This window comes from Scyliorhinus torazame, chromosome 1 (genome assembly GCF_047496885.1).
Source record: "Scyliorhinus torazame isolate Kashiwa2021f chromosome 1, sScyTor2.1, whole genome shotgun sequence".
Classification (NCBI taxonomy): domain Eukaryota; kingdom Metazoa; phylum Chordata; class Chondrichthyes; order Carcharhiniformes; family Scyliorhinidae; genus Scyliorhinus; species Scyliorhinus torazame.
The window spans coordinates 389,333,170-389,621,527 of NC_092707.1; the positions used below are offsets into that span (position 1 = coordinate 389,333,170).

The 288,358-nt window shown below is 46.5% G+C and overlaps 1 protein-coding gene across 1 annotated transcript; it reads right to left on the bottom strand.

Moving 5' to 3' along the window:
- Positions 1-40,640: 40,640 nt before the first annotated feature.
- On the bottom strand, positions 40,641-224,942 carry efcab2 (EF-hand calcium binding domain 2). The gene is made up of 7 exons (XM_072512946.1): positions 224,795-224,942; positions 204,059-204,143; positions 188,876-188,948; positions 182,348-182,427; positions 59,792-59,834; positions 55,179-55,245; positions 40,641-40,931 (listed from the first exon to the last, which is right to left on the bottom strand). The coding sequence occupies exons 1-7, from the start codon at positions 224,817-224,819 to the stop codon at positions 40,816-40,818; spliced, it is 489 nt and encodes a 162-aa protein (XP_072369047.1). The 5' UTR covers positions 224,820-224,942; the 3' UTR covers positions 40,641-40,815.
- Between the last annotated feature and the right edge of the window lie 63,416 nt (positions 224,943-288,358).

Below are 288,358 nucleotides of genomic sequence, written 5' to 3' on the forward strand. Positions count from 1 at the left end.
ATTAGTAAGATTCAAATCAAAGCACATTTATTATCCACAGTAATCGCTACTCATGCATAAATTCTACTTCTAAGCTACTTCTACAACTAACAGGCCTATACTTAGCTTCGGACTGGCCCACCAGGTCAGGGGAACAAATGGCCTTTCGTTCGGGTTCTGAGTCTTTATAGTCCCCAGGGGCTTCCTGCCTTTCGGGGCGGACCCTGTACCTGGTTCCAAGTGATTGGACTTCGTTCCAATCGCTTGGTTCGATTTCTCCAATACTGGAGCAGTTCCCTGATCGATGGGCGGTCTTGAGGTGTCCGTTAACCTCTTTTGTGTTGGCTCCTGCTGGCGCCGGGGAGTCTGGCTTAGCTTTGTTTATCCCAAAGGTTTTGATTGTACCTGGGGATCGCTCATTAGTATGTAGATGGCTGCTTCATTATTATGCAGATGGCTGCTTGTATCGATGCTGTCTGGGCTTTTGCAGAGTTTAATACACAGTAACTTGCACCTGCTAGTTTCTGCCTGTGTTGGCTGAATTTCCCTGCAGCCTTTGCTGTTCTCCATTTTACGTCGGGAGTTGGCCAACTCAGGTGGCTACACTGCACATCTTTGGGTTGTGGGGGGCGAAACCCACGCAAACACGGGGAGAATGTGCAAACTCCACACGGACAGTGACCCAGAGCCGGGATCGAACCCGGGTCCTCGGCGCCGTGAGGCAGCAGGGCTAACCCACTGCGCAACCGTGCTGCCCAACCCTTAACTCATACTTGATCTTCGTACAGGTCACCCAACAGGTACAGGCCGTACAGGTCACCCAACCAAGCCGCTACCCCCGGTGGCGATACCGACCGCCACGCCAGTAAAATTCACCGCCGCGCAATCAGAGAGGTGAAGGCCAACATTAGGGGTTAATAGACAGAAGTACATGCAACACACAAATGATTGTGGAAATCTGCAGCACTTTTGCCTCCCCAAAAGCTCTTGAGGCAGAAGGTCAACTGAAAATGTCAAAATCAGAGATTGATAATCTTGGCATGGACAAGGACCAAGGTGGGAAAATGCAGTGAAGGGATCTGATTGAATAGTGGAATAGGCTTGACAGGTTGACTGACCAATTCCTGTTTCTATGTTCCTATAATAGTATTCAATATCCCATAATATTGCTCGCAGATAGTCAAGACCACTTAAATTATATAACTAGTTTTAATGAATTCCTTCGTGGAATACAGGCATCTGATTTTCCTCAGGATGGGCACCTTTCACACTTCAGTGCGTCAAGCACTGAGTCACTGTATTCTCAATGCCTTTCGTTGAATGTTGGTAGCATTGAGCAACATGTTCTTGAGCACACTGCCACCTAATGGACCAATCGTTCTAGGGTTCATGAATTGTATTGCCTTCATTTTCACAAGGTCAGCTCAGCACCTGAACAACATCTCTGAACACCAACCAAACACCTGGACGGGATTCTGTGATGCTGAGGCTAAGTGTTGACGCCGTCGGAAACGCCGTTGCGTTACTCAACGGTGTCAACCTGGCCTCAGGATCAGCAATTCTGACCCCTACAGGGGTCCAGCACGGCACTGGAGCGACCCTCGCCGCTCCAGCTGCTGATCCCGGTATCAACTGGGCGCCGCGGGGTCCACGCCAGCGCAGTGGCTAAAGAGGCCGGCGCGGAAGGAAGGAGGCCCCCAGTCCGAGACGGCGGCCCGTCGATCGGTGGGCCCCGATCGCGGGCCAGGCCACAACGGAGGCCCCCGCCGGGGTTGACCCCCCCCTCTGCCCCCACAGGCTGCCCCCAGACCCTTCCACGCCGGGGTCCCGTCGGCTGAGAGCAGATTAGAACGGCGCCAGCGGGACTCCGGTTTTTTGCAATGGCCGCTCGGCCCATCCCAGGCCGAGGATCGGGGGGGGGGCGTAGAGCGGCCCCCGACGGGGACCGGTCCGACCACGCCGGCGCCAATGGCGGCGAGTCTCCGCTCTGAGAGAATCGCGTTCCAGCGTCGGGGCAGCGTGGCGCGATTCGCGCCGGTCGCGGGGATTCTCCGGCCCGGCTCCAGGCTGAGAGAATCCCGCTCTTGCTTCTTGTTTACCAGCCTCTCCACCACCCCCTCCCCCCACATCCCCTGCCATTCACACACCCTGGTTTTGGGCAACAAAGGGGGAATACAGGGCAATTGTCAGCTGACCTACAACCTTTTAACCTGTGTCAGCTTGTCAACGTTGTACAAGATAAATGAACGACAATCGCTTATATTTATATTGGACCTTTTAAGGTAACAAAAAGTCCCACGGTGCCTCATCGGTGGGTTATAAAGGAAAATTAGACACCGGGCTCCAGAAGGCAATGTTTGGCCGGCTGGTCAAAGACTTGGTGAAAAAGGTAGGTTTTGAGGAGTGACCGAAATGAAGAAAAGGAGGTAGAGGGGCAGAGAAGTGTCGGGAAAGAATTCCGAGGCTTAGGGCCGCCTGTGGTGGAGCGATTATTATCGGGATGCTCATGGGACCAGGTTTACTTCTCGGAGAGTTGTGGGGCAGGAGGAGCTGACAGAGGTTGGGAGGGGAAAGGCCCTGAAGGGATTTGTAAACAAGGGTAAGATATTTTTAAATCCAGACATTGCTTGACTGGGAGTCAGCATCGAGCAGAGTGCATGAACATTGGAACTTAAGGCTGTTAGAAGCAGTCAATCAATTATTTTCACACTGTGAGCTGCATGGATTTAACAGGTTGTTTTCAGGTGAATGAATAGCTTCTGAGAAGTGCAAACACATGAGATAACAAGTATATATTTGTATATACAAGTATATCCTCTGTTGAGCATTACACCATGGGTGGCCAGTGGTTAGCACGGTTGCTTCACAGCGCCAGGGACCCGGGTTCGATTCCCGGCTTGGGTCACTGTCTGTGCAGAGTCTGCACGTCCTCCGAGTGTCTGCGTGAGTTTCCTCCGGGTGCTCCAGTTTCCTCCCACAAGTCCTGAAAGACGTGCTGTTAGGTGAATTGGACATTCTGAATTCTCCCTCAGTGTCCCCGAACAGGCGGCGGAATGTGGAGACTAGGGGCTTTTCACAGTAACTTCATTGCAGTGTTAATGTAAGCCTACTTGTGACAATAATAAAGATTATTATTATTATGATCTTGAATGGATTAATCTATTTGTTAGATTTGCACCGGACACAACACGTCAAACATTGAACTGGTATTATCACCAACATTTGGTCCGAGGCACGTATTAGATAAGCTCAATGACAGAAAATTGCATTTCCATCGCACCCTCAACCGAGTAAAATGACCCAAGGTACTTGACATAATAAGGTACCAGGGCAAATGAGGAGATCTCAGAATTGGGTCGAAGGAAGTTAGAATGATAGAGAGTGTGACAAAAGTCATGGAGGGATTTAAAAACAAGGATGAGAACTTTTAAATTGAGGCATTGCTGGATCGGGAGCCAATGTAGCTGACGGAACGCAGGGCTGATAGGGGAATGGGACTTGGTGCAAGCTGGGATATAGGCAGCAGAGATATGGGTGAATTCAGATTTCTAGAGGGTGGAAGATGAGAGGCCGGCCAGATGGACTTGGGATGTGAAGCCTACAGGTAACCCAGACGTTAACGACAGTTTCAGAAACAGATGAGCTGAGGCAGGATTGGGATTGGGTGATCTTACGGAGGTTAGGGTAGATACTCTAGGTGATGGGCTGGATATGAGTTTGGAAGCTTGTCATGGGGTTAAATCCAAAACCAAGTTTGTAAATGGGAAGCAGTGCTTCAGGTAAGGCAAGAAGTGTGACTTAGAATATTGGGCTGGGAGTTGGGCAATTAAGGGAGTTAGGGAAGGAAGGGAAAGAGGTGCTTTTATGTTTTCGTACTTTCTCAGCCTTCAGGACTGCTACTCTGCTGCAGGAGAAGAAATTACTTGGTGAGTACCTGGTAAGTGACTATGTTTCAATATAGTCCAGCGACTGGCAGTAAGGTTAATAAAATATATAACAGGGCAGCACGGCGGGCGCAGTGGTTAGCACTGCTGTCTCACGGCCCCGAGGTCCCAGGTTCGATCCCGGCTCCGGGTCACTGTCGGGGTGGAGTTTGCACATTCTCCCCGTGTCTGCGTGGGTTTCGCCGCCACAACCCAAAGATGTGCTGGGTAGGTGGATTGGCCACGCTAAATTGCCCATTAATTGGAAAAATGAATTGGGTACTCTACATTTATATTTTAAAAAATATATAACAACAAAGTAAAATGTACAATTGAATACAATAATTAAATAGTTGATTAGAACACATGAAGAATGGTGGGACAGGTGGTGTAGCACAGCTGCAGAATGTGGGTACCGGTTTGAATCAGGGCAAACATGTTTGATGTTTGGGCTGCTTTGGCTCAGAGCTTAAGAGCTGGAGGCTGAACTACAGACACTGTGACATGTCAGAGAGAGGGGGAAAGTAACCTGGAGTCTTTGTAGCAAGAAACGGTCAGACTTCTTAGGCCTGAGTCTTCTGGCTTGAGCTGTGGTCAGGGAGAGGAGAGTGTGACTGCGAGTGAGGCAGGTAAGGGGACTCAGAGGCTAGGAGTACTGGAGCCTCAGACTTTACAATTGTCTGAAAGGTTTGAAGTTTTTTTAGTTTGTTTGTATAAAAGTGGAGGCTGCAGGGTGATCAGCTAACTGACTATGGCACCGTGGCACAAGAAGCCATTCAAGTCTGGGGAGCACAAAGAAATGTAGTGGTAGTAGGGGATACTGTAGTCAGAGGGACTGACACCATTCTCTGCAGCAAAGAACATGAATCCAGGCGGCTGCGTTTCCTGCCTGCCGCCAGGACTCCGGGCATCTGCTTGGGGTTGGTAAGGGACCCAGCATCGTGGTCCATGTAGGTGCCAATGACATGGGGTAACAAAGAAGGAAGTCCGGCAAGGTCAGTGTGAGGATCCAGGCACCAAATTAAGAGCCTGAAAAATATTGAAGGCTACAGGACATTTACGATAGACAAGAAGGGAGGAAAAGGCAGCACGGTAGCACAGTGGTTAGCACAGTTGCTTCGCAGCTCCAGGGTCCCAGGTTCGATTCCTGACTTGAGTCACTGTCTGTGCGGAGTCTGCACGTTCTTCCCGTGTCTACGTGGGTTTCCTCCGGGTGCTCCGGTTTCCTCCCACAAGTCCAAAGAGGTGGATTGGCCATGATAAATTGCCCATAGTGTCCAACAAAAGGTTGGGTGGGTTTGCTGGGTTACGGGAATCGGGTGGAGGTGTGGGCTTAAGTGGGGTGCTCTTTCCTAAGGGCCGGTGCAGACCCGATGGGCCAAATGGTCTTCTTCTGCCCTGTAAATTCTATGAAAAGGTGGCTCTGGTGGTTAACAATGGTATTAGCACGATAGAGAGGGGTGACCCAAATTCAGGAAACCAGGATGTGGAAACGGTTTGGGTAGAGGTGAGAAATGGCAAAAGCAAAACGTCCCTTGTAGAAGATGTGTGCAGGTCCCCGAACCGTAATCACATGGTAGAGTGGAGCATAAAGGAAGAAATAATTGGAGCTTGTCAGAAAGGCAATCACGGGATCACGGGAGACTTCTTTTTTAAAGTATTTTTATTGAAGTTTTTCCACTTTAACAAATAACACAACAAAACCACCGGCAAGGTGCAGCATGTCAAAAATGTCTCGACATGCACAGACAGAGGAGGACAGAAGGACAGCAATAGGGTGGCCAGTACAGTCTCTAAACTCTGTTTGGCACTTCTGTACACATTACCAGAGGATAAGGGAGGGGAGGATAAGGCCATGAAAACATGGTGAAATGGTACACACCTTCCCATGCGCTTGCTACAACCACGGAAATTCAGGATGAGATCTCCGTGCCATATTTGGGCTCACATCGGAACATATCTCCCTCAACTCAAGCAACACCAGAGGTACCAATAACCTCTAACATCCTCTCCTCGGATATTAGACCTGCCTGTCCCCCTATGGAGCCAATCATGGATTCTTTAACCCCACAATAACAGAAATAAAACATTACAGAAAACAAATTTGCGAGAATACCAGTTCTAAAAGGATATTTTAAATATACCACAAGATGCAGCAATACCCCAAACTCAGGCACAGTACAGAACGATCATCATTCCGATCATGGGCGAAATTCTCCCGAAACGGCGCGATGTCCGCCGACTGGCGCCCAAAACGGCGCCAATCAGACGGGCATTGCGCCGCCCCAAAGGTGCGGAATGCTCTGCATCTTTGGGGGCCGAGCCCCAACATTGAGGGGCTAGGCCGGCGCCGGAGGAATTTCCGCCCCGCCAGCTGGCGGAAACGGCCTTTGGTGCCCCGCCAGCTGGCGCGGAAATGACATCCCCGGGCGGCGCATGCGCGGGAGCGTCAGCGGCCGCTGACAGTTTCCCACGCATGCGCAGTGGAGGGAGTCTCTTTCGCCTCCGCCATGGTGGAGACCGTGGCGGAGGCGGAAGGGAAAGAGTGCCCCCACGGCACAGGCCCGCCCGCGGATCGGTGGGCGCCGATCGCGGGCCAGGCCACCGTGGGGGCACCCCCCCCCCGGGGCCAGATCGCCCCGCGCCCCCCCCAGGACCCCGGAGCCCGCCCACGCCGCCTTGTCCCGCCTTTCAAAAGGTGGTTTAATCCACGCCGGCGGGACAGGCATTTTAGCGGTGGGACTTCGGTCCATCCAGGCTGGAGAATCGAGCGGGGGGGCCCGCCAACCGGCCCGCCAACCGGCGCGGCGCGATTCCCGCCCCCGCCGAATCTCCAGTGCCAGAGACTTCGGCAACCGGCGGGGGCGCGATTCACGCCAGCCCCCGGCAATTCTCCGACCCGGCGGGGGGTCGGAGAATGACGCCCCATATTTATACAACGAGGACCAGCAGATATTCATACAATAGGTTTGGATGATAGTCAGAGAGGTCAGCACCTCCCATCGAACTAACCGAAACAGGATAAAAAAGGAAAACTACCAGAGTGGAGGGTTAAGACCATAAGACATAGGAGCAGAATTAGGCCACTCGGCCCATCGAGTCTGCTCCGCCATTCAATCATGGCTGATATTTTCTCATCCCCATTCTCCTGCCTTCTCCCCGTAACCCCTGATCCCCTGATTAATCAAGAACCTATCTATCTCTGTCTTAAAGACACTCAGTGATTTGGCCTCCACAGCCTTCTGCGGCAAAGAGTTCCACAGATTCACCACCCTCTGGCTGAAGAAATTCCTCCTCATCTCTGTTTTAAAGGATCGTCCCTTTAGTCTGAGATTGTGTCCTCTGGTTCTAGTTTTTCCTACAAGTTGCAGGATAACAATGGACCAGGACACAGTCATGAGTCCGTGATCCTCCGGCGCATGCCCCTCCCCATAAGGCAAAGAAGAGGAAAGGCTGCTCGTTGAAACCTCACTCAGCCACCCATCAAATCTCGGCTGAGAAGGAACATCCCAAACATAAGTGGACAAGAGGATACCAGCCACCGTACTGGACCTGGCCTAGTCCTTCACACTCGTACACACAGGAGTCAATACCCCCAGGATACCCAGCACACACGAAGACTCACCATCCAACCAGCCTCACTCCTCACTAACCCCAGCCAAGTTGGACATGATCCACGTTAACCTCCAGCTGGAGTTAGATGCAGCGTCAATACCCACAGGGGACTATCTGAACACACTAGGATTCCATTTGGAGTATCATCACGGAGGCAGTGATGGAGTGATATTGTCGCTGGACTTGTGACCCAGAGACCCAGAGTCATGCCCTGGGCACCCGAGTTCGAATCCCACCATAACAGGTGGTGAAATTTGAATTCAATTTTTAAAACACTGGAATTAAAAGTCTAAAGATGACCATGAAACCATCGTCGTAAAAACCCATCTGGTTCACTAATGCCCGTTAGGGAAGGAAATCTGCCGACTTTACCTGGTCTGGCCTACATGTTACTCCAGACTCACAGCAATGTGGTTTACTCTTAGATGCCCTCACGGATGGGCAAAAAATGCTGGTCCACATCCCATGATCGTCCGGCTAATGGAGAGCACCCTTCAAGGGCTCTCTAGGGTGGCCGTCTACTTAGACACGCCTTGATTACCAGAGTCACTGAGAAGGAACACCTAGATAATTAAGAGGAAGTCCTCCGCCATTTCTCTGAGGCAGGATTCTGCCGGAAAAGGGGCAAGTGCGGCTTCCAAGCGAAAGAATCACATACCTGGGTAGACAAGGACGGTTTACACCAAGTAGAGGAGAAGGCCTGAGCTATCAAGTAGGCCCCCAAGCCAAAGAGTACAACAGAGCTACGGTCATATCTAGAGTTCATAAACTATTGTGGAAAATTCCGAATCCGACAACCATACTGGCACCTCTACGTACTCTCTTAAAGGAACATCAGAAATAGGCATGGAAGGTGCCACCAGAAGAGGAGTTTGACAAAGTAAAATGACAACTGTCAACCTCTAGGTTGCTAACGCATTACGACACTTCCAGACCGCTCCTACTCACGTACGGTGCCTCCCCATATGGCATCAGGGTGGCGTTGTCCGATCGGATGGACGACAGGACAGAGAGACCAATAGCCCATGCACCAAGTACCTTGGTCGATGCAGAACGTAGATACGCTCAGACTGCAAAGGAAGGACTGGCTGTGATCTTCACGGGAAAAAAGTTCCATCAACAAGTTCACATTTATGGTTGGCATTTTGCAATCGCCATGGACCACAAGCCGTTACTCGGTCTTTTCAAGGAAGGCAAGGTGGTATGACCGATGGCGTCAGCGAGGATCCAACAATGGGCACTATTTTTGGCGGTGTATGAATATGCCTTTGAGCACAGATGGCGCACGCAGAGGCCCTGAGCCGACTCCCATTGCCGACATGCCCTCGGGCTCCGCCAGTAGCCGACTAAGTCATGTTGGCGCCACATTCTATGGACACCTTGCCGATCACAGCCTCGCAAATTCTGGTCTGAATGCAAAAAAATCTGACCTCGGCAAAGTTGCGGAACATCGTCCTACATGGGAGACTACAGGGAAAACTGCCTGAAGAACTGTGGGTTTTCACAGCTAAGCAATATAAGCTTAGCATTGAAGGCGGCATTCTCCTGTGGGGAGCCCGTGTACTGGGCCCAAGGTAAGGAAGGAAAGTCATACTGCAGGACCTGCACCATGGGCCCAGGGGTGTCCAAAATGAAGATGTTTACCAGACGTTACATCTGGTGGTCGGGGCTCGATGGTGACGTTGAGAGATTGGTGAAGCCGTGTGCGGCTTGTCAAGAGTATCAAAAATTCCCGCCATCAGCCTCACTTCACCCCGGGAATGGCCAGGCCGGCCCTGGGCATGGTTACACGCCGACTCCGCCTGGGCTCCTTTAGGGTCAATGTTTTTACTACTCGTCAATGCCCACGCAAAATGAATGGACGTTTACCGGATGCCGTCCACCACTTCATGGACCACAATCAAGAAGCTATATCAGTCATTTAGCGTCCATGATATCCAGAGGTGCTCCTGACTGATAACAGCAGCCCTTTCACCACTGAGGAATTCTCAAGGTTCATGCAGGCGAATGGAGTGAAACACATTTGGACCGCCCAAGCCACACTTCTTCAAACAGCCCGGCTGAACAGGCGGTACAGACTGTTAAGAGAGACATAGAGATAGCCCGGCTGAACAGGCGGTACAGGCAGTTAAGAGGGACATAGAGATAGCCCGGCTGAACAGGCGGTACAGACTGTTAAGAGGGACATGGAGATAGCCTGGCTGAACAGGCGGTACAGACTGTTAAGAGGAACATGGAGATAGCCTGGCTGAACAGGCGGTACAGACTGTTAAGAGGGACATGGAGATAGCCTGGCTGAACAGGCGGTACAGACTGTTAAGAGGGACATGGAGATAGCCTGGCTGAACAGGCGGTACAGACTGTTAAGAGGGACATGGAGATAGCCTGGCTGAACAGGCGGTACAGGCTGTTAAGAGGGACATGGAGATAGCCTGGCTGAACAGGCGGTACAGACTGTTAAGAGGGACATGGAGATAGCCTGGCTGAACAGGCGGTACAGACTGTTAAGAGGGACATGGAGACAGCCCGGCTGAACAGGCGGTACAGACTGTTAAGAGGGACATGGAGATAGCCTGGCTGAACAGGCAGTACAGACTGTTAAGAGGGACATGGAGATAGCCTGGCTGAACAGGCAGTACAGACTGTTAAGAGGGACATGGAGAGAGCCCGGCTGAACAGGCAGTACAGACTGTTAAGAGGGACATGGAGACAGCCCGGCTGAACAGGCGGTACAGACTGTTAAGAGGGACATGGAGATAGCCTGGCTGAACAGGCAGTACAGACTGTTAAGAGGGACATGGAGACAGCCCGGCTGAACAGGCGGTACAGACTGTTAAGAGGGACATAGAGACAGCCCGGCTGAACAGGCGGTACAGACTGTTAAGAGGGACATGGAGATAGCCTGGCTGAACAGGCAGTACAGACTGTTAAGAGGGACATGGAGACAGCCTGGCTGAACAGGCGGTACAGGCTGTTAAGAGGGACATGGAGATAGCCCGGCTGAACAGGCAGTACAGACTGTTAAGAGGGACATGGAGATAGCCTGGCTGAACAGGCAGTACAGACTGTTAAGAGGGACATGGAGATAGCCTGGCTGAACAGGCAGTACAGACTGTTAAGAGGGACATGGAGAGAGCCCGGCTGAACAGGCGGTACAGACTGTTAAGAGGGACATGGAGATAGCCTGGCTGAACAGGCGGTACAGACTGTTAAGAGGGACATGGAGACAGCCCGGCTGAACAGGCGGTACAGACTGTTAAGAGGGACATGGAGATAGCCTGGCTGAACAGGCAGTACAGACTGTTAAGAGGGACATGGAGACAGCCCGGCTGAACAGGCGGTACAGACTGTTAAGAGGGACATAGAGACAGCCCGGCTGAACAGGCGGTACAGACTGTTAAGAGGGACATGGAGATAGCCTGGCTGAACAGGCAGTACAGACTGTTAAGAGGGACATGGAGACAGCCCGGCTGAACAGGCGGTACAGACTGTTAAGAGGGACATGGAGATAGCCCGGCTGAACAGGCGGTACAGGCTGTTAAGAGGGACATGGAGATAGCCTGGCTGAACAGGCAGTACAGGCTGTTAATAGGGACATGGAGATAGCCCGGCTGAACAGGCGGTACAGACTGTTAAGAGGGACATGGAGATAGCCTGGCTGAACAGGCGGTACAGGCTGTTAATAGGGACATGGAGATAGCCCGGCTGAACAGGCGGTACAGACTGTTAAGAGGGACATGGAGATAGCCTGGCTGAACAGGCGGTACAGACTGTTAAGAGGGACATAGAGACAGCCCGGCTGAACAGGCGGTACAGACTGTTAAGAGGGACATAGAGACAGCCCGGCTGAACAGGCGGTACAGACTGTTACGAGGGACATAGAGACAGCCCGGCTGAACAGGCGGTACAGGCTGTTAAGGGGGACATGGAGATAGCCCGGCTGAACAGGCGGTACAGACTGTTAAGAGGGACATAGAGACAGCCCGGCTGAACAGGCGGTACAGACTGTTAAGAGGGACATGGAGATAGCCTGGCTGAACAGGCGGTACAGACTGTTAAGAGGGACATAGAGACAGCCCGGCTGAACAGGCGGTACAGACTGTTAAGAGGGACATGGAGATAGCCCGGCTGAACAGGCGGTACAGACTGTTAAGAGGGACATAGAGACAGCCCGGCTGAACAGGCGGTACAGACTGTTAAGAGGGACATAGAGACAGCCTGGCTGAACAGGCGGTACAGACTGTTAAGAGGGACATGGAGATAGCCTGGCTGAACAGGCGGTACAGACTGTTAAGAGGGACATGGAGATAGCCTGGCTGAACAGGCGGTACAGACTGTTAAGAGGGACATGGAGATAGCCTGGCTGAACAGGCAGTACAGGCTGTTAAGAGGGACATGGAGATAGCCTGGCTGAACAGGCGGTACAGACTGTTAAGAGGGACATAGAGACAGCCTGGTTGAACAGGCGGTACAGGCTGTTAAGAGGGACATGGAGATAGCCTGGCTGAACAGGCGGTACAGGCTGCTAAGAGGGACATGGAGATAGCCTGGCTGAACAGGCGGTACAGACTGTTAAGAGGGACATGGAGATAGCCCGGCTGAACAGGCAGTGCAGACTGTTAAGAGGGACATGGAGATAGCCTGGCTGAACAGGCAGTACAGACTGTTAAGAGGGACATGGAGATAGCCCGGCTGAACAGGCGGTACAGACTGTTAAGAGGGACATGGAGATAGCCCGGCTGAACAGGCGGTACAGACTGTTAAGAGGGACATGGAGATAGCCCGGCTGAACAGGCAGTACAGACTGTTAAGAGGGACATGGAGATAGCCTGGCTGAACAGGCGGTACAGACTGTTAAGAGGGACATGGAGATAGCCTGGCTGAACAGGCGGTACAGGCTGTTAAGAGGGACATGGAGATAGCCCGGCTGAACAGGCGGTACAGGCTGTTAAGAGGGACATAGAGAAACACGCCACAGGGTCCACTGAGACAAAATTGGTGGGGTTCCTGTTCAACTACTGGACCACACTGTGTCTAATGACCGGGGAATTACTGATGGGCAGAAGACTCTGCCATCCAAGCGTAATGTCTCCTAATTCTGCTGGGAAGGTGGAGAAGAAACAAGGGGCTGGATTCTCCATTTGGGAGACTATGGGCTGGATTCTCCATTTGGGAGACTATGGGCTGGATTCTCCGTTTGGGAGACTATGGGCTGGATTCTCCATTTGGGAGACTATGGGCTGGATTCTCCGTTTGGGAGACTATGGGCTGGATTCTCCGTTTGGGAGACTATGGGCTGGATTCTCCGATTTTGAGGCTGTGTCTGGAGGAAGTGTCTAGTTTTACAATGAAAAAGTCGGTGGCTCCGCGTGGTGGAGGGGGGGGGAGAGGCTAGCAGCCACGCCACGGAAAACTCCCAGCCTTCCCAACATAATAGGCCAGAGAATTGCCGCCTCCCTGTCCGCGCATGCGCATGGCGATGACCTGCAGGGCTCGCGCCGCAAAACATGGCGCTGACCGGCCAAATAGTGTCCCCCTGGACACCCCTCACCAGTCCCCCCCAGCCCTCGCCGAAGCCCCCCCTGCCAGCAGCATGGCTCCCGCCCAACTGTTGCTGCCGGGTTTACGAAACCTCAGGCCACAAGCGACCTGCGCGGTCGGTAACTCAGCCCGTCAGGGGCGGAACAGCCGAGAAACGGCCCCGGTTAGGTCACAAACGGGGATTCGCCACCCGTTTGCCAAACATGATTTTGGCGTTGGGCAATGGAGAATCCCGTCCTATCTTCTCCCGCAGGAGCTGAATTGCGCCAGTTTTACGATCCCCTTGCAGTCGCAAACGGGATGAAATTTAGTGTTCCACGCCATGCAAATTGATTCCATGGTGTGGAATACGAGGGATTCCGAGGGAATTCCGCTATCGGGCAGCCATCTTGAGCAGACGGCCTGAGAGCAAGGCCCCAAGGCCGGCCACCACCCCCTGCACCGCAAATTGGCCCCGACACCCACCCCCCACCGTAAATCGGCACCGTCTCCCCCCTCTCTCACTGCACAGCAACCCCCCTCCCCACCCCTAAGTACAGCACTCGCCCCCACCAGAGACCCCTGCACTAGAGAGAACCTCCTGGGGGACCCATAGAATCATAGAAGTCCTACGGTGCAGAAGGAGGCCATTCGGCCCTTCGAATCTGCACTGACCCTTCGAAAGACCACCCTATCTAGGCCCAATCCCCAACCCTATTCCTACAACCCTACCCTAAGGGCCAACATAGCACGGCCAATCCACCTAACCTGCACATCTTTGGACTGTGGGAGGAAACCGGAGCACCCGGAGAAAACCCACGCACACACGGGGAGAACGTGCAGACTCCGCACAGACAGTGACCCAAGCCGGAATCGAACCTGTGCTAACCACTGAGTGCCAACCTTGTAATGGGGACCTCCCCAAGGGCCCTTGTAACAGGGGGTCTCGACAGGGACACCTGTAATAGAGGGGCCCCCTATAGGGACCCCCTGCCTAAAGGAACCCCCTCCGAGACCCCCCGAACGCAGAACACCCCCCACCCCAGAAAAGGGACCCTGTCTAGAAGCGAGAGAGCAGTTCAGACAGGGGCAGTGAGAAGCCCCACAGTTTACCTTGCAGCTCCACGTGCTCCTTCCTCAATAGAGAGCTGCTGTGCCTGCATCTGGTTCCCACAGATCCACTATCTGCAAGCCATAGCTTTCGAGTAGTGGTTTGTGATTGACAGCTCATCAAAACCATCTGCAGCTTTCATAGAATCATAATTTACAGTGCTGACAGAGGCCATTCGGCCCGTCGAGTCTGCATGGCCCTTGGAAAGGGCACCCTACCTAAGCCCACATCTCCATCCTATCCCCATAACCCAATAACCCCACCTAACCTTTTTTTGGACACTAAGGGCAACATAGCATGGCCAATCCATCTAACCTGCACATCTTTGGACTTGTAGGAGGAAACCGGAGCACCCGGAGGAAACCCACGCAGACACGGGGAGAACGTGCAGACTCTGCACAGACAGTGACCCAAGCGGGAATAGACTCTGGGCCCTGGTGTTTGGAAGCAACTGTGCTAACCACTGTGCTACTGTGCCGCCCAGTGATCCATTCATATCTCTTCACACTTCAGTGGCCTAAGTGGTGAAACCCCCAATGCCTGTATACATTGACCACATCAAAGAGAGGTAAGTGCAGTGAAATCACACTCTTGATTTGGAGGGGGCTGCTTCAGAGGGAAAGTTACACAGGGCCTGGCGCTGCCAAATTTGATACCATGTTGGTGATCCTGAATGTGAGGGTGGAACCCTGCCATTAATGGTGATTGTTGGGGTCTCTGATGTGCCGGAACTGTGGAAGGGGGCAGGGGCAGATGTCCTGGCCTCCACTTCATTGGTGGCATGGAGGCTCATCCTGTTGGGCTGGAGGCTGCGGCGTGGATAGGTGACTTGATGGATTTCTTGCACCTCGAAAAGGTCAAATACATGTAAGGGGCTCAATCAAGGGGTTCCATCATAGATGGCGACCTTTTTATTTCTTAAAAATTTAGAGTAGCCAATTATTTTTCTTTTTCCAATTAAGGGGCAATTTAATGTGGCCAATCCACCTAAACAGCACATCTTTGGGTTGTGGTGGTGAAACCTACATAAACACGGGGAGAATGTGCAAACTCCACACGGACAGTGACCCGGGGCCAGGATCGAACCCGGGTCTTTGGTGCCATGAGGCAGCTGTGCTAACCACTGTGCCGCTCTGCCACCTGTTCGGGATATCTTCTTAGGATAGTAAGTGCTGGGGCCAACCAGAGATTAGGCTGCACTGGACCTCATATTGTGCAACAAGATGGGTGTCATTAATTATCTCATAGTCAAGGCGCCCCTAGGTAGCAGTGACCATAATATGATTGAATTTTTCATTCAGTTTGAGGGAGAGAGGAGTGGGTCTGAGACTATTGGCTGGATTTTCCACACCCCGATGCCGAAAATGGGATAGGGTGGAGGTGTGGACCTTGGGTAGGGTGCTCTTTCCAAGAGCCGGTGCAGACTCGATGGGCTGAATGGCATCCTTCTGCACTGTAAATTCTATGTAACTATGTATATGTAGTAGCAAACATTTCAGGGGCTGTTTCAGAATGCACACAATAGAGTGAGAAAAACTCCAAGGGACAGACCCACCATCCGTGGTTAACTAGAAAGGTTAAAGATAGTATTAAACTTAAAGAAAAAGCAAATTATTGTGCAAGCACAGATCAAAGGTCAGAAGATTGGACAGAATATAAAAATAGCAAAGGATGACTAAAAGATTAACAGAGGAAAAAAATAGAGTATGAGAGAAAGCGAGCCAGAAATAGAAAAGCAGATAGTAAGAGATTTTATAAATAATTTTAAAAGAAAAGAGTGAGCATTTGTCCTGTAGAAAATTAGTCTGGAGAATTAAGCATTGAAGATGAGGAGAGGGTAGCACGGTGGCGCAGTGGTTAGCACTGCTGCCTCACAGCGCCAAAGTCCCAGGTTCGATCCCGGCTCTGGGTCACTTTCCGTGGGAGTTGGCACATTTAGGAGCCAACTCATTGGAGTTCTTTAAGGAAGTAAAAGTGCTGTGGATAAAGGGGAACTGGTAGATGCACTGTACTTAGATTTCCAGGAGGTATTTGATAAAGTGCCACATCAAAGGTTATTGTGGAAAATAAAAGCTCATGTTGTCGGGGCTAACATATTGGCATGGATAGAAGATTGGCTGGCGAACAGGAAACAGAGAGTAGGCATAAATTGGTCATTTTCAAGTTGACAAGATGTAACGAGTGGAGTGCCACAGGGACCAGTGGTGGGACCTCAACTGTTTATAATTTACACAAACGGCTTGGATGAAGGGATTGAAGGATTGGTTGTGAAATTTGCTGATGACAACAAATAAAAGGTAGTAAAGTAAGTTGTAAAGAGAACATAGCAATGCTACAAAAAGACATAGCTAAGTTGTGTGTGGGCAAAGATCTGACAATGGGGTATAACATGAGAAAATGGGCGGTGATAAGGGGCTGGTTTAGCACAGGGCTAAATCATTGGCTTTGAAAGCAGACCAAGGCAGGCCAGCAGCATGGTTCAATTCCCATACCAGCCTCCCTGAACAGGTGCCGGAATGTGGCGACTAGGGGCTTTTCACAGTAACTTCATTTGAAGCCTACTTGTGACAATAAGCAATTTTCATTTCATTTTTTTCATTTAAAAGTGTGAAATTGTCCATTTTGGCAGGAATAATAGAATGACCCACTTATTATCTAAATGGGGAGAGGTTTCAGAGCTTTGAGATGCAGAGGGGTCTTAGTGTCCTAATGCATGAATTACAAAGGGCTAGTATGCATTTAAAGCACATAATTAGGAAAGATAGGGGCAGCACGGTGGTTAGCACTGCTGCCTACGGTGCTGAGGTCCCAGGTTCGATCCTGGCCCCGGGTCACTGTCCGTGTGGAGTTTGCACATTCTCCCCGTGTCTGTGTGGGTCTCACCCCCAGAACCCAAAGATGTGCAGGTTAGCTGGATTGGCCACACTAAATTGCCCCTTAAGTGGAAAAAAAATAATTGGGTACTCTAAATTTTTTTAAAAATTAATTAGTAATTGGGAAAGATAATAGATGTTGTCATTTTTTGCGAAGGGAATTGAATACAAAAGGAGAGAGGTTATGCTTCAGTTATACAGGGTAGTAATGAGACCACAGTTGGAGCACTGTGTCTAGTATTGGTGTCCTTATTTAAGGAAAGATGGAAATGCATTGAAGCAGTTCAGAGAAGACTGACCAAACCAATATCTGGAATAAGTGGGTTGTCTTTTGAGGAAAGGTTGGACGGGCTAAGCTTGTATCAGCTAGAGTTTAGAAGAGTAAGAGGCGACTTGATTGAAACATATAAGATCCTGAGGGGTATTGACAGTGTGGATGTGGAAAGGATGTTTCCTCTTGTAGGAGAGTCTAGAACTACAGATCATTGTTTAAAAATAAGGGGTTGCCAATTTCATTCGGAGATTAATCAAAATGTTTTCATTCAGAGGGCCGTGAGCCTTTGGAACTCTCTTCCTGAAAAATTGGTTTTGATTGATTTATTGTCACATGTACCGAAGTACAGTGACAAGTATTTTTCTGCGGCCAAGGGGACGTACACAGTACGTACATAGTAGACAAAAAGATGAATCGACAAAGTACATCGACAAACAGTGGTTGGTTACAGTGCGGAACAAGGGCCAAACAAAGCAAATACATGAGCAAGAGCAGCATAGGGAGTTGTAGAATAGTGTTCTTACAGGGAACAGATCAGTCCGAGGGGGAATCGTTGAGGAGTCTAGTAACTGTGGGGAAGAAGCTGTTCCTATGTCTGGATGTGCGAGTCTTCAAACTCCTGTACCTTCTGCCTGGTGGTAGGGTCAGGAAGAAACCAATGCCTGGATGGGAGGGGTCTCTGACAATGCTGTCTGCCTTCCTGAGGCAGTGGGTGGTGTAGACAGAATCAATGGGAGGTTGGAAAGTTTGTGTGATGCATTGGGATGAGTCCACCACACTCTGCAGTTTCTTGTGATCTTGGGTCGAGCAGTTGCCATACCAGACTGTGATGCAGCCGGATAGGATGCTCTCTATGGCACATCTGTAGAAGTTTGTGAGAATCGACGTAGACATGCTGAATTTCTTTAGCTTCCATGGGAAATAGAGAAGTTGTTAGGCTTTCTTGACTGTTGCATCAATGTGAGTGGACCAGGACAGACTGTTGGTGATGGTGACCCTCAGGAACTTAAAGCTATCGACCATCTCCACTTCGGAGCCATTGATGTAGATTGTGTGTCGTGCTACGCTTCCTGAAGTCGATGATCAGTTCCTTGCTTTTGCTGGCATTTAGAGAGAGGTTGTTTTCGATACACCATGCAACCAAGTGATCTACCTCCCTTCTGTACTCCCTTCGTTGTTTGAGATATGACCCACCACAGTCGTATCATCTGCAAACTTATGGATCGAGTTGGAGTTAAATCTTTCCACACAGTCGTGGTGGAAGCAGAGTCCTTGAATATTTTTAAGGCAGAGGTGGATAGATTATTGGTAAGCAAGGGGGGTGATAGGTTATCGGGGGTAGACGAGATGCAGATTTGTAGTTACAATCAGATCAGCAATGATCTTATTAAAAGGAAGAGCAGGTTCGAGAGACTGAATGATCTTCTCCTTGGTCGTACATTCATATGTAATAAACTTGTTATAACCTCAGAATGAGGCCATTTGGAGAACCATCTGTTTCTGTTGATACAGTTTCAAGGTGGCCTCATTATGAATGCTTGATTAAACGCTACAACTTACGAATGGATCAGCTCAGCACAGGCTGATGTGACATGTTAACTTTGACTGATGACACCTTTATGACACTCTAATTCAGTACTAAGGGTGTGTCGCATTGTTGAGTCTTTCGAAAGAGACTTTAAACCAAAGCCCTATCTGCCCTTCAGTTGGGTGAAAAAGCTCCCATAACACTCTTTCAAAGAAGATCAGGGGTGATAATTGCTTCACAGCTCCAGGGTCCCAGGTTCGATTCCCGGCTACGGTCACTGTCTGTGCGGAGTCTGCACGTTCTCCCCGTGTGTGCGTGGGTTTCCTCCGGGTGCTCCGGTTTCCTCCCACAGTCCAAAGATGTGCAGGTTAGGTGGATTGGCCATTCTAAATTGACCTTAGTGTCCAGATTGCCCTTAGTGTTGGGTGGGGTTACTGGGTTATGGGGATAGGGTAGGGGTGTGGGGTTGGGTAGGGTGCTCTTTCCAAGAGCCTGTGCAGACTCGATGGGCCAAATGGCCTCCTTCTGCAATGTAAATTCTATGATAAACTATGATAACCCTGCTGTCCTGGTCAATACGTAACCTTCAATCAACATCATAATTAACATCTCTGATTGTTATCGCTTTGCTGCTTGTGGGAGCTTGCTGTGCACCAATCTGCTGCTGTGTTTCCTACAATGACAAGCCTTCAGAATGTGCTCCATTGGCTGGAAAGCGCTGTGGGGCTATGCGGTGTGTTTACTCTGCATGTGTTGTGTCCAAATCCAACATTACTATTTCCAACAACCATATTTCCCAATTAATTTTCCAAAACTTTGACAGGCCCGAAAAATGATGGACCTTTGCCTTTGGAGGCTTTCGCTGCGTTAAAGGCGCTATACAAATGCAAGATGTTGTTGTATCTGGTTGTTTTCTCTCTGAATCTATTCAATCGGAAACCATATGAAAAATTAAATCGTTGATATCAAACAGCTAGAGAGGTTTTTACCCCAATTTGACATTGTTAGCACTTGTGTGTCTCTGGAAATGGGGATGCAAGTGTGACTTGTATTTGTCGGAGAATCAATATGTATCATTGTTGTCATGATATCCACATTAACATATCATGGTGCAATCACACACACACACTGATGGACAGGTAGTTGGACCAATCAACACACACACAACATCACAGCCAATCACCAGTGAGAGCACATGCACTATAATACAGGGAACACCACAGTTCCCGCTCATTCCACCAGGAGATAGCTCAGGGCACAGAGCTCACAGCGTGCCACTCAGACATGCACCATGTGCTGAGTGCCTCACTAAGATAGTGCTAGGGCTCGGTCCACAGGTTAGCTGGTGAAGTACGAACCACAGCCAGAAGTTAATAGTTATTATTGTACAGAATAATAAAACAGAGTTGTACCATCTACAACCGTGTTGGTTCGTTTGTATCTCAGAACACCCAACACGACAATTGTCATTACTGAAAACAAGGGTGGCGAGGAATAATAACAACGCCTTACTGATGTTTTGCCAACATTTTGAATTTAGCATCATAAAATTCTCGGGGATGAGCTCCACTGATTGAGTTTCCGATAAGTAGTGGAAAAATCTTGACCCTGTGAGATTATATAATGCATTCCGACTGCAGTGTTGTAGCGTCACAGTTCTTATCTTATTCACAGTCAGTTATTATTTCTCCATTTCGCTTGCACTCAATCTGTCAGCAGTCACAAATCACAAATAAATGATGTATAGTTTATGAAAGAAAAGGACAGCATGAAAGCAGGGGTGGATTATAGGAGCATGAGGAGGCCATTCAGCCCCTCGAGCCTGCACCACCATTTAACCCGATCGTAGCCGATGTTCTATATTCTACCTCGATGCCATTTTCCTGCACTATTTGATTTGATTTATTATTGTCACATGTATTAGTATACAGTGAAAAGTATTGTTTCTTGCATGTACAAACAATGCATACCGTACATAAGGAACGTAGGAGAGACTGCAGCATATAATGTCACAGTTATAGCAAGGTGTAGAGAAAGGATCAACTTAATACGAGGTAGGTCCATTCAAAAGTTTGATGGCAGTAGGGAAGAAGCTGTTCTTGAGTCGGTTGGTACGTGACCTCAAACTTTGGTATCTTTTTCCTGACGGAAGGAGGTGGAAGAGAGTCCGGGGTGCGTGGGGTCCTTAATTATGCTGGCTGCGGGGAAACAGGGTTGCTGCTGCACTGGCCGAAAGGGAATGGGACACAGAAGAGGTGGCCGGGACGGAGGTGAGGGAGACGCGGACACGGGACTGGCCCAGAAAAGGAGATGGCTAGTCGGGGGAGGGGGGGGGGGGGGGGGGGGGGCCTCCAGGGGCGGGGTGGGAGCCCCTCCAATCCGGCTGATAACGTGGAACGTGAGGGGCCTGAACGGAACGGTGAAGAGGGCTCGAGTGTTCGCGCACTTGAAGGGATTGAAGGCAGACGTGGCTATGCTCCAAGAGACACACCTGAAGGTGGCAGATCAGGTTAGGTTAAGAAGGGGATGGGTAGGACAGGTATTTCACTCGGGACTGGACGCGAAAAACAGAGGGGTGGCAATTCTGGTGGGAAAACATGTGTCATTTGAGGCCAAGACTATCGTAGCGGACAATGGAGGGAGATACGTGATGGTGAGTGATGGTAGGTTGCAAGGGACGTGGGTGGTGTTGGTAAATGTATACGCCCCGAACTGGGATGATGCTGGATTTATGAAGCGCATGTTGGGGCGCATCCCGGACCTGGAGGTAGGAAGACTGATAATGGGAGGGGACTTTAATACAGTGCTGGATCCAGCACTAGACCGCTCCAGATCAAGGACAGGAAAGAGGCCGGCGACGGCCAGGGTGCTCAGGGGGTTTATGGACCAGATGGGGCGAGTGGACCCATGGAGGTTTGCAAGGCCGCATGCCAGGGAATTTTCTTTCTTCTCCCACGTGCACAAGGCATACTCCCGGATAGACTTCTTTGTGCTGGGCAGGGCGCTCATCCCGAGGGTGGAGGGGATGGAGTATTCGGCCATAGCCGTTTCGGACCATGCCCCGCACTGGGTGGAAGTGGGGCTGGGAGAGGAGAGGGACCAACGCCCGCTGTGGCGGCTGGATGTGGGACTGCTGGCAGATGAGGTGGTGTGTGGGAAGGTAAGGGGGTGTATTGAAAGGTACTTGGAGGCCAACGACAACGGGGAGGTGCGAGTGGGGGTGGTATGGGAGGCGTTGAAGGCGGTGATCAGGGGAGAGCTAATCTCCATCAGGGCTCATAGGGAGAAGACAGAGGGCATGGAAAGGGAGAGGTTAGTGGGGGAGGTTTTGCGAGTGGACAGGAGATACGCAGAGGCCCCGGAGGAAAGATTACTTGGGGAAAGACGACGGCTCCAGACGGAGTTTGACCTGTTGACCACGGGGAAGGTGGAGGCACAGTGGAGGAAGGCGCAGGGGGCGACCTACGAATACGGGGAAAAGGCCAGTCGGATGCTGGCACACCAGCTCCGTAAGAGGGCGGCAGCGAGGGAAATAGGGGGAGTCAAAGATGGTGGGGGAGCCATGGTCCAGAGTGCAACGGAAATAAATAAGGTATTCAAGGCCTTCTACGAAGAGCTGTACAGATCCCAGCCCCCAGGGGGAGAAGAGCGGATGGGAAGATTCCTGGACCAACTGCGGTTCCCGACGGTGGAGGAGCAAGAGGTGGCTGGTTTGGGGGCACCAATCGGGTTGGAGGAGCTGAGTAAGGGTTTGGGGAGCATGCAGGCGGGGAAGGCCCCGGGGCCAGACGGGTTCCCGGTGGAGTTCTATAGAAAGTATGCGGACCTGTTGGCTCCGCTACTAGTGAGGACCTTTAACGAGGCAAGAGAGGAGGGGTCCCTGCCCCCGACAATGTCGGAGGCATCAATTTCCTTGATTCTGAAGCGAGACAAGGACCCACTGCAATGTGGATCGTACAGGCCGATTTCGCTCCTAAATGTGGACGCTAAGCTATTGGCAAAAGTGCTGGCCACGAGGATTGAGGACTGTGTCCCGGGGGTGATACATGAGGACCAGACGGGATTTGTAAAGGGCAGGCAATTAAATACGAATGTGCGGTGGCTCTTAAACGTGATAATGATGCCATCGGAGGAGGGAGAGGCAGAGATAGTGGCAGCCATGGACGCGGAAAAAGCCTTTGACCGAGTAGAGTGGGAGTACCTCTGGGAGGTGTTGCGTAGGTTTGGGTTCGGGGGAGGGTTTATTAGCTGGGTTAAGCTCCTTTACAGCGCCCCGGTGGCAAGTGTGGTGACGAACCGGCGGAGGTCGGAGTACTTTCAGCTGTACCGAGGGACGAGACAGGGGTGCCCTCTGTCCCCCCTGTTGTTCGCATTGGCGATCGAACCCTTGGCCATATCACTGAGGGAGTCTAATAAATGGAGGGGGGTGGTCCGCGGGGGGGAAGAGCATCGGGTGTCGCTATACGCGGACGACTTGCTGCTGTATGTGGCGGACCCAATGGAGGGGATGGTGGAGGTCCTGCAGACTTTGAGGGAGTTTGGGGAGTTCTAGGGCTATAAGCTCAATGTAGGGAAGAGCAAGCTTTTTGAACTACAGGCAGGGGACCAAGAAAGAGGGATAGGGGACCTACCGCTGAGGAGGGTGGAGGGGAGTTTTCGGTATCTGGGGATCCAGATAGCCAGGAGCTGGGGGGCCCTACATAAACTGAATCTGACGAGGTTGCTGGACCAAATGGAGGAGGACTTCAAAAGATGGGACATGTTGCCGCTCTCGTTGACGGGTAGAGTGCAGTCGGTAAAAATGGTGGTCCTTCCGAGGTTTTTGTTTGTGTTCCAGTGCCTCCCCATCATGATCACCAAAGGCTTTTTCAAGAGAGTAGGTAGGAGTATTATGGGGTTTATGTGGGCGAACAAAACCCCGAGGGTAAGGAGAGGGTTCCTGGAGTGCAGTAGGGACCGAGGAGGGCTGGCGCTGCCAAACCTAGGGAGCTACTACTGGGCAGCAAACGTGGCGATGATCCGTAAGTGGGTTATGGAGGGAGAGGGGGCGGCATGGAAGAGGATGGAGATGGCGTCCTGCAAAGGAACGAGCTTGGGGGCGCTGGTGACGGCGCCGTTGCCGCTCTCGCCATCAAAGTACACCACGAGCCCGGTGGTGGCGGCAACGTTAAGGATCTGGGGCCAGTGGAGACGGCATAGGGGTGCAGTGGGAGCCTCGGTGTGGTCCCCGATCAGGGGTAACCACCGGTTTGTCCCGGAGAAGGTGGACGGGGGTTCCAGGGCTGGCACCAGGCGGGGATTAGAAGAATGGGGGACCTGTTCATCAACAGGACATTTGCGAGCCTAGGGGTACTGGAGGAGAAGTTTGAGCAACCCCCGGGAAATGCATTCAGATATATGCAGGTGAGGGCTTTTGTGAGGCGACAGGTCAGGGAATTCCTGCTGCTCCCGACACAGGAAATTCAAGACAGGGTGATCTCGGGTGTATGGCTCGGGGAGGGCAAGGTTTCGGCAATACACCAAGAGGTGAAAGAAGAGGGGGAAGCGCTAGCAGAAGAGTTGAAGGGTAAATGGGAGGAGGAGTTGGGGGAGGAGATCGAGGAAGGTTTGTGGGCTGATGCCCTAGGTAGGGTCAATTCCTCCTCCTCATGTGCCAGGCTCAGCCTGATACAATTTAAGGTGGTCCACAGAGCGCACTTGACGGGGGCAAGGTTGAGTAGGTTCTTTGGGGTAGAGGACAGATGTGGAAGGTGTTCAGGGAGTCCGGCGAACCATGCCCATATGTTTTGGTCATGCCCGGCACTGGAGGGGTGCTGGAGAGGAGTGGCGGGAGCAATATCTCAGGTGCTGAAAGACCGGGTCAAGCCAAGCTGGGGGCTAGCATTATTTGGAGTAGTGGACGAGCCAGGAGTGCAGGAGGCGAAAGAGGCCGGCATTCTGGCCTTTGCGTCCCTGGTAGTCCGGCGAAGGAGCTTGCTAATGTGGAAGGAGGCGAAGCCCCCTAGCGTGGAGGCCTGGACAAACGACATGGCTGGGTTCATAAAGTTGGAAAGGATTAAGTTTGCCTTAAGGGGGTCTGCGCAGGGGTTCTACAGGCGGTGGCAACCGTTCCTAGACTACCTCGCGGAGCGTTAGAGGAAGGTCGGTCAGCAGCAGCAGTTACCCTGGGGGGGGGGGGGGGGGGGAGGAGATTGTTTGAGGGGACGGACGAGCAGGGGATATCATGGAGGGTGGGGGAAACAGGCACGAACGGGCGAGAGTCAGTGTATAAAGCTCTGTAAATATATCATCTTACCATGTATATATCTTGCTCAGGGCGATTTTGTGTTATTTTGTTATGGGGGGGGGTTATTGTTTGTAAGGGGAAAAAATTGTTTTGTTTTGTTAAAAAACTTGAATAAATATTTTTTTTTAAAAATTATGCTGGCTGCTATTCTGAGGCAGCGGGAATAATAGAGTCAATGGATGGGAGGCTGGTTTGTGTGATGGACTGGGCTACATTCACGACCTTTTGTAGTTTCCTGCGGTCTTGGGTAGAGCAGGCGCCATACCAAGCTGTGATACAACCAGAAAGAATGCTTTCCATGGTGCATCTGTAGCAGTTGGTGAGGGTCGTAGCTGACATGCCTAATTTCTTCAGTCTTCTGAGAAAGTAGAGTCGTTGGTGGGTTTTCGTAACTAGAGTGTCGGCATGGGGGGACCAGGACAGGCTGTTGGTGATCTGTACACCTAAAAACTTGAAGCTCTCGACCCTTTCTATTTTCTACTATGCCCACGTCCCTTGATATCTTTGAAAAATATTTTATTGGAGGTATTTTCAAATATATACAAGACAAAAACGAACAAACAACAACAGCAACAGTAATATACAATTAACATTACTCTACCCCCCCTACACTAACGTATTAATATCCCTTAAAGAAGTCAATGAACAGCCTTCACCTTGTGGAGAACCCCTCCTCCGTCCCTCTAATGGAGAAACCCTCCTCCCCCCTCTAATGGAGAACCCCTCCTCCACCCCACTAATGGAGAACCCCCCTCCCCCCCTCTAATGGAGAAACCCTCCTCCACCCCTATAATGCAGAACCCCTCCTCCACCCCTATAATGCAGAACCCCTCCTCCACCCCTATAATGCAGAACCCCTCCTCCACCCCTATAATGCAGAACCCCTCCTCCACCCCTATAATGCAGAACCCCTCCTCCACCCCTCTAATGGAGAAACCCTCCTCCACCCCTCTAATGGAGAACCCCCCGCTCCGTCCCTCTAATGGAGAATCCCTCCTCTGTCCCTCTAATGGGGAAACCCTCCTCCACCCCTCTAATGGAGAACCCCCCGCTCCGTCCCTCTAATGGAGAATCCCTCCTCCGTCCCTCTAATGGAGAACCCCTCCTCCCCCCCTCTAATGGAGAAACCCTCCTCCACCCCTATAATGCAGAACCCCTCCTCCACCCCTATAATGCAGAACCCCTCCTCCACCCCTCTAATGCAGAACCCCTCCTCCACCCCTCTAATGGAGAAACCCTCCTCCACCCCTCTAATGGAGAACCCCCCGCTCCGTCCCTCTAATGGAGAATCCCTCCTCCGTCCCTCTAATGGGGAAACCCTCCTCCACCCCTCTAATGGAGAACCCCCCGCTCCGTCCCTCTAATGGAGAATCCCTCCTCCGTCCCTCTAATGGAGAACCCCCCTCCGTCCCACTAATGGAGAATCACTCCTCCGTTCCTCTAATGGAGAACCCCTCCTCCCCCCTCTAATGGAAAACCCCTCCCCCCTCTAATGGAGAACCCCCCTCCGACCCTCTAATAGAGAATCCCTCCTCCACCCCTCTAATGGAGAACCCCTCCCCCCTCTAATGGAGAACCCCCCTCCGACCCTCTAATAGAGAATCCCTCCTCCACCCCTCTAATGGGGAAACCCTCCTCCACCCCTCTAATGGAAAACCCCTCCCCCCTCTAATGGAGAACCCCTCCTCCACCCCTCTAATGGAGAACCCCTCCTCCCCCCCTCTAATGGAGAACCCCCCTCCACCTCTCTAATGGAGAACCCCCCCTCCCCCCTCTAATGGAGAACCCCCCCTCCGTCCCTCTAATGGAGAACCCCCCCTCCCACCCTCTAATGGAGAACCCCCCCTACCCCCCTCTAATGGAGTACCCCTCCTCCACCCCTCTAAAGGAGAACCCCCCTCCCCCCTAATGGAGAACCCCTCCTCCACGCCTCTAATGGAGAATCCCCCCTCCACCGCTCTAATCGAGAACCCCCCTCCACCGCTCTAATAGAGCACCCCTCCTCCATCCCTCTAATGTAGAACCCCCGCTCCACCCCTCTAATGGAGAACCCCCCTCCACCCCTCTAATGGAGAACCCCCCTCACCTCTAATGGAGAACCCCCCCTCCCCCCCTCTAATGGAGAACCCCTCCTCCACCCCTCTAATGGAGAACCCCTCCTCCCCCCCTCTAATGGAGAACCCCTCCTCCACCCCTCTAATGGAGAACCCCTCCTCCGCCCCTCTAATGGAGAACCCCTCCATCGCCCCTTTTATGGTGAACTTAATTTTTTCCAGGCGGAGGAACTTTGCCAGGTCGCTCCCCCATCCTCCACTCTCGGCGGCTCCGAGGCTTGCCAGCACAGAAAGATCTGCCTTCGGGCCATCAGGGAGGCAAAGGCTACCACATCAGCCTCTCCCCTACCTGCACCCAGATCCTCCGACACCCCAAAAATCGCCACCCACTGGTTCGGGGCCAGCTCCACTCCCAAAATCTTCAACATTACATTTGCAAACCCTTTCCAGAACTCCTCCAACCTCAGACATGCCCAAAACATATGGACATGGTCCGCCGACTCCCTGCACTCCGCCCACACCTATCTTACACCCTTGGGGGGAAAAAACTCATCCTAGACCCCATCATATGAGCCCTGAGCAGTACCTTAAACTACATGAGACTCTGTCTTGCACACGAGGATGAGTTTATCCTCCACAGAGCCTCACTCCGCACCCCAGCTTGCATTACCTCTCCCAACTCCTCCCCCCAGTTGCACCGGACCTCCTCAGCTCCCCTTATATATCTGACACCTTACCCTTGCCTGTCTCATCCTTGCACAGCAGCTTGTCCTGTAGCGCTGGAGGTGGCAGCTGCGGGAACAAACCCACCTCCTTCCTCAAGACGTCCCTCACCTGCAGGCACCTGAACCCATTCCCCTTCGGCAGCAGGTACACCTCCTCAAGCTCCTCCAATTCCACAAACTTACCCTCTCACAAATATGTCTCAAAAATGCTCTGTCCCCAACTGCCCTGACCCCCGAAACCTGCATCCAGCCCCACCGGAACAAACCTGTAATCATCACAAATCAGCACCCATAGGGACATGCCTTCCATCGTACAGTGCTGCCGACGGTGATTCCACACCCTCAATGCTGACACCACCACCGGGCTGGCGAGAACGGAAGAGGCGCCAACTATAACGCCCTCAAACTTGGTCCTCAAACTAAGCCTCCTCCATCCGTACCCACACCGACCTCCCCTCCACCTGCCAATCCGTGCCCACACCAACCTCCCCATCACCTGCCAATCCGTGCCCACACCAACTTCCCCTCCACCTGCCAATCCATGCCCACACCATCCTCCCCTCCATCGCCCACTTCCGAACCATAGCTGTGTTCGCCACCCAATAATAATTCTGCAGATTCGGCAGTGCCAGCCACCACCTCCCTCCCCCACCTATCCTTTTCCAGAAACACCCACGCGAACCCCAGCTTGTCCTGTGGTGCTCAACGTGTATTCACCCTATTAAATAAAGACTTGGGCACGAAAATTGGGGGATTCTGAAACAAAACAGTCGGCAACACCGTCATCTTTTCTGTCTGGGTCCTTCCAGCCAATGACAAAGGCGACACATCCCACCTCCTGAAGTCCTCCTTCATCCCCTCCACCAGCTTTGCCAGATTTAACTTGTGCAGCTGGGCCCAGCTCTGTGCCGCGTATATCCACAGATAATGAAAGCCCGCCCCTACCAACCAAAACCCAAAATCCTTAAAACCCCTGATACCTGCTATATTTAGAAATCCATCCATCACTGTTTAGAATATACTCAGTGTGGGGCGGGGGGTGGGGGCGGGGGGGGGGGGGGATTTTCAGCCTGCGTTAGCCGTCACCAAGAATGGCGAGCGATATGGGCGCTAAATATGATGAGAATCAGGAAACACGGGTGTGTTCCCATTTCTCGGGGAGCATCCATGACAGTTACATCTTGGGGTGCTCACAGGTCCGGGCTGTTAAATATTGAAGATCCGGACTGGGGCTGGGGATGTGGTGTCGGAGCCAGGGAAGATAAATGAGGCATTTAGAGAGTATTACCAGGGACTTTATGAGGCGGATCCAGGGGGAGATGAGGGGGGCATTGGGCGGTTTCTGGATGAGCTGCAATTTCCCTAGATGGAGGAGGCAAAGAGGCAGGCGTTATAATTTTATAAGGAATTTGCGGCGAACCTGGCACCACATCTGTTGGGGGGTTTAATGAAGCACTGGAGAAGGGGGAGTTGCCGGAACGATGAAACAGGCAGTAATCACACTAATCCCCAAAAAAGGGAAGGATCCGGTGGAATGGGGGCCGTATAGACCCATATCACTATTGAACACGGATGTGAAAGTATTGGCTGAGTTGTTGGCGGTGATGATGGAGGATTGTGTCCCAGGGGTGGTTGCAGAAGATCAAACAGGCTTCGTGAAGGGCAGGCAGCTCGCAAGTAATATAAGACGGCTGTTGAATGTGGTGATGAATCCGTCGAGAGCTCTGGTACCGGAGGTGGTGGTGTCCATGGACGCGGAGAAAGCATTTGATCGGGTGCAGTAGCGGTACTTGTTCGAAGTTTTGGGAAGGTTTGGGTTTGGGCCAAGATTTGTGGCAGGGGTGCGGTTGCTGTATGTGGCGTCAAGAGCGAGGGTGAGGACGAATGATATGAGCTCACAAAGCTTTGACTTCCACAGGGGTACGAGGCAGGGGTGCCCAATGTCGCCGTTGGATGGAAAGGATGTCGGTGCTAACGTCGCTGTGCGAGAATCATGGATTTGAGCCGGACTGGATGGATAGTGTATGTAGGCGGTGAAGGGAAGTGGGGCTGGTCAAGGTGAGAGATTTGTATTTGGAGGAAGGGTTCGCCAGTCTGGAGGAGCTAAGTGAGAGGGTAGAGTTGCCGAGGAGTAGTGAGTTCAGGTATCTGCAGGTTAGGGATTTTGCGCAAAAGGTCTGGAGGGGGTTCCCTAGGTTGCCGGGATACACCCTGCTGGAGCGACTGCTGCTTCCGGATGTGGAAGGGGAGGAAAATATTGGGAAAATTCTGGGCGGGAGTGTTCGCGGTCTTAGCCAGGATAGTGGAGGAGGTAGTGGACCCTTTGGTGGCGATATTTGGGGTTTCAGAGAAGCCGGAGCTCATGGAGAGGAGGAAGGCCGATGTCATGGCCTTCGCCTCTCTGATTGCACGGCGGTGAATTTTGCTGGAGTGGCGGTCGGCATCGCCACCGGGGGTAGCAGCATGGTTGGGTGACCTGTACGACTTCCTGCAGTTAGAGAAGATAACGTATGAGCTCAGGGGCTCAGCAGGGGAGTTTGAGAAAAAGTGGGGGATGTTTGTGACCATGTTTGAGGAGCTGTTCATCGCAGGGGGGTGGGTGATGGGGAGGGGGGGTGAAAAAGGGGGAAAATCTGTACACGGCATGCCAACGAATGGCTTATCTTGGGGCCAGAGAGTCTGAATTACACATCTCGGTTGCTCCTGCCCCCTCTGAGCTCTGGGATCCTGCTGTTTTCCTCCATCCACATACGAGATGGGGAGGGGGAGGACGACATGGCAACTGTTGGGAGCCCGTGATGTGGCTGGGAGAGGGATGACAGTGAAAGTGAAATGGGTGGGTTAAAGGACAAGACATGAGAAGGCAGACTTATCCTGGCTGCACGAAGCAAGCCATCCATCTTGTTTAGGCCCTGCAGCCCTGTCCTCTAATGGAGCTAGCTGGTGCACACGATCGCGACCCATGCTGCCTCCCAGGCGGGGGTGGTGACCTTGCTACTTGGACGTCTGGCCGGTCGTGGGCACAGCATGTCATGCCTCTGCTCGACACCATCATGAGGTTTGGTGAGGGTTCCCTCCGTGAAACGTGGTTCCACCTTCCTGGCAGCCGGCCCTCCCACTGGACTTAAAACAAATGCTGCGGAGGCAGTTAAGAGGAGCATCCACTGATTACAGAGATTGAGTATTCCCGGGGAGCGAATCAGAGACAAGCCACCACGAGCGTGACGCAAAGCACGTGGAAAAAAATGTTAAAGGGGCTGAATATATGGTGAATATTCGTCGGATTCTCCCTGGTTTTCTCACTGGGACTGACACTCTGAAAGAAAATGGGAAGATTCCGCCCAGTGACTGAGCCCCCGCAGCCCTCTGGGGAGAGAATTCCAAAGACTCAACATCCTCTGAGTGAAAAAATTCCTCCACACCTTGGTCCTAAATGGTCTACCCCTTACTCCGAGACTGTCCCCTGGATGTAGACCCCTCAGCCAGGGGAAACATCTTTTCTGCTTCTACCCTGTCGAATCCTGTAAGAATGTTATAGGTTTCAATGAGATCACTTCTCATTCTCCTAAACTTCAGTGAATACAGAAAAGGGAGCTAACGTTTCGAGTTTGGATGACAGCTTTGACAAAGAGCAAACCAGACTCGAAACGTTAGCGCCCTCCTCTCTCCACAGACGACGTCAGACCTGTGGAGATTGTCCAATACTTTCCGTTTTTTGTTTCAGATTCCAGCATCCGCAGTAATTTGCTTTTATCTTCATGTTTAATTCACTGCCACTTCTCTTCCAGGAATGCCTTCCCTGAAGAAGTACTCCTCTTCTCTCCGACAGGATTTCCATTTGTCTGTTTTGCCCGGTCCATCTTCTTTGCTATATATTTCCCTCCTGGTCTTTGACAAGGTGCTTACCAAAACTCGCTTTCACACCCATATTTCCTTCCTCAGTGACTGTCCCCATCTCCGATGTACACCACGTGGATTCCTACTCAAGTTCCACCCCTCATGTTTTGAATTAACCCAGGATTACAGGTGTCTCCAGGACATCCAACATTCCTCAAACTGCTGTTCCAGCCGCATTCTGAGATCCACGCTCATCGTCATGCGTCATGCAGACAGTTGACATCTATCTCCAGCAGTGCCGACTCCCCCTATCTCAAAGCCATCGTGGCCCCAGTTTCTTTCATCCTTTGTCTCATCCGACGCCGAATCAATAAACGTTTTCTCATTCTTTCAGGTGTTAAGGAGCACAAGCTCCAACAACTCATCCATACCAAAGGCCATCCAGGACCCTCCACCCCTTCCCTCCCCCCGAATCCCATCGCTTCTAACCCCAGCACTTGTCTTCACCATACCCTCTGACCTTCCCCTCTCTGAGGCTGAACGTGCTGTACTCAGCGAAGGACTCAGCTTCACACTCTATGAATTTCGGGCTCGACACGATGCTGAACACTTCTTCCGTCGCCTCCGTCTCCCTGCTCACTTCTTTGGGCCAGAGGTGTGTCCCCCCCCCCACCCCCCCCGTTCAACATATCCTTTTACCCGCCTCCAGTATTCTCCCTTCACCCTGACCCCTCCCTCCAGCCCCTTACCGATCCTTGATCTTTTCAATCAGAACTGTCGGCGTGACATCGACCGTCTCAGTTTCTCTGCTCCTCTCACCCACTCTAATCTGCTGCCTTCTGAACCTGCTGCACTCCGCTGTCTCAAGTCCAACCCTGATTTTGTCATCAAACCCACCAAAAAGGGCGGGGCTGTTGCTGTTGTCTGGCATACTGACCTCTACCTCACAGAAGCTGAACACCAACTTTCAGATACTTCCTCCTACCTCCCCCTGGACCATGACCCCACCACCTGCTTTGACAAAGAGTCACCCAGACTCGAAACATGAGCTCCCTTTTCTCTCCACAGATGCTGTCATACCTGCTGAGATTGTCCAGCATTTTTTTGTTTTTGTTCCAGTGAATACTGGCCCAGTCTCGTCAATCTCTCCTCATACAACAAACCTGCCTTCCATCCCTTTTCTCACTCCCACTTCAGCTTCCCTTAAATATGTCTGGAAATACTGGATGCAGGGATGGTGGGGGGAGGGAGGGGCGGGATGGCACAGTGGTTAGCACTGCTGCCTCACAGTGCCAGGGACTTGGGTTCAATTCCTCCATTGGGTGACTGTGTGGAGTCTGTACCTTCTCCCCGTGTCTGCGTGGGTTTCCTCCGGGTGACCCGGTCTCTTCCCACAGTCCAAAGATGTGCAGGTCAGGTGGATTGGCTATGCTAATTTGCCCCATAGTGTCCAGAAACTACAGGGATAGGGTGGGGGCGTGGGCCTCTGTAAGACTCGATGGGCCGAATGGGCTCCTTCTGCACTGTAGGGATTCTATGATTCTAGGGGTAGGGAGGGAGTGGGGGAGCGGTATCTCCTATGTTTCCATGTGAAGATACTGGAGTTGGCCATTCCAACAACATCTTCCCCTCAAGAAAATAAAAAGTAATCTGCTTCAAGACTTTGTTTGAAGATACATTCTGTGCTTCCATTATCCCTATGGCTGCGTACTTAACTATTAACCCTGGGAAGATATGCAGGCTGCACAATACTGTTCATCTATTTTCTAATTCTTCAACATGCTTTGATAGCATTTTCAATCACATTGAAAGTAAGCACTTAAACCCAATCGCAGTGGGCAAAACATTGCTGGAAATCTTTTGAATGGTAGTACCAACCTATTGTCAGAGTCAAAAGCTGTGTGAAAGCTTCTTTGTGGATTGCTAGCTCTTTTCAACGCTGCTGTCTGCGACATGAGAAAGTCACTCCAACACTGAAGAACAGAATTGAAATGGATATAATGCAGTAACATGCTGTGACAGGACCTAAATCACTAAGAATTGGTGAAAATCCTATCTGCTGTTTCTACCCTTTCAGCATAAAATCGCAAGTATTGAGCTAGGCTGAGGGCTGGGCACCTTTCGCGTCACGTCTGGGTCCCGAAGGTGAATGGGGGAGGTCAAATGTCATGAAAGTCCCCTCTGGAGGGCAGCACGGTGGCCCAGTGGTTAGCACTGCTGCCTCATGGCGCTGAGGTCCCAGGTTCGATCCCGGCTCTGAGTCACTATCCGTGTTGAGTTTGCACATTCTCCCCGTGTTTGCGTGGATTTCGCCCCCACAACCAAAAAATGGGCAAGGTAGGTGAATTGGCCACGCTAAATTGTCCCTTAATTGGAAAATATGAATTGGGTACTCTAAATTTAAAAAAAAAATGAAAGTCCCCTCTGTCAGACAACTATATATACCCAAAATGACCAGGAACAGCTCTGCAATAGCAAGTCAAACTCTGCATTGATGGGTAGCCAGAGTTTGTCAGAGGGGCATTTGTGCAGCAAACAGATGATCCCAGGGGGGAAACGCAGGTTTGCTTTGCTGATTTTGGAAGTTGGAACATTTCCCAGCAAGAGGTTCCTCAGTATCAAGCCTCTCCAGTTGCTGCTAGGGTTGGCAACCCTCCAGGAATGAAGGGATTTGGGAAAGGAGCGGGAAAGCGGGGTTGAAGCCCAAGGTCAGTCATAATTGTGCTGAATAGTGAAGCAGGCTCCGAGGGCCATATGGTCTATTCCTGCTTCAAATTCTTTTGTTCTTGTGTATTTCTAATTAGTGTCAAGTGCAACATAGGGAGGCAGCGGCGTAGTGGTATTGTCACTGGACTCGCAATGCAGAGATCCAGGGCAATGTACGGGGAACCCATATTTGAATCCCAACCAAGGCAGATGATAAAATGTGAATTTAATAAAAATATGGAATGAAACTGATGACCTTGAATCAATTGTCGTAAAAACTCACCTGGGTCATTGATGTCCTTTAGGGAAGGAAATCTGTCACCCTTATCTGGTCTGGCCTATATGTGACTCCAGAAAACAATAATGCGGCTGATTCTTAAATCATAGAATTTACAGCGCAGAAGGAGGCCATTTGGCCCATCGGGTCTGCACCGGCTCTTGGAAAGAGCAGCTTACTTAAGGCCACACCTCCACCCTATCCCTGTAACCCAGCAACCCAATCTAACCTTTTGGACACTTAGATGGATTAGCATGGCCAATCCACCTAACCTGCACATCTTTGGACTGTGGGAGGGAACCGGAGCACCCGGTGAACCCCACGCAAACACGGGGAGAAAGTGCAAACTTCACACAGTCACCCAAGGTCGGAATTGCACCCGGGTCCCTGGAGCTGTGAGGCAGCAGTGCTAGCCACTGTGCTACCCTGCGCTCTGAAGTGGCCAAGCAAGCCACTCAGTTCAAGGGCAATTAAGGATGGGCAACAAATACTGGCCTTGCCAGTGGTACCCAGAACCCATGGAAGAACTTTTAAAAATAAATTTAGGGTACCCAATTTATTTTTTCCAATTAAGGGACAATTTAGCATGGCCAATCCACCTTGAGTGGCTGCAGCTGCTCTCTCTGTTTGCTGCTGTATTGCCTGGGTGAAGGAGAAAGGAGAGAGGGAGGATGGCATTTGCTGCTGCCTGGTATATCTGAAGCTCACCGGATGTTACAGGGAGCTGCAAGTGAGGCAAAGCTGTCTTCACAGGTGAAGGTTTGGCCTGGCTTGGAATGTATAGAGTTCCAGCCTGGGACTGAATTCCTCTCACCGGGCATCCTTTACAATGTAGTACTCTACAGGGTATCAGTGACAGATGTGAGCAGAACAAGCAACAACGAGGCTCTTCACCAATCAGAACCCCCAATGAGACACACAGAATCCAAAGCAGAAAATATAAATTAGATTTAGAGGATGTTCAAAATAAAGATTGGAAAATACAGATGGGATTAAGGGAGAGAGGTAAAAATCACAAACAGAAATGATTTTTTTCAAAAAGTTTAAAAAGAAATCTGCAACACTCATTTTCCTCTAAGGAATGAGACTCCACACTTGCAAAAAATAATTTCTTAGGGTTAGAGACATTGTTGTTCATTGATAACTATTAGTCCTAACATTTTCAACCATTTTAAATATGGAATTAGTGGGCAAGTCCAGCAAGTTCACTCTGTTGCAGTTGTTTCAATGCTGAGTGTTTTGGTGATGATCGCAACAGATGTACCCTGTGGAGGATCCAGGGAATCTCTGACCGCAACGTCTGAATTTCTGCAATTAACTCCAGAGGTTGCCGTCAGATTTGCTCTGTTGTAGCAGTGAACATCGACAGCCTCAGTTATTCTCATCGCGAATTCTTGGCCCAAATACTTGATCCAGGAAATTGGAATCTGTCCATTACTGTTTTGGAATGTAACAATTCCTGTGAGAGAGGCAGTGGAAGCTTCTCATTTTTGCTTGTTGAGCAGTCTGCAGTCAAAGTGTTCCTTTAGGGATGAAATGTTTGATGCAGAATACATAAGGTATACGAACTCAGAGCATGATAACTCAATAGAAATTTAGCAGCCAGAACTGCATGCCTATCCCACAAGATTTCATCAAAGTAGAACTGTTACTTTATGAGGTAGTAAAAAAAAACAGAATGTTAAGAGTTCAAGCTTCAGTAGAAAATGGGTAAATGGCTTTCATCACAGGCTTCACCATCGTAATAGTATACTGCTGACACTGGCAGTAATCAGAAATTGTATTTTCATCTGAGAAACTGCTACATCCATTAATATTTTAAGCTTGCTGCCCCCCCGACATCAATGTTTTTGTCTCGTCTAAATCCTGTCAGAAGGGATTTCCTCTGACAACCTGCCATCCATGCCATATCTAGCAAGGGGAGCAGACTTAATTTTACAAAGTAAAGGAGCAGAAAATACTCAGCAGGGCAGGCAGCATCTGCGGAGAGTTGCACATACATGACTCGGAGTCATCCATAGGTCACCAACCAGCGCGAAAGATGTGGAGGACCAAATTTGCGAGGTAATTACAGAGAGGTAGGAAGAATGATAGCGTTGTTATATTGGGAGACTTTAATTATTCAAATATTGGCTGGGATAGTAGCAATGCAAAGGGCAGAGAGGGGCAACAGTTCCTGGGGTGGATTCTCCGGTCTCGTGGGACCCATTGTGAGCAAGGGCAGAAAATGTGGCATTCGAGCCAAAACTCAATTCAGTTTCAGCAGCACTGAAAAATCCCAGCCCTGAGGATGGGGAAGTTTGGCCCCAGAGTGTGTCCGGGAATATTTTCTACAGCAGGATGTGTCCAGTCCAATGAGGAAGGAGGCAATATCGAACCTCGATCATGCGAGTTAAATAGGCCAAGTGGGCCAAGTGTCAAAAGAGGAACATTTAGGGGCCAGTGATTCCTTGTATCATAAAGTTTAGGTCAGTTAAAGAAAAGGGCAAGGAGCAATCCGAGTAAGAATAATTAACTGGGGGAAAGCAAATTTCAATAGGTTAAGAATGGATTTGGACCCACGTCATTTAGAATCAAAGGTGGGCAGGCAAAATGAATGATATCCAACAATGAGCTGCCTTTATTGAAGATTCGGTTCAGGTACAGACGCGTTATGTTCCCAGGAAGTGGAAAGGGAGAGCAAAAAAATGCAGAACTCACTGGACGGCAAAAGAGGTAGAGACTAAGATGATGAAGAAAAATTGTGTGTGTGACAGAAGATCAATATGACCAAAAACCAGGCTGAATATAAAAGGTTCAGAGGGGAAGTGAAAAAGCAGGCAAGAGAAGCAAAGAAAGAGTGCAAAAGGAGACTGGTACGGTGGCACAGTGGTTAGCACTGCTGTCTCACAGCATCAGGGACCAGGGGCAAGATTCTCCCCAAACGGCGCGATGTCTGCCGACTGGCGCCCAAAACGGCGCCAATCAGACGGGCATCGCTCCGCCCCAAAGGTGCGGAAGGCTCCGCATCTTTGGGGGCCGAGCCCCAATATTGAGGGGCTAGGCCGACGCCGGAGGGATTTCCGCCCCGCCAGCTGGCGGAAACGGCCTTTGTTGCCCCGCCAGCTAGCGCGGAAATGACATCCCCGGGCGGCGCATGCGCGGGAGCGTCAGCGGCCGCTGACAGTTTCCCGCACATGCGCAGTGGAGGGAGTCTCTTCCGCCTCGGCCATGGTGGAGACCGTGGCGGAGGCGGAAGGGAAAGAGTGCCCCCACGGCACAGGCCCCCCCGCGGATCGTTGGGCCCCGATCGCGGGCCAGGCCACTGTGGGGGCACCCCCCGGGGCCAGATCGTCCCGCGCCCCCCCCAGGACCCCGGAGCCCGCCCACGCCGCCTTGTCCCGCCGGTAAGGTAGGTGGTATAATCTATGCCGGCGAGACAGGCAATTTATCGGCGGGACTTCGGCCCATCCGGGCCGGAGAATCGAGCGGGGGGGCCCGCCAACCGGCGCGGCGCGATTCCCGCCCCCGCCGAATATCCGGTACCGGAGACTTCGGCAACCGGCGGGGGCGGGATTCACGGCAGCCCCCGGCAATTCTCCAACCCGGCGGGGGGGTTGGAGAATGACGCCCCTGGCTTCAATTCCGGCCTTGGGTGACTGTGTGGAGTTTTGTGTGGAGTTTGCACTTTCTCCCCGTGTTTGCGTGGGTTTCCTCCGAGTGCTCCTGTTTTCTCCCACAGTCCAGAGATGTGTAGATGAGTTGGATTGGCCACGCTAAATTTCCCCTTAGTGTCCAAAGATGTGTAGGTTAGATGGGGTTACGGGGATAGGGTGGGGGGAGTGGGCCTAAGAAGGGTGCTCCTTCAGAGGGTTGGTGCAGATTTGATGGGCCGAATGGCCTCCTCCTGCACAGTAGGAATTCTATGGTTCTAAAATAAAGGGAAATCCAAAAATCTTCCATATAAACAATAAAGAGTGGTAAAAGGAAACCACTTAGGGACAAAGGGCAGGATTTTCCACCCACTGCTGGGATCATCCAGTCAATGAAGGCATTAGAGAGGGTGTAGAAACGATTCACGAGAATAGGCTCCAGGGATGAGAAACTTCAATTACGTGGATAGACTGGAGAAGTGGGGACTGAAAGAAGTTAGAGATGCAATAGGTTTGGAGCAAGCAAAAAGGGGATGGTGGGAAAAAGAATAAAAGAGGTCTGGACGGAGTGGAGGGCAGGAGGGGTTAAATGAAATGTAAAGACGCATGGCCATAGAGTGAGGTAATAAACATGAAACAAAAGGCATGTCTCGAGGAGGTATGAATAGTTGCTATCCAAAAGCAAAAGGCGGGATTCACCGTTCCACGACGCCGAAAGTGCATCGGAGAATCCCTTCTGACGCCGAAATCGGGGGCAGTGCCTGTTTGACACAGGTTTTGTACCCTCTGCCCCCTCCGAAATGGCGTCATCGTGTCTCGCACCTTTGGGACGGCGTTAGCGCATCACCCGAAGGCCCTCCCCCGATGCTCCGCCCCCGATGGGCCGAGTTCCAGACCGCGCAGTTGACGTGTGGTCCCAGCGGTCGGGAACCCTGCGTGGTGGCTGCGAACTGTGTCCAGCTCCGCCACAGTCGGGTGGGAGCTGTGCTGCTGGTCGGGGGGCTTCCGCGAGTGGTGGTGGGGGTGGCCAGGGGGACAATATCTGGGAGATCAGGTCCGCGCACGTCCAGCGCCATGTTCTCTGGCGCGACCACTGCAAATCGTCGCCGTGTGCACGCGTGACCACAGGCGCGGCCATTCTCCAGCCGTTTGTATCGTGGGAGCTGGGAGTTTAAGCAGCGTGGCTGATAGCCCCTCACTGGTCGCAGGATCGGTGAGGGATCGCCGCCGATTTTTTTGATGCCACAGATCCTCCGCACGTAGGCTCAAAAATGGTGAATCCAGCCCAAAGCGTTGGGGAGGATGGGCACCAAAGAAACAGGCAACTGAATGGGTCAGAGGTTACAATCTAAAGCTCAATATTTATTCCAGGTAGCAGAGATTAGGTGCTGTACCTCAAGCTTATGTTGAGGTCTGAAATTGTAAAAGAAATATTAACGTCAGGGGGCTTTTAAGTGCCTAGTGGTAAGATGAGGTGCTATTCCTCAGGCTTGCATTGAATGTAATTGAGCAATTTTCTTGGCTTTAGTGAAGCCAGCACGTGCCTATTGCCGCAATAGAACTTTAAAAATCTTCTTAAGCCACGTTGCTTTGTTCAAACGCTTGAGTGATCCTGTACTGGTTATGTGCTGGGTGAAAAGGGCTGCTCCTGAGGGAAGGCTAAGGTGGTCAAGCCCTCGAGATGCTGAGGGATGTAAAGTTTGGGCAGCATGGTAGCATTGTGGATAGCACAATTGCTTCACAGCTCCAGGGTTCCAGGTTCGATTCCGGTTTGGGTCGCTGTCTATGCGGCGTCTGCACATCCTCCCGGTGTGTGCGTGGGTTTCCTCCGGGTGCTCCGCTTTCCTCCCACAGTCCAAAGATGTGCAGGTTAGGTGGATTGGCCATGATAAATTGCCCTTAGTGTCCAAAATTGCCCTTAGTGTTGGGTGGGGTTACTGGGTTATGGGGATAGGGTGGAGGTGTTGACCTTGGGTAGGGTGCCTGGAATTCGCTACCGGAGGAGGTGGCGGAAGCAGGGATGACAGTGACATTTAAGGGGCATCTTGACAAATACATGAATAGGATGGGAATAGAGGGATACGGACCCAGGAAATGTAGAAGATTGTAGTTTAGTCGGGCAGCATGGTCGGCACGGGCTTGAAGGGCCGAAGGGCCTGTTCCTGTGCTGTACATTTCTTTGTTCTTTGTTCTTTCAACATGAAGGTTGCGGCCCACAATTTTGGCCAAACAGATATATATATATATAAATATCTGTACACACAGAAAATAAACGTAATAATTCAGCTACAATCAATAAGGACAACAGTCATCTAATTTTTTTTCATGTTTCACACATATTTTGTGCTATATTTTTCACTTGGGTTTAACAGTTACAATTTTAAAATAAATTGACTGCTTCCATATATCGCAAATCTTGCTGATTTTGAGTAGGCTTGCTGTTGCATTTTTCTGAAGTTTTCTTTCATAATATGTTCAGGTGTCTTCAACAGTCATCATTGCTGCAAAGTCTTTATACAGGATAACATTTTTATCTGGATCCACAGCAGCCGACAGCATCTCTTCCATCTCCTCTTGTGTAAATGGCTCCCCTATGGAATGAAAGAAATAACACAATCACGTTCTCTTCTCACGCTTCCCAAGGTCAATGGTTAAGCTTGAAGAAGCAACTTCATGGCCATCTTCACCCACCTCACATTTATGAAATCGAACAATAAAGTGGGAAGGTCGAGTCCAAATACAGTTAAATGTCATTACACCACCGTTACTGCAAACCACTGTCACACTAACAAATATTTATGCCGGTTTTGAAAGATGTTATAGTGAAGCTGGGACAGATGCCCTGGAAAACAACTACTTTGACAGCTCTTAATAAACATGTCTGAATGTAATACAAACATACTTTGAAAAATTAAATTATTGCGTAGATTAGGGGGTTAATTAATGGTGGGACCTGTTGGGGAGGGAGGTGGTATTTGCACTCTGTTTATATTTTCATGTACATTGTTTATATTGCTGCTGTTACAATGCCAAAAAATACCTCAATAAAATGTTTCTTAAAAAAAAAATTAATTATTTATGTCACTATGAACTCTTCAATAAGAAATGGACTGGACACAAATATTAGTACAATTTACACTGGTATAAAAGCATTTTAAGAAGTAGGTAAACTGAAACACTGAGAAAAAGAAGCCTGCATTTACATGATGCCTTTCACACTACTCGCATGTCACAGAATGGGCTGGATTTTCCCCTAGCTTTAGGCCCTGACCTCAGGACCAAATGGGGGCCCCGGAGCCTGCTGCTGCCAATACGTCGGCAGCAAGGTTGCACAATGGTTAGCGCTGCGGCTTCATAGCGCCATCGTCCCAGGTTCGATTCCCGGCTTGGGTCACTGTCTGTGGGAGTCTCCACGTACTCCCGGTGTCTGCGTGGGTTTCCTCCGGGTGCTCCGGTTTCCTCCCACATGTCCCGAAAGACGTGCTGTTAGGTAATTTGAATATTCTGAATTCTCCCTCTGTGTACCCGAACGGAGGCCGGATTGTGGCGACTAGGGGCTTTTCACAGTAACTCCATTGCAGTGTTAATGTAAGCCTACTTGTGACAATAAAGATTATTATTATGTTATTAGTGTTTTTAAAAAATTAATTTAAAGTACTGATGCACGATCAATGACCAATAAAGCGAGGTTGTAGTCCAACTGAAGGCTTTAATAAGCTAGATGTTTCCCCCAGCAGCTCAGGTACAGAATGAAGGCTGCTGGGGCGGCACGGGTTCTTATACCCCGCCTAGCGGGGCGGAGCTATCATACATTCTAACCAATAGAAAGCATACAGTTTTCACCAATGGTGCTTTAGCCTATCAGGTACCGTAATACATATAAAAAAGAGTCCGGCGGGGATGGTGGCCTGAAACTACAAAACATGGCAACGTAGTATAATTAGTTATGGAGGTACCATAATAGCTCCGTACAGTGTTTGGTAACTATCTACAATTCTGATAGCTATATACGTTTGATGGTTTATATTTACAGTTTACAATTAAAATGAAACAATCAGTTGATCGGGGGCCCTGGTCATTCTCTGTGATCGTCGGAGCTTCGGTGGTGACTCTGATGGAGGCTCGGGCGTCTGTGACTCCGGGAGCGTAGCTTTGATCTCCATGGCAGCATCGGCACCCCTAGACGGCGCTGGTGGGAAAACGGTTGACCTGGGAAGGGAGCGCCTGCGGGGGGGCGTCGGTGGGTGGGGGGGCCTAGACGGGGCCGGCAGAAGGACCGATCCTCCTGTAAGGTGCTGCGGTGGAGGGGAGGGTGGGACTGGTGGCTGGGTTGTGCATGGGGTTCCGGCGGGCGCCAGGTCCCGTAGGGAGACCGTATCTTGTCGGCCGTTGGGGTACACCACGTAGGCGTACTGGGGGTTAGCATGGAGCAGATGGACCCTCTCGACCAACGGGTCCGACTTGTGCGCCCGCACGTGTTTTCGGAGCAGGGTGGGTCCGGGTACTGCCAGCCAGGTCGGGAGCGAGGTTCCAGAGGAGGACTTCCTAGAGAAGACAAGGAGACGTTCGTGGGGTGTCTGATTGGTGGTCGTACAAAGCAGTGACTGGATGGAGTGGAGGGCATCTGGGAGGACTTCTTGCCAGCGGGAGACTGGGAGGTTCCTGGACCGTAGGGCCAGTAGGACGGTCTTCCAGACCGTTCCATTCTCCCTCTCTACCTGTCCGTTACCCCAGGGGTTGTAACTGGTCGTCCTGCTCGAGGCGATGCCCTTGCTGAGCAGGAATTGACGCAGTTCGTCGCTCATAAAGGAGGACCCCCTATCACTGTGTATGTAAGCGGGGAACCCGAACAGTGCAAAGATGCTATGGAGGGCCTTGATGACGGTGGTTGCGGTCATGTCGGGGCAGGGGATGGCGAATGGGAACAGGGAGTACTCGTCAATCACGTTAAGGAAGTACGTGTTGCGGTCGGTGGAGGGGAGGGGGCCTTTGAAGTCCATGCTGAGGCGTTCAAAGGGACGGGAAGCCTTTATCAGGTGCGCTTTCTGTGGTCGGTAGAAGTGCAGTTTGCACTCCGCGCAGATTTGGCAGTCCCTGGTGGCTGTCCTGACCTCCTCGATGGAGTAGGGCAGGTTGCGGGTCTTGACAAAATGGAAAACGCGAGTGACCCCCGGGTGGCAGAGGTCCTCGTGGAGGGCTCAGAGGCGGTTTACTTGTGCGGTGGCACATGTGCAGTGGGACAGGGCGTCAGGAGGCTCGTTTAGCTTCCCGGGACGATACAAGATCTCGTAGTTGTAGGTGGAGAGTTCGATCCTCCACCGCAAGATCTTGTCGTTTTTTATCTTGCCGCGCTGTGCATTATCAAACATGAAATCAACCGACCGTTGGTCCGAGAGGAGAGTGAATCTCCTGCCGGCCAGGTAATGCCTCCAATGTCGCACAGCTTCTACTATGGCCTGGGCCTCCTTTTCGACTGAGGAGTGGCAGATTTCGGAAGCATGGAGGGTACGAGAGAAGAAGGCCACGGGTCTGCCCGCTTGGTTGAGGGTGGCCGCCAGAGCTACGTCGGACACATCGCTCTCGACCTGGAAGGGGAGGGACTCGTCGATGGCGTGCATTGTGGCCTTTGCAATGTCTGCTTTGATGCGGCTGAAGGCCTGGCGGGCCTCTATCAACAGCGGAAAAGCTATGGATTGGATCAGGGGACGGGCCTTGTCCGCGTAGTTGGGGACCCACTGGGAGTAGTAGCTAAAAAACCCGAGGCAACGTTTCAGGGCCTTGGAGCAGTGAGGGAGGGGGAACTCCATTAGGGGGCACATGCGTTCAGGGTCGGGGCCTATAACTCCATTTCTCACTACATAGCCGAGGATGGCTAGGCGGTCGGTGCTAGACACGCATTTATCCTTGTTATATGTAAGGTTAAGGATTTTAGCGGTCTGGAGAAATTTTCGGAGATTAGTGTCGTGGTCCTGCTGGTCATGGCCGCAGATGGTGACATTATCGAGATACGGGAATGTTGCCCGTAAACCGTACCAGTCAACCATTCGGTCCAACTCGCGCTGGAAGACCGAGACCCCGTTGGTGACACCGAAGGGAACCCTTAAGAAGTTATAGAGCCACCCATCTGCTTCGAAGGCAGTGTATTTGCGGTCATTAGTACGGATGGGGAGCTGGTGGTAGGCGGACTTGAGATCCACCGTGGAGAAGACCTTATAATGCGCGATCCTGTTTACCAGGTCGAAAATGCGGGGGAGAGGGTACGCGTCCAGCTGCGTAAACTTGTTGATGGTCTGACTGTAGTCGATGACCATCCTATGCTTCTCCCCAGTCTTTACCACCACTACTTGAGCTCTCCAGGGGCTGTTACTGGCTTCAATGACCCCGTCCCTCAGTAGCCTTTGGACCTCTGACCTAATAAAGATCCGATCCTGGGCACTGTAGCGTCTGCTCCTGGTGGCGACGGGTTTGCAATCCGGGGTGAGGTTCACAAACAGGGAAGGCGGGTCGACCATAAGGGTCGCGAGGCCGCAGACAGTGAGGGGGGGTATAGGGCTGCCGAATTCGAAGGTCAGACTTTGAAGGTTACACTGGAAGTCTAATCCCAGGAGTGTAGCCACGCAGAGGTGGGGAAAGACGTAGAGACGGAAATTTTTGAACTCCCTTCCCTGGACTGTGAGGTTTGCTACACAAAACCCCTTTATCTCCACTGAGTGGGAACCGGAAGCCAGGGAGATTTTTCGATTAATGGGGTGGATGAGGAAAGAACAGCGCCTTACCGTGTCGGGATGTACGAAGCTCTCCGTGCTTCCAGAGTCGATTAGGCAGGACGTCTCATGCCCGTTGATGAATACGGTCATCGTAGCAGTTGAGAGTGTTCGAGGCCGAGACTGATCCAGAGTCACCGAGGCTAATCGCAGCAATTGAGAGTTCGCTTCGGGCAGTGGTTAGCCGAGCTGTGGTCCTAGGGGTTCATCCCAGATGGCAGCTTCCATTGGTCGCACATGGCTGGGGGTGCACAAAATGGCGGCACCCATCCCTCCAACGTGGCGTCCGCGGAACAAGATGGCGGCGCCCGGGATCCGCACATGGCCCTGGAATATGAAGATGACGGCGACCGCTGGCCGCACGGGGCCCGTGGAGAAGTTTGTGGTTGCGGTCCGCATTCGTCGCCGGAGGCCGCGGCAACCGCACGGGTCTGGCATACCCCCATGAAATGGCCCTTTTCGTCGCATCCCTTGCAGGTGGATGCGCGGGCCGGGCAGCGCTGGCGGGGGTGCTTGGCCTGCCTGCAAAAGTAGCAGCAGGGCCCCTCGGGGTTGCCAGGCCGCCTTGTAGTGCAGGCCTGTGGGGGAATGGGGGAAGTCTCGGGGTCAGCCGCGGAGGGGATCCACGCTGCCTAGGGGGCTGCCGCGCGGTCGGGAACGTAAGCGCGGGCGTTCCTGGAGGCCACATCCAGGGAGCCTGCAAGGGCCCGTGCCTCCCTGAGACCCAGGGTGTCCTTTTCTAACAGACGCTGGTGGATTTGTGAAGATAGCATACCTGCCACGAAAGCGTCCCGGACTAAGAGTTCCGTGTGTTCGCTCGCCAAAACCTGCGGACAGCTGCAGCTTCTTCCCAACACCAGGAGTGCATGGTAGAATTCCTCCAGCGATTCCCCTTGTTGCAAGCAGGTGCCGGGCGTAGACCTGGTTTACCGGGCGAATATAGTGTCCTTTTAGCAGCTCTCTTGCTACATCGAAGTCTTCCGCTTCCTCGATGAGGGTGTAAATCTCCGGGTTCATCCTTGAGTGCAGGACGTGCAGTTTCCGCTCTCCCGTGGGTGCGTTTTCAGCTGTCCCGAGATACCCTTTAAAGCACGCCAGCCAGTGCTTAAAGATTGCTGCTGAGTTCGCCGCGTGGGGGCCAAGCTGCAGACACTCTGGCTTGATTCGGAGCTCCATCCTTTCTTCTTAAAAAACTAGCTTATTAAATTGATGCATGATCAATGACCACTAGAGCGAGGTTGTAGTCCAACTGAAGGCTTTAATAAGCTAGATGTTTCCCCCAGCAGCTCAGGTACAGAATTGAGGCTGCTGGGGCGGCACGGGTTCTTGTACCTGCCTTGCAGGGCGGAGCTGTCATACATTCGAACTAATAGAAAGCATACAGTTCCCACCAATGGTGCTTTAGCCTATCTGGTACCGTAATACCTATAATACCACAAGTACCCAATTCATTTTTTTCCAATTAAGGAGCAATTCTGCATGGCCAATCCACCTATGCTGCCCACCTTTTTGGGTTGTGAATGTGAAACTGACGCAAACACGGGGAGAATGTGTAAACTCCACACAGACAGTGACCTGTGGCCAGGATCGAACCCGGATCCTCGATGCCGTGAGGCAGCAGTGCGAACCACTGCGCCACCGTGCCGCCCTGTTCTACCAATAGTGTGTCCATTACTGCAATCTTCAGTAATGCAGCAGCCAATTGGCACACAGCAACCATCTACAAGAAGTAAACTGTAAAAAGGAGATAAATTTCTTTGTTGGTGTTGGTTAAGCGGTAGCCATTGGACAGGACTCCAGAGCCCCTGCTCTTCAGCGAAAAATGGCGTAGATGGCTTAGATATCCACGGTCGATTTTTCCCCTTTCTACCGTCTTACTATTTTGTCGGTATGAACCTTTTCTGAACACTGTGAAAGATCGCTCGGAACGTTCTCCACTGTTCCTGAACTGCTTCACCATGAAGTCTTTGCTCCCAGTCTACCTTAGCTAGTTCTTCTCTCATCCCATTGTAATCGCCTTTGTTTAAGCACAAAACACTAGTGTTTGATTTTACCTTGTCATCCTCCAACTGTATTTTAAATTCCACCATATTGTGATCGTTCCTTCCAAGAGGATCCCGAACTATGAGATCATTAATCAATCCTGCCTCATTACACAGGACCAGATCTAGGTCCGCTTGTTCCCTTGTAGGTTCCATTGCATACTGTTCCAGGAAATTATCCCGGGCACATTCTATAAACTCCTCCTCAAGGCTGCCTTTAACAAGCTGGTGAAACCAATCGATATGCAGATTAAAATCTCCCATGATAACCGCTGTACCATTTCTACATGCATCCGTTATTTCTTTGCTTATTGCCTGCCCTACCATCCTGTTACTATTTGGTGGCCTATAGACTACTCCTATCAGTGACCCTTTCGCCTTACTATTCCTGATTTCCACCCAAATTGATTCAACCTTGTCCTCCATAGCACCAATATCATCCCTTACTATTGCCCGGATGCCATCCTTAAACAACAAAGCTACACCACCGCCCTTACCGTCCATTCTATCCTTTCGTATAGTCTGATACCCTTGGATATTTAACTCCCAGTCGTGACCATCTTTTAATCATGTTTCAGTAATGGCCACTAAATCATAGTCATTCACGATGATTTGCGCCATCAACTCATTTACCTTATTTCGTATACTACGAGCATTCAGGTAAAGTACACTTATGCTGTTTTTTATGTCTTTGTTATGAATCCTAACACCTTGATCAGTAACTTTTCGCAATTTATTTTTCCTCTTACCCTTTCTCCTAATTTTCCTTGTCTTTGAACCCATATCTCTACATAATAACCTGTCACGTAACCTGCTGCCTTGATCTCCATTAACCATTATACTGTCCATAGCTTTACACTTCCCTTCCCCCCAACTTGCTAGTTTAAAGTCCTTGTGACCAACCTATTTATCCTATTCGCTAAAACACTGGTCCCAGAATGGTTCAGGTGAAGACCGTCCCAACGGTACAGGTCCCTCCTGCCCCAGTACTGATGCCAATGCCCCATGAAATGGAATCCCTCTTTCCCGCACCACTCCTTTAGCCATGTGTTAACTTCCCTAATTTTCTCAACCCTATGCCAATTGGCACGTGGCTCGGGTAGTAATCCAGAGATTATAACCCTGGAGGACCTGTTCTTTAATTTAGTCCCTAGTGTTTGATAATCCCCAAACAGGTCCTCTTTCCTAGTCTTACCTATGTTGTTAGTCTCAACGTGGCCCACAACAACTGGATCCTCCCCCTCTCTCTCCAAAATCCTTTCAAGCCGATCAGAGATGTCCCTCACCCTGGCACCGGGCAGGCAACATACCATGCGGGACTCTCGATCTGGCTTACAAAGGATGCCATCAATCCCCCTAATTATAGAATCCCCTACAACTACCACTTGTCTTTTTGCTCCCCCCTCTTGAATGGCTTCCTGTACCACGGTGCAGTGGTCAGTCAATGCATCCTCCCTACAGCCCTCTTCCTCATCCACACAGGGAGCAAGTACCTCATACCTGTTGGACAAGGTCAAGGGCTGAGGCTCCTCAACTCCTAAACTCAGGATCCCCCTACCTGCCTCCCTTGCAGTCACACCACTCTGTCCCTGACCACTGTCCGAATTAACAGTACTTATTCTACCGGGTGTGACTGCCTCCCGAAACAAAGTGTCCAGGTAATTTTCCCCCTCCCTGATGTGCCGCAGTGTGTGCAGCTCGGTCTCCAGATCATCAATTCTGAGCCGAAGTTCCTCGAGCAGCCAACACTTGCTGCAGATGTGGTCACTGACGGTCTCAATGGGATCCACCAGTTCCATCATCATACAGCAACAGCACATCATCTGTCCAGCCATAGTCAATTAGTTAATTAATTTAAATAATAATTTAAAACATTTTTTTTAATATAGAACCTCAAGGATAATCCCGAACACCAACAAAAACACAGCCCTCTCTCGCCACTCACCCGAACTCAGTCACTCACCTGAACTCAGATGCACTCTGTTCCAATCAGCACTCCGTGTCTAAAGGCACTCCTGCCACACCTTTTGTGCACTCACCTCTCCCAGCACTATCCCGGCTCACTCTCCTCCCGCGCTTTTTAAATCTCCCGGCTCTCTCCTCCTGCGCTGTTTTCGCTGTCCCGGCTCTCTCCTCCCGCGCTTTTTAAGTCTCCCGGCTCTCTCCTCCCGCGCTGTTTTCGCTGTCCCGGCTCTCTCCTCCCGCGCTTTTCAAATCTCCCGGCTCTCTCCTCCCGCGCTGTTTTCGCAGTCCCGGCTCTCTCCTCCCGCGCTGTTTTCGCTGTCCCGGCTCTCTCTCCTCTCGCGCTGTTTTCGCTGTCCCGGCTCTCTCCTCCCGCGCTTTTTAAATCTCCCGGCTCTCTCCTCCCGCGCTGTTTTCGCTGTCCCGGCTCTCTCTCCTCTCGCGCTGTTTTCGCTGTCCCGGCTCTCTCCTCCGCGCTTTTAAAATCTCCCGGCTCTCTCCTCCAGCTCTGTTTTCGCTGTCCCGGCTCTCTCTCTTCTCGCGCTGTTTTCGCTGTCCCGGCTCTCTCCTCCCGTGCTTTTAAAATCTCCCGGCTCTCTCCTCCCGCGCTTTTTAAATCTCCCGGCTCTCTCCTCCCGCGCTGTTTTCGCTGTCCCGGCTCTCTCCTCCCGCTCTTTTTAAATCTCCCGGCTCTCTCCTCCCACGCTGTTTTCGCTGTCCCGGCTCTCTCTCCTCTCGCGCTGTTTTCGCTGTCCCGGCTCTCTCCTCCCGCGCTTTTTAAATCTCCCGGCTCTCTCCTCCCGCGCTGTTTTCGCTGTCCCGTCTCTCTCTCCTCTTGTGCTGTTTTCGCTGTGAATGTGATCAGATCACATTCAAAGATACGGGCGGTATGGTGGCGCAGTGGTTAGCGCTGTTGCCTCACGGTGCTGGCCCCGGGTCACTGTCCGTGTGGAGTTTGCACATTCTCCCCATGTTTGCGTGGGTCTCACCCCCCCCCCCAACCCCAAAAGGAACGCAGGCTAGGTAGATTGGCGACGCTAAATTGCCCCCTAATTGAAAAAGAAAATTGGGTACTCTAAAAAAAAATGTTTTTTAAACATTCAAAGACTCTGCTTCCACTGCCTTTTGAGGAAGAGAGTTCCAGAGACTCAAAACCCTCTGAGAGAAAATAATTCTCCTTGTCTGTGGCACAAAGTAATTCCTGTATACCTTTAAGGGAAAGCAAATCTTAAATGAAACATCAGTCAAAACAAAACCGAAAGAAAGTGCTGTCATGTTTGAAATGTTGAAGTCTGACTTGCTTCCCCGAATGCCAGAAAAGTAAACATGCTCTTTGCCAAATAGCTTCAAGTAATTATGCTGTACAAAATAAATATTCTTGTTGGAAGAAGCTGAGAAAAATGCAAGCCAGATTCGTATCAGATCACATTCAGTTTCAATGGAACATGTCAATTCAAGATAATCAAGCGCTGATTAGAATAAGGGTGCAGAACTGAGATGCAGATAATTTTTCTGATAATTGATGAAATTATACCCACATACTTGATAAATTAGCTCAGTTGTACTTCAAATGACAAGCACCAGAAGGAACGAAGAAATAGGGAAGAGCTCTCTTTACAAAAGAGGTGTAATTCTGAATCATTAAATTCTTCATTTTAAAAAGAGACAATCGAATTAGCGCCATATTTCAAACAGAATACATGCAATCTACACTCATAGGTACACCATTTTCATTTTGACCTAAGACATTCCATTTTAGTTTAAGTGCCATTATATGTCTTCTGATAAAACCTTTATAACCTTTTGCTAGCAAAATATTTGCTTCCATATCTTCTATGGTGAGCAAGTCAGACGTTGGGCTAGTTTTATAAAGACAGGAACAGGAACAAACCTTAAGCACAGTGATGGGGTTAGCTCGGGTCAGGTGCAGAGGCCATGATGGAGGCTAGTTTCGGGTCTCTTGGATCAGGGGTTTTGTGAAAAGGTGAGGCTGAGGGCAACATGGTGGCGCAGTGGTTAGCATCCCTGCCTCACAGCACCAAGGTCCCAGGTTCGATCCCAGCTCTGGGTCACTGGGTCTCCGCACAGACAGTGACCCAAGCCAGGAATCGAATCTGGGACCCTGGCGCTGTGAAGCAACAGTGCTAACCACTGTGCTACTGTGCCGCCCATTTCTTTACACTCTGTCAAGTTTGACATTTGCAATGGACATTTAAAGCAGAATTAATTGTAAGTGTACACGTATGTAAAGTTTTTACAATGAGGTGTCATCAACAGTTCTATCAAGTGAGACTTGCTCAGCAATAACCTGCTCACTGACGCACAGTTTGGGTTCCACCAGGCCACTCAGGTCCTGACTTCATTATTGTCAAACATGGGCTAAAGAGCTGAACTCAAGATATGAAGTGAGAGTGACTGCCTTTGACATCAAAGCAGCATTTGACTGAGTATGGCATTAAGGAGCCCTAGCAAAACTGGAGTCAACTCTACACTGGGTTGGGGTCACAACCAGCACAAAAGGAAAATGGTTGAGGTTGTTGGAGGTCAATCCTCTCAGACCCAGGGCCTCATTCTCAGGAGTTCCTCAAGCCTGACCATGTGCGTCTGCTTCATCATTGACTTCCCTCCCTCATAAGGTCAGAGGTGGAGATGCTTACTGATGATTGAAGAATATTCAGCACCATTTACAACTCCTCAAATACTCAAGCAGTCCACGTCCACATGAAACAAGAATGGGGCAACACTCGGGCTTGGGCTGATAAGTGATAAATTACATTTGTGCCACACAAGTAGCAGGTCATGACCATCGCCAAAAAGGGAGATTCAACCATCTCCACTTGACATTACCATCACTGAATCCCCTACTATCAACATCCAGGTGGGCAAAACCTCAACTGGACCAGCCATGTAAATACTGTGGCTACAAGAGCAGGTCGGCTGGGAATTCTGTGGCGAGTGACTCACCACTCACTCTCTAAACCCTGTCTACCATTAACAAGATACAAGAAGTAGAATAGAATACTCTCCACTCGCCTGGCTGAGTGAAGCTCCAACAACACTGAAGAAGCTTGACACCATCCAGGACAAAGCAGCCCACTTGATTGTAACCCCATCCACCAGCTTCATTCCTTCCACCACAGTCGCACAGAGGCAACAGTATGTATCACCTACAAGATGTACTGCAGCGACTCACCAATGCTCCTTCTAAAAACTCTGCCACCTAGGAGGACCGGGGACGTATTGCATGGGAACACCAGCACACAATTCCCACGTCACACACCATCCTGACTGGCAACTATATCACTGTCACTGGGTCAATGTCCTAGAACTCCCTTCCTAACTGCACTGCGGGTATATTTACACCACATGGAGTGCAGAGTTTCAAGGAAGGGACTCATCACCATCTTGTCAAGGGTAATTAGAAATGGGAAATAAATGCTGGCCTAACAGTGAAAATATGTTAAAAAAAACTACTTGTGGATATTAACAGGCTTCTCCAATCGTGAGTTAAAAGATATAGGGCTGGGGCAGCACGGTGGTGCAGTGGGTTAGTCCTGCTGCCTCATGGCGCCAAGGTCCCAGGTTCGACCACGGCTCTGGGTCACTGTCCGTGTGGAGTTTGCACATTCTCCCCATGTTTGCGTGGGTTTTGCCCCCACAACCCAAGATGTGCAGGCTCGGTGGATTGGCCACGCTAAATTACCCATTAATTGGAAAAAATTAATTGGGCACTCTAAATTTATTTTGAAAAAGGAAAAAGATATAGGGCTGGATTCTTCCGCCCTGCCCGCTGCAAGATTGCCACAGGCGAGACGCGGACAATGGGAAAGTCCATTGACATCGGACAGGATTCCTGGTGGTCGGGCGAGCACGGCCGGAGAATCCCGCCCATACTGTTTTATAGTGAAAGATGTTTTATCCTATGAACAATTACTGCCACAACGTATTAGCAGGTCCACTCGTTTATAATTACAGAGTAAGTCAAATTCCATTTACATTGCACAGTAGTCTGGCCATTTTCAGCAAAAAAACTGTTTAGTTTTTCTTTTTTTAAAAAATATATTTATTAAAGTTTTTAACACAATTTTTCTCCCTTACAAACAATAACGCCCCCCCCCCGGTAACAAAAAAAAGAAATGAGAAATCGCGCGGAGCAAGATATATACATGGCAAAGTAGTATATTTACACAGCTTTGTACACTGGCCCTCACCCGTACGTGCCAGTTTCCCGACTCTCCATGTTATCTCTTTCTCATCCACCCTCCCAGGCAGCTCCCCCCCCCCCCCCCCCCCTCCCCGGACCCCCCCCCCCCCCCCCCCCCCCAGGTTGCTGTTGCTGCTGACCGACCTTCCTCTAACGCTCCGCGAGATAGTCTAGGAATGGTTGCCGCCGCCTGTAGAACCCCTGCGCAGACCCTCTCAAGGCGAACTTAATCCTCTCCAACTTTATGAACCCAGCCATATTGTTTATCCAGGCCTCCAGGCTGGGGGGCTTCGCCTCCTTCCACATTAGCAAGATCCTTCGCCGGGCTACTAGGGACGCAAAGGCCAGAATGCCGGCCTCTTTCGCCTCCTGCACTCCCGGTTCGTCCACTACTCCGAATATTGCTAGCCCCCAGCTTGGCTTGACCCGGACTTTCACCACCTGAGATATTGCTCCCGCCACTCCTCTCCAGAACCCCTCCAGTGCCGGGCATGACCAAAACATATGGACATGGTTCGCCGAGCTCCCTGAGCACCTTCCACATCTGTCCTCTACCCCAAAGAACCTGCTCAACCTCGCCCCCGTCAAGTGAGCTCTGTGAACCACCTTAAATTGTATCAGGCTGAGCCTGGCACACGAGGAGGAGGAATTAACCCTACCCAGGGCATCAGCCCACAGACCTTCCTCGATCTCCTCCCCCAGCTCCTCCTCCCATTTACCCTTCAATTCTTCTACCAGCGCTTCCCCCTCTTCTTTCAACTCCTGGTGTATTGCCGACACCTTGCCCTCCCTGCCCCATGCACCCGAGATCACCCTGTCTTGAATTTCTTGTGCTGGGAGCAACGAGAATTCCCTCACCTGTCTCCTCACAAAAGCCCTCACCTGCATATATCTAAAGGCATTTCCCGGGGGTAACTCGAATTTCTCCTCCAGTGCCCTTAAGCTCGCAAATGTCCCGTCAATGAACAGGTCCCCCATTCTTCTAAACCCCGCCCGATGCCAGCTCTGGAACCCCCCGTCCATCTTCCCCGGAACAAACCGGTGGTTACCTCTGATCAGGGACCATACCGATGCTCCCATTGCGCCCCGGTGCCGTCTCCACTGGCCCCAGATCTTTAACGTTGTCGCCACCACCGGGCTCGTGGTATACTTTGTCGGCGAGAGCGGCAGCGGTGCCGTCACCAACGCCCCCAGGCTCGTTCCTTTACAGGACGCCGTCTCCATCCTCCACTGTTTAGTTTTTCTATAGGAAACTGTGATCTTAAAATATTACCCTGTGTATTTATTTTTACTTTTTCTTTTAAAAGTCAAGGGTACTGGGGGAGATGGTAGGCAATACAGCAGACTGGTCAGAAATATGTGATTTAGGGTTGTGAAGAGAGGAGGGATTTCGGGAATTCAGGGTGGTTACATGGAGTGTTGGGCTTCAGTATTATTGTGGGATATGTTACAGAAAGAGACAATATTGTTCAGAAAGATTTTATAACTGTGAGAGCAGGGTATAGGAGTTTAGTTTAATGGTGGAATTGGTGGGATCTTGCAATAAGGCGGTAGGGATCCTCAGCCATCCCTTTTCACTCGGGCGAATAGGGAGCAAAATGCATTGTATTTTATCACACCATAACATGTCCCCCGATTTTCTGATGGAGACTATAAAGCCATCAAGACTTGGCATAATAAGGGCCCACCCAAAATTATATTAATTCGGAGGCTTTCCTCCCTTGGCCCCAAGCCAAGTATTTTCAGCAGCAGTAAGATGAAGCATGATAGAAAAAGCATGATCAGAAGGTGTCAATGAAAATAAAGTGTTCCATTTACGGAAAGCGCACATTACATATACATAAAACACTGAAACAGATATATTACCTTCCTCAGTCAAATACTTTGTAAGTTCCTCTTGAGTAAGATATCCCTTCTTAGTTTGATCTAACACCTGAAAATGAAAATATTCATTGTTAAAATCAGAAATGTTCAATAAAGACAGCCATGCTTTAACTGCAGAGTGCATATGTTACAAGTTTCAGGTCTTACATTAGATATTTTCTCAAATGCAGCAGGGCCGGATACCTTGAGTCTGAACATCTCACATTTGATGGTGTTCCAGGGCAGATACCCCAATAATGAACTAATGTGGTCGGGTAGCCCAGGAGTGTAACTGAATCTAATCTGACCTGGACTTTGTATGTTGCACACACTCCTACACGTGCATCGCTAACATTTGTGATGGAGGGAAGAAGCCAGACAGTAATTACTCAGCTACTTTATTTCATAGATAACAGATGAACAGGCTGAGTAACAATGAAAGCAAATTCCATGGGCAGGAGTCCCCCATCTCGCGGCAGAGTGTCCACGCCATCGTAAATGCCGTCGCGTTTTATGACGGCATGAACGGGCCGCTGCCAGGAGTAATTCTGGCCCCTACAGGGGGCCAAGCACGGCGCTGGAGCGGTTCAAGCCGCTCCAGCTGCCAATCCCGGCGCGAACTGTGCACCGCGGGATCCGCGCATGCGCAGTGGTGCCGGCGCCAACACGTGCATGCACAGTGGCCTCCTTCATCGCGCCGGCCCCGATGCAACATGGCGCAGGGCTACAGGGGCTGGCACGTAGGAAAGGAGGCCCCCAGCCAGAGAGGCAGGCCCGCCGATCGGTGGGCCCCAATTGCGGGCCAGGCCGCATCGGAGGCCCCCCCCCGGGGTCGGCGCCCCCCTCCCACAGGCCTCCACCCGACCCTTCAACGCCGAGGTCCCGTTGACTCAGAACAGGTTAGAATGGCGGCAGCGGGACTCAAATTTTTCCTACGGCCGCTCGGCCCATCCAGGCCGGAGAATCGATGGGCCGGCCGCGTAGAGTGGTCCGCGACCGGAGCCGCGCCAACTACGCCGGCACCAATGGCACCGATTCTCTGCTCGGGGCGGCATGGCTCGGTCGCGGGGATTCGCCGGCCCGGCCCAGGGCTGGGAGAATCCCGCCCCATATACTTCAGCCTCACTTTTCACTTGAGAATGGAAAAAGCAATCAGTCACTTGTCCTGACCTTTTTTTTTGGTATTTCCTTCCTTTCCAACTATTTCTAATTGCAGAATCCCATCTACTGTATTATTTGCCTCCAGCTTCCAAGGATTGTGTTTGAATTAGAATTTACAGCAGCATTTGCCCAAGCAGCATTGAGTGAAAGGGGACGGCTAAGGATCCTTCCACACTACTGCCCGCTAATTTCACCATTATACCAAACTCCTATATTCTGCTCCCACTGCTACATTGGGCCCAACTAGACTATTTTGGTGTTTATTCTCCACAAGATTCTCCTCCCATCCATTTCCTCTCTCCCTATCAGCTCTTTGATGGACTAGCTCATCTTTTGTTGCCCATTAATTTCAGATATTCATTTACCTGCCTGCTCGGGTGGCTCTTTGTCCCTTCCTGCCCTTCTGCTGCGAGAGGGCTGAGTTGCTTATTTCCTCCCTGTAGCAATTCACCAGTACGCCAGTCAATACAAACTCCTCATAAAAGCAAATTACTGCAGATGCTGGAATCTGAAACCAAAAAGAAAATGCTGGAAAATCTCAGCAGGTCTGGCAGCATCTGGAGGAAGAGAAAAGAGCTAACGTTTCAAGTCTGATGATCCTTTGTCAAAGCTGGGCTGGGGCTTTGACAAAGGGTCACCTGGACTCGAAACGTTAGCTCTTTTCACTCCCTACAGATGCTGCCAGACCTGCTGAGGTTTTCCAGCATTTTCTTTTTCGATACAAAATCCTCACCCCCGTGAAGTACATCTTAAAAGGGCCATCCATCTCCTGCTATTCCCATTCTAGCCAATGGGTCTGGGATGAGTCACGATGAATGCCTATTGTCAATTTGAACCAGACTGTCAGCTGCGACATTTCACAAATTTGATTGTCTTTTCCAACCCGTGCAAACTCGCTTTGACCCAAAACATAAGCGAAACGTAAAATTCAAGTCCTTTCTATGAAGTGTAGAAAATTATGAGGGGCCGAGATAGAGTGGATGGGAAGGACCTATTTCCATTCGCAGATATGTAAAGGATTAAAATTCAGACTGTCTCTTTTTGAACCAACACAAACAGGATGGGCTGAATGATCTTCATCTGTGCTGCAAATCTTTCTATTTTCTTAGAAACAGAAGAAGAAGGAACACAGGGCGGGATTCTCTCAGCCGGGGGCCGGGCCGGAGAATCCCTGCGACCTGCGCGAATCGCGCCACGACACCCCGACACCGGCATGCAATTCTCCGCAGGGCGTGGTTGGCACGGTGCCAGTCGGGGGCCCCTCTACACGGCCGGCCCGCTGATTCTCGGCCCGGGATGGGCCGTGCGGCCGTCGTAAAAAAGCCGGGTCCCGCTGGCACCGTCCACACCTGCTCTCAGCCGGCGGAAACTCGGCGTGGAAGGGTTGTGGCCTGGCCCACGATCGGGACCCACCGATCGGCGGGCTGGCCTCTCTGGCATGGGGGCCTCCTTTCTTCCGTGCCGGCCCCTGTAGCCCTGCACCATGTTGCGTTGCGGCCGGCGCGTTGAAGGAAGCCATTGCACATGCGCGCATTGGCGCCGGTGCCACTGCGCATGCGCGGATCCTGCGGCGCCCAGTTGACGCCGGGATCAGCAGCTGGAGCGGCATGAACCGCTCCAGTGCCATGCTGGCCCACTGTAGGGGCCAGAATTGCTGATCTAGAGGCCGTGTTGACACCGTCGAGTAACGCAACGGCATTTCCGACGGCGTCAACACTTAGCCTCAGGATCACAGAATCCTGCCCACAGTGATCAGAAATCCCAAAACAGGAAAATACACTGGGTGCCATACTCCCAAAAATGTTCTAAGTGAGGTTTCCGGTGGGAAACACGGTGTGATTCCTGCCGGGTGGGGCGGAGCGATCCAGATTTCAACCCACCCACAGTTAAGTCATTTTTTGGAGGTTGGGGTGATTTGTGCTGTGAATAAGGTGTAGGGGACCTAAAGATGCTGGCAGGTCCAGCTCAAATGGCACCCCATCTGAAAGTAAAGTGACTGCCCCCCCCCCCCCCAGTGGACATTCCGACCCCCACAGACAATGGGAACACCCCAGCCCTTTAATACAGAGGGGCAACTCCCCCCCCCCCCCCCCCCACCTCTAAATGTGCCAGTCAGCCCCTCCAGTGGCTGGCATCAGTTCCCACCTCCAAATGAGCAACTCTGCTTTGGGGTCACCAAAAGCCCCGCCTCATTCAGCTTCCACCCACCCTCCCCCTTCAGGCCCCATCACCCTGACAGTTCCAACCTGGCAGTGCCCCTGGGTACCAGGGCATCTGGGGAGTACAAAGGCCTCTCACCACCCCCCCCCCCCACCCCCCACCCCGCATGGACCTCATGTCTATCCAGAGAATGCAACAGTGGCTGCAAGGCCACCCTTGGAACCTTTGGACTTTAATATCTCAGTTTGGTAGCTGCTTCTACAGCAGAAAACTACCTCCTGTGCAAACATGCTCCTCAGGCATAAGAAGTTGAAAAAATTCTCCATGCAAAAACTTAGTCAGACATAGCACCTGCTCAAAAGAGGGAACACTTCAGACTTGAAAAAGACTCTTAATGAAAAAAATGCAGTCAGACAGAGCACCTGCTCAAATGAGGGAGCACTTCAGAGTTAATGACCCGTGTTGTGCTATGAATGCAAACAAAGCTTAACCCTCCTTTGAAAGAGCTTTCAGCTGTCAATCAAGCGGCTTATAAAAGTCAAATGGAATATAAATAAGCAAGTACAAAAAGGCAAAAGCAGGCACACTGCAACAGTGAAACCACAGAGGCTTTCAAAAGTCAGTGGGGTGTGAAATGGAATGCAAACAATATACTTCAAAGCTTTTCAAGGCAACAGAGAGAAGACTGTCACCTACAACCTGACAGCTCTTTAAAATAGACATGCTGGGAGTGAGTTCAAAGCTATTCAAAACAGAGAGAAGACTAGATACGCGGCCCCTATCCTGGGGGAAATCCCTGACCTGGCCCCCTCCAGCCTAGCCTGAGCCCCCCCAAACTCCACGTCCCTTGAAGGACCCCCCTCCCTGCACCCTGGCAGAGGCTGCTTTGCCCCTGGGCACCCTGTAGGTGAGTGTGTGCAAATGATACTCACCTCCTTGCTCCCCCTCGGAGTCCATGGCACCTGGTTCCCACTGTTAAGGATTCGTAGTGATTTGCCCCTGTGTGATTTCCCACGGGGAGGCCAGGAGCATACCAAGAGGCCGCATCATTTCACTTTAATCTCACTAATGAGATTTAAATGAATGCAAATGAGCTCTGATCAGGTCTGGGCAAGATCCTGATCACGCCAGCGAGAGCGGACCGGGGCCTCGGTGCGAATCCCATTTCCGGCCTCTCCCGAAATTCTCCCGACATAGTGGGATTTGTGCGGGGCGCAACACAGCCAGAGCATCACCCCCACTATTTCAAAACAAAGCAATGGCTTTAGGACAAAGAACTTAAAATCCAACTATACCTCAAATGCTCGCAATATAACATCTTCCGGTTGGGGTCTGTACCTGTAAATCAAAATATTTTAAAAGCATGTTAAGAAAGAAAGAGCTTGAATTTTTACAGCACCTTTCACAACCTCAAGACATCCCAAATGCCTTGCAGCCAGTGAAGTACTTTTTGAAGAGTAGTCGCTATTCTAATGATGAACCATTTTAACTCAGGATATTAGTTAAATACATTACAAAAGTAAGAAGCTTTAAGGTGCCCTGGCAATTATGAGGCACACTGTGATGAGGTGTTACTTGTTTTTATGAATGAATTGGGAGAAGGAATTGTACCTAGAGATCCAAACCGATGATACTGAAACAAAGCAATGGCAAATGAAAATATCAATGCGCGCAAATTCAAAAGGACTTTGAGGAGCCTGATTAGTGGGCAGAGAAATGGCTGATCCGATTCAATACGTGAAGTGTAAGGAATTGAGATTTGAGCAGAGACAAGATTGACGTTTGGCTATGTGTTAAGAACATAAGAACTAGGAGCAGGAGTAGGCCATCTGGCCCCTCGAGCCTGCTCCGCCATTCAATGAGATCATGGCTGATCCTTTGTGGACTCAGCTCCACTTTCCGGCCCGAACACCCATAACCCTTAATCCCTTTATTCTTCAAAAAACTATCTATCTTTATCTTAAAAACATTTAATGAAGGAGTCTCTACTGCTTCACTGGGCAAGGAATGCCATAGATTCACAACCCTTTGGGTGAAGAAGTTCCTCCTAAACTCAGTCCTAAATCTACTTCCCCTTATTTTGAGGCTATGCCCCCTAGTTCTGCTTTCACCTGCCAGTGGAAACAACCTGCCCGCATCTATCCTACCTATTCCCTTCATAATTTTATATGTTTCTATAAGATCCCCCTCATCCTTCTAAATTCCAACGAGTACAGTCCCAGTCTACTCAACCTCCCCTCGTAATCCAACCTATCCAAATCCCTCTGCAGACTTCCAGTATCCTCTGCACTTTTTGCTTTACCATTCATCTTAGTGTCGTCTGCAAACTTGGACACATTGCCCTTGGTCCCGAACTCCAAATCATCTATGTAAATTGTGAACAATTGTGGGCCCAACACTGATCCCTGAGGGAGACCACTAGCTACAGATTGCCAACCAGAGAAACACCCATTAATCCCCACTCTTTGCTTTCTATTAATTAACCAATCCTCTACCATGCTACTACTTTCCCCTTAATGCCATGCATCTTTATCTTATGCAGCAACCTTTTGTGTGGCACCTTGTCAAAGGCTTTCTGGAAATCCAGATATACCACATCCATTGGCTCCCCGTTATCTACCGCACTGGTAATGTCCTCAAAAAATTCCACTAAATTAGTTAGGCACGACCTGCCCTTTATGAACCCATGCTGCGTCTGCCCAATGGGACAATTTCCATCCAGATGACTCGATATTTCTTCCTTGATGATAGATTCCAGCATCTTCCCTCCTACCGAAGTTAAGCTAACTGGCCTATAATTACCCGCTTTCTGCCTACCTCAAAAATCATCCACCGATGTCATCCCTTACTATTGCTCGGATGTCATCCTTAAATAACAGAGCTACACCACCTCCCTTACCATCCACTCTGTCCTTCCAAATAGTTTGATACCCTCGGATATTTAACTCCCAGTCGTGACCATCCTTTAACCATGTTTCAGTAATGGCCACTAATCATAGGGGTGGGGGGTGGGTGGGGGGGTGGGGGGGGGGGGGGGGGGGGGAGAGCCGGGGGGGGGGGACTGGGGTGTGGGGGGGGGCTGCAATGAGGTGAAGGCTAAGACATCTGCCCACGCCCCCGTCTGCAACTCCAGCAGGTCCGACACCCCGAGTATGGCCTCCAAGGGAGCTGTCTCCAATTCCATATGCAGAACCTTGGACATGGTGCTAAAGAAATGACCCCCAATATCTCTCCAACTTTGGCCAGGACCAGAACATGTGGACATGGTTGGCTTGGCCCCTCCCACACCGCTCACAACTATCCTCCACCCCCTCAAACAGCCAGCTCATTCTTGCCTTCGGTAAGTGCGCCCTATGCACCACCTTCACCTGAATCAACCCCAGCCTCACACACGAGGTCGACACACTGACCCTTCGCAGCACTTTGCACCATAGTCCTTCCAGCCCCATCCCAAACGCTTCCTCCCATTTAACCTTAATCCCTCCCATAGACTCCTTATCATCCGTCATAATCCTACCATAAATCGCTGAGACAACCCCACTCTCCAATCCCCCCACCGACAGCACCTCCTCCAGCAACGAGGAGGATGGCACCACCGGGAAACTCAGAAAAGTCTTTCTCATAAAATTCCGTCCTCACTATACCTAAAGCCTTCCTCACGCTGCAGCTCATACTTCACCCCCAACTCCTGTAGTTTTACGAATCTCCCCTCCAGAAACAGATCCTCCATCTCTTTCACCCCTTTCTCATTCCATCCCCGGAACGTCGCATCCATCCTCCCCGGCTCAAACCCATGATTCCCTCTTATCAGCATCACCCTCGATCCCGTCCTAAACTTGAAGTGCTGTCGGAATTGCCCCCAGAGCCTTAGGCCCAATCCCAAACTTCTCCAATACCACAAACAGATACCTCCACTCCACTCTGTCAAGCGCTTTCAAGAGGTGTGTAGCGCACAAAGACTCCGTGAGACGAATAGAGTGAAGTCGATGAGGCTTTATTAAGCGTGTCTGTTCCCCCGCAGCTCAATAGTAGACTGGCCTGCGGGGGAGGACTCTGGCTTCTTATACTCCGCCTTCAGGGCGGAGCTAGAGGTCAACGGCCAACCAGGACCCGGGATCTGTCAGCCAATGACATTAGGGCTTCCAGTCCCACATGACCCCCAATACATACTACCACATTCACCCCTTGTCAAAAATGAACCCGGCGGGGTGATGCTTCGTATGGTGGTAAGGGTTTACAGGGCTGGTCCTGGGAGGAAAAAACATTCACATGGCAATACAGTATTGTACAATTTTGTCCTGTTTCAACTATTTACAGAGGGTATAGGGAGAAAAGCAAAATGTTCTTGTGAAAAGTCCATATTTTGATTTAGATCGACGCCACGAGTCGGTCGGGCGGTCTGGTCGTCCGTGTTGATCGCCTCGGCCCCGGTGGTGGTGGTGGTGCTTGTATCGGTGTTGTCGTCTCCGGGAGCCTTACGGTTTCAGCTTGGGCTTTATTCTTGGTCGGGCCTGAGGGGAGGGGAACCGATCCTCCTGGGAAGTGGGCGGTCGCGGGGTGCGGCGGTGGCAGGAAGGGGGGGGGTTGGGTGAATGGTGTCGGGGGGGTGTGTGTGTTGCCGGCGGGCGCCAGATCCCGCAGGGAGACCGTGTCCTGTCGGCCATCGGGGTACTCCACATAAGCGTACTGCGGGTTCGCGTGGAGGAGGTGAACCCTTTCGACCAACGGGTCCGCCTTATGTGCCCGCACATGCTTTCGGAGCAAGATGGGTCCTGGGGCCGCCAGCCAGGTCGGCAGCGACGTTCCAGAGGAGGACCTCCTAGGGAAGACAAGGAGACGCTCACGAGGCGTTTGATTAGTGCTCGTACATAATAACGACCGGATGGAGTGGAGAGCGTCCGGGAGGACCTCCTGCCACCGTGAAACTGGGAGGTCCCTGGACCGTAGGGCTAGTAGGACGGCCTTCCAGACCGTGCCGTTCTCCCTCTCTACTTGCCCGTTCCCCCGGGGGTTGTAGCTGGTCGTCCTGCTTGAGGCTATGCCCTTACTGAGCAGGAACTGGCGCAGCTCGTCACTCATGAAAGAGGACCCCCTGTCGCTATGGACATATGCGGGGTAACCGAACAGTGTGAAGATGTTGTTCAGGGCTTTAATGACTGTGGCCGCGGTCATGTCAGAGCAGGGAATGGCAAAAGGGAAGCGGGAGTATTCGTCCACCACATTAAGAAAATATGCGTTGCGGTCGGTGGAGGGGAGGGGCCCTTTGAAATCGAGACTGAGATGTTCAAAGGGGCGGGAAGCCTTAATCAGGTGCGCTCCATCCGGCCTGAAAAAATGCGGTTTGCATTCCGCGCAGATGTGGCAGTCCCTTGTGACTGTACGGACCTCCTCTAAAGAGTATGGGAGATTGCGGGACTTGATGAAGTGGAAAAACCGAGTGACCCCTGGGTGGCAGAGGTCCTCGTGGAGGGTTTGGAGGTGGTTAATTTGTGCGTTGGCACATGTGCCGCGGGATAGGGCATCGGACGGCTCGTTCAGCTTTCCGGGACGATACAAAATCTCATAGTTGAAGGTGGAGAGCTCGATCCTCCACCTTAAGATCTTGTCGTTTTTGATTTTGCCCCGCTGTGCATTATCGAACATGAAGGCTACCGACCGTTGGTCCGTGAGGAGAGTGAATCTCCTGCCGGCCAGGTAATGCCTCCAATGTCGCACAGCTTCCACTATGGCTTGAGCTTCCTTTTCCACTGAGGAGTGGCGGATTTCTGAGGCGTGGAGGGTCCGGGAGAAAAAGGCCACGGGTCTGCCCGCTTGGTTAAGGGTGGCCGCTAGAGCTACGTCGGAGGCGTCGCTCTCGACCTGGAAGGGGAGGGACTCGTCGATGGCGCGCATCGTGGCCTTTGCGATATCCGCTTTGATGCGGCTGAAGGCCTGGCAAGCCTCTGTCGACAGAGGGAAGGTCGTGGTCTGTATTAGGGGACGGGCCTGGTCTGCGTACTGGGGGACCCACTGGGCGTAGTACGAAAGGAACCCCAGGCAGCGTTTCAGGGCTTTTGGGCAGTGCGGGAGGGGAAATTCGTTCGGGGTCGGGGCCTATTATCCCATTGCGCACTACGTAGCCCAGAATGGCTAGCCGATTGGTGCTAAAAATGCACTTGTCCTCGTTGTACGTGAGGTTCAAGGCTTTGGCGGTCTGGAGGAATTTTTGGAGGTTGGCGCCGTGGTCCTGCTGGTCGTGGCCGCAGGTGGTTACATTGTCGAGATACGGGAACGTGGCCCGCAACCCATGTTGATCAACCATTCGGTCCATCTCCCGTTGGAAGACCGAGACCCCGTTTGTGACGCCAAAAGGGACCCTTAGGAAATGGTATAATCGCCCGTCTGCCTCGAAGGCTGTGTACTTGCGGTCACTTGGGCGGATGGGGAGCTGATGGTAGGCGGACTTGAGGTCCACGGTGGAGAAGACTTTATATTGGGCAATCCGATTGACCATGTCGGATATGCGGGGGAGAGGGTACGCGTCTAGTTGTGTGTACCTGTTGATGGTCTGGCTATAGTCTATGACCATCCTTTGTTTCTCCCCTGTCTTCACTACTACCACCTGCGCTCTCCAGGGACTATTGCTGGCCTGGATTATGCCCTCCTTTAGTAGCCGCTGGACTTCGGACCGAATGAAGGTCCGGTCCTGGGCGCTGTACCGTCTGCTCCTAGTGGCGACGGGTTTGCAATCCGGGGTGAGGTTCGCAAACAAGGACGGGGGTTGCACCTTGAGGGTTGCGAGGCCGCAGATAGTGAGTGGGGGTATTGGGCCGCCGAATTTGAACGTAAGGCTCTGTAGATTGCATTGGAAATCTAATCCCAGCAAAGTGGGGGCACAGAGTTGGGGAAGGACGTTTAGTTTGTAGTTTTTGAACTCCCTCCCCTGCACCGTTAGGGTAACTATGCAGAATCCTTGGATCTGTACGGAGTGGGATCCTGCAGCTAGGGAAATCTTTTGTGCACTGGGATAGGTGGTCAAGGAACAGCGTCTTACCGTGTCGGGGTGGATAAAGCTCTCCGTGCTCCCGGAGTCGACTAGGCATGGCGTCTCGTGGCCGTTTATTAGCACCGTTGTCGTCGTCGTCTGGAGTGTCCGGGGCCGAGCTTGATCGAGCGTAATTGAAGCGAGACGTGGTTATAGTAGTGGGGTGGGGTCCGTTGTTGCCGTCCAAGATGGCGTCGGGGATGGACAAAATGGCCACCCCCATACATCGCACGTGGCTGGTGAGTCACAAGATGGTGACGGGGTGGACAAAATGGCCGCCCCCACGCGTCGTAACGCCTGGGGCGGTCCAAGATGGCGGCGCCCTTCCTCCCCTCGTGGTGGCCGGGACCCAAAATGGCGGCGTCTGCGGGTCGCACATGGGGCGCTGAGGGGGCTGGGGAGCGCTAGGACCGCGCGGAGCTCCCTCACGGGGACAGCGGTGGTCGGGACCCAAGTTGGTGGCGCCGGCGGGTCAGACGTGGGGCGCGGGGTGGGGGTTAGGGGGGCGTTAGGGACGCGCAAAACTCCCTCTTCTCCGTGGAGAGTGGTGGCCGGGACCCAAAGCGGTAGCGCCGCGGGTCATACATGGGGTACGGGGAGGGGGGTTGGGGAGCGTAAGCGGTGTGCAGGGCTCCCTGTTCCCCCGGGACCGCGGTGGTCGGGACCCAGAGCGGCTGCGCCTGCGGGTCGTAATTGGCGTGCTGGGGGGGTTGGGGCGCGTAAACGGCTTGCAGAGCTCCCTGTTCTCCCGGGACAGCGGCGACCTCGCGGGACCGGCACACGACCGCGTAATGGTCCTTTTTCCCGCAGCTCTTGCAGATAGCTGCGCGGGCCGGGCAGCGCTGCCGGGGGTGTTTCGCCTGGCCGCAGAAATAACAGCGGGCGCCCCCGTGCGACTTGGCGTTGGGACCGCGCAAGCCTGTGGGGTGTCCGGGGGGGGGGGGTGGGTTTGTCGCGACGGGTACGTACGGAGCCCAATGGGCTGCCACGCGGTCGGGGCCGTAGGCGCGGGTATTACGCGCGGCCACGTCTAGGGAGGCTGCTAGGGCCCGGGCCTCTGAGAGTCCTAGCGACTCTCTTTCTAGAAGTCTTTGGCGGATTTGGGAGGAATTCATACCTGCCACAAAAGCATCGCGCATTAACATGTCCGTGTGTTCATTTGCGTTCACCGAAGGGCAGCTGCAGGCTCGTCCCAAAATCAGCAGCGCGGCGTAGAATTCGTCCATCGATTCTCCGGGACCTTGCCGTCTCGTCGCGAGCTGGTAGCGAGCGTAGATTTGGTTAACTGGGCGGACATAGAGACTTTTCAGTGCTGCGAACGCCGTCTGGAAATCCTCCGCGCCTTCGATGAGGGAGAAAATCTCCGTGCTCACCCTCGAGTGCAGGACCTGTAGTTTTTGGTCTTCTGTGACCCGGCCGGTGGCCGTTCTGAGGTAGGCCTCGAAACAAGTCTGCCAGTGCTTGAAGGCTGCTGCCGCGTTCACTGCGTGGGGGCTGATCCTCAGGTATTCCGGGATGATCCTGAGCTCCATAGTCCTTTTTAGGCACGCTTAATAAATTGTAGCGCACAAAGACTCCGTGAGACGAATAGAGTGAAGTTGATGAGGCTTTATTAAGCGTGTCTGTTCCCCCGCAGCTCAATAGTAGACTGGCCTGCGGGGGAGGACTCCGGCTTCTTATACTCCGTCTTCAGGGCGGAGCTAGAGGTTAACGGCCAACCAGGACCCGGGATCTGTCAGCCAATGACATTAGGGCTTCCAGTCCCACATGACCCCCAATACATACTACCACAAGGTGCTGGCGGCATCACACATCACCACCACCTCTCATTCTCTCCCCTCTGCCAGAGAAAGCACTATATTCGCAGCCGCCACACATTCGACAACAGCTGCCTGCCCTTGACGAACCCAGTCTGATCCTCCCCCACCACCTTTGGAAGACATCCCTCCAGCCTCACCATCAACACCGCCGCCAATATCTAGGCATCCACATTCAGTAGAGAAATGGGCCTATACAACCCACACTCCACCAGGTCCTTATCCATTTTCAGTAACAATGAAATAGATGCTTGCCTCACAGTCTCAGGCAACCCCTCCCTTCACCATTGCATCCTCAAACATTTCCACCATCAGCGGCACCAACCTGTCCTTAAATGTTTCATAAACCTCCACCGGGAACCCATCCAGCCCCGGCGCCTTACCTGACTGCATCTTTCAGACCACTGCCTTCACCTCCTCCACCCCTAATGGTTTCTATAACCCAGCCCTTTCCACCTCTCCCATCTCTGCCACTCCAGTCCCTCCAAAAACTCCCTCATCCCCGACTCATCCTCTGGCAGCTCGAATTTATATAACGCTCTATAAATGTCCTCAAAAACTCTTTTCAGGTGCTCCGGAGGCACCACCCCCTTCCTGCCCCACCTCCCTCGCTGACTGCCGATGGGGCTGGCCCACCAACAATCGACTGGCCTTCTCGCCATACTCATACACAACCCCAAGACTTACCTCAACTGCCGAACCGCCCTGCCCGTATACAGAAGGTCACATTTCTCCTGCAACTCCTTCCTCCTCATCAACAGCCCTGGTTCCAGATCCTCCCCATATCTTCCATCCACCTCAAAAATCTCCTCTAACTGCTGTTGCTGCTCCTCCCGTTCCTCCCTATCCACCTTCGCCTTAAATGCGATGACCTCCCCCTCACTATTGCCTTCAATGCTTCCCACACCACCGATGAAGAGACCTTTCCATTTCGATTAAACTCCACACATTCCTCCATCACCCTCCCTGTCTTTTGTTTTGTCTTTTTTTATAAATTTAGAGTATCCAATTCTTTTTTTTCCAATTAAGGGGTAATTTCGCATGGCCAATTCACCTACCTTGCACATCTTTTTGGGCAAGACTCACACAGACACGGGGAAAATGTGCAAACTCCACACAGGCGGTGACCCGGAGCCGGGATCAAACCCAGGTCCTCAGCGCTGTGAGGCAGCAGTGCTAACAACTGTGCCACCTTGCCGCCCTCACCCTCCCCACCTTGATGCCAAAGTTTGGGCCCGTTAACAAGCCAACATCCAGCCTCCACGCCGGTGTCCCTTTTGCAAGACCACATCCACCCAGTGTGGCGCATGATTCGATATCACGATCCCCGAGCACTCTGCCACCTCCTTCCATACCACAAAAATGTCGATCCTCGAATACACCTTGTGTATTGAGGAGAAAAACGCAAAATCCTCCACGGATCCACCCCTCCCATCTCCTTCTTAACCCCCCTAACAGCTATGCCCCACGCCCCTCCCGAAGGGGGCCAGCGAGCATGGCCGCGACCTATCCATCCTCGGGTCCACACCATATTCAGGCTGCTAACTTCCTCCTCACAAACCAACCCCTCGTTCCCAGTTCGTGGCATACATGAAGACACACCAACAAACCCCCCTACAGCACACCCATCACTATCATGTACCTGCCCCCTTGAGCTGCCACCATCTTCTCCATTTGGAACCTCACCTGCTTTCCCACCAGTATAGCCACCCCCTGCCCCTATTATCAAAGCCAGAATGGAACACCTGGCTCACGCAGCCCTTGCTCGGCCTCATATGATCCTTTACTCTCAGGTGGGCCTCTCTAACAGCACCACGTCCGCTTTCAGGCTCTTCAGATGCGAGAAAACTCATGCTCACTTCACCCGTCCCCCCAATCCTCATACGTTCCATGCCACCACTCGTAGGCAGGACCCTGCCCCGGCCCTAGTTACTGTTCCCCCCCCCCCACTTTCCAGCATCCCCTCCGCCACTTCCTCTTGAGACAAATCCTCACCCAGTATCGGCCCCATCCACCCCCCCATTCACACCTCCCAGGCCCATCGAAATCGGCCTGTCCAGGTTCCAACAGCCGTGGCCCCTCCCCCCAACTCACTCCCATTCACTAGTCAACATAGCATTTGCTAGCGCGATGGCCCCTGCCAAATGCTCCTCCCCCACATCAAAAACAAAACCACACCAACCCCAATGCCCCCCTTACCTCTCCAATCCGCATTACGTCCAATAAAACCCAAAACAAAGTTATCCATAACACCCATACAAGAAAAAGTACGAAATTCAGAAAAAACAAAGAAAAAACTCAAGCCAAAAACCATCAGAAGTCCAACTTCAGTTCAATCCCAGGCCTTCTGCCTTCACAAACGCCTCCGCCTCAAAATAATAGTCTCTGCCGTTGTACATGACCCACATTGCGCTTGTACAATGCTGCCTTAGCCCGTCCAAAGGCCGCTCGCCTTCTTGCCAACTCTGTCGTCAAGTCCAGGTATACCCTTGTCTTCCCACTCCACCTCACGCCTCTGCTTCGCCCACATCAGCAGTCTCTCCTTCATCGGGAAATTATGAAAACAGACGATCACCGGCCTCAGTGGTTCATTCATCCTTGTTTCCGGCCGGAGCGACCAGTGGGCCCTGTCCAACTCATACTGGGAGGGCGCCTCTCCCTCCCCCATCAGCTTCACTATCATATTGGTGTGGTAGTCACCACTGATGTATGTACTGTATATATAGGATGTTGATATAGGTGCTTTACAGTAAGGCCCCTGTTCGACAGGTACGGGGGTAGATCCCTGCCTGCTGGCTCAGCCAGTAGGCGGAGTATAAATATGTGTGCTTCCTGTACAGCAGCCATTTCGTCAGCTGCTGTAGGAGGCCACACATCTCAGTGTAATAAAGCCTCGATTACATCCTACTCTCGTCTTTGTGTAATTGATCGTGCATCAATTTATTACACTGAGTTTTCAGAAGACGGATCTCCGCATCAAGCCGGATCGCCTGCAGCTGCATCCGCAAGCAGACAACGTCAAAAAGGACTTTGAACATTGGCTAGCCTGTTTTGAAGCGGACATCGGGTCTGCGCCAGACGAAATTCCAGAAGCACAGAAGCTCCAGATCCTTTACACGCGGCTGAGCTCCCAACGTCTTTCCACTTGTACAGGACGCGCCGATCTACGCAGAGGCCATGGCGCTACTGAAGGAAAACTACGCTCAGCGGACTAACACACTCTACGCCAGGCACCTCCTCTCCACGCGGCGTCAACTTCCTGGTGAGTCGGTGGAAGATTTCTGGCGCACCCTGCTCTTCCGAGTTAGAGACTGTGACTGTCAGGCTGTTTCGGCCACGGAACACTCGGATTTGCTAATGAGAGAAGCATTTGTTACAAGCATAGGGTCTGACTACATCCGCCAGCGACTCTTAGAGGGGGCCATGCTCGACCTCGCGGCGACCAAAAAACTAGCGCTTTCACTTACGGTCGCATCACGCAACTTTCAGGCATATGCCCCCGACCATGCATCGTGGACTCCGCAGACGGCCTCCCCATCGTGCACCCCATCAGCGACAGCCCTCAGCCAATCCCACGCCTGTGCCACGCGGCAGCCAACCAACCCTGGGGGGCCCAAATGCTACTTCTGTGGGCAGTCAAAACACCCCCAACAGCGCTGCCCGGCGCGGAGCGCCCTCTGCAAGGCCTGTGTTAAGAAGAGACATTTTGCTGCAGTGTGCCAGGCCCGCTCAATCGCCGCTATTGTCCCGGCACCCCCCATGTGCAGCCAGTGGGCGCCGCAATCTTCCCCTCCGAGGATCACGTGCGGCCAGTGGACGCCGCCATCTTGCTCGACTTGCAACACGTGCGGCCCGTGGGCGCCGCCATCTTGGTCCTCCCAGGACCAAAGGGCGCCGCCGTCTTGCTTTCCCCACGTCACGTGCGGCCTGTGGGCGCCGCCATCTTACCCGACTCAGGACCCATGCCCATCGGGCACCTCATCCGGCCGCTCATCGCCTGCAACCGCCAATGACCAGCCGCGTCTCGCCTCGGTCACGATTGACCAGTCTCGACCACACAACCTCGCGACTGCTTCAACTAAAGTGAAGGTCAACGGGCACGAGATCTCCTGCCTGCTGGACTCCGGGAGCACTGAGAGCTTCATTCACCCTGATATGGTAAGGCGCTGCTCCCTCGCGGTACACCCCGCTAACCAGAGAATCTCCCTGGCCTCCAGGTCCCACTCTGTGGCGATCCGGGGGTACTGCATCGCCACTCTCACTGTCCAGGGCATGGAGTTCAGCAGCTTCCGCCTCTACGTCCTCCCCAACCTCTGCGCTGCCTTGCAACTCGGCCTGGACTTCCAGTGCAACCTCCAGAGCCTAACCCTGAAATTCAGCGGGCCCCTACCATCCCTTACTGTGTGCGGCCTCGCGACCCTTAAGGTCGACCCACCTTCCCTTTTTGCAAACCTAACCCCAGATTGCAAACCCGTCGCCACCAGGAGCAGATGGTACAGCGCCCAGGACAGGGCTTCATCAGGTCTGAAGTCCAGCGGCTGCTTCAGGAAGGCATCATCGAGGCCAGCAACAGCCCCTGGAGAGCCCAAGTGTTATGGTCAAAACTGGGGAGAAAAACAGGATGGTCATTGACTATAGTCAGACCATCAATCGGTACACGCAGCTCGACGCGTACCCCCTCCCACGCATATCTGATATGGTCAATCAGATTGCACAGTACCGGGTATTCTCGATAGTCGACCTGAAATCTGCCTACCACCAGCTCCCCATCCGCAAGGCGGACCGCCCATACACTGCTTTCGAGGCAGACGGCCGCCTTTACCACTTTCTTAGGGTTCCCTTCGGTGTCACCAACGGGGTCTCAGTCTTCCAACGGGAGATGGACCGAATGGTTGTCCGGTACGGTGTAGCCACGTAAAATGGCTGCGTTCCGATTAATCTGGCCAAAACCCAGTTTAAAATGGCTAACCCGAAAGACTGCTGGGAAAAGCAGCAAAGAAGACACAAGCAGGCAGCTGCAGACAGTATTGCATATTCGGCTCTGGGAAGTTAGCCCAGATCGATACTCAGGGCTATCAACAGCCCATCAACCCAGGTATTCGCAGTTGCATTCAGCCCATCTATTCAGACATCCACAGTTAAATCGGTTATCCCCGGGAACAATTGCAACATATTAGCAATTGAATACCGGGCCAGACCTGTCGGCGCCTGCAGTGGCCGAAACAAAGACAGGTGAGCGACCACCCCCCCGATCGAGGAATCGCCTCACCATTGGACACATCGACCCCAGAGATTGGGGACAGATCCAATCACTTGGGACTCAGGGTCAAGGGCCGCCCCGGGAGGCGGGAAGCCCCTGGGCCCTATAAAAGTGGGGGTCCAAGTTCAGATCTCTCTCTCTCTCCTCTTCGCCTGCTCGAGACCTTCGCAAGAACAGCAACCGGCAACAGTAAGTTTGAATCCAGCGATCGCTATCCGGTAGAGACACCTAGCCACCGACCTGTAGCAGGCTTCTGAACCCCGCGGGCCAGATCTGATTGGACAAGCCATTTGTTTCCCTGACCTGGTGGGCTCTTCTTAAGTTAAGTATTGGCCAGTGGTGATAGGTTTACTATATAGAAAGTAGTATTAGATTAATATTGCTTGTTGTATATAATAAATGACCGTTGTTTTAATCCTTACTAAGCGGTGTGCTGTATTGTTAATCATAACAAACAACAAAGAACAAAGAAATGTACAGCACAGGAACAGGCACTTCGGCCCTCCAAGCCCGCGCCGACCATACTGCCCGACTAAACTACAATCTTCTACACTTCCTGGGTCCGTATCCTTCTATTCCCATCCTATTCATATATTTGTCAAGATGCCCCTTAAATGTCCCTATCGTCCCTGCTTCCACTACCTCCTCCGGTAGCGAGTTCCAGGCACCCACTACCCTCTGCGTAAAAAACTTGCCTCGTACATCTACTCTAAACCTTGCCCCTCTCACCTTAAACCTATGCCCCCTAGTAATTGACCCCTCTACCCTGGGGAAAAGCCTCTGACTATCCACTCTGTCTATGCCCCTCATAATTTTGTAGACCTCTATCAGGTCGCCCCTCAACCTCCTTCGTTCCAGAGAGAACAGACCGAGTTTATTCAATCGCTCCTCATAGCTTATGCCCTCCATACCAGGCAACATTCTGGTAAATCTCTTCTGCACCCTCTCTAAAGCCTCCACATCCTTCTGGTAGTGTGGCGACCAGAATTGAACACTATACTCCAAGTGTGGCCTAACTAAGGTTCTATACAGCTGCAACATGACTTGCCAATTCTTATACTCAATGCCCCGTCCAATGAAGGCAAGCATGCCGTATGCCTTCTTGACTACCTTCTCCACCTGTGTTGCCCCTTTCAATGACCTGTGGACCTGTACTCCTAGATCTCTTTGACTTTCAATACTCTTGAGGGTTCGACCATTCACTGTATAATCCCTACCTGCATTAGCCCTTCCAAAATGCATTACCTCACATTTGTCCGGATTAAACTCCATCTGCCATCTCTCCGCCCAAGTCTCCAGACAATCTAAATCCTGCTGTATCCTCAGACAGTCCTCATCGCTATCCGCAATTCCACCAACCTTTGTGTCATCTGCAAACTTACTAATCAGACCAGTTACATTTTCCTCCAAATCATTTATATATACTACAAACAGCAAAGGTCCCAGCACTGATCCCTGTGGAACACCACTGGTCACAGCCCTCCAATTAGAAAAGCATCCCTCCATTGCTACCCTCTGCCTTCTATGGCCTAGCCAGTTCTGAATCCACCTTGCCAGCTCACCCCTGATCCCGTGTGACTTCACCTTTTGTACTAGTCTACCATGAGGGACCTTGTCAAAGGCCTTACTGAAGTCCATGTAGACAACATCCACTGCCCTACCTGCATCAATCATCTTAGTGACCTCCTCGAAAAACTCTATCAAGTTAGTGAGACACGACCTCCCCTTCACAAAACCGTGCTGCCTCTCACTAATACGTCCATTTGCTTCCAAATGGGAGTAGATCCTGTCTCGAAGAATTCTCTCCAGTAATTTCCCTACCACTGAAGTAAGGCTCACCGGCCTGTAGTTCCCGGGATTATCCTTGCTACCCTTCTTAAACAGAGGAACAACATTGGCTATTCTCCAGTCCTCCGGGACATCCCCTGAAGACAGCGAGGATCCAAAGATTTCTGTCAAGGCCTCAGCAATTTCCTCTCCAGCCTCCTTCAGTATTCTGGGGTAGATCCCATCAGGCCCTGGGGACTTATCTACCTTAATATTTTTTAAGACACCCAACACCTCGTCTTTTTGGATCACAATGTGACCCAGGCTATCTACACCCCCTTCTCCAGACTCAACATCTACCAATTCCTTCTCTTTGGTGAATACTGATGCAAAGTATTCATTTAGTACCTCGCCCATTTCCTCTGGCTCCACACATAGATTCCCTTGCCTATCCTTCAGTGGGCCAACCCTTTCCCTGGCTACCCTCTTGCTTTTTATGTACGTGTAAAAAGCCTTGGGATTTTCCTTAACCCTATTTGCCAATGACTTTTCATGACCCCTTCTAGCCCTCCTGACTCCTTGCTTAAGTTCCTTCCTACTTTCCTTATATGCCACACAGGCTTCGTCTGTTCCCAGCCTTTTAGCCCTGACAAATGCCTCCTTTTTCTTTTTGACGAGGCCTACAATATCACTCGTCATCCAAGGTTCCCGAAAATTGCCGTATTTATCTTTCTTCCTCACAGGAACATGCCTGTCCTGTATTCCTTTCAACTGACACTTGAAAGCCTCCCACATGTCAGATGTTGATTTGCCCTCAAACATCCGCCCCCAATCTATGTTCTTCAGTTCCCGCCTAATATTGTCATAATTAGCCTTCCCCCAATTTAGCACATTCATCCTCGGACCACTCTTATCCTTGTCCACCAGTACTTTAAAACTTACTGAATTGTGGTCACTGTTACCGAAATGCTCCCCTACTGAAACATCTACCACCTGGCCGGGCTCATTCCCCAATACCAGGTCCAGTACCGCCCCTTCCCTAGTTGGACTGTTTACATATTGTTTTAAGAAGCCCTCCTGGATGCTCCTTACAAACTCCGCCCCGTCTAAGCCCCTGGCACTAAGTGAGTCCCAGTCAATATTGGGGAAGTTGAAGTCTCCCATCACCACAACCCTGTTGTTTTTACTCTTTTCCAAAATCTGTCTACCTATCTGCTCCTCTATCTCCCGCTGGCTGTTGGGAGGCCTGTAGTATACCCCCAACATTGTGACTGCACCCTTCTTATTCCTGATCTCTACCCATATAGCCTCACTGCCCTCTGAGGTGTCCTCTCGCAGTATAGCTGTGATATTCTCCCGAACAAGTAGCGCAACTCCGCCTCCCCTTTTACATCCCCCTCTATCCCGCCTGAAACATCTAAATCCTGGAACGTTTAGCTGCCAATCCTGCCCTTCCCTCAACCAGGTCTCTGTAATGGCAATAACATCATAGTTCCAAGTAGTAATCCAAGCTCTAAGTTCATCTGCCTTACCCGTAATGCTCCTTGCATTAAAACATATGCACTTCAGGCCACCAGACCCGCTGTGTTCAGCAACTTTTCCCCGTCTGCTCTGCCTCAGAGCCACACTGTCCCTATTCCCTAGTTCTCCCTCAATGCTCTCACCTTCTGACCTATTGCTCCCGTACCCACCCCCCTGCCATACTAGTTTAAACCCTCCCGTGTGACACTAGCAAACCTCGCGGCCAGGATATTTATGCCTCTCCGGTTTAGATGCAACCCGTCCATCTTATACAGGTCACACCTGCCCCGGAAGAGCTCCCAGTGGTCCAGAAAACGGAAACCCTCCCTCCTACACCAGCTGTTTAGCCACGTGTTTGTCTGCTCTATCTTCCTATTTCTAGCCTCACTGGCACGTGGCACAGGGAGTAATCCCGAGATTACAACCCTCGAGGTCCTGTCCTTTAACTTTCTGCCAAGCTCCCTGAACTCCTGCTGCAGGACCTCATGCCCCTTCCTGCCTATGTCGTTAGTACCAATATGTACAACGACCTCTGCCTGTTTGCCCTCCCCCTTCAGGATTCCCTCTACCCGTTCGGAGACATCCTGGACCCTGGCACCAGGGAGGCAACATACCATCCTGGAGTCTCTTTCACGTCCACAGAAGCGCCTATCTGTGCCCCTGACTATAGAGTCCCCTATTACTATTACTCTTCTGCGCTTTGACCCTCCCTTCTGAACATCAGAGCCAGCCGTGGTGCCACTGCTCTGGCTGCTGCTGTTTTCCCCTGATAGGCTATCCCCCCCGACAGTATCCAAAGGGGTATATCTGTTCGAGAGGGGGACAACCACAGGGGATTCCTGCACTGACTGCCTGCCCTTTCTGGTGGTCACCCATTTCTCTGCCTGCACCTTGGGTGTGACCACATTTACATAACTGCGATCTATGACGCTTTCCGCCACCTGCATGCTCCTAAGTGCATCCAATTGCTGCTCCAACCGAACCATGCGGTCTGTGAGGAGCTCCAGTTGGGTGCACTTTCTGCAGATGAAGCCACCCGGGACGCTGGAAGCCTCCCGGACCTGCCACATCTCACAGTCAGAGCACAGCACCCCTCTAACTGACATTGCGTCAATTAATTAAAATTAAAATTTGTCTCTTTTTTTTTTTTAAATCCTTTTTTTTTTAAATTGCAAAGTTACTGTCAACTATCTGTTTCCTAGCACTAGATTTCTAATAGAAATGCGATAGCTAACTATAATACTCTCCGATCTCTGGCTTAGATATCCTCTAAATTATAATTAAGTTATTATGTTTAATTAGTTCCCAAATACTCAAATATTTTTTAAATTTAGGTTAGAATCCCAACCAGCCACTCAGGTCACAGCTTTTCTGTGATGTCGCTTCAATTTCCCCCCCGACACACACAATTTGAAAAAAGGTATAAAAGTAAAAATCACTTACTTGCCTTCTGAGATGTTCTCAGGTTCTCTCGCTGACAGAGACTGCTCCTCCACCACCAATCCTTGACCTGCACAATGCTAATAATATAATATGGCACTTACCTTACACCAATGGGTCTTATTATTAGGTTAGAGGAGGAGGGCGGGTGGGAGACACTACACGTGTAGTGTCTCGGGTTTCCTCTCCACCAGAATTTATTGGTTGGGGGGGGGGGGGGCACTTGCCAGAGGTAGAACTTCCGGTTCCCGCCTTATATAAAAACAAATAAAACTGAAAAGAAGAACAGACACGGGACCAGGCAAGGCTTTTTAAACTAACTACTCACCTCCCAGAAGGCCCCTGCGCACCGCTGCCGCCGCTAACCTGAACTTGAACCACGTGGCGGTATCATAAAGATGCCTGGCGACTCATGAGCAAAGGTGACGTAAACAGAGCAAATAGACTAAGGTTAAAAAGAGCAACATAATTGGCGACATCCTGACGGGACCCGACTTAGAAGTGGAAAACCACTCTGGGAGAACCCCAACATTTTGAATTAGAATCCAATCGAAAAAAAAAACACAAGTGTTCAAGCGGTTCTGGTTAATAATTCACAATTCGGAAGTGTGTGTATGCATGCGTAACTAACAGGGTTATAAGGCAAAACTGATAGATTTTTTGTTGCGTCAAAACTATCGGCAGTTGGTATTTTGGAAATTAGCGCAAGCCGTACCCGCATCTACCACACCACCTTAGCCCCCTGTTCCAAATTCGAACATAACGAGCAGATAAGAGAGAGCCATGCAGGCAATGCAAGCGATGCAGCGCCTCATGAACCCCGAAGATTTTGCTGTCGCACCAGTCAGCAGCGTAGGAGCGGGACAGTGTCCCGTTTGGGAAGTGGAAATCCGCAAATTTCTGCAGGGCAAAGGATGGCCCATGTGGAAGGATTTTTGCAATAACGACGACTCAGGTCCTGGAAGTATAGGGCATACTTGGTGGGAGAACCTGAGTGAGATCCACAAAATGAGTTTAGCAAAAGCGCGCAAGCCGATGGCAATTGTGTCCTGTCTGGCACAATTGCGAGGCACAGAGGAGGTCGTCAGGACGCTCCGCAAGGAAATAGAAGGCATACATCGGATGAGTAAAATCGATGTATGCGAAATTGAGAAAGAGAACCTGGAGTTAAAAGAGAAGTTAGCAGCAAAGAACGAAGAGGGGGCTGACGCCAAACAGGGTCACCAATCTTGTCTGGCGCACTTGAGTAGTTTCCAGTCACAATATGAGAAGGCTTATCAGGACCTGCAGCGTGCAGTCCTGGTAAAGAAAGAAACAGAAAACCAGTTAGAGACGCTCCAGAAACAATGCAGTGATCTCAAGGCAGCCTTGAGAGCGTTCCACGCCACAACCACGGAACAAAGGCAGAGTACTTTGGACCATGCAAAGTGCCGAAAGCAGATTGCAGACTTGAAAGCACTGCTTTCTGTCCAAAAGGGATTTCAAGAAACCTTTGGGGAAAGTTTAGACCAGGAAGACGGCCCTGATTGGGAAGAATTGGAAGAGACAGCGCAGAGATATGTTCAGGGAGCATGTGCGCAGGGAAAACCCCAAAGGAGGAAAGCACCCCCACACCCCACACAACAGATAATACAGGCTCCCATGAACCCTGTAACAACCCACCGCACCGCCACAGCAGACGAGGCGGAGGTCTTATATTCCACCCCCCTCACAGTGACCCAATTACGGGACGCGTGTGCCAAAATCACACCGTTCCTCCCCGCTTCAGACCCACACCATTTCTTTGCCACCGTCAAACACCAGGCGACCATGTACGGCCTGGATGAGAAAGAGCAGGTAAAGCTCACGGTCCTCAGCTTAGACCCATCGGTCGCAGCAGCCCTTCCCGACCCACAGAATGTAGGAGGAGGCACCCTTGCAGAAATGTATGCCGCCATTCTGGATGCGATCGGGTACAACCGGGGCGACCCCGTAGACGGTCTGAATAAATGCAGACAGAAAAAGTCTGAACACCCCACAGCGTTCGCAGGACGCTTGTGGATTCATTTTGAAGCCGTTTTCGGCAACGTAGATCGTGCCCATTTGTCCCCAGACAATATGGCCAAGTGGACCCGCACCCTTATCTCCCATGCCACAGAAGCAGGACAGAATGCCTGTAGCAATTATGACCCCTCGGAGGAGGCTCATAATGAGAAGTGGGTGGTCAAGAGATTGTCCCGCGTTTGGGAATAAGCGGCTCACGGCAAATCAGCAACTAGAACCCCTGAGGAAAACCAAGCCGCCGCAGCCGTGCAGGCAGTAAGAACCACTCTCCACAACCCCGCCTGGGTAAACGAGGGAAAGAACAGCCCCCCAGCCAAACCGCAAAGAGTGCTACAATTGCGGACAGTTGGGACATTTTGCTAAAGAATGCAATGGCCCTAAAAAACCACAGAGTGCCCAACCGACAGGCACTCTCAATAAGAAAAAGGCAGAGCCCATAGCGACCGAGAACTGAGGTGTACACATGATGATTTAAAGGAGACACTTGGTGAAAAGTGTTGTCCTTTCTGATGGAACCTGCAGAATGTTTTACGTTGTCTGTCTGTTTGTTAAATGTTGTTCGTTGTCTGTCTGTTTGTTAAATGTTGTTCGTCCTACAGGAGAATTTTCTCACCGCCCCACACCCATTCACCTGTACTTTGTAGCTCTTTTCCAAACGGACAAGCCAGGCGCTTGTTCAGCGGTACCAACTTGTCCACAGATACCTGGTCACCAGACCAGACGCCCATTCAGAGGAACTAGCTTTTCAGCTGATACGTGGTCACCAGACCAGACACCCGATCGTAGCTACTCTTCTGATTTGATGGTAGAATCAGAACAGTAACCCCACCATGATGACTACATTTTTGTCCGTTCTTTGGTCGCTCAGGCAGTGGAGAAACGGCGTGAGACCCGCCCTGCCTGGGGACCCCCCCGTTGGTCAAAAACGCTTGGGTAGGGAAGATACGGTATTGGTAGCCGTCCTACCCGGGGACTCCACCCAAATCTTACCCGTCGCGGCCCACACACACCTCATTCGAACTTTTCTTTCAAAAACAGTTTTATTTTATTTAGGCAACCTTTGGGTTGCTGCCACATGCTATTTCCATCCTAGAACATTTGGATGATAAACTTAGCACTGGTCCACCATTGGGAAGTGTGCCGTGTCCAAACATTTGTTTTGGAAAAAAAAATGGGGGGAGAGTCACATACTGTGACCAATTATAAGGGTTTAATTGGCCCCAAGAAGGACAGACACACCAACACACCAGATATTAAACCGAAGTATTTACACACACTACGCTTGTCTTACAGAACTCCAGAAGCTCCAAGTCTGGAGAAAACCAGCAAAAACAGGAAAAGGAAAGAAAGAAGACAGCCATGAGGACTCCTTTCTTCGTGCTCAACATGTTTGTTGTGGACTTTTGGTTGTGCGGGAACACGGACCCCATCACTCCAAACCCCATTACTGTTAACACTTCACGGCCCAGTAGTACCGAGGGCCCAGTCACCAACCACGCTGCATTATCCTGGTGTGCCAAGTTCATAACTTGGTACTCCCTGTCGTACATCATTGAGGCACTGTTGGCATTGGCTATACTCAGTTGTGCAGTACAGACCATGCGCCGCTGCAAGTGGAAAAGGAGAGCGTACCGCGCTCGAACCCTGGTCTATCGGATCCGATCCCCGATATTCGGCTATGACCAGACCCCAGACATATGAATAATAAAACATGCACTGGCGGTTTTTCCTGGAAATAAAAAGAGAATGTATGGAAATGTATGATCCTGAGCTTGACTGCCAAGCCAGGAAAGAATATATTAAATGTCGTGATTGTTATTGTATGTTTAGAGAGATAAGATTGTATAATACTCGAAGAATTGTTTAGGTACACTTAGAGGTTCCCAGTTTATTTTTTTTTTCAGACACATGCCCCTGCCTGACATAGCGCCCTCAAGAATTGTTTAGGTAAATTTGGTTTGGGATGCGGGATGGGTGCGTAAGGAGCAGCGCCTTACCGTTTCTGGATGAATAAAGCTCTCCGTGCTCCCGGAGTCGAAGAGGCATGAAGTGTCGCGCCCGTTGACTTGGACCTTCATCATCGAGTTCTGCAGATGTTTTGGCCTAGTTTGGTCGAGGGTGATCGCTCCCACACGCGGGTAGTCCGAATCCTCAGCTGAGTCGGACTCATAAAATGGCTGCCGCCGTCTGTCACACATGTAGGGTCGAGAAGATGGCCACCGACAAGATGGCCGCTCCCATGATTCGCAGAAGGCGGATGACGCGTCAGAAGGGGACGTGTCGGGTTGGTGCGCAGCCGCATTGCAAGGCCTGCGGGCCTGATTTTCGGGCCGGCTGTTCTTTGTTTTTCTGGCCCCTGGGCCTGGCCAGGCAGACCCTCACAAAATGCCCCTTCTTCCCGCAGTCGTTGCAAATGGCGGAGCGGGCTGGGCAGTGTAGGCGTGGATGCTGGCCCTGCTCGCAGAAGTAGCACGGTGTGCCCCCAGGATGAGCGGGTCGCTGCGCGGCACATGCCCGTAACATGGCTGAGTCTGAGGAAGTCCGAGGGGGGCTCGCAGAGTCCGCGGGGTATGTACCCAAATTATGTTGGGCCACCTCCAGCGAGGAGGCGAGCGTTAGCGTGTCCTGGAGGTCTTTTGCCCCGTTTTCGAGTAGCCGCTGCCGGATGTAGGTCGAGCGGATGCCGGACTCAAACGCGTCTCTGATGTGCAGGTTCATATGGGTTTCTCCTGTCACATCCTGATGGTCACAGTCCCTGGCAAGCGCGGTGAGTTTTTCAACGAATTCGTCTAGCGATTCCCCCGAACGCTGCCGGCAGATAGAGAGCAGGTGCCTGGCGTGTACCTCGTTGATAGGTTTGACGAACAACTTGCGGAGTAACTCGACTGCCTCTTCATAAATAGTCGCCTTTTCGAGCGTGGTGGAGATTCTGTGACTCACCCGGGCGTGGAGTAGGCGCAGCTTGCGTGGCCCCAGGATGGGAGTCTCTGAGGAGTCCAGGTAGGCCTCGAAACATCGGAGCCAGTATTTAAAAATTTATTTTGCCTCCGGTGTCCGTGCTTCCAGGTTGAGCTTCTCTGGTTTTAGGCCTGCGTCCATCCTGATGTAGTTTAGCTTATTAAATTGTTGTACCCTCAATAACGTCGCTTAGAGAGTAGACGGTAAAGAAGGCTTTAATAAGCTAAGAACTAGCCTGATGCCGAGGCGGGTGCCAACTGGGTGCCGCCCACAAGGCGGCCCCTTATATACGGCTCCCAGATGGGCGGAGCCGGAGGTGGAGTCCCCCAGGGTTCCAAGCCTGGTCTTAAAGGGGACATCACCTTACATGATGATAAGGGTACAGTATACAGTAACCGTTCATCACAATATGGAATCAGCTGAGGAGGCTTTTTAGGGTGGAAGGGATGTCGGTGCTAAAGCCACTGTGCGAGAATCATGGGTTTGAGCCGGCGGGGGTGGGGGTGGATAGTGTATACAGGAGGTGGAGGGAAATGGGGCTGGTCAAGGTGAGGGATTTGTATTTGGAGGAAGGGTTTGCCAGGTTGGAGGAGCTAAGAAAGAGGGTAGAGCTGCTGAGGAGTAGTGAGTTCAGGTATCTACAGGTTAGGGACTTTGCACGAAAGATCTGGAAGAGGTTCCCTGGATTGCCGGGATACAACCTGCTGGAGCAACTGCTGCTTCCGGATGTGGAAGGGAGGGAAGAATTGGGGATATATATAAGTGGCTGGGGGAACAGGGAGGCGAGCGAGTGGTGAAGATAAAGGAGAAATGGGAAGCGGAGTTGGGAATGGAGATCAATTGGGGAGTATGGAGTGAAGCACTGCGAAGGGTAAATGGGACCTCCTGTTGTGCAAGGGTGAGCCTGATACAGTTCAAGGTGGTGCACAGAGTGCATATGACTCGGGCAAGAATGAGTGGGTTCTTTCAGGGGGTAGCCGATGAGTGTGAGAGGTGTGGGCGGGGGCCAGCGAATCATGCGCACATATTTTGGGGTTGTGAAAAATTGGGAAGATTCTGGGTGGGAGTGTTCTTGGTCTTAGCCAGGATAGTGGAGGAGGGAGTGGACCCGGACCCTTTGATGGCGATATTTGGGGTTTCAGAGAAGCCGGAGCTCATGGAGAGGAGGAAGGCCGATGTCATGGCCTTCGCCTCTCTGATTGCACGGCGATAAATTTTGCTGGAGTGGCGGTCGGCATCGCCACGGGGGTAGCAGCATGGTTGGGTGACCTGTACGACTTCCTGCGGTTAGAGAAGATAAAGTATGAGTTAAGGGGCTCAGCAGGGGAGTTTGAGAAAAGGTGGGGGATGTTTGTGACCGTGTTTGAGGAGCTGTTCGTTGTTGGCGGTGGGGGGGGGGGGGGAGATGATCTCATTGAAAAGCAGAGCAGGCTCGAAGGGCCAGATGGTCTACTCCGGCTTAGTTCTTATGTTCTTATCACTGATCTGGTACATAGATACACAGAAGATAGGAGCAGGAAGAGGCCTTTTGGTCCTTCGAGCCTGCTCTGCCATTTATCACGATCATGGCGGATCATCCAACTCAATAGCCTAATCTTGCTTTCTCCCCATAGCCTAAGCCTCTTGAATATATTCAATGTTTTAGAATCAACTACTTCCTGTGGTAATGAATTCCACAGCCTCGCCACTCTTTTGGTGAAGAAATGTCTCCTCATCTCTGTCCGAAATGGGTTACCCTGAATCCTCAGACTGTGACCCCAGGTTCTGGACGCATCCATCATGGTTAACATCTTCCCTGCATCTGCCCTGTCTAGTCCTGTTAGAATTTTATAAGTCTCTATGAGATCCCCTCTCATTCGTCTGAATTTCAGTGAGAACAATCCCAAGCTAGTCAATTTATCCCTGGAATCAGTCTGGTAAACCTTCGCTGCATTCCCTCGAGAGCAAGAACATCCTTCCTCAGAAAAGGAGACCAAAACTGCACACAATATTCTAGATGTGGCCTCACCAAGGCCCTGTATAATTGCAGCAACACATCCCTGCTTCTCTACTCGAAACCTCTCGCAATGAAGGCCAACATACCATTAGTCTTCTTTACCGCTTGCTGCATCTGTATGCTTACCTTCAGTGACTGGTGCACAAGGACACCCAGGTCCTGCTGCACACTCCCCTCTCCCAATTTACAACCGTTCAGGTAGTAATCTGCTTTCCTGTTATTGCTTCCAAAGTGAATAACTCACACTTATCCAAATTAAACTGCATCTGCCATTGATTTGCCCACTCGCTAAACCTGTCCAGATAATGCTGGAGGATCCCTGGTGGAATTCCATGCTAGTAGATTGAAACCTGCTTCAGAAACTGATGTGACGCTGCCTACGAAGCCTGCTGCTGAGTCTGAGTTGTGACCACTGCACCATGCAAGGGAAGCAAATGAACCTTAAAGTCATGAGCGAAGTGCAGGTCACCAGGTACACGTCGCTTATATACTGTGAAACACATTGGTCTAATTGGACTCCCACATGCCCACTTGATCCAGCATGGGGGATGATCTGGCTAGTAGGCCTTGTAACGAGATGCAAATGTATTAAAATGACGTTGCTGACATGCTGCAATGGGAAATGTGGCCCACCACTGAAAGCTGGAGCGGACGATACCGGACTGCTTTTACAATGCCGCTAAACGTGGGTGGCACGGTAGCACAGTGGTTAGTACTGTTGCTTCACAGCTTCAGGGTACCAGGCTCGATTCCCGGTTTGGGCCACTGTCTGTGCGAAGTCTGCACCTTCTCCCCGTGTCTGCTTGGGTTTTCTCCGGGTGCTCCGGTTTCCTCCAACTAGTCCCGAAAGACGTGCTGTTAGGTGATTGGACAATCTGAATTCTCCATCTGTGTACCCGAACAGGTGCCGGAATGTGGCGACTCGGGGCTTTTCACAGTAACTTCATTGCAGTGTTTATGTAAGCCTCATTGCGACACTAAAGATTATTATTATTATAAACTGATTTTTACGATCTCACAATACGTTCCGTTCCCACCCACCATGATTCTGCCACAGGAGGACTGGAACGTCCTACCCTGGGTGTTGAATCTTCAGGCATTGTGGTGATCGCTGGCCTGATGGGTTATCAGTGTTGATAGCTTACGTGAATGGCTATCTGATTCTGTCCTTTTTAGACTTTTCGATCTTGGGCAGCAGAGGTAAAGCAGGAGGTTTAGAATTTTACAATAATCACGGTTCGCTTAAAACACACTCTGCAGTCAAGAATAGCTTGTCCATAATTCGTGGAGTTATTTGGTTTAGTTGAAAGAAGTTATTTCATAAATGCAACAAAACAGTCTTTTGAGCATTTGGATATCTTTTAAATTAGCGGGAAAAGTGCATCAGAGGAAAAAATATTTTTTCTTTTGTTTAATGTTCCATTTTCTCAAAAAGGAAAGTGCGCCTTGAAATTAGTTCTCTTACATCACACAGAAATATGCTGCAAATGTACTAGAATTGTCTGACAATACCTTTCTTATATACTGGAAAACGTAGCCCAAAGGTAATAAAACCAATTACACTGTCTGCAATTTTTAACACTATCAATGGCCTTCCTTTGGATGTAAAAGCTGTCCATTCTGTGCACTAAAACTCTCCATCTTTTCTGAATTACAATGTCCTATCAGTCATCCTATCTTATGATCCTCAGCGCCATCAATTTTCAAATGGGTTTTCTTTCAGCCCTTGTTCAGAGTGTGTTTGACGACTGGACCAAAATGGTGGTCATGAGTTTGTTGGAGAGCGCAAACCTAATCCTCAAACATATGCTGGAAATGTCATTAGAATTAAGCCATGATAAATACTGCACCAAATACTACACAGAGGTGAAAACGTAAGCTGCACGCCAATATCGCAAAATTAGCCACTTTGAACATTTTAACTTCATCTTGAGCTTCACTGCTGTGGTTTAAAATGTCATCTGAATCCCCAGAGTAAATTACAGTCCCATTAATCTCTGTCAATCCATCTATAATTGGATGTAGAGCCAGAACTTAGGAGGAGTGGCAATCACAATTGCCACTCCGCTCCTTTTCACTTACTTATTTGGGAGCTGCACATTTCTCACCTGACCTTCTGACTGGAGCTGTGAGGAAATGTGCAGTGAACCAGCTCCTGGGATTCTTCCGTGTGGGGCAGCAGTGTTGGGAGAAGCAAAGCCATGCCCATTTTTTTTTAGGCGCCAACTGCTGTAAAGCAGGTAAGTTTAAAGGGCCCAACCACTTTACGAAGCCAGGGAGAAAGTACGTATGTAAAGTAAATGGGTAGGGAGAGGGAGTCAGGGTTTGACGCTTAATTGGGGGTGTCAGGATAGTTGGGGGAGGGGGGTGTAAGAGGGGTCAGAAGGATAGTTGGATTCGCCATTGGGTGGATGGGTGGGGGTCAGTAGTATAGTTACTCAGGAGTTCGAAGTTGTTTTAATCCTTCTAGCTTTTCCTTCCAGCTATTCTGGTAGTCATACAGTCATAGATGATTACAGCGTGGAAACAGGCCACATTATACTACAACAATCACATGGCCACATTATAATACAACAATCACATGGCCACATTATACTACAACAATCACATGGCCACATTATACTGCAACAACAATCACATGGCCACATTATACTGCAACAACAAACACATGGCCACATTATACAACAACAACAATCACATGCCACATGATACTACAACAATCACATGGCCACATTACACTACAACAACAATCACATGGCCACATTATACTACAACAATCACATGGCCACATTATACTGCAACAACAATCACATGGCCACATTATACTGCAACAACAAACAAATGGCCACATTATACTACAACAACAATCACATGCCACATTATACTACAACAATCACATGGCCACATTATACTACAACAACAATCACATCGCCACATTACACTACAACAATCACATGGCCACATTATACTGCAACAACAATCACATGGCCACATTATACTACAACAATCACATGGTCACATTATACTACAACAATCACATGGCCACATTATACTACAACAACAATCACATGGTCACATTATACGACAACAACAATCACACAGCCACGTTATACTACAACAACAATCACATGGCCACATTATACTGCAACAACAATCACATGGTCACATTATACTGCAATAACAATCACATGGCCACATTATACTACAACAACAATCACATGGCCACATTACACTACAACAACAATCACATGGCCACATTATACTGCAACAACAATCACATGGCCACATTATACTGCAACAACAATCACATGGCCACATTATACGACAACAACAATCACATGGTCACATTATACTGCAACAACAATCACACGGCCACATTATACTGCAACAACAATCAAATGGTCACATTATACTGCAACAACAATCACATGGCCACATTACACTACAACAACAATCACATGGCCACATTATACTACAACAATCACATGGCCACATTATACTGCAACAACAATCACATGGCCACATTATACTGCAACAACAAACAAATGGCCACATTATACTACAACAACAATCACATGCCACATTATACTATAACAATCACATGGCCACATTATACTACAACAACAATCACATCGCCACATTACACTACAACAATCACATGGCCACATTATACTGCAACAACAATCACATGGCCACATTATACTACAACAACAATCACATGGCCACATTATACTACAACAATCACATGGTCACATTATACTACAACAACAATCACATGGCCACATTATACTACAACAACAATCACATGGTCACATTATACGACAACAACAATCACACAGCCACGTTATACTACAACAACAATCACATGGCCACATTATACTGCAACAACAATCACATGGTCACATTATACTGCAATAACAATCACATGGCCACATTATACTACAACAACAATCACATGGCCACATTACACTACAACAACAATCACATGGCCACATTATACTGCAACAACAATCACATGGCCACATTATACTGCAACAACAATCACATGGCCACATTATACGACAACAACAATCACATGGTCACATTATACTGCAACAACAATCACACGGCCACATTATACTGCAACAACAATCAAATGGTCACATTATACTGCAACAACAATCACATGGTCACATTATACTGCAACAACAATCACATGGTCACATTATACTGCAACAACAATCACATGGCCACATTATACTGCAACAACAATCACATGGTCACATTATACTGCAACAACAATCACATGGTCACATTATACTGCAACAACAATCACATGGCCACATTATACTGCAACAACAATCACATGGTCAGATTATACTGCAATAACAATCACATGGTCACATTACACTGCAAAAACAATCACATGGTCATATTATACTACAACAACAATCACATGGCCACATTATACTGCAATAACAATCACATGGTCACATTACACTGCAAAAACAATCACATGGTCATATTATACTACAACAACAATCACATGGCCACATGATACTACAACAACAATCACATGGCCACATTATACTACAACAACAAACACATGGACACATTATACAACAACATTCACATGGCCACATTATATTGCAACAACAATCACATGGCCACATTATACTACAACAATCACATGGTCACATTATACTACAACAACAATCACATGGTCACATTATACTACGACAATAATCACATGGCCACATTATACAACAACAATCACATGGCCACATTATACTACAACAACAATCGCATGGCCACATTATACAACAACAATCACATGGCCACATTATACTACAACAATCACATGGTCACATTATACTACAACAACAATCACATGGCCACATTATACTACAACAATCACATGGCCACATTATACTGCAACAACAATCACATGGCCACATTATACTGCAACAACAAACACATGGCCACATTATACAACAACAACAATCACATGCCACATGATACTACAACAATCACATGGCCACATTACACTACAACAACAATCACATGGCCACATTATACTACAACAATCACATGGCCACATTATACTGCAACAACAATCACATGGCCACATTATACTGCAAAAACAAACAAATGGCCACATTATACTACAACAACAATCACATGCCACATTATACTACAACAATCACATGGCCACATTATACTACAACAACAATCACATCGCCACATTACACTACAACAATCACATGGCCACATTATACTGCAACAACAATCACATGGCCACATTATACTACAACAATCACATGGTCACATTATACTACAACAATCACATGGCCACATTATACTACAACAACAATCACATGGTCACATTATACGACAACAACAATCACACAGCCACGTTATACTACAACAACAATCACATGGCCACATTATACTGCAACAACAATCACATGGTCACATTATACTGCAATAACAATCACATGGCCACATTATACTACAACAACAATCACATGGCCACATTACACTACAACAACAATCACATGGCCACATTATACTGCAACAACAATCACATGGCCACATTATACTGCAACAACAATCACATGGCCACATTATACGACAACAACAATCACATGGTCACATTATACTGCAACAACAATCACACGGCCACATTATACTGCAACAACAATCAAATGGTCACATTATACTGCAACAACAATCACATGGCCACATTACACTACAACAACAATCACATGGCCACATTATACTACAACAATCACATGGCCACATTATACTGCAACAACAATCACATGGCCACATTATACTGCAACAACAAACAAATGGCCACATTATACTACAACAACAATCACATGCCACATTATACTACAACAATCACATGGCCACATTATACTACAACAACAATCACATCGCCACATTACACTACAACAATCACATGGCCACATTATACTGCAACAACAATCACATGGCCACATTATACTACAACAACAATCACATGGCCACATTATACTACAACAATCACATGGTCACATTATACTACAACAACAATCACATGGCCACATTATACTACAACAACAATCACATGGTCACATTATACGACAACAACAATCACACAGCCACGTTATACTACAACAACAATCACATGGCCACATTATACTGCAACAACAATCACATGGTCACATTATACTGCAATAACAATCACATGGCCACATTATACTACAACAACAATCACATGGCCACATTACACTACAACAACAATCACATGGCCACATTATACTGCAACAACAATCACATGGCCACATTATACTGCAACAACAATCACATGGCCACATTATACGACAACAACAATCACATGGTCACATTATACTGCAACAACAATCACACGGCCACATTATACTGCAACAACAATCAAATGGTCACATTATACTGCAACAACAATCACATGGTCACATTATACTGCAACAACAATCACATGGTCACATTATACTGCAACAACAATCACATGGCCACATTATACTGCAACAACAATCACATGGTCACATTATACTGCAACAACAATCACATGGTCACATTATACTGCAACAACAATCACATGGCCACATTATACTGCAACAACAATCACATGGTCAGATTATACTGCAATAACAATCACATGGTCACATTACACTGCAAAAACAATCACATGGTCATATTATACTACAACAACAATCACATGGCCACATTATACTGCAATAACAATCACATGGTCACATTACACTGCAAAAACAATCACATGGTCATATTATACTACAACAACAATCACATGGCCACATGATACTACAACAACAATCACATGGCCACATTATACTACAACAACAAACACATGGACACATTATACAACAACATTCACATGGCCACATTATATTGCAACAACAATCACATGGCCACATTATACTACAACAATCACATGGTCACATTATACTACAACAACAATCACATGGTCACATTATACTACGACAATAATCACATGGCCACATTATACAACAACAATCACATGGCCACATTATACTACAACAACAATCGCATGGCCACATTATACAACAACAATCACATGGCCACATTATACTCCAACAATCACATGGTCACATTATACTACAACAACAATCACATGGCCACATTATACTGCAACAACAATCACATGGTCACATTATACTACAACAACAATCACATGGCCACATTATACAACAACAATCACATGGCCACATTATACTGCAACAATCACATGGCCACATTATACTACAACAACAATCACATGGCTACATTATACTACAACAGCAATCACATGGTCACATTATACTACAACAACAATCACATGGTCACATTATACTGCAACTACAATCACATGGCCACATTATACTACAACAATCACATGGCCACATTATACTGCAACAACAATCACATGGCCACATTATACAACAACAATCACATGGCCACATTATACTGCAACAACAATCACATGGCCACATTATACTACAACATCAATCACATGGCCATATTATACTACAACAATCGCATTGCCACATTACACAACAACAATCACTTGGCCACATTATACTACAACAACAATCACATGGCCACATTATACTGCAACAACAATCACATGGCCACATTATACTGCAACAACAATCACATGGTCACATTATACTACAACAACAATCACATGGCCACATTATACTACAACAACAATCACATGGCCACATTATACTGCAACAACAATCACATGGCCACATTATACTGCAACAACAATCACATGGCCACATTATACTACAACAACAATCACATGGCCACATCATACTGCAACAACAATCACATGGCCACATTATACTGCAACAACAATCACATGGCCACATTATACTACAACAACAATCACATGGCAACATTATACTGCAACAGCAATCACATGGCCACATTATACAACAACAATCACATGGTCACATTATACTGCAACTACAATCACATGGCCACATTATACTACAACAATCACATGGCCACATTATACTGCAACAACAATCACATGGCCACATTATACAACAACAATCACATGGCCACATTATACTGCAACAACAATCACATGGCCACATTATACTACAACAGCAATCACATGGCCATATTATACTACAACAATCGCATTGCCACATTACACTACAACAACAATCACATGGCCACATTATACTACAACAACAATCACATGGCCACATTATACTGCAACAACAATCACATGGCCACATTATACTGCAACAACAATCACATGGTCACATTATACTACAACAACAATCACATGGCCACATTATACTGCAACAACAATCACATGGCCACATTACACTACAACAACAATCAGATGGCCAAATTATACTACAACAACAATCACATTGCAACATTATACTGCAACAGCAATGACATGGCCACATTATACTGCAACAGCAGTCACATGGCCACATTATACTGCAACAGCAATCACATGGCCACATTATACTACAACAATCACATGGCCACATTACACTACAACAACAATCACATGGCCACATTATACTACAACAGCAATCACATGGCCACATTATACTACAACAGCAATCACATGGTCACATTATACTACAACAACAATCACATGGCCACATTATACTGCAACAACAATCACATGGCCACATTATACTGCAACAACAATCACATGGTCACATTATACAACAACAATCACATGGTCACATTATACAACAACAATCACATGGCCACATTATACTGCAACAATCACATGGCCACATTATAATACAACAACAATCACATGGCCACATTATACGACAACAGTAATCACATGGTCACATTATACTACAACAACAATCACATGGTCACATTATACTGCAACAACAATCACATGGCCACATTATACTACAACAATAACATGCCCACATTATACTGCAACAGCAATCACATGGCCACATTATACTGCAACAACAGTCACATGGCCACATTATACTACAACAGCAATCACATGGCCATATTATACTACAACAATCGCATTGCCACATTACACTACAACAACAATCACATGGCCACATTATACTACAACAACAATCACATGGCCACATTATACTGCAACAACAATCACATGGCAACATTATACTACAACAACAATCACATGGTCACATTAAACTGCAACAACAATCACATGGCCACATTATACTACAACAACAATCACATGGCCACATTATACTGCAACAACAATCACATGGCCACATTATACTGCATCAACAATCACATGGTCACATTATACTACAACAACAATCACATGGCCACATTATACTCCAACAACAATCACATGGCCACATTATACTACAACAATCACATGGCCACATTATACTGCAACAACAATCACATGGCCACATTATACTACAACAACAATCACATGGCAACATTATACTGCAACAACAATCACATGGCAACATTATACTAGAACAACAATCACATGGCCACATTATACTACAACAACAATCACATGGCCACATTATACTGCAACAACAATCACATGGCAACATTATACTACAACAACAATCACATGGTCACATTAAACTGCAACAACAATCACATGGCCACATTATACTACAACAACAATCACATGGCCACATTATACTGCAACAACAATCACATGGCCACATTATACTGCAACAACAATCACATGGTCACATTCTACTACAACAACAATCACATGACCACATTATACTCCAACAACAATCACATGGCCACATTATACTACAACAATCACATGGCCACATTATACTGCAACAACAATCACATGGCCACATTATACTACAACAACAATCACATGGCAACATTATACTACAACAATCACATAGCCACATTATACTGCAACAACAATCACATGGTCACATTATACTGCAACAACAATCACATGGTCACAGTATACTCCAACAACAATCACATGGCCACATTCTACTACAACAGCAATCACATGGCCATATTATACTACAACAAACGCATTGCCACATTACACTACAACAACAATCACATGGCCACATTATACTACAACAACAATCACATGGCCACATTATACTGCAACAACAATCACATGGCCACATTATACTCCAACAACAATCACATGGCCACGTTATACTACAACAATCACATGGCCACATTATACTGCAACAACAATCACATGGCCACATTATACTACAACAACAATTACATGGCAACATTATACTACAACAATCACATGGCCACATTATACTGCAACAACAATCACATGGCAACATTATACTACAACAATCACATGGCCATATTATACTGCAACAACAATCACATGGTCACATTATACTGCAACAACAATCACATGGCCACATTATACAGCAACAACAATCACATGGTCACATTATACTGCAATAACAATCACATGGCAACATTATACTGCAACAACAATCACATGGTCACATTATACTACAACAACAATCACATGGCCACATTATACTACAACAACAATCACATGGCCACATTATACTACAACAACAATCACATGGCCACTTTATACTACAACAACAATCACATGGTCACATTATACTACAACAACAATCACATGGCCACATTATACTGCAACAACAATCACATGGCCACATTATAATGCAACAACAATCACATGGTCACATTATACTGCAACAACAATCACATAGTCACATTATACTACAACAACAATCACATGGCCACATTATACTACAACAACAATCACATGGCCACATTATACTACAACAATCACATGGCCACATTACACTACAACAGCAATCACATGGCCACATTATACTGCAACAACAATCACATGGCCACATTATACTGCAACAACAATCACATGGTCACATTATACAACAACAATCACATGGTCACATTATACAACAACAATCACATGGCCACATTATACTGCAACAATCACATGGCCACATTATAATACAACAACAATCACATGGCCACATTATACGACAACAGTAATCACATGGTCACATTATACTACAACAACAATCACATGGTCACATTATACTGCAACAACAATCACATGGCCACATTATACTACAACAATAACATGCCCACATTATACTGCAACAGCAATCACATGGCCACATTATACTGCAACAACAGTCACATGGCCACATTATACTGCAACAGCAATGACATGGCCACATTATACTGCAACAGCAGTCACATGGCCACATTATACTGCAACAGCAATCACATGGCCACATTATACTACAACAATCACATGGCCACATTACACTACAACAACAATCACATGGCCACATTATACTACAACAGCAATCACATGGCCACATTATACTACAACAGCAATCACATGGTCACATTATACTACAACAACAATCACATGGCCACATTATACTGCAACAACAATCACATGGCCACATTATACTGCAACAACAATCACATGGTCACATTATACAACAACAATCACATGGTCACATTATACAACAACAATCACATGGCCACATTATACTGCAACAATCACATGGCCACATTATAATACAACAACAATCACATGGCCACATTATACGACAACAGTAATCACATGGTCACATTATACTACAACAACAATCACATGGTCACATTATACTGCAACAACAATCACATGGCCACATTATACTACAACAATAACATGCCCACATTATACTGCAACAGCAATCACATGGCCACATTATACTGCAACAACAGTCACATGGCCACATTATACTACAACAGCAATCACATGGCCATATTATACTACAACAATCGCATTGCCACATTACACTACAACAACAATCACATGGCCACATTATACTACAACAACAATCACATGGCCACATTATACTGCAACAACAATCACATGGCAACATTATACTACAACAACAATCACATGGTCACATTAAACTGCAACAACAATCACATGGCCACATTATACTACAACAACAATCACATGGCCACATTATACTGCAACAACAATCACATGGCCACATTATACTGCATCAACAATCACATGGTCACATTATACTACAACAACAATCACATGGCCACATTATACTCCAACAACAATCACATGGCCACATTATACTACAACAATCACATGGCCACATTATACTGCAACAACAATCACATGGCCACATTATACTACAACAACAATCACATGGCAACATTATACTGCAACAACAATCACATGGCAACATTATACTAGAACAACAATCACATGGCCACATTATACTACAACAACAATCACATGGCCACATTATACTGCAACAACAATCACATGGCAACATTATACTACAACAACAATCACATGGTCACATTAAACTGCAACAACAATCACATGGCCACATTATACTACAACAACAATCACATGGCCACATTATACTGCAACAACAATCACATGGCCACATTATACTGCAACAACAATCACATGGTCACATTCTACTACAACAACAATCACATGACCACATTATACTCCAACAACAATCACATGGCCACATTATACTACAACAATCACATGGCCACATTATACTGCAACAACAATCACATGGCCACATTATACTACAACAACAATCACATGGCAACATTATACTACAACAATCACATAGCCACATTATACTGCAACAACAATCACATGGTCACATTATACTGCAACAACAATCACATGGTCACAGTATACTCCAACAACAATCACATGGCCACATTCTACTACAACAGCAATCACATGGCCATATTATACTACAACAAACGCATTGCCACATTACACTACAACAACAATCACATGGCCACATTATACTACAACAACAATCACATGGCCACATTATACTGCAACAACAATCACATGGCCACATTATACTCCAACAACAATCACATGGCCACGTTATACTACAACAATCACATGGCCACATTATACTGCAACAACAATCACATGGCCACATTATACTACAACAACAATTACATGGCAACATTATACTACAACAATCACATGGCCACATTATACTGCAACAACAATCACATGGCAACATTATACTACAACAATCACATGGCCATATTATACTGCAACAACAATCACATGGTCACATTATACTGCAACAACAATCACATGGCCACATTATACAGCAACAACAATCACATGGTCACATTATACTGCAATAACAATCACATGGCAACATTATACTGCAACAACAATCACATGGTCACATTATACTACAACAACAATCACATGGCCACATTATACTACAACAACAATCACATGGCCACATTATACTACAACAACAATCACATGGCCACATTATACTACAACAACAATCACATGGTCACATTATACTACAACAACAATCACATGGCCACATTATACTGCAACAACAATCACATGGCCACATTATAATGCAACAACAATCACATGGTCACATTATACTGCAACAACAATCACATAGTCACATTATACTACAACAACAATCACATGGCCACATTATACTACAACAACAATCACATGGCCACATTATACTACAACAATCACATGGCCACATTACACTAGAACAGCAATCACATGGCCACATTATACTACAACAACAATCACAGGGCCACATTATACTACAACAACAATCACATGGTCACATTATACTGCAACAACAATCACATGGCCACATTATACTGCAACAACAATCACATGGCCACATTATACTGCAACAACAATCACATGGCCACATTATACTGCAACAACAATCACATGGCCACATGATACTACAACAACAATCACATGGCCACATTATACTGCAACAACAATCACACGGCCACATTATACTGCAACAACAATCACATGGCCTCATTATACTACAACAGCAATCATATGGCCACATTATACAACAACAATCACATGGCCACATTATACTACAACAATCACATGGTCACATTATACTACAACAATCACATGGCCACATTATACTACAACAACAATCACATGGTCATATAATACTACAACAACAATCTCACGGCCGCATTATACTACAACAACAATCACATGGTCACATTATACTACAACAGCAATCACATGGCCACATTATACTACAACAGCAATCACATGGCCACATTATACTACAACAACAATCTCACGGCCGCATTATACTACAACAATCACATGGCCACATTATACTGCAACAGCAATCACATGGCCACATTATACAACAACAATCACATGGCCACATTATACAACAACAATCACATGGTCACATTATACAACAACAATCACATGGCCACATTACCCTACAACAACAATCACATGGCCACATCATACTACAACAACAATCAGATGGTCACATTATACAACAACAATCACATGGCCACATTACACTACAACAACAATCACATGGCCACATTATACAACAACAATCACATGGTCACATTATAGAACAACAATCACATGGCCACATTATACTACAACAACAATCACATGGTCACATTATACAAAAACAATCACATGGCCACATTACACTACAACAACAATCACATGGCCACATTATACTGCAACAACAATCACATGGCCTCATTATACTACAACAACAATCACATGGTCACATTATACAGCAATCACATGACCACATTACACTACAACAACAATCACATGGCCACATTATACAACAACAATCACATGGTCACATTATAGAACAACAATCACATGGTCACATTATACTGCAACAACAATCACATGGCCACATTATACTACAACAACAATCACATGGCCACATTATACTACAACAACAATCACATGGCCACATTATACTACAACAACAATCACATGGCCACATTATACAACAACAATCACATGATCACATTATAGAACAACAATCACATGGTCACATTATACTGCAACAACAATCACATGGCCACATTATGCTACAACAACAATCACATGGCCACATTATACTACAACAACAATCACATGGCCACATTACACTACAACAACAATCACATGGCCACATTATACGACAACAATCACATGGCCACATTACACTACAACAACAATCACATGGCCACATTATACTACAACAACAATCACATGGCCACATTATACTACAACAACAATCACATGGCCACATTACACTACAACAACATTCACATGGCCACATTATACAACAACAATCACATGGTCACATTATAGAACAACAATCACATGGTCACATTGTACTCCAACAACAATCACATGGCCACATTATACTACCAGAACAATCACATTGCCACATTATACTACAACAACAATCACATGGCCACATTATACTACAACAACAAACACATGGACACATAATACAACAACATTCACATCGCCACATTATATTGCAACAACAATCACATGGCCACATTATACTACAACAACATTCACATGGCCACATTATACTACAACAACAATCTCACGGCCGCATTATACTACAACAACAATCACATGGTCACATTATACTACAACAGCAATCACATGGCCACATTATACTACAACAGCAATCACATGGCCACATTATACTACAACAACAATCTCACGGCCGCATTATACTACAACAATCACATGGCCACATTATACTACAACAGCAATCACATGGCCACATTATACAACAACAATCACATGGCCACATTATACTACAACAATCACATGGTCACATTATACAACAACAATCACATTGCCACATTACGCGACAACAACAATCACATGGCCACATCATACTACAACAACAATCACAAGGCCACATTATACTACAATAACAATCAGATGGTCACATTATACAACAACAATCAGATGGCCACATTACACTACAACAAGAATCACATGGCCACATTATACAACAACAATCACATGGTCACATTATAGAACAACAATCACATGGCCACATTATACTACAACAACAATCACATGGTCACATTATACAACAACAATCACATGGCCACATTACACTACAACAACAATCACATGGCCACATTATACTGCAACAACAATCACATGGCCTCATTATACTACAACAACAATCATATGGTCACATTATACAACAATCACATGACCACATTACACTACAACAACAATCACATGGCCACATTATACAACAACAATCACATGGTCACAATATAGAACAACAATCACATGGTCACATTATACTGCAACAACAATCACATGGCCACATTATACTACAACAACAATCACATGGCCACATTATACTACAACAACAATCACATGGCCACATTATACTACAACAACAATCACATGGCCATATTATTCAACAACAATCACATGGTCACATTATAGAACAACAATCACATGGTCACATTATACTGCAACAACAATCACATGGCCATATTATACTACAACAACAATCACATTGCCACATTATACTACAACAACAATCACATGGCCACATTACACTACAACAACAATCACATGGCCACATTATACAACAACAATCACATGGCCACATTACACTACAACAACAATCACATGGCCACATTATACTACAACAACAATCACATGGCCACATTATACTACAACAACAATCACATGGCCACATTACACTACAACAACATTCACATGGCCACATTATACAACAACAATCACATGGTCACATGATAGAACAAAAATCACATGGTCACATTGTACTCCAACAACAATCACATGGCCACATTATACTACAACAACAATCACATGGCCACATTATACTACAACAACAATCACATGGCCACATTATACTACAACAACAAACACATGGACACATTATACAACAACATTCACATGGCCACATTATATTGCAACAACAATCACATGGCCACATTATACTACAACAACAATCACATGGCCACATTATACTACAACAACAATCACATGGTCACATTACACTACAACAACAATCACATGGCCACATTACACTACAACAATAATCACATGGCCACATTATACTACAACAATCACATGGTCACATTATACTACAACAACAATCACATGGTCACATTATACTACGACAACAATCACATGGCCACATTATACAACAACAATCACATGGCCACATTATACTACAACAACAATCGCATGGCCACATTATACTACAACAATCACATGGCCACATTATACTACAACAATCACATGGTCACATTATACTACCACAACAATCACATGGCCACATTATACTGCAACAACAATCACATGGTCACATTATACTACAACAACAATCACATGGCCACATTATACAACAACAATCACATGGCCACATTATACTGCAACAATCACATGGCCACATTATACTACAGCAACAATCATATGGCCACATTATACTACGACAGCAATCACATGGTCACATTATACTACAACAACAATCACATGGTCACATTATACTGCAACTACAATCACATGGCCACATTATACTACAACAATCACATGGCCACATTATACTGCAACAACAATCACATGGCCACATTATACAACAACAATTACATGGCCACATTATACTGCAACAACAATCACATAGCCACATTATACTACAACATCAATCACATGGCCATATTATACTACAACAATCGCATTGCCACATTACATAACAACAATCACATGGCCACATTATACTACAACAACAATCACATGGCCACATTATACTGCAACAACAATCACATGGCCACATTATACTGCAACAACAATCACATGGTCACATTATACTACAACAACAATCACATGGCCACATTATACGACAACAACAATCACATGGCCACATTATACTGCAACAACAATCACATGGCCACATTATACTGCAACAACAATCACATGGCCACATTATACTACAACAACAATCACATGGCCACATTATACTGCAACAACAATCACATGGCCACATTATCCTGCAACAACAATCACATGGCCACATTATACTACAACAACAATCACATGGCAACATTATACTGCAACAGCAATCACATGGCCACATTATACAACAACAATCACATGGTCACATTATACTGCAACTACAATCACATGGCCACATTATACTACAACAATCACATGGCCACATTATACTACAACAACAATCACATGGCAACATTATACTACAACAATCACACAGCCACATTATACTGCAACAACAATCACATGGTCACATTATACTGCAACAACAATCACATGGTCACAGTATACTCCAACAACAATCACATGGCCACATTCTACTACAACAGCAATCACATGGCCATATTATACTACAACAAACGCATTGCCACATTACACTACAACAACAATCACATGGCCACATTATACTACAACAACAATCACATGCCCACATTATACTACAACAACAATCACATGGCCACATTATACTCCAACAACAATCACATGGCCACGTTATACTACAACAATCACATGGCCACATTATACTGCAACAACAATCACATGGCCACATTATACTACAACAACAATTACATGGCAACATTATACTACAACAATCACATGGCCACATTATACTGCAACAACAAACACATGGCAACATTATACTACAACAATCACATGGCCATATTATACTGCAACAACAATCACATGGTCACATTATACTGCAACTACAATCACATGGCCACATTATACTGCAACAACAATCACATGGTCACATTATACTGCAATAACAATCACATGGCCACATTATACTGCAACAACAATCACATGGTCACATTATACTACAACAACAATCACATGGCCACATTATACTACAACAACAATCACATGTCCACATTATACTACAACAACAATCACATGGCCACATTATACTACAACAACAATCACATGGTCACATTATACTACAACAACAATCACATGGCCACATTATACTGCAACAACAATCACATGGCCACATTATAATGCAACAACAATCACATGGTCACATTATACTGCAACAACAATCACATAGTCACATTATACTACAACAACAATCACATGGCCACATTATACTACAACAACAATCACATGGCCACATTATACTACAACAATCACATGGCCACATTACACTACAACAGCAATCACATGGCCACATTATACTACAACAACAATCACAGGGCCACATTATACTACAACAACAATCACATGGTCACATTATACTGCAACAACAATCACATGGCCACATTATACTGCAACAACAATCACATGGCCACATTATACTGCAACAACAATCACATGGCCACATGATACTACAACAACAATCACATGGCCACATTATACTGCAACAACAATCACACGGCCACATTATACTGCAACAACAATCACATGGCCTCATTATACTACAACAGCAATCATATGGCCACATTATACAACAACAATCACATGGCCACATTATACTACAACAATCACATGGTCACATTATACTACAACAACAATCACATGGCCACATTATACTACAACAACAATCACATGGTCATATAATACTACAACAACAATCTCACGGCCGCATTATACTACAACAACAATCACATGGTCACATTATACTACAACAGCAATCACATGGCCACATTATACTACAACAGCAATCACATGGCCACATTATACTACAACAACAATCTCACGGCCGCATTATACTACAACAATCACATGGCCACATTATACTACAACAGCAATCACATGGCCACATTATACAACAACAATCACATGGCCACATTATACTACAACAATCACATGGTCACATTATACAACAAGAATCACATGGCCACATTACACTACAACAACAATCACATGGCCACATTATACAACAACAATCACATGGTCACATTATAGAGCAACAATCACATGGCCACATTTTACTACAACAACAATCACATGGTCACATTATTCAAAAACAATCACATGGCCACATTACACGACAACAACAATCACATGGCCACATTATACTGCAACAACAATCACATGGCCTCATTATACTACAATAACAATCACATGGTCACATTATACAACAATCACATGACCACATTACACTACAACAACAATCACATGGCCACATTATACAACAACAATCACATGGTCACATTATAGAACAACAATCACATGGTCACATTATACTGCAACAACAATCACATGGCCACTTTATACTACAACAACAATCACATGGCCACATTATACTACAACAACAATCACATGGCCACATTATACTACAACAACAATCACATGGCCACATTATACAACAACAATCACATGATCACATTATAGAACAACAATCACATGGTCACATTATACTGCAACAACAATCACATGGCCACATTATACTACAACAACAATCACATGGCCACATTATACTACAACAACAATCACATGGCCACATTACACTACAACAACAATCACATGGCCACATTATACGACAACAATCACATGGCCACATTACACTACAACAACAATCACATGGCCACATTATACTACAACAACAATCACATGGCCACATTATACTACAACAACAATCACATGGCCACATTACACTACAACAACATTCACATGGCCACATTATACAACAACAATCACATGGTCACATTATAGAACAACAATCACATGGTCACATTGTACCCCAACAACAATCACATGGCCACATTATACTACAACAACAATCACATGGCCACATTATACTACAACAACAATCACATGGCCACATTATACTACAACAACAAACACATGGACACATTATACAACAACATTCACATGGCCACATTATATTGCAACAACAATCACATGGCCACATTATACTACAACAACATTCACATGGCCACATTATACTACAACAACAATCTCACGGCCGCATTATACTACAACAACAATCACATGGTCACATCATACTACAACAGCAATCACATGGCCACATTATACTACAACAGCAATCACATGGCCACATTATACTACAAAATCAATCTCACGGCCGCATTATACTACAACAATCACATGGCCACATTATACTACAACAGCAATCACATGGCCACATTATACAACAACAATCACATGGCCACATTATACTACAACAATCACATGGTCACATTATACAACAACAATCACATGGCCACATTACGCTACAACAACAATCACATGGCCACATCATACTACAACAACAATCACATGGCCACATTATACTACAACAACAATCAGATGGTCACATTATACAACAACAATCAGATGGCCACATTACACTACAACAACAATCACATGGCCACATTATACAACAACAATCACATGGTCACATTATAGAACAACAATCACATGGCCACATTATACTACAACAACAATCACATGGTCACATTATACAACAACAATCACATGGCCACATTACACTACAACAACAATCACATGGCCACATTATACAGCAACAACAATCACATGGCCTCATTATATTTCAACAACAATCATATGGTCACATTATACAACAATCACATGACCACATTACACTACAACAACAATCACATGGCCACATTATACAACAACAATCACATGGTCACAATATAGAACAACAATCACATGGTCACATTATACTGCAACAACAATCACATGGCCACATTATACTACAACAACAATCACATGGCCACATTATACTACAACAACAATCACATGGCAACATTATACTACAACAACAATCACATGGCCATATTATTCAACAACAATCACATGGTCACATTATAGAACAACAATCACATGGTCACATTATACTGCAACAACAATCACATGGCCATATTATACTACAACAACAATCACATTGCCACATTATACTACAACAACAATCACATGGCCACATTACACTACAACAACAATCACATGGCCACATTATACAACAACAATCACATGGCCACATTACACTACAACAACAATCACATGGCCACATTATACTACAACAACAATCACATGGCTACATTATACTACAACAACAATCACATGGCCACATTACACTACAACAACATTCACATGGCCACATTATACAACAACAATCACATGGTCACATGATAGAACAACAATCACATGGTCACATTGTACTCCAACAACAATCACATGGCCACATTATACTACAACAACAATCACATGGCCACATTATACTACAACAACAATCACATGGCCACATTGTACTACAACAACAAACACATGGACACATTATACAACAACATTCACATGGCCACATTATATTGCAACAACAATCACATGGCCACATTATACTACAACAACAATCACATGGCCACATTATACTACAACAACAATCACATGGTCACATTACACTACAACAACAATCACATGGTCACATTATACTGCAACAACAATCACATGGTCACATTATACTACAACAACAATCACATGGCCACATTATACAACAACAATCACATGGCCACATTATACTGCAACAATCACATGGCCACATTATACTACAGCAACAATCATATGGCCACATTATACTACGACAGCAATCACATGGTCACATTATACTACAACAACAATCACATGGTCACATTATACTGCAACTACAATCACATGGCCACATTATACTACAACAATCACATGGCCACATTATACTGCAACAACAATCACATGGCCACATTATACAACAACAATCACATGGCCACATTATACTGCAACAACAATCACATAGCCACATTATACTACAACATCAATCACATGGCCATATTATACTACAACAATCGCATTGCCACATTACATAACAACAATCACATGGCCACATTATACTACAACAACAATCACATGGCCACATTATACTGCAACAACAATCACATGGCCACATTATACTGCAACAACAATCACATGGTCACATTATACTACAACAACAATCACATGGCCACATTATACGACAACAACAATCACATGGCCACATTATACTGCAACAACAATCACATGGCCACATTATACTGCAACAACAATCACATGGCCACATTATACTACAACAACAATCACATGGCCACATTATACTGCAACAACAATCACATGGCCACATTATACTGCAACAACAATCACATGGCCACATTATACTACAACAACAATCACATGGCAACATTATACTGCAACAGCAATCACATGGCCACATTATACAACAACAATCACATGGTCACATTATACTGCAACTACAATCACATGGCCACATTATACTACAACAATCACATGGCCACATTATACTGCAACAACAATCACATGGCCACATTATACAACAACAATCACATGGCCACATTATACTGCAACAACAATCACATGGCCACATTATACTACAACAGCAATCACATGGCCATATTATACTACAACAATCGCATTGCCACATTACACTACAACAACAATCACATGGCCACATTATACGACAACAACAATCACATGGCCACATTATACTGCAACAACAATCACATGGCCACATTATACTGCAACAACAATCACATGGTCACATTATACTACAACAACAATCACATGGCCACATTATACTGCAACAACAATCACATGGCCACATTACACTACAACAACAATCAGATGGCCACATTATACTACAACAACAATCACATTGCAACATTATACTGCAACAGCAATCACATGGCCACATTATACTGCAACAGCAATCACATGGCCACATTATACTACAACAATCAGATGGCCACATTACACTACAACAACAATCACATGGCCACATTATACTTCAACAGCAATCACATGGCCACATTACACTACAACAGCAATCACATGGTCACATTATACTACAACAACAATCACATGGCCACATTATACTGCAACAACAATCACATGGCCACATTATACTGCAACAACAATCACATGGTCACATTATACAACAACAATCACATGGTCACATTATACAACAACAATCACATGGCCACATTATACTGCAACAATCACATGGCCACATTATACTACAACAACAATCACATGGCCACATTATACTACAACAGCAATCACATGGTCACATTATACTACAACAACAATCACATGGTCACATTATACTGCAACAACAATCACATGGCCACATTTTACTGCAACAACAATCACATGGCCACATTATACTACAACAATCACATGGCCACATTATACTGCAACAACAATCACATGGTCAGATTATACTGCAACAACAATCACATGGCCACATTATACTACAACAATCACATGGCCACATTTTACTGCAACAACAATCACATGGCCACATTATACTACAACAATCACATGGCCACATTATACTGCAACAACAATCACATGGCAACATTATACTGCAACAACAATCACATGGCCACATTATACTGCAACAAAAATCACATGGTCACATTATACTGCAACAACAATCACATGGCCACATTATACTACAACAACAATCACATGGCCACATTATACGACAACAACAATCACATGGTCACATTATACTACAACAACAATCACATGGCCACATTATACTGCAACAACAATTACATGGCCACATTATACTGCAACAACAATCACATGGTCACATTATACTGCAACAACAATCACATGGCCACATTATACTGCAACAACAATCACATGGCCACATTATACTGCAACAACAATCACATGGTCACATTATACTACAACAACAATCACATGGCCACATTATACTACAACAACAATTACATGGCCACATTATACTACAACAACAATCACATGGCCACATTACACTACAACAACAAACACATGGCCACATTATACTGCAACAACAAACACATGGCCACATTATACTGCAACAACAATCACATGGTCACATGAAACTACAACAGCAATCACATGGCCACATTTTACTGCAACAACAATCACATGGCCACATTATACTGCAACAACAATCACAGGGTCACATTATACTGCAACAACTATCACATGGCCACATTATACTACAACAACAATCACATGGCCACATTATACTACAACAACAACCACATGGTCACATTATACTACAACAACAATCACATGGCCACATTATACTACCACAATCACATGGCCACATTATCCTGCAACAACAATCACATGGTCACATTATACTGCAACAACAATCACATGGCCACATTAAACTACAACAATCACATGGCCACATTATACTACAACAATCACATGGCCACATTATACTGCAACAACAATCACATGGCCACATTATACTACAACAACAATCACATGGCAACATTATACTACAACAATCACATGGCCACATTATACTGCAACAACAATCACATGGCAACATTATACTACAACAATCACATGGCCACATTACACTACAACAACAATCACATGGCCACATTATACAGCAACAACAATCACATGGCCTCATTATATTTCAACAACAATCATATGGTCACATTATACAACAATCACATGACCACATTACACTACAACAACAATCACATGGCCACATTATACAACAACAATCACATGGTCACAATATAGAACAACAATCACATGGTCACATTATACTGCAACAACAATCACATGGCCACATTATACGACAACAACAATCACATGGCCACATTATACTACAACAACAATCACATGGCAACATTATACTACAACAACAATCACATGGCCATATTATTCAACAACAATCACATGGTCACATTATAGAACAACAATCACATGGTCACATTATACTGCAACAACAATCACATGGCCATATTATACTACAACAACAATCACATTGCCACATTATACTACAACAACAATCACATGGCCACATTACACTACAACAACAATCACATGGCCACATTATACAACAACAATCACATGGCCACATTACACTACAACAACAATCACATGGCCACATTATACTACAACAACAATCACATGGCTACATTATACTACAACAACAATCACATGGCCACATTACACTACAACAACATTCACATGGCCACATTATACAACAACAATCACATGGTCACATGATAGAACAACAATCACATGGTCACATTGTACTCCAACAACAATCACATGGCCACATTATACTACAACAACAATCACATGGCCACATTATACTACAACAACAATCACATGGCCACATTGTACTACAACAACAAACACATGGACACATTATACAACAACATTCACATGGCCACATTATATTGCAACAACAATCACATGGCCACATTATACTACAACAACAATCACATGGCCACATTATACTACAACAACAATCACATGGTCACATTACACTACAACAACAATCACATGGTCACATTATACTGCAACAACAATCACATGGTCACATTATACTACAACAACAATCACATGGCCACATTATACAACAACAATCACATGGCCACATTATACTGCAACAATCACATGGCCACATTATACTACAGCAACAATCATATGGCCACATTATACTACGACAGCAATCACATGGTCACATTATACTACAACAACAATCACATGGTCACATTATACTGCAACTACAATCACATGGCCACATTATACTACAACAATCACATGGCCACATTATACTGCAACAACAATCACATGGCCACATTATACAACAACAATCACATGGCCACATTATACTGCAACAACAATCACATAGCCACATTATACTACAACATCAATCACATGGCCATATTATACTACAACAATCGCATTGCCACATTACATAACAACAATCACATGGCCACATTATACTACAACAACAATCACATGGCCACATTATACTGCAACAACAATCACATGGCCACATTATACTGCAACAACAATCACATGGTCACATTATACTACAACAACAATCACATGGCCACATTATACGACAACAACAATCACATGGCCACATTATACTGCAACAACAATCACATGGCCACATTATACTGCAACAACAATCACATGGCCACATTATACTACAACAACAATCACATGGCCACATTATACTGCAACAACAATCACATGGCCACATTATACTGCAACAACAATCACATGGCCACATTATACTACAACAACAATCACATGGCAACATTATACTGCAACAGCAATCACATGGCCACATTATACAACAACAATCACATGGTCACATTATACTGCAACTACAATCACATGGCCACATTATACTACAACAATCACATGGCCACATTATACTGCAACAACAATCACATGGCCACATTATACAACAACAATCACATGGCCACATTATACTGCAACAACAATCACATGGCCACATTATACTACAACAGCAATCACATGGCCATATTATACTACAACAATCGCATTGCCACATTACACTACAACAACAATCACATGGCCACATTATACGACAACAACAATCACATGGCCACATTATACTGCAACAACAATCACATGGCCACATTATACTGCAACAACAATCACATGGTCACATTATACTACAACAACAATCACATGGCCACATTATACTGCAACAACAATCACATGGCCACATTACACTACAACAACAATCAGATGGCCACATTATACTCCAACAACAATCACATTGCAACATTATACTGCAACAGCAATCACATGGCCACATTATACTGCAACAGCAATCACATGGCCACATTATACTACAACAATCAGATGGCCACATTACACTACAACAACAATCACATGGCCACATTATACTTCAACAGCAATCACATGGCCACATTACACTACAACAGCAATCACATGGTCACATTATACTACAACAACAATCACATGGCCACATTATACTGCAACAACAATCACATGGCCACATTATACTGCAACAACAATCACATGGTCACATTATACAACAACAATCACATGGTCACATTATACAACAACAATCACATGGCCACATTATACTGCAACAATCACATGGCCACATTATACTACAACAACAATCACATGGCCACATTATACTACAACAGCAATCACATGGTCACATTATACTACAACAACAATCACATGGTCACATTATACTGCAACAACAATCACATGGCCACATTTTACTGCAACAACAATCACATGGCCACATTATACTACAACAATCACATGGCCACATTATACTGCAACAACAATCACATGGTCAGATTATACTGCAACAACAATCACATGGCCACATTATACTACAACAATCACATGGCCACATTTTACTGCAACAACAATCACATGGCCACATTATACTACAACAATCACATGGCCACATTATACTGCAACAACAATCACATGGCAACATTATACTGCAACAACAATCACATGGCCACATTATACTGCAACAAAAATCACATGGTCACATTATACTGCAACAACAATCACATGGCCACATTATACTACAACAACAATCACATGGCCACATTATACGACAACAACAATCACATGGTCACATTATACTACAACAACAATCACATGGCCACATTATACTGCAACAACAATTACATGGCCACATTATACTGCAACAACAATCACATGGTCACATTATACTGCAACAACAATCACATGGCCACATTATACTGCAACAACAATCACATGGCCACATTATACTGCAACAACAATCACATGGTCACATTATACTACAACAACAATCACATGGCCACATTATACTACAACAACAATTACATGGCCACATTATACTACAACAACAATCACATGGCCACATTACACTACAACAACAAACACATGGCCACATTATACTGCAACAACAAACACATGGCCACATTATACTGCAACAACAATCACATGGTCACATGAAACTACAACAGCAATCACATGGCCACATTTTACTGCAACAACAATCACATGGCCACATTATACTGCAACAACAATCACAGGGTCACATTATACTGCAACAACTATCACATGGCCACATTATACTACAACAACAATCACATGGCCACATTATACTACAACAACAACCACATGGTCACATTATACTACAACAACAATCACATGGCCACATTATACTACCACAATCACATGGCCACATTATCCTGCAACAACAATCACATGGTCACATTATACTGCAACAACAATCACATGGCCACATTAAACTACAACAATCACATGGCCACATTATACTACAACAATCACATGGCCACATTATACTGCAACAACAATCACATGGCCACATTATACTACAACAACAATCACATGGCAACATTATACTACAACAATCACATGGCCACATTATACTGCAACAACAATCACATGGCAACATTATACTACAACAATCACATGGCCACATTATACTGCAACAACAATCACATGGCTACATTATACTACAACAATCACATGGCCACATTATACTACAACAATCACATGGCCACATTATACTGCAACAACAATCACATGGGCACATTATACTACAACAACAATCACATGGCAACATTATACTACAACAATCACATAGCCACATTATACTGCAACAACAATCACATGGCAACATTATACTACAACAATCACATGGCCACATTATACTGCAACAACAATCACATGGTCACATTATACTGCAACAACAATCACATGGCCACATTATACTGCAACAACAATCACATGGTCACATTATACTGCAATAACAATCACATGGCCACATTATACTGCAACAACAATCACATGGTCACATTATACTACAACAACAATCACATGGCCACATTATACAACAACAATCACATGGCCACATTATACTACAACAACAATCACGTGGCCACATTATACTACAACAACAATCACATGGTCACATTATACTACAACAACAATCACATGGCCACATTATACTGCAACAACAATCACATGGCCACATTATACTGCAACAACAATCACATGGTCACATTATACTGCAACAACAATCACATGGCCACATTATACTACAACAACAATCACATGGCCACATTATACTGCAACAACAATCACATGGTCACATTATACTGCAATAACAATCACATGGCCACATTATACTGCAACAACAATCACATGGCCACATTATACAACAACAATCACATGGCCACATTATACTACAACAACAATCACATGACCACATTATACTACAACAACAATCACATGGTCACATTATACTACAACAACAATCACATGGCCACATTATACTGCAACAACAATCACATGGCCACATTATACTGCAACAACAATCACCTATTCACATTATACTGCAACAACAATCACATGGCCACATTATACGACAACAACAATCACATGGCCACATTATACTGCAACAACTATCACATGGCCACATTATACTGCAACAATCACATGGCCACATTATACTACAACAACAATCACATGGCCACATTATACTACAACAGCAATCACATGGTCACATTATACTACAACAACAATCACATGGTCACATTATACTGCAACAACAATCACATGGCCACATTTTACTGCAACAACAATCACATGGCCACATTATACTACAACAATCACATGGCCACATTATACTGCAACAACAATCACATGGTCAGATTATACTGCAACAACAATCACATGGCCACATTATACTACAACAATCACATGGCCACATTTTACTGCAACAACAATCACATGGCCACATTATACTACAACAATCACATGGCCACATTATACTGCAACAACAATCACATGGCAACATTATACTGCAACAACAATCACATGGCCACATTATACTGCAACAACTATCACATGGCCACATTATACTACAACAACAATCACATGGCCACATTATACTACAACAACAACCACATGGTCACATTATACTACAACAACAATCACATGGCCACATTATACTACAACAATCACATGGCCACATTATACTGCAACAACAATCACATGGCCACATTATACAACAACAATCACATGGCCACATTATACTACAACAACAATCACATGGCCACATTATACTACAACAACAATCACATGGTCACATTATACTGCAACAACAATCACATGGCCACATTATACTGCAACAACAATCACATGGCCACATTATACTGCAACAACAATCACCTATTCACATTATACTGCAACAACAATCACATGGCCACATTATACGACAACAACAATCACATGGCCACATTATACTGCAACAACTATCACATGGCCACATTATACTACAACAACAATCACATGGCCACATTATACTACAACAACAACCACATGGTCACATTATACTACAACAACAATCACATGGCCACATTATACTACAACAATCACATGGCCACATTATACTACAACAGCAATCACATGGTCACATTATACTACAACAACAATCACATGGCCACATTATACTACAACAATCACATGGTCACATTATACAACAACAATCACACGGCCACATTACACTACAACAAGAATCACATGGTCACATTATACTACAACAACAATCACATGGCCACATTATACTACAACAACAATCACATGGTCACATTATACTGCAACAACAATCACATGGCCACATTATACTACAACAACAATCACATGGCCACATAATACTGCAACAACAATCACATGGCCACATTATACTGCAACAACAATCACATGGTCACATTATACGACAACAACAATCACATGGCCACATTATACTCCAACAACAATCACATGGCCACATTATACCACAACAATCACATGGCCACATTATACTGTAACAACAATCACATGGCCACATTATACTACAACAACAATCACATGGCAACATTATACTACCACAATCACATGGCCACATTATACTGCAACAACAATCACATGGTCACATTATACTGCAACAACAATCACATGGCCACATTATACTACAACAATCACATGGCCACATTATACTACAACAATCACATGGCCACATTATACTGCAACAACAATCACATGGCCACATTATACTACAACAACAATCACATGGCAACATTATACTACAACATTCACATGGCCACATTATACTGCAACAACAATCACATGGCAACATTATACTACAACAATCACATGGCCACATTATACTGCAACAACAATCACATGGCTACATTATACTACAACAATCACATGGCCACATTATACTACAACAATCACATGGCCACATTATACTGCAACAACAATCACATGGCCACATTATACTACAACAACAATCACATGGCAACATTATACTACAACAATCACATAGCCACATTATACTGCAACAACAATCACATGGCAACATTATACTACACCAATCACATGGCCACATTATACTGCAACAACAATCACATGGTCACATTATACTGCAACAACAATCACATGGCCACATTATACTGCAACAACAATCACATGGTCACATTATACTGCAATAACAATCACATGGCCACATTATACTGCAACAACAATCACATGGTCACATTATACTACAACAACAATCACATGGCCACATTATACAACAACAATCACATGGCCACATTATACTACAACAACAATCACGTGGCCACATTATACTACAACAACAATCACATGGTCACATTATACTACAACAACAATCACATGGCCACATTATACTGCAACAACAATCACATGGCCACATTATACTGCAACAACAATCACATGGTCACATTATACTGCAACAACAATCACATGGCCACATTATACTACAACAACAATCACATGGCCACATTATACTGCAACAACAATCACATGGTCATATTATACTGCAATAACAATCACATGGCCACATTATACTGCAACAACAATCACATGGCCACATTATACAACAACAATCACATGGCCACATTATACTACAACAACAATCACATGGCCACATTATACTACAACAACAATCACATGGTCACATTATACTACAACAACAATCACATGGCCACATTATACTGCAACAACAATCACATGGCCACATTATACTGCAACAACAATCACCTATTCACATTATACTGCAACAACAATCACATGGCCACATTATACGACAACAACAATCACATGGCCACATTATACTGCAACAACAATCACATGGTCACATTATACTACAACAACAATCACATGGCCACATTATACTACAACAACAATCACATGGCCACATTATACGACAACAACAGTCACATGGCCACATTACACTACAACAACAAACACATGGCCACATTATACTGCAACAACAAACACATGGCCACATTATACTGCAACAACAATCACATGGTCATATTATACTACAACAGCAATCACATAGCCACATTTTACTGCAACAAGAATCACATGGCCACATTATACTGCAACAACAATCACATGGTCACATTATACTGCAACAACAATCACATGGCCACATTATACTACAACAACAATCACATGGCCACATTATACTACAACAACAATCACATGGCCACATTATACTGCAACAACAATCACATGGTCACATTATACTGCAACAACAATCACATGGCCACATTATACTGCAACAACAATCACATGGTCACATTATACCACAACAACAATCACATGGCCACATTACACTACAACAACAAACACATGGCCACATTGTACTACAACAACAATCACACGGCTACATTATACTGCAACAACAATCAAATCGTCACATTATACGGCAACAGTAATTACATGGCCACATTATACTGCAACAACAATCACATGGCCACATGATACTGCAACAACAATCACATGGCCACATTATACTACAACAACAATCACACGGCCACATTATACAGCAACAACAATCAAATGGCCACATTATACTGCAACAACAATCACATGGCCACATTATACTACAACAGCAATCACATGGCCACATTATACTGCAATAACAATCACATGGTCACATTATACGACAACAGCAATCACAGGGCCACATTATACTACAACAACAATCACATGGTCACATTATACTGCAACAACAATCACATGGCCACATTATACTGCAACAACAATCACATGGCCACATTATACTGCAACAACAATCACATGGCCACATTATACTGCAACAACAATCACATGGCCACATGATACTACAACAAGAATCACATGGCCACATTATACTGCAACAACAATCACACGGCCACATTATACTGCAACAACAATCACATGGCCTCATTATACTACAACAGCAATCATATGGCCACATTATACAACAACAATCACATGGCCACATTATACTACAACAATCACATGGTCACATTATACTACAACAACAATCACATGGCCACATTATACTACAACAACAATCACATGGTCATATTATACTACAACAACAATCTCACGGCCGCATTATACGACAACAACAATCACATGGTCACATTATACTACAACAGCAATCACATGGCCACATTATACTACAACAGCAATCACATGGCCACATTATACTACAACAACAATCTCACGGCCGCATTATACTACAACAATCACATGGCCACATTATACTACAACAGCAATCATATGGCCACATTATACAACAACAATCACATGGTCACATTATAGAACAACAATCACATGGCCACATTATACTACAACAACAATCACATGGTCACATTATACAACAACAATCACATGGCCACATTACACTCCAACAACAATCACATGGCCACATTATACTGCAACAACAATCACATGGCCTCATTATACTACAACAACAATCACATGGTCACATTATACAACAACAATCACATGACCACATTACACTACAACAACAATCACATGGCCACATTATACTACAACAACAATCACATGGTCACATTATACTACAACAACAATCACATGGCCACATTATACTGCAACAACAATCACATGGCCACATTATACTGCAACAACAATCACCTATTCACATTATACTGCAACAACAATCACATGGCCACATTATACGACAACAACAATCACATGGCCACATTATACTGCAACAACAATCACATGGTCACATTATACTACAACAACAATCACATGGCCACATTATACTACAACAACAATCACATGGCCACATTATACGACAACAACAATCACATGGCCACATTACACTACAACAACAAACACATGGCCACATTATACTGCAACAACAAACACATGGCCACATTATACTGCAACAACAATCACATGGTCATATTATACTACAACAGCAATCACATGGCCACATTTTACTGCAACAAGAATCACATGGCCACATTATACTGCAACAACAATCACATGGTCACATTATACTGCAACAACAATCACATGGCCACATTATACTACAACAACAATCACATGGCCACATTATACTACAACAACAATCACATGGCCACATTATACTGCAACAACAATCACATGGTCACATTATACTGCAACAACAATCACATGGCCACATTATACAACAACAACAATCACACAGCCACATTATACTACAACAACAATCACATGGCCACATTATACGACAACAGCAATTACATGGCCACATTATACTACAACAACAATCACATGGCCACATTATACTGCAACAACATTCACATGGTCACATTATACTGCAACAACAATCACATGGTCACATTATACCACAACAACAATCACATGGCCACATTACACTACAACAGCAAACACATGGCCACATTGTACTACAACAACAATCACACGGCTACATTATACTGCAACAACAATCAAATCGTCACATTATACGGCAACAGTAATTACATGGCCACATTATACTGCAACAACAATCACATGGCCACATGATACTGCAACAACAATCACATGGCCACATTATACTACAACAACAATCACACGGCCACATTATACAGCAACAACAATCAAATGGCCACATTATACTGCAACAACAATCACATGGCCACATTATACTACAACAGCAATCACATGGCCACATTATACTGCAATAACAATCACATGGTCACATTATACGACAACAGCAATCACAGGGCCACATTATACTACAACAACAATCACATGGTCACATTATACTGCAACAACAATCACATGGCCACATTATACTGCAACAACAATCACATGGCCACATTATACTGCAACAACAATCACATGGCCACATTATACTGCAACAACAATCACATGGCCACATGATACTACAACAAGAATCACATGGCCACATTATACTGCAACAACAATCACACGGCCACATTATACTGCAACAACAATCACATGGCCTCATTATACTACAACAGCAATCATATGGCCACATTATACAACAACAATCACATGGCCACATTATACTACAACAATCACATGGTCACATTATACTACAACAACAATCACATGGCCACATTATACTATAACAACAATCACATGGTCATATTATACTACAACAACAATCTCACGGCCGCATTATACTACAACAACAATCTCACGGCCGCATTATACTACAACAATCACATGGCCACATTATACTACAACAGCAATCACATGGCCACATTATACAACAACAATCACATGGCCACATTATACTACAACAATCACATGGTCACATTATACAACAACAATCACATGGCCACATTACCCTACAACAACAATCACATGGCCACATCATACTACAACAACAATCACATGGCCCCATTATACTACAACAACAATCAGATGGTCACATTATACAACAACAATCACATGGCCACTTTACACTACAACAACAATCACATGGCCACATTATACAACAACAATCACATGGTCACATTATAGAACAACAATCACATGGCCACATTATACTACAACAACAATCACATGGTCACATTATACAACAACAATCACATGGCCACATTACACTCCAACAACAATCACATGGCCACATTATACTGCAACAACAATCACATGGCCTCATTATACTACAACAACAATCACATGGTCACATTATACAACAACAATCACATGACCACATTACACTACAACAACAATCACATGGCCACATTATACAACAACAATCACATGGTCACATTATAGAACAACAATCACATGGTCACATTATACTGCAACAACAATCACATGGCCACATTACACTACAACAACAATCACATGGCCACATTATACTACAACAACAATCACATGGCCACATTACACTACAACAACAATCACATGGCCACATTATACAACAACAATCACATGGCCACATTACACTACAACAACAATCACATGGCCACATTATACTACAACAACAATCACATGGCCACATTATACTGCAACAACAATCACATGGCCACATTACACTACAACAACATTCACATGGCCACATTATACAACAACAATCACATGGTCACATGATAGAACAACAATCACATGGTCACATTGTACTCCAACAACAATCACATGGCCACATTATACTACAACAACAATCACATGGCCACATTATACTACAACAACAATCACATGGCCATATTATACTACAACAACAAACACATGGACACATTATACAACAACATTCACATGGCCACATTATATTGCAACAACAATCACATGGCCACATTATACTACAACAACAATCACATGGCCACATTATACTACAACAACAATCACATGGTCACATTACACTACAACAACAATCACATGGCCACATTACACTACAACAATAATCACATGGCCACATTTTACTACAACAATCACATGGTCACATTATACTACAACAACAATCACATGGTCACATTATACTACGACAACAATCACATGGCCACATGATACAACAACAATCACATGGCCACATTATACTACAACAACAATCGCATGGCCACATTATACTACAACAATCACATGGCCACATTATACTACAACAATCACATGGTCACATTATACTACAACAACAATCACATGGCCACATTATACTGCAACAACAATCACATGGTCACATTATACTACAACAACATTCACATGGCCACATTATACAACAATCACATGGCCATATTATACTGCAACAATCACATGGCCACATTATACTACAACAACAATCATATGGCCACATTATACTACGACAGAAATCACATGGTCACATTATACTACAACAACAATCACATGGTCACATTATACTGCAACTACAATCACATGGCCACATTATACTACAACAATCACATGGCCACATTATACTGCAACAACAATCACATGGCCACATTATACAACAACAATCACATGGCCACATTATACTGCAACAACAATCACATGGCCACATTATACTCCAACATCAATCACATGGCCATATTATACTACAACAATCGCATTGCCACATTACACAACAACAATCACATGGCCACATTATACTACAACAACAATCACATGGCCACATTATACTGCAACAACAATCACATGGCCACATTATACTGCAACAACAATCACATGGTCACATTATACTACAACAACAATCACATGGCCACATTATACGACAACAACAATCACATGGCCACATTATACTGCAACAACAATCACATGGCCACATTATACTGCAACAACAATCACATGGCCACATTATACTTCAACAACAATCACATGGTCACATTATACTGCAACAACAATCACATGGCCACATTATACTGCAACAGCAATCACATGGCCACATTATACAACAACAATCACATGGTCACATTATACTGCAACTACAATCACATGGCCACATTATACTACAACAATCACATGGCCACATTATACTCCAACAACAATCACATGGCCACATTATACAACAATAATCACATGGCCACATTATACTGCAACAGCAATCACATGGCCACATTATACTACAACAATCACATGGCCACACTATACAACAATAATCACATGGCCACATTATACTGCAACAGCAATCACATGGCCACATTATACTACAACAATCGCATTGCCACATTACACTACAACAACAATCACATGGCCACATTATACTACAACAACAATCACATGGCCACATGATACTGCAACAACAATCACATGGCCACATTATACTGCAACAACAATCACATGGCCACATTATACTGCAACAACAATCACATGGTCACATTATACTACAACAGCAATCACATGGCCATATTATACTACAACAATCGCATTGCCACATTACACTACAACAACAATCACATGGCCACATTATACTACAACAACAATCACATGGCCACATGATACTGCAACAACAATCACATGGCCACATTATACTGCAACAACAATCACATGGCCACATTATACTGCAACAACAATCACATGGTCACATTATACTACAACAACAATCACATGGCCACATTATACTGCAACAACAATCACATGGCCACATTACACTACAACAACAATCAGATGGCCACATTATACTACAACAACAATCACATTGCAACATTACACTGCAACAGCAATCACATGGCCACATTATACTGCAACAGCAATCACATGGCCACATTATACTACAACAATCACATGGCCACATTACACTACATCAACAATCACATGGCCACATTATACTACAACAGCAATCACATGGCCACATTATACTCCAACAGCAATCACATGGTCACATTATACTACAACAACAATCACATGGCCACATTATACTGCAACAACAATCACATGGCCACATTATACTGCAACAACAATCACATGGTCACATTATACAAAAACAATCACATGGTCACATTATACAACAACAATCACATGGCCACATTATACTGCAACAATCACATGGCCACATTATACTACAACAACAATCACATGGCCACATTATACTACAACAGCAATCACATGGTCACATTATACTACAACAACAATCACATGGCCACATTATACGACAACAGCAATTACATGGCCACATTATACTGCAACAACAATCACCTATTCACATTATACTGCAACAACAATCACATGGCCACATTATACGACAACAACAATCACATGGCCACATTATACTACAACAACAATCACATGGCCACATGATACTGCAACAACAATCACATGGCCACATTATACTGCAACAACAATCACATGGCCACATTATACTGCAACAACAATCACATGGTCACATTATACTACAACAACAATCACATGGCCACATTATACGACAACAACAATCACATGGCCACATTACACTACAACAACAAACACATGGCCACATTATACTGCAACAACAAACACATGGCCACATTATACTGCAACAACAATCACATGGTCATATTATACTACAACAGCAATCACATGGCCACATTTTACTGCAACAAGAATCACATGGCCACATTATACTGCAACAACAATCACATGGTCACATTATACTGCAATAACAATCACATGGCCACATTATACTACAACAACAATCACATGGCCACATTATACTACAACAACAATCACATGGCCACATTATACTGCAACAACAATCACATGGTCACATTATACTGCAACAACAATCACATGGCCACATTATACTACAACAATCACATGGTCACATTGTACTACAAAAACAATCACATGGCCACATTATACTACAACAACAATCACACAGCCGCATTATACTACAACAACAATCACATGGCCACATTATACGACAACAGCAATTACATGGCCACATTATACTACAACAACAATCACATGGCCACATTATACTGCAACAACATTCACATGGTCACATTATACTGCAACAACAATCACATGGTCACATTATACCACAACAACAATCACATGGCCACATTACACTACAACAACAAACACATGGCCACATTATACTACAACAACAATCACACGGCTACATTATACTGCAACAACAATCAAATCGTCACATTATACGGCAACAGCAATTACATGGCCACATTATACTGCAACAACAATCACATGGCCACATGATACTGCAACAACAATCACATGGCCACATTATACTACAACAACAATCACACGGCCACATTATACAGCAACAACAATCAAATGGCCACATAATACTGCAACAACAATCACATGGCCACATTATACTACAACAGCAATCACATGGCCACATTATACTGCAATAACAATCACATGGTCACATTATACTACAACAACAATCACATGGTCACATTATACTGCAACAACAATCACATGGCCTCATTATACTGCAACAACAATCACATGGCCACATTATACTGCAACAACAATCACATGGCCACATTATACTGCAACAACAATCACATGGCCACATGATACTACAACAACAATCACATGGCCACATTATACTGCAACAACAATCACACGGTCACATTATACTGCAACAACAATCACATGGCCTCATTATACTACAACAGCAATCATATGGCCACATTATACAACAACAATCACATGGCCACATTATACTACAACAATCACATGGTCACATTATACTACAACAACAATCACATGGCCACATTATACTACAACAACAATCACATGGTCATATTATACTACAACAACAATCTCACGGCCGCATTATACTACAACAACAATCACATGGTCACATTATACTACAACAGCAATCACATGGCCACATTATACTACAACAGCAATCACATGGCCACATTATACTACAACAACAATCTCACGGCCGCATTATACTACAACAATCACATGGCCACATTATACTACAACAGCAATCACATGGCCACATTATACAACAACAATCACATGGCCACATTATACTACAACAATCACATGGTCACATTATACAACAACAATCACATGGCCACATTACCCTACAACAACAATCACATGGCCACATCATACTACAACAACAATCACATGGCCCCATTATACTACAACAACAATCAGATGGTCACATTATACAACAACAATCACATGGCCACATTACACTACAACAACAATCACATGGCACCATTATACAACAACAATCACATGGTCACATTATAGAACAACAATCACATGGCCACATTATACTACAACAACAATCACATGGTCACATTATACAACAACAATCACATGGCCACATTACACTCCAACAACAATCACATGGCCACATTATACTGCAACAACAATCACATGGCCTCATTATACTACAACAACAATCACATGGTCACATTATACAACAACAATCACATGACCACATTACACTACAACAACAATCACATGGCCACATTATACAACAACAATCACATGGTCACATTATAGAACAACAATCACATGGTCACATTATACTGCAACAACAATCACATGGCCACATTATACTACAACAACAATCACATGGCCACATTATACTACAACAACAATCACATGGCCACATTATACTACAACAACAATCACATGGCCACATTATACAACAACAATCACATGGTCACATTATAGAACAACAATCACATGGTCACATTATACTGCAACAACAATCACATGGCCACATTATACTACAACAACAATCACATGGCCACATTATACTACAACAACAATCACATGGCCACATTACACTACAACAACAATCACATGGCCACATTATACAACAACAATCACAAGGCCACATTACACTACAACAACAATCACATGGCCACATTATACTACAACAACAATCACATGGCCACATTATACTGCAACAACAATCACATGGCCACATTACACTACAACAACATTCACATGGCCACATTATACAACAACAATCACATGGTCACATGATAGAACAACAATCACATGGTCACATTATACTGCAACAACAATCACATGGCCACATTATACTGCAACAACAATCACATGGCCACATTATACTGCAACAACAATCACATGGTCACATTATACTACAACAACAATCACATGGCCACATTATACGACAACAACAATCACATGGCCACATTATACTGCAACAACAATCACATGGCCACATTATACTGCAACAACAATCACATGGCCACATTATACTACAACAACAATCACATGGCCACATTATACTGCAACAACAATCACATGGCCACATTATACAGCAACAGCAATCACATGGCCACATTATACAACAACAATCACATGGTCACATTATACTGCAACTACAATCACATGGCCACATTATACTACAACAATCACATGGCCACATTATACTCCAACAACAATCACATGGCCACATTATACAACAATAATCACATGGCCACATTATACTGCAACAGCAATCACATGGCCACATTATACTACAACAATCACATGGCCACATTATACAAAAATAATCACATGGCCACATTATACTGCAACAGCAATCACATGGCCACATTATACTACAACAATCGCATTGCCACATTACACTACAACAACAATCACATGGCCACATTATACTACAACAACAATCACATGGCCACATGATACTGCAACAACAATCACATGGCCACATTATACTGCAACAACAATCACATGGCCACATTATACTGCAACAACAATCACATGGTCACATTATACTACAACAGCAATCACATGGCCATATTATACTACAACAATCGCATTGCCACATTACACTACAACAACAATCACATGGCCACATTATACTACAACAACAATCACATGGCCACATGATACTGCAACAACAATCACATGGCCACATTATACTGCAACAACAATCACATGGCCACATTATACTGCAACAACAATCACATGGTCACATTATACTACAACAACAATCACATGGCCACATTATACTGCAACAACAATCACATGGCCACATTACACTACAACAACAATCAGATGGCCACATTATACTACAACAACAATCACATTGCAACATTACACTGCAACAGCAATCACATGGCCACATTATACTGCAACAGCAATCACATGGCCACATTATACTACAACAATCACATGGCCACATTACACTACATCAACAATCACATGGCCACATTATACTACAACAGCAATCACATGGCCACATTATACTACAACAGCAATCACATGGTCACATTATACTACAACAACAATCACATGGCCACATTATACTGCAACAACAATCACATGGCCACATTATACTGCAACAACAATCACATGGTCACATTATACAAAAACAATCACATGGTCACATTATACAACAACAATCACATGGCCACATTATACTGCAACAATCACATGGCCACATTATACTACAACAACAATCACATGGCCACATTATACTACAACAGCAATCACATGGTCACATTATACTACAACAACAATCACATGGCCACATTATACGACAACAGCAATTACATGGCCACATTATACTGCAACAACAATCACCTATTCACATTATACTGCAACAACAATCACATGGCCACATTATACGACAACAACAATCACATGGCCACATTATACTACAACAACAATCACATGGCCACATGATACTGCAACAACAATCACATGGCCACATTATACTGCAACAACAATCACATGGCCACATTATACTGCAACAACAATCACATGGTCACATTATACTACAACAACAATCACATGGCCACATTATACGACAACAACAATCACATGGCCACATTACACTACAACAACAAACACATGGCCACATTATACTGCAACAACAAACACATGGCCACATTATACTGCAACAACAATCACATGGTCATATTATACTACAACAGCAATCACATGGCCACATTTTACTGCAACAAGAATCACATGGCCACATTATACTGCAACAACAATCACATGGTCACATTATACTGCAATAACAATCACATGGCCACATTATACTACAACAACAATCACATGGCCACATTATACTACAACAACAATCACATGGCCACATTATACTGCAACAACAATCACATGGTCACATTATACTGCAACAACAATCACATGGCCACATTATACTACAACAATCACATGGTCACATTGTACTACAAAAACAATCACATGGCCACATTATACTACAACAACAATCACACAGCCGCATTATACTACAACAACAATCACATGGCCACATTATACGACAACAGCAATTACATGGCCACATTATACTACAACAACAATCACATGGCCACATTATACTGCAACAACATTCACATGGTCACATTATACTGCAACAACAATCACATGGTCACATTATACCACAACAACAATCACATGGCCACATTACACTACAACAACAAACACATGGCCACATTATACTACAACAACAATCACACGGCTACATTATACTGCAACAACAATCAAATCGTCACATTATACGGCAACAGCAATTACATGGCCACATTATACTGCAACAACAATCACATGGCCACATGATACTGCAACAACAATCACATGGCCACATTATACTACAACAACAATCACACGGCCACATTATACAGCAACAACAATCAAATGGCCACATAATACTGCAACAACAATCACATGGCCACATTATACTACAACAGCAATCACATGGCCACATTATACTGCAATAACAATCACATGGTCACATTATACTACAACAACAATCACATGGTCACATTATACTGCAACAACAATCACATGGCCTCATTATACTGCAACAACAATCACATGGCCACATTATACTGCAACAACAATCACATGGCCACATTATACTGCAACAACAATCACATGGCCACATGATACTACAACAACAATCACATGGCCACATTATACTGCAACAACAATCACACGGTCACATTATACTGCAACAACAATCACATGGCCTCATTATACTACAACAGCAATCATATGGCCACATTATACAACAACAATCACATGGCCACATTATACTACAACAATCACATGGTCACATTATACTACAACAACAATCACATGGCCACATTATACTACAACAACAATCACATGGCCACATTATACAACAACAATCACATGGTCACATTATAGAACAACAATCACATGGTCACATTATACTGCAACAACAATCACATGGCCACATTATACTACAACAACAATCACATGGCCACATTATACTACAACAACAATCACATGGCCACATTACACTACAACAACAATCACATGGCCACATTATACAACAACAATCACAAGGCCACATTACACTACAACAACAATCACATGGCCACATTATACTACAACAACAATCACATGGCCACATTATACTGCAACAACAATCACATGGCCACATTACACTACAACAACATTCACATGGCCACATTATACAACAACAATCACATGGTCACATGATAGAACAACAATCACATGGTCACATTATACTGCAACAACAATCACATGGCCACATTATACTGCAACAACAATCACATGGCCACATTATACTGCAACAACAATCACATGGTCACATTATACTACAACAACAATCACATGGCCACATTATACGACAACAACAATCACATGGCCACATTATACTGCAACAACAATCACATGGCCACATTATACTGCAACAACAATCACATGGCCACATTATACTACAACAACAATCACATGGCCACATTATACTGCAACAACAATCACATGGCCACATTATACAGCAACAGCAATCACATGGCCACATTATACAACAACAATCACATGGTCACATTATACTGCAACTACAATCACATGGCCACATTATACTACAACAATCACATGGCCACATTATACTCCAACAACAATCACATGGCCACATTATACAACAATAATCACATGGCCACATTATACTGCAACAGCAATCACATGGCCACATTATACTACAACAATCACATGGCCACATTATACAAAAATAATCACATGGCCACATTATACTGCAACAGCAATCACATGGCCACATTATACTACAACAATCGCATTGCCACATTACACTACAACAACAATCACATGGCCACATTATACTACAACAACAATCACATGGCCACATGATACTGCAACAACAATCACATGGCCACATTATACTGCAACAACAATCACATGGCCACATTATACTGCAACAACAATCACATGGTCACATTATACGACAACAGCAATCACATGGCCATATTATACTACAACAATCGCATTGCCACATTACACTACAACAACAATCACATGGCCACATTATACGACAACAACAATCACATGGCCACATGATACTGCAACAACAATCACATGGCCACATTATACTGCAACAACAATCACATGGCCACATTATACTGCAACAACAATCACATGGTCACATTATACTACAACAACAATCACATGGCCACATTATACTGCAACAACAATCACATGGCCACATTACACTACAACAACAATCAGATGGCCACATTATACTACAACAACAATCACATTGCAACATTACACTGCAACAGCAATCACATGGCCACATTATACTGCAACAGCAATCACATGGCCACATTATACTACAACAATCACATGGCCACATTACACTACATCAACAATCACATGGCCACATTATACTACAACAGCAATCACATGGCCACATTATACTACAACAGCAATCACATGGTCACATTATACTACAACAACAATCACATGGCCACATTATACTGCAACAACAATCACATGGCCACATTATACTGCAACAACAATCACATGGTCACATTATACAAAAACAATCACATGGTCACATTATACAACAACAATCACATGGCCACATTATACTGCAACAATCACATGGCCACATTATACTACAACAACAATCACATGGCCACATTATACTACAACAGCAATCACATGGTCACATTATACTACAACAACAATCACATGGCCACATTATACGACAACAGCAATTACATGGCCACATTATACTGCAACAACAATCACCTATTCACATTATACTGCAACAACAATCACATGGCCACATTATACGACAACAACAATCACATGGCCACATTATACTACAACAACAATCACATGGCCACATGATACTGCAACAACAATCACATGGCCACATTATACTGCAACAACAATCACATGGCCACATTATACTGCAACAACAATCACATGGTCACATTATACTACAACAACAATCACATGGCCACATTATACGACAACAACAATCACATGGCCACATTACACTACAACAACAAACACATGGCCACATTATACTGCAACAACAAACACATGGCCACATTATACTGCAACAACAATCACATGGTCATATTATACTACAACAGCAATCACATGGCCACATTTTACTGCAACAAGAATCACATGGCCACATTATACTGCAACAACAATCACATGGTCACATTATACTGCAATAACAATCACATGGCCACATTATACTACAACAACAATCACATGGCCACATTATACTACAACAACAATCACATGGCCACATTATACTGCAACAACAATCACATGGTCACATTATACTGCAACAACAATCACATGGCCACATTATACTACAACAATCACATGGTCACATTGTACTACAAAAACAATCACATGGCCACATTATACTACAACAACAATCACACAGCCGCATTATACTACAACAACAATCACATGGCCACATTATACGACAACAGCAATTACATGGCCACATTATACTACAACAACAATCACATGGCCACATTATACTGCAACAACATTCACATGGTCACATTATACTGCAACAACAATCACATGGTCACATTATACCACAACAACAATCACATGGCCACATTACACTACAACAACAAACACATGGCCACATTATACTACAACAACAATCACACGGCTACATTATACTGCAACAACAATCAAATCGTCACATTATACGGCAACAGCAATTACATGGCCACATTATACTGCAACAACAATCACATGGCCACATGATACTGCAACAACAATCACATGGCCACATTATACTACAACAACAATCACACGGCCACATTATACAGCAACAACAATCAAATGGCCACATAATACTGCAACAACAATCACATGGCCACATTATACTACAACAGCAATCACATGGCCACATTATACTGCAATAACAATCACATGGTCACATTATACTACAACAACAATCACATGGTCACATTATACTGCAACAACAATCACATGGCCTCATTATACTGCAACAACAATCACATGGCCACATTATACTGCAACAACAATCACATGGCCACATTATACTGCAACAACAATCACATGGCCACATGATACTACAACAACAATCACATGGCCACATTATACTGCAACAACAATCACACGGTCACATTATACTGCAACAACAATCACATGGCCTCATTATACTACAACAGCAATCATATGGCCACATTATACAACAACAATCACATGGCCACATTATACTACAACAATCACATGGTCACATTATACTACAACAACAATCACATGGCCACATTATACTACAACAACAATCACATGGTCATATTATACTACAACAACAATCTCACGGCCGCATTATACTACAACAACAATCACATGGTCACATTATACTACAACAGCAATCACATGGCCACATTATACTACAACAGCAATCACATGGCCACATTATACTACAACAACAATCTCACGGCCGCATTATACTACAACAATCACATGGCCACATTATACTACAACAGCAATCACATGGCCACATTATACAACAACAATCACATGGCCACATTATACTACAACAATCACATGGTCACATTATACAACAACAATCACATGGCCACATTACCCTACAACAACAATCACATGGCCACATCATACTACAACAACAATCACATGGCCCCATTATACTACAACAACAATCAGATGGTCACATTATACAACAACAATCACATGGCCACATTACACTACAACAACAATCACATGGCACCATTATACAACAACAATCACATGGTCACATTATAGAACAACAATCACATGGCCACATTATACTACAACAACAATCACATGGTCACATTATACAACAACAATCACATGGCCACATTACACTCCAACAACAATCACATGGCCACATTATACTGCAACAACAATCACATGGCCTCATTATACTACAACAACAATCACATGGTCACATTATACAACAACAATCACATGACCACATTACACTACAACAACAATCACACGGCCACATTATACAGCAACAACAATCAAATGGCCACATAATACTGCAACAACAATCACATGGCCACATTATACTACAACAGCAATCACATGGCCACATTATACTGCAATAACAATCACATGGTCACATTATACTACAACAACAATCACATGGTCACATTATACTGCAACAACAATCACATGGCCTCATTATACTGCAACAACAATCACATGGCCACATTATACTGCAACAACAATCACATGGCCACATTATACTGCAACAACAATCACATGGCCACATGATACTACAACAACAATCACATGGCCACATTATACTGCAACAACAATCACACGGTCACATTATACTGCAACAACAATCACATGGCCTCATTATACTACAACAGCAATCATATGGCCACATTATACAACAACAATCACATGGCCACATTATACTACAACAATCACATGGTCACATTATACTACAACAACAATCACATGGCCACATTATACTACAACAACAATCACATGGTCATATTATACTACAACAACAATCTCACGGCCGCATTATACTACAACAACAATCACATGGTCACATTATACTACAACAGCAATCACATGGCCACATTATACTACAACAGCAATCACATGGCCACATTATACTACAACAACAATCTCACGGCCGCATTATACTACAACAATCACATGGCCACATTATACTACAACAGCAATCACATGGCCACATTATACAACAACAATCACATGGCCACATTATACTACAACAATCACATGGTCACATTATACAACAACAATCACATGGCCACATTACCCTACAACAACAATCACATGGCCACATCATACTACAACAACAATCACATGGCCCCATTATACTACAACAACAATCAGATGGTCACATTATACAACAACAATCACATGGCCACATTACACTACAACAACAATCACATGGCACCATTATACAACAACAATCACATGGTCACATTATAGAACAACAATCACATGGCCACATTATACTACAACAACAATCACATGGTCACATTATACAACAACAATCACATGGCCACATTACACTCCAACAACAATCACATGGCCACATTATACTGCAACAACAATCACATGGCCTCATTATACTACAACAACAATCACATGGTCACATTATACAACAACAATCACATGACCACATTACACTACAACAACAATCACATGGCCACATTATACAACAACAATCACATGGTCACATTATAGAACAACAATCACATGGTCACATTATACTGCAACAACAATCACATGGCCACATTATACTACAACAACAATCACATGGCCACATTATACTACAACAACAATCACATGGCCACATTATACAACAACAATCACATGGTCACATTATAGAACAACAATCACATGGTCACATTATACTGCAACAACAATCACATGGCCACATTATACTACAACAACAATCACATGGCCACATTATACTACAACAACAATCACATGGCCACATTACACTACAACAACAATCACATGGCCACATTATACTACAACAGCAATCACATGGTCACATTATACTACAACAACAATCACATGGCCACATTATACTGCAACAACAATCACATGGCCACATTATACTGCAACAACAATCACATGGTCACATTATACAAAAACAATCACATGGTCACATTATACAACAACAATCACATGGCCACATTATACTGCAACAATCACATGGCCACATTATACTACAACAACAATCACATGGCCACATTATACTACAACAGCAATCACATGGTCACATTATACTACAACAACAATCACATGGCCACATTATACGACAACAGCAATTACATGGCCACATTATACTGCAACAACAATCACCTATTCACATTATACTGCAACAACAATCACATGGCCACATTATACGACAACAACAATCACATGGCCACATTATACTACAACAACAATCACATGGCCACATGATACTGCAACAACAATCACATGGCCACATTATACTGCAACAACAATCACATGGCCACATTATACTGCAACAACAATCACATGGTCACATTATACTACAACAACAATCACATGGCCACATTATACGACAACAACAATCACATGGCCACATTACACTACAACAACAAACACATGGCCACATTATACTGCAACAACAAACACATGGCCACATTATACTGCAACAACAATCACATGGTCATATTATACTACAACAGCAATCACATGGCCACATTTTACTGCAACAAGAATCACATGGCCACATTATACTGCAACAACAATCACATGGTCACATTATACTGCAATAACAATCACATGGCCACATTATACTACAACAACAATCACATGGCCACATTATACTACAACAACAATCACATGGCCACATTATACTGCAACAACAATCACATGGTCACATTATACTGCAACAACAATCACATGGCCACATTATACTACAACAATCACATGGTCACATTGTACTACAAAAACAATCACATGGCCACATTATACTACAACAACAATCACACAGCCGCATTATACTACAACAACAATCACATGGCCACATTATACGACAACAGCAATTACATGGCCACATTATACTACAACAACAATCACATGGCCACATTATACTGCAACAACATTCACATGGTCACATTATACTGCAACAACAATCACATGGTCACATTATACCACAACAACAATCACATGGCCACATTACACTACAACAACAAACACATGGCCACATTATACTACAACAACAATCACACGGCTACATTATACTGCAACAACAATCAAATCGTCACATTATACGGCAACAGCAATTACATGGCCACATTATACTGCAACAACAATCACATGGCCACATGATACTGCAACAACAATCACATGGCCACATTATACTACAACAACAATCACACGGCCACATTATACAGCAACAACAATCAAATGGCCACATAATACTGCAACAACAATCACATGGCCACATTATACTACAACAGCAATCACATGGCCACATTATACTGCAATAACAATCACATGGTCACATTATACTACAACAACAATCACATGGTCACATTATACTGCAACAACAATCACATGGCCTCATTATACTGCAACAACAATCACATGGCCACATTATACTGCAACAACAATCACATGGCCACATTATACTGCAACAACAATCACATGGCCACATGATACTACAACAACAATCACATGGCCACATTATACTACAACAGCAATCATATGGCCACATTATACAACAACAATCACATGGCCACATTATACTACAACAATCACATGGTCACATTATACTACAACAACAATCACATGGCCACATTATACTACAACAACAATCACATGGTCATATTATACTACAACAACAATCTCACGGCCGCATTATACTACAACAACAATCACATGGTCACATTATACTACAACAGCAATCACATGGCCACATTATACAACAACAATCACATGGCCACATTACACTACAACAACAATCACATGGCACCATTATACAACAACAATCACATGGTCACATTATAGAACAACAATCACATGGCCACATTATACTACAACAACAATCACATGGTCACATTATACAACAACAATCACATGGCCACATTACACTCCAACAACAATCACATGGCCACATTATACTGCAACAACAATCACATGGCCTCATTATACTACAACAACAATCACATGGTCACATTATACAACAACAATCACATGACCACATTACACTACAACAACAATCACATGGCCACATTATACAACAACAATCACATGGTCACATTATAGAACAACAATCACATGGTCACATTATACTGCAACAACAATCACATGGCCACATTATACTACAACAACAATCACATGGCCACATTATACTACAACAACAATCACATGGCCACATTATACAACAACAATCACATGGTCACATTATAGAACAACAATCACATGGTCACATTATACTGCAACAACAATCACATGGCCACATTATACTACAACAACAATCACATGGCCACATTATACTACAACAACAATCACATGGCCACATTACACTACAACAACAATCACATGGCCACATTATACAACAACAATCACAAGGCCACATTACACTACAACAACAATCACATGGCCACATTATACTACAACAACAATCACATGGCCACATTATACTGCAACAACAATCACATGGCCACATTACACTACAACAACATTCACATGGCCACATTATACAACAACAATCACATGGTCACATGATAGAACAACAATCACATGGTCACATTGTACTCCAACAACAATCACATGGCCACATTATACTACAACAGCAATCATATGGCCACATTATACAACAACAATCACATGGCCACATTATACTACAACAATCACATGGTCACATTATACTACAACAACAATCACATGGCCACATTATACTACAACAACAATCACATGGTCATATTATACTACAACAACAATCTCACGGCCGCATTATACTACAACAACAATCACATGGTCACATTATACTACAACAGCAATCACATGGCCACATTATACTACAACAGCAATCACATGGCCACATTATACTACAACAACAATCTCACGGCCGCATTATACTACAACAATCACATGGCCACATTATACTACAACAGCAATCACATGGCCACATTATACAACAACAATCACATGGCCACATTATACTACAACAATCACATGGTCACATTATACAACAACAATCACATGGCCACATTACCCTACAACAACAATCACATGGCCACATCATACTACAACAACAATCACATGGCCCCATTATACTACAACAACAATCAGATGGTCACATTATACAACAACAATCACATGGCCACATTACACTACAACAACAATCACATGGCACCATTATACAACAACAATCACATGGTCACATTATAGAACAACAATCACATGGCCACATTATACTACAACAACAATCACATGGTCACATTATACAACAACAATCACATGGCCACATTACACTCCAACAACAATCACATGGCCACATTATACTGCAACAACAATCACACGGCTACATTATACTGCAACAACAATCAAATCGTCACATTATACGGCAACAGCAATTACATGGCCACATTATACTGCAACAACAATCACATGGCCACATGATACTGCAACAACAATCACATGGCCACATTATACTACAACAACAATCACACGGCCACATTATACAGCAACAACAATCAAATGGCCACATAATACTGCAACAACAATCACATGGCCACATTATACTACAACAGCAATCACATGGCCACATTATACTGCAATAACAATCACATGGTCACATTATACTACAACAACAATCACATGGTCACATTATACTGCAACAACAATCACATGGCCTCATTATACTGCAACAACAATCACATGGCCACATTATACTGCAACAACAATCACATGGCCACATTATACTGCAACAACAATCACATGGCCACATGATACTACAACAACAATCACATGGCCACATTATACTGCAACAACAATCACACGGTCACATTATACTGCAACAACAATCACATGGCCTCATTATACTACAACAGCAATCATATGGCCACATTATACAACAACAATCACATGGCCACATTATACTACAACAATCACATGGTCACATTATACTACAACAACAATCACATGGCCACATTATACTACAACAACAATCACATGGTCATATTATACTACAACAACAATCTCACGGCCGCATTATACTACAACAACAATCACATGGTCACATTATACTACAACAGCAATCACATGGCCACATTATACAACAACAATCACATGGCCACATTACACTACAACAACAATCACATGGCACCATTATACAACAACAATCACATGGTCACATTATAGAACAACAATCACATGGCCACATTATACTACAACAACAATCACATGGTCACATTATACAACAACAATCACATGGCCACATTACACTCCAACAACAATCACATGGCCACATTATACTGCAACAACAATCACATGGCCTCATTATACTACAACAACAATCACATGGTCACATTATACAACAACAATCACATGACCACATTACACTACAACAACAATCACATGGCCACATTATACAACAACAATCACATGGTCACATTATAGAACAACAATCACATGGTCACATTATACTGCAACAACAATCACATGGCCACATTATACTACAACAACAATCACATGGCCACATTATACTACAACAACAATCACATGGCCACATTATACAACAACAATCACATGGTCACATTATAGAACAACAATCACATGGTCACATTATACTGCAACAACAATCACATGGCCACATTATACTACAACAACAATCACATGGCCACATTATACTACAACAACAATCACATGGCCACATTACACTACAACAACAATCACATGGCCACATTATACAACAACAATCACAAGGCCACATTACACTACAACAACAATCACATGGCCACATTATACTACAACAACAATCACATGGCCACATTATACTGCAACAACAATCACATGGCCACATTACACTACAACAACATTCACATGGCCACATTATACAACAACAATCACATGGTCACATGATAGAACAACAATCACATGGTCACATTGTACTCCAACAACAATCACATGGCCACATTATACTACAACAGCAATCATATGGCCACATTATACAACAACAATCACATGGCCACATTATACTACAACAATCACATGGTCACATTATACTACAACAACAATCACATGGCCACATTATACTACAACAACAATCACATGGTCATATTATACTACAACAACAATCTCACGGCCGCATTATACTACAACAACAATCACATGGTCACATTATACTACAACAGCAATCACATGGCCACATTATACTACAACAGCAATCACATGGCCACATTATACTACAACAACAATCTCACGGCCGCATTATACTACAACAATCACATGGCCACATTATACTACAACAGCAATCACATGGCCACATTATACAACAACAATCACATGGCCACATTATACTACAACAATCACATGGTCACATTATACAACAACAATCACATGGCCACATTACCCTACAACAACAATCACATGGCCACATCATACTACAACAACAATCACATGGCCCCATTATACTACAACAACAATCAGATGGTCACATTATACAACAACAATCACATGGCCACATTACACTACAACAACAATCACATGGCACCATTATACAACAACAATCACATGGTCACATTATAGAACAACAATCACATGGCCACATTATACTACAACAACAATCACATGGTCACATTATACAACAACAATCACATGGCCACATTACACTCCAACAACAATCACATGGCCACATTATACTGCAACAACAATCACATGGCCTCATTATACTACAACAACAATCACATGGTCACATTATACAACAACAATCACATGACCACATTACACTACAACAACAATCACATGGCCACATTATACAACAACAATCACATGGTCACATTATAGAACAACAATCACATGGTCACATTATACTGCAACAACAATCACATGGCCACATTATACTACAACAACAATCACATGGCCACATTATACTACAACAACAATCACATGGCCACATTATACAACAACAATCACATGGTCACATTATAGAACAACAATCACATGGTCACATTATACTGCAACAACAATCACATGGCCACATTATACTACAACAACAATCACATGGCCACATTATACTACAACAACAATCACATGGCCACATTACACTACAACAACAATCACATGGCCACATTATACTACAACAGCAATCACATGGTCACATTATACTACAACAACAATCACATGGCCACATTATACTGCAACAACAATCACATGGCCACATTATACTGCAACAACAATCACATGGTCACATTATACAAAAACAATCACATGGTCACATTATACAACAACAATCACATGGCCACATTATACTGCAACAATCACATGGCCACATTATACTACAACAACAATCACATGGCCACATTATACTACAACAGCAATCACATGGTCACATTATACTACAACAAGAATCACATGGCCACATTATACGACAACAGCAATTACATGGCCACATTATACTGCAACAACAATCACCTATTCACATTATACTGCAACAACAATCACATGGCCACATTATACGACAACAACAATCACATGGCCACATTATACTACAACAACAATCACATGGCCACATGATACTGCAACAACAATCACATGGCCACATTATACTGCAACAACAATCACATGGCCACATTATACTGCAACAACAATCACATGGTCACATTATACTACAACAACAATCACATGGCCACATTATACGACAACAACAATCACATGGCCACATTACACTACAACAACAAACACATGGCCACATTATACTGCAACAACAAACACATGGCCACATTATACTGCAACAACAATCACATGGTCATATTATACTACAACAGCAATCACATGGCCACATTTTACTGCAACAAGAATCACATGGCCACATTATACTGCAACAACAATCACATGGTCACATTATACTGCAATAACAATCACATGGCCACATTATACTACAACAACAATCACATGGTCACATTATACTACAACAACAATCACATGGCCACATTATACTGCAACAACAATCACATGGTCACATTATACTGCAACAACAATCACATGGCCACATTATACTACAACAATCACATGGTCACATTGTACTACAAAAACAATCACATGGCCACATTATACTACAACAACAATCACACAGCCGCATTATACTACAACAACAATCACATGGCCACATTATACGACAACAGCAATTACATGGCCACATTATACTACAACAACAATCACATGGCCACATTATACTGCAACAACATTCACATGGTCACATTATACTGCAACAACAATCACATGGTCACATTATACCACAACAACAATCACATGGCCACATTACACTACAACAACAAACACATGGCCACATTATACTACAACAACAATCACACGGCTACATTATACTGCAACAACAATCAAATCGTCACATTATACGGCAACAGCAATTACATGGCCACATTATACTGCAACAACAATCACATGGCCACATGATACTGCAACAACAATCACATGGCCACATTATACTACAACAACAATCACACGGCCACATTATACAGCAACAACAATCAAATGGCCACATAATACTGCAACAACAATCACATGGCCACATTATACTACAACAGCAATCACATGGCCACATTATACTGCAATAACAATCACATGGTCACATTATACTACAACAACAATCACATGGTCACATTATACTGCAACAACAATCACATGGCCTCATTATACTGCAACAACAATCACATGGCCACATTATACTGCAACAACAATCACATGGCCACATTATACTGCAACAACAATCACATGGCCACATGATACTACAACAACAATCACATGGCCACATTATACTGCAACAACAATCACACGGTCACATTATACTGCAACAACAATCACATGGCCTCATTATACTACAACAGCAATCATATGGCCACATTATACAACAACAATCACATGGCCACATTATACTACAACAATCACATGGTCACATTATACTACAACAACAATCACATGGCCACATTATACTACAACAACAATCACATGGTCATATTATACTACAACAACAATCTCACGGCCGCATTATACTACAACAACAATCACATGGTCACATTATACTACAACAGCAATCACATGGCCACATTATACTACAACAGCAATCACATGGCCACATTATACTACAACAACAATCTCACGGCCGCATTATACTACAACAATCACATGGCCACATTATACTACAACAGCAATCACATGGCCACATTATACAACAACAATCACATGGCCACATTATACTACAACAATCACATGGTCACATTATACAACAACAATCACATGGCCACATTACCCTACAACAACAATCACATGGCCACATCATACTACAACAACAATCACATGGCCCCATTATACTACAACAACAATCAGATGGTCACATTATACAACAACAATCACATGGCCACATTACACTACAACAACAATCACATGGCACCATTATACAACAACAATCACATGGTCACATTATAGAACAACAATCACATGGCCACATTATACTACAACAACAATCACATGGTCACATTATACAACAACAATCACATGGCCACATTACACTCCAACAACAATCACATGGCCACATTATACTGCAACAACAATCACATGGCCTCATTATACTACAACAACAATCACATGGTCACATTATACAACAACAATCACATGACCACATTACACTACAACAACAATCACATGGCCACATTATACAACAACAATCACATGGTCACATTATAGAACAACAATCACATGGTCACATTATACTGCAACAACAATCACATGGCCACATTATACTACAACAACAATCACATGGCCACATTATACTACAACAACAATCACATGGCCACATTATACAACAACAATCACATGGTCACATTATAGAACAACAATCACATGGTCACATTATACTGCAACAACAATCACATGGCCACATTATACTACAACAACAATCACATGGCCACATTATACTACAACAACAATCACATGGCCACATTACACTACAACAACAATCACATGGCCACATTATACAACAACAATCACAAGGCCACATTACACTACAACAACAATCACATGGCCACATTATACTACAACAACAATCACATGGCCACATTATACTGCAACAACAATCACATGGCCACATTACACTACAACAACATTCACATGGCCACATTATACAACAACAATCACATGGTCACATGATAGAACAACAATCACATGGTCACATTGTACTCCAACAACAATCACATGGCCACATTATACTACAACAGCAATCATATGGCCACATTATACAACAACAATCACATGGCCACATTATACTACAACAATCACATGGTCACATTATACTACAACAACAATCACATGGCCACATTATACTACAACAACAATCACATGGTCATATTATACTACAACAACAATCTCACGGCCGCATTATACTACAACAACAATCACATGGTCACATTATACTACAACAGCAATCACATGGCCACATTATACTACAACAGCAATCACATGGCCACATTATACTACAACAACAATCTCACGGCCGCATTATACTACAACAATCACATGGCCACATTATACTACAACAGCAATCACATGGCCACATTATACAACAACAATCACATGGCCACATTATACTACAACAATCACATGGTCACATTATACAACAACAATCACATGGCCACATTACCCTACAACAACAATCACATGGCCACATCATACTACAACAACAATCACATGGCCCCATTATACTACAACAACAATCAGATGGTCACATTATACAACAACAATCACATGGCCACATTACACTACAACAACAATCACATGGCACCATTATACAACAACAATCACATGGTCACATTATAGAACAACAATCACATGGCCACATTATACTACAACAACAATCACATGGTCACATTATACAACAACAATCACATGGCCACATTACACTCCAACAACAATCACATGGCCACATTATACTGCAACAACAATCACATGGCCTCATTATACTACAACAACAATCACATGGTCACATTATACAACAACAATCACATGACCACATTACACTACAACAACAATCACATGGCCACATTATACAACAACAATCACATGGTCACATTATAGAACAACAATCACATGGTCACATTATACTGCAACAACAATCACATGGCCACATTATACTACAACAACAATCACATGGCCACATTATACTACAACAACAATCACATGGCCACATTATACTACAACAACAATCACATGGCCACATTATACAACAACAATCACATGGTCACATTATAGAACAACAATCACATGGTCACATTATACTGCAACAACAATCACATGGCCACATTATACTACAACAACAATCACATGGCCACATTATACTACAACAACAATCACATGGCCACATTACACTACAACAACAATCACATGGCCACATTATACAACAACAATCACAAGGCCACATTACACTACAACAACAATCACATGGCCACATTATACTACAACAACAATCACATGGCCACATTATACTGCAACAACAATCACATGGCCACATTACACTACAACAACATTCACATGGCCACATTATACAACAACAATCACATGGTCACATGATAGAACAACAATCACATGGTCACATTGTACTCCAACAACAATCACATGGCCACATTATACTACAACAACAATCACATGGCCACATTATACTACAACAACAATCACATGGCCACATTATACTACAACAACAAACACATGGACACATTATACAACAACATTCACATGGCCACATTATATTGCAACAACAATCACATGGCCACATTATACTACAACAACAATCACATGGCCACATTATACTACAACAACAATCACATGGTCACATTACACTACAACAACAATCACATGGCCACATTACACTACAACAACAATCACATGGCCACATTACACTCCAACAACAATCACATGGCCACATTATACTGCAACAACAATCACATGGCCTCATTATACTACAACAACAATCACATGGTCACATTATACAACAACAATCTCATGACCACATTACACTACAACAACAATCACATGGCCACATTATACAACAACAATCACATGGTCACATTATAGAACAACAATCACATGGTCACATTATACTGCAACAACAATCACATGGCCACATTATACTACAACAACAATCACATGGCCACATTATACTACAACAACAATCACATGGCCACATTACACTACAACAACAATCACATGGCCACATTATACAACAACAATCACATGGCCACATTACACTACAACAACAATCACATGGACACATTATACTACAACAACAATCACATGGCCACATTATACTGCAACAACAATCACATGGCCACATTACACTACAACAACATTCACATGGCCACATTATACAACAACAATCACATGGTCACATGATAGAACAACAATCACATGGTCACATTGTACTCCAACAACAATCACATGGCCACATTATACTACAACAACAATCACATGGCCACATTATACTACAACAACAATCACATGGCCACATTATACTACAACAACAAACACATGGACACATTATACAACAACATTCACATGGCCACATTAAATTGCAACAACAATCACATGGCCACATTATACTACAACAACAATCACATGGCCACATTATACTACAACAACAAACACATGGACACATTATACAACAACATTCACATGGCCACATTAAATTGCAACAACAATCACATGGCCACATTATACTACAACAACAATCACATGGCCACATTATACTACAACAACAATCACATGGTCACATTACACTACAACAACAATCACATGGTCACATTATACTACGACAACAATCACATGGCCACATTATACAACAACAATCACATGGCCACATTATACTACAACAACAATTGCATGGCCACATTATACTACAACAATCACATGGCCACATTATACTACAACAATCACATGGCCACATTATACTACAACAGCAATCACATGGCCACATTATACAACAACAATCACATGGCCACATTATACTACAACAATCACATGGTCACATTATACAACAACAATCACATGGCCACATTACCCTACAACAACAATCACATGGCCACATCATACTACAACAACAATCACATGGCCCCATTATACTACAACAACAATCAGATGGTCACATTATACAACAACAATCACATGGCCACATTACACTACAACAACAATCACATGGCACCATTATACAACAACAAACACATGGTCACATTATAGAACAACAATCACATGGCCACATTATACTACAACAACAATCACATGGTCACATTATACAACAACAATCACATGGCCACATTACACTCCAACAACAATCACATGGCCACATTATACTGCAACAACAATCACATGGCCTCATTATACTACAACAACAATCACATGGTCACATTATACAACAACAATCACATGACCACATTACACTACAACAACAATCACATGGCCACATTATACAACAACAATCACATGGTCACATTATAGAACAACAATCACATGGTCACATTATACTGCAACAACAATCACATGGCCACATTATACTACAACAACAATCACATGGCCACATTATACTACAACAACAATCACATGGCCACATTATACTACAACAACAATCACATGGCCACATTATACAACAACAATCACATGGTCACATTATAGAACAACAATCACATGGTCACATTATACTGCAACAACAATCACATGGCCACATTATACTACAACAACAATCACATGGCCACATTATACTACAACAACAATCACATGGCCACATTACACTACAACAACAATCACATGGCCACATTATACAACAACAATCACATGGTCACATTATAGAACAACAATCACATGGTCACATTATACTGCAACAACAATCACATGGCCACATTATACTACAACAACAATCACATGGCCACATTATACTACAACAACAATCACATGGCCACATTATACTACAACAACAATCACATGGCCACATTATACAACAACAATCACATGGTCACATTATAGAACAACAATCACATGGTCACATTATACTGCAACAACAATCACATGGCCACATTATACTACAACAACAATCACATGGCCACATTACACTACAACAACAATCACATGGCCACATTATACAACAACAATCACAAGGCCACATTACACTACAACAACAATCACATGGCCACATTATACTACAACAACAATCACATGGCCACATTATACTGCAACAACAATCACATGGCCACATTACACTACAACAACATTCACATGGCCACATTATACAACAACAATCACATGGTCACATGATAGAACAACAATCACATGGTCACATTGTACTCCAACAACAATCACATGGCCACATTATACTACAACAACAATCACATGGCCACATTATACTACAACAACAATCACATGGCCACATTATACTACAACAACAAACACATGGACACATTATACAACAACATTCACATGGCCACATTATATTGCAACAACAATCACATGGCCACATTATACTACAACAACAATCACATGGTCACATTATAGAACAACAATCACATGGTCACATTATACTGCAACAACAATCACATGGCCACATTATACTACAACAACAATCACATGGCCACATTACACTACAACAACAATCACATGGCCACATTATACAACAACAATCACAAGGTCACATTACACTACAACAACAATCACATGGCCACATTATACTACAACAACAATCACATGGCCACATTATACTGCAACAACAATCACATGGCCACATTACACTACAACAACATTCACATGGCCACATTATACAACAACAATCACATGGTCACATGATAGAACAACAATCACATGGTCACATTGTACTCCAACAACAATCACATGGCCACATTATACTACAACAACAATCACATGGCCACATTATACTACAACAACAATCACATGGCCACATTATACTACAACAACAATCACATGGTCACATTACACTACAACAACAATCACATGGCCACATTACACTACAACAACAATCACATGGCCACATTACACTCCAACAACAATCACATGGCCACATTATACTGCAACAACAATCACATGGCCTCATTATACTACAACAACAATCACATGGTCACATTATACAACAACAATCTCATGACCACATTACACTACAACAACAATCACATGGCCACATTATACAACAACAATCACATGGTCACATTATAGAACAACAATCACATGGTCACATTATACTGCAACAACAATCACATGGCCACATTATACTACAACAACAATCACATGGCCACATTATACTACAACAACAATCACATGGCCACATTATACTACAACAACAATCACATGGCCACATTATACAACAACAATCACATGGTCACATTATAGAACAACAATCACATGGTCACATTATACTGCAACAACAATCACATGGCCACATTATACTACAACAACAATCACATGGCCACATTATACTACAACAACAATCACATGGCCACATTACACTACAACAACAATCACATGGCCACATTATACAACAACAATCACATGGCCACATTACACTACAACAACAATCACATGGCCACATTATACTACAACAACAATCACATGGCCACATTATACTGCAACAACAATCACATGGCCACATTACACTACAACAACATTCACATGGCCACATTATACAACAACAATCACATGGTCACATGATAGAACAACAATCACATGGTCACATTGTACTCCAACAACAATCACATGGCCACATTATACTGCAACAACAATCACATGGCCACATTATACTACAACAACAATCACATGGCCACATTATACTACAACAACAAACACATGGACACATTATACAACAACATTCACATGGCCACATTAAATTGCAACAACAATCACATGGCCACATTATACTACAACAACAATCACATGGCCACATTATACTACAACAACAATCACATGGTCACATTACACTACAACAACAATCACATGGCCACATTACACTACAACAATAATCACATGGCCACATTATACTACAACAATCACATGGTCACATTATACTACAACAACAATCACATGGTCACATTATACTACGACAACAATCACATGGCCACATTATACAACAACAATCACATGGCCACATTATACTACAACAACAATTGCATGGCCACATTATACTACAACAATCACATGGCCACATTATACTACAACAATCACATGGCCACATTATACTACAACAGCAATCACATGGCCACATTATACAACAACAATCACATGGCCACATTATACTACAACAATCACATGGTCACATTATACAACAACAATCACATGGCCACATTACCCTACAACAACAATCACATGGCCACATCATACTACAACAACAATCACATGGCCCCATTATACTACAACAACAATCAGATGGTCACATTATACAACAACAATCACATGGCCACATTACACTACAACAACAATCACATGGCACCATTATACAACAACAATCACATGGTCACATTATAGAACAACAATCACATGGCCACATTATACTACAACAACAATCACATGGTCACATTATACAACAACAATCACATGGCCACATTACACTCCAACAACAATCACATGGCCACATTATACTGCAACAACAATCACATGGCCTCATTATACTACAACAACAATCACATGGTCACATTATACAACAACAATCACATGACCACATTACACTACAACAACAATCACATGGCCACATTATACAACAACAATCACATGGTCACATTATAGAACAACAATCACATGGTCACATTATACTGCGACAACAATCACATGGCCACATTATTCTACAACAACAATCACATGGCCACATTATACTACAACAACAATCACATGGCCACATTATACTACAACAACAATCACATGGCCACATTATACAACAACAATCACATGGTCACATTATAGAACAACAATCACATGGTCACATTATACTGCAACAACAATCACATGGCCACATTATACTACAACAACAATCACATGGCCACATTATACTACAACAACAATCACATGGCCACATTACACTACAACAACAATCACATGGCCACATTATACAACAACAATCACATGGCCACATTACACTACAACAACAATCACATGGCCACATTATACTACAACAACAATCACATGGCCACATTATACTGCAACAACAATCACATGGCCACATTACACTACAACAACATTCACATGGCCACATTATACAACAACAATCACATGGTCACATGATAGAACAACAATCACATGGTCACATTGTACTCCAACAACAATCACATGGCCACATTATACTACAACAACAATCACATGGCCACATTATACTACAACAACAATCACATGGCCACATTATACTACAACAACAAACACATGGACACATTATACAACAACATTCACATGGCCACATTATATTGCAACAACAATCACATGGCCACATTATACTACAACAACAATCACATGGCCACATTATACTACAACAACAATCACATGGTCACATTACACTACAACAACAATCACATGGCCACATTACACTACAACAACAATCACATGGCCACATTACACTCCAACAACAATCACATGGCCACATTATACTGCAACAACAATCACATGGCCTCATTATACTACAACAACAATCACATGGTCACATTATACAACAACAATCTCATGACCACATTACACTACAACAACAATCACATGGCCACATTATACAACAACAATCACATGGTCACATTATAGAACAACAATCACATGGTCACATTACACTGCAACAACAATCACATGGCCACATTATACTACAACAACAATCACATGGCCACATTATACTACAACAACAATCACATGGCCACATTATACTACAACAACAATCACATGGCCACATTATACAACAACAATCACATGGTCACATTATAGAACAACAATCACATGGTCACATTATACTGCAACAACAATCACATGGCCACATTATACTACAACAACAATCACATGGCCACATTATACTACAACAACAATCACATGGCCACATTACACTACAACAACAATCACATGGCCACATTATACAACAACAATCACATGGCCACATTATACAACAACAATCACATGGCCACATTATACTACAACAATCACATGGTCACATTATACAACAACAATCACATGGCCACATTACCCTACAACAACAATAACATGGCCACATCATACTACAACAACAATCACATGGCCCCATTATACTACAACAACAATCAGATGGTCACATTATACAACAACAATCACATGGCCACATTACACTACAACAACAATCACATGGCACCATTATACAACAACAATCACATGGTCACATTATAGAACAACAATCACATGGCCACATTATACTACAACAACAATCACATGGTCACATTATACAACAACAATCACATGGCCACATTACACTCCAACAACAATCACATGGCCACATTATACTGCAACAACAATCACATGGCCTCATTATACTACAACAACAATCACATGGTCACATTATACAACAACAATCACATGACCACATTACACTACAACAACAATCACATGGCCACATTATACAACAACAATCACATGGTCACATTATAGAACAACAATCACATGGTCACATTATACTGCAACAACAATCACATGGCCACATTATACTACAACAACAATCACATGGCCACATTATACAACAACAATCACATGGTCACATTATAGAACAACAATCACATGGTCACATTATACTGCAACAACAATCACATGGCCACATTATACTACAACAACAATCACATGGCCACATTATACTACAACAACAATCACATGGCCACATTACACTACAACAACAATCACATGGCCACATTATACAACAACAATCACATGGCCACATTACACTACAACAACAATCACATGGCCACATTATACTACGACAACAATCACATGGCCACATTATACTGCAACAACAATCACATGGCCACATTACACTACAACAACATTCACATGGCCACATTATACAACAACAATCACATGGTCACATGATAGAACAACAATCACATGGTCACATTGTACTCCAACAACAATCACATGGCCACATTATACTACAACAACATTCACATGGCCACATTATATTGCAACAACAATCACATGGCCACATTATACTACAACAACAATCACATGGCCACATTATACGACAACAACAATCACATGGTCACATTACACTACAACAACAATCACATGGCCACATTACACTACAACAACAATCACATGGCCACATTACACTCCAACAACAATCACATGGCCACATTATACTGCAACAACAATCACATGGCCTCATTATACTACAACAACAATCACATGGTCACATTATACAACAACAATCTCATGACCACATTACACTACAACAACAATCACATGGCCACATTATACAACAACAATCACATGGTCACATTATAGAACAACAATCACATGGTCACATTATACTGCAACAACAATCACATGGCCACATTATACTACAACAACAATCACATGGCCACATTATACTACAACAACAATCACATGGCCACATTATACTACAACAACAATCACATGGCCACATTATACAACAACAATCACATGGTCACATTATAGAACAACAATCACATGGTCACATTATACTGCAACAACAATCACATGGCCACATTATACTACAACAACAATCACATGGCCACATTATACTACAACAACAATCACATGGCCACATTACACTACAACAACAATCACATGGCCACATTATACAACAACAATCACATGGCCACATTACACTTCAACAACAATCACATGGCCACATTATACTACAACAACAATCACATGGCCACATTATACTGCAACAACAATCACATGGCCACATTACACTACAACAACATTCACATGGCCACATTATACAACAACAATCACATGGTCACATGATAGAACAACAATCACATGGTCACATTGTACTCCAACAACAATCACAAGGCCACATTATACTACAACAACAATCACATGGCCACATTATACTACAACAACAATCACATGGCCACATTATACTACAACAACAAACACATGGACACATTATACAACAACATTCACATGGCCACATTAAATTGCAACAACAATCACATGGCCACATTATACTACAACAACAATCACATGGCCACATTATACTACAACAACAATCACATGGTCACATTACACTACAACAACAATCACATGGCCACATTACACTACAACAATAATCACATGGCCACATTATACTACAACAATCACATTATACTACAACAACAATCACATGGTCAATTTTACTACGACAACAATCACATGGCCACATTATACAACAACAATCACATGGCCACATTATACTACAACAACAATCGCATGGCCACATTATACTACAACAATCACATGGCCACATTATACTACAACAATCACATGGCCACATTATACTACAACAGCAATCACATGGCCACATTATACAACAACAATCACATGGCCACATTATACTACAACAATCACATGGTCACATTATACAACAACAATCACATGGCCACATTACCCTACAACAACAATCACATGGCCACATCATACTACAACAACAATCACATGGCCCCATTATACTACAACAACAATCAGATGGTCACATTATACAACAACAATCACATGGCCACATTACACTACAACAACAATCACATGGCACCATTATACAACAACAATCACATGGTCACATTATAGAACAACAATCACATGGCCACATTATACTACAACAACAATCACATGGTCACATTATACAACAACAATCACATGGCCACATTACACTCCAACAACAATCACATGGCCACATTATACTGCAACAACAATCACATGGCCTCATTATACTACAACAACAATCACATGGTCACATTATACAACAACAATCACATGACCACATTACACTACAACAACAATCATATGGCCACATTATACAACAACAATCACATGGTCACATTATAGAACAACAATCACATGGTCACATTATACTGCAACAACAATCACATGGCCACATTATACTACAACAACAATCACATGGCCACATTATACTACAACAACAATCACATGGCCACATTATACTACAACAACAATCACATGGCCACATTATACAACAACAATCACATGGTCACATTATAGAACAACAATCACATGGTCACATTATACTGCAACAACAATCACATGGCCACATTATACTACAACAACAATCACATGGCCACATTATACTACAACAACAATCACATGGCCACATTACACTACAACAACAATCACATGGCCACATTATACAACAACAATCACATGGCCACATTACACTACAACAACAATCACATGGCCACATTATACTACAACAACAATCACATGGCCACATTATACTGCAACAACAATCACATGGCCACATTACACTACAACAACATTCACATGGCCACATTATACAACAACAATCACATGGTCACATGATAGAACAACAATCACATGGTCACATTGTACTCCAACAACAATCACATGGCCACATTATACTACAACAACAATCACATGGCCACATTATACTACAACAACAATCACATGGCCACATTATACTACAACAACAAACACATGGACACATTATACAACAACATTCACATGGCCACATTATATTGCAACAACAATCACATGGCCACATTATACTACAACAACAAACACATGGACACATTATACAACAACATTCACATGGCCACATTATATTGCAACAACAATCACATGGCCACATTATACTACAACAACAATCACATGGCCACATTATACTACAACAACAATCACATGGTCACATTACACTACAACAACAATCACATGGCCACATTACACTACAACAATCACATGGTCACATTATACTACAACAACAATCACATGGTCACATTATACTACGACAACAATCACATGGCCACATTATACAACAACAATCACATGGCCACATTATACTACAACAACAATCGCATGGCCACATTATACTACAACAATCACATGGCCACATTATACGACAACAATCACATGGTCACATTATACTGCAACAACAATCACATGGCCACATTATACTGCAACAACAATCACATGGTCACATTATACTACAACAACAATCACATGGCCACAATATACAACAACAATCACATGGCCATATTATACTGCAACAATCACATGGCCACATTATACTACAACAACAATCATATGGCCACATTATTCTACGACAGAAATCACATGGTCACATTATACTACAACAACAATCACATGGTCACATTATACTGCAACTACAATCACATGGCCACATTATACTACAACAATCACATGGCCACATTATACTGCAACAACAATCACATGGCCACATTATACAACAACAATCACATGGCCACATTATACTGCAACAACAATCACATGGCCACATTATACTACAACATCAATCACATGGCCATATTATACTACAACAATCGCATTGCCACATTACACAACAACAATCACATGGCCACATTATACTACAACAACAATCACATGGCCACATTATACTGCAACAACAATCACATGGCCACATTATACTGCAACAACAATCACATGGTCACATTATACTACAACAACAATCACATGGCCACATTATACGACAACAACAATCACATGGCCACATTATACTGCAACAACAATCACATGGCCACATTACACTGCAACAACAATCACATGGCCACATTATACTACAACAACAATCACATGGCCACATTATACTGCAACAACAATCACATGGCCACATTATACTGCAACAACAATCACATGGCCACATTATACTACAACAACAATCACATGGCCACATTATACTACAACAACAATCACATGGCCACATTATACTACAACAACAAACACATGGACACATTATACAACAACATTCACATGGCCACATTATATTGCAACAACAATCACATGGCCACATTATACTACAACAACAATCACATGGCCACATTATACTACAACAACAATCACATGGCCACATTATACTGCAACAACAATCACATGGCCACATTACACTACAACAACATTCACATGGCCACATTATACAACAACAATCACATGGTCACATGATAGAACAACAATCACATGGTCACATTGTACTCCAACAACAATCACATGGCCACATTATACTACAACAACAATCACATGGCCACATTATACTACAACAACAATCACATGGCCACATTATACTACAACAACAAACACATGGACACATTATACAACAACATTCACATGGCCACATTATATTGCAACAACAATCACATGGCCACATTATACTACAACAACAATCACATGGCCACATTATACTACAACAACAATCACATGGTCACATTACACTACAACAACAATCACATGGCCACATTACACTACAACAATAATCACATGGCCACATTATACTACAACAATCACATGGTCACATTATACTACAACAACAATCACATGGTCACATTATACTACGACAACAATCACATGGCCACATTATACAACAACAATCACATGGCCACATTATACTACAACAACAATCGCATGGCCACATTATACTACAACAATCACATGGCCACATTATACGACAACAATCACATGGTCACATTATACTGCAACAACAATCACATGGCCACATTATACTGCAACAACAATCACATGGTCACATTATACTACAACAACAATCACATGGCCACAATATACAACAACAATCACATGGCCATATTATACTGCAACAATCACATGGCCACATTATACTACAACAACAATCATATGGCCACATTATACTACGACAGAAATCACATGGTCACATTATACTACAACAACAATCACATGGTCACATTATACTGCAACTACAATCACATGGCCACATTATACTACAACAATCACATGGCCACATTATACTGCAACAACAATCACATGGCCACATTATACAACAACAATCACATGGCCACATTATACTGCAACAACAATCACATGGCCACATTATACTACAACATCAATCACATGACCATATTATACTACAACAATCGCATTGCCACATTACACAACAACAATCACATGGCCACATTATACTACAACAACAATCACATGGCCACATTATACTGCAACAACAATCACATGGCCACATTATACTGCAACAACAATCACATGGTCACATTATACTACAACAACAATCACATGGCCACATTATACGACAACAACAATCACATGGCCACATTATACTGCAACAACAATCACATGGCCACATTATACTGCAACAACAATCACATGGCCACATTATACTACAACAACAATCACATGGCCACATTATACTGCAACAACAATCACATGGCCACATTATACTGCAACAACAATCACATGGCCACATTATACTACAACAACAATCACATGGCAACATTATACTGCAACAGCAATCACATGGCCACATTATACAACAACAATCACATGGTCACATTATACTGCAACTACAATCACATGGCCACATTATACTACAACAATCACATGGCCACATTATACTGCAACAACAATCACATGGCCACATTATACAACAATAATCACATGGCCACATTATACTGCAACAGCAATCACATGGCCACATTATACTACAACAGCAATCACATGGCCATATTATACTACAACAGCAATCACATGGCCATATTATACTACAACAATCGCAATGCCACATTACACTACAACAACAATCACATGGCCACATTATACTACAACAACAATCACATGGCCACATTATACTGCAACAACAATCACATGGCCACATTATACTGCAACAACAATCACATGGTCACATTATACTACAACAACAATCACATGGCCACATTATACTGCAACAACAATCACATGGCCACATTATACTGCAACAACAATCAGATGGCCACATTATACTACAACAACAATCACATTGCAACATTATACTGCAACAGCAATCACATGGCCACATTATACTGCAACAGCAATCACATGGCCACATTATACTACAACAATCACATGGCCACATTACACTACAACAACAATCACATGGCCACATTATACTACAACAGCAATCACATGGCCACATTATACTACAACAGCAATCACATGGTCACATTATACTACAACAACAATCACATGGCCACATTATACTGCAACAACAATCACATGGCCACATTATAGTGCAACAACAATCACATGGTCACATTATACAACAACAATCACATGGTCACATTATACAACAACAATCACATGGCCACATTATACTGCAACAATCACATGGCCACATTATACTACAACAACAATCACATGGCCACATTATACTACAACAGCAATCACATGGTCGCATTATACTACAACAACAATCACATGGTCACATTATACTGCAACAACAATCACATGGCCACATTATACTACAACAATAACATGGCCACATTATACTGCAACAACAATCACATGGCCACATTATACTGCAACAACAGTCACATGGCCACATTATACTACAACAGCAATCACATGGCCATATTATACTACAACAATTGCATTGCCACATTACACTACAACAACAATCACATGGCCACATTATACTACAACAACAATCACATGGCCACATTATACTGCAACAACAATCACATGGCCACATTATACTGCAACAACAATCACATGGTCACATTATACTACAACAACAATCACATGGCCACATTATACTCCAACAACAATCACATGGCCACATTATACTACTACAATCACATGGCCACATTATACTGCAACAACAATCACATGGCCACATTATACTACAACAACAATCACATGGCAACATTATACTACAACAATCACATAGCCACATTATACTGCAACAACAATCACATAGTCACATTATACTGCAACAACAATCACATGGTCACATTATACTCCAACAACAATCACATGGCCACATTCTACTACAACAGCAATCACATGGCCATATTATACTACAACAAACGCATTGCCACATTACACTACAACAACAATCACATGGCCACATTATACTACAACAACAATCACATGGCCACATTATACTGCAACAACAATCACATGGCCACATTATACTGCAACAACAATCACATGGACACATTATACTACAACAACAATCACATGGCAACATTATACTACAACAATCACATGGCCACATTATACTGCAACAACAATCACATGGTCACATTATACTGCAACAACAATCACATGGCCACATTATACTCCAACAACAATCACATGGCCACATTATACTACAACAATCACATGGCCACATTATACTACAACAACAATTACATGGCAACATTATACTACAACAATCACATGGCCACATTATACTGCAACAACAATCACATGGCAACATTATACTACAACAATCACATGGCCACATTATACTGCAACAACAATCACATGGTCACATTATACTGCAACAACAATCACATGGCCACATTATACTGCAACAACAATCACATGGTCACATTATACAGCAATAACAATCACATGGCCACATTATACTGCAACAACAATCACATGGTCACATTATACTACAACAACAATCACATGGCCACATTATACAACAACAATCACATGGCCACTTTATACTACAACAACAATCACATGGCCACATTATGCTACAACAATCACATGGTCACATTATACTACAACAACAATCACATGGCCACATTATACTGCAACAACAATCACATGGCCACATTATAATGCAACAACAATCACATGGTCACATTATACTGCAACAACAATCACATAGTCACATTATACTACAACAACAATCACATGGCCACATTATACTACAACAACAATCACATGGCCACATTATACTACAACAATAATCACATGGCCTCATTACACTACAACAGCAATCACATGGCCACATTATACTACAACAACAATCACATGGTCACATTATACTACAACAACAATCACATGGCCACATTAAACTTCAACAATCACATGGCCACATTATACTACAACAACAGTCACATGGTCACATTATACTACAACAGCAATCACATGGCCATATTATACTACAACAATCGCATTGCCACATTACACTACAACAACAATCACATGGCCACATTATACTACAACAACAATCACATGGCCACATTATACTGCAACAACAATCACATGGCCACATTATACTGCAACAACAATCACATGGTCACATTATACTACAACAACAATCACATGGCCACATTATACTGCAACAACAATCACATGGCCACATTACACGACAACAACAATCAGATGGCCACATTATACTACAACAACAATCACATGGCAACATTATACTGTAACAGCAATCACATGGCCACATTATACTGCAACAGCAATCACATGGCCACATTATACTACAACAATCACATGGCCACATTACACTACAACAACAATCACATGGCCACATTATACTACAACAGCAATCACATGGCCACATTATACAACAACAACCACATGGTCACATTATACAACAACAATCACATGGCCACATTATACTGCAACAACAATCACATGGCCACATTATACTACAACATCAATCACATGGCCATATTATACTACAACAATCGCATTGCCACATTACACAACAACAATCACATGGCCACATTATACTACAACAACAATCACATGGCCACATTATACAGCAACAACAATCACATGGCCACATTATACTGCAACAACAATCACATGGTCACATTATACTACAACAACAATCACATGGCCACATTATACGACAACAACAATCACATGGCCACATTATACTGCAACAACAATCACATGGCCACATTATACTGCAACAACAATCACATGGCCACATTATACTACAACAACAATCACATGGCCACATTATACTGCAACAACAATCACATGGCCACATTATACTGCAACAACAATCACATGGCCACATTATACTACAACAACAATCACATGGCAACATTATACTGCAACAGCAATCACATGGCCACATTATACAACAACAATCACATGGTCACATTATACTGCAACTACAATCACATGGCCACATTATACTACAACAATCACATGGCCACATTATACTGCAACAACAATCACATGGCCACATTATACAACAATAATCACATGGCCACATTATACTGCAACAGCAATCACATGGCCACATTATACTACAACAGCAATCACATGGCCATATTATACTACAACAGCAATCACATGGCCATATTATACTACAACAATCGCATTGCCACATTACACTACAACAACAATCACATGGCCACATTATACTACAACAACAATCACATGGCCACATTATACTGCAACAACAATCACATGGCCACATTATACTGCAACAACAATCACATGGTCACATTATACTACAACAACAATCACATGGCCACATTATACTGCAACAACAATCACATGGCCACATTACACTACAACAACAATCAGATGGCCACATTATACTACAACAACAATCACATTGCAACATTATACTGCAACAGCAATCACATGGCCACATTATACTGCAACAGCAATCACATGGCCACATTATACTACAACAATCACATGGCCACATTACACTACAACAACAATCACATGGCCACATTATACTACAACAGCAATCACATGGCCACATTATACTACAACAGCAATCACATGGTCACATTATACTGCAACAACAATCACATGGCCACATTATACTACAACAACAATCACATGGCAACATTATACTACAACAATCACATAGCCACATTATACTGCAACAACAATCACATGGTCACATTATACTGCAACAACAATCACATGGTCACATTATACTCCAACAACAATCACATGGCCACATTCTACGACAACAGCAATCACATGGCCATATTATACTACAACAAACGCATTGCCACATTACACTACAACAACAATCACATGGCCACATTATACTACAACAACAATCACATGGCCACATTATACTGCAACAACAATCACATGGCCACATTATACTGCAACAACAATCACATGGACACATTATACTACAACAACAATCACATGGCAACATTATACTACAACAATCACATGGCCACATTATACTGCAACAACAATCACATGGTCACATTATACTGCAACAACAATCACATGGCCACATTATACTCCAACAACAATCACATGGCCACATTATACTACAACAATCACATGGCCACATTATACTACAACAACAATTACATGGCAACATTATACTACAACAATCACATGGCCACATTATACTGCAACAACAATCACATGGCAACATTATACTACAACAATCACATGGCCACATTATACTGCAACAACAATCACATGGTCACATTATACTGCAACAACAATCACATGGCCACATTATACTGCAACAACAATCACATGGTCACATTATACAGCAATAACAATCACATGGCCACATTATACTGCAACAACAATCACATGGTCACATTATACTACAACATCACATGGCCACATTTTCCAACAACAATCACATGGCCACATTATACTACAACAACAATCACATGGCCACATTATGCTACAACAATCACATGGTCACATTATACTACAACAACAATCACATGGCCACATTATACTGCAACAACAATCACATGGCCACATTATAATGCAACAACAATCACATGGTCACATTATACTGCAACAACAATCACATAGTCACATTATACGACAACAACAATCACATGGCCACATTATACTACAACAACAATCACATGGCCACATTATACTACAACAACAATCACATGGCCACATTACACTACAACAGCAATCACATGGCCACATTATACTACAACAACAATCACATGGTCACATTATACTACAACAACAATCACATGGCCACATTATACTACAACAAACACATGGCCACATTATACTACAACAACAGTCACATGGTCACATTATACTACAACAGCAATCACATGGCCATATTATACTACAACAATCGCATTGCCACATTACACTACAACAACAATCACATGGCCACATTATACTACAACAACTATCACATGGCCACATTATACTGCAACAACAATCACATGGCCACATTATACTGCAACAACAATCACATGGTCACATTATACTACAACAACAATCACATGGCCACATTATACTGCAACAACAATCACATGGCCACATTACACGACAACAACAATCAGATGGCCACATTATACTACAACAACAATCACATGGCAACATTATACTGCAACAGCAATCACATGGCCACATTATACTGCAACAGCAATCACATGGCCACATTATACTACAACAATCACATGGCCACATTACACTACAACAACAATCACATGGCCACATTATACAACAACAGCAATCACATGGCCACATTATACAACAACAACCACATGGTCACATTATAGAACAACAATCACATGGTCACATTGTAGTGCAACAACAATCACATGGCCACATTATACTACAACAACAATCACATGGCCACATTATACTACAACAACAATCACATGGCCACATTACACTACAACAACAATCACATGGCCACATTATACTACAACAATCACATGGTCACATTATACTACAACTATCACATGGTCACATTATACTACGACAACAATCACATGGCCACATTATACAACAACAATCACATGGCCACAATATACTACAACAACAATCGCATGGCCACATTATACAACAACAATCACATGGCCACATTATACTACAACAATCACATGGTCACATTATACTACAACAACAATCACATGGCCACATTATACTGCAACAACAATCAGATGGCCACATTATACTACAACAACAATCACATGGCAACATTATACTGCAACAGCAATCACATGGCCACATTATACTGCAACAGCAATCACATGGCCACATTATACTACAACAATCACATGGCCACATTACACTACAACAACAATCACATGGCCACATTATACTACAACAGCAATCACATGGCCACATTATACAACAACAACCACATGGTCACATTATAGAACAACAATCACATGGTCACATTGTAGTGCAACAACAATCACATGGCCACATTATACTACAACAACAATCACATGGCCACATTATACTACAACAACAATCACATGGCCACATTATACTGCAACAACAAACACATGGACACATTATACAACAACATTCACATGGCCACATTATATTGCAACAACAATCACATGGCCACATTATACTACAACAACAATCACATGGCCACATTATACTACAACAACAATCACATGGCCACATTACACTACAACAACAATCACATGGCCACATTACACTACAACAATAATCACATGGCCACATTATACTACAACAATCACATGGTCACATTATACTACAACTATCACATGGTCACATTATACTACGACAACAATCACATGGCCACATTATACAACAACAATCACATGGCCACAATATACTACAACAACAATCGCATGGCCACATTATACAACAACAATCACATGGCCACATTATACTACAACAATCACATGGTCACATTATACTACAACAACAATCACATGGCCACATTATACTGCAACAACAATCACATGGTCACATTATACTACAACAACAATCACATGGTCACATTATACATTTGGGCAGCACGGTAGCATTGTGGATAGCACAAATGCTTCACAGCTCCAGGGTCCCAGGTTCGATTCCGGCTTGGGTCACTGTCTGTGCGGAGTCTGCACATCCTCCCCGTGTGTGCGTGGGTTTCCTCCGGGTGCTCCGGTTTCCTCCCACAGTCCAAAGATGTGCGGGTTAGGTGGATTGGCCATGCTAAATTGCCCATAGTGTCCAAAATTGCCCTTAGTGTTGGGTGGGGTTACAGGGTTATGGGGATAGGGTGGAGGTGTGGACCTTGGGTGGGGTGCTCTTTCCAAGAGCCGGTGCAGACTCGATGGGCCGAATGGCCTCCTTCTGCACTGTAAATTCTATGATTCTATGATTCTATAACAATCACATGGCCACATTATACTGCAACAATCACATGGCCACATTATACTACAACAACAATCACATGGCCACATTATATTACGACAGCAATCACATGGTCACATTATACTACAACAACAATCACATGGCCACATTATACTGCAACAACAATCACATGGCCACATTATACTGCAACAACAATCACATGGCCACATTATACTAAAACAACAATCACATGGCCACATTATACTGCAACAACAATCACATGGTCACATTATACTGCAACAACAATCACATGGTCACATAATACTACAACAACAATCACATGGCCACATTATACTCCAACAACAATCACATGGCCACATTATACTACAACAATCACATGGTCACATTATACTACAACAACAATCACATGGCCACATTATACTGCAACAACAATCACATGGTCACATTATGCTACAACAATCACATGGCCACATTATACTGCAACAACAATCACATGGCAACATTATACTACAACAATCACATGGCCACATTATACTGCAACAACAATCACATGGTCACATTATACTGCAACAACAATCACATGGCCACATTATACTGCAACAACAATCACATGGTCACATTATACTACAACAACAATCACATGGCCACATTATACTACAACAACAATCACATGGTCACATTATACAACAACAACAATCAGATGGCCACATTATACTGCAACAACAATCATATGGCCACATTATACTGCAACAACAATCACATGGTCACATTATACTGAAACAATAATCACATGGCCACATTATACTACAACAACAATCACATGGCCACATTATACTGCAACAACAATCACATGGTCACATTATACTGCAATAACAATCACATGGCCACATTATACTGCAACAACAATCACATGGTCACATTATACTACAACAACAATCACATGGCCACATTATACAACAACAAACACATGGCCACATTATACTACAACAACAATCACATGGCCACATTATACTACAACAACAATCACATGGTCACATTATACTACAACAACAATCACATGGCCACATTATACTGCAACAACAATCACATGGCCACATTATACTGCAACAACAATCACATGGTCACATTATACTGCAACAACAAACACATGGTCACATTATACTGCAATAACAATCACATGGTCACATTATAATGCAACAACAATCACATGGCCACATTATACTGCAACAACAATCACATGGCCACGTTATACTGCAACAGCAATCACATGGTCACATTATACTGCAACAACAATCACATGGTCACATTATACTGCAACAACAATCACATGGTCACATTATACTACAACAACAATCACATGGCCACATTATACTACAACAACAATCACATGGTCACATTATACTACAACAACAATCACATGGCCACATTATACTGCAACAACAATCACATGGTCACATTATACTACAACAACAATCACATGGCCACAATATACAACAACAATCACATGGCCATATTATACTGCAACAATCACATGGCCACATTATACTACAACAACAATCATATGGCCACATTATACTACGACAGAAATCACATGGTCACATTATACTACAACAACAATCTCATGGTCACATTATACTGCAACTACAATCACATGGCCACATTATACTACAACAATCACATGGCCACATTATACTGCAACAACAATCACATGGCCACATTATACAACAACAATCACATGGCCACATTATACTGCAACAACAATCACATGGCCACATTATACTACAACATCAATCACATGGCCATATTATACTACAACAATCGCATTGCCACATTACACAACAACAATCACATGGCCACATTATACTACAACAACAATCACATGGCCACATTATACTGCAACAACAATCACATGGCCACATTATACTGCAACAACAATCACATGGTCACATTATACTACAACAACAATCACATGGCCACATTATACGACAACAACAATCACATGGCCACATTATACTGCAACAACAATCACATGGCCACATTATACTGCAACAACAATCACATGGCCACATTATACTACAACAACAATCACATGGCCACATTATACTGCAACCACAATCACATGGCCACATTATACTGCAACAACAATCACTTGACCACATTATACTACAACAACAATCACATGGCAACATTATACTGCAACAGCAATCACATGGCCACATTATACAACAACAATCACATGGTCACATTATACTGCAACTACAATCACATGGCCACATTATACTACAACAATCACATGGCCACATTATACTGCAATTACAATCACATGGCCACATTATACAACAATAATCACATGGCCACATTATACTGCAACAGCAATCACATGGCCACATTATACTACAACAGCAATCACATGGCCATATTATACTACAACAGCAATCACATGGCCATATTATACTACAACAATCGCAATGCCACATTACACTACAACAACAATCACATGGCCACATTATACTACAACAACAATCACATGGCCACATTATACTGCAACAACAATCACATGGCCACATTATACTGCAACAACAATCACATGGTCACATTATACTACAACAACAATCACATGGCCACATTATACTGCAACAACAATCACATGGCCACATTACACTACAACAACAATCAGATGGCCACATTATACTACAACAACAATCACATTGCAACATTATACTGCAACAGCAATCACATGGCCACATTATACTGCAACAGCAATCACATGGCCACATTATACTACAACAATCACATGGCCACATTACACTACAACAACAATCACATGGCCACATTATACTACAACAGCAATCACATGGCCACATTATACTACAACAGCAATCACATGGTCACATTATACTACAACAACAATCACATGGCCACATTATACTGCAACAACAATCACATGGCCACATTATAGTGCAACAACAATCACATGGTCACATTATACAACAACAATCACATGGTCACATTATACAACAACAATCACATGGCCACATTATACTGCAACAATCACATGGCCACATTATACTACAACAACAATCACATGGCCACATTATACTACAACAGCAATCACATGGTCGCATTATACTACAACAACAATCACATGGTCACATTATACTGCAACAACAATCACATGGCCACATTATACTACAACAATAACATGGCCACATTATACTGCAACAACAATCACATGGCCACATTATACTGCAACAACAGTCACATGGCCACATTATACTACAACAGCAATCGCATGGTCATATTATACTACAACAATTGCATTGCCACATTACACTACAACAACAATCACATGGCCACATTATACTACAACAACAATCACATGGCCACATTATACTGCAACAACAATCACATGGCCACATTATACTGCAACAACAATCACATGGTCACATTATACTACAACAACAATCACATGGCCACATTATACTCCAACAACAATCACATGGCCACATTATACTACTACAATCACATGGCCACATTATACTGCAACAACAATCACATGGCCACATTATACTACAACAACAATCACATGGCAACATTATACTACAACAATCACATGGCCACATTATACTGCAACAACAATCACATGGTCACATTATACTGCAACAACAATCACATGGTCACATTATACTCCAACAACAATCACATGGCCACATTCTACTACAACAGCAATCACATGGCCATATTATACTACAACAAACGCATTGCCACATTACACTACAACAACAATCACATGGCCACATTATACTACAACAACAATCACATGGCCACATTATACTGCAACAACAATCACATGGCCACATTATACTGCAACAACAATCACATGGACACATTATACTACAACAACAATCACATGGCAACATTATACTACAACAATCACATGGCCACATTATACTGCAACAACAATCACATGGTCACATTATACTGCAACAACAATCACATGGCCACATTATACTCCAACAACAATCACATGGCCACATTATACTACAACAATCACATGGCCACATTATACTACAACAACAATTACATGGCAACATTATACTACAACAATCACATGGCCACATTATACTGCAACAACAATCACATGGCAACATTATACTACAACAATCACATGGCCACATTATACTGCAACAACAATCACATGGTCACATTATACTGCAACAACAATCACATGGCCACATTATACTGCAACAACAATCACATGGTCACATTATACAGCAATAACAATCACATGGCCACATTATACTGCAACAACAATCACATGGTCACATTATACTACAACAACAATCACATGGCCACATTATACAACAACAATCACATGGCCACATTATACTACAACAACAATCACATGGCCACATTATGCTACAACAATCACATGGTCACATTATACTACAACAACAATCACATGGCCACATTATACTGCAACAACAATCACATGGCCACATTATAATGCAACAACAATCACATGGTCACATTATACTGCAACAACAATCACATAGTCACATTATACTACAACAACAATCACATGGCCACATTATACTACAACAACAATCACATGGCCACATTATACTACAACAACAATCACATGGCCACATTACACTACAACAGCAATCACATGGCCACATTATACTGCAACAACAATCACATGGTCACATTATACTACAACAACAATCACATGGCCACATTATACTGCAACAACAATCACATGGCCACATTACACTACAACAACAATCAGATGGCCACATTATACTACAACAACAATCACATTGCAACATTATACTGCAACAGCAATCACATGGCCACATTATACTGCAACAGCAATCACATGGCCACATTATACTACAACAATCACATGGCCACATTACACTACAACAACAATCACATGGCCACATTATACTACAACAGCAATCACATGGCCACATTATACTACAACAGCAATCACATGGTCACATTATACTACAACAACAATCACATGGCCACATTATACTGCAACAACAATCACATGGCCACATTATAGTGCAACAACAATCACATGGTCACATTATACAACAACAATCACATGGTCACATTATACAACAACAATCACATGGCCACATTATACTGCAACAATCACATGGCCACATTATACTACAACAACAATCACATGGCCACATTATACTACAACAGCAATCACATGGTCGCATTATACTACAACAACAATCACATGGTCACATTATACTGCAACAACAATCACATGGCCACATTATACTACAACAATAACATGGCCACATTATACTGCAACAACAATCACATGGCCACATTATACTGCAACAACAGTCACATGGCCACATTATACTACAACAGCAATCGCATGGCCATATTATACTACAACAATTGCATTGCCACATTACACTACAACAACAATCACATGGCCACATTATACTACAACAACAATCACATGGCCACATTATACTGCAACAACAATCACATGGCCACATTATACTGCAACAACAATCACATGGTCACATTATACTACAACAACAATCACATGGCCACATTATACTCCAACAACAATCACATGGCCACATTATACTACTACAATCACATGGCCACATTATACTGCAACAACAATCACATGGCCACATTATACTACAACAACAATCACATGGCAACATTATACTACAACAATCACATGGCCACATTATACTGCAACAACAATCACATGGTCACATTATACTGCAACAACAATCACATGGTCACATTATACTCCAACAACAATCACATGGCCACATTCTACTACAACAGCAATCACATGGCCATATTATACTACAACAAACGCATTGCCACATTACACTACAACAACAATCACATGGCCACATTATACTACAACAACAATCACATGGCCACATTATACTGCAACAACAATCACATGGCCACATTATACTGCAACAACAATCACATGGACACATTATACTACAACAACAATCACATGGCAACATTATACTACAACAATCACATGGCCACATTATACTGCAACAACAATCACATGGTCACATTATACTGCAACAACAATCACATGGCCACATTATAATACAACAACAATTACATGGCAACATTATACTACAACAATCACATGGCCACATTATACTGCAACAACAATCACATGGCAACATTATACTACAACAATCACATGGCCACATTATACTGCAACAACAATCACATGGTCACATTATACTGCAACAACAATCACATGGCCACATTATACTGCAACAACAATCACATGGTCACATTATACAGCAATAACAATCACATGGCCACATTATACTGCAACAACAATCACATGGTCACATTATACTACAACAACAATCACATGGCCACATTATACAACAACAATCACATGGCCACATTATACTACAACAACAATCACATGGCCACATTATGCTACAACAATCACATGGTCACATTATACTACAACAACAATCACATGGCCACATTATACTGCAACAACAATCACATGGCCACATTATTATGCAACAACAATCACATGGTCACATTATACTGCAACAACAATCACATAGTCACATTATACTACAACAACAATCACATGGCCACATTATACTACAACAACAATCACATGGCCACATTATACTACAACAACAATCACATGGCCACATTACACTACAACAGCAATCACATGGCCACATTATACTACAACAACAATCACATGGTCACATTATACTACAACAACAATCACATGGCCACATTATACTACAACAATCACATGGCCACATTATACTACAACAACAGTCACATGGTCACATTATACTACAACAGCAATCACATGGCCATATTATACTACAACAATCGCATTGCCACATTACACTACAACAACAATCACATGGCCACATTATACTACAACAACAATCACATGGCCACATTATACTGCAACAACAATCACATGGCCACATTATACTGCAACAACAATCACATGGTCACATTATACTACAACAACAATCACATGGCCACATTATACTGCAACAACAATCACATGGCCACATTACACGACAACAACAATCAGATGGCCACATTATACTACAACAACAATCACATGGCAACATTATACTGCAACAGCAATCACATGGCCACATTATACTGCAACAGCAATCACATGGCCACATTATACTACAACAATCACATGGCCACATTACACTGCAACAACAATCACATGGCCACATTATACTACAACAGCAATCACATGGCCACATTATACAACAACAACCACATGGTCACATTATACAACAACAATCACATGGCCACATTATACTGCAACAACAATCACATGGCCACATTATACTACAACATCAATCACATGGCCATATTATACTACAACAATCGCATTGCCACATTACACAACAACAATCACATGGCCACATTATACTACAACAACAATCACATGGCCACATTATACAGCAACAACAATCACATGGCCACATTATACTGCAACAACAATCACATGGTCACATTATACTACAACAACAATCACATGGCCACATTATACGACAACAACAATCACATGGCCACATTATACTGCAACAACAATCACATGGCCACATTATACTGCAACAACAATCACATGGTCACATTATACTACAACAACAATCACATGGCCACATTATACTGCAACATCAATCACATGGCCACATTATACTGCAACAACAATCACATGGCCACATTATACTACAACAACAATCACATGGCAACATTATACTGCAACAGCAATCACATGGCCACATTATACAACAACAATCACATGGTCACATTATACTGCAACTACAATCACATGGCCACATTATACTACAACAATCACATGGCCACATTATACTGCAACAACAATCACATGGCCACATTATACAACAATAATCACATGGCCACATTATACTGCAACAGCAATCACATGGCCACATTATACTACAACAACAATCACATGGCCACATTATGCTACAACAATCACATGGTCACATTATACTACAACAACAATCACATGGCCACATTATACTGCAACAACAATCACATGGCCACATTATAATGCAACAACAATCACATGGTCACATTATACTGCAACAACAATCACATAGTCACATTATACTACAACAACAATCACATGGCCACATTATACTACAACAACAATCACATGGCCACATTATACTACAACAACAATCACATGGCCACATTACACTACAACAATCACATGGCCACATTATACTACAACAACAGTCACATGGTCACATTATACTACAACAGCAATCACATGGCCATATTATACTACAACAATCGCATTGCCACATTACACTACAACAACAATCACATGGCCACATTATACTACAACAACAATCACATGGCCATATTATACTGCAACAACAATCACATGGCCACATTATACTGCAACAACAATCACATGGTCACATTATACTACAACAACAATCACATGGCCACATTATACTGCAACAACAATCACATGGCCACATTACACGACAACAACAATCAGATGGCCACATTATACTACAACAACAATCACATGGCAACATTATACTGCAACAGCAATCACATGGCCACATTATACTGCAACAGCAATCACATGGCCACATTATACTACAACAATCACATGGCAACATTATACTGCAACAGCAATCACATGGCCACATTATACTGCAACAGCAATCACATGGCCACATTATACTACAACAATCACATGGCCACATTACACTACAACAACAATCACATGGCCACATTATACTACAACAGCAATCACATGGCCACATTATACAACAACAACCACATGGTCACATTATAGAACAACAATCACATGGTCACATTGTAGTGCAACAACAATCACATGGCCACATTATACTACAACAACAATCACATGGCCACATTATACTACAACAACAATCACATGGCCACATTATACTGCAACAACAAACACATGGACACATTATACAAGAACATTCACATGGCCACATTATATTGCAACAACAATCACATGGCCACATTATACTACAACAACAATCACATGGCCACATTATACTACAACAACAATCACATGGCCACATTACACTACAACAACAATCACATGGCCACATTACACTACAACAATAATCACATGGCCACATTATACTACAACAATCACATGGTCACATTATACTACAACTATCACATGGTCACATTATACTACGACAACAATCACATGGCCACATTATACAACAACAATCACATGGCCACAATATACTACAACAACAATCGCATGGCCACATTATACAACAACAATCACATGGCCACATTATACTACAACAATCACATGGTCACATTATACTACAACAACAATCACATGGCCACATTATACTGCAACAACAATCACATGGTCACATTATACTACAACAACAATCACATGGTCACATTATACATTTGGGCAGCACGGTAGCATTGTGGATAGCACAAATGCTTCACAGCTCCAGGGTCCCAGGTTCGATTCCGGCTTGGGTCACTGTCTGTGCGGAGTCTGCACATCCTCCCCGTGTGTGCGTGGGTTTCCTCCGGGTGCTCCGGTTTCCTCCCACAGTCCAAAGATGTGCGGGTTAGGTGGATTGGCCATGCTAAATTGCCCATAGTGTCCAAAATTGCCCTTAGTGTTGGGTGGGGTTACTGGGTTATGGGGATAGGGTGGAGGTGTGGACCTTGGGTGGGGTGCTCTTTCCAAGAGCCGGTGCAGACTCGATGGGCCAAATGGCCTCCTTCTGCACTGTAAATTCTATGATTCTATGATTCTATAACAATCACATGGCCACATTATACTGCAACAATCACATGGCCACATTATACTACAACAACAATCACATGGCCACATTATATTACGACAGCAATCACATGGTCACATTATACTACAACAACAATTACATGGTCACATTATACTACAACAACAATCACATGGCCACATTATACTGCAACAACAATCACATGGCCACATTATACTACAACAACAATCACATGGCCACATTATACTGCAACAACAATCACATGGTCACATTATACTGCAACAACAATCACATGGTCACATTATACTACAACAACAATCACATGGCCACATTATACTCCAACAACAATCACATGGCCACATTATACTACAACAATCACATGGCCACATTATACTGCAACAACAATCACATGGTCACATTATACTGCAATAACAATCACATGGCCACATTATACTGCAACAACAATCACATGGTCACATTATACTACAACAACAATCACATGGCCACATTATACTGCAACAACAATCACATGGTCACATTATACTACAACAATCACATGGCCACATTATACTGCAACAACAATCACATGGCAACATTATACTACAACAATCACATGGCCACATTATACTGCAACAACAATCACATGGTCACATTATACTGCAACAACAATCACATGGCCACATTATACTGCAACAACAATCACATGGTCACATTATACTGCAATAACAATCACATGGCCACATTATACTGCAACAACAATCACATGGTCACATTATACTACAACAACAATCACATGGCCACATTATACAACAACAATCACATGGCCACATTATACTACAACAACAATCACATGGCCACATTATACTACAACAACAATCACATGGTCACATTATACTACAACAACAATCACATGGCCACATTATACTGCAACAACAATCATATGGCCACATTATACTGCAACAACAATCACATGGTCACATTATACTGAAACAATAATCACATGGCCACATTATACTACAACAACAATCACATGGCCACATTATACTGCAACAACAATCACATGGTCACATTATACTGCAATAACAATCACATGGCCACATTATACTGCAACAACAATCACATGGTCACATTATACTACAACAACAATCACATGGCCACATTATACAACAACAAACACATGGCCACATTATACTACAACAACAATCACATGGCCACATTATACTACAACAACAATCACATGGTCACATTATACTACAACAACAATCACATGGCCACATTATACTGCAACAACAATCACATGGCCAAATTATACTGCAACAACAATCACATGGTCACATTATACTGCAACAACAAACACATGGTCACATTATACTGCAATAACAATCACATGGTCACATTATAATGCAACAACAATCACATGGCCACATTATACTGCAACAACAATCACATGGCCACGTTATACTGCAACAGCAATCACATGGTCACATTATACTGCAACAACAATCACATGGTCACATTATACTGCAACAACAATCACATGGTCACATTATGCTACAACAACAATCACATGGCCACATTATACTACAACAACAATCACATGGCCACATTATACTGCAACAACAATCACATGGTCACATTATACTACAACAACAATCACATGGCCACATTATACTACAACAACAATCACATGGCCACATTATACTACAACAACAATCACATGGCCACATTACACTACAACAACAAACACATGGCCACATTATACTGCAACAACAAACACATGGCCACATTATACTGCAACAACAATCACATGGTCACATTATACTACAACAGCAATCACGTGGCCACATTTTACTGCAACAAGAATCACATGGCCACATTATACTAGAACAACAATCACATGGCAACATTATACTACAACAATCACATGGCCACATTATACTGCAACAACAATCACATGGCAACATTATACTACAACAATCACATGGCCACATTATACTGCAACAACAATCACATGGTCACATTATACTGCAACAACAATCACATGGCCACATTATACTGCAACAACAATTCATGGCCACATTATACTACAACAACAATCACATGGCCACATTATACTGCAATAACAATCACATGGTCACATTATACTGCAACAACAATCACATGGTCACATTATACTGCAACAACAATCACATGGTCACATTATACTACAACAACAATCACATGGCCATATTATTCAACAACAATCACATGGCCACATTATACTACAACAACAATCACATGGCCACATTATACTACAACAACAATCACATGGTCACATTATACTACAACAACAATCACATGGCCACATTATACTGCAACAACAATCACATGGTCACATTATACTACAACAACAATGACATGGCCACATTACACTGCAACAACAATCACATGGCCACATTATACTGCAACAACAATCACATGGCCACATTATACTGCAACAACAATCACATGGCCACATTATACTGCAACAACAATCACATGGCCACATTATACTACAACAACAATCACATGGCCACATTTTACTGCAACAACAATCACATGGTCACATTATACTACAACAACAATCACATGGCCACATTATACTACAACAACAATCACATGGCCACATTATACTACAACAACAATCACATGGCCACATTACACTACAACAACAAACACCTGGCCACATTATACTGCAACAACAAACACATGGCCACATTATACTGCAACAACAATTACATGGTCACATTATACTACAACAGCAATCACATGGCCACATTTTACTGCAACAACAATCACATGGCCACATTATACTGCAACAACAATCACATGGTCACATTATACTACAACAACAATCACATGGCCACATTATACTACAACAATCACATGGCCACATTATACTACAACAACAATCACATGGTCACATTATACTACAACAACAATCACATGGCCACATTATACTACAACAATCACATGGTCACATTATACAACAACAATCACACGGCCACATTACACTACAACAACAATCACATGGCCACATTATACTACAACAATCACATGGTCACATTATACTGCAACAACAATCACATGGCCACATTATACTCCAACAACAATCACATGGCCACATTATACTGCAACAACAATCACATGTTAAGGGGAACAGTGCAATACAATGCCTTTGTGAAGTCAGTTTTACATGGAATCCTCTTTTCATTCTAATCTTTCTCACTCACACGAAGGACCAGGTGCAAGAACATGTATTGCTGACCAGGAGATTGAATATAATTCACCACTCAGTGGAAGGGCATAGGAACAAAAGAGTAAAAATGGTGCAGTGAAACAGGTAGTGTGACTGGACTGTACAAAGAAAGGCATCAGCATGAGTCAGTGAACTTGAATTTCTGGAATCATAGACTGTTGCGGAAAATACAACGATTTTTTGTTCATATTTTGGTCACAAAGTGAATTGATTCCTTGATTAAATTATCATTTTTTATTTGATGTAAAAGAATCAAGTTTTTTAATATGTAGAACCATGTGATCAGCAGAGACATGAGGAGCACTAACATAAATAGGGAAGGTGTTTCGGTCATTAATTCTTCTATTTTTTAATTTACAAACAAGACAGGAAATAATTAATCAGTGTGTAAATTAGTCCATTTAGCCTGTAAACCTCTTGCTCAAGTGCTAGAACCCATCATTTTGAAGAGAGATTCGTTATACAATTAAATCCAATAAGCAGATGATTACAAACAGGGTAATTGTTAACATCGTGGGTACACAAAGGCTACATGAATACAGTACAAAGATGTTTTGGATCACAGGGTTAAGGTTCATTTCAAGGATCTGCTGCTCAATCATTAGCAAATAAAGCAACACTATAAAAACCTGAAATTGCAACAGTCTCGCTCGCTTATCTGAGTGTTGTCACTTTATGGGTGCCCATTTGGCGCCGGGAAGGGAGGCTGGAGCGGCGTGAACTGCTCCAGCGCCGTGCTAGCCCCCTATGGGAGCCAGAATTGCTACTGCCCGTGCCTGTTTCGCGCCATCGTGAAACGCGACGGCGTTCACGACGGCGCAAATACTCTGTCTCCATTTCAGAGAATCGCGCCCAGGGAGAATGAACAGACCCCGCACAGACAGTGACCCAAGCGGGAATTTGAACCCGGGTCCCTGGTGCTGTGAAGCTACAGTGCTAACCACTGTGCCACCGTGCCGCCCTATCACTGTTTCAGTTGTCGCATGGCCATTGAACAGTAGAAACAAATCAAACTTATTAATAATTCACAACAAAATTAAACCATTGTTTGAACTCTCATATAGTTTTAATAAAAATATTACAATGAGTCCTGAATTTAGAAGTCTGCGTTGGAAAGGTTTCTGGGGTGCTGACAAATATTTTGTGCACATGGTGGCACTATTCAGCACAATGACAGCTGCTTTACTATTCCATTCTGTGATAGTTTAACATGCTACAATTTCCAACTCATTAAAAAGAAAACCTAGTTAAAAAGGTTATACTTTTTAGCACTGATGTTTGATTTGAAATACAAACTAGTTATTTTTGGTAGTGTCTATTTCCTTTTGGTTATGAACTGAATGAGTAGCCCAGAATTTGTGATATTTTAGATTAAAATTCAAGAAACTAAAAGATAGTGGGAGATGGGAGTGGCAGTTAAGTACACATTAAACTTTGGAGGGTGTAAACTCCTCTTTACTTTGTTTGGGATATACTTGGGTTTCCTGGCATAGCAGAGAGGCAACGTGGTGGAGGCCCTTTGAGTTAGGTCCTCATCCTGCTAGGCTGCCCCAGGGCCTCCAGAGGATAGTTCCAGAGGATACTGGTGGATCCTGCACCTGGAGTAGGTGTAGACTCAGTGGAACATTGCAAAGAGACGTCCAGGGAAGCTGCTGGGAAGGTACCATCAACTGAAATACATCAGCAATCTGTGTGAGATTTTGATGCCACCAGGGAACAATGCAGATGTAGGATGGGCAATTCTCAACCCTGCCACCTCATTTTCAGAAACTATTAAAAGTTCATGTCATCCAGGCATTTGAAACCTTTGAACCTTATTCAAGCATATATGGAAGATAAAGGAATGATGAGCAGTAGTTGGTACACACATCTATTTACATCAAATGTGGTAGACCATAAGACCATAAGATATAGGAGTAGAATTAGGCCACTCGGCCCATTGAGTCTGCTCCACCATTCAATAATGGCTGATATTTTTCTCATCCCCATTCTCCTGCCTTCTCCCCATAACCCCTGATCCCCTTATTAATCAAGAACCTATCTATCTCTGCCTTAGACACTCAGTGATTTGGCCTCCACAGCCTTCTGCGGCAAAGAGTTCCACAGATTCACCACCCTCTGGCTGAAGAAATTCCTCCTTTCTGTTTAAAGGATCGTCCCTTTAGTCTGAGATTGTGTCCTCTGGTTCTAGTTTTTCCTACAAGTGGAAACATCCTCTCCATGATCACTCTATACAGTAGAGAAAGTGTTCAGTGGTTAGCAGACACAAAAGTTTTTAACCATCACAGTCAATTATTTATTTTATCAATTAGTTATCTTAGCACTTCAATAAATCAATCAGCCTTGAAATCAGCAATTTATCTAGAACTCACTTCCTTTCTAATAACACTCTAGTCATCATCGGAAGAAACTTATCCAATTGTATATACCCTGTGGGTTCTTCTTCCTCCACCTTTAAATAGAAATTGCAAAATAGAATTACAATAAAAAAACAACTTAAGGTACACCAATGTCTAATTTTCATCAGTCTGCCTCTAGAAACTAGTGAGTTACAATTACAATATAGCTTTTACGGGCAATATTGAAATTTGTGTTATAAATCAAAGCCAAAAAGATTGCGAGATGACATAATTCCTTTCAAAATAACCTACAGTATATCTGCCAAACGTCAAAATAATCCAAATTGTTGAAACATAATATTAAGTGCATTTGAATTAACACTAAATAAGCAGAAAATGTGTGATAGCTGACTGCAAAGAGGCTGAAATAATAGCTTTTGCACTGTTTCTATAATTTGTAGCATCTTCTGTTGCCGCACTGAATTATAATGCCAGCCTTTAGACAAATTATTTCATATTTACTTTTTAAAAATAAATTTAGAGTACCCAACTGTCATTTTCCAATTAAGGGGCAATTTAGTGTGGCCAACCCCCCTAACCTGCACATCTTTGGGTTGTGGGGGTGAGACCCACGCAGACAAGGGGAGAATGTGCAAACTCCACACGGACAGTGACCCGGGGCCAGGATCGAACCCGGGTCCTCAGCGCCGTGAGGTAGCACTGCTGCCTCACGGCGCCGAGGTTCGATCTCAGGTCACTGTCTGTGTGGAGTTTGCACATTATCCCCGTGTCTGCGTGGATCTCACCCCCACACCCCAAAGATGTGCAGGGTAAGTGGATTGGCAATGCTAAATTGCCCCTTAATTTGAATTTCTTTTTAAAAAGTCTCTGTTTCAAAGAGTTTAATAGAATTAAGTAATTTTCACCAAGTCCCAAATTGGACAGTGAGAATTCGTTAATTGTAAAAAAAAACATACGTTTATTAAGAATCTTTTAACAAAATTTTCAACCGTACAAACAAACCCCCTAGCCCGCCCCCCCCCCCCCCCCCCACACCGGTAACAAAAAGAAAAGAAAACTCGCATAGCAAGACATAAACATGGCAAATCACTATAAAACAGAACTTTGTACATTGGATTCCTCCCGTACATATCAGTTTTTCGGATCATTTATGTATTTTCTTGCTCAGATGCCCCCCAGAAAAAAAAACCTTCCCCGTCCCTCCCTCTTCCCCCCCCCCAAAAGAGATGTCCCCCCCCCTCTCATATGGGCATGGTTCGCCGGGCTTCCTGAGCACCTCCCGCATCTGTCCTCCACCCCAAAGAACCTACTCAACCTCGCCCCCGTCATACGCGCTCTGTGAACAACCTTAAATTGTATCAGGCTAAGTCTGGCACTCGGGCCAGCCGGGTGGTGTGGAAAACGCATTTGCCCTCGTTATAGGTCAGGTTAAGGGCTCGGGCGGTCTGGAGGAACTTTTTGAGGTTGGCGTCATGGTCCTGCTGATCATGGCCGCAGATGGTGACATTGTCCAAGTACGGGTATGTAGCCCGCAAACCGTACTGGTCCACCATTTGGTCCATCGCCCTTTGAAAGGCGGAGACCCCATTTGTGACACCAAAGGGGACCCTGAGGAAGTGGAAGAGCCGGCCGGCTGCTTCAAAGGCAGTATAGGGGCGGTCTTTTGGTCGGATGGGGAGCTGGTGGTAGGCAGATTTGAGGTCGACCGTGGAAAAGACTCAGTATTGGGCGCTCCGATTTACCATTTCCGCGATGCAAGGAAGGGGGTACGCATCAAGCTGCGTGAATCGGTTTATGGCCTGGCTATAATCCACGACCATCCATGCCTTCTCCCCGGACCGGACTACCACCACCTGCGCTCTCCAAGGGCTGTTGCTAGCCTCGATGACCCCCCTCTCCCAGTAAACACTGGACCTCTGACTTGATAAAAGCCATATCTTGGGCACTGTAGCGCCGGCTCCTGGTGGCGACGGGCTTACAGTCAGGAGTGAGGTTAGCGAATAGCGAGGGGGGTGCGACTTTCAGTGTCGCAAGGCAGCACACCGTGAGGGGGGGGCAAGGGTCCGCCGAACTTCAGTGTCAGGCTTCGGTGGCTGCACTGGAAATCCAGTCCGAGCAGCAGGGGGGCACAGAGGTGAGGGAGGATATAAAATTTGAAACGGGTGTATTTGGCACCCTGGATCGAGAGATCCGCAATACAGTACCCCGTGATTTGTACCGAGTGGGACCCAGATGCGAGGGCTATGGTTTGGGATGCGGGATGGGTGCGTAGGGAGCAGCGCCTTACCGTTTCAGGGTGGATAAAGCCTATCTATATCCTGCTGTATTCTCTAACAATCTTCATCACTATCCGCAACTCCTGCAATCTTAGTATCATCCGCAAACTTGCTAATCAGACCAGCTACGTTTCCTTCCAAGTCATTTAGATATATTACAAAGAGCAGAGGTCCCAGTACTGATCCCTGCGGAACAGTTTTGTATGAGGGAGGGATCCCTCATGTAGGATGAGGGATCCCTAGGCAGCACGGTAGCACACATGGCTAGCGCTGTGGCTTCCCAGCGCCAGGGTCCCAGGTTTGATTCCCCGCTGGGTCACTGTGTGGAGGCTGCACGTTCTCCCCGTATCTGCGTGGGTTTCCTCCGGGTGCTCCGGTTTCCTCCCACAGTCCAAAGACGTGCAGGTTAGGTGGATTGGACATGCTAAAATTGCCCTTAGTGACCAAAAAAGGTTAGGAGGTGTTATTGGGTTACGGGGATAGGGTGGAAGTGAGGGCTTAAGTGGGTCGGTGCAGACTCGATGGGCCGAATGGCCTCCTCCTGCACTGTACGTTCTGTGTTAACACCACTAGTTACAGACCTTCATTCGGAGAAACACCCTTCCACTGCTACCCTCTGTCTTCTATGGCCAAGCCAATTCTGAATCCATCCAGCTAGTTCACCCCTGACCCCATGTGATTTAATCTTTTGCACCAGCCTGCCATGAGGGACCTTATCAAATGCTTTACTAAAGTCCATGTAGACAACATCACAGCCCTTCCCTCATCAATCACTTTTGACACCTCCTGAAAAATTAGTGAGACATGACCTCCCTCATACAAAACTATGCTTTTTGTCAATGCACTTCCAAATGTGCATATATCCTATCTCTGAGAATCTTTTCTAACAATTTTACTATCACTGGCGACAAACTCACTGGCCTATAATTAACCGAATTATCCTTACAACCCTTCTTAAATAACGCTGCAACATTGGCTATCCTCCAATCCTATGAGATCTCACCTGTGGCCAACGAGGACACAAAGATTTCTGTTAGAGGCCCAGCGATTTCATCTCTTGTTTCCCGCAGTAATCTGGGATAGATGCCATTGGGCCCTGGGGATTTGTCTACCTTAATGCTTTTTAACACACCTAACACTTCCTCCCTGTAATAAAGACCTGTTCTAAAGTGTTTACACATCCCTCTGAGACACCACTAATCAATGTGACCCTCTACTTTGTGAATACCGATGCAAAATACTCATTAAGGACCTCACCTACTTCCTCTGATTCTACACATAATTTCCCTCCTTTGTCCTTGATTAGACCTACTCTTTCTCTAGCTACCCTCTTGCTCCTAATGTACGTATAAAATGCCTTGGGATTCTCCTTAATCCTGTCAGCCAACGACATTTTGTGACCCCTTTTTGCCCTCATAACTTCCTGCTTGAGCTCTTTTCTATTTTCCTTGTATTCCTCAAGTGCTTCATCTGTTTTCAGTTGCCTGTACCTCATGTATGCATCATTTTTCTTTTTGACAAGATTCACAATTTCCCTGGTCATCCGTGGTTCCTGAATCCTGCCTTTCCTGTCCTTCCTGTTTACTGGCACATGCCTGTCCTGCACTCCCTCCAACTGCTCCTTAAAAGACTCCCACATGCAAAATGTGGATTTACCCTCAAACAGCCTCTCCCAAGCAACAGCCTCCAAATCTTGTCTAATCTGGTTGTAGTTAGTCTTCCCCCAATTTAGCATCATAACCCTCAGACAACACTTGTCCTTTTCCATGAGTATCCAAAAGCTTACGGAATTGTGGTCACTGTTCGCCACATGTTCTCCCACTGCAACTTCGATGACCAGGCCGGGCTCGTTCCCTAGTACTCGGTCCAATATAGCCCCGCTCTAGTGGACTACCCATATATTGTTCCAAAAAACCTTTTTGGACACACTTAACAAATTCCTCACCATCCAGACCCCTGGCCCTAAGGGATTTCCAGTCAATATGAGGAAAATTAAAGTCTCCCACTACAACAACCCTATTATTTCTACATCTATCCAGATTCTGCTTACATATCTGTTCTTCAACTTCCCGTGGGCTGTTGGGAGGCCTGTAGTATACCCCCATCATAGTGACTGCCCCTTCCTGTTTCTGAGTTCTACCCATAGTGCCCCGTTACTTGATTCTTCCAAGGTGTCCTCCCTCTATACAGCTGTAATATGTTCTCTAACCAGTATTGAAACTTCCCCACCTCTTTTACCTTCCTCCCTGTCTCACCTTAAACACCTATATCTGGAATATTTAGCTGCCAGTCCTGTCCCTTTTTTAACCAAGTCTCCATTTCAGCAACCAGATCCAAGTTCCGCGTGTGAATCAAGGCTCTAAGTTCATCTGTCTTACCTGTTATACTCCGTGCGTTGAAGCAGATGCACTCCAGACCTCCAGGCCCAATGAGTTTGACCTCCCCCAGCCTGCCCTTCCTCTTAGCCAGCCTGACCCTGGTACCATGCTCATCCCAAGTCTCTACATTTGCTGTATAGATTCCCATCCCCCTGCCAAATTAGTTTAAACCCACCCGAACCATACTAGCAAACCTCCAGTTGGTGCCCCTCCAGTTCAGGTGTAACCTGTCCTTCTTGTACAGGCCCCACCTTCTCTGGAAGGCATCCCAGCGACCCAAGAAACTGAAGCCCTCCCTCCTGCACCAGTTCTTTAGCCACGTTTTCAACTGCACTATATCCCTGTTGCTAGCCTTGCTAGCATGTGGCACGGGGAGTAATCCTGAGATTACTACCCTAGAGGTGTTAGCGAATCTAAACGGACTGGGAGTAAGGATGCTAAAAATGGCTCGAGTACCACCATTTGGGTTGGGAGGTTTACTTACCTACTTAGACTTAATTCCTCCAGTCCTATGTGGGACAACGGGCAGCAAGACTCTGCCATTGGCCATGGTCCATCGCAATCTCATTTGCTCCAGCCCAGGTGGGGTCTCGCTCTTGGAGGTTCTCCTTAAAGACACTTCGCCAGGTTTTCTTTGGCCTGTTCTGTCTTCTTCTTCTGTCTGATGGTGTCCATTCAACTGGGGTCGGTATATAATATATTGGCCCATATTTTGCATTGAACGCCCGATTGTTCCTTGCCCTGCTCACATCGGCCACGGATCCCCAGCAGAGGGCATTTTGCTGAATCAGATGCCTTAACAACAGCAAGTCTACGCTCAAAAATCTGTAAAACGCCTATGGGCTGTTACTTCATCGCAAACTCTCCATGGACTACTGATAAAAATTACCTAATCTTCCTTATAATTATGCCAAGTAGAATAATTATTATTTCAGGAAAGGCAAGACCTGTGCAGATTGGAACAGGTCTGTGCTGCAGCCCCTGGAACTACTTTCTAACTGTGCAGTCTGGCTTCTTTTAGCTGTCGATAACTCAGAGATAAATGCAGGAAGTCAAACTCTACAATCTTCCAGCTTTATTGACTTACCTGCATCTTACAGGTAAGTCAAGGGAAAATGGGAAGAGAAGGAACTGGGACAACTTACTAGGGGAAGAGTAACAAGTTCTGGTGTGAGGGGAAGGATTTTAAAAATTCAAATGGCTCATGAGGACCTAACTTCCAGCATAAAATAAAGTTGCAGTTTTTTTTAAGTGGGCTAAAAAGTATTAAGCCATTCATCATGTTTAACTTTCAAACTACCTCTTGTATACTACTCAGTGCCTACAAATCCTAAAGCCAAATTTATAAGTAAGGCAGTGAAAAATGCAGTATTTTCCTGGATCGGGTCTGGACATGAAAAGCATCCACATCTATGAAGGATGTCCGAGGTAGGTTCTTTACTCAGAGAGTGGTTAGGGTGTGGAATGGACTGCCTGCTGTGATAATGGAGTCGGACACTTTAGGAACTTTCAAGCGGTTATTGGATAGGCACATGGAGCACACCAGAGTGACAGGGAGTGGGATAGCTTGATCTTGGTTTCGGACAATGCTCGGCATAACATCGAGGGCCGAAGGGCCTGTTCTGTGCTGTACGGTTCTATGTTCTATGTCATTATCAATAACTTCCTACCCCTGCCTGTCTAATATCCAGAAATACAGGTTAGGTCCAAAATGGGTAAAATGGCAGGGTTATGGGTCTCCTTGCCCCCTTTATTATCCCGCGTGAGCATATAGACACCAGACAGCAACAGCAAGTAAATTGGCTTTGAGGTGCCTTTGGCTTCTCAAACCTATACATAACAATTTTATATCATTTGGAAATAGTCCTAATTTAAACTTTGTGTACCTCTGCTAACATTTCATGAAGTTCTCCTTCACTTGGGCAACAGCCCAAAGATCTAATAATGGTGCCAATTTCTCTGTGGACAGAAGATAAACAGATTAACCAGACAATTTACAGATGGATTTCATAAAATGTGTATGATACACGATCAAATTTATATAATGCATTTAAACAAAGAAATAACATTGAAATAGCAATATTCTAAATGAGGGGTCAAATTTTACAGCAAAACCTAGGATAGCTATTGTTAAGCATTTTGTGAATCGCCTGCACTTCAAGATTAAGTCGTAATCTAAATATAAGAACTGGATTCTATTTGAAACATACTTGCTGATTTCCTAAGGCTTGCTCACAAAGATGAAAAATTATTTCTTTCCATAACTACCCCGCCACTTGTGCTTCACTCTCTTGTTCTGTTTTGTCCACCTGTCCTATTCTTTATCCCACTCTCTCTCGGTATGACAGCCACACACAGGGCAGCACGGTGACACAGTGGTTAGCACTGCTTGCCTCACAGCGCCGAGGTCTCAGGTTTGATCCCGGCTCTGGGTCACTGTCCATGTGGAGTTTGCACATTCTCCCCGTGTTTGCGTGGGTTTCGCCCCCACAACCCAAAGATGCACAGGGTAGGTGGATTGGCCACGCTAAATTGCCCTCAATTGGAAAAAATTGGAACCTGGGACCTCGGCACCGTGAGGCAGCAGGGCTAACCCACTGCGCCACCGTGCTGCTCAGAATCCAAACTAACATGCATGAACGAGAGAAGGTGGAGGCTTAGGTTTGGATGGAAGGGATCAGGAGACCGGACTCTGGGCTGGGACAATATATAGCGGTGGGGGCTTATATATGCAGGAAGTAGTAACAGGTTCTGGTCAAGAGGGAGTATGGATTGAGTTAGAAGTGAGGTAGGGAGAATGTGAAACTGGAGCTGGAAGAGGACCTAAGGGGTAGAGGCTTGCAGTGACACCTAAGACTGGGCTCTGGCAACAAAGCTAACCTGGGAGGTAGCAGGTTCCTGAGTATAAGTGGCATCATGCAGCAGCAACAACATGGAATGCACTGACACTTGGTGGCCAGTTTGATAATTGCTGTCAGCGCAAAGACTGATTCACATGCAGACAATGTAAATGATATGTGATCTCCATATTATTAAATATCTTGTAATAATGTTGTGAATCTGACAATGATTAGCTCATTCTAACTATATGGCAGTAAGGACCAAGTCTGTCACCGTGGGCAGGATTGTAGCCTCTGAGGTAAGGACCCCAATATAGGAACCATTTCTGGATCCCAACCATTCCCCAGGGTGGGGGGAGGGAGTGTAGACACAGTGCAGTTTGACAGCGGTGGGCGGCCAATTTGTTGGAGGGCGGGTTTGACAGCCAATTAGCAGCAGCAGGAGTGGGATGGAGGCGGGGCTTCTAAAGTACAGGGCCGAGATAAAGACACCATGCAGCCATTATTGCGGCAGCTATTTTGAAGCACAATGCAGGCTCCAACTGATCAGGAGGAGAGGCAGAGGTCTGACACACGAGGAGAGGCTGCATTTGCTTCAATGCAGACCTTGAGGTATCACTGAAGGAAATGAGAGAGAGGAGATGGGGCCCATTTCCAGAAGGCATCAGGAGAAGTCTACCCAGCCAAACAAAGCAGACATGGCTAGAGGTGGCTTGAGGTGGCAGAATCTGTCAGCAGCAGCAGCAGCGTTGTGCAGAGGATTTAGGTTCAGTGGTGCAAGTGTTTCAATTACCTTCTTCACTCTGGCAAGATGCATGCAGCACAACACCATGATTACAGGCCCCTGGGCATGCAAACATCAACAGACACACCAGCTAAGCAGCCTGAGGATGCATGGTCCCTCCGGGAAAGGGACACATAACTCTTGGAAGAATTTGCACTGGAGGAGGCGTGGCACAGCTTGTTATTGTGTCTGTCATGGAGGAGGTAGTGATGGAAATTGGCAGAATGGCCCCAAGACAAAGTGGGGCAAAGAAAAATGTGAATACCTTGAAGAGAGGGTGAAAAGATCATGAATTATGTGGATCAAAGGGATAGAGTACACTCCTCTCTGTCCAACAGCATGTGAAAGACTCAGTAAACAGCTGGCTTGTAATGCAGAACAAGGCCAACAAGGTTCCATTCCCATACCGGCCTCTCCGAACAGGCGCTGTAATGTGGCGACTAGGAGCTTTTCACAGTAACTTCATTGAAGCCTACTTGTGACAATAAGTGATTATTATTATTATTCATAGGGAAGCTTCAGCACTGCAGCTTCCATGTACCTGAACTATCCCTGATCCACCATGTGCCCTGGCCAAAATTCCAAACTGGCCCTTAATGAGCTGATAACATGTTTGCGAATAAGACCAATGAGTCACTTCTCCAAATTGGGAGAGGGTGAGGGGGGGGCGGAGGAGTCAGCTCCCACCCTCCCTCATCCTGAGCAGCAGGAATGGCAAAGTCAAACTGCACATTGCCCAGCAGTGTTAATTTTCATACCTGCCCACCTCTGCACACACCCCGTTGAGGTCTAACAATCCTGCACCAAAGGTCTGTCCCTCCAGGTACTGGCAGCTCAATCTGGAGTATGCAGGATCACAAGGAGTCGGCACATTCAAAGTGGCCATGCATGTGGCAGCCAGGGACCAAGGAATGCTGCGTGAAGGAACAAAATGGAATAGAAAGCTAGGGATCACTGCAGCAATCAGGTCTGGGCCCAGGGAAGGCAATACAGGCTGGGCTGGAAGAGTGTGGAGCATTGTTAAAAACCGTTGTGACAAAGTGGCAGAGCTGGAGTACAGTATCCCAACGTTTATTAATAGGGGCATGGAGTGCAAGAGCAAGGATAAACTTGGATAAAACACTGGTTTCGCTTCAACTAAAATATTGCATCCCATTCTAGGCATCACATTTTAGAAAATATATGAAGGCATTACAGACAGTGCAGAAAAGATTAATGAGAATCAAGTTCCTCATCCCTGGAACCAATTATGAAAATAGATTGGAGAAGGCTGAGAGGAGATTTGATGGAGGTATTCAAAATCATGAGGGATCTAGACCGAAAAATTATTCCCTAAAGGATCAAGAATAAGAGGGCAGAGATTTAAGGTAATTGGCAAAAGAAGCAATTACGACAGGACAGGAGAAGAAACATATTCACACAGCAAGGGGTTAGGATCTGGAATGTACTCCCAGAGAATGTGGCGGGGGCAAATTCAATCAAAGCATTCAAAAGGGAATTGAATAGTGTAGACTGAGTGGTCACGTGAAAATGTGATGAAGCGGCTACAAAAGAGGGCACAGCACAAGTGTTGAAGTAGCTGACAAGCTAGTGAATAAACTATTGTTTGTTGAAAGTCCTTGCTGTTAGTGATTCAAGAACTCAACATTTACATGGTGTCAGGAGTTGGCCATATGGCACAAGGGTTTTGTCGCATCGACCTACTTGTCTTTGATGAAAATGTCACGGATAGTTGGGAAAGGTTCGAGAAGGAATGACATATTTACTGCGGTGCTGCATTGTCTGACAAGTCAAAAATGTTGAGGCTTATACTTTATTAAACATAGCAGGTCCCGAGGCCGTCGAAAAACTCAGCAAGTCCCGAGGCTGTTTCCAGGCAGAAAGGAGGAAAAACAGGAGCCTGAAGTCATCGTAAAAAATGTCTGGGAATATCTGTCTCCGGGGAAAAAACATAATCCTCGATAGACATGCGTTCAATTCAACAAACCAAAGTGCAGGTGAATCAATACAATTTTACATGGCTACCCTGAAAATATTGGCAAAGAAATGTGCATTTGGAACTCTCACTGATGAATAATTAGAGATCGAATAGTTTGTGGAATTCATAGCGATTTAGTCCTCAAGCTGCTGCTGTGAGAGAAAGATCTAACATTACAGGGCAGCCATTAGTATCTGTATGTTAAACAATCAGAAAAAGAAGCAGAGATTTTGGGCGGGAAACAGAGGTACTTGCAGTATGGGGGCGCTCTGCTCCAATTGCAGCGGCCAGCAACCTCTAATCAGAACAGTTCGTTTTGCATATGGTAAAAGATGCAACAAATGAGGAATCACTACGCTAAGTGCTGCAAATCAAACAACAGCAGGCCTCCTCTGCCATCAACAACATGGCAGCTGGTCGATCCTCCACAGGTAGGAGCATCAGTAAGGTGACTGAATTGGACCTTAGTCAAAGCAGCGAAGCTACAGAGCCTCCAACACTCCATTGCGAGAGTTCAACAGCTTCACAGGAAAGAGTGAGATCTTCACCACCCTCAATGTAATTTGCAGTAACCGCAAGGCTAAAAGTAATGATTGACACTGGAGCAAAGTGTTTTGTATTATCCAGCCTAATGTTACAGCAACTAAACCCATTTACAGCACCAGATCCCAGCACCCAGGCGGACCTCATGGCTCATGGCGGCTAAACCATCTGCACCAAAGTGTGGCTACCCTCCACTGCACACAGGGAAATTTTGAGTTTGATATCGCTGACCAGAATGGCCACTACTAAATCTTCGGGACAGCATTACATTGTGGCTCATTCAACTTGGTACAGAAGTGCATGCTCTACAACTCCAAGATCCACAGGTGACAGCATACAAAGACCTCTTCAACTGTGACATCATTGGTCAGCTACCAGTTGTATACCACATGAGACTAGATGATCCGGTACCACCAACAGTCTGTGCTCCGAGAAGAGTACCGGAAGCCATGAAGCAGAACGTAATTAATGAACTGTATCAGATGCCAGCACAAAGTGCCATTACTCCTATAGACGAGGCAAAGAATAGGATTCAGCAATGGTGGCTGCAGTAAAGGTAGCAGAGTTAGGATATGTATTGACGCATTCCACTTGAACATGGAGCTGCTGAGACCTCATCACCTTATGAAGAGGTGCTAGCAGACATGCCCAATGCCAAGGTGTTCACCATCCTCAATGTGAAATGTGGGTTTGGCAGGTCCCGATAGATGAGTAATTCTCTAAACTAACCACATTCATGTGTGTGGTAGGTAGATATTGTTTTCTTTGTCTGCCCTTTGGAATCTCCACTAGCAGTGAGGACCTCTAGCAACTATTTGCAGGCCAACCGTGCTCGATCATTGTTGGTGACACCCTGGCTTGGGTCGTGCTCTGCAAGAACATGATGCACATCTTCATCTTGTACGTGACAGAATCAGGACCATACAGTTGAAGTTTAACCCTGAGAAATGCAAATTCAGGGTCAACCAGGTTCCTTATATGGGCCATCTATTCCCAGTCTTTGGTGTAATGCCCGATCCAGACAAGACAATGGCTGTACGACAGGTGGCTATTCCTGTGGACAAGCATGCCTTTACAGAACCTTGGTGTGATAAATTATCGCTCTAGGTTTATCCCGTATGATATGAGGTCACTGGACCTCTCCGCCAACTTCTCCACCAGGACGTCAAATGGTACTGGCAAGGGCATCACAGCGGTCTCCAACACTCAAACAAGCTCTCGTAGCCCCACCGGTGCTACAATACTTTGAGGTTCAAGCACCTGTACTCATATCAGCAGCCACCTCCCAACATGGGTTTGGCGCAGTCTTCATCCAGAATGGCAGACCAATAGCCTTTGCTTCAAGGATCCTCACTGACACTGAGACTCATAATGCACAGATCGAAAAGTAGCGTCTTGCTTCAGTGTTCACTGTCTGAAATTTCATGACTCCATACACGGTCGTCCTGCAACTGTTAAAACAGATTACCAACCACTCGTAACTATTTTTAAAAAGATTCCCCACGTTGCATCTACATGGCTGCAACACATGACGCTAAAGCTGCAACGTTACAATCTCAGCATTGTCTACCAATGTGGTAAGGAGCTGTACTTGGCTGATGCTCTCTCCAGAGCCTTCTTACCTGCTAAAACAAGGCGAATCATGAGGAAGACAGACATTATAACTATAGCGGTTATCAAGAAGCGTTTTCTCTTCCTTTTAGGTGTTAAGGATTGCAAGCTACAGCAACTTACAGTTACCAATGCCCATCTGGGACCCTCCGCACCTTGCCATCCTTCTGACCCCATTCATTCTTCAAAACCCAGTCCTTGCCGTGTGTTCACCAAATCCTCTGACCTGCCCCTCTCTGATGCTGAACATTTTGTACTCGGCCAAGGTCTCAGTTTCACCCCCTTATGTCCTCGCCTGAATGTTGAACCATCTTCTGTCACCTCCTCTCCATGCTCATTAATGATCTGGAGGAAGGAACTGAAGGCACCGTTGCTAGATTTGCAGATGATACAAAGATCTGTAGAGGGGCAGGTAGTATTGAGGAAGCAGGCGGGCTTTAGAAGGACTTGGACAGGCTAGTAGAGTGGGCAAAGAAGTGGCAGATGGAATACAATGTGGAAAAGTGTGAGGTTATGCACTTTGGAAGGAGAAATGGAGGCATAGACTATTTTCGAAATGGGAAGATGCTTAGGAAATCAGAAGCACAAAGGAACTTGGGAGTCCTTGTTCACGATTATCTTAAGGTTAACGTGCAGGTTCAGTCGACAGTAAGGAAGGCAAATGGAGGGCAGCACGGTGCTACAGTGGTTAGCACTGCTGCCTCATGGCGCCGAGGTCCCAGGTTCGATCTGGGCTCTGGCTCACTGTCCTTGTGGAGTTTGCACATTCTCCCCGTGTTTGCATGGGTTTCGCCCCCACGACCCAAAGATGTGCAGGGTAGGTGGATTGGCCATGCTAAATTACCCCTTAATTGGAAAAAATGAATTGGGTACTCTAAATTTATACAAAAGAAAGAAAAGGAAGGCAAATACAATGTTAACATTCATGTCGAGAGGGCTGGAATACAAGATGTACTTCTGAGGCTGTATAAGGCCCCATTTTGAGTATTGTGAGCAATTTTGGACCCCGTATCTAAGGAAGGATGTGCTGGCCTTGGAAAGGGTCCAAAGGATGTTCACAAGAATAATCCCTGGAATGAAGAGCTTTTTGTATGAGGAACGGTTGAGGACTCTGGGTCTGTACTCATTGGGGTTTAGAAGGATGAGGAGAGACCTTATTGAAACTTACAGGATACTGCGTGGCCTGGATAGAGTGAACGTGGAGAGAATGTTTCCACTTGTAGGAAAAACTAGAAGCAGAGGGCACAATCTCAGACTGAAGGGACGATCCTTTAAAACAGAGATGAGGAGGAATTTCTTCTGCCAGAGGGTGGTGAATCTGTGGAACTCTTTGCCGCAAAAGGCTGTGGAGGCCAAATCACTGAGTGTCTTTAAAACAGAGATAGATAGGATCTTGATCAATAAGGGGATCAGGGGTTATGGGGAGAAGCATGAGAATGGGGATGAGAAAAATATCAGCCATGATTGCATGGTGGAGCAGACTCGATGGGCTGAGTGGTCTAATTCTGCTCCTATGTCTTATGGTCTCACTTCTCTGGGCAGGAATCTTTCCCTGATTCAATGGATCCTTTCACGCAACTCCAGTATTCCTCCTCTCCCTGCATCCCACCCTCTGGCCTCCTACTTTCTCTTGATCTTTTCATTGAGAACTGTCAACGCGACATTGGCCGTCTCAATTTCTCTGCTCCTCTCACCCATTCTGACGTGTCTTCCTCTGAACTTCCTGCACTCTGTGCACTCAGGTCCAACGGTGAGCTTGTGATCAAACCTGTTGACAAGGGTGGTGCTGTTGTTATCTGACATACTGACCTGTACCTCCCAGAGGCTGAGTGCCAACTCTCAGACCCGACTGGTTCCTACCTCTCCCTGGACCATGACCCCACCACCAAACATCAAGCCATTGTTTCCAGGACGGCCATTGACCTCATCACCTCTGGTGATCTTCCCTCCACAGCAGCCAACGTCTTTGGGAACCCAACACACTTTGAAGTTATTACCACCAAGAATTCTCCCCCTAAACTACAAAGGGTCGGGAAATCCCTAAGAAATCTCCCCCTAAAGCACAAAGGGTCGAGATATCACCAAAAATCTCCCCCTAAACCACAAAGGGTCGAGATATCACCAAAAATCTCCCCTAAACCACAAAGGGTCAAGATATCACCAAAAATCTCCCCAAAACCACAAAGGTCGAGATATCACCAAAAATCTCCCCTAAACCACAAAGGGTCGAGAAATCACTAAGAAATCTCCCCTACACCAAAAAGGGTCGAAAAATTCTATGTGGTGCACAGGGACTCCCTTGTCCCTGACTCCTAGACAGACTTAGGTGGGTGCTATTCGGATCAAACTAATTTTTCAAGTTAATCACCAGTATAACCCATATCTTCCCAGAAGATTTCATTTACTTATCACTTAATAGCACTACACACAGGTCAGGCTTTTTAAGTAGAATAAGTGAACTTTACAATTGGAATTAATAGCAATTCTTTCAGGATATTAACTTAATAAAGTTTATTTTCCAAATTAAAAGATTAAAACTTTTTTTTTAATGGATATAACAGCTCTTTTTCTTTTGATGTATTGAGCCAGTATAAGACCTTCAGGTCTTCCTTGTCAATCATTCATTTTTAGTCTTGGGTCTTCCGATATATTTTCTGGGTTGTTTGGTTTTTCTTTCTTCCTTCTTCCTCCCGCTCTTTATTTATTCCGTTATGACCTTGTTCTTTATAGCCGCTGGTACTTTATTCGCTTTGCGGAGCCATTCGCCCAGCCTCCGCATGCCGTTGGCTTTTTTCCTCTGCTCCAGTCATCGGCTGCCTTCCTCTCCGGCTGCCTTTGTTCAACTGACTGTTGTCAACAGCCCAACTGCTCTTAACTGCCGTTATTTTTAAAAATAACGGCTGCCTCTCGCACGCGCTGCCAACTGCCGCCTTTCGTTAAACAGCAACGGCTTCCACGAGTCCCAGCACGCGTCCCTTTCCAATAATGGAAAAAAAATGTTTTCATAAATAACACGGGCAGCACGGTAGCATTGTGGTTAGCACAATTGCTTCCCACTCCAGGATCCCAGGTTCGATTCCGGCTTGGGTCACTGTCTGTGCGGAGTCTGCACATCCGTCCCGTGTGTGCGTGGGTTTCCTCCGGGTGCTCCGGTTTCCTCCCACAGTCCAAAGATGTGCAGGTTAGGTGGATTGGCCATGATAAATTGCCCTTAGTATCCAAAATTGCCCTTAGTGTTGGGTGGGGTTACTGAGTTATAGGGATAGGGTGGAGGTGTTGACCTTGGGTAGGGTGCTCTTTCCAAGAGCCGGTGCAGACTTGATGGGCCGAATGGCCTCCTTATGAACTGTAAATTCTATGATCTATGAACAAAAACTCCCACTGGGGTCGATTCTACACACACCCGCAGATAAAAATAGTGGCCAACCATCTTTTCTCTCTCTCCCACAACATGGTCAAAGATTTGACATGATTGTTATTTGAATGGCAGGCAGATGAGCTTCAGGGCACTGACTGGTGACGTCCCGTTTCTCCAAAGACACCTGCTCAAGTTGGTCATCCGCTCCCTTCGCCCAACATTGGTTCCCCAAACAAAAACCTAGGTCCTCCCAGGACAACACCCACGGCTCAAATGCCACATTTTCCCATTTTTTATTACAACTTACAGAGAGTCATCTGAAAAAGAGGAATGTACACGGTTATGGGGACAAGACAGAGAGGTGACACTGAGTGAATTGCTCATTTGGAGAGCCTATGCAGACTTGATGGGCTGAATGCCTCCTTCTGCACTGTAACAATCCTGTGATTCCGTGAATTGAGCTGATATTGGAAGGACATATGAAGCTCAGGTTCCCTGAAATGGGCTTTCATAGGAGGCACGGATTGAAGAGGCTAAGGCGGTGGAGTGAACCCGGCAGGGGGAAGAGTAATGCAGATCCAGGAGCAAGCAAGGCAAATAAAACTCCTGGATTATCAGGCAGGAGAAATGTGAAGTATCATGGTCAATGAAAACGGGTTGAAATTGCTCTCAAATCCACAAATACACCCCCTCCCACCCCAATATACCCACCACAACCTCACCACCTCCAACCATCTGAAGACCCCCACTCTCACCACCACACCTCATCATCCCCAACCATCTGACCAAGTGAGTGCACAGATCAACCCGCAGCGTTAGAGATCCAATACAATATTCAAAACACAAAGGGTGGGATTCTCCGTTAGCCGACGCCGAAATCGGGAAATGTGTTTTGCCGGTGAATACCTTCCAATGCCAGAATCGCAGCAGGCACCGATTTAACACCAAATCTCGATTCTCCGTTACCTCAAAAAACGGCGTCAATGCCACACTCTGTAAGTACAGTAGGCACCATTTGCGTATCTTTAGCAGCCTGACCCGGTACTCTCCAAGTCCTCCGCGATTCTCCGCCTGCGATGGGTCGAGTTCATGACAGCGTGGTTCACTTCTACTTTTTTAAATTGTGAAACCGGCGTGGCGGCTGCTGAGGGAGGTAGAGGGGGTACAGAAAGTATCCAATATGGCCACAGTGTGCTGACAGTTGTGCCGCTGGCCAGGGGGCTTCTGCCCGGAATGGGGGGAGTAGTGGGGGGTGGCCAGGATGTGAGCTGTGGTGTCAGGGTGGACGGACACGAGCACCATTGCCAGAGCCGGAAAAGCAGCCATGCAGCTGCACACTACTAACAGCTCGCATTGAACCTGGTGCCACGGGTCATACAGGTGTCCCCTCAGGGTGTCCTCTGGCCCTAGCCGACCCATCAGCTGTATGGGTGCACTACACAACCAGTGCCATATTTTTGGTTGGGATAAGTGTGTGTGGGGAGTGTAATGTGTAAGTGCGGCTGCAGCTTGTCAACCTCCTGAGTGTCGATCACGGACCCAGCGTATCCCGCACCATTTTTCAGTGAAATTGAGTGTGTTCCACGCGGCACCGGTGCTAGTCCCTCAACAGTAGTGGAATCGGTCCAGGTGAGGCACCGGTTTTTCTGGCGTAAAAGTCCATGAATTCTCAGTTGGCCTCAACACTTAGTCTCAGAAACCGAGAATCCAGCTCAAGATTTTTAAAATAGAAAATGTGTCCCATTTAAATTGGTCTGTGTGGATTTGTTCTTGTGCTAACAGCAGTTATCAGTCTGACCACCAAGTGTCAGTATACCCCAGGGTTGCTGTTGTGAGATGACATTTACATTTATGAACATCATTAGAGCAAATTTACATGAGAAAATGTTTGCAGTTCAATGGCCAATTCTGCATTCATTATATAAATGACCATCTTTCAAAAAAGTTATCTTTGTTTTTTAAATAAATTTAGAGTACCCAATTCATTTTTTCCAATTAAGAGGCAATTTAGCGTGGCAACTACCCGCCACACCTTTTGGGTTGTGGGGATGTGGTGGTATGTATTAGGGGTAGTACGGTACCTGTGATGCCGAGAGGCTATTGGTAGACAGACGCTGGGTCCTGGTTGGATCTGCCGCCTGCTGGCTCCACCCAGTAAGGCGGAGTATAAGAGCCCGGGTTCTCCCAGCAGCCGCATTCTGTAACTGAGCTGCTGGGGAACAAGTCTTGCTTAATAAAGCCTCGATCGACTTCATCACTTCTCGACTCGTGAGTAATTGATTGTGTTACAGGGGACAAAACCCACGCAAACACAGGGAGAATGTGCAAACTCCACACGGACAGTGACCCAGAGCCGGGATCGAACCTGGGACCTCGTAGCCGTGAGGCAGCAATGCTAACCACTGCGCCACCGTGCTGCCCATGGCTCTCATTAATTTTATAGAAATGGGGCTTATGTGGTGATAATTGGTTTCTCGCCTCGCTACAGCAAGATCCTGATTTCACCTATGGGAGCCAGTTGCATTGCAAACTGTTTGGCATCTGGGGCGGTTCTCGTTTTTGTCTATTCACCAGCCTCATTTCGCTTGAGCAAGAGAGTAACGAGGCCAGAGAATCACGCCCGCAATGAAGCTCTGCTCACTTGAGACATGGCACCACACTACATTAGGATTAATAATGCAGCATTTAACGTTTGCACCTAGACTGACTGTTGGAAACAAAATAGCCGTAACCACCGAAGTACACCTGATGTTAAGGAAAAGATTAATGTGCAAAATAAATAAGAAAAGTCAAAGATGAAAAATGGTCATTGAGCTCATCAAAGCTTCTAAATTTCCGTTTGAAACATCTCCAATGTTTTGTCTTTCGACTTTGCCTGGCTGATCATTCCAAACATTGAACTTCTGAAAAGTTAGATAAGATGATTTGGCTGATGAAAGCATTCTGTTACTCCCGCTCAAGCAGTTAGTTTCATCCCAGTTCTTTTGTTTCTTCTCGCTGCCTAAGAGATTACGTAAGAATGTAAGAATAGGGGCAGCACGGTAGCACAGTGGTTACTGTTGCTTCACAGCTCCAGGGTCCCAGGTTCGATTCCTGGCTTGGCTCTGTGTAGAATCTGCATGTTCTCCTCGTGTCTGCGTGGGTTTCCTCCGGGTGCTCCGGTTTCCTCCCACAGTCCAAAGATGTGCAGGTTAGGTGGACCGGCCATGATAAATTGCCCTGAGTATCCAAAATGTTAGGTGGGGTTACTGGGTTACGGGGATAGGGCAGAGGCACGGGCGAAAGTAGGGTGCTCTTTCCAGGAGCCAGAGTAGACTCGATGGGCCGAATGGCCTCCTTCTGAACTGTAAATTCTGTGATCTGTGAGTAGGCCTCTTCAGTCTGCTCTGCCATTCAATAAAATCTTCTGCTCCAATTCTACTTTCCCTTCCTATCCCCATGTACCTCAGTTCCATAAGTGTCCAAAAATCTATCAATTTCATTCTTGAATTGACTCAATGACTGAGCCTTACAGGGTAGAATTCTAGCAACTCACAACCTCAGTGAAAAAATTTCTCCTGAACTTAGTTCTAACTGACCAACCCCTTGACCCAAAATGATTGCCTCTAGTTCTGGACTCTCTCGCAAAGAGAAACTGTCTGTCAACATCTTCCCTGATACGGCCCTTTTGAAATTTTATACATTTCAACGAGATTCCATTTATATTAATTCCTGACGATATATGCCCATTCTACTCAATTTTCCAAACACTAGTTGATGTCCTGCAATGTTGTTCAAGGTGTTGGAGAAGAGACAGTTTTATAACACCAATAACACCAATAGCATATATTCCTCTAACTTCAGATGGAGCCAACAATAAAGGGTATCTCTTATTCTATCTGCAACAAATGCCTCATTCCCCTTTTCATAGCGAACAAAAGATAAACATTCAAATAGTCATTGGATAGACATATGGACGATAAGGGAATAGTGTAGATGGGCTTTAGAGTGGTTTCACAGGTCGGCGCAACATCGAGGGCCGAAGGGCCTGTACTGTGCTGTAATGTTCTATGTTCTATGTTCTATCCCTCTTTTCCCAGCAAACAAAAGGCACATTTGCAAGCAATATCCTGTGTCCTGTGAGGTATCCAAGTTGCCCACTATACACCCACTGTTCTCAATCATTAATAACTGTTTGTTCTACTCGTCAGCCAGTTTTTGAACATGCATTGCACACACAGCCTGTGAATCATGCAGGTCTCATAATGGTCCATATGCGCGTTGATATTGGCAGTATGTCATTCCCGTGACGCTTGTTGCCTTGGTAACTGTTGTTGTTCTATTGCAGTTGTTGGAGATACATGAACCTCTGGAACCTCTGTACTCAATAAAGCTGATGAGCTCACTTCTCCCTGACCAGCTGATTGGAGTGAAGGAGCTACTTTGCTAGTTGAGCTCATATGCCTGCGATTACGCATGCACATCTGGTTGAATTTTTCAACTCCCACTTTGAGTTGCTTGGTGTGGAATTGTGTCATTCCTTCCTCTTAGGACCTTTGTGTCATCTCGGAAAATGTTTTGTTCAGATCTCACATAGCTTGGTTAATTGAAGAGAGTTTATTTTCAATGGTATATACCCAGCTGGAATCTTGCCTTCAAATCTACCAGTTCAGCTTTGGTGCATAAATATTCCTGTTGAACTATTGACATATAAATTTTGCTTGTGCATTCGCTTACACTGACGTGGTTGGCAACCAGCTTGTGGTTTACTTGCACATTGTCTCCCATGCTCTGGAAACTTTTGTTTTCCTTTCTCTGTTGGCACATTTAGGGTTATCAATCCAAACTTTCGACTTGCTTCAGCTGAGATGAGTGGTCATTGCATCCTATCTATAATCTGAAATTCCAGATCATCCTTCTTGCCACTGCATTGTGTTGTCAGGCTGCTGATAGCTCCCCAATACCCACCTCGTTTTGCTTTTCTCTCACCAAACACTTGTGGATGATATGATTTTGTTTCTTGCAGCCTGCCTTGCGATGGGTGAACATCCATCCACTTCTTACAAGGCAAATATTGTCAGGGGAGGCGATGGGCAGGGGAGAGGGTCGGTACGGCAGCACAACTGGCAGCCAGGACTATCTATGACCATAGCAATTTCCTCCCTGTAATTGCTACTGAAGAATCCTTGCAACACAGCACAAACAAGGGCACTTGCTCTACACAGTTGGTGCATGTATGCTGTAAACTACCTAGTCATTTAAAAGAACACCTTCCATGAAAACAAATTCATAAAAAGAAGCCTGCACAGACTGCCAATGCATTCGCTTCATAAAACCAAAACTCATTTGAAAAGATATTAATAGCAAATACTCCAATCAGGGAATAAGTAATAGGACACTCTGGGTTTGAAATAATTCAAATATATTTTGTATACTGTTAATATGCCAGCCTTCTAGCCATACTATATGTGATGAGAACATGTCTAACTAGACGGCACCACCAAGCATTTTAGCTCATGGACTCAATTCTGCGCAAGAAAATGATTAACCCTAAAATTCCACCACAAAATTATGGCCATGCCACCATTATTTTTGATAGCTATGAAAGTTACAGCTTTCTCCTCAAAACCAAGAATTGCTGCTCAAGACGCCAGCGAACCGGGTTTGATTCAGACCTTGGGTTACTGTCTGTGTGGAGTTTGCACTTTCTCCCCGTGTCTGCGTAGGTTTCCTTCAGGAGCTCCGGTTTCCTGCCACAGTCCAAAGATGTGTAGGTTAGGTGGATTAGCCATGCTAAATTGCCCATTGGTGTCCAATGGTTAGGTGGGGTTACGGGGATAGGGCAGGGGCGTGGGTCTAGGTAGGGTGCTCTTTTGGAGGGTCGGTGCAGACTCGATGGGCTGAATGGCCTCTTTCTGCACTTGTAGGGATTCTATGATTCTATGAAATGTTGTTCTAGGTTACTGACTCACTGACCTGACATCCACAGTGTTGTTTGACTCATGATCAAAAACGGCGAATGCCTCTTTGATGTTCTTCTGAAGTTCTGCTATTAAAGCCTCTGTAGTAAATGAAAAGGTGACAATATCAGTATTTCTGGCTGATATGCTGCAATGCGATGTCGTAACAACAATAACTTACATTTAACAGCCAAAGTGCCAAGTTGAAAATCGATGCTCCTAGCCATCAGTTCAGCTCATGGTCAAAAGGGCACCAAGTTTTCATACCATTGATTTCAATCTGAATGCGCAGTTGGGCACGTATTGGATAACAGCGATGGCAGTGGGAAGATTCACCATTGCAGCAGATTCTCTGCATACAACTGAAGAGGAAAAAGTGCCCCAAGTCGTAGCAGGTCCCACTAACTGGACAACACAGAAGAGTTGCAGCAGGAGTATAGTGTGGTCGGGCATGTCAAAGGCTACAGAGAGGTTGCTTCTCTCTCCACAAATGTTTCCTGACCTGAGTGTTTCCAGCATTTTCTGAATCTCTATCACATTTCCAACATTCACAGTATTTTGCCACATTGGATTCCAAGAGCTGGCTGTGTGCACTTTAGGGAAGTGGAGACTGTTGGCTGATTTGATGGAGCTTTGAAACTAACAGCAGTTTGGCTTCGTGACTTCATGTGGACAACTTATTTCAATTGGAGAGGTTAGGGAGGACCAACCGTCATATTTACAAGTTGTGCAAGGGCAGATCTACAGATTCAATCATCATTAGGTGGATTGGCCATGTTAAATTACTGCGAAAAGATTAGGTGGTGTTACTAGGTTAAGGGGATAGGGTGGAGGCGTGTGCTTGAGTGGGGTGCTCTTTCCAAGAGCCGGTGCAGACTCTATGGGCCAAATGGCCTCATTCTGCACTGTAAATTCCATGATTCTATGAGAGTAGAGATGTTGGCTCAAACATACGGTAGCTTTAGTTTTCTCTTTTTTTAAGCTGAAAAAAGGTAATTCACAATTTGATGTTGGATGACCAAGCCAGACAAATAGCACAAACGCAGTGATAGTCAAGGCATTAAGGTGGTGGCAGAGGTAAATCTTTTTTTTCCACAAACATGTGAAAGCTATCCCAACACCTGTTCTTGTAGCCGCTGTACTTATATCAAAGAGTCAGAGACGTTCATTCAACCTGTCATGTGCATGCCATCTCTGTCCCATTCCCCACCTGTTTCCCATGGCTCTGAAAATATATTTTTTCTCTTCAGATACTTATCCAATTGTCTTTTGAAAGCCTGATTGAATCTGCCTCCAGCACAGTGTTAGGCAGATGAGTGGTTTAATTAGTCCAGTTAAATTTCTAGTCAATGACGATTCCAAGTATGTTGATGGTGGGGGATTCAGTGATGATACTGCCTTTAAGTGTCAAGGAAATGTGGTTAGATTCTTTCTTGTTGGAGATGCCTGGCACTTCTGTGGCACAAATATTATTTGCCACTTCCTTGCCCAACCTGCATGTTGTCCAGGTCTTGCTGTATGCAGGTACAAATCGCTTCATTATCTAAGGAGTTGCAAATGGAAATGAACAATCATCAGTGAACATTCTGACTTATGATGGAAGGTAATTGAAGTAGCAGTTAAAGATAGTTGGGCTTCAGATACTGCACTGCGGATGATGCCCATGTTTGCCTATTTAGAGATTAATGTCCAGTTTTAGTCCTCACAAATGGCTGAGGGTATCAAGAAGGATGACTAAGATTATACCCTGAATTAGAGATCAAAACTAATTAGGATGATCATGAAGAGGCGAGATGTTTCTCAATAGACAAAGACATAGAGAGCTCAGGACTTATTTTTTTAAAAGATTGATTCTGTTCAGTTGAATAGGTTTTTGAGATGAATGGGATTGGGGAAACTAGGAGGATAAAATATCTTTGTAAATAGATACTAGTAAGTATTTATATTTGCAGCTAGCTCTGCCCACCTCCATGACAACAGTCGCAAAACTGATCTTGCCATTCTCTCATGATCACACACCCCCTGCAAAATGAATTCAAGTTAAAAGTGTGTAGAATGCACAGCCTCTGTTTGCTCAGCCCATCCAAAGGCAGAATAATGTTGGGGTGCGAATACTACTCCTTTTTGATTTGACTTTATATTATTTGATTTTATTAACAGTATTAGGTGCCAATACTGTTCTGGCATTTTCCGTAATTCTGCACTTTACATTGAACATCATTGAATTAAACAATGGTGCAATGGTTTTGATGCAAGGTTAGAAATCTCCATGTGGGTAAATAGCTTTCCATTGGTTTGGGAATGACACAACACTCTTCTTAAGTTTCTGGCTTCTGATTATAGTTCAGGAAAGTCATTGAAAATGAGTTACATACTACCAGTGATTCGGCCTGGTGGCGCTGTGGGTAGCATCCCTGCCTCTGAGCTAGAAGCTATGCCACCCCAAGGCTTGATGGTCAAGGAAGGTGTGTTCATAACAAGGTCATCAGGTTGAGAATCAAACTGCAAAATCATTCCAACATGCCAATGGTAGGTGGTAAAGAGACTCCTGGTCAGCCATGCTTGATGCAGAGTGGCGCCCCTCAAGCTATAAGCCTCTGGTGACAGGCTAACAAGCTGGTCGAAGAAAAATCTCGCAAAGGGAATGTCTTGTGCACTAGATGCGGGAAGAGAAACAAGAAACAAGAAGCCAGTGATGTAGGAAGTTCGGAAAAGGTGGAGAGGGTGGTTCTGTTAATTAATGATGGCATTAACGCATTAGAGAGGGATGATCGAAGTTCAGGAAGCCAGAATGTAGACGGAGGAAAAAGGAAGAGCTTAAATGGAGCTTGTCAGAAAGGTACAATGATAATCATGGGGGATTTTAATCTATGATAGACTGGAAAATCAGATGGGAAAAGGTAAGATGAGCCGTTTATAGAATGTTTTCAGGACAGTTTCTAGTCACAGAACGTCCTGAAGCCAACCAGAGAGCCAACTAAATTGCCCTTAGTGTCCAAAAAGGTTAGGAAGGGTTATTGGGTTACGGGGATAGGGTGGAAGTGAGGGCTTAAGGGGCCGGTGCAGACTCGATGGGCCGAATGGCCTCCTTCTGCACTGTGTGTTCTATGTAATTCTATGAAACCCTGGATAGAAGTGATCATAATGTAATCGAATTTTACATGCAGTTTGAGGGAGAAAGGAGTGGGTAGACTTAGAACTTAAATCAGGGCAATTATGAAGGCATGAAAGCAGAGCTAGTTAAAGTGAACTGACAAATGAGGTTAAGGGATGTTTCCATAGAGATGCAGCTGCAGGTTTTTAAAGGGATATTTGAGAATAGATACATCCCAATGAGAAAGAAAATATCCAAGGGGAGAACCTACCATCCTTGGTTAACTAAAACAAATAAAGACAGTGGGGGAGATCTTCTGGCTCTTCACGCCGGTGGGATCTTCTGGTCCTGCCGACGGAGGACCCCCGCCACGGGTTTCCCGGCAGCATGGGATGGAATCAACGGGGGATCCCATCTGATAGTGGTGGGACCAGAAGATCCCTCCACTGGCCTACGGAGGGCTGCCTCCCAACGGCCAGAAACACGCCACAGGGAGGCCAAAGAATCCCGTCCAGTGTCAAACTTAAACAAAGGTGAATCACTGGACAAAGTGGCAGGTCAGGAGATTGGATAGAATTTAAAGAACAGCAAAGAATGATGAAAAGATTAATAAAGAGTAAAAAATTAGAGTACGAGAGAAAACTAGCTGGAAATATAAAGACGATTGTAAGAGTTTCTATAGATATTTAATTCAGAAAAGAGTTAACAATGTGACCTTTGGTCCTATAGAAAGCGAGTCAGAGGAATTAATAATGGAGAGTAAGGAGATGGCGGATGAATTAAACAGGCATTATGCATTACTCTTCACTACATGGAATACAAATTACATCCGGGAAATAGCATAAATTGGGAAATGGAATGGGGGGGGGGGGGGGGCACGCAGAAACTCAGGAAAATTACAATCAACTGAGAAGTGATATTGAGTAAATTGTTGGAGCTGTGAGCTGATACATTCTGGTCCTAATGGACTTTATCCTGGGGTCTTAAAATAAATGACTCGTGAAATAGTTGACGCGTTGGTCTTAATTTTCCAAAATACCCCAGATTCAGAGAAGATTCCATTGGATTAGAAAATTGCAAATAGAACTCCTTTATTCAAAAGGGGAGGAGGGGACAGAAAGCAGGAAACTACAGGCCAGTTAGCTTAACATCTGTCATAGGGAAAATGTTAGAAGCTTTTACTGAAGGTGGTATAGCAGGGCACTTAGAAAAGTAGAAACGTTTAATGCAATATGGCAGAGTCAATGCAGTTTTGTGAAAGGGCAATCGCATTTAACCAATTTCTTGGAGTACATCTAAGGAGTCTGGCAAATGGAGTATAATGTGGGCAATTGTGAAATTCTCTGTTTTTGCAGGAAGAATAAGAAAGAAGCATATCATCTAAATGGTGTGAGATTGCAGAGCTCTGAGCTGCAGAGTGATCTATCTGGGTGTCCAAGTGCATGAATCACAGATAGAACAAGTATAAAAGCTCAGGAGGCCCGAAAAGTTTAAACAATGTTTAATTAGTTAACATAAAGTAAAAGCCAAACACGGCTTACAACTTAAAGGTCCCAGGCAGGACTACCGGAAGTGCCAGTCCCAGTGTGGGACAGCTCTTAAAGGGCGAATCAACGAGCTCCAGTTGGGTGGGCCTCTGCCCACTAGAGGGGGAGCTCGTATTCTACAAGTCCCAGGGGAGATCGATCAGTCACTGGTATGCCTTGGTTTCCTTTTGCACAGTGTTTAGTCTATGTTTGTTGAGGGGGGCGGAATTGTATGATAAATACCAAAGAACTGCGCATTATCTTTTGCCCATTGCAGCCCCTCCTGCCTCTGTAGCCTGGGAGTCGCTGGACGACATTGTCAGTGCTGGAGAGGGGGAGGTGGTTTTCGCTCTCTCTCCCTCCTTCTCTGTGCTCCCGGTCTGTGAGACCTTCCGGTGGTTGGCTTACCAAATGGCTTTCCACCGAGTCGTTTTTGCACCGTTGGCAGTATATTGCTCTTTTGCCTGGCGGCTGTGCACTTAGAACATAGAACGTTACAGCGCAGTACAGGCCCTTCGGCCCTCGATGTTGCGCCGACCTGTGAAACCACTATAAAGTCCATCTACACTATTCCCTTATCGTCAATATGTCTATCCAATGACCATTTGAATGCCCTTAGTATTGGCGAGTCCACTACTGTTGCAGGCAGGGCATTCCACACCGTTACTACTCTCTGAGTAAAGAACCTACCTCTGACATCTGTCTTATATCTATCTCCCCTCAATTTAAAGGTATGTCCCCTCGTGCTAGACATCACCATCCGAGGAAAAAGGCTCTCACTGTCCACCCTATCCAATCCTCTGATCATCTTGTATGCCTCAATTAAGTCACCTCTTTAACCTTCTTCTAACGAAAACAGCCTTAAGTCCCTCAGCCTTTCCTCATAAGATCATCCCTCCATACCAGGCAACATTCTGGTAAATCTCCTCTGCATCCTTTCCAATGCTTCCACATCCTTCCTATAACGCGGCGACCAGAATTGCACGCAATACTCCAAATGCGGCCGCACCAGAGTTTTGTACAGCTGCAACATGACCTCATGGCTCCGAAACTCAATCCCTCTACCAATAAAAACTAACACACCGTACCCCTTCTTAACAACCCTCTCAACCTGGGTGGCAACTTTCAGGGATCTATGTACATGGACACCGAGATCTCTCTGCTCATCCACACTGCCAAGAATCTTACCATTAGCCCAGTACTCTGTCTTCCTGTTATTCCTTCCAAAATGAATCACCTCACACTTTTCTGCATTAAACTCCATTTGCCACCTCTCAGCCCAGCTCTGCAGCTTATCTATGTCCCTCTGTAACTTGTAACATCCTTCTGCACTGTCCACAACTCCACCGATTTTAGTGTCATCTGCAAATTTACTCACCCATCCTTCTACCCGCTCCTCCAGGTCATTTATAAAAATGACAAACAGCAGTGGCCCCAAAACAGATCCTTGTGGTACACCACTAGTAACTGGACTCCAGTCTGAACATTTCCCATCAACCACCACCCTTTGTCTTCTTCCAGCTAGCCAATTTCTGATCCAAACTGCTAAATGACCCTGAATCCCATGCTTCTATATTTTCTGCAGTAGCCTACCATGGGGAACCTTATCAAAGGCTTTACTGAAATCCATATACACCACATCAACTGCTTTACCCTCATCCACCTGTTTGGTCACCTTCTCAAAGAACTCAATAAGGTTTGTGAGGCACGACCTACCCTTCACAAAACCGTGTTGACTATCTCTAATCAAATTATTCCTTTCCAGATGATTATACATCCTATCTCTTATAAACCTTTCCAAGATTTTGCCCACAACAGAAGTAAGGCTCACTGGTCTATAGTTACCGGGGTTGTCTCTCCTCCCCTTCTTAAACAAGGGGACAACATTTGCTATCCTCCAGTCTTCTGGCACTATTCCTGTAGACAAAGATGACTTAAAGATCAGCAATTTCCTCCCTAACTTCCCAGAGAATCCTAGGATAAATCCCATCCGGCCCAGGGGACATATCAATTTTCACACTTTCCAGAATTGCTAACACCTCCTCCTTATGAACCTCAAGCCCTTCTAGTCTAGTAGCCTGAATCTCAGTATTCTCCTCGACAAAACTGTCTTTTTCCTGTGTGAAAACTGATGAAAAATATTCATTTAGAACCTCTCCTATCTCCTCGGACTCCAAGCACAACTTCCCGCTACTGTCCTTGACTGGCCCTACTCTTACCCTAGTCATTTGTTTATTCCTGACATATCTATAGAAAGCTTGAGGGTTATCCTTGATCCTACCTGCCAAAGACTTCTCCTGTCCCCTCCTGGCTCTTCTTAGCTCTCTCTTTAGGTCCTTCCTAGCTAACTTGTAACTCTCGAGCGCCCTAACTGAATCTTCAAGTCTCATCTTTACATAAGCCTCCTTCTTCCTCTTGACAAGTGTTTCGACTGCTTCAGTAAACCACGGTTCCCTTGCTCGACCACTTCCTCCCTGCCAGACAGGTACATACTTATCAAGGACACGCAGTAGCTGTTCCTTGAACAAGCTCCACATTTCCATTGTGCCCATCCCCTGCAGTTTTCCTCTACATCCGATGCATTCTAAGTCTTGCCTCATCGCATCATAATTGCCTTTTCCCCAGATATAACTCTTGCCCTGCGGTATATAACTATCCCTTTCCATCACTAAAGTAAACGCAATGGAATTGTGGTCACTATCACCAAAGTGCTCACCTACCTCCAAATCTAACACCTGTCCTGGTTCATTACCCAGTACCAAATCCAATATGGCCTCGCCTCTCGTTGGACTATCTACATACTGTGTCAGGAAACTCTCCTGCACACATTGGACAAAAACAGACCCATCTAAAGTACTCGAACTATAGCGTTTCCAGTCAATATTTGGAAAGTTAAAGTCCCTACCCTGTTGCTTTCGCTCCTATCCAGAATCATCTTTGCAATCCTTTCCTCTACATCTCTGGAACTTTTCGGAGGCCTATAGAAAACCTAACAGGGTGACCCCTCCTTTCCTGTTTCTAACCTCAGCCCATACTACCTCAGTAGACGATGCAGGTAGGGCAGTAGATGTTGTCTATATGGACTTCAGTAAGGCCTTTGACAAGGTCCCTCATGGTAGACTAGTACAAAAGGTGAAGTCACACGGGATCAGGGGTGAACTGGCAAGGTGGATACAGAACTGGCTAGGCCATAGAAGGCAGAGGGTAGCAATGGAGGGATGCTTTTCTAATTGGAGGGCTGTGACCAGTGGTGTTCCACAGGGATCAGTGCTGGGACCTTTGCTCTTTGTAGTATATATAAATGATTTGGAGGAAAATGTAACTGGTCTGATTAGTAAGTTTGCAGACGACACAAAGGTTGGTGGAATTGCGGATAGCGATGAGGACTGTCTGAGGATACAGCAGGATTTAGATTGTCTGGAGACTTGGGCGGAGAGATGGCAGATGGAGTTTAACCTGGACAAATGTGAGGTAATGCATTTTGGAAGGGCTAATGCAGGTAGGGAATATACAGTGAATGGTAGAACCCTCAAGAGTATTGAAAGTCAAAGAGATCTAGGAGTACAGGTCCACAGATCACTGAAAGGGGCTACACAGGTGGAGAAGGTAGTCAAGAAGGCATACGGCATGCTTGCCTTCATTGGCCGGGGCATTGAGTATAAGAATTGGCAAGTCATGTTGCAGCTGTATAGAACCTTAGTTAGGCCACACTTGGAGTATAGTGTTCAATTCTGGTCGCCACACTACCAGAAGGATGTGGAGGCTTTAGAGAGGGTGCAGAAGAGATTTACCAGAATGTTGCCTGGTATGGAGGGCATAAGCTATGAGGAGCGATTGAATAAACTCGGTTTGTTCTCACTGGAACGAAGGAGGTTGAGGGGCGACCTGATAGAGGTATACAAAATTATGAGGGGCATAGACAGAGTGGATAGTCAGAGGCTTTTCCCCAGGGTAGAGGGGTCAATTACTAGGGGGCATAGGTTTAAGGTGAGAGGGGCAAGGTTTAGAGTAGATGTACGAGGCAAGTTTTTTACGCAGAGGGTAGTGGGTGCCTGGAACTCACTACCGGAGGTGGTAGTGGAGGCAGGGACGATAGGGACATTTAAGGGGCATCTTGACAAATATATGAATAGGATGGGAATAGAAGGATACGGACCCAGGAAGTGTAGAAGATTGTAGTTTAGTCGGGCAGTATGGTCGGCACGGGCTTGGAGGGCCGAAGGGCCTGTTCCTGTGCTGTACATTTCTTTGTTCTTTGTTCTTTGTTCCTCATCAAACGTCCTTTCTGCCACCGTAATACTGTCCTTGACTAACAATGCCACCCCTCCCCCTCTTTTGCTTGTCTTGTCTGCTACTACCCCTCTCGTTTCTACGGCCTTAACCCTGAAACATTACCAGTGCTGGAGAAGGGGTGGGGTGTTCTCTCTCCTTCTTCCTCTGTTTCCTGAATCTGCGTGAATGTTTCCTGTGATCTGTGCTGCTTGCACTCATGCATTGGCACGCATGCACAGTCATTCACGCCTATACTCTTTGCACGCACATTCTTGCCGATGTATATGCACTGACATTCACACACATGCTTTCCTGTACATGCATTGGGCGCCTTTCCACCAATGTAGGTCTGCTCTTGGGCCGCGGGGGATGTGCGTTGACTTGGTAGCTGCCGGTAATGTATTCTTTTTGTTTTTGTCTTGATTTTGTCTTTGGTGTGCAGCTGGTGTCCTCGTTATATCCCTGCCTGGTTTGTGTTTTCTTTCTGAGAACACTACTGGTGTTGGTGAGGGGGTGGGGTGTTCTCTCTCCTTCCTCCGCTGGATCCGTGTTGGTGTCCTTTTCCGGTGGTTTGAATCACTTCTTAGCACGCTCCCGCCGATGTAGGTCTGAAACTGGGGGGGCGGAGAGGCATGCGCTGTCTCAGCAACTGGTGGTGTTGTTCACTTGTTCGTTGTCTTGGTTTTCGTCCTTGGTGTACGGCTGGTGTCTTTGTTGTCTTCCTGCCTCCTTTGTGCTTTCCTTCGCGGTTGCTCTGCATTTGGTTTTGTTTATAATGTGCTCGACGTGTTCTGAACTAAACTGTGCCCCTCTTGGGAGGGGTGGAATGGTTTTCTCTCGCTTCTCCACCATTCTCCATGTTGGAGCAGCCTTTTTGGTGGGCTGGGCTGGTGAGCCTTTCCGCTCATGTAGGTTGGGGTGTTTGTTTTGGGTGGCAAGTGATTGGTGTCCTTTTGTATTTTGATACTGTCAATAAACTAAAAGATTTACAGGTTGTGTTTGCTGCTGCTGGTGGCGGCAGATGCTGTTTCCTTCCTTTTCTGTATCAGGAAAGAATGACCACTTTTTTTTCATTTACCTGGATCCTGGAACATCGGGCTCAGGGGGGGCATATGGGTCCAGAAGGCAATCCTGGTGCGTGACATTGATCCAAATGGGCCACCTGATGATGTCGTTGAAGAAATGCTTTTGCAGATTGCTGATGCTTTTGTTGCTGGTGTGGCAAATGCTGCATGTAACTGGCACGCCACCGCGGGTTAAACACACTGGAAGTCAAGGATGTTCAACTGCACCTTGAGCGCCAGTGGAATATGTGGATGTCGGGATTTGGTTCCGTTGAGATTGGGCTGTGTGGGAGGGCCTACCCAGCTGCGGTTCCTGGACGGAGAATGGCACTGATACGTGGAATAAATAACACATTGATGGACAGATCATTTCTACGACAAAATTCTGGACATGAAAAAACATTCTCAGGCTTATCCTCCGTTCCTGTTGAAGAGCCTGCGAGGGGTGATACCGTGTGGTTTTTTTTGTGAAATGGTACCTTTGTACTGGTACCAACATGGAACGGTGACGTTTCCTTGTTGTTTAATGGTTAGTGTAATATGTGGAATGTTACTTTTGACCGTTTAATAAACAAAATATTTTTTTTTTAAAATAAATTTAGAGTATCCAATTTTTGTTTTCCAATTAAGGGGCATTTTGGCGTGGCCAATCAACCTAACCTGCACATCTTTGGTTTGTGGGGGTAAAGCGCACGCAGACACGAGGAGAATGTGCAAATTCCACACAGATAGTGGCCCGGGGCCGGGATCGAACCTGGGTCCTCAGCACCGCAGGCAGCGATGCTAATCACTGCGCCACTGTGTCGCCCCAAAATATTTTCAACTCTCAAGTTCCTACTCCTGGGTACATGTTCCATGCCTCGGAGGATGATTAGTGCATAGCATCTCAAGGAAACTGTGAAGCCTGAATACTGCACCTGAATTCTAGGAGCGTCAGCACCACGGAGGCAGCTGCTAACAATCAAACACTAAAGAGCTGGGCTTCAGCACTGAGGATCCTCTTGTGACTAAAGGGCAAGTGTGTGGATCGTGGGTGACAGCTACATCCTGGGGCACTTGGAGTTCCCCGGCGTCTTCGAGGACCACCCCAGGATGAATGGTTGGCTCTCAAGGGGACAAGGTGTCCTGGCTGAGGCCTTGGCTGAAGACTCTGGTGCAAAGTCCTGAGACCAAGGCGGAGACTCGATATATTGATGCCCATGGTGTCATTGAGGGTTCATTGCAATGCTCAAAATGTGGTTCCCATGCTTGGGTCACCCTGGTGGTGCCCTGCAGTATACCCCCCCCAGAGGGTCTCCCACTTTGTGGTGGTCTGCTGTGCCCTCCACAACCTGGCACAGCAGCTGGGCGACATGCTGGAGGAGGAGGGACAATGCAGCCTTGTCTGAGTCAGAGGTGGTGGCGGACCAGTAGGTGCTGGAGGACGAGGCTGGGGAGGAGCTACAAGAGGAACCAGAGGATGGAGGACAGGCGGCGGCATGGTTCAGGTACACCCGGAGGACCAGGGAGGCTCTCATCCACATCAGGCTCACATAGGATGAGGTTATGTCCAGCACCCCTATTTCCCTCCTTTACCCCAATCCACACTTCACACCACAACACACACACCACCTGACCGCCTTGTTCCACCCTCCAAGGGTTTGTGTTACATCAGTCCAGGGTGATGGGTCTGTGTCGACTCTGTCAGCGAGTCACGATACAAGGCAGGAGGGTGATGATAACTCGCTGTGAAGAAAGCTCTGGTGCTCCTCAGTTTCTGCAAAATTCTGACTCCTATCTTTGTGCTTACAGCGCACTAACAATGGGGAGGGGGGCGCGTGCTGGAGTTGGGGGGAGTCGAGGGCAACAGGGTGTGGGGGTGCAGGCAGGCCCGCTGTGACAGAGGCTTTACATGTATCAGGTGAACTACTGACATTTCCATTACCCCTAGCTACAGATTGTGACCCCCTCCTCCCCAATGTCCACTCAGTGCTCCTCAATCGTCTTGACCTTTCGTGGTCTACTACTGTATCTACGTGTGTCCCCAGGATGCACATCAGAGATGGAGGGAGCCTGCTGATTTCTGCGCCGTGTCCTTTGATGCCCTTGGCGGACGTCCTATGGAGGGCCTGGTGCCAGGGAGCCCCGGCCAACTTACCGGTGTCACTGGCATCGCTGTGCTATCATATTCTGCCCGCTGCCCTTCAGATGCGCCGGCATCAGGATGGGGGAATTCAGGAAAACTGGAGACCACCGTCATATCTTTGGTGGAAGGCCCCTGGTTAGCCTCCAGCATTTCCTCATCCCTGACAGTGTCCGTATGGCCCTTGGATTTCCATGGGACCAAGGGGCATCTGGAGTGAGCTCCAGAAGCCTCTGAGTCATCTGGCTTTGCCAACCCTGGCGGCTCCCCATTGTCGGCACCATGGTGTTGACGCCCTTAGCAAAGCTTGTGTGTGACTGGGCCACGCCGTGGAGTGCCTCAGTCATGTAGATCTGCGCCTGGAACACGTCTCTCTGTGACTGTGTCATGCTCTGGAGTGCCTCAGCAATGTCTACCTGTGCCTGGGGCACATCCTTGAGCGGCTGGGACATTATGTCGAGGCCCTCAGCCATGGTTGTCACAGACTGAGCCATACTTTGGACACCACCACTCAAGACATGAACGTCGTGCTCCAGGCTTTCCACTGTGGTCGCCACCCTAGCAATGTTGGCCATGGTGCCACACATTGTCGGCACCATCTCCTGCGACTGAAGCCTTTGGGACTTCTCCAATTGGCTGTACCTGACCTCCCCTCCTGAATATCTTGGCAACTGTGTGGTGCTCACCAGATTGTGCCCCAGAAGCCTATCCACTAATGTTGTCCACCAAGATGTGTGTCTCTGCGCTGGTCGAAGGTGGGGGTGATAGCTGTGATGCCTCACCGGTGTTCTCCTCGGAGTTCTGCTCCGAGGTGGTCTCTTGGGTGGCAACGACTCTGGATGGCCCAGCCTCATCAGATGGAGATCCTGTGAGACAATGGACACGTGGTCAATGAGAGAGGAGGATAACTTTGTCTGACATGAATTAATCACTTGAGTCAGGTCATCTGGGTGAATAGGCAGTGGATCCTCACTTTGTGGCACAGACCAACCTCTCCGTTGGTGACTGCTCTCTCCTCTGTCAACCCCGCGATCTCCAGGGCCCATTCCTCATAGGGGGTGAGGAATCCGAACTCTGGGACTCAGCCTCCCGACATGGCCCTTTCCCATATATTATGGGTTATTTTGCCTGCGGGGACAAAGAGGGTATTGTGAGCCGCACGCTTGGTGGGTCAGGGGGTCTATAGCAGGTGGCATGTATGGGCATCACACCTGGTTATGCTGGTGGGTGCCTGGGGTGATGAGGAACAAGCACAAAGATCAGTGTGGGGCGGGTGCGTGGTGTCAGCCAGTATTTGTGGGGGGGGGGGGGGGGGGGGGGGGGGGGGGGGGCGTGTTGGGAATTTGTGGGGTGGCAGGCGGAACTGATGCCAGGAGAGAAGCGGTAACTTACCCTTGTAGCTCGGTGGAAGTCATTGGTCTTCTGACTTTGGACGGCGGTCCTCCTGGTCATGCTGCCTGCATTGACTGCTACTGCTTCCTAGGCGTCTTTGCTGACCGTGCTGCTGGGCCTCCGACCCCCACAGCATCGAGAAGCCTGGCCAAGTCAGCATCACCAAAGCAAAGAGCAGGTCTACACGTACCATGCTTGTGTGTTCATAGAATCATAGAATTTACAGTGCAGAAGGAGGCCATTCGGCCCATCGAGTCTGCACCGGCCCTTGGAAAGAGCACTTACTCTAAGCCCACACCTCCATCCTATCCTCCTAACCCCACTTAACCTTTTTCTGGTCACTAGGATCAATTTAGCTTAGTCAATCCACCTAACCTGCACATCTTTGGACTGTGGGAGGAAACCCACGCAGACACGGGGAGAACGTGCAGACTTTGCACAGGCAGAGGCCCAAGTCGGGAATTAAACCTGGGACCCTGGAGCTGTGAAGTAACTGTGCTAACCATTGTGCTACCGTTGTCTGGGAGTGAGTGATGAGGGAGCATTTAAAAGCAGCTCCCTTGTTAGTGATGAGATGCTGAGGCGTGAGTCTGGCGAATCGAATGGCAAGACGGCCAGTAAAAGCGAGACGCACGTGGAAGCTCATTTTTGGCACTAAGTGCCATCAAATATGGACCAGGATCTTGCCAAACATGGCTAAAATGACACTTAGAAATTTGTTTTTAATCTATATATATATATATAGATTTTTTTCCTCAATTTAGAGTACCCAGTTCTTTTTCTTCCAATTAAGTGGCAATTTAGCGTGGCCAATCTACCTAGTCTGCACATCTTTGGGTTGCGGGGGTGAGACCCACGCAAACATGGGGAGAATGTGCAAACTCCACATTGACAGTGACCCAGAGCCGGGATCGAACCTGGGACCTCGGCGACATGAAACTGCAGTGCTACCCACTGCGCCACTGTGCAGCCTATGCTGCTCCTCTCTTAATTTTTGTAATAAATTTAGAGTGCCCAATTAAATTTTTCCAATTAAGGGATAATTTAACGTGTCCAATCCAGCTACCCTGTGCATCTTTGGGTTTTGAGTGCGAAACCCACGCAAACACAGGGAGAATCTGCAAACTCCACACGGACAATGACCCAGAGCCGGGATTGAACCTGGGACCTCGGCGCCATGAGGCAGCAGTGCTAACCACTGCCCCACCGTGCTGCCCTCTCCTCTCTTAATATTAATATAAATTGCGTTTAAATTGGTTGCATGAATAAAGCAACTGTCGTGTTGGGTGCTCTGCTACACAGACGAACCAACACGGTTGCGGAAGGTACAACTCAGTTTTATTACTGACAATTATTAACATTTGTAAACTGGTTGCTGTGGTTCGTTCATTACCCTCTAACCTGTGGACCCAGCCCTAACACTATCTTGGAGAGGCACTCAGCACATGGTGAATGTCTGAGTGGCTTGCTGTGAGCTCTGTGCCCTGAGCTGTCTCCTGCTGGAATGAATCGGAAGTGTCGTGTTCCCCGTTTTATAGTGCGTCTGCTCTTGCTTGATTGGCTGTGATGTTGCGTGTGTATTGATCTGTCCATCAGTGTGCATGTGTGTTTGCACCATGATGTTTATCTGAATATCATGACATCCCCCCTTTTTTACAAGAATATGTGCCTATGTGGTAATAAATATAGATGTGTACTGAGTGCAGCTGAATGTGTGTGTGTGCAATATCTACAACATGTACATGAGGCTAAACTATATACATAGGAAGGTGTCAGATGCAACATAGCAATGAGGTTGTACCATCAACAAAACAAGTGTAAGCATCAAGCATCAAAACGAACACCTGTAACGACAAAAGAGAAACTTATTAACATAGTGGCATAAAACTTTTAGTGAGTCCAATGTTCAAACAGGCTCATAAGTCCAGCCTAGTAGGTGGGCGACGAATTCGGGTTGACCGCCTCAAGGGCGGGTCAGGAACCACCAGCTGAGGAATGGGCCTGGCCACAGGCAGCAGAGGAATGGGCATGGTGGCAGGAAGCTCCACGAATTCGACATCAGGAACAACAGGAGGGCGTGGCACCGGCGTATGATCATGTAGCGAGCGCGGAAGCAGGTGAAGAGCCCGGCGATTGAGCCGGCGAATGGAGCCATCAGGCATGCGAACCAGGAACGAGCGGGGAGCCACGCGTCAGAGAACTTCGGCAGTTGCCGACCAGCCACCCTCTGGTAGGTGGATGCGGACCTTGTCTCCAGGTGCCAAGGCAGGAAGATCAGTTGCCCGAGTGTCGTGTGCCACCTTCTGCTGAGCACGCTGCTGTCGCATCCTTTGCAGTACTGGAATGTGGTCGAGTGTAGGGACACGAATGGATGGCACAGTAGTCCTGAGGGCGCGACCCATCAACAGCTGGGCTGGTGAGAGGCCAGTGGCTAGTGGGGCCGAGCGATAGTCCAGCAGGGCTAAGCAGAAATCTGATCCGGCATCAGCAGCCTTGCAGAGGAGCTGCTTGATGATATGAACGGCCTTTTCCCCCTTGCTATTTGACTGGGGATGCAGAGGGCTGGACGTCACGTGTGTGAAGCCATATGAAGCAGCAAAAGAAGACCATTCTTGGCTTGCAAAACAGGGCCCATTGTCCGACATGACAGTAATCGGAATGCCATGTCGAGCGAAGGTGTCTTTGCATGCCCTTATGACAGCGGGCGATGTTAAATCGTGCAGGCGTATGACCTCTGGATAATTTGAAAAGTAATCTATGATGATTATGTAGTCCCCGCCAAGCGCATGAAAGAGGTCCACACCCACCTTCGCCCAGGGGGACGTCACCAACTCATGGGACTGAAGCGTCTCGGGGGGTTGCGCCGGCTGAAACCTTTGGCAGGTGGGGCAGTTGAGCACCATGTTGGCAATGTCAGCGCTGATGCCCAGCCAGTATACAGCTTCTCGGGCCCTCCGTCTGCAATTCTCAACCCCGAGATGGCCTTCGTGCAGTTGGTCGAGGACCAGCTTGTGCATACTGTGTGGATCACAATCCGGTCCAGCTTTAGGAGGACACCGTCAATGACGGCCAAGTCGTACCGGACATTGTAGAATTGTGGGCACTGTCCTTTGAGCCACCCTCCCGTCATGTGGCGCATCACACGTTGTAGAAGGGGGTCAGCCGCAGTCTCCCGGCGAATACAGGCCAGATTTGAATCGTCAGCTGGCAGATTGGCCGATGTGAAGGCCACATGCGCTTCGACTTGACAGACGAATCCCTCCGAATCCCTACTGCTCTGGATAGGGCATCCGCAATGATGAGGTCCTTACCCGGGGTGTAGACCAGTTGGAAGTCGTACCACCGGAGCTTGAGCAGGATGCGCTGGAGGCGAGGGTCTTTATGTATGATGCTGACCAGGGGACGATGGTCGTTTTCCACGGTAAACTGGGGGAGACCATACACGTAATTGTGGAACTTATCTATTCCGGTCAACAAACCCAGGCACTCCTTCTCGATCTGCACATAGCGCTGGTCTGTGGGGGTCATGGCCCGCGAGGAATAGGCGACTGTGGCCCATGATGCAGTGTCATCCCGTTGCAGGAGTACCGCCCCAATGCCGGACTGGCTGGCATCAGTCGAAATCTTCGTATCCCGAGAGGTGTCGAAGAACGCCAATACCGGGGCTGTAGTGAGCTTAATTTTGAGCTCCTCCCATTCCTTCTGGTGTGCGGGCAACCACTGGAACTCCGTGGACTTCTTAACTAGGTGGCGAAGAGCCGTTGTGTGGGAGGCAAGGTTGGGAATGAACTTCCCCAGGAAGTTGACCATGCCTAGAAAGCGAAGCACTGCTTTCTTGTCTGCCGGCTGCGGCATGGCTGTAATGGCGCTCACTTTGTCTGCATCCGGACACACTCCTGACCGGGATATATGGTCCCCCAGAAACTTTAGCTCAGTTTGGCCAAAGGAGCACTTTGCTCGGTTGAGGCACAGGCCGTGTTCCCGTATCCACGCGAAGACACGCTGGAGACGACTGATGTGCTCCTGTGGTGTGGTGGACCAGATGATGACGTCGTCAACATAGACGCGCACCCCTTCGATGTCCTCCATCATCTGTTCCATGATTCTGTGGAATACCTCGGATGCCGAGATGATGCCAAACGGCATTCTGTTATAGCAGAACCTGCCGAAAGGAGTGTTGAAGGTGCACAGCTTTCGGCTGGACTGATCCAGTTGGATCTGCCAAAAACACTTTGAGGCATCAAGCTTTGTGAAAGTTTTAGCCCGGGCCATTTCACTCGTGATCTCCTCCTGTTTGGGTATGGGGTAGTGTTCCCTCATGATGTTGTTGTTCAGGTCTTTCGGGTTGATGCAGACCCGGAGTTCACCAGAGGGCTTTTTAACGCACACCATGGAGCTGACCCATGGCCTGGGCTCCGTGACCCGGGATAGCACTCCTTGGTCCTGGAGATCCTGCAGCTGCTGCTTGAGGCGGTCTTTGAGTGGTGCTGGGACTCTACGAGGTGCGTGAATGACCGGGGTGGCATCCGGTTTGAGCCGTATTCTGTAGGTATAGGGCAGTGTGCCTATGCCTTCGAATGCCTCCTGGTTATGGGCGAGGAGCGAGTGGAGCTGTGCCCTAAATTCAGCATCCGGGAAGTCTGACGTGCCTTCTGGAGACAGAGCGTGTACCCGCTGAACGAGGTGGAGAACTTTGAACGCCTGTGCGCCTAGCAGGGAGTCCTTTGATGAACCAACAATCTCGAAGGACAGTGTGGCCTTATACACATTGTGCATCACCTGGAGCTGGCAGGATCCCATGGCCAGGATAACGATTCTGTTATAGTCGACCATCTTAGAACGGGATGGCTGAATTGGTGGTCTGACCTTCAAGGCGTAGAAGGCTGACCATGCTATCAGGTTGGCGGAGGCACCAGTGTCCAGACGGAATGTGATTGGTAATCGGTTGACCGTTAGGGTGGCACACCATTCATCACCCGGATTGACACTGTTCACTGGCATCGGCTGGTGGGTCCTGCTTGGAGACATCCGGTTCCTGTCGATGACCGCAACGCGGAAGGCTTCCCGTTCGTCTGTATCGCCGGTCTGTATATCGTCCGGGTATGATTCGGAGTATGGAGGCTGAATGGACCGCACGTCCCTGCGAGGCTGTCGGAATTGGGGAGCGTTGGCAGGTTGAGCTGCTCGGCAGCAGGCAGCGTAGTGGCCCATCTTGCCACAGCGGAGGCATTGTCGGTTCTTTGCTGGACATTGCCGCTTTAAATGTGCGGATCCACAGTTGCCGCACGTCGTGACGTCATGGCGGTCGTTGCGCCATCGCGCATACGCAGTTCGGTCCTGCGTAGAGCGCGCCTGCGCATCACGTCCCTCTGCGTCGACGTCTCTTTTGGCACGTACAAGCGCGGGAGGCCGCGAAAAGCGCGCAAAATGGCCGCCCTCGTCTGGGCCGCAGGCCGGGAGGGACTCGATGGACTGGACCCGCTCAGCCTCGTAGGACCCCTGCCCTGCCGATTCGGCTGCGTAGGACCCTGCCGTGACGATTCGGCCGCTTGGAATTGGGAGTAGTGGCTGGTCACGTTTTCATGGAGGACGCAGCCTTCGATGGCGGTGGCTAGGGTGAGACTTTTTATCTTGAGGAGCTGCTGGCGTAGGGTGCCCGAGGTGACCCCAAAAACTATCTGGTCCCAAATCATGGAATCGGAGGTGGCCTCGTAACCGCAGGACTGCGCAAGGATACGGATGTGTGTAAGGAAAGATTGAAAAGGCTCATCCTTACCCTGCAGGTGCTGCTGGAAGAGGTACCTCTCGAAACTCTCATTTACTTCGATGCTGAAGTGTTGCTCGAGTTTGAGAAGGACCGTCTTGTACTTCGTCTTGTCCTCACCTTCCGCAGACACCAGGGAGTTGTAGATGTGGATGGCGTGTTGCCCTGCCGTGGAGAGGAGGAGGGCGATTTTCCTGGTGTCCGAAGCATTCTCCCTTTCTGTGGCTTGTAGGAAGAACTGGAAGCGCTGTTTGAACAACTTCTAGTTAACACGGAGGTTTCCAGCGATTTGGAGCGGCTGCGGGAGGCCGATGGTGTCCATGGAGCAGGATGGCGGATTCCTGAGGATGCGTAGGTAGGTCTCACAGGTACTGGGTTCCAATCCTGGTACTATGTTGTGTTGGGTGCTCTGCTACACAGACGAACCAACACGGTTGCGGACGGTACAACTCAGTTTTATTACTAACAATTATTAACATTTGTAAACTGGTTGCTGTGGTTCGTTCATTACCCTCTAACCTGTGGACCCAGCCCTAACACTATCTTGGAGAGGCACTCAGCACATGGTGAATGCCTGAGTGGCTTGCTGTGAGCTCCGTACCCTGAGCTGTCTCCTGCTGGAATGAATTGGAAGTGTTGTGTTCCCCGTTTTATAGTGTCTGCTCTTGCTTGTGATTGGCTGTGATGTTGCGTGTATATTGATTGGTCCGTTGATCTGTCCATCAGTGTGTCTGTGTGTTTGCACCATGATGTTTATCTGAATATCATGACAGCAACGTTCACAAAAACAGCAATAATGGGGTGTTTCCGGCTACTGCTGAAACCATCATTTTCCTACAAGTGAAAAATGCTGTGGCCTGAATTCTCCAGTCATTGCGATTCACTTTTCCTGCCGGCAGCATATCCTCCGCCAATGGGTTTTGCGGCGGGGTGAGGTGGTTACAACGTGAAATCCCATTGACAAGCGGCAGGAAGATAGAACCCCTCGCCAGCAAGCGTCGCGTCGCCGAGAAACGCGCGGCTGGGGGGGGGGGGGGGGGGCACCGGAGAATCTCACCCTGTGAATCTGAAATGCGATAAGAAATCAAGTGTACACATGGTTGTGGGTGAGGTGAGCTGGGTTTAAGATGCACTAATTTGTCGCCTTTCACGGAACATGAAAGAAAAACTTCAATTCTTTCTGATTAGAGACAACGCTCAATTGTTTTTCAACGTTTATTCCCCCTCCCTCCATTTGTTCAGATGCTTGTGTCTCACTGGTGTCTGATTCGAAATGTCAGGGATTAAAACGCACCGGCTCTTTTGAAAAAAAGAAAAGTAAACTTTGACATTTCCCTGATCCGTCCGCTCGCGAGGGGGGGGGGGGGGGGGACTCTTTGCAGCAAATCCTGCCCCCGGGCCGGGCTGGTCGGAGGCAACAATGAAGCTTCGGGCCTGAGTGCTTTCCTTGGCTCTGTTGTCGCCCTGCACCGTTGCGGTCGCCCCTCCGCCCGTCCTTTCTCCCAACCTGCCGCTTACCTGCCGTTTCTTTGTCGTCGGCCATGTTGTTTCGGGGCGGTTGCTAGGGGGGCCGGTTGCTAAGGGGCGCGGTTGTCAAGCAGGCCGGGCGGCCATGGAGGAGCTGCCAGGGTGAGAAGATGCCCGACTCTGCTCCCTCAGACAACTCAACACTTCACAACACAGGGCCACGGGTGCCCCCCCCCCCCCCCCGGCCGAAAAGGTTTGCCCTCTCCCCCTGAGGGCGGGAAACCCGGAGTGCGGCCGAAAGGCAGTTTTGTGGGTGGTGGTGGGTGAGGGGTGGTGGTGGGTGGGTGAGGGGTGGTGGTGGGTGAGGGGTGTGGGGTGGTGGTGGGTGGGTGGGTGAGGGGTGGTGGTGGGTGGGTGGGTGAGGGGTGGTGGTGGGTGGGTGGGTGAGGGGTGGTGGTGGGGGTGGGTGAGGGGTGGTGGTGTGTGGGTGGGGGTGGTGAGAGGTGGTGGGTGAGGGGTGGGGGTGGTGAGGGGTGATGGTGGTGGGTGAGGGGTGGTGGGTGGGGGAGAAAACAAGTCGCAATTTTATTTTTCTCTCCTGACTTAGATGGCACCTATGGGCCGGTTTAGCTCAGTGGGCTAAACAGCTGGCTTGTAATGCAAAACAATGCCAGCAGCGCGGGTTCAATTCCTGCACCGGCCTCCCCGAACAGGCACCGGAATATGGCGACTGGGGGCTTTTCACACTAACTTCATACTTGTGACAATAAAAGATTATTATTAGATCCAGGTGGCCCACCGTGCCGTGTCGGGAAACACGCTCGCGGCGCCTTTTGCGTTTCATTAACACTCGTTAAAAAGCCAAAAGACATAACCTGACGGGGAGAATGTGCAAACTCCATACAGAAGTGATCTGAGGCCGGGATCGAACCCGGGTCCTCAGCGTCGTAGGCAACAGTGTTAACCACTGTGCCACCGTGCCACCCTTGTCCATCTATATCTACCCTTTGTTTCCTATCTCTAAGCCAACCTCAAATCCATGCTGCCAAGGACCCATCAATCCCAAACATTTTAAATTTGTTAACCAACCTGCCATGTGGTACTGTATTAAATGCTTTCTGAAAGTCCAAATATACAACATCAATGACAGTACCTTCATCCACTGCCTGTGTCACCTCATCAAAGAACTCAGTTAAATTTGTCAGACGTGACCTGCCCTTGACAAAACCATGCAGACTGTCTTGTATTAATTTATTTTTCTCTAAGTGTATATTTATCTCATCACGTACTTTGGCCCCCATCAGTTTTCCCACTATTGATGTCAAGCTGACAGGTTTGTAGTTTCCTGGGTTATCCTTTGCCCCTTTCTTAAACTGGTGTCACATTTGCAATCCTCTCGTCCCCTGGAACTAATCCTGCGTTCAGAAGACCTGGAAAATTTCTGTCAACGGCTCCGCAATATGCTTCCTTACCTCTCAGCAATCTACGATGCATCCCATCTGGGCCTGGTGACTTTTCTACCTGGAGTGCTGCCAGCCTTCTTAGCACCTTTTCTTTATCTATCACCATGCTGCTTAGTTGCTCAACACTCACAGTTTCATACCATACCCTCCGCTTCAGTGATCAGCTTACCCTGTGTGTCCCTTATGGGCCCCACTCTATCCTTCACGAATCTTATGTCATTAATATGTTTTTTTAAAAATAGTTGTATTCTCCTTTTTCACATTTTCTGCCAAATTTACACCCACCAACAATAAACAATAAGCAGTAACGAATACAATGTCAATCCCATATCAACAACAACAATCCCATCCTCCCACCAAACCCACAAACAACTGCTCGCATGTTAACATAAACAAATAACAAAAAAGAATCAGGAATCACCCATAGTCACCATTAACACATAGAGCCCCCCTCCTGCCAACCCTCCCAACACCCATCCCTAATATTCAATGTTATCCAATTCTTGAAAGTGCATAATGAATGACGCCCATGAATTGTAGAACCCATCCATCCTCCCCTCAGTTCAAACTTAAACTTCTCAAGAGTTAAGAATTCCAACAGGTCACCCCGCCACGTCAGGGCACAGGATGGAGAGGTTGCTCTACATCCCAACAGGATCCGCCTTTGGGTGATCAACGAGGCGAAGGCCACAACACCTGCCTTCGCATCCATTCCCAACCCTGGCTGGTCCAACAACCCGAATATGGCCATCCGAGGGCTCGGGTCCAGTTTCACGTGTACCACTTTAGAGATTACCCTAAAAACCTCCTTCCAATAATTCTCCAGCTTTGGACAGGACCAAAACATATGAACGTGATTCGTGGGGCTCCCCCCGCAATGTTCACACACATTTTCTACCCCCTCAAAGAGCCGGCTCATCCTCGCCCTTGTGGGGTGTGCGCTCTATACCACCCTCAGCTGTATCAGTCCCAACCTCGTGCACGAGGTGGAGGGGTTCACTCTCCGGAGCTCCTCAAACCAGAACCCTTCCTCCATACCCTCTCCCAACTCCCCTTCCACTTTGCTTAGATCCCTTCCAGTGGTGCCTTCTCCTCTTCCAAAATAGTCCCGTAAACCGCCGACACTACCCCCTTCTCCAGTCCCCCTGTGGTCAGAACCTCCTCCAGCAAAGTGGAGATGCCATTAATATGCTTGAAGAACATTTTGCTATTTGTTTTAGCACAGCCTGCCATCCTTTCCTCATTAGAATATAGAACATACAGTGCAGAAGGAAGCCATTCGGTCCATCGAGTCTGCACCGACCCACTTAAGTCCTCACTTCCACCCTATCCCCGTAACCCAATAACCCCTCCAAACGTTTTTGGTCATGAAGGGAAATTTATCATGGCCAATCCACCTAACCTGTATGTCTTTGGACTGAGGGAGGAAACCGGAGCACCCGGAGAAAACCCACGCAGACTCGGGGAGAACGTGCCGACTCCGCACAGACAGTGAGTGACCCAGCGGGGAATTGAACCTGGGACCCTGGTGCTGTGCAGCCACAATGCTAACCACTTGTGCTACCATGGGCAGCACAAGTAGGCTTTCTCTTAGCCTTCCTTATTCCAACCTTAGCCTCGCTCCTGCATTTGAGATTCTCTTCCTGATATCTATTACTATTATTATTCCGGCAAGCATCATATGCCTCTTTTTTCTTCCTTATTTTATCAATATCTTCAGTCACCCAGGATACTCTAGCTTTGAATACCCTGTATTTATTTCTCATGTTTACTTACCTAGCTTGCACCCTATTCATCTCTCCTTTGAAAGTCTCCCATTTTTCATCCACTGTTTTATCCACCAAAATGCGTTTCCAATCAATCTGCACCAGTTCAACTTTTAGACCCATAAAATTTGCCCTATTCCAGTCTGGGATCTTAATCCGTGACTGACTTTTATCCTTTTCCAATTTAATATTGACTCGTATTATATTATGATCGCTACTTCCCAACGCTCCCCCACTCTGAAGTTCTCCACCTGCCCTGCCTCATTTCCTAGGACCAGACCCAATACATCTTGCTCCCTGGTAGGACTGGAAATGTACTGTTCCAGAAAGTTCTCCTGCAGACAATGTAGGAATTTCTCCCCTTACTCTACCCGTTTCCCAGTCTACCTTCAGGCAATTGAAATCCCCAACTATTACAACCCTACTCGCTCTGCGGGTTTCCATAATCTGCCTACAAATACTCTCTTCCACTTCCTCCCCACTATTTGGAGGTCTATAATAAATACCAAACAAGGTCACTGTTCCCTTCCTGTTTCTCACCTCCAACCATATAGATTCTAATTCAGGAACTGCATCTCGTTCAAGAGTTATGATACTATTTTTGACCCAAGACTGCTACACTTTCTCCCTATTTACCCACCCTGTTCCTACTAAAAAGCTTCTAACCAGGGATGTTAAGTATTCAGTCCTGTTCTGGCTTGAGCCATGTTTTTGTCAAGCTACTTTGCCATATGCCCCTAAAGCAATTTCTGCTTCCAGTTCCCCAATTTTGTTCACTATACTACGTGCATTTACATGCATACAATTTAACCCTGCCCTTATCTCTTTCTTGCCCTTTGGGAGGTGACCATTTCTATGTTCACTGTCAACAATCAAGCCTTCTCTTTGTATGGGCGGAGAAGGTGCCGAGGGTCGGGAGGGCCCTGCTACAGAGGCAGCAGGTGTGGTTGCCGTTGTCTAATCCACTTCATTATTATTGGGTGGCGATGGGGATAAGATGTGACGATGGTGGGAAGGAGAAGGGATAGAATGGGTTAGGATGAAGGAGGTAATGGCAGGGCAGACTGATCCTAGCCCACCCCTCCAGAAGATAGATGCATAGATAATGAGGTGAAAAGAGGCTGATCTGGCACATAAACCTGCCCTGCGGGCCAGCAGGAACCGTGCCAACTTTCCTGCCTGCCTGGCACAGTGGTTAGTATTGCTGCCTCAGGGTGCCGAGCTCCCAGGTTCGATCCCGGCTCTGGATCCCTGTCCGTGTGGAGTTTGCACAGTCTCCCCGTGTTTGCCACAACCCAAAGATGTGCAGGGTAGGTGGATTGGCCATGCTAAATTGCCCCTTAATTGGAAAAAAATACTTGGACACTCTAAATTTATTTTAAAAATAATAAACAAAAATAAATAAATAAATAAACTTTCCTGTCTGCCACCATGCTAATGAAATTCTGCATTCTGTCTATAGACCCTTCACCTTGGCGACCTGTCCTAATGTTCCCCCACTTTGGCTTAATGTTTGTCTCTTTGTGAAGACTATGGAAACGTGATAGAAAAGGAAGCTTCTGATTTTGTTATTTTCAATCTCATGTTGGAGAGAGTGGGAATGTAAACCTGCATATGTACTAAAACCCAGACATTTATAAGCTGGTGTTTCTTTAACCATAATCATTTTATCTTTTAGGAGAGTGAAATAATGATCCAACACCTTCGGTAGGATTCTCCGTTTCGGAGACTGTGTTGACTCCGGGATTGAATCGGTGGTATTCTACGACAGGAAAATTGGCACTGTTCCCGGAGCAATTCATCAATCTTTAATGTGCCAGCACCGCCGCCACGTGGAACACGACCGATTCCAATGAAAAACGGTGTCTGATTCGCCGGAGTCACGATCGATACTCAGGAGGCACACAAGCTGCAGCCGCATATAAGCACTCCACTCCCCTCACTCACTCATCCCGGCCAACAAGATGGCAGCAAGGAGAGTGACACCCCGTGTATCAGAAGTAGAACTGGAGACCCTGCTGGAGGCAGTGGAGGAGAGGGTGGCAACCTGTACCCCGGGGTGGGGAGGAGGCTGCCACATGCTGCCGGGCACCGGGCCTGAGAGCAGGAGGGAAAGGCTGTGGGCAACACCGCCAGGACCGGCAGGCAGTGCTGGAAGAAACTGCACAACCTCCTCAGGCAGCACTGTGTTCCTGGCACTCACCCCCGACCCACACACCCATAACCGCACCCATCCCTACCCAGAGGGAGGCCAAACTCCCACCCTGCACCACCTGCCAGCACCTATTCTGGCCGCCATGGCCGGGTACCCTGGCCACGAGGGCCACCAACTATCCACTCCCATTGCTGCATGCACCTGACTGTCTAACTGTGGTTTTTCTGTCTCCCTGCCAGCCCCTGCCCCCCCCGAGAAGTCGGACAACAACTGCGGGGAGTGGGAAAAAACAGAGGGGGACTGCTAGACCTGCAGCCCCTCACTGCAGCGGATGCTGGACCAGATCGGTGGGCCCGGAGAACGCGTGGTCACCGAGGCAGACATCGGCATCGGGCAAGCAAGTGAGACCCCGCTGAGTTGCAATTCTCCTTGGCACGTCTGTCACCACTCCCACACCTTCCACCTACCCCCACACTGCCCCCTCCACCATCACCACCCAACACCCCTCCCCTACACTGCCCCCTCCAACACCACCCCCACACTGTCCCCCTCACACTGCCCCCTCCATCACCATCCCCACACTGCCCCCTCCAGCACCACCCTCATACTGCCCCCCTCACACTGCCCCCTCCATCACCACCCCCACACTGCCCCCCTCACACTGCCCCCTCCGTCACCACCCCCACACTGCCACCTCACACTGCCCCCTCCAGCACCACCCTCACACTTCCCCCCTCACACTGCCCCCTCCGTCACCACCCCCATACTGCCCCCCTCACACTGCCCCCTCCGTCACCACCCACACACTGCCCCCCTCACATTGCCCCCTCCGTCACCACCCCCACACTGTCCCCCTCACGCTGCCCCCTCCAGCACCGCCACCACCCGCCACCAAACCTGCGGTCCAATCATGCGTCTTGTGTTGTGTCATGTAGGATGACCTTCTGATGCCCCCCGACCCCAACCGGAACCCCAGGAGCAGCGAGGAGGAGGAAAAGGAAACGGATACTAATGGGAGCCCTCAGTCCGCAGCCCGAGACACCCCGGAACACCAGTCCGAGGATGACACTGACTTCCCGTCACAGCTATTTCCACCACCCTCCGCCATCGGGGAGACACTCACCTCGGTTTGGCACTTTAATGAAGAGGCTCCTGGGGAACTATTTGGTGCACACCACACACCTGCTTGCGGTACAGCAGGTGGAGGTAGGAACCTCCGAGGGACGGTCGGAGGGCGGCCCGACCCCAGGGACTAGCTGCCGTCCGGGCGGGTTTTGGGCTTCAGGAAAGGGTGGTCCCGGTTAGCACTGCTGCCTCATGGTGCCGAGGTCCCAGGTTCGATCCCAGCCCTGGGTCACTGCCCATGTGTGGAGTTTGCATATTCTCCCCATGTTTGCATGGATTTCACCCCCACAACCCAAAGGTGTGCAGGGTAGGTGAATTGGGGTGGAGTTACTGGGTTACGGGGATAGGGTGGAGGTGTGGGCTTGGCAGGGTGCTTTTTCCAAGGGTCGGTGCAGACTCGATGGGCCGAATGGCCTCCTTCTGCACCGTAAATTCTATGATTGGCCACGCTAAATTGAATTGGGTACTCTAAATCTTTTTTAAAAAGGGTGGTCCCACCTATGGTGTACATGCAGTCACAGAGCCGGTAACTGCATGAGTGGGTATTGGTGAGGGGCGGTTTGGTACTGGTCCGACAGGAGTTCTATTTTTTTTAAATTTAGAATACCCAATTCTTTTTTTCCAATTAAGGGGCTCTTTGGGTTGTGGGGGCGAAACGCACACAAACACGGGAAGAATGTGCAAACTCCACACAGTGACCCAGAGCCGGGATCGAACCTGGGACCTCGGCGCCGTGAGGCTGCAGTGCTAACCCACTGCGCCACCGTGCTGCCCTCTGGAGTTCTATTTTAAGGTATTCCAGACCAGCTCAAGGCTTTTCCCAGGTTTTGCTGGTCTTTCTTTCTGAGAAGGGATATCTTTTTTTAATTCATTTTTATGGGATGTGGGCTTCACTGGCTAGGTCAGAATTTGTTGCCCATCTCTAATTGCCCTTGAGAAGGTGATGGTGAGCTGCCTTCTTGACCCACTGCAGACCAGGTAGTGATGGTACATCCGCAGTGCCGTTAGGGAGGGAGTTCCAGGATTTTGACCCAACATCAGTAAAGGAAAGGCGATATATTTCCAAGTCAGGATGGTGAGTGACTTGGAGGAGAACTTGCAGGTGGTGGGGTTAGTTAGTGGTGGGGACAGAAGCCAAAGGCTGTGGTCTTCCTAATATTCAACTGGAGGAAATTTCTGCTTAGCCAGTACTTGATGAACACTAGAGACAGTGGTGGGGGTCAAGAATGAAATGAAATGAAAATTGTTTATTGTCACGAATAGGCTTCAATGAAGTTACTGTGAAAAGCCCCTAGTCGCCACATTCCGGCACCTGTTCGGGGAGGCTAGTACGGGAATTGAACCGTGCTGCTGGCCTGCCTTGGTCTGCTTTAAAAGCCAGCGATTAGCCCAGTGAGCTAAACCAGCCCCTGAGGGAGGGTGGTGAGGACAGCTAGGTGTCATCAGTGTGCCTGGTGAAACTGATGTGTTTCCAGATGATGTCGCAAAGGGGAAGCATGTAGATCAGAAATAGGAGAGGGCCAAAAGATTCTTGGGGGACACCAGATGTAATGATATAGGAGGGAAAGAGAAGCAATTGGGCAGCACGGTGACGCAGTGGTTAGCACTGCTGCCTCACGGTGCCAAGGTCCCAGGTTCGATCCCCGCTCTGGGTCACTGTCCGTGTGGAGTTTGCACATTCTCCCCGTGTTTGCGTGGGTTTTGCCCCCACAACCCAAAAATGTGCAGGGTAAGTGGATTGGCCACGCTAAATTGCCCTTTAATTTTAAAAAAATGAATTGGGTCCTCTAAATTTATTTTTTAAAAAGAACGAGAAGCAATTGCAAGTGATCCTCTGGCTATCATTAACATATGAGTGCTATCCCACCTAGCCGGACTACAGTGGAGAGTTACTGGAGGAGAGAAATGCAATCAACTATGCAAAAGACTGTCGAGAGGTCTTCAGGGATGGTGCAGGAGGGAGGGTTTCAGAATCCTGGATATTTGGGGCTCATTCTGGGGCAGGTGGGACCTCTACAAACGGGATGGTCTACACCTGGACCAGAGGGGTACCAATATCCTGGGGGGAAAATTTGCTAATGCTCTTCGGGAGGGTTTAAACTAGTTCAGCAGGGGATTGGGAACCTGAATTGTAGCTCCAGTATACAGGAGGTTGAGAGTAGTGAGGTCATGAGTAAGGTTTCAAAGTTGCAGGACTGTACCGGCAGGCAGGAAAGTGGTTTAAAGTATGTCTTCTTCAATGCCAGGAGCATCCGGAATAAAGTGGGTGAACTTGCAGCATGGGTTGGTACCTGGGACTTCGATGTTGTGGCCATTTCGGAGACATGGATAGAGCAGGGACAGGAATGATTGTTGCAGGTGCCGGGGTTTAGATATTTCAGTAAGCTCAGGGAAGGTGGTAAAAGAGGGGGAGGGGTGGCATTGTTAGGCAAGGACAGTATTATGGTGGCAGAAAGGATGTTTGATGAGGACTCGTCTACTGAGGTAGTATGGACTGGGGTTAGAAATTGGAAAGGAGAGATCACCCTGTTAGGGGTTTTCTATAGGCCTCCGAAAAGTTCCAGAGGTGCAGAGGAAAGAATTGCAAAGATGATTCTGGATAGGAGCGAAAGTAACAGGGTAGTTGTTATGGAGGACTTTAACTTTCCAAATATTGGCTGGAAACGCTATAGTTCGAGTACTTTAGATGGGTCCGTTTTTGTCCAATGTGTGCAGGAGTGTTTCCTGACACAGGGGGCGCGATTCTCCACTCCCACGCCGGTTGGGAGAATCGCCTGGGCCGCCAGAATTTCCGGGGACGCCAGTCCGACGCCCTCCCGCGATTCTACCAAGCGGCGGGAACGGCTTGGTCGAGTTTCGCAGGCCGGAGAATCGCCGGAGATAAAGAAAATGGCGATTCTCTGGCACCCCCGCTATTCTGAGGCCCGGATGGGCCGAGCCCCCAGGCCAAAACGGCGGGTTCCCCCCGGCGCCGTCCACACCTGGTCGCTGCAGTCGTGGGCGGTGCATGAACGCTGGGGGGGCAGCCTGTGGGGGGAGGCGAGGGGGGATCCTGCACCGGGCTTTACCTGGAATGTGGGGTGAAGGAGGAGGTCCTTTGAAGGAGGACCTCCTTCCTTCCGCGGCCCCGCAAGATCCTCCCTCCTGCACCCATCTTCTTGCGGGGCGGACTTAGAGAGGACGGCAACCACGCATGCGCGGGTTGGCGCCGGCCAACCCGCGCATGCGTGGATGATGCCCGCTTTTACGCGGGCGACAAGGCCTGGCGCGTGTAGATGACGCGGCCCCGATACTGGCCCATTGTCAGGGCCTGAATCGGTCGGGACCGGGGCCGTTCCGCCCCGTCGTGAACCTCGACGGCGTTCACGACGGCGCGGCCATTTCGGCGTGGGAGTGGAGAATCCCACCCAGTATGTAGATAGGCCAATGAGAGGCGAAGCCATATTGGATTTGGTACTGGGTAATGAACCAGGACAGGTGTTAGATTTGGAGGTAGGTGAGCACTTTGGTGATAGTGACCACAATTCGATTACGTTTACTTTAGTGATGGAAAGGGATAGGTATATACTGCAGGGAAAGAGTTATATTTGGGGGGAAGGCAATTATGATGCGATGAGGCAAGACCTAGGATGCATCAGATGGATAGGAAAACTGCAGGGGATGGGCACAATGGAAATGTGGAGCTTGTTCAAGGAACAGCTACTGCGTGTCCTTGATAAGTATGTACCTGTCAGGCAGGAGGAAGTGGTCGAGCGAGGGAACCGTGGTTTACTAAAGCAGTTGAAACACTTGTCAAGAGGAAGAAGGAGGCTTATGTAAAGATGAGACGTGAAGGTTCAGTTAGGGTGATCGAGAGTTACAAGTTAGCTAGGAAGGACCTAAAGAGAGCTAAAAAGAGCCAGGAGGGGACATGAGAAGTCTTTGGCAGGTAGGATCAAGGATAACCCTCAAGCTTTCTATAGATATGTCAGGAATAAAAGAATGACTAGGGTAAGTGTAGGGCCAGTCAAGGACAGTAGCGGGAAGTTGTGCGTGGAGTCCGAGGAGATAGGAGAGGTGCTAAATGAATATTTTTCGTCAGTATTCACACAGGAAAAAGACAATGTTGTCGAGGAGAATACTGAGATACAGGCTACTAGACTAGAAGGGCTTGCGGTTCATAAGGAGCAGGTGTTAGCAATTCTGGAAAGTGTGAAAATAGATAAGTCCCCTGGGCCGGATGGGATTTATCCTAGGATTCTCTGGGAAGCTCGGGAGGAAATTGCTGAGCCTTTGGCTTTGATCTTTAAGTCAACTTTGTCTACAGGAATAGTGCCAGAAGACTGGAGGATAGCAAATGTTGTCCCCTTGTTCAAGAAGGGGAGTAGAGACAACCCCAGTAACTATAGACCAGTGAGCCTTACTTTTATTGTGGGCAAAGTCTTGGAAAGGTTTATAAGAGATAGGATGTATAATCATCTGGAAAGAAATAATTTGATTAGAGATAGTCAACACGGTTTTGTGACGGGTAGGTCGTGCCTCACAAACCTTATTGAGTTCTTTGAGAAGGTGACCAAGCAGGTGGATGAGGGTAAAGCAGTTGATGTGGTGTATATGGATTTCAGTAAAGCGTTTGATAAGGTTCCCCACGGTAGGCTATTGCAGAAAATACGGAGGCATGGGATTCAGGGTGATTTAGCAGTTTGGATCAGAAATTGGCTAGCTGGGCGAAGTCAAAGGGTGGTGGTTGATGGAAAATGTTCAGCCTGGGGTCCAGTTACTAGTGGTGTACCACAAGGATCTGTTTTGGGGCCACTGCTGTTTGTCATTTTTATAAATTACCTGGAGGAGGGCATAGAAGGATGGGTGAGTAAATTTGCAGATGACACTAAAATCGGTGGAGTTGTGGACAGTGCGGAAGGATGTTACAAGTTACAGAGGGACATAGATAAGCTGCAGAGCTGGGCTGAGAGGTGGCAAATGGAGTTTAATGCAGAAAAGCGTGAGTTGATTCATTTTGGAAGGAATAACAGGAAGACAGAGTACTGGGCTAATGGTAAGATTCTTAGTAGTGTGGATGAGCAGAGAGATCTCGGTGTCCATGTACATAGATCCCTGAAAGTTGCCACCCAGGTTGAGAGGGTTGTTAAGAAGGCGTACGGTGTTTTAGCTTTTATTGGTAGAGGGATTGAGTTTTGGAGCCATGAGGTCATGTTGCAGTTGTACAAAACTCTGGTGCGTCCGCATTTGGAGTATTGCGTGCAATTCTGGTCGCCGCATTATAGGAAGGATGTGGAAGCATTGGAAAGGGTGCAGAGGAGATTTACCAGAATGAAGCCTGGTATGGAGGGAAGATCTTATGAGGGAAGGCTGAGGGAATTGAGGCTGTTTTCGTTAGAGAGAAGAAGGTTAAGAGGTGACTTAATTGAGGCATACAAGATGATCAGAGGATGAGATAGGGTGGACAGTGAGAGCCTTTTTCCTTGGATGGTGATGTCTAGCACGAGGGGACATAGCTTTAAATAGATATAAGACAGATGTCAGAGGTAGGTTCTTTACTCAGAGAGTAGTAAGGGCGTGGAATGCCCTGCCTGCAACAGTAGTGGACTCGCCAACACTAAGGGCATTCAAATGGTCACTGGATAGACATATGGACGATAAGGGAATAGTGTAGATGGGCTTTAGAGTGGTTTCACAGGTCGGCGCAACATCGAGAGCCAAAGCGCCCGCACTGCGCTGTAATGTTCTATGTTCTAAAAAGAAAAAAAGGGGGCGCGATTATCGCAGCCCCGCGCCGGGCCGCAGAATCGCCGCAAACGCGCCCCGACACCGGCGTGCGATTCTCCGAGGTGCGGAAAATTGGCACCATTTGCGCCGGCACGTTTGTCGCGGCGCCGGTCGTGGGTCGCTGTATGAGGCCGGGCCGCCGATTCTCCGGCCCGGATGAGCCAAGCGGCCGCGCGGAAAAAGCAGAGTCCCGCCGGCACCGCCCACACCTGGTCGCTGCCGGCGGGAACTCTGCGCGAAGGATCGGGGGGGGGGGCGGCCTGTTTTGGGGGGGGGTCACTCCGTCCCGGGCGGGGGTGGGCCTCCGATGGGGTCTGGCCCGTGATCGGGACCCACCGATTGGCCGGCGGGCCTCTCCCCACCCCCGCCAACCGGGCCTACTTTGTTGCGGGCTGGTGCGTCGCCACTGCGCATGCGTGACTTGGCGCCGCCCCCAGTGCGGCCAAGAAGTGAGACTGGAGCGGCATGAACCGCTCTAGCGCTGTGCTGGCCCCCTGTAGCGGCCAGAATCACTAGTGCCCACGCCCATTTCGCGCCGTCGTGAAACGCAACAGCATTCACGACATCGCAGACACTCTGTCCCGCGATCGGAGAATCGCGCCCAGGATATTGGTTACCCTTATCACAGTTAGTGGCGGATTTAAACTTTGTGAGTCCCCATGCTTGCCTTCATTTCTGGGTACCCCCCCAACCCCAGTGACATCATGGCCCTTCCTCCAATGAGGTCACGCCCGTCCACCAATGATATCATACCCCTCCCGACCCTCCCACCCCCACCCCACAGAACGCAAAGGCGCACGCCACAAAAATACATAAATTGATCATTGCTTAACTGCTTTAGTGCTTTTTATCTTGTAAAAACACAACTGCATGAATAATTGCTGAGTTGAAATCCGCATGCAGTGATCAAACAATAGCAGCAACCACCAATACAGTTAATGTGCACATTGTGAAAGGAATTTAAGTGATTGCATTTCTGTAGAAAATGTAACAGTCTTCTGTTGTCTATATATTTTCACCAAGAAGGCATTGGCACGAATGGAGAAGTTCCTGTTGTGGTTAATGCTGTGCAATATAGATGATAATGCCTCTGCAGCCAAAATTGTACATGGGGATCATGCATGTTCTTATCAGAGACATCTTTCAAAGAGATTATTTTAAAGTGATACTGTATTAATTATAAAACTATAGACATTGGTGGATCAGTGGTTATAACATATTCGAGTGAATCAGTAAAAGATTGGAGTCCACATTCTTTGATGTACTGAAGGTGTTTATAGTTACATTTTGATCAGAATCCACTCTATCCAAGATGTGATAACTTAGATCTAGATTAAATCTAACAAGATGGTATAGGTTTTCATTAAGCAAGGACTCCTGGGAAAATATGAAGTTACACCGAAATAAATCTATTTTGTAATGTGGGTGAACAGTTTCTGTTTAAATTTCTCCTTGAAATAAACAGCAGCTTAATGCATTTTACATGATCTATTTCCAGTAGTGAACTTAAAACATTTTCAGTTTTGTGAAAGATTTTATTTGAAATAGACCTACATGATGCTTTTGTGTTACAATTGCTGGTCTAAGGGGCAGCGCGGTGGTGCAGTGGTTAGCACTGCGGCCTCACGGCGCCGAGGTCCCAGGTTCGATCCCGGCTCTGGGTCACTGTCCGTGTGTGGAGTTGGCACATTCTCCCCGTGTTTGCGTGGGTCTAGCCCCCACGACACAAAACGATGTGCAGGGTAGGTGGATTGGCCACGCTAAATTGCTCCTTAATTGGAAAAAAAAATGCATTGGGTATTCTAAATTTATTTAAAAATATAAAATTAAAAAAAAACAATTGCTGGTCTAAGACCAGTGGCTGGACTATCAGCCAGATTGTAGCGAGGCATTATCCAGTTACTACTGCATAGCTTACTCCTCAAGGAGAACGCCACATGCATACAAGGCTACACACATGTGCAGTCTTACCTTCTCCAGGCCATTTAAAGTTTAGATTTTTTTTTTGCTGCCTCAACATTTAAAACAACTCAAGTATTCCACCTCCCCCACCCAAGTACTACGGATAATTAAACCCCCTCCCCACTTTCGGAGCACTTTGTAAACTCGCTTTGATGCCGGATTTCAGTGCCAAACTCAACTGGTGAGAGACTGGCCCCTCCAGGGAATCTCGCACTATTCCTCTTGGGAATTGGGCAATTCCCAATTTTGTAATGACGCTAACATTGCAGTACGAATAAGTTTTTTAAAAAACCAACCAACCTGCAAAGGTGTCCAAAGCTGCAGAAGGACTGCGAATGAAGTGGCCTCAACTTGTGTCATCAATTGGTTGGATTTGAAACCAAACATGGTTGAAGTGAGAGTATGTTGGGGAAATTTCCAGTCTCCGTTATTTAACGCCCGTAAGGGCCCTATTCCCTGGCACGGCGCACCAATCGCTTAAACCTCTTTGAGATTGTACTTGTTTTCAAACTTAACTATTGGTATGTCAGTGACTAGGGGTCACAATTTGAAGATGTCAGCAAGAGAGCTCGGAGCGGGATGAGGAGAAACCTCCTTACTCGGAGAGTTGTTGGGATTTGGAATGAGCTGCCTGTGAATTAATGGTGGAGGGCGGATTCCATAGAGGTTTCAAAAGAGAGCTGTATACATATTTGAAAGGGATTAACATAGAGGGCTACGGAGTATGGGACTAACTAGGTAGCTCTTTTGGGGAGCCGGTGCAGACACGATGGGCTCAATGGCATCCATCTGTGCTGTAAATAACAAAACAAAAGTGTATACCCAAGGAGCCAGGATCCAAAAATGGCATGAAAAACAGGTGCCATGGATGTTTGTGATGACGATTATGAAACATGGAATTCATCTGAGGAAAGATTCCAATTGGTTTCTTTTAATAGCTAAACAGACACCGGAGGACCTAAAGGTTGCAACATTTCTCAGCTCAGTTGGCTGAAAAATGTTTATGCTGCTACAGAATCTAGTTTACCCAGCAGAATCAGAGATAAGTCCGACAGTGAATTAATGACAGTCTTAGAGGGACATTTTTCTCCTAAACCATTATTGATTGCAGAAAGGTTTCAGTTCCACTGCTGTAGTCAGGACGAAGGTGAATGTACTTTACAGTTTGTATCGTCTTCAAGAAGGTGAGCTAGATATTGTGAATTTGGGACAACACTTGATGACACTCTTCGAGACAGGCTGGTATGTGGACTCCGCAGTGAAGCTTTTCAGAGGAAGCTGCTTCCTGTAAATTATTTAACTCTAAAAGCTGCTGTGGAAATTGCCACAGCTATAGAGCTTGCAATGAGAGAAGCTTCACAGAAGGGGCTGGAGCGAAGATTCACAAAATGGAACAAGGCTGCAAAGGTGCAACCACATCACAGTTGTACACAGGTTAGACACTCAGCGGGGGAATCCTGGAGTAAATTGAATACATGCAAGAACTGTGGCAAGAAGGGCCACATTGCCCAAGCATGTTGCATTCAGAAAACTTCTACACCAAGAAGGTGGAACTAGAACAATAGAGTTAAACAATTAAGCTCAAGATCACTCAAAAGACAGCGAAACCGAGCTACTGCAAGAGTTAAAGTGAAGTGTTTTTTTAAATTTTGAGTATCTAATTTTTTTTTTCTCCCAATTTAGCGTGGCAAATCCACCTAGTCTGCACATCTTTGGATTGTGGGGGTGAAACCCACACAGATACGGGGAGAATGTGCAAACTCCACACGGACAGTGACCCAAGGCTGGAATCGAATCCGGATCCTCAGCTGCCATAGGCAGCAGTGCTAACCACTGCGCCACCATGCTGCCCTAAAGCTAGATGCTTTGTCCATGTAAGGTGATCAACAACGTATCCAACAACGTATTCAAAACATAACGGTCACAAAAGTAAATGGATAAGGGCGCAGCAGTATCGCTAATACCTGGCGGCACGGTAGTACAGTGGTTAGCATTGTTGCTTCACAGTGCCAGGGTCCCAGGTTCGATTTCCGGCTTGGGTCACTGTCTGTGCGGAGTCTGCACGTTCTCCCTGTGTCTGCATGGACTGTCTCCGCTTGCTGTGGTTTCCTCCCACAAGACCTGAAAGACGTGCTGTTAGGTGAATTGGACATTCTGAATTCTCCCTCTGTGTACCCGAACTGGCGCCGGAATGTGGCAACCAGGGGCTTTTCACAATAACTTCATTGCAGTGTTGTCATGTGAATGTCGCTTTAAGAAATGTTTGGCTGCTCATGTTACTGCAGTGATGTCAGAGTGTGGGTGGAGCTGAGCTCTGGTTCTGCTTTTTACTTTCACTTTGAGAAAAGCTTGAGTGTGTCTCTGTCTTTTTGGTTTCGTTTTTTCAGTGTGTTGCAGCTGAAGTCAGACTAAGCAGCTGTACTGTTGATCTGTCTGCCATGAAGGACTATCTCTTGATCATTTGGTGAATTGAGAATTATAAATGTTTTCAGTATTGAATGTAAACCCTGATGTGCTTCTGTTTAAAGGTTTGTTACGTCTTCTGGGTGTAAAAAGAACAGCTTACATGGGCAGCACGGTGGCACAGTGGTTAGCATTGCTGCCTCACGGTGAGGTCCCAGGTTCGATCCCAGCTCTGGGTCACTGTCCGTGTGGAGTTTGCACATTCTCCCCGTGTTTGCGTGGGTTTCGCCCCCACAACCCAAAGATGTGCAGGGTAGATGGATTGGCCACGCTAAATTGCCCCTTAATTGGAAAAAATTAATTGGGTACTCTAAATTTCAAGAAAAATAAATAAATAAATAAATAAGGACAGCATACAGATTACTTAGTGCTGTATTCATTGGGGGGTGTATTTTACTGGTTGCTAAGATGTTCACTGTTTGTTTTAGAAAGGTTAACTGAGTTCATAGAATAAGCATTGTTTTGCTTTAAAAAATACTTTAACATTTCTGCTGTACCACACCTGTAGAGTGGGCCGTGTGCTCCCCATACCACACTCTATTAAAAGTTGTGGGTCAGGTGAACTCCATGATACACTTTGGGGTTCTCGAAATCCTGGCCCATAACTGTCAATGTAAGCCTACTTGTGACAATAAAGATTATTATTATATTATTAATACCTGAGACAATGTATCATCAAAAGCTAAAGTATCTGCCTTTAAAACTATTAAATGTGATGCTAAGAATGTACATTGAAGAGGTCGTATCACTCAAAGGATGCATTTATGGTGAAAGTAGAAGCAAATGGACAAAGGGTGAAGTTGCCACTTCACGCTGTCCGTGGAAACATTCCTGTTTTATTCGGCAGAGCAAGGTTGGCTAAGATTAGACTTAACTGGGGAACAGTCCATTAATTGGTGGATTCAAAGAGCAACTTGCAACAACGTCTGAAGAAGTATGAGAAGGTGTTTGAAGATTCGTTAGGCTCTATGAGTGGAGTTGAGATAAACCTAAACTCAAGCCAGACAGGACACCCACATGTCTCAAAGCTAGAACTGTACCATACGCCATCAGGCCTAAAGTTGAAGAAGAACTCGACAGATTGGTAAGAACAGGAGTCATTGGGTAACACCAATCATTCCTGTTTTAAAATGGGATGGCTCAGTGAGAACTTGTGGAGTTTTTCAAACTACAATTAACTCAGTTTTGTGTGTAGATAATTATCCACTGCTGCTGATTGAAGATTTGTTTGTTGGACTTTCTGGAGGACAGAAATTCAGTAAAATTGGTCCAAAAAGGAACACTGTCAGACATTCGTAGGAAACAATCCCCCAGACATTCATAGGAAAAATCCACCTCAAGTCTTGCATCACATGAAGGTTTGAGTTGACAGTACAGAATGGAGTTCTACTATGGGGAATCTGTGATTATTCCTCTGTGCTTGCGTAATAGAGTCCTTGACCAACTGCATGAGGGACATCCTGATGTGGTAAGGATGAAGGAATTGGCATGCAGTTATTTTTGGTGGCCAGGATGAGATGCTCAAATTAAAGAGAAAGTAGGGAAATGCCAAAACTTAGGAACACACCACCATTAAAACCATTACATCCATGGGAATGGCCGACACAGCCATGGCAGAGAATACACATTGATTATTTAACGGGTTATTTTATTCGTTCATGGGATGTGGGCATCACTGGCTGGGCCAGCATTTATTGCCTATCCCTGAGAACATTCAAGAGTCAACCACATTGCTGTGGAGTCACATGTAGGCCAGACCAGGTAAGGACAACAGATTTCCTTCCCCTAAAGGACATTAGTGAACCAGATGGGGTTTTACAACAATCGACAACAATCACCGTGGGGAGGCACGGTAGCACAGTGGTTAGCACAGTTGCTTCACAGCTCCAGGTCCCAGGTGCGATTCCCCGCTGGGTCACTGTCTGTGCGGAGTCTGCACGTTCTCCCCGTGTCTGCGTGGGTTTCCTCCGGGTGCTCCGGTTTCCTCCCACAGTCCAAAGATGTGCAGTTACGTGAATTGGCCACGCTAAATTGCCCTTAGGTGAGGTGGGGTTACTGGGTTCGGGGATATGGTGGAGGTATGGGATTAAGTGGGGTGCGCTTTCCAAGGGCCAGTGCAGACTCAATAGGCTGAATGGCCTCCTTCTGCACTGTAAATTCTATGAGACAATGGTTTCATGGTTACCTTTACACTCCTAATTCCAGATGTTTATCGAATTCAAATTTCACCAACTACCACGGCTGGATTTGAGCACGGATCTCCAGACCATTACTCTGAGTCTGGATTACTAGTCCAGAGATAATACCACTACGCCACTGCCTCCCCTGGTCTACTGGAGGGCCACATGTTCTTAGTGATTGTAGGCGTGCACATGAAATGGCCATAATAATCTTTATTATTGTCACAAGTAGGTTTACATTAACACTGCAATGAAGTTACTGTGAAAATCCCCTAGTCGCCACATTACGTCACCTGTTCAGGTACACGGAGAATTCAGAATGCCCAATTCACCTAACAAGCACGTCTTTCGGGACTTGTGGGAGGAAACCAGAGCACCCGGAGGAAACCCAAGCAGACACGGGGAGAACGTGCAGACTCCGCACAGGCAGTGATCCAAGCCGGGAATCAAACTCGGGTCCCTGGCGCTGTGAACCAACAGTGCTAACCACTGTGCTACCGTGCTGCCCAGTCATGTTACTGAAATTAATGACAACTGAACAGACCATTGAGAAACTAGACAAAGTATTCGCAAGATTTGGAAACTGGAGCAGATAGTCAGTGATAATGTTTACTTTGAAGGAGTTTGAGGACTACTTGAAAGGGAATACCACTACGCCACTGCCTCCCCTGGTCTACTGGAGGGCCACATGTTCTTAGTGATTGTAGGCGTGCACATGAAATGGCCATAATAATACATCATAACAAGTCAGCTCTATATCACCCAGCAACGAATGGATAGGCCAAACATTTTGTGTAATCATTGAAGCTGAGCATCGAAGGGCCAGGGGGTATTATCAAGAAGAGTAAATACATTTCTAATGTCTTATCGGAATGCATCATTGTCTATATATGTGTTTCTGGAACCCATCTCTTAATTCACCTGAGGAAGGAGCTGCGCTCCGAAAGCTAGTGATTCAAAACAAATCTGCTGGACTTTAACCTGGTGTTGTAAGACTTTCTTCTTACTGATGCTCCGCCCCCGATGCGCCAAGTTCCCGACCACACGGATGACACATGGGGCGGGATTCCCCGCAATCGGCGGGATGGCCCGACGCCGGCGCCAAAAACGGCACAAACCACTCCGGCGTCGGGCCACCCGGAGCGTTGCAAAACCTCCAACCCGGAAGGAGCTAGCAGCAGCGTGACGTCAATCGCGATGGTGTCACCCATCACAGATGCCGCGCGGCGTCGCAGCACAAAAGACGACACCGCCGGAGACCCGGCAAAATGGCCGCCTGCCGCGCAGCGCCAAGGATCCAGGAGCGGGACATCGAGACGCTCCTGGATGCAGTGGAGCAGAGGAGGGAGGCCCTGTACCCCGGACATGGCCGCACGGTCGCACCACACCTCAGCCAGCGCCTGTGGAGGGAGGTGGCAGAGGCCATCAGTGCCGTGGCCGTAATAGCCAGGACAGGCATCCAGTGCCACAAGAAGGTCAATGACCCAGTCAGGGCAGCCAGGTTGAGTATCACCTCCACCCCCCGGATGGGCGGCACAGCCCTAGCTGAAACCAACATGGCTGCATCCACCCATGCAGGTTGCATTGGCCGGATGGGGTGTTAACCTATGCCAACATACACGCAACCACTGGTCTGCATTGTAGCCATCTAAGATGGCCACCTACAAAGGACCATGGGAATTATGGCCAACCCAGGACTCAGACAGATACACAGCCTATGTGTATCTAAAGCACAGGTAACCAGACCTGACCGAAACCCCCGCTCGTCTACATTTCAATGGTCCATTTTCCCAGGACAATAGAACTCCAATCAACAACCGGTATAGCCACAGACTGAACGGTGCCACTCCCCTTACTCAGAAAGCACAACTGCCAAGGTCAATGACCGCTAAGGACCCGCACAGCTACCAAGCCACCAGCCCCTTTATTGGCCGAAATCGAAGAGAGTGATCAGAGCCCTGTCGAACTATTGAGTCCAAGGTTAAGGAACGCCCCAAAGAGCGCAAAATTCCAGGGGGATAAAAGAGAGCACAGCCATGTGTTCTGTCTCTTTTGGATCCGGCCTGTGCCAACCCAATTGCAGCAGGAACAGTGAGCTAAGTTCAAGACCAACGATCGCTACCTGACGGATCAGCCCAGCAGAGACACAGCCACTTTCTTCGAACCAGCCAAGTGAAATCCAGATAAAGGCTTTTACCCATTTGCACAGTGCCGATCGCCCTGAAGGTTATTGTAGCTGATAGGTGTAGTTTAACTCGTAGTAGATATTGTATTTGCATGTCGAGGTAACTCTTGTGTATGTAAATAAACCATCTTTTGAACTAACTGGTTGTGTGGTCATTTGATCGATATAAGGGAAAGGCTTGTGGTTCACCAAGATAAATAAATAGAGCAACAGCATGTATATGTCCGCCTAACACTGTTGCCCTTTATCCCTGTCACCCCCACCCCCACAGGAGAAGTGCGCTCATAACAACTATGTGCGTGAGAGGACTGGAGGGGATCCACCTGAATTGCGATCCCTTACCGTTCACGAAGAGAGGGCCCAGGACCTTGCAGGCGGACCAGAGGACCAGGAGGTTGCGGATGCAGAGGTCGGGGGCACACAACCAAGTGAGACCCCCTGACTGCCTTCCCCCATCCCCCCTTTCCCCCTTCCCCCCATCCCCTCTTCCCCATCCCCCCATCCTCCCTTCCCCCCATCCCCCTTCCCCCATCCCTGTCTGCGTGTTTAACCATACATGCTGTATTGTGTATTGCAGGACCAAACGTCGACCCTCCCGTCCCTGCGGATGCCGACTGCCCCCAGGATGTGCCAGGGTGCCCACAAGACAATGATAGACCATCAGGCATAGGACGCACCCCACCCAGTGCCAGGGTGCCCACAAGACAGGGATAGACCCGGGCCGTCAGGCATACGACGCCCCTACCCAGTGCCAGGGCGCCACAAGCCAGGAATAGACACGGAGCGTCAGGCATACAACGCCCCCACCCAGTGCCAGGGCACCCATGAGCCAGGAATAGACACGGAGCGTCAGGCATACGATGCCCCCACCCAGTGCCAGGGCGCCCAAGAGCAAGGGATAGACCTGGAGCGTCAGGCGTATGCTGCCCCCATCTAGTGCCAGTGCGGCGACGCCGGAGGGCAGTACCCAGCGACGGGGAGGGCAGCCACAGCAACAGGCCCCTGTCGCAGTCGACCCAGGACACACACACAGGACACAAGCACCCAGGAGACCAACATACAGGACACACTCACCCAGGACACACCCACCCAGGACACTGACGCACAGGACACTGATGCATAGGACACCCACACACAGGACACCCAAACACAGGACACGACCCCCCAGGACACCCACACATAGGGGACGGACGGACAGGAACACCATCCCAGGGGACCCGAACTTCGGGTCAGAGGAGGAGCACGACATTACGCCACTGCTATCTCCTACACGCTCCACCATCGCAGAGACACTCACCTCGGTTGGGCACTTTAGCGATGAGGCTTCTGGTACATTAACTGGTGCGCACAACACAGCAGTCCCGGTACAGCAGGTGGAGGTAGGAGCAGCCATGGGGCCGGACGGTTGGAGGGCAGCCCGGTCCCAACAACCATCTGCCGCCCAGATGGGTCCCGGGTTCCTGGAGTTACACACCCGTCACATGCAGTGACGGACCAAGGGATGATCGAAGGGGGTGACGGCTTGCGGGCAGTTGCAGACGCAGGTGGAGGAGTCCACCCGTGTCCAGGAGCAGGGAATGGTGCCGGTCATGCGTGCTACCCAGGCCGACACCGCACGGGTGGCGTCAGCAGTGGAGGCAATGGGGGCGACGGTGTCAGACATGGGCAGTAGTATGCAAGGCCTGGGGCTTTCCGTGCAGGCGGCGTCTGTGGCCCTGAACATGACTGTCCTCTCACAGGCAGCCATGAGCCAGAGCCAGCTGCAGATTGCAGAGGCGCTCAACGCCGTTGCCCAGTCTCAGTAGGCCATGGGCCAGTCTCTGCAGGCCATGGCCCAATCTCTGCAGGCCATCGCTGAGGGCATCAGCGCCATTGCCCAGGTGCTGGCCGGTGATGTCCAGACACAGACAGGGATGGCCAACTCCTTGAGCTCCATGGCTGCAAACTTGCAGACCCTTGTTGATACCAGGGCGGGCCTCCAGGTCTGACAGTGCCAGGTGCCGGGGAGGCGTCGGATGCTGGATCCATTCATACCCCCGACCCATGGAGGGGACCGGGGGCCATCAGGCACCCCGAGGGAGGAGGAGGTGTTGGGGACTGTTTCAGGTCCCCCTGCAGGGGAGATCCCAGAACACCGGGACACCTTGGACTCCCCTCCTTCCGTCCCAGGTACATCTGGTGGGCAACAGGCAGGACAGGCTGGCAGCTCGCCATCCCAATCGCCCGAGCCGCAGCCTGGCCCATCCAGGAGGGCTGCCCTAGGAAATGGCCGCCAAAGGGGTCCCTACTCACAGGGCAGGAATCACAGGAGCCTGCCTCCAGTTCTGTTGTACCGTTTGGGGAACCACCTAGACGTAGTCATAGGGCCCGTAAGGCCAGAAAATTAGACACTGAGTAAGTTGGCACGGGTGCAGGGCACAGACTAGTTATAGGGGCTAGGGCAAGTGTATGGACTGTTTGTCATTAAAATCACTGTCACACCTACAGAAGCTGCCTCTGTGCTCTGTCCGATGCGTGTGGGGGTGGGGTGGGAGGTGAGCACCAATGTGTGTGTGAGAGGTGATAGGGCGTTGGGCTCAGGTGAGTGTGCCCCCCCCCCCCCCGGGTCGCCCTCGCCATCCCCCTGGGCTGACGACGGGACCGTGCGCGGCAGTGTCCAGGCCGCATGCAGGGACGGTTCAGGTGGAGGGTGTTACTGTGGCCATGAGCCAGACATTGTCTAACGAAGTAGAGCCCGGAGCTCATCGCAGAGCGGATTGTCATCATCCTCCATGGCCTGCAATAGACACGCGTCCACTGCCAACCGTGTGTGCCCGGCCCGTCGTGCCGCAAGTGGATGTGCAATGGAGGGGTGGTGTGCATGCAGGTGATGCGGTGGTGGGCGGGGTGAGGGTGGTTGGTGGTGGGCGGGGTGAGGGTGGTAGGCTGGTGCCGTACTGTGCTGTCCGTGCCCATACTCGGTGATTCCCACACACCCCTGCCCGCTGGCCCAGTCGGTAACGGTGGGCAGCCTCCCGTCCATGTCCAGCCCGTCTGTCCTATCCATTGCCCCCATCCTCCTCATCTGGGAGGCCTGCCCTTCGCCGTGTTGCTCTTCCCCCTCCCCCTCCTCTGCCTCCAGCACATCGCCCCTCTGCTGGGCTGTGTTGTGCAGGACGCAGCAGACCACAACGATGCGGCCGAACCTCTCTGAGGAGTACTGGAGGGCTCCAGAGCGGTCCAGGAATCTGAAGCGCATCTTCAGCAGCCCAAAGCACCTCTCGATCACACCCCGGTCCCTGCATGGGTATCGTTGTTGCGGTTCTCCGCGTCAGTCTGTGGCCTCCATATAGGCGTCATCAGCCACGACTGCATCGGATAACCCTTGTCGCCTAGCAACTAGCCCCTCAGCCGGGGGGGGGGGGGGGGGGGGGGGCGTCCCTCGAACATGGCGGGGATGAAAGATTGGGCCAATACGAACGAGTCATGCACACTGCCCGGGTACCGGGCGCAGACGTGCAGGATCCTCATGCGGTGGTCACAGACCACTTGAATGTTCATGGAGTAGGTCCCTTCCTGTTCGTGAACACAGTCCTGTTATCAGCTGGTGGCCGCATAACGACATGCATCCCATCAATCGCCCCCTGGACCATGGGCATCCTGGCCACGGCAGCAAAACCCGCTGCCTGGGCATCCTGGTGGGCGCGGTCCACAGGGAACTAGCGTTCCGCGATGTCGTACAGGGCGTCGGTCACTGCACCGATGCACCGATGCCTGCGAGATGCCGGACAGGTCCCCACTCGGTGACAGGAACGACCCCGTGGCGTAGACGTTCAGGGCCACCGTAACCTTGACGGCCACGGGGAGAGGGTGGCCTCCCTCAGTGCCACGCGGTGGCAGGTGTGCCATCAGGTGGCAGATATGGGCGACGGTTTCCCGGCTCATCTGGAGTTTCCTCCTGCATGCCAAGTTCTTGGGTTCCTGGAACAACGAGCGGGGCCGGTACACACGGGGCCTCATCGGGCGCCTCCGTAGGCACCACCACCACCTCCTCCTCTTCTTCTTCCTCGTCCTCGTCCTGTCGGGCGGGCGGTTCTCCAGCCTGAGCATTCAACATCGCTGGGTGATGCCCAAACATAACGGTCTCCACATCCCCACTCTCCGACACTCCCATCACGATCACCAGCAGACCCCCTCAACCCACCCCCTCCCACCCACCCCCGGCACCAACCGCAATCACCGGCACGCATCCTCGGCCTTGGGGAGCACCCTCCACCGGCACCCGCGACCCCCCCCCCATGCCATGCCATCTCCTCTCTGGTGGCCGCCCCATGCCGACCCCTACCTCCGCGCTCGCCGGCGTCAGCCAGCATGACTGGTTGACGCCGTTAAAAAGATTGTTTGATTTACGCCGGTGTGATCCATGGTCACGTCGCCGAGACTTCGGCCCGGAGATTTGGAGCAGCCCCGAGGCCCATTGCGTCGCGCCGATTCTCACCATTCTGCGAAGCGCGCGCCGTGATTCCTGTCGCCGCGATTTTTTGACTGCCGGAGAATATGGCGGCCGCGTTGGAGCGGCGGGGCGGGATTCACGCCGCCCCCCTCCGATTCTCTGACCCGCCGGGATGTCGGAGAATCCCGCCCATGGTCTCAGCAGTCGGGAACCCGGTGTGGGGGCTGTGGACTGTGTCCAGCGGCGCCAACAGTCGGGCAGGATCTGTGCTGCTGGACGGGTTGTCTTCAGCGAGGGCTGGGGAAACTGGTGGGGGGTAGCCCGGGGGTGTCGAGGGGGACACTAGCTGGCATGTCGGGTCCACGCGTGGCCGGCGCCATGTTGTATGGCGCGACCACTGCAGGTCGTCGCCGTGCGCATGCGTGGCAACGGACCCCGCAATTCTCCAGGTGTTTATATTGGGAAGGCTGTGTGTTTCACGTGTCGCGGCTACAAGCCCCTCACTGGTCGGAGGATCGCCGATTTTTCCCACGTAAAAAGCCACAGATCCTCCGGACATAGCCCCAAAATCGGAGAATCCAGCCCAATATCTTTGGCACTCAATGGAGTGCTGAGGAAGAGGCCACTGCTAAGTCGAAGAGTGAGGGGGCACCTCGGGCAACCAAAGGAAGGTGGAAAGTCCGAGGGACATCCATGTGTCCATGAGTTCTGAGTCATTTTTGGCTGCATCCCCATCAGCTCCAGCCTCCGAGACCACTGAAGATGAACCTGCCCCTGAGCAGGAGACCCGAAGAAGGCCAGAGCCCGGCCGACCTCAGCCTTCCAAAGGACACCTGCCAAAGTCATCACTGACAAGAGGGCACAGTAGTCAGCAGGCTGCCTCCACCTCTGCTACAGATGTCAGGGAAGCACCTAGATGTAGTCGTAAGGTTAGAAAAATTAACAAGTGGGACTTCCGGGTGCGGCGATGACCAGCTGAGTCGCACGTTTCGGCAGCTCCCGGTGGAACGGACTTTTGGGCTCTTGATAGGAGCCCCAACGGCAATTTTAACGGCTAAAAACACCGTGCGGTAAACCAGAAGGGTGTTCCCCCTGGACACGGATGGAAAAAGGAGAGGAAAGTGGCCGGATTGCAGCGGATCCTTTGGAACAACGGCAAGGAAGGCAAGCAGAAACCAAGATGGCGTCGGAAGGTGGCAGTTTCATATGGGGCCCTGAACAACAAGAGTTCTTGAAACGCTGCGTGGAGGAGATAAAAAAGGAAATGAAGAAGAGCCCCGATATTACAGGCGATTGAAGGGCTGAAAGAGGAACAAAAGACCCAGGAGCAGGAGCTTCGGGTCGTGAAGGCGAAAGCAGCAGAGAATGAGAACGATATACAGGGCCTGGTGGTGAAGTCGGAGATACAGGAGGCACACCAGAAACGATCTGTGGAGAGGTTGGAGGCACTGGAAAACAACGCAAGGAGGAACAACTTGAGGATTCTTGGCCTTCCTGAAGGTGTGGAGGGGGCGGACGTCGGGGCATATGTGAGCACGATGCTGCACTCGTTAATGGGAGCGGAGGCCCCGACGGGTCCGTTGGAGGTGGAGGGAGCATACCGAGTTATGGTGCGAGGACCGAGAGCAGGAGAAACTCCCAGAGCCATAGTGGTGAGATTCCTCCGTTTTAAGGATAGAGAAATGGTCCTTAGATGGGCGAAGAAAACTCGGTGTAGTAAATGGGAGAACGCGGTGATCCGCGTTTATCAAGATTGGAGTGCGGAGGTGGCGAGAAGGAGGGCGAGCTTTAATCGGGCCAAAGCGGTACTTCACAAAAAGAAGATAAAATTTGGAATGCTGCAACCGGCAAGACTGTGGGTCACATATCAAGGGAGGCACCACTACTTTGAGACGGCGGATGAAGCGTGGACTTTTATTGTAGAAGAAAAATTGGAATGATTGGATTATGAAAATGAACGTTTGGACAAAGTGGTGGGGCGAATGGGGGGGGGGCGAAGAGGGGTTTTATGTTTTAATCCTGCGGTATGGTAACTTTTCTTTCTCCCACAGGTGGTGATGGGGGGAGGTGGGGAGGGAGAGGAGATGGGGCGTTGGCCATGGGAGGCGGGGCCGAGGGAGAGGCGCGGGCTTGGTTCCCGCGCTATGATAATTATGGCGGGAATAGAGAAGCAGGAAGGAGGGGGCGTCGCACGGTGCGAGCCGTGATCACGGGGGGAAGCCGAGGTCAGCCAGAGTTTGCTGACTTCTGGGAGCAACATAGGGGGAGTAATTACGCTAGCGGGGGGTCTAGCAGGGGGGGGGAGGGGGGAATTACTGGGTTGCTGCTGCTGGGGAAAGGGGGGAGTGGGTACGGGAAAGGATGGGCGGGGGGGCACTGTCTGGGAGAGATACAGCTGCGTGGGAACTGGGTGAGAAGCTGGAAAAAGATGATGGCTAACCGGCAAGGGGGGGGGGGGGGGGGGGGAAGCCCCCCAACTCGGCTGATCACGTGGAACGTGAGGGGGCTTAACGGGCCGATAAAGAGGGCACGAGTACTCGCACACCTTAAGAAACTTAAAGCAGATGTGGTTATGCTACAGGAAACGCACCTGAAACTGATAGACCAGGTTAGGTTGCGCAAAGGATGGGTGGGGCAGGTGTTCCATTCGGGGCTGGATGCGAAAAACAGGGGGGTGGCTATATTAGTGGGGAAGCGGGTAATGTTCGAGGCGAAGACTATAGTGGCGGATAACGGGGGCAGATACGTGATGGTGAGTGGCAAATTACAGGGAGAGATGGTGGTTTTGGTAAACGTGTATGCCCCGAACTGGGACGATGCCAACTTTATGAGGCGAATGCTAGGACGCATCCCAGACCTAGAGACCGGAAAGCTGATAATGGGGGGAGACTTTAACACGGTGTTGGAACCAAGGCTGGATAGGTCGAAGTCCAGGACTGGTAGGAGGCCGGCAGCAGCCAAGGTGCTTAAGGATTTTATGGAGCAGATGGGAGAGGTGGACCCGTGGAGATTCAGTAGACCTAGGAGTAAGGAGTTCTCGTTTTTCTCCTATGTCCATAAAGTCTATTCACGCATAGACTTTTTTGTGTTGGGTAGGGCATTGATCCCGAGGGTGAGGGGAACGGAATATACGGCTATAGCCATTTCGGATCATGCCCCACACTGGGTAGACTTGGAGATAGGGGAGGAAACAAGAGGGGGCCCACCCTGGAGAATGGACATGGGACTAATGGCGGATGAGGGGGTGTGCCTAAGGGTGAGGGGATGCATTGAAAAGTACTTGGAACTCAATGACAATGGGGAGGTTCAGGTGGGAGTGGTCTGGGAGGCGTTGAAGGCGGTGGTTAGGGGGGAGCTGATATCAATAAGGACACATAAAGGGAAGCAGGAGAGTAAGGAACGGGAGCGGTTGCTGCAAGAACTTTTGAGGGTGGATAGACAATATGCGGAAGCACCGGAGGAGGGACTGTACAGGGAAAGGCAAAGGCTGCATGTGGAATTTGACTTGCTGACTACAGGCACTGCAGAGGCACAATGGAGGAAGGCGCAGGGTGTACAGTATGAATATGGAGAGAAGGCGAGCAGATTGCTGGCACACCAATTGAGGAAAAGGGGAGCAGCGAGGGAAATAGGGGGGGTGAGGGACGAGGAAGGAGAGACGGAGCGGGGAGCGGAGAGAGTGAACGAAGTGTTCAAGACATTTTATAAAAAATTGTATGAAGCTCAACCCCCGGATGGGAGGGAGAGAATGATGGATTTTCTGGATCGGCTGGAAATTCCCAAGGTGGAAGAGCAGGAAAGGGTGGGACTGGGAGCACAGATCACGGTAGAAGAAGTGGTGAAAGGAATTAGGAACATGCAGACGGGAAAGGCCCCGGGACCGGACGGATTCCCAGTTGAATTTTACAGAAAATATTTGGACTTGCTCGCCCCGCTACTGACGAGGACCTTTAACGAGGCAAAGGAAAGGGGACAACTGCCCCCGACTATGTCAGAAGCAATGATATCGCTTCTCTTAAAGAAGGAAAAGGATCCGCTACAATGCGGGTCCTACAGACCAATTTCCCTCCTCAATGTGGATGCCAAGGTCCTGGCCAAGGTAATGGCAATGAGAATAGAGGAATGTGTCCCGGGGGTGGTTCATGAGGACCAAACTGGGTTTGTGAAGGGGAGACAGCTGAACACGAATATACGGAGGCTGTTAGGGGTAATGATGATGGCCCCACCAGAGGGTGAAACGGAGATAGTAGTGGCGATGGATGCCGAGAAAGCATTTGATAGAGTGGAATGGGATTATCTGTGGGAGGTGTTGAGGAGATTTGGGTTTGGAGAGGGGTATGTTAGATGGGTGCAGCTGTTGTATAGGGCCCCAGTGGCGAGTGTGGTCACGAATGGACGGGGATCGGCATATTTTCGGCTCCATAGAGGGACAAGGCAGGGGTGTCCTCTGTCCCCATTACTGTTTGCACTGGCGATTGAGCCCCTGGCGATAGCGCTGAGAGGTTCCAAGAGATGGAGGGGAATACTTAGGGGAGGAGAAGAACACCGGGTATCTTTATATGCGGATGATCTGCTACTATATGTGGCGGATCCAGCGGAGGGGATGCCAGAAATAATGCGGATACTTGGGGAGTTTGGGGATTTTTCAGGGTATAAATTGAACATGGGGAAGAGTGAGCTGTTTGTGGTGCATCCAGGGGAGCAGAGTAGAGAAATAGAAGACCTACCGTTGAGGAAGGTAACAAGAGACTTTCGTTACCTGGGGATCCAGATAGCTAAGAATTGGGGCACATTGCACAGGCTAAATTTGACGCGGTTGGTGGAACAGATGGAGGAAGATTTCAAGAGATGGGATATGGTAGCATTGTCAATGGCAGGGAGGGTGCAGGCGGTTAAGATGGTGGTCCTCCCGAGATTCCTCTTTGTGTTTCAGTGCCTCCCGGTGGTGATCACGAAGGCTTTTTTCAAAAGGATAGAAAAGAGTATCATGGGTTTTGTTTGGGCCGGGAAGACTCCGAGAGTGAGGAAGGGATTCTTACAGCGTAGTAGGGATAGGGGGGGGCTGGCACTACCGAGCCTAAGTGAGTATTATTGGGCCGCTAATATTTCAATGGTGTGTAAGTGGATGGGAGAGGAGGAAGGAGCGGCGTGGAAGAGATTAGAGAGGGCGTCCTGTAGGGGGACCAGCCTGCAGGCTATGGTGACAGCCCCATTGCCGTTCTCACCAAGGAACTATACCACGAGTCCGGTGGTGGTAGCTACACTGAAGATTTGGGGACAGTGGAGACGACATAGGGGAAAGACTGGAGCCTTGGGGGGGTCCCCGATAAGAAACAACCATAGGTTTGCCCCGGGGGGAATGGATGGGGGATATGGAATGTGGCAAAGAGCAGGTATAACGCAATTGAAAGATCTATTTGTGGATGGGAAGTTCGCGAGTCTGGGAGCGCTGACTGAGAAATATGGGTTGCCCCAAGGGAATGTATTCAGGTACATGCAATTGAGGGCTTTTGCGAGGCAACAGGTGAGGGAATTCCCGCAGCTCCCGACACAAGAGGTGCAGGACAGAGTCATCTCGAAGAAATGGGTGGGGGACGGTAAGGTGTCGGATATATATAGGGAAATGAGGGATGAAGGGGAGACTATGGTGGACGAACTAAAAGGGAAATGGGAAGAAGAGCTAGGGGAGGAGATCGAGGAGGGGCTGTGGGCAGATGCCCTAAACAGGGTAAACTCGTCGTCCTCGTGCGCCAGGCTAAGCCTGATTCAGTTTAAGGTATTACACAGGGCACATATGACTGGAACACGGCTCAGTAAATTTTTCGGGGTGGAGGATAGGTGTGCGAGGTGCTCGAGAAGCCCAGCGAATCATACCCATATGTTTTGGTCATGCCCGGCACTACAGGGGTTTTGGATGGGGGTGACAAAGGTGCTTTCGAAAGTAGTAGGAGTCCGGGTCGAACCAAGCTGGGGGTTGGCTATATTTGGGGTTGCACAAGAGCCGGGAGTGCAGGAGGCGAGAGAGGCCGATGTTTTGGCCTTTGCGTCCCTAGTAGCCCGGCGCAGGATATTGCTAATGTGGAAAGAAGCCAAGCCCCCGGGGGTGGAGACCTGGATAAATGATATGGCGGGGTTCATAAAGTTAGAGCGGATTAAGTTCGTCCTAAGGGGGTCGGCTCAAGGGTTTACCAGGCGGTGGCAACCGTTCGTCGAATATCTTGCGGAAAGATAGATGGGGGAAAAAAGAAGGCAGCAGCAGCAGCCCAGGACTTTGGGGGGGGGGGGGGTGGCCTGAGACAAGGCAGTTGCCAATTAGGGCTAGTTTTTATTTTTGTTATTGAATATTTATTTATTTGTTGTTGTTTTCTTTTGTTCTTGTTTAAATAAAAAAGGTCATTATTATCTGTATTGTTATAATGTTGTGTAAAGGATGCACAATGTACTGTGTTGGTTGACCAAAAATTTTCAATAAAATATTATTTAAAAAAAAAAAGAAAAATTAACAAGTGATACGTAGCATGGGTACATTGGTACATAGAACATACAGTGCAGAAAGAGGCCATTCGGCCCATCGAGTCTGCACCGATCCACTTAAGCCCTCACTTCCACTCCACTATTCTTGTAACCCAATAACCCCTCCTAAACTTTTTTTTGGTCACTAAGGACAATTTATCATGGCCAATCCACCTAACCTGCACGGCTTTGGACTGTGGGAGGAAAGCGGAGAACCCGGAGGAAATCTACGCAGACACGGGGAGAACGTGCAGACTCCGCACAGACAGTGACCCAGCGGGGAATCGGACCTGGGACCCTGGCGCTGTGAAGCAACTGTGCTATCCACTTGTGCTACGGTGCTGCCCTTGTGCAACCATGCTACCGGGTGTATAATCATTGTATGGAGATTTAGCACCTTTGTAAATATGTGAATGATCTCACTTCATGGAAGCCTCTCAGGTTTTTCTTTCTGCTGTTGTGTTATTGGCTGTACACCATCCCCCTCCCTTCTGGGGTGACAAAGCTGGAACTGAATCATGCCTGTGCATCGAGGCATCATTCTTTGCCAAGGCTCATCAAGCATTGTGTGGGAAGCGGCTTCCGGTTGCGGTGATGCCTTGCTAGCCCACGTTTCGGCGGCTCCAGCTCCGACGGACCTTCGGGCTCTTTTAAGAGCCCCAACGGGAAATTTTTGGGCGACGCAACCCGGTGTGGGGTGAGTGAGAAGGGAGTCTCCCCCCCCAACGAAGGAGGAAAATACCGGCGGCGGCGGCTGCAGCGCGAGGAATCGTCAACCAAAGAGACAGAAAGGGAGAAGCACAAGATGGCGGCGGAGAAAGCGCAGGCGACATGGGGGCCCGAGCAGGACAAATATTTGAGACGGTGCGTGGAGCTACTAAAGAGGGAGGTGCTGACCCCGATGCTACAGGCAATTGAGGGGCTCAAGGAGACACAAAAGACCCAGGAGACAGAGCTCCGCGTGGTGGAGCAGAAGGTGAAGGATAATGAGGACGAGATCCTGGGCCTGGCGGTCAAAACACAGACGCACGAGGCACTCCATAAAAAGTGTACTGAAAGGATCGAGGCCCTAGAAAACGGAGCGCGAAGGAAGAACCTTCGGATACTGGGTCTCCCTGAGGGTGTGGAAGGAGTGGACTGTGGAGCTTATGCAAGTACGATGCTGAGCTCACTGATGGGTGCTGAGGCCCCTACGGGCCCCTTGGAGGTGGAGTGGGCACATCGGATCCCGGCGAGAAGACCAAAAGCAGGAGAACCACCCAGGGCGATAATCGTGCGATTTCACCGCCTTAAGGATAGAGAAGAGGTCCTGAGATGGGCTAAAAAGGTGCGGAGTAGCAGATGGGAGAATGCAGTGGTACGGGTGTACCAGGATTGGAGTGCGGAGGTGGCGAGAAGGAGGGCGAGTTTTAACCGAGCCAAGGAGGTGTTGCATAAAAAGGTGAAGTTCGGGATGCTGCAGCCGGCAAGACTATGGGTCACGTATCAGGAGAGACACCATTATTTCGAGACGGCGGAGGAAGCATGGACCTTTATTAAAGAGGAGAAATTGGATCGGAACTGAGGGACTGATACTGCAGGAAATGTTATTGTTAATGTTATGGTTGATGTTAATAGAGAAGTAAATTGGGAAGGGGGGAGACATTGGGAAATGTGGGCGCCGGTGAGGGGGAAAAGACGGGACATAGATGGAGAATGAGGAAGGGGAGGGGGAGGGGAAAGGGAGCTGCGCCACAAGAGGCGGGTCAGGTAAAGGGATGTTCCCGCGCCAGAAAGAATATGGCGGGAAGACATAGCGGGGGGGGGGGGGGGGGGGGGGGACAACTGGGTTGCTGCTGCGGAAATCCAAAAGGAAATGGCTAAAGAGTGGGTGGACGGGGATGGTATGCGACGCTGGGGGAGCGAGTGGGAGCGCGGAGGCGGGATATGGGACTGGCCTAGAGAAGGTAATGGCTAATCGACACGGGAGGGGGGCATGTAGCCCCCTAGTGAGGCTGATCACGTGGAACGTGAGAGGCCTGAATGGACCGATAAAAAGGGCCCGAGTGCTCGCGCATTTGAAAGGACTAAGTGCAGACGTGGTTTTGCTCAAAGAGACGCACCTAAAGGTGGCGGACCAAGTTAGGTTAAGGAAAGGATGGGTGGGACAGGTGTTCCACTCAGGGCTAGACGCAAAGAACAGAGGGGTGGCCATATTGGTGGGGAAACGGGTAGCATTCGAAGCAAAGAACATCGTAGCAGATAGCGGAGGTAGATATGTAATGGTGAGTGGCAGGCTGGAGAGAATGGAGGTCGTGTTGGTTAATGTATATGCCCCGAACTGGGACGATGCGGGATTTATGAGACGGATGCTGGGGCGTATACCGGACCTGGAGGTAGGAAACGTGATTTTAGGAGGGGACTTTAATACTGTGCTGGACCCGGGGCTAGATAGATCCAGCTCAAAGACCGGAAGAAGGCCGGCAGCGGCCAAGGTGCTTAAGGGGTTTATGGACCAAATGGGGGGAGTGGATCCATGGCGATTTCTTAGACCTAGGGCTAGGGAGTTCTCCTTCTTCTCCCATGTCCATAAAGTGTACTCCCAGATAGATTTTTTTGTTTTGGGAAGGTCGTTGATCTCTAGGGTGGAAGAAGCTGAGTATTCAGCCATAGCGGTTTCGGACCATGCCCCACATTGGGTGGACCTGGAATTAGGAGAGGAAAGGGAGCAGAGAGCACTCTGGCGATTAGATGTGGGATTGATGGCGGATGAGCGAGTGTGTGCAAGACTGCGGGGGTGTATCGAGAGATACCTGGAGGTCAATGACGATGGCGAGGTCCCTGTGGGAGTGGTATGGAAGCACTAAAAGCGGTGGTCAGAGGAGAGCTGATCTCCATTGGGGCCCACAAAAGGAAAACAGAGGCCAAGGAAAGGGAAAGATTACGGGGGGGAGATTTTAAGGGTGGATAGGGAATTTGCAGAGACCCCGGAGGAGGGACTGTACAGGGAGAGGAGACGACTCCAGACGGAGTTTGACCTTCTGACCACCAGAAAGGCGGAGGTGCTGTGGAGGAAGGCACAGGGGAGGAGGTATGAATATGGGGAAAAGGGTAGTCGCCTGCTGGCTCATCAATTGCGAAAGAGGACAGCAGCGAGGGAGATAGGAGGAATTAGAGACGAAAAGGGAGACACGGTGCGAAGAGCAGGAAAGATAAATGAGGTGTTCAAGACCTTTTATGAGGGACTGTATAGGTCTCAACCCCCAGTGGGAGAGGAGGGGATGCGGCAGTTCCTGGATCAATTGAGGTTCCCGAGGGTGGAGGAGCAGGAGGTGGTAGGCCTGGGGGCACCGATTGGGGCGGACGAGGTTATTAAGGGACTGGGGAGCATGCAAGCAGGGAAGGCTCCGGGACCAGACGGGTTTCCGGTGGAATTTTACAGAAAATATGTGGACTTGTTGGCCCCGTTAATGGTGAGGACGTTCAATGAGGCCAGGGAAGGAGGGACTTTACCCCCGACAATGTCGGAGGCGACGATATTGCTAATTTTGAAGAGGGATAAAGATCCGTTGCAGTGCGGGTCCTATAGACCTATTTCTTTATTGAACGTGGAGGCCAAATTGCTGGCAAAGGTACTGGCATCGAGGATAGAGGACTGTGTCCCGGGGGTGGTGCACGAAGACCAGACAGGGTTCGTAAAAGGGAGACAATTGAATGTTAACGTGCGACGACTATTAGGGGTGATAATGATGCCCCCAGTGGAGGGGGAGGCAGAGATAGTGGCGGCAATGGATGCAGAGAAGGCATTTGATAGGGTGGACTGGGAGTATTTATGGGAAGTGTTAAGGAGGTTTGGGTTCGGGAACGGGTTTATTAGCTGGGTCAAATTTCTTTATGGGGCCCCAACGGCAAGTGTAGTTACGGGTCGACAAAGATCGGAGTATTTCCGACTATATAGGGGAACAAGACAGGGATGCCCGCTGTCTCCATTGTTGTTCGCGTTGGCAATTGAACCTCTGGCCATGGCGTTGAGAGACTCCAGGAAATGGAGAGGGGTGATTAGAGGGGGAGAGGAACACCGAGTCTCGCTATACGCAGATGACCTATTGTTATACGTGTCGGACCCAGCGGGGGGGGATGATAGAGGTTATGCGAATGTTGAGGGAGTTCGGGGATTTCTCGGGGTATAGGCTAAACATGGGGAAGAGTGAATTATTTGTGATACATCCAGGGGACCAGAGTAGAGAGATAGAAGGCCAGCCTCTAAGGAAAGTGGAAAGAAACTTCCGATACCTGGGGATTCAGATCGCTAGGAGCTGGGGAACCTTGCACAGACTTAATCTGACACGGCTGGTAGAACAAATGGAGGAGGACTTCAAGAGGTGGGACATGCAGCCTCTGTCGCTGGCGGGCAGGGTGCAGGCAATTAAGATGATGGTCCTCCCGAGGTTCTTATTTATATTTCAATGTCTCCCTATACTAATCACTAAGACCTTTTTCAATAAAATAGACAGGAGCATCACGAGCTTCTTGTGGGCAGGGAAAGTTCTGAGAGTAAGGAGGGGGTTCCTTCAGCGTAGCAGGGACAGAGGAGGATTGGCACTACCGAACTTGGGCGATTACTATTGGGCCTCCAATGTGGCAATGATACGTAAATGGATGATGGAGGGTGAGGGAGCGGCGTGGAAAAGACTGGAGAGAAAGTCCTGTAAAGGGACGAGTTTAGAGGCGCTGGTGACGGCGCCGCTACCGTTCTCACCAAAAAAGTTTACCACGAACCCGGTGGTGGCGGCAACATTGAATATCTGGGGACAGTGGAGGCGACAGAGAGGGGTGCGGGGAGCCCTGGTGGGGTCCCCAATCAGGAACAACCATAGGTTCGCCCCAGGAAGAATGGATGGAGGATTTCAGAGCTGACACCAGTTGGGAATTAGGAGGGTGGGAGATTTATTTATAGATGGGACTTTTGCGAGCTTGGGAGCATTGGAGGAAAAGTATAAGTTGCCCCGGGGAAACTTCCTGAGATATATGCAGGTGAGGGCGTTTACTAGACAACAGGTGAGGGAATTTCCACTGCTCCCGACACAGGGGACTCAGGACAGAGTGCTTTCAGGGGTATGGGTCGGAGAGGGCAAGGTGTCAGGGATATACCGAGAGATGAGGGAAGAGGGGGAGGAGTCGGTGGGCGAACTAAAAGGAAAGTGGGAAGAGGAGCTAGGGGAGGAGATTGAGGAAAGTATGTGGGCTGATGCCCTAAGCAGGGTAAACTCCTCTTCCTCATGCGCCAGGCTTAGCCTGATTCAATTCAAGGTGCTACATAGAGCACACATAACGGGAGCAAGATTAAGCAGGTTCTTTGGAGTGGAGGACAAATGTGGGAGGTGTGGCGGGAGCCCGGCAAACCACGCACATATGTTTTGGGCGTGCCCGGCACTGGAGGGCTATTGGAAGGGAGTGACGGGAGTGATTTCAAAGGTGGTGAAGGCCCGGGTCAAACCAGGCTGGGGGCTAGCTCTATTTGGAGTTGCGGATGAGCCGGGAGCGCAGGAGGCGAAAGAGGCCGACGTTATGGCCTTTGCGTCCCTAGTAGCCCGGCGTAGGATCCTACTCATGTGGAAGGAGGCGAAACCCCCCAGACTGGAGGCCTGGGTAAACGATATGGCGGGGTTCATTAAACTGGAGCAGATAAAGTTTGCCCTGAGAGGATCGGCTCAAGGGTTCACCAGGCGGTGGCAGCCATTTCTCGACTACCTAGGGGAACGTTAGAGGGAAGACAGATGACCAGCAGCAGCAACCCAGGGGGGAGGGGGGGGGGGTTTAGTTTAGTTTATGTCAAATGATTATGGGGTTTAGTTATTTGTGTATTGTTAAAATTTCTGTACTGTTACGTTTGCTTTGTAGAAGGGAAAAAATTGTTGTTTGGAAAAAAATTTCAATAAAATATATATTTTTTTAAAAAAAGCATTGTGTGGGAAGCCTTCCACTCAGGGGTAACACAGTGGCGCAGTGATTAGCACTGCTGCCTCTTGGCGCCGAGGACCCGGGTTCGACCCCATTCCGGGTCACTGTCTGAGTGGAGTTTCCACATTGTCCCCGTGTCTGCTTGGGTCTCAGCCCCACAACACAAAAAGATGTGCAGGGTAGATGAATTGGCCACGCTAAATTGATCATAATTGGAAATATCAATAGGGTACTCTAAACTTTGAAAAAAGAAACCTTCCACTCGCACTATTCTCCTTCCTGTCATTACCCCTGTACCCTATAGAAAGATCTTGAAGGGATATTCTCTCAGGGTTCTCCTTCAGTAGTCACCCACCCGATGGTCCTCCTCCCACCCAGAGCTTTTCCAGTTGGACACTGAGGATATCGACATCCTGATCTGCCTGAGCCACAGGATGGTACACTTCACCCTCCTGACAGTACCCAACACATTTTACCCTCCTCCTCTAACCTATCCCCGGCAACACCATTGAGGACACCCGCCCCCCCCCCCGTCCCCCCGCCCATTATTGTTACCTTCACCATCCTATTGGTCACCTTTGAACCTCCCCCATCACCGTAGAGCAAGTTAGGTGGGTTGACCATGATAAACTGCCCCTTAGTGTCCATACGTTTAATAATAATCTCAATTATCTTTATTATTGTCACAAGTAGGCTTACATTAACGCTTCAGTGAAGTTACTGTGAAAAGCCCCTAGTCGCTGCATTCCAGCGCTTGTTCGGGTACACGGAGGGAGAATTCAGAATGTCCAATTCACCTAACAGCACGTCTTTCAGGACTTGTGGGAGGAAACCGGAGCACCCGGAGGAAACCCACACAGACACGGGGAAAACAACACAGACAGTCACCCAAGCCGAGAATCGAACCCGGGACCCTGTCGCTGTGAAGCAACAATGCTAACCACTGTGCTACCTTGCCACCCTAGGTAGGGTTATGGGGATAGGGTGGAGGCATGGTCTGAAGTAGAATGCTCTTTTCAAGGGCCGATGCAGACCCGGTGGGCCGAATGGCCTCCTTCACTGTAAATTCTATGATTTTATGAAATATCTTCCCTCTTCACTGAGCCCACATTAGACAATGTCCCCATACCAAACCTCACCCTGCCCACTCCCCAGATCTGGGCGAAAATGATTCCGCCCCCCCCCCCCCCCCCCCCCCGAAATGAGAATTACTCCCATCACACTGAGCCTTATTGCTCCCATCCTACTGCATCCCGCTGTCCCCTCTCACAGTCACAGTACCCTCCTACCACCAGTATCCTTGGTTCACCACCCCCCCATCAATATTCCAACATTGAAATGAAACTACAGCACTGACCCCTCCCTCTGAACGACTCCCTACTCTAAGCCTTCTTGTTGCCCCCCCCCCCCCACTCTGAGCTTCCTGGTCCTCCCAACACCACCCCGCCCGCCGCCCCCACCTCCACTATGTGTTCCAACTCACCCACCCCGTGTCTTCCAACAACACCCCCCCTTGTGTTCCGACCTATTCCCCCCACCCCCCCCTGCCACCTCCCAGCTCCCCCAGGTCGTCTCCTCGGTGTACACCATGCTTGGGGCCCTGTGTCCTCCGACACTTCAGGCCATAGTTTCCTGGGTGGGTGATCTAAACCCTCTCATCCGTGCATGCCGGGTTTACCCGATGGCGAATCGGGCCAGCCCAAATTAGAGTAGTGGGAGGGGAAACAATTCAGGTCTGCCGCTTGTAGCACCGTCAATATGACACGAGGCAGGTTGAGGTAATGTCAATTGAAGGCTTTATTAAGCAGAACTTTATCCCCAGCAGTGTGGTTACAGAATGCAGCTGCTGAGGGAAATGGAGGGAAAAAGTGAGTTCTTATACCGGCATTTCTGGGTGGAGTCCAGTAGGTGGCAGATCCTATCAGGACCTGGCATCCCTCCACCAATAGCCTGTCGACACGTGGTGTACTGTATTACCCCTAATACATACCACCACACCGCTGTGAACCACCTCTTCTTCATTCACCTGAGGAAGGAGCTGCGCTCCGAAAGATAGTGAGGCGAAACAATCCTGCTGGACTTTAACCTGGTGATGTAAGAGTTCTTACTGTTTTTCAAAATGGTTTTGATCTTCTACGGCAATCTGAACGGGCAGGCCACACCCCGGTTGAGATCTCATCCAAAAAGGGTACCTGCAGCATTACCTCAGAACTGCATGGGACTGCCAGCCTAGATTCAATGCTCAAATCTCTGGAGCTTTAGAAATGTCTGCCCAGGATCCCGGGTCACCACATCTACAATATAATACTAATTTTAAAATATATGTTAAATATCGGAGAAAACACTCCTAAACGTTTGTTTATTTAGAATCATAGAATTCCTACAGTGCAGAAGGAGGCCATTTGGCCCATCGAGTCTGCATCGACCCTCCGAAAGAGCACCGCACCCAGGTACAATTCCCCGCCCTATCCCCACCTAACCTTTGGACACTTAGGCAGCACGGTAGCATTGTGGATAGCACAATTGCTTCACAATTGCCCTTAGTGTTGGGTGGGGTTACTGGGGTATGGGGATAGGGTGGAGGTGTTGATCTTGGGTAGGGTGCTCTTTCCAAGAGCCGGTGCAGACTCGATGGGCCGAATGGCCTCCTTCTGCACTGTAAAATCTATGATCTATGATTTAGGGGCAATTTATTATGGCCAATCCACCTAATAATAATAATCTTTATTGTCACAAGTCGGCTTACATTATCACTGCAATGAAGTTACTGTGAAAATTCCCTAGTCACCACATTCCAGCGCCTGTTCGGGTACACTGAGGGAGAATTCAGAATGTCCAATAATTACAGCACGTCTTTCGGGACTTGTAGGAGGAAACCGGAGCACCCGGAGGAAACCCACGCAGACACGGGGAGAACGTGCAGACTCCGCACAGACAGTGACCCAAGCTGGGAATCGAACCTGGGACCCTGGCGCTGTGAAGCAACAGTGCTAAGCACTGTGCTACCGTGCTGCCCAACCTGAGCATCTTTGGACTGTGGGAGAAAACAGGAGTGCCCGGAGGCAACCCATGCAGACATGGGGAGAACGTGCAAACTCCCCACTGTCACCCGAGGCCTGAATTGAACCTAAGCCTCTGGCGCTGTGAGACGGCCATGCTAACCACTGTGCCACCCCATATTAAACAATATGCTTCTTTTAAACAGTTCAGATTAATTTAACTATGCTCAGTCTTTGAATTCTCATGAATTGCGCACTCAGCTGTCTGTAATAATAGCTGCCCCTTAACACCTCAATATCCTATTATCTTTTCACCATGGATTTACAATCTCTTAATACCACATGTCCTCTGCTCCTTCTTGAGCAAAAATCCAACTAACCCACATGAGACAGTCTGGCCACAGTGAGAAGCTCCAGCTTAATAGGTCAACAGATTTCTTTCTAAATTTTAAGTACTGGCATTTTCAGCGCATTTCAAGTAATGGAGATCAAGGGTCGTGATGCACTTAGCACCTTTTGTGCTGTTACTGTTTAGCAATTAATCAGTAATCTGGCATACTAATATCAATGCTCTGAATCTGAATGGTACTAATCGTTCAGATTTACAGCTCATTAATATCCATGCATTCACCTCCTAAACAAGAGTGAGAGCTTCTGCAAATCTTACTGCTTAGAGCTGCTCTTACATTGAGCAAGACTGGTGCTGGTGACGAAAGAGAAAATGCTGGAAAATCTCCGCAAGTCTGGCAGCATCTGTAGGGAGAGAAAAGAGCTAACGTTTCGAGTCCGATGACCCTTTGTCAAAGCTAACAGACAGAGAAAGTGGGAAATATTTATACTGTGGAGTGAGAATGAAAGATGAGTCATAGCCACAGAAACCCAGGGAAACTGGGTGCTAATGGCCACAGAAACCGAGGGGAAAGAGTGCTAATGGCAGTCCCCAGAGAGGACAAAAGATGTGAAAGGTCAAACAGCAGGGAAACTAACATCAGAGGATGGACTGTAGATGTGGGGGAGGGGAAGGGGGAAGCAAAGAGGAGAAAGATGAAGGAAAGGTGGATAAGATTGTGGGGGGCAGGGAATTAAATGTATATTAAGAAATAAATGGTAAAAGACAGTTAAAATGAAATGAAAACAAATGGGTCGAGGTGGGGTAGAGCTGATCATCTGAAATTGTTGAATTCGATGTTCAGGCCGGAAGGCTGTAGCGTGCCTAACCGGAAGATGAGATGTTGTTCCTCCAGTTTGCGTTGCGCTTCACTGGAACATTCCAGCAGGCCAAGGACAGACATGTGGGCCTGGGAGCAGGGTCTTTTGTGAAAATGGCAAGCAACAGGAAGGTCCGGGTCCTGAATGCGCACAGACCGAAGATGCTCAGCAAAGCGATCACCCAGTCTGCGTTTGGTCTCTCCGATATAGAGGAGACCACATTGGGAGCAGTGAATGCAGTAGACCAAATTGGAAGAGATGCAAGTGAAACACTGCTGAACCTGGAATGAGTGTTTTGGACCTGGGATGTTAAGCATGGAAGAGGTAAAGGGACAGGTGTTACACCTTCTGCGATTGCATGGTGCTAGTGACACCAGCTTCCTGCGCACCCCCAAAATAAGGTGCTGGCCTTTGCAAATCATAGCAATGTAACAAGACGTGCATCTACATAGCACCTTTCACAATGTCAGGGCATCTCAAAGCCCCTTTCCAATCAAGGGGGGGGGGGGTTTATTCATTTTATTCATTTACTTTATTCATTTCATTTTTATTTTTTTCATTTTTTTTCATTTTTTTTTACGAGTTCGGGGGAGGGTTTTATTTGATAAAATTTTACAGGAAGAAAATGCAGAAATTTGGACAGATGGAGACTTCATACTTTCCGACACCGGAAGGCTTCACCTTCATCCAGCAGGTTCCATTGGAGGAGCGTGTTCGAGGGCAAAGGGACCCAAAACCATTTCCTCCGTTTTTGTCAGCAGCAAACAAGGTAAGAGGAAATGATCACGCAGGTGGGCCGCGAAGCTCGGCCGGCGTGGGCCGCGAAGGTCGGCCGGCGTGGGCCGCGAAGGTCGGCCGGCGTGGGCCGCGAAGGTCGGCCGGCGTGGGCCGCGAAGGTCGGCCGGCGTGGGCCGCGAAGCTCGGCCGGCGTGGGCCGCGAAGGTCGGCCGGCGTGGGCCGCGAAGGTCGGCCGGCGTGGGCCGCGAAGGTCGGCCAGCGTGGGCGGCGAAGGTCGGCCAGCGTGGGCCGTGAAGCTCGGCTGGCGTGGGCAGCGAAGGTCGGCCGGCGTGGGCCGCGAAGGTCGGCCTGCGTGGGCCGCGAAGGTCGGCCGGGTTGGGTTCCAAAGGTTGGCCGGTTGGTAAAAATGAGTCCCCGAAAAAAAAGTTTGATGAACACTGAGTTAAGGGGCTCTGCAGAGAGGTTTGAGGAAAGGTGGGGGCTGTTTGTGACGTGTTTGAGGAGCTGTTCGTCGCGGGGGAAGGGGGGGTGAAAAAGAGGGAAAATCTGTAGAGACGGTATAGTTGATTGTTGGGAAGCATGTTTCCCGGGGTGTTCGCTGTAACCTGTTTTGATACATGTTTGTAACAAAATACATTTTTGTAAAAGAGGAGGAGGAACAAGACAAGGAGGAGGAAGTGGTGGTGCCAAGGAGTCACCTGATGAGGCCCCGCATGTCCTTCCAGGAACTCCCGGACCGGGCATGCAGGAGGAGACTGCGGATGAGCCGGGAAACCATCGGCCATATCTGCCACATGATGGCACACCTGGCACCGCGTGGGACAGGGAGGACACCCGCTACCTGTGGCTATCATTACTGGGCACGGGCACGGACACCACATTACCGCACCCCCTCACCACCAACCACCCTCACCACCCACACCACCAAACACACTCACCTCCCTCACCACCAAACACACTCACCCTCACCTCCCTCACCACCAAACACACCACCGAACACACTCACCTCCCTCACCACCAAACACACTCACCTCACACAGCACCGAACGCACTCGCCTCCCCCACTACCGACCACCCTCACCCTCACCCCCACACCACCAAACACACTCACCTCCCCCACCACCAAACACACTCACCTCCCTCACCACCGAACACACTCACCTCCCTCACCACCAAACACACTCACCTCACACACCACCCTCACCTCCCACACCACCGAACACACTCACCTCACACAGCACCAAACACACTCACTTCACACACCACCGAACACACTTCCCCCACTACCGATCACCCTCACCCCCTCATCACCAAACACACTCACCTCCCACACCACCGAACACACTCACCTCCCTCACCACCAAACACACTCACCTCACACAGCACCGAACACACTCACCACCGAACACACTCACCTCCCCACCACCGAACACACTCACCTCCCACACCACCGAACACACTCACCTCCCTCACCACCGAACACACTCACCCTCACCTGCCACACCACCGAACACACTCACCTCCCTCACCACCGACCACACTCACCTCCCCCACCACCGAACACCCTCACCTCCCTCACCACCGAACACACTCACCTCCCTCACCACCGAACACACTCACCTCCCCACCACCGAACACACTCACCTCCCACACCACCGAACACACTCACCTCCCTCACCACCGAACACCCTCACCTCCCTCACCACCGAACACACTCACCTCCCTCACCACCGAACACACTCACCTCCCACACCACCGAACACACTCACTTCCCCCCCAACGAACACACTCACCTCCCACACCACTGAACACACTCACCTCCCACACCACCAAACACACTCACCTCACACACCACCGAACACACTCACGTCCCTCACCACCTAACACACTCACTTCCCCCCCAACGAACACACTCACCTCCCTCACCACCGAACACACTCACCTCCCCACCACCGAACACACTCACCTCCCACACCACCGAACACACTCACCTCCCTCACCACCGAACACCCTCACCTCCCTCACCACCGAACACACTCACCTCCCTCACCACCGAACACACTCACCTCCCACACCACCGAACACACTCACTTCCCCCCCAACGAACACACTCACCTCCCACACCACTGAACACACTCACCTCCCACACCACCAAACACACTCACCTCACACACCACCGAACACACTCACGTCCCTCACCACCTAACACACTCACCTCCCACACCACCGACCACCCTCACCCTCACCTCCCACACCACCGAACACACTCACGTCCCTCACCACCAAACCCACTCACCTCCCTCACCACCAAACACACTCACCTCACACAGCACCGAACACACTCACCTCCCTCACCACCAAACACACTCACCTCACACACCAATGAACACACTCACCTCCCACACCACCGAACACACTCACCTCCCACACCACCAAACACACTCACCTCACACACCACCGAACACACTCACCTCCCTCACCACCAAACACACTCGCCTCGCACACCACCGAACACACTCACCTCCCACACCACCGAACACACTCAACTCACACACCACCGAACACACTCACCTCCCCCACTACCGACCACCCTTACCCTCACCACCGACCACCCTCACCTCCCACACCATCCTCACCTCCCTCACCACCAAACACACCTCACACACCACCGAACACACTCACCTCCCCCACTACCGACCACCCTCACCTCCCACACCACCGAACACACTCACCTCCCACACCACCAAACACACTCACCTCCCACACCACCAAACACACTCACCTCACACACCACCGAACACACTCACCTCCCACACCATCCTCACCTCTCACACCACCTCACACCCTCACCTCCCACACCACCGAACACACTCACCTCCCACACCACCGAACACACTCACCTCCCTCACCACCAAACACACTCACCTCCCCACCACCGAACACACTCACCTCCCACACCACCGAACACACTCACCTCCCTCACCACCGAACACCCTCACCTCCCTCACCACCGAACACACTCACCTCCCTCACCACCGAACACACTCACCTCCCACACCACCGAACACACTCACTTCCCCCCCAACGAACACACTCACCTCCCACACCACCGACCACCCTCACCCTCACCTCCCACACCACCGAACACACTCACGTCCCTCACCACCAAACCCACTCACCTCCCTCACCACCAAACACACTCACCTCACACAGCACCGAACACACTCACCTCCCTCACCACCAAACACACTCACCTCACACACCAATGAACACACTCACCTCCCACACCACCGAACACACTCACCTCCCACACCACCAAACACACTCACCTCACACACCACCGAACACACTCACCTCCCTCACCACCAAACACACTCGCCTCGCACACCACCGAACACACTCACCTCCCACACCACCGAACACACTCAACTCACACACCACCGAACACACTCACCTCCCCCACTACCGACCACCCTTACCCTCACCACCGACCACCCTCACCTCCCACACCATCCTCACCTCCCTCACCACCAAACACACCTCACACACCACCGAACACACTCACCTCCCCCACTACCGACCACCCTCACCTCCCACACCACCGAACACACTCACCTCCCACACCACCAAACACACTCACCTCCCACACCACCAAACACACTCACCTCACACACCACCGAACACACTCACGTCCCACACCATCCTCACCTCTCACACCACCTCACACCCTCACCTCCCACACCACCGAACACACTCACCTCCCACACCACCGAACACACTCACCTCCCTCACCACCAAACACACTCACCTCACACACCACCGAACACACTCACCTCCCCCACTACCGACCACCCTCACCCTCACCTCCCACACCACCGAACACACTCACCTCCCACACCACCCTCACCTCCCACACCACCGAACACACTCACCTCCCACACCACCGAACACACTCACCTCCCACACCACCCTCACCTCCCTCACCATTGAACACACTCACCTCACACACCACCGAACACACTCACCTCCCCCACTACCGACCACCCTCACCCTCACCTCCCACACCACCGAACACACTCACCTCCCTCACCACCAAACACACTCACCTCAAACACCACCGAACACACTCACCTCCCACACCACCGAACACACTCACCTCCCACACCACCGAACACACTCACCTCCCACACCACCAAACACACTCTCCTCACACACCACTGAACACACTAACCTCACACATCCCCTCACCACCTCACCCAGTCACCACCGACCACCCTCACCTCCCCCACCACTTCACACCCTCACCCTCACCTTCCACACCACCGAACACACTCACCTCACACACCCCCGAACACACTCACCTCACACACCACCGACCACCCTCACCCTCACCTCCCACACCACCTCACACACTCACCTCACACACCATCTCACACAATCACCTCCCCCACCACCGAACACACTCACCTCACACACCATCTCACACAATCACCTCCCCCACCACCAACCACCCTCACCCTCACCTCACACACCATCTCACACACTCACCTCACACACCACCAAACACACTCATGTCCCAAACCACCGAACACACTCACCTCACACACCACCTCACACATTCACCTCACACACCACCAAACACACTCACGTCCCAAACCACCGAACACACTCACCTCACACGCCACCTCACACACTCACCTCACACACCACCTCACACACCACCTCCCACACACACCTCCCACACCACCTTACACACTCATCTCACACACCACCGAACACACTCACCTCCCCCACCATCGAACACACTCACCTCACACGCCAACGAACACACTCACCTCCCTCATCGCCGCCCACACTCACCTCACACACCACCGACCCCACTCACCCTCATCTCCCCCACCACCGAACACACTCACCTCACACCACCAAACACACTCACCTCCCAAACCACCAAACACACTCACCTCACAGACCACCAAACACCCTCACCTCCCACACCACCAAACACACTCACCTCCCCCACCACCGAACACTCACCTCCCCCACCACCTCACACACTCACCACCGAATACACTCACCTCCCTCACCACCGACCACACTCACCTCACACACCACCGAATACACTCACCTCACACACACCCTCACCACCAACCACCCTCACCTCCCACACCACCAAACACACTCACCTCCCGCATCACCGAACTGTAGCCACTTAAAATGGCCAACTCCCGATTCAAAATGGCGAACGGCAAAGGCTGATGGGAAAGTCAGCCAACAGGACAAAAACGAGCAGCTGCAGGTTGGCTGTGTATTTACCTCTGGAAAGGCCAGACAAGGTAGGTACCAGCAACCATCAGCATAACAAAACACCAGCCATCTGCATACTAATGAGCAATCCCCGGGAACAATAAGCAACATTTAGACACACAAAGCAAAGCCAGACTCCTCGGTGCCAGCAGGAGCCTACACAAAAGGAGGTGAACGAGCACCTCAAGACCGCCCATCGATCAGGGAACCGCTCCAGCATTGGAGAAAATTGAACCAAGTGATTGGGACAAAGTCCAATCACTTGGGACCAGGTACAGAGTCCGCCCCGAAAGGCGGGAAGCCCCTGGGGACTATAAGAATTGAGCCCCAAGTTCAAGTCGCTCTCTTCCCCAGCTCTTCAGCTCTTCACCACTGCTTCGCCAGCTCCTCACTCTTCAGCAGCTGGTTGAAAACTGTAAGTCTTACTCCAACGCTCGCTACGAGATAGGCGCTCCTAGCTATCAATCTGTACCAACTTCGAATCCCGCAGGCTCAGAACCCGAATGAAAGGCCATTTGTTTCCCTGACCTGGTGGGCCAGTTCCAAGTTAAGTATAGGCCTGTTAGTTGTAGAAGTAGCTTAAACATAGAATTTGTGCATGAGTAGCGATTACTGTGTATAATAAATGTGCTTTGATTTAAATCTTACTAATCGGTGTATTGGATTATTGATCATTACTCGGACTTGAACCACGTGGCGGTATCATAAAGATACCTGGCGACTCAAGAGCAAAGGTGATAAAACAGAGCAATTAAACTAAGGCAAAATCAGCAACATTATTTGGCGACATCCTGACGCGACCCGATCTAGAAGTGGAAAACCACTCCGGGAGAACCCAGAATTTGAATTAGAGATCCAATTGGAAACAGAAAACCACAAGTGTTCAAGCAGTTCTGATCAATACTCATAATTCGGAAGTGTGTGTATGCATGCGTAACTAACAGGGCGATAAGGTAAAACTGATAGATTTTTTGTTGCGACAAAACTGTCGGAAGTTTGTATTTCGGAAAGTAGCGAAAGCCGTACCCGTATTTACAGCACCGCCTTAATACCCCTGTCCAAAATTTGAAGAGCAGCATTCGGATTAATACCCCTATCCCAAATTTGAAGAGCAGCATTCGGATTAAAAGCCCTGTCCCAAAATTTGAAGAGCAGCATTCGGATAGGAAAGATGGCAATGCAGGCAATGCAGCGCCTAATGAACCCCGAGGAGTTTGCGGTCGCAGTGACCAGCCGCAGCAGAGTGGGACAATGTCCCATTTGAGAGGAAGAGATCAGGAAATATCTCAAAAGGAAAGGATTCATTCCCCTTTGGAATGAATTCTGTGATAATGAGGAAACAGGTCCCGGGAGTATAGGACATACTTGGTGGGAGAACCTGAGCGAGATCCACAAAAAGAGCTTAGGGAAAGCTCGCAAGCCGATGTCAATCGTGTCCTGCTTGGCACAATTGCGAGGCACAGAGGAGGTCGTTAGGACGCTCCGGAAAGAAGTTGAGGACGTACATCAAATGAGTAAGGTCGATGTAGGCGAGGTAGAAAAGGAGAATTTAGAATTGAGAAGGAAGTTGGCAGCAAAAGATGGAGAGGTGGAGGATGCCAAAAGGGCACAGCAGTCTTGTCTGGCGCACTTAAGCAGCTTCCAGTCTCAATACGAAAAGGCCTATCAGGACACGCAACGTGAAGTCCTGGTACGTGAAGAAACGGTAGAGGCATTACAGAAACAGTGTAATGACCTCAAGGCAGCATTAAGAGCACTCCATGCTGCCACCACAGAACAAAGACAAAGCACGCTAGATCACGCAAAGTGCCGGAAGCGGATTGCAGAGCTGCAATCGCTGCTTTCTGTTCAGAAAGGATTCCAGGAAACCTTTGGAGAAAAATTAGATCAGGAAGACGGCCCTGATTGGGAAGAATTGAACGAAACAGTGCAGAGAAATGTTCAGGGAACATGTGCGCAGGGAAAGCCACAAAAAAGGAAAGCGCCCCAACCCCCCACAGAGCAGATAATTCAGGCTCCAATGAACCCAGTAACCACCCACCGCACAGCCACATCGGACGATGTGGAATTTCTATACTCCACCCCCTTAACAGTGACCCAATTACGGGACGCGTGCGAGAAGATCACACTGTTCCTCACCACCTCAGACCCCCACCATTTCTTTGCCACAGTTAAGCATCAGGCGACGGGGACTTCCGGTGATGGCAGGCGGGAGGCGGCCGCACAATGGAGGGCTCCCGGTCGGCAACAGCATTTTCGGGGCTTTAAGCCCGGTCCCAGGGTCCGCGGAGGCGGCAGAAGAAGGGAGAAGGCATGGAGGAGGCACAGTGGAGACACAGGAGGAAAAAAGGAACAAAGAAAAATGTCGAGGGTGAGCAAGAAAACGGCCGGAAAAAAAAAGCTGGAGGTCCATGGGGGAGTGGGAAGGTCACCGCGGGGTCACTAGGAAAAATGGAGGCTGGAGCACCAGGGAAGGCCGCGATGCTTACTTACGGCTGAAGAAATAACTAAGGTGATGGCTGCGGAATTTGAAAAGCAGTTGGCGCAGATTGCGAAATGCATGGAGACGGTGAGGAAGGAGATGAGGGAGGTTTTGAGTGCGCTGGTGGAGGAGGCGGTTTCCCCGGTGAGGACAGAGGTGGCGAGCACAGTGGCGGAGGTGCGAGAGCAAGGGGAGGCACTGAAGGAAGTGGAGGAGACGTTATTGCAGCACGGTGATCAACTTGCCTCGATGGGGAAAGAGATGCGGAAGGTGATGGATACGAACAAGGATCTGCGAGGAAAAATGGAAGACCTGGAAAACAGAGCCAGGCGACAGAATTTGAGGATTGTTCGGCTGCCCGAAGGAGTTGAAGGACCGAACCCGACTGAGTACTTTGCCGCGATGCTGGCAAAATTATTGGGGGAGGGGGAGGATCCCTCCCGATATGAACTGGATTGGGCTCATCGGTCGTGGAGGCCTGTACCAAAGGCGAGTGAGCCGTCAAGGGCAGTGACTCTGTGCTTCCGTAGGTACAGTGTGAAGGAGAAGGTCCTGAGCTGGGCCAAGCAGAAGCGGGTGGTGCAGTGGGCTGGAGCTGGTATACGTGTATACCAGGACTTTACGGTGGAGCTGGCAAGGAGGCGGGCTGTCTTCAACCGGGAGAAGAGGGCACTGTACCCAATTACGGGACGCGTGCGATAAGATCACACCGTTCCTCCCCACCTCAGACCCCCACCATTTCTTTGCCACAGTTAAGCATCAGGCGACGGGGACTTCCGGTGACGGCGGGCTGTGCGGCATTGTATATCCAGCGAAGCTGAGGGTGACTTACAAGCTCAGGGACTTTTATTTTGGAACGGCGGAAGCAGCGGAGGAGTTTGCGAAAGCAGAAGGACTGTGGCAGAACTGACAAATTGAGGAATGGCCATGTGCCGATGTAACCTCATGACTGTATTTTCTTCTTTTTTGTATCACTGCGCGCGGGTGTAGAGATTAAAGGAGCCAATGTTGTATATATTTGGACAAGGGAAGGGACGGGACTTTCACTCGAAATGAGAGTTCTTTGGGGTGAAGGTGGATATGTGGGGTGTGTGTGCTAAAAGGGGATCTTTGGGCTTTCCTAGGGCCGGGCAAGTGGGAAGGGGACCCGGGCGGGGGCCTCTACGCTGGCTGGTTTAAGCCGGCCAGTGAACGGGAGTGAGGTGGGGGGAGGGGCTGCGGCCATCGGAGCCTGGCAGAACAGGGTCCGAGTGGTCTAGCCGGGGTGGAAAGTTGGGGGGAAGGAACCGAGGTTGGGAGGAGGAGTTTTACAAGAGGCAGTGGACAGGAGGAGCTGGAGACCTGCGGTGGGGGGGGGGGGGGGGGGGGGGGGGGGGGAGCTGTGTAAGATTAGGGGTGACTACGGGTAATCCCTGATTCCTTTTTGCCATTTGTTTATGTAAACATGCGGGCTGATGTTTGGGGGTTGGTGGGCGGATGGGATCGTTGTTATTATGGGGATTGACATATCTTGCTGATTATTGTTTATTGTTGATGGGTGTAAATGTGGGAGAAAATGTGAAAAAGGAGGAGAATTTTTTAAAAATTTAAAAATTTTAAAAAAGGCGACCATGTACGGCCTGGATGAGCGAGAGCATGTAAAGCTCACCATTTGAAGTTTAGATCCTTCAGTAGCAGCAGCCCTTCCCGACCCACAGAATGTAGGAGGAGGCACCCTTGCAGAAATGCGTACCGCGATCCTGGATGCGATCGGGTATAACCGGGGTGACCCCGTAGATGACCTCAACAAATGTAGGCAAAAGAAATCCGAGCACCCCACAGCGTTTGCTGGATGCCTGTGGATCCACTTTGCAGCAGTCTTTGGAGACTTAGACCGCGCCCATTTGTCCCCAGACAACATGGCCAAATGGACCCGCACCCTTATCTCCCATGCCACAGAAACAGGACAGAAAGCTTGCACGACTTATGACCCCTCAGAGGAGGCCCATACCGAGAAGTGGGTAGTGAAAAGATTGTCCCGCGCTTGGGAGCAATCTATACAAAGTAAACCCGCAGTTAAGAATACCGTGGAAAAGCAGGCCAGAGCAGATATACAGGCAGTAAAAACACACCAGAACCCCTGGTGAATGAGGGAAAGAACAGCCCCCCACCCAAGTCACAGGAGTGTTACAACTGCGGACAGTTGGGACACTTCGCAAGAGAATGCAATGCCCCTATAAAGCCACAGAGAGCCCAGCAGACGGACACTCTGAGTAAGAAGAAGACAGAGCCCAGTCATAGCGATAGCGCCCGTTCAGATCAGACGGATTTGCCCGGAACGGACTGACGGTGTTCGGGCTTCCCCAGTTGGGTCTGCGACACCCTTTGGGATAAGTCCAGATGACCGGTAGTTGCAGCAAAAATTCAGGGACAGCCCATCGAATTTCTCTGGGACACAGGAGGGTCCCGCACCACAATAAATTCCTCCACCATGTTTCAAAAAGACACGTGGCCCACTACAGCCACTATCACCCTCAGCGGCTTTACAGGCCACTCACAGCAGGGACACATCACAGCCTCTGTACCCATTCAAATCTGTACCATCACCACCAAGCACCCCGTAGTTTTAGTTGACCTGCCCCACACAGCAGAACACATTCTGGGAATCGATTTCATGAATTCCCACAATCTTTCATTTGATCCAGTCAACCAGTGTGTCTGGAAGATGGCAGAATCCGCAAGAGCCTCCGCAACGCTCAACATAGGAGAGTATGCGAACAAAATTAGCGCAGTAGGCAAATTTTGGTTCAACCCGATCACGTTTAGTACGGACAAGCAGGTTCGGGCAATTCTGCAAAAGAAGAGGGCAGCATTCGCGACCCACAAGCACGACTGTGGACGGATGACTGGCTCCGTACAAATAACAGGACCTGACCCTAGACCCCAAAAACAGTATGAATTTCCCCAAGAGGCAGAGGGAGAAATCTCCAAGGTAATAGAAAGCTTATTAGAGCAGGGCGTACTTAGATCAGTAGCCTCCACTAATAATGCCCCGATTTGGCCAGTGAGAAAGCCCGATGGATCATAGCGACTGACCATCGATTACCGGGAAGTCAACAAAATCACCCCCGCAGCAGCCCCCACAGTAGCAACAAGTCCCGAGACCATGCTCAAGCAGGGACTCAATTCCCGATTCTTTACAGGTTTGGACATCAATAATGGATTCTGGTCCATTCCATTGGCAAAGGCGTGCCAGTACAAACTTGCCTTCACCTTTAAAGCACAGCAGTACACGTGGACATGCCTGCCACAAGGATTCCACAACTCCCCCTCCATTTTCCACCGACAGCTGGCAAATGGTTTAGCCAAATTCTCTCGCCCCGAATGTCTGGTTCAGTGTGTAGACGACCTACTACTGCAGACAGACACCAAGGAAGAGCACATTGAGCTTCTGTCCGAACTCCTGGAACTATTACACTCAATCGGTTGTAAAGTCAACCCCAAAAAGGCCCAGATTTTGGAAGAAAAGGTGATATATTTGGGAACAATTATCACGCACGGTAAACGCGAGATCGAGCATAAAAGGATTGACTCGATTGCTAAATTGCCCCTTCCCCTGAATGTTTCAGCCCTCCGGTCGTTTTTCGGACTGGTTGGCTACTGCCGAAACCACATTGACGGTTTCGCCAGCAAGGCAGCACCCCTCTCAGACCTCCTAAAGAAAGGAGCCCCCTGGGAATGGCTTCCGCAGCATACGGATGCTGTGGACTCTTTAAAACAGGCACTCATAGCAGCCCCCGCACTACAAGTTCCAGGCCCGCTTTCCCCTTACGCTATAGAGGTAGCGACCACAGACCGCACCCTTTCGGCCGTGCTCCACCAGGAACGGCACGAACAGTTAAGGCCCGTAGCTTACGCCTCCAGACTTTTAGATGCTGTGGAGCAGGGATTTTCAGCCTGTGAGAGGAACCTGCTCGCAGTATTTTGGGCAGTGCAGTATTTTTCATATATTACCGGACTGAACCCCATTACAATTCTCACCGAACACACCCCCACCCAACTTTTACTGGACGGACGACTCCAGGACGGTACAGTTAGTCAGATTAGAGCAGCTAGATGGACCCTTCTCTTGCAGGGACGGGACATCACTGTTAAAAGGACAAAGACGCACACCTTTTTAGCCGACAACTTACAGTACCCCGGAACCCCACATGAATGCGAAATTATCTCTCCACACCACAACACAGGCCCCTTTATTGCTAAAACACCCCCCAGACAGATAGGTCGTTCAACCCAGAGCCCCCAGCACACGGACACGTGTGAGCCCATAAAGATCTACGTGGATGGATCTTCCACAGTCTTGGATGGGAAGCGCATAACACGTTGCGGTATATATGACGCGCCCTTGAGGAAATCTCATTAAAACGTCCAGGCCACTTAGGCGCGCAGGCAGCAGAGCTCGCGGCCATCGCGTATATAGTGGAGCACCCAGATTCCTTCCCCAGCCCAGCAGACATATATTCAGACAGCCTCTATGTCTGCACCAGCCTCACGGAATTTCTGCCCCTGTGGAAAGCAAGAGGATTTGTTTCCGCAGACGGAAAACCCCTCCCCTCAGCCCCATTGCTCTGTCATATTTTACAGAGAGCCCAGAACAGGACTTTTGGGATAATCAAAGTACGCAGTCACCATCGTTCCTGCCCCCCCTGGAAATGTAAAAGCCGACGCACTGGCCAAAGCAGGTTCCAGGCATGGATACTTTTGGACACCCCCCGAAAGCGCACCAGTGAGTGCAGTTCAGGTCTCACAGACAAAGATCGAGATTCTAGTGGAGGCCCAGAAGCAGGACAGCAATCTCAGGGAGATTGTAAAAGGAAAATATCCAGCTCCCTATGAGAGGTTTAAAAATGCACTGACCACACATGACGGTGTGGTGTTAAAAGACACCCTTTATGGGGTGTCCAGCTAAGAAGGTTGTGCAGTGCTGGTCCGAGGAGACAGAAGAGCTCTTACGTGACTGCTTAGAGACAGTGGACTGGTCCATATTTAAGAACTCAGCGACCAACTTAAATGAGTATGCACCACCGTCACAGACTTCATCAGCAAATGTGTGGACGACTGCGTGCCAAAGAAAGCAATACGTACGTTCCCCATTCGGAAACCATGGCTCAATCGCGAGATTGACTCCCTACTGAAGGACAGATCTGAGACGTTCAAGGCAGACGACCCTGACCTATACAAGAAATCCAGGTACGACCTCCGCAAAGCTATCCAGAATGCCAAGAGAGAATATCAAACCAAGCTAGTCACAGACAGACTCTCGGCGGTTGTGGCAAGGACTAAACAACATAACGGGTTACAAAGCAAAGCCGAACAGTATCTCTGGCAGCAGCGCACCCCTCCCCGATGAACTCAATGCATTCTATGCCCAGTTCGAGCAGGTAACCAACAATCCGCTGGCGAGTGCCCCAGCAGCCCATAATTCACCCATACCCACCATCACAGCTTCCGAAGTCAGATTGGCCTTCCTGAAAGTGGACCCTCGGAAGGCGACGGGCCCAGACGGGAACCCTGGTCGTGCACTCAGAGCCTGCGTGGACCAGCTGGCAGAGGTATTCACGGACATCTTGAACCTGTCCCTACTCCACTCCGAGGTCCCCACCTGCTTCAAGAAGACCACCATCATACCGGTACCAAAGAAGAACCAGGCAACGTGCCTCAATGACTACCGACCAGTGGCCCTGACTTCAGTCGTAATGAAGTGCTTCGAGAGGTTGATCATGAAGCGCATCACCTCCATACTCCCAGAACGCCTTGATCCACTGCAATTCGCACACCGCTGCAACCGGCCCACATCAGACACCATTTCCCTGGCCCTACACTCATCCCTAGAGCATCTCGAAAACAAGGACTTCTCCTGAGGATACAGCAGGATTTAGATTGTCTGGAGACTTGGGCGGAGAGATGGCAGATGGAGTTTAACCTGGACAAATGTGAGGTAATGCATTTTGGAAGGGCTAATGCAGGTAGGGAATATACAGTGAATGGTAGAACCCTCAAGAGTATTGAAAGTCAAAGAGATCTAGGAGTACAGGTCCACAGATCACTGAAAGGGGCTACACAGGTGGAGAAGGTAGTCAAGAAGGCATACGGCATGCTTGCCTTCATTGGCCGGGGCATTGAGTATAAGAATTGGCAAGTCATGTTGCAGCTGTATAGAACCTTAGTTAGGCCACACTTGGAGTATAGTGTTCAATTCTGGTCGCCACACTACCAGAAGGATGTGGAGGCTTTAGAGAGGGTGCAGAAGAGATTTACCAGAATGTTGCCTGGTATGGAGGGCATAAGCTATGAGGAGCGATTGAATAAACTCGGTTTGTTCTCACTGGAACGAAGGAGGTTGAGGGGCGACCTGATAGAGGTATACAAAATTATGAGGGGCATAGACAGAGTGGATAGTCAGAGGCTTTTCCCCAGGGTAGAGGGGTCAATTACTAGGGGGCATAGGTTTAAGGTGAGAGGGGCAAAGTTTAGAGTAGATGTACGAGGCAAGTTTTTTACGCAGAGGGTAGTGGGTGCCTGGAACTCACTACCGGAGGAGGTAGTGGAAGCAGGGACGATAGGGACATTTAAGGGGCATCTTGACAAATATATGAATAGGATGGGAATAGAAGGATACGGACCCAGGAAGTGTAGAAGATTGTAGTTTAGTCGGGCAGTATGGTCGGCACGGGCTTGGAGGGCCGAAGGGCCTGTTCCTGTGCTGTACATTTCTTTGTTTCTTTGTTTGTTTGTTTACATTAGACTCCTACTTATTGACTACAGCTCCACCTTCAACACCATAATCCCAGCCAAGCTCATATCAAAGCTCCAAAACCTAGGGCTTGGCTCCCCACTCTGCAACTGGATCCTCGATTTTCTGACCAACAGACCACAATCAGTAAGAATGAACAACAACACCTCCTCCACAATAGCCCTCAACACCGGCACCCCTCAAGGCTGCGTACTTAGCCCCCTACTCTACTCCCTGTACACACACGACTGCGTGGCAAAACTTGGTTCCAACTCCATCTACAAGTTTGCTGACGATACGACCATAGTGGGCCGGATCGTGAATAACGATGAGTCCGAATACAGGAGGGAGGTTGAGAATCTAGTGGAGTGGTGTAGCGACAACAATCTCTCCCTCAATGCCGGCAAAACTAAAGAGCTGGTAATTGACTTCAGGAAGCAAAGTACTGGACACACCCCTGTCAGCATCAACGGGGCCGAGGTGGAGATGGTTAGCAGTTTCAAATTCCTAGGGGTGCACATCTCCAAAAATCTGTCCTGGTCCACCCACGTCGACGCTACCACCAAGAAAGCACAACAGCACCTATACTTCCTCAGGAAACTAAGGAAATTCGGCATGTCCACATTGACTCTTACCAACCTTTACAGATGCACCATAGAAAGCATCCTATCGGGCTGCATCACAGCCTGGTATGGCAACTGCTCGGCCCAGGACCGCAAGAAACTTCAGAGAGTCGTGAACACCGCCCAGTCCATCACACAAACCTGCCTCCCATCCATTGACTCCATCTACACCTCCCGCTGCCTGGGGAAAGCGGGCAGTATAATCAAAGATCCCTCCCTCCCGGCTTACTCACTCTTCTAACTTCTTCCATCGGGCAGGAGATACAGAAGTCTGAAAACACGCACGAACAGACTCAAAAACAGCTTCTTCCCCACTGTCACCAGACTCCTAAATGACCCTCTTCTGGACTGATATCATTAACACTACACCCTGTATGCTTCATCCGATGCCGGTGTCATCTAGTTACATTGTATATGTTGTGTTGCCCTATTATGTATTTTCTTTTATTCCCTTTTCTTCTCATGTACTTAATGATCTGTTGAGCTGCTCGTAGAAAAATACTTTTCACTGTACCTCGGTACACGTGACAATAAACAAATCCAATCCATCCAATCCAATCCAATGTGGTTCCGGAACAGGACAGGAATCAACTGATTTGTTTGTTCCATGATGGTCATGGACATCAGGGAATCGATCCCACCACAGCCCATCTCAAGCAGCTTTGTTGGTGGCCGAATTTAAAGGAAGATGTAAACCATTACATCAAGAATTGTCTTATCGGTGCCCAGAATAATCTGGACAGATATGCCAAAAATGCTCAACTCAGCCACACCCGACCGTTAATGGCCCCTGGACTAACCTCCAGATTGATTTTATAGGACCATTGCCCCCTTGCAGGAATGGCTATAAATATGTACTTGTGGTGATTGACACATTTACGAAATGGGTGTAAGCATTCCCAGCCTGCACAAACACTGCAAAAACCACAGCCAAGATTCTAACCCACCACATCTTTACAAGATGGGGACTCCCCCGCAGCATTGAATCCGACCAAGGCTCCCATTTTACGGGACGTGTCACGCAGAACGTCCCCACGATATTTGGCATCACCCAAAAATTCCACATAGCATACCACCCACAGTCGAGTGGTATCGTGGAGCGCATGAATCGGACCCTAAAATCTACCCTCAGAAAAATGGTCCAGCAGAACAACACCACTTGGGACTCAGTCCTCCCTTTTGCGCTGATGTTTTTGCGTAACGCAATTTCTACTTCCACAGGTTACACCCCACACACCTTCATGACCGGACGCCCCATGAAAGGCACAGAATATTTATTAGGTTTAGACTTGACCAGCCCCGAAGTGACGGCCCTCACACACGAGAAAGCAGTACAGCAATTAGTTCAAAATGTTAAAACGGCTCAGCTAGCAGCCGCAGTAAAATTGGGCACAAGGAAGAAACAGAGCAAGGCTTGTTTCGACAAGACAGTGCATGCGACTGAGTCCAGTATAGGACAGCAAATTATGCTCTCTGTATATAACCCCAGTTCCAAGTTAAATATAGGCCTGTTAGTTGTTGAAGTAGCTTAAACGTAGAATTTGTGCATGAGTAGTGATTACTGTGTATAATAAATGCGCATTGATTTAAATCTTACTAATCGGTGTATTGGATAATTGATCATTACTCGGACTTGAACCACGTGGCGGTATCATAAAGGTACCTGGCGACTCGAGAGCAAGGGTGATAAAACAGAGCAATTAAACTAAGGCAAAATCAGCAACAGAACACACTCACCTCCCCCACCACTGAACACACTCACCTCACACACCACCGAACACACTCACCTCACACACCACCAAACACACCCACCTCACCTGACACACTCACCTCACACACCACTGAGCACACACGTCTCCCCCACCACCGAACACACTCACCTTCCCCATCACCGAACACACTCACCTCCCACACCACCGAACACACTCACCTCACACACCACCGAACACACTCACCTCACACACCGCCGAACACACTCACCTCACATACCACCAAACACACTCACGTCACCCACCACCAAACACACTCACCTCACACACCACCGAACACACTCATTTCCCCCACCACTGAACACACTCGCCTCCCACACCACCGAACACACTCACCTCACACACCACCAAACACACTCATCTCACACACCACCAAACAAACTCACGTCAGCCACCACTGAACACACTCACCTCACACACCACCGAACACACTCATTTCCCCCACCACTGAACACACTCGCCTCCCACACCACTGAACACACACGCCTCCCACACCACCGAACACACTCACCTCACACACCACCAAACACACTCACTTCACACACCACCTCACACACTCACCTCACACACCACCTCACACACTCACCTCACACACTCACCTCACACACTCACCTCACACACTCACCTCACATACTCACCTCACACACTCACCTCACACACTCACCTCACACACTCACATCCCCCACCACCGACCACCCTCATCACCCCACCACCGAACACACTCACCTCACACACCACCGAACACACTCGCCTCCCAGACCACCGAACACACTCGCCTCACACACCACCAAACACACTCACCTCACACACTCACCTCACACACTCACATCCCCCACCACCGACCACCCTCATCACCCCACCACCGAACACACTCGCCTCACACACCACCGAACACATTTGCCTCTCACACCACCGAACACACTCGCCTCCCACACCACCGAACACACTCACCTCACACACCACCTCACACACTCACCTCACACACCACCTCACACACTCACCTCATACACCACCTCACACACTCACCTCCCCACCACAAACACACTCGCCTCCCACACCACCGAACACACTCGCCTCATCCACCAGCGAACACACTCATCTCCCCCACCACCGAACACACTCACCTCCCACTCCATTGAACACACTCACCTCACACACCACCGACCACCATCACCTCCCCCACCACCGAACACACTCACCTCACACACCACCTCACACACTCACCGAACACACCAACCTCACACACCACCAAACACACTCACCTCACACACCATCAAACACACTCATCTCACACACCACTGAACACACTCACCACACACACCACCGAACACATTCACCTCACACACCACCGAACACACTCATTTCCCCCACCACTGAACACACTCGCCTCCCACACCACTGGACACACACGCCTCCCACACCACCGAACACACTCACCTCACACACCACCAAACACACTCACTTCACACACTCACCTCACACACCACCTCACACACCACCTCACACACTCACCTCACATACTCACCTCACACACTCACCTCACACACTCATCTCACACACTCACCTCACACACTCACATCCCCCGCCACCGACCACCCTCATCACCCCACCACCGAACACACTCGCCTCACACACCACCGAACACACTCACCTCACACACCACCTCACACACTCACCTCACACACCACCTCACACACTCACCTCACACACCACCTCATACACTCACCTCCCCACCACAAACACACTCGCCTCCCACACCACCGAACACACTCGCCTCATCCACCAGCGAACACACTCATCTCCCCCACCACCGAACACACACACCTCACACACCACCGACCACCATCACCTCCCCCACCACCGAACACACTCACCTCACACACCACCTCACACACTCACCTCACACACTCACCTCACACACTCACATCCCCCACCACCGACCACCCTCATCACCCCGCCACCGAACACTCACCTCCAACACCACCGAACACACTCGCCTCCCACATGACCGAACACACTCACCTCACACACTCACCTCACACACTCACATCTCCCACCACCGACCACCCTCATCACCCCACCACTGAACACACTCGCCTCACACACCACCGAACACACTCACCTCACACACCACCTCACACACTCACCTCACACACTCACCTCACACACCACCTCACACACTCACCTCCCCACCACAAACACACTCGCCTCCCACACCACCGAACACACTCATCTCCCCCACCACCGAACACACTCACCTCACACACCACCGACCACCATCACCTCCCCCACCACCGAACACACTCACCTCACACACCACCTCACACACTCACCTCACACACTCACCTCCCCCACCACAAACACACTCGCCTCCCACACCACCGAACACACTCGCCTCATCCACCAGCGAACACACTCATCTCACACACCACCTCACACACTCACCGAACACACCAACCTCACACACCACCAAACACACTCACCTCACACACCATCAAACACACTCATCTCACACACCATCAAACACACTCATCTCACACACCACTGAACACACCGCACACACCACCGAACACACTCACGTCACCCACCACCGAACACATTCACCTCACACACCACCGAACACACTCATTTCCCCCACCACTGAACACACTCGCCTCCCACACCACTGGACACACACGCCTCCCACACCACCGAACACACTCACCTCACACACCACCAAACACACTCACTTCACACACTCACCTCACACACTCACCTCACACACCACCTCACACACTCACCTCACACACTCACCTCACACACTCACCTCACACACTCACCTCACACACTCACCTCACACACTCACATCCCCCACCACCGACCACCCTCATCACCCCACCACCGAACACACTCACCTCACACACCACCGAACACACTCGCCTCCCAGACCACCGAACACATTCGCCTCCCACACGACCGAACACACTCACCTCACACACTCACATCCCCCACCACCGACCACCCTCATCACCCCACCACCGAACACACTCGCCTCCCACACCACCTCACACACTCACCTCACACACTCACCTCACACATTCATCTCACACACCACCTCACACACTCGCCTCCCACACCACCGAACACACTCACCTCACACACCACCAAATACACTCACCTCACACACCACCAAACACACTCACCTCACACCCCATCGAACACACTCACCTCACACACCACCGAACACACCCGCCTCATCCACCAGCGAACACACTCACCTCACACACCACCGAACACACTCACCTCCCACCACCTCACACACTCACCTCACACACCACCGAACACACTCGCCTCCCCCACCACCGAACACACTCATCTGACACACCACCTGACACACTCATCTCCTGCACCACCGAACACACTCACCTCACACACCACCTCACACACTCACCTCACACACTACTGAACCACCCGCACGCATACGACCCCTCCATTATATATACCTGCGGCACAACGAGCTGGGGGCACTGACAGCTGGTTTGGTCCATGGGATGGAGGATGATGACAGCACGCTCCACGGTGAGCTGCAAGCCCCACATCGATAAACAATATGTGACTCATACCCACAGTAGCACCTCCCACCTTGGTGATCCCTGCATGTGAGCTGGCCAGTCCATCACATGGCCCTGTTGTATCGCTGGGGGGGATGCATGGCACACCCACTGGGCCTCACTCTTCCACCACCCCTCAGCCACAGTGGCCATCACTTATCACCCCACCCCCGCAC

Bases quoted from the DNA above. Each gene is read 5' to 3' on its own strand.
- efcab2 (XM_072512946.1), bottom strand. From the start codon at position 224,819: ATGGCCGACGACAAAGAAACGGCAG. The intron at 204,144-224,794 runs GTAAGCGGCAGG...CATTTACTACAG, and splicing joins CGACGACAAAGAAACGGCAG to AGGCTTTAATAGCAGAACTT. The intron at 40,932-55,178 runs GTAATATATCTG...TTCATTCCATAG, and splicing joins AAAGTATTTGACTGAGGAAG to GGGAGCCATTTACACAAGAG.